Below are 214,558 nucleotides of genomic sequence, written 5' to 3'. Positions count from 1 at the left end.
GGATTTTGGGTATATTTTCACACGCATGGACATTAACCACTTAGCGGTCACCCCCATGTACATTTACTGCGGCAGGGTGGCTGCTCTGTGCCGATCATGTACCTCAGTGGTCATCAACCCTGTCTTCAGGGCCCACTAACAGGCCAGGTTTGCAAGATAACTGAAATACATTACAGGCGATATCATTTGCTGCTCAGTGATTGCAGTATTCTAGTCTGCATCTCCCCCAAGGTAATACATAAAACCTGGCCTTTTAGGTGGGTCAGAGGCGTGAGAAGTTTAAGGCAGGGTCACAGGCACTCAGTCACACAAAGTTGGGGGTGGTAAAACCCTGCGGTTGAGTTATGGTTTTACTGCCCTCAATCCGTACCCTCTTTAGTTGCCGAGGCAGCAGCCAAAAAAGGTGTACAGGAGCAGGAATTAAACCCTCTGTTGCTTTGGATGGGTGCTACCACCTGCCAATCATGCCTCATTCAAATAAATGGGGCCACTCTGCAAATGAACCACACCTGCATACTTCTGTGGGGTCCAAGGGGGTAAAACAGGTGGTGAGACAGCAACACAATGCTGCCTGCTTTAACTCCTTGCTTGCTGTAATGAGTGGCCTCATTCACTTGAATGGTTTATGCTTGGCAGGTGCTAAACCCACCAACCATGACAGGCTGTATAACTCTTGCTGCGGCGTGTGTGTACACCCCTGGCCACTGCAGCTAAAAAAGGAGGGTGCAATTGAGGCAGGGGTGATAAAACACATCTTAACTGTGCAAGCACAACCGGTCACATGTAAATACGGAAGTGCTGTGTATCGCCTCTCCTCACTTGACACTGACAGAGTGTGTGGAGAGAAGTGCCGATCAGTGGCATCTCCTTGCAGGGGAGACCTGGGCAGGTAATCAGGACACTGATCATCAGTGCCCCGATTACAGGAAAGCCCCATCAGTGCCACCAATCAGTGCAGCCTTTCAGTGCTGCCCATCAGTGCCCACCACTGCCACCTCACCAGCACACATCAGTGAAGGAGAAAAATTACTTATTTACAAAAATTTACTGACAGAAACGAAAACATTTAAATAAAAACAAAAACCCCAGCAGTGATTAAATGCCACCAAAAGCTCAACTTGTGTGAAGAAAAAAAACAAAAAAAAAAAAAAACAACTTTGAGTAGTGTAGCATGACCGCGCAATTGTCATTCAAAGTGTGACAGTGCTGAAAAATTGCCTGGGCAGGAAGGGGGTGAAAGTGCCCGGTATTGAGGTGATTAAGGACGGTAAATTACCGCAGACTTTCACTGCTAAAATACCACTTGATATCATAAAACAGTACATGTGGAATTTTAGTAGTGCTTTTTAGTAAATGCCAAAAAAAACATTTTTGAAAAACCTTGTGCGACATCTTACTGCTTATGCAGATAAAGTAAAAAAAATAAAAATATAATAAATATAATAATAACTATAAAAAATTATATATATATATATATATATATATATATATATATATATATATATATATATATATATATATATATATATATATATATATATATATAAAAATTTCTTTCAATTTGTTAATTTTCCAAAAAAATTATGACAAATAAATTATAACTTCAAAAAATTCACCATGCCTCTTACTAAATACCTTGGACTGTCTACTTTCAAGAAAAGGGATAATTTGAAGGAAGGGTATTGGTACTGTCCTTTCATTTTGGTGCCTCAAGAAATTTAGACTAAGTAAATCAGGATTGATCAATTTTCAGATCTATACCATAGTTTGTGGTATAACTTTCCTACACACTAAATAATATACACCGATTTGGGTTAATTTCATCAAAGAAATGTACCAGAATACAATGTGGCCTAAATTTATAAAAAAAACAAAAACAAAAAAAAAACAAAAAAGTTATTTGCAAAATGTTATAACAAAGAAAAACCTTTTTTTTTTGTATTTAAAAAAGAAAAAAGCCCAGTGGTGATTAAATACCATCAAAAGAAAGCTCTATTTGTGTGAAAAGTTTTTTTCTGAACCCTGAACGTCATATCCCTGTGAATGCATGAAGCTCAAACCCCCCCCCCCCCCCAAAAAAAACAAAAAAAATAAAAAAAAAAAAACAAAAAACCCTTCTGCCTTTAAAACCACTTTAATGGTTTATTTTTTTTGTGTGCATATCGTCACCAGTCAGTGTCCTTGATCACCACCACAGCATATGACGACGCAGAACTGCACTGGTGACAGTATATGAAAAAAAATATATATATTATTGCTTCCCCCTCCCCCGGAAAATTGTGACTAAATTTTAAAACCCCCGCCATGCCTACTTGCTAAATAACTTGGACTGTGCTTTCCAAAAAGGGGTCATTTGGGGGATATTTTTTACTGTCTTAGCATTTTCGGGCCTCAAGAAATTAGATTGACAGTCAGTACATCAGGTGTGATCAATTTTCAAATATATATCTCACAGTTTGTAGGCACCATACATTTCACACAAACCAATCAATTTACACTTTATTTTATTTTTACCCAAGACATGTAGCAGAATACATTTGGATGTGTTATATAAACAGAAAGTTGTTTTTTATTTTTTTTTTAGATTATATACAAACAAAGCAAAACAAAAAACACAAAAACAAAAATCCAGTGGTGATCAAATACCACCAAAGAAAGTTCTATTTATTTTGATAGTAATGTCATTTGGGTACAGCGTTGTATGACTGCGTAATTGCCAGTTAAATTAGTACAGTGCCGAATAGCAAAAAAATGACCTGGTCATGAAGGGGGCAAAAGAGCTCAAGAGTATGTTTTGCATGGGAGAATGATCTAGATTCAGTGGTCTCCAAACCATCAAGATTACACAGGCATCGATTAAAGTCACACATGTGTGAAGGGGCCTTGAAGTCCCTAATTTACCTCCCTCTCCTTTATGGGCTCCCAGGAAGGCTTTTGCATGATAAGAGGGCTTGTCTCTAAGAGCAGAAGTAAACCCCATACATTCGAAAAAGGATACAAAATAAATAAATAAAACAAATAAATCCTCGTTGAATAATTGACATCTAGGAGGTTAACTTCAAACCGTTCTGATTAAACCTCCCTCCCTGCGGTCAATGACGGCGCCCCATGCCCTGGTGCTGCCTCCTCGTTGCTATCATTAAGCATGCGCAGCCCTTTAAATGTCCCCTTTTTTAAATCTCATTAGAAGACTGAAAATGCAAACATTTTAGGACATCATAAAGCATGGCGGCGGTTTAATGGCACAGGATATTATGTGTCAGTTCCATAATATACAAATGTACTTTTTTTTTTTTGGAGGTGGGGGGTTATTAGAGGACAGTTTCATCATCACTCAATCCCTGCAGCCCTTGAAGCTGTTCCAGCGGCAGCAATATACCAAAATTACCTCCCCATGACTTGCTGCTTTCCATCGAAGTCTTCCATGTTTCTCCATTAAAAAATAAAATAAAATCCGGGACATATCCGAATTTCATCTCGACTCCATAACCTGGTTACAGGTCGACGTTTCCTTTGGCTTTAAATTTTTTGGCCGACCTCTCGCTGGCTCTCATCTGAAGCTTGCTCCCGTAGATGTAGGTGATAAATCCGTCAATTTCCACACTGAAGACGCAGTTCAACTTTGGAACAACTGTCGGAGGGGGAGAGAAAAGGGAAAAAGTCGGAATAGGTGTGTAAATTACAGGGAAGGGGACCCGAGTCAAACTGTCTTTGGAGAGATTGACTCGGTCGTTCTGTGAAACGTCTCGGTTATGGTTGTACTCCGAGTAACATTATGATGGCCTCCTGCTTTAGCGGTTTATAACGCTGAATTATGACATGCGGATGTCAGTGATGGGGGTTTGCTGAAAATCTATCAGGAATGAAGCTGGACTGATGGCGAATTAAAGAGCCAGTCCAACCAAAAACCAGATATATTAAAAAAAAATTATATATATATATATATATATATATATATATATATATATATATATATATATATATATATATTTATTTATTATATTCAGCAACATGGATTATGAGTTATGTGCATTTACTACTTTTATGCATTGAAGTCTGCAGAGCATTGCCCCATCGGTGCATCGCAGGTGCAATGCACAGGCTCTGTTAACTCCTTTGCACCCAGCCCCAGCTTCCCTTTAAAGAGGAAGTAAACCCTGATGAGTTTACTTCCTCTCATTCCCTGCAAAGGCAAAGCATAATGGACTACTATGCATCACATAGTAGTCCATTATGTGTCACTTACCCAACACAGGAGCCAGCGAAGTCACCGCTGTCCCCTGTAGTCCGGCGCATCCGTCTTCTCAGTGGGTCTCGCTGCTCCGCCGCTGTCATTCGGCGAAGCCGCGATGACGTCACTCCCGTGCTCGTTGACGGTGCCGCGCTCAGTGTGCCTGCGCGCCGCTGTCTACGGCGCATGCGCCGCAGACAGCGGTGCCTGTCTTTCTGCAAATATCTCCTAAACCGTGTAGGTTTGGGAGATATTTCTTGGACCTACAGGTAAGCCTTAATCTAGGCTTACCTGTAGGTCAAAGTGTGTTGTAAGGGTTTACAACCACTTTAATAGGGTCTGTACGCTCAGAGATGTTGGTGATCATGTGACCACTGTGTCCTGCTGGCTACCGATTGTTAGTAGGAACCGAACCCTGTCTTCAACAGCTCAATCTCTGTGCTGGGAGCATGCAGCGACCATGATCCCCGCACAGAAACATGAGCCACCCAGTGACGCATAAGTGCAGTTTGTAGATTTTAAACGTGATTGTAAAGGATCACAATTTATTTCAAAAAATAAAAAATAAAATGTATGTCTTACTTTCCTGCTCTGTGTAATTGTTTTGCACACAGCAGCCATGATCCTCCTCACCTTGGGTCCCCTGGCAGCACTCCTGGCTCCACCCCCCTCCTCCACTGAATGGCCCCTTAGCAAGCTGCTTGCTATGGGGGCACTCATGCGTGCTTGCTCCAGAGCCCACTCTATGTGTCCATTGACATACAGAGCATGGCTTGATCCCGCCCCCTGCTCACTGGCTGTGATTGACAGCAGCCGGAGCCATTGGCTCTGACCCAATGAAAGGGGAGAGATCCTCTGATCTTGTACATAGGGCTGGAATGTGATCAGGGTCAGGCAAGTGTAAGGAGGTGTGGGGGGGGGTCTCCAAACTTTCTAAACAAAGGACCAGTTTAAGGTTCCTCAGACTTTAGGGGGGCTGGAGTGTGGCCAGAAAGTGTAGAAAATGCCTCTGCGTCAGAAGACATAAGCAATGTCTTAGTGGTCAGTAGGAATAAACAAAATTACATAGCACCCCATCTTTGGTATTAGGAGAAATAGTGCCCCATCATTGGCGTCAGTGGCAGGAATTGTACCCCATCATTGGCAGGAATTGTACCCCATCATTGGCGTCAGTGGCAGGAATTGTACCCCATCATTGGGGTCAGTGGAAGGAATTGTACCCCATCATTGGGGTCAGTGGAAGGAATTGTACCCCATCATTGGGGTCAGTGGAAGGAATTGTACCCCATCATTGGTGTCAGTGGCAGGAATTGTACCCCATCATTGGTGTCAGTGGCAGGAATTGTACCCCATCATTGGTGTCAGTGGCAGGAATTGTACCCCATCATTGGTGTCAGTGGAAGGAATTGTACCCCATCATTGGTGTCAGTGGAAGGAATTGTACCCCATCATTGGTGTCAGTGGAAGCCAAAAGCCTGTGTACTCTGTTATCCCCCCCCTTCTACTCTTTAGCCCTGAATCCTGTTAAAATCCATGCTTTTACTACTCCATCCGTCTAGTCCCAGGAAGATGGAACTTATTTCATATTTGGACTAAAAGGTCTCCTGACCTGTATATTAATATTTGAAACATAGATAGTCTTTCTTGAAAGACCAATGAGACCTCGAGTCATTCAAAATGGGAGTATTTGCACCACTTATTATGGTATCTACCTTCCTAGAGGATCTTCTGCGACCTCCCTAATAACTACAGGTTGATGTGGGCTCCCACTTTATTACATATTATTTTTCCTTGTAATGTCTAATACCAGACTTTTCCTATTTTCTGCTTGTACCTGTGACAAAGTAAAATACTCATAGAAAAAAAAAAAATAAATAAATAAAAATGTGTAAACCCGACCATCACATCTATATGAGCTTCTTGTAAATCCTATTAAAAAACCACCGCCATTAATATGGAGTTGGCCCCACTTTTTCACTCTTCTGGGAAGGCTCTCAACATGATTTTGAAGTAAGTATTTTGTACCCATTCAGTCAAAAGAACATCTGTGAGGTCAGGTACAGATGTTGGATGAGAAGACTTGGCCCACAATTGGCATTCCATTTCCTCCCAAAGGTGTTCAGTAGGGCTGAGGTCAGGGATCTGTGCAGGACACTTACAGTTCCTCCACAACAAAGTCATCAAACCAGGTCTTTATGGAGCTGGCTTTGTACAAAAGGGCCTGTCGTGCTGGAACATAAAAAAAAAAAAAAAAAAAAAAAAAGGACCTTCACCAAACTGTTAATGCACAATTGCCCAAAATGTCTCTGCATGCTGTACCAATAGCAGTACCCTTCACTGGAAACATTGATTAGCAGGATGTCCACATAGGCAGGTGTGATGGTCAGGTGTCCACACTTACCTTCAGGCCTTATAATGCACACAGAACAATGAAGGCCAAAATTAATGTCAAGGCCCTGGCTGTCTACTCAGCTTCACTCCCATCTGGCCACAGCTAAGGGAATAAAAGACGTGGCAAATCCCTACTCTTGGCCTTCACACACACACACACACACACACACACACACACACACACACACACACACACACACACACACACACACACACACCTCACCTTTCAGTTTATCTTCTTTCGTGATTATTTTGAACACATGTTTCGTCTCCTGTAAAATGATGCCTGTGAGGCCGACATAGGTCGGGCACTTTGATTTGTATACTGGAAAAAGAAACAAAAAAAAGTCTAAGATGATGCTACAAAGAACTTCCACAAAATGTTAAATATTCTGTTAACTATTATACCATAATTATCAAGGAACAGTTCACGCGGACTGATATTTTAGTGTTTGGTGGATGCTCAAGAGTAAAAATGGAAATCTACCCATAACATATTCATGTAGAATGCATGTTCCCTGCTAAAGATATTATTTTTATCAATTATGCCACCAGAATTAGGGCTCTGGGCTTCAGCAAAATGGCAGCCTTCAGGAAGAAGAAACTGGAACAATGCTGGAGGCAATTTACAGCACAAATTGCCTCCGGCATTGTTCCGGTTTCTTCTTGCTGGAGGCTGCCCTTTTGCTGAAGCCCAGAGCCCCTGAGCAGCAGTAAATCCTTAGGCGGAACTCTCCAAATTCAGATGAAAAATAGAGAGCAACTGAGCATGTGCAGAACAGGGGGAGACAGTGTATTATTGGATTCAAACAGTATAGGAACTTATTTTTAATGTTTTACATAGCTATACCTGCAAAAGGGGCCAGCCTGAAGGGATTTAGCAGGACTGAAAATGGAGTTCCAGCCCCCCCAACCAAAAAAAAAATACTGTAGCTGCTGACTTTTAATGTTAGGACATTTACTTGTCCAGGGACCCCACAGACAAATTTTCAATCGCTCTTGGGTGCTGCCACCACCATTCCTTGTAAGGGAAACCAGCAGTGAATGGGCCAGCAGCTGGAAAAGGAGGAAGGGGGCGGAGGCATCTGCACCCCCTCTACCCCGAAAGGTGCCAAATGTGGCAGCAAACAAACGGAGCGTCCCTTTAAATTTTCTGACTAATCTTACACATTAAAGTCCAGGTTTCCTGTCACTCTGTTTGGGCCAAGCTGGCCAAAATGAACTATTTCCATAACAAAGTTTTTCGGCCACTGTAAGCACTGCATAATATTCTAGTAGCATTAGCTACATACAGTATACAGTGATGTGTTCTGGAAGATCAGGTGACTTCCTGTCTGCTGCTGGAACAAAAATGGAGTTTGGCTGGGTGCTTCTTAGACAATTAGAGGAGGCCTTTTTTAAATCAATCAATACAAGGCTTTCTGTAATTGGATGATGTGGAGAGACAGGCAGATGAAATCATAATCCACAATCCATCTGAGCCAATCAGAGGAGAGCTTGTGTTTACTGATTAAAAAAAAAAAAAAAAAATACAAGACTTCCTCTGAATGGCCGAGAAGTATTCAGCCAAACTCGATTTTGTGCCGGCAGCCCTCTGCTGCAGAACACAGCGCTCCATGCCGCACTGCTGCAGAACACAGCGCTCCATGCCGCACTGCTGCAGAACACAGCGCTCCATGCCGCACTGCTGCAGAACACAGCGCTCCATGCCGCACTGCTGCAGAACACAACGCTCCATGCCGCACTGCTGCAGAACACAACGCTCCATGCCGCACTGCTGCAGAACACAACGCTCCATGCCGCACTGCTGCAGAACACAACGCTCCATGCCGCACTGCTGCAGAACACAACGCTCCATGCCGCACTGCTGCAGAACACAACGCTCCATGCCGCACTGCTGCAGAACACAACGCTCCATGCCGCACTGCTGCAGAACACAACGCTCCATGCCGCACTGCTGCAGAACACAACGCTCCAAACCGCACTGCTGCAGAACACAACGCTCCATACCGCACTGCTGCAGAACACAACGCTCCATACCGCACTGCTGCAGAACACAACGCTCCATACCGCACTGCTGCAGAACACAGCGCTCCATACCGCACTGCTGCAGAACACAACGCTCCATACCGCACTGCTGCAGAACACAACGCTCCATACCGCTCTGCTGCAGAACACAACGCTCCATACCGCTCTGCTGCAGAACACAACGCTCCATACCGCTCTGCTGCAGAACACAACGCTCCATACCGCTCTGCTGCAGAACACAACGCTCCATACCGCTCTGCTGCAGAACACAACGCTCCATACCGCTCTGCTGCAGAACACAACGCTCCATACCGTACTGCTGCAGAACACAGCGCTCCATACCGTACTGCTGCAGAACACAGCGCTCCATACCGTACTGCACAGCGCCGCATACTGCATGTAGCTGATGCTACTATAAAACAGCAATCACAGCAGCCGAATCACTTAGTAATGGAAATAGTCGTTTGAGCCAACTTAGCCCAAACAAACTTAAAAAGGAGGCAGGAAAAATGGACTTTGGCTTTAAAGTGGTTACAAAGTCTCAATGTTATTTATCTTCATGCATTCTATGCATAAAGATAAAAACAAAACAAACAAAAAAAAAAAAAAAACCACCTTCTGTGTGCAGCGGGGCCCCCCCCACCCCACATACTTACCTGAGCCCCGTCTCTTTCCAACAATGGTCACAAGAGCAGTGGCTTTCTTGGGTCTCCTCCTCTCTATTGGCTGAGCGACGCATGTCAGCAGTGACATGTCCACTGACACCCGCCACTATCCGATCTGGTCCATCAAATCCAGATGGATGTTCTATTTTCCATCCGCCTGGCGGATTGGATGGAATCTGACAAAAACAGAGAGGCGGAGCAGTTTTCATCTGATCTCCCATAGAGGAGAGCGGGGCTCTGACAGATCCGGCTCAGCACAGCGAGTGGAGACTGACCCATCATCTGCCCTGCTCAGCGGAAATCAATGGATCGGTCCCCACTGAGCAAGCAGAGTCCGTCAAAATGGACATGCCCTGTGTGAAAGGGGCCTTAGGGAGGATTATAACCCCTGTCAGATTAATTTTTTTCTTATTCTCGGACCAATGCTGCATCCACCTAGGAAAGTATAATTATGGTAAACTCCCCCCCCCCAAAGCCATACTTCTCTTTTAAGGGAATCCCTTGGGGCCCACCAGAACTCTATTGCTTTTCTTTTTTTTACTTTCACTATCGATAATGGTAAACAGGACAACTAGAGAGGGTGAATCTCCCAAACAGGGGCACAGACAGCAATAAAAACAGACATGAGCGCTAATCCTTCTACACGCCATCCAAAACTTAAAAAAAAAAAAAAAGATTTGTCTTTAGTTATCCTTTAAGCTGTTATGTTGGATCTCTCATTATAAATCACACAGATTATGGTGAGAAGGAACTAAATAAATTAGAAAGTCTTCCAACTAGGGCGTAACACAATATGGTCCCACACTGGGCATTTAGCCCCGGGGCATGGGGCTGCAGCATTAAGCTTCAGGCAAAGGGCACATGTGTCCCGTCCAGTCCTACTCTATGAGAGGCTGACAGCTGCTGCGGCTGGAGTGGGTAACTAGAATTATTTTTGTTTAGGGCAGTGCACGCCAGGAATGTAAGGAAGCCTGAGATTTAGGGCATTCGCCCCTTAGCGCTTGCTGCCCTAAATGTTTGTAATGCTTGATGCACCCTATCATAGTTTAACAGGAAGCCAGCAAAAGGACTGAACAGATCACCTGTGCCCTCGGCCAGCACCTAAATTCTAGAGGCCCATGCAGAAGGGCAAAAGGCCCAGTGTGTATGGATCCTTAATATGTTATGCAGGGAGCTGGCATATATCTCAAAATTAAGATGATTTCTTCTTATCTCAGTACAGTCGATGGAGCTATGCAAATCATTGCTTAAATAACCCAACAGTCAAATCCACAAGCAGAGGTATTTGTGGGCTTTGTGATGGAATGAGACGTGAATAGCTTCTGTTCTATGAAAGACTTTTGCTGTATTATAACAAACAGCTCAGCCTTAACTCCTGTAACTAGGAAGGTGGCTAACATATAAATTAGATCATCTACTAAAGCCCCACACAGGGGCAGAATGTTGGGAGACAATTGCTGGTACACAAAGTACCAGCTGACATTCTGCCTGTGTGTATATGTCAGTCTGTCTGACTGAAGCCGGCTGTTCGACTGGCTTCTGTTGGACGTGCATGCTGGAAAACCAACAGCCGTCCGACTCCCGATCAGCGATGTCAGCCAATGGCAGAGAGAGCTGATCGAAGTATTCTGGGAGGGGGGCCGTCGTCCTGTCAGAACAGAACTGTAGTGTGTAACCGGCTTTAGTGAGAAGATTTGCGTTACCGTACTTTGTACACATCTGTAATCATTGATAATGCCAGAACACTATACATACCCATAACCAGCGCTCCATGCATATCCGCCTTCAGTAGCTTATTCTGGATCATCTGCGGTTGCCTACACAAGAATGATTTATAAATCGTAAGCTAGGATCACAATACTAACACAGTAAACACAAAGAATGGAAGCACAGAGAAGGGAAGGAATTAAATGCTAGCGGTCATATTTCCAGGACTGGCGAGTAGACTAAGGCCCCTTTCACACAGATTGACTGGTCGGGTCCACCTTTCAGGCAGACCCAAGTGAACCACCCATTGCCCTCTATGGACTGGCAGATGTCAATGGACATGAGTCCATTGACATCCGCCCAAAAAAAAAAAAAAAAAAAAACGATCCCATCTGCTAAAAAAAAATAAAAAACTTATCTGCAAGTGTGAAAGGGACCCAAGACCATAGAAGATGGTTTGCATGAGTGTGTACAAATGTACCTACATTCACCATCCCCACCCACTTCATATCATTGCTCTTCTCTACAATTAGACACTTAGTTTTTTCCTAATATTTTCTTTTCTTTTTTTAGTAATGATATCTGCCAGCTCTTGTGGGATTTTTGCGTGTGAAAGAATGACATCACAGTGGCTTACAGCCTTTTGGAATACAGACATCATGCATTCCAGGAGGCCTTAGGGTGCAGTGTAAATGCTGATGCGTGTCATCAGGGGGCCAGCTGTCTGTTCCTGGTTCTTACAGCTGCCCCCCCAATGATGTGCCATGGCGTCAACTGCACAAACCTGGGGACAGCCACCCTACTAATGACATAACTAAAAAATGCTGCAGTGTAGGACCAGGTGTAAGCTGGAGGTGGTAGAGGATTGCAACAAGACAGTTCTCAATTTACTGGATGTGAGAGTATGTATTTTGAGGATAACCCAGTAAACCAGGTAAGGGGGCAGATGTAGGAGCAGAGGAGTGAGGTTCCTTTGTAAGCTCAGGTTCACAATATGAATCGCCTATGAATTGCACTGCATTTCTGTGCAATTCACATGTGATTCAGCGCGGTGCACCACATTGCACCAAAGCAGTGCATTCATCAAATTTAGAAACATACTGCGTTTAAAATGACTATGCGATTCACTGCAGGCAAATGCCCTGCATTTGCAACCTGCACTTAGGGTGTTGTGAAAATTGCACTGACACCCACTGCAGATGGCAGGGGCAGTGCGGTTTGAACGCAGTGCAGGAAATGCGCATGGATCGAGGGTTTCCTGCACTGCGTTCTAATGTGAACAGGGGCTAAGGCCCCTTTCACACTTGTGCGACTTGTCCTGTAACTGCAAAGTCGCATGACAAGTCGTACCCCATGATTTCCAATGAGTAACATTCATATCTGTGTTTGACTTCAAGTCACAGCGACTTCAAAGTAGTCCCTGCACTACTTTGGTCTGACTTTGATGTGACATGAGGTCCATAGATCTCAAGATTACACAGGCATTGCTTCAAGTCGCATCAAATTCACAGCAAAAAATAAAAAAATTGTGGCAAAATTGTGCTACTTTCAAGTTGCACAAGTGTGAAAGGGGCCTAAGAGGGACCAAGACTGTAGAAGTTGTGCTGAAGAAAAAATAAATAAAAAAAAAAAAAAAAAAAGAGCTGACAGTCACCAGTATTAGCTGTGGTCTAATTGCAGCCGATCTTTTCACCTGTGCTTTATTCTGCCTTGTGTTCATGTAAGGGAGGCCGCCATCTTGGTAGAGACAGAGCTTTGCTTCCTCATGTTAGAGCCTCCAGCTAAGAGAACAGTGAGCAGCACAGTAGTGACATCACCAAATCTATTAAGACCAGAAATCAGAAGCAACAGTGTCTTAGATCTCATACTGCAGATATACAGCTATGAGGCTACTCGCGCTCGGTCCAATACCTTCTGTGCAAGTTAGAAAACCATAAAGATACTCACGCATCCGGCCTCAACCCATTACACAAGTCTCGGATATACTGTTTCCAAAGATCATGAAGAGGAAGAAACGTGTCGTATCTGAAAATGAGGACAACAGCAGAAATAGTGACAGACATTCAGACTAGAAACACAGACCATAAGCACAGTGAAATTGTGGTGAAGTTGCATGCATTTTCGGCGCAATTATTAAATGAAAAAAAAAAAAAAAAGCTGCATCGGTCACAGCCTGAGTAGAAAGGCCTGTCCTATGTCAGAATGCGGCATAGTAGGACCTTTGCTTTCTGTGTGGAAGCAGTGTTCTCTCTGCCAAGTATAAAACCATTAAAGTGCTGCGTTGGTCACTGTGTTACTTCACAAAACACAACTAGAAACAAAAAATGTATACAAAACCAAAAACATAAAAAAAAAATATATATATTTTTCTGCAATGGTCACTGCACTTCCTGCCGAGTCAGAGGTACAGCATTCAGCAAGGCTCATGTGCCCTGTTGATTGAAGAGCCGTAACTCTGACTCTGTAGGGTGCAGGCTAGACCTCTGCAGAGAGACCACTGCTTTCGCATAGAGCACAAAGATCCTTCTCTGTAGCATGCTGGCAGGGAACAGGCTCATCTTGCCCGACTGAGGCTGCTTTCTAAAAAAGGAGAAGAAAAAAAGAACTGCAAAACTTTGCACACTTTTTGATTTGATGCACCTGGAATGTATTTAGCTGATTTAACCTCTTGACAACCACAGAACGCAAAACAGGGTGGGCTTTAACGGCCATACGCATGCACCCATGTTTCTGTGCTGACTGTGTACTCCCAGCACAGTGAATAGGATATCAAAGACAGCTCTCAGACTCTAGATTAGAGCAAGAGCTGGTGGGGCTGGCTCCTGATCATGTGACCCCTGAGACAGTAAACCACAGTGGTCATGTGATCGGCTAGTTCTTCTTGCCTCCCGTGCTTAAAAAAACAAAAACAAAACCCTGCAAGACAAAAAGGCATAATGAGCTAGTATACTTCGCATGCTAGCTCATTATAAAATACTTACTGCAGCGGCGCCGCACACCTCTGAGGCGGCTGACATCTTCCCCCAGTGTCTCTTCCAGGTTCACGGGCTCTGCCGTTGTGAGTGGCTGGAGCCACGATGATGATGAGCGCCGGTCACGGAACACTGCTCTGAAGAAAGGGCATGCGCCAATGATGTAATCCGTGGGGTATAAAGCAACTATCTCCTAAACGGTGCAAATTTAGGAGATATTTACAGTACATACAGGTAAGCCTCATTATAGGCTTACCTATAGGTACAAACAAACCAGGGGAGTTTACTTCCTCTTTAAAGACCCTGTTAAAGGGACGCTGGGCCTGGGTGTGAAGTGCTTAAACAATGTTCAATTTATCTGTAAATTAAAAAAAATGGTTATGCCCCAGCGAAGAAGTATAGTGAACATGGCACAGTGGAAGAACATATGTAAGCAAATGATAGAGGGCGCCACCATTTAAGTGTAAGCCGTTACCATAAAATCAAGATAGAAAGTCATGCACTCACTGGATAATTATATCTTTCCTCTAGATTTGACAAAGGGGCGGGGCCTCAAATGAATAACCACGACCCTTTGTACACAGCGACATCACCCCCAAGATGAGCTGAAGATATCCAGAAGCCGCCAGCTCCAAGAATCATAGCGATTCCTCTTCTCCCTCCAGCCGCTTGCCTGCCAATCTCGGTTGTTCCATAGAGGCCTTCATTTACACGGATGACATGCTCATCTCATTCATTATCTAGCGAGGACATTACTTTATCTTAAAGCGGGAATGCACTGCGGGAAAAAAATATTAAAAGCCAGCAGCTACAAATACTGCAGCTGCTGACTTTTAATAAATGGACACTCACCTGTCCCGGGGTCCAGCGATGCCGGCAGCCGAGGCCGATCGATCGCTCGGCTCTCGGCTGCTGCCGCCACCATTCTAAGTGAGGGAATCAGGAAGTGAAGCGAAGCGGCTTCACTTACCGGTTCCCTACTGCGCATGCGCGAGTCGCGCAGCGCAATAGGAATTGTCCGCGCTGTCTCTGGGACCCGTGTGTGTCCCAGCAGACAGCGCGCAGGGACAGGAAGAGGCATAGACTCCCGTGGGAGTCTATGCCCGGAAGTGGGTGTAAATACCTGTCTTTGACAGGTATCTGCACCCCCTCCCCCCTGAAAGGTGCCAATTGTGACACCGGAGGGGGGGGAGGGTTCCGAACAGCGGAAGTTCCACTTTAGGGTGGAACCCCGCTTTAACTTCATGGTAATAAACAGCTTACACTTAGATGGTGGTGCCCTCTCTAGTTTGCTTACATATTTGCATCATGTTTACTCAGGACTTAGTCCAGGGGAGCAGCAACCATCACTTATAGTGGCCGTTTTACAATTCCCCATTTTTTCCTTTAGCCTTCTCTCCCTCTAGTCAAGAACATTTCCAGGGGAAGAACTTCATAAGCTCCCTCTAGTACCCGTCACGGTGCTCAGGAATAGAGAGGGCAGCAGTCTCACCTCTGCTGATCAGATTTGATGTCGAACAGCCTCATCTCCCGGCGCTTCTTGGCGGTCAGCGCTTTGGACTTGTTGCATTTCCGCTTCTTCTTCTTGTGGACGTGGTCCAGGACGACGGCCTTCCTGTGCAGATACTCCTCCACCAGCACCTTCCTCATCTTTGGCATACAACGCTTTAGAAAGGCATTGACGAATGCATCTGCTTTCTTTGAAGACTGAAGCTAGAAACAAAGCAAAAAAAAAAAAAAAAAAGTCTTCAAAAGTCTACAAACCAACCATGGTAAAAAACCTTAAAGCGGGAGTTACACCCCTTTTTTAGTTTTTATAAAGAGTCAGCAGCTACAAAAAGCATAGCTGCGGACTTCTAATAAACCGACACTTACCAGCCCCATGGTCCAGCGATGTGGCTGTCCAGAGGCTAGCTCCTCTTTCCCTCCCCCCCCCCCCCTCTGTGCCATCATGGTAACTGTGGGCACCAGGCCACGACAGCTTACAGCTTCACGGCCGAGCGTGCACTGCGCTCTCCTATTGGCCAGCCGATCTTCTTGGAGTTGTGTCCCAGAAGATTGCTGACAGGGAGAGGCTGCCTAGGGCAAGAGGAGGAGTCGCCTAGGTGGCCAAAGATAGGAAGTGGGACAGGAAGTCCCGCGAAAAAGGGTACACACTGCCCCCCCCCCCCCCCCAAAAAAAACAAAAAACGACATGCCAAATGTGGCATGTCAGGGGGCGAGGAGTGCTTAAAGTGGAAGTTCCACTTTTGGGTGAAACTTCGCTTTAAGTCTTTAGAACCACTTTAACCACTTAACGACAGAGCCTCTTTTTGAGATATTTGTTGTCGTCTACAAGTTAAAATCTTTTTTGTTGCTAGAAAATTGCTTAGAACCCTCCATATGTATGTATGTATGTATGTATGTATGTATGTACATACTAGAGAATAAAATGGCAGGCGTTGCAATTACTTTCTGTCATACCGTATTTGCGCAGTGGTCTGGCAAGCGCAACTTTTTGTAAAAAATAAAAAATAGTAAATCTAGCTTTTTTTTTTTATTTTTATTTTTTTTATATATTGTGAAAGATAATGTTACGTTGAGTAAATTGATACCAAACGTGTCACACTTCAAAACTGCGACCGCTCATGGAATGGCGACATACTTTGACCCTTAAAAATCCCCATAGGCGACATTTAAACATTTCTACAGGTTACCAGTTTTGAGTTACAAAGGAGGGCTAGTGCTAGAGTTAATGCTCTCACGCCAATGATCACAGCAAATACCTCACATGTGTGGTTTCAACACAGTTTTCATATGCGGGCGTAACTTACGTATGCGTTCGCTTCTGCATGCAAGCTCGGTGGGATGGGGCACTTTAAAATTTTAAATTGTTTTCTTATTTTACACAAAATATTTTTTTGTGGTGACTTTTATTCCTATTACAAGGAATGTAAACATCCCTTGTAATAGTAAAAAAAAAAAAAAAAAAAAAAAAAAAAAAAAAAAAAGAAGAAGTAGGGTCGCAGCAAATGGAAATTTTGGTGCCGAAACCGAAAATGAAGGATGTGCGCCTGGCACTCGCGATCGGTCCCGAGTAGGAACGTGGATCTGTGTGTGTAAACACACAAATGCATGTTACGTCAGGGGAGAGGAGACAGATCGTGTGTTCCTAGTATATAGGAACACCGGTCCGTCTCCTCCCCCAGTCAGTCCTATCCCTCCCCAGTTAGAACACACATTTAACCCCTTGAGCGCCCCCTATTGTCAACCCCTTCTCTGCCAGTGACATTTATACAGTAATCAGTCACTGTATAAATGTCAATGGTTTAAAAAAATAAAAATAAAAAATAAAAAATTGTCACACTGTACCCCCACAATACACAAAATATAGAAAGAAAATTTTACATTTTCAAAAGTATTTACAGAGGAATTACCTCCAAGCCAAGTTCTTTTGCCTCCTCTGGGGGTAATGTTTTGTAGACCTCTAGGAGAGAGAGAGGAAAAAGAATGAAAGCATTGTCAAATGTTTCAAAATAAATATTCCAGTTTTACACATAGAAATCTGCCAAGCTTGAGGGAGGAAAGCAGCTTCTAATGTACACTGTGAGCTCACAGTGTGCAGTGAATTTAGACTATGCCATTTCAGTCCAAGAGAGGAGTAGGTACAACTGTGCAAGACTGAAGGGAAAAACTGAGATCAGCGTTAAGGTTTTTATTTTATGCTTTCTAGTAAAGGACACAAAGCGCAACAAATCCTGACTAGGATTCAATTTCTAACCTTTCCCTACATTAGAAAAAAAAATAAAAATATGAACTTAAAGTCGCAGTGACTTTGAAAAGGGTGTCTGCACTACTTTGATGCGACTTAGCGCCAGAGTGTAAAAGTCACAAGTGTTGGAGTTGCACAAGTGTGAATGGGGCTTTCTATGCATTTTAAAAAGTCTGACCTAGCTTCACCTCCTCTGTGTTTTCCTAGGAATTAAAAAAAAAAAAAAAAAAAAATGGGACTTTATATGAAGTACGCGGTTGCAATTAGATAAATGGTTATTAAACAGTAATGTTTATTGATACATATAAATTGTAATATAGTTACTGTATTTGTCTGTATCAAAGTAATAACTATTCAATAAAATACATGCATATAACACAAAATAATTCTAGGTAACCTGTGATCTGTCATGCTGGTATATATAAAATTGTACAAATTGCATGATAATAAAAAAAATTTCATATAAAATTCCTGGAACACATGGTACACATGTAAAGATTCCATATAAATGACTAAAGCTGCATGATAAAAAATGAAACACGGCATCAATAAGCTCAACGTGTTTCGTGACTTAGAGCCACTCTTCAGGAGCAAGCCTGTGATATCATCTGCAAGAGAACATATGGAATCCTAATTTGTCCAACAATGTTAAAAAATAGTAATTGGTTGTCAAAAACAAAACTGATAAAAAGGGATTCCCCTATATATATAAAACTTATAACATTGATATAATGGTGGCATAACACTGGAAGCAATGAGCCCCCCTGGTGGCATCTTTTCCAGGAGCTGAGGCGATGTGTTCCGTGACAGAAACCAAGATAGACAGTATCCAGAGTAGATGTGTATCCATATAGTGATCCTCAGCCATAAGGGGATATTTTTATTACTATAACTGCATGGTAAACTGCATCAATAAGCTTGACGCGTTTCGTGGCATCCCCTCCTCCTTTCCGTGGTGCTGGGAGGGGCGGATGCACTTGCACTGTGCGTCGCCGCCACGCCCTACACGGTGGCCGCGTGACGTTACGTCACGTGGCTCCACTACGCCGGCGTTTTTACACCAGCTAGCACCATGGAAGTTGGTTTGGCCCCAGTTGCCGGGCGGCATACTTAGCCACTCGGGGGATGACCCCTCCCTCTCTCTTTGCACACTTTGCGTGACTGTGGGTGTTCTGCGGCGACGCCTATTTAGGTATCAGTCCCAGATGGTTCAGTCACTCGATTTAATCTCTCATTCACATTTGATATCATGCACCATCCCGGATTTCTAGTTTTCTACGTTTCAACATTAGGTATTCTTCGGAATCACGGTGGCCACTTATTCTTCTTTCCTCCCTTGTCTCCTCTGTTCATACTTTGATCTATAAAGGCTCGATTTGGTGGTTCCTTGTTTCACTCTCACCTAATTTTTTTCTATTTTTCACATTCTTTGGAGTTGGGTTTGTTGTTTTAACACAATCATGTACATTGGGTTATATTGCACATTACTAATGAAACGCATACTAACATTCCCCACAGAAGCCCTTTATGGCCGTTTTTGACCAATATCCCGGCCACGTATGAGGATCACTTTATGGATACACATCCACTCTGTGATACTGTCTGTCTTGGTTTCTTTCGTGGAACACACCGCTTCAGCTCCCGGAAAATATATTACCGGGGGGCTCATTGCTTCCAGCATTATATCAATACGCTTTAAGTTATATAGGGGCATCCCTTTATCAGTTTTGTTTTTGACAATTATTATTTTTTAACATTGTTAGACCAATTAGGATTCCATATGTTCTCGTGCAGATTTTATCATATGCTTACGCCTGAAGAGTAGCTCTAAGTCATAAAACGCGTCTAGCTTATTGATGCCGTGTTAAATTTTTACCACGCATTTATATGGAATCTTTTCATATGTACCATGTGTTCCAGAAATTTTATATGCATTTTTTATTATCATGCACTTTGTACAATTTTATATATACCAGCAAAGACAGCGTTCATAGATTACTTATTATAACTATTATATTGTTATATGCATGCATTTTAGTGAATAATTATTACTATGTATTATTACTTTGTACTTTGATATAGTCAAATACAGTAACTATATTACAATTAGATGCACCAATAAACATTACTTTTTAAAAAAAAACATTTATCTAATTGCAACCGCGTACTTCATATAAAGTCCCATTTTCTTTTCTTTTTGCTCATAATGCAAGGGATAGAGGCATATGACTAGGTCGCCGCTTCATATAAAGTACCAAAAAAAAAAACAAAAAAAACACTTTTCCTATTCCTAGGAATTAAATGCAACAAAACTTTTTTTTTTTTTAAAAAGGGACTTAGATGATGCTATTTCCGAGAGCCTTTCAGGACAATCTTGGAGAGAGAGAGAGAGTAGCTCTGCCCATTTCCCAGGAAACACATGCAGCCTATAAATCCCTCCTCTTCTACCATGGCTTCAGTTATTGTGTGGTCTCCGACATACTGGAAAACAAAGCACAGAAAACCATGATAGACACTAAACCGCTTCTAAGATAAAAGGGAGGGAAGTAGCGATTGTCCTGAAAGCCTCCTAGAAATACCATCACCGGTAAGTCTAAGTCTTTCTCAAATCGCCTTTCAGAACAACCCTGGAGAGGATAACAGAGAAACCTACCCTAGTGTGGGACTACTGCCTGCAGTACCTTCCTGCCAAAAGGCTTGATCTGCGGCAGACACTAAGTCCAACCTATAATGCCAGAGAAACGTCAAGTAGTTGGACTAAGTGGCAGCCTTGCAAATTTGTTCAGCCTCTCGGCCCAGGAAACTGCCATTGATCTCGTAGAACGAGCAGCAATACCTGAGGGGGGTATTTCTCTCTTCGCTTTGTAGGCCTCCGTGATTTCCCATCTAAACCATCTGTCCAGCGTGCTTTTGGAAGCTTTCTCCCCTTTTTACGTGAGCCTGAGAAAATCACAAAGAGAGCGTTTGATTTTCTGAATTCCTTGGCGACTGTTATGCCCCGTACACACGACCGGACTTTTCAACATCAAAAGTCTGACGGAATGATTCCGGCAGACTATTCGATCATGTGTGGGCTGCAGCGGACTTTTCATTCGCAAAAGTCCGACAGACTTTAGAAATGGAACATGTTTCAAATTTTTTCACCAGAACTCCGCCGGACCCAGTACCTACCGAGAAATCCGCTCTTTGTGTGTGCTAGTCCGACGGACAAAAACCGATGCTAGGGCAGCTATTGGCTACTGGCTATGAACTTCCTTATTCTAGTCCAGTCGTACGTCATCACGTTCGGATCTGTCGGACTTTGGTGTGATTGTGTGTGGCCAAGTCCCTTCATTCGGAAAGTCCATCAGAACTCCGTCGAAAGTCTGTTGGACCCAAGTCTGGTCGTGTGTACGCGGCCTTAGAAAGTGTAGTAGGCACCTCCTCAGATCCAATGTGTGGAAAGCTTCTTCTCCTGGGTTGGAAGGAGCGGAGGAGAAAGTGGGCAAGGCCATTTCCTGTGAAAGGTGAAAAGTCGAAGAAACCTTAGGCAGGAAGGCTGGATCTGTTTGAAGGATCATCCAGTCTGAACAAACCTTTAGAAAGAGTTCTGTGACTGCCAGGGCCTGAAGCTCGCTGGCTCTTCTTGCCGAAGTGAGGTCTACCAAAAAAATAAAAATTGTTTTAAGTTTTTTTAAGGATGCTTCCTGTAAGGGTTCAAACGGAACTCCTGTGAGACCCTGTAAAACAAACAAATCCCAACTTGGAAAAACTGAGATGTGCCTATTTTGTGCAAGTGCCCTAATAAATAAAAATCTTGAAATTAAGATGTCTATGGACAGTCTTCTTTTAAAAAAAAAAAAAAAAAAAAAAAAAAAAACCCCACAACACAACAGACGATAGAGCTGCCACCTGGGTTTTCAGGGTGCTGACTGCCAGTCCCTTCTCCATTCCATTATGCAGAAATTCTAATGCCGCGTACACACGATCTAATTGTCCGGCGTACTTAGTCCGGCAAACAATCTGGCGGATAGTCCGGCAGACTTTCTACCGAACGGACTTGGCCACACACGAGAAAGTCTGGCGATTGCTAGCGCGATGACGTACAGCACGTACGATGGAACTAGAAAAAGGAAGTTCAATAGCCAATAGCTTCCTTTTCGTACTTGCTTCTGAGCATGCGTCATTCTTAGTCCGCCGGACTAGCATACTCACGAACGTATTGTCCGCTGAAACCCAAGTCCGCAAAACTACTTTATAAGTCCGCTGGACTTTGCGCTGAAAAAGTCAGCTGAAGCCCACATGATCGGATTGTCCAGTGAAATGCGGTCCGGCGGACTAAGTCACCGGACAATTTGATCGCGTATACGCGGCATTAGGCTAACAATAAACTTCTGACCTGGAGGCCTTTAAACATACACCAGGAATTTAACTTTTTCCAAACCTTCACGGTATATGGCCCGAGTTACCTCCTTTCTACTAGAGAGTAGAGTCTTCACTAATTTATCCGACAGTCCCTTGGCTTTTAGGAGGTCTTCTTCAGAACCCAAGCAGTTAGATGTAACCGGCCTGCTTTCGGATGATTCACAGACCCCTGCATTAACAGGTCCTTCCTGGGCAGCAGCTTCCATGGAGGTTTTGTGGTAAGGTTTAGTAGTGTCGCGAACCAGGGTCTTTTTGGCCAAAAAAAAGGAGTGACCAGGATCAGATTGGTATTTTTCCCCCTGAATTTCCTTAGGACCAGTGGTATCAGGGGAAAGGGGGGAAGCGTAGCACAGCTGGCAATGCCACAGGTGTGCAAAAGCATCTATGTCTACAGCCCGGTCTTCTCAGAGTGAGAAGAACTCTGTACTTTCGTGTTCTGTTGGCTGGCAAACAGATCTACTTGAGGCTGTCCCCACACTTCGGAGATTATCAAGAAAACTTCTTGGTTCAGACTCTACTCTGCTTCCACCACTTACCTTCTGCTTAGTAGGTCTGCTAGCAGATTCTGGGACCCTTTTAGGTGGACCACTGACAGAGGCCATGTTCTGTTCTGCCTAGGCAAGTAGCTGACTGGCTAGTTCCAGGAGTCCTCTGCTCCTTGTTCCAGTACACAAGCTACTGCAGTCGTATTGTCCGAAAGGATGTGTTGTCCCTTTAATGCTTGTTGAAAGGCTAAGAGACCGAGAAAGATGGCCTTAAGTTCCCGTCAATTTGAGGACTTTTGGGCTTCCACTTTGGACCGAGCCCCCTGAGAGGTACTCACGTCTGTTAGACGCTTGTCTAGTGGAAAGACCCAGGAGAGACCTCTTGCCAGGTTGGTTGAATTCCTCCACCACCAGAGCGCCGTTTTACATTTGAGGAAAGTTTTATTTGTTTCTCTAACAACTCCTGGTGTGACCATCTTTGTAAGATATTCATCTGAAGAGGTCTGGAATGAAATCTGGCCCACTATAGATCAACGCCGTGAGAAGTCCTAAGACATGGCTGATCGAACTGAAATTGAGAGATTAGATTGAATCGGATTTACCGCAGATTGGATCTTCTCTTGAGGCAAAAAAATTCTTTGAAGCACCGAGTTTATCGTATAGCCTACTGACCTCATCTCCTGTGTTGGTTCTAGATTCAGGAGCTACCCTAGGTTCTTGAGGTGAGTCTAACGACACGTACACACGACCGTTTTTTCCAGTGGAATAAACTCTGACGGTTTTTCCGACGGAGTTCCACTGAAACGGTCTTGCCTACACACGAGCACACCAAAGCCCGATCATCTAGAACGTGGTGACGTACAACACGTACAATGGGACTAGAAAAAGGACGTTCAATAGATAGTAGCTAATAGCTGCTGTCTCGTACTTCAGAGCATGTTGCGTTTTTGGTCTGTCAGAACAGCATACAGACGGACTGTTTTCCCGATAGGAATTGATTCCATCGGAAAGATTTAAAACATGTTCTATTTCTAGGTCTGCCAGAATTTCTGAAAAAAAAAAGTCCAATGAGGTCCCCAGACATGAATGGAATATCCGATGAAAAGATTCTGTCTGACTTTTTCTGCCAGAAAATCCGACCGTGTGTACACAGCATAAGACACCTGAAGATTTGTTCTTTGGAGTCCATGATATGGGATGACCAAGATCCCTCTTAGCTTCATTGGGGTCACCTACTGGGGTAAGATCATCATTTGTTTTTAGGGAGCTGGTCTGTGGGAGATCTAAAGAGAACTCTTCCTCTTCCCTTACCCATTTGGGAGACCCAGCAGCTCTTGTGGTCTTGATCCCTGCTTGTGTGGGGCTGTTGAACAGCATGAAAATTCTTTTTGATGGGTTGTTTCTTTTTGGAAGGGAAAGCCTTTTTCTTGGCGGCTGTCCTACACAGGACTATTTCCAGGTCTGATCCAAAAAGATCACCCGAAAAAGGTAGGCCACAAAGCTTAATATTGGAGGCTGTGTCGCCAGACCAAGTTTTTAAGCAGAGAGCACGTCTGGCTGAATTAATCAGCGTTGATGACCTTGCTGCCATCTTAACCGATTTGTCTGATGCAACAGCCATATATTTCACTGCCTTCAGTAGCAATGGGAAGGACTCCAGAAGATCTTTCCACAATGTGCCCGCCACTACGCGACTCTTCAGCTTCTCTACCCTGCATCCCTTGCAACAACCGTGGAAGCCATACTGGCTTTTTTCTCTTATCCATCGCATCCTTCAGCACCCCCATATCCTCAAATGCTAGGTCTGTGCAATGGGAAACCTGCGAGAATGCGGCATTTACCCAGTGTTTCTTATTCCAAACCTCTGACTCCTTATCTTCGAAGTGAAACCTTCTCCTAAGGGTCTTGGAAAAGAAGGGGGCCCTTTCAGGGTTCTTCCATTCTTTCTTTACCGTGTCTGAGAGGATTCTATGGACTGGGAACACTGTTTAGTGTCGTCTAGTCCTTGGTACATCTAAAGCCCCATACACACTATCAGATTGTCTGCTGAGTTTTTCCTTCAGATTTACCAAAACCATATAATATGAGGACAAACCTTAGGAGTTTCAATGTGTATGCAATCAGTCAGGCCCTTCTACTACATGGTTTTGGTAAATCTGAAGGAAAAACTCAGCAGATAATCTGATAGTGTGTATGGGGCTTTATGAACCGATAGTTGCACCTTTTCCTCCTGGACCTCGAGGGTAGTGTAAATCGCTCTCAGAAGGTCGTCCACTTCCTCCAAAGATAGTTTGTACCTAGAGGCCCGGCTATCATCTTCCTCTTCCCCCTCTGAATACCTGAGGGAGGGAAGAGTACTTGCCTCCTCATCCCTTGAGTCCACGACCTCTACTGGTCTAGAGGACTTTTCAACATCCAAAGTCCGACGGACTGATTCCGTCAGACTATTCGATCGTGTGTGGGCTGCAACGGACTTTTGATTCACCAAAGTCTGACGGACTTTAGAATATGGAACATGCTTCAAATTTTTCCAAAGGAACTCCGCCGGACCCGGTCCCTTCGAAAAATTCGCTCGTGTGTATGCTATTCCGACGGACTAAAACCGACGCTAGGGCAGCTATTGGCTACTGGCTATGAACTTCCTTATTCGAGTCGAGTCGTACGTCATCACGTTCGAATCCGTCGGAGTTTAGTGTGATTGTGTGTGGCCAAGTCCGCTCAGTCGAAAAGTCCGGCAGAACTCCTTCGGAAGTCTGTAGGACATAAGTCCTCTCGTGTGTACGGGGCTTAAAGCGGAGGGCCGGTTATACAAAAAAAAAAAAGTCAGCAGCTGCAAACACTGCAGCTGCTGACTTAATCAACACACTCACCTGTCCAGGGTGCCCGCGATGTCGGCCGCCCGAGGCCGACCCGTCCCTCGGCTCTCGGGTCCCGGTGCTGCCATTCCTTGTAAGGGAAACAGGCAGTGGAGTCTTACGGCTTCACTGCCCGTTTCCTACTGCGCATGCGCGAGTCCCGCAGCTACTGTGCATGCGCGAGTCCCGCAGCGCTTTCTGAATGGGACGCGCTGTGTTCTGGAACACACAGTTCCCAGAACACAGCGCGACTCATTACCCAGAAGACGCCGCGACGAAGACAGAAGACAGAAGATCTCCGCGGAGGAGGAAGAGGAAGATTAGGAGAAAGTGCCTAGCAACAGGCATTTCTGGTAAGTAAAAAAAAAAAAATTATTTTTTTTGTTTTCAGGGTGGCCCTCCCCTTTAAGTTCCCGTACTGAAGAGAACAACTGCTTGTATTGCTGGGTTGTTTCCTCTTCTACCAATTCCTTAATACAGGACCTGCACATTGCCTATTGCCCAGAATCTCTGATGGGGTTTTTGCAGGAAGGACATTTCCTCCGACTCGGTGGGTTTGAATGCTTGAATTTTCCCTAAATCTTTTTCCTGTAATGAGAAAAAAAAAAAAAAAAAACTCGCCTAGGGGCCCCCTGACACAAACTTTCCAACCCTTAGAGCACAACTAGACCCCCAACAGATAGAAGGAAACAGTGCCCCGAGCAGTGAAATCTCCCCAGCAACCACCAAGCCCAGACTGCAGGGTCCGAGCGGAGTAACCTCTGACCCTGCAGCCACAAGTTCCCTGCAGGGAGGATCCAAAAACAAACACAACATAAGCCCATATGGACAGGAATAAAAGGTACCATTGTACCCCTCTTTCCATAACAGGAGTCAGGCCAAACCATGAATCATAGTTTGAGAGGGTGCCTGGTTCTGATTTGCATATCAGTCAGTCCACCCCTGTATATAAAGAATGAATAGTTGTAATTCCCACAGGTCCTCTTTTTTTTTATTAATTTCTTACTTTTTCTTTAAATCAGAGCTGTTCCATGTTTCTGCCTCCTAGACAGGATTCTGCAACCTTCCATGACACAGACTGAAGATTTAATGAAATTATGGGGTTTATGTATCAATCTACAGCACGCTACAAAACTGCATATGCCCAGATTCCAGGGGGAGGATTTACGGCCCCACAAAAGCCGTTTATTGCGGTTTATTTTTACTGGGACTCAGGAAATTTATCAGCGACATTACAATTTGCTTTTTATTGCTCGCTTCAATAAAACAAGCAGTTTTTTTTTTTTTTTTGTAACAAGTCTCTAAGCCGAGAGAGAGAGAACGTTCTCTGCTGATTGTGGAGGGCGCATTGCGTCACGTCTCGTCTCTCTCCTCTCGTTGGTTTTCCCTCGGCGTCTGACATAATTGTTTACTGCTCTGGCAGCTGGTACACGCCGTCTGCCTCCATTTTCTCTTCATAATCTGCTTTTCCTGTTTGAGGAATCAGTTAGTAAAAAAAAAAAAAAAAAAAAAAGTCATCTCTGGGGTGACAAAATAAAAACAAAAAACCTTAAGGCTGAACTCCAACCTTCCCTTCGGTCTTGCTTAGTTGTAGCGGCTCCTCTCCCGGACTGAAAACGGCTTACTCCGATTTCACTGCACACTGTGAGCTTCTCACAATGTGCAGTAGAAGCTGCAGGAGGTCAGACAGAGCCCCGCCTCATGTCCTGGCCAGAGGATGTCCAGCATCATCCAGTAGCTCTTTCCACCCAAGCCTAAAATGTCCCCGGCCCCGTCCCTTTCATATACTGGATTTAATTTCTTTCCATTATGACGGTTCAGCATCACATGTCGGCATTACCTTGGGTGGTCTGCATGCAAATAAAGCATGCCAAGAAATGACCACTCCTCCAGACTGATATCAGTCTATAAAGGCATCTTTCATATTAGCATAACTCCTCCCACTGCTTGCATCAGGAATGAGGGCTCTTAAGAGGAGCACTGAGGCACGGTGCTGTGATGTCGTCAAGAAGCCATGTACAGCCTCCTGCCAGCAGTGACTCCGCAACTCAGCACCCTCTACTCCCCCCCACCAGCAGCAGCTCTGATACCTCCTCCCAGAAGTAATTTAGCATCTCAGCTCCACCCTCCTCCCCCCTACCATCAGTGACTAGGCAGCTCAGCTCCTCCCTCCCAGTGATGTCCTAGCAGTTCAGATCCCCCTCTCAGCTGTGACACAGCCCATCCCCCAACCTCCTCCTCACTATCATAAGTGACTCAGCTTCCTTCTCCCAGTGATGTCTTAGCAGTTCAGCTCCCCCTCTCAGCTGTGACACAGCCCCCCCCCCCCCCCATTTCCTCTTCACTACCAGCAGTGACTCAGCAGCACAGCTAAGAGAGCTCCAGATATGTGTTTACATTAGAGATTAGAAGGCACCATGTCCTGCCCTGCCCCTTCATTATGACATCACAGGCGACCCTTTACAGGCAGATTCCCCAAGCGCCCCCGCCGGTAGTACCTGTAATAGGATTATTCCTCCCCCAGTTTGTAATGAGAAAGCTGGCCCCCGGGGTCTTCTTATTGCCAGGGCCAGTTTATGAAGACTGGCGGACTGCAGTTTGGATGTTAAAATGTTTCATTTATATCATTTTTAGAACCGGTCATCAAAATTCTCAGTTTTCCCCGATATCCAGGGCCACTCGTGTGTGAAATCTATAAAAATCCCCAAAATTCCCCTATTTATAAGACGCATTCCCAGAAAGGTGTCCCCAGACTCCCCCCCCCCCCCATATAAGATGTGCCCCTGGAGATATGTCCCAAGACATCCCCCCCCATATAAGATGTGTCCCTGGAAATGTGGCCCCAGACCCCCACCCCATATAAGATAAGATATGTCCCTGAAATTGTGATCCCTGGGGTCTCCCCTATATGTGTCCCTGGGGTTCCCAGTATATAAAATGTGTCCCCGGGGTTCTCCCCTATACAAGGTGTTCCTGGGGTTCCCGAATATAGAATGTGTCCCTGAAAATGTGTCCAAAAGGGTGTCCAAAAGGGTGTCCGTATATACGAATTGTCCCCTGGGTCTTCCCTATATGTATCCCTGGAAATGTGTCCCCTGTATATAAGGAGGTGCCCCTGGAAATGTGTCCCCTGTATATATATATATATATATATATATATATATATATATATATATATATATATATATATATATATATATAAGGTGCCCCTGGAAGTGTGTGTGAGTGTGTGTGTGTGTGTATGTGTGTATATATATTCCCTGGAAACGTGTCCCCCATAAATAAAAAGGAGGTGTCCCTGGAAACATGTCCCCGTATATAAGGAGGTGTCCCTGGAAACGTGTCCCCCGTATATAAGGAGGTGTCCCTGGAAACGTGTCCCCCGTATATAGGGAGGTGTCCCTGGAAAACGTATCCCCGTATATAGGCTGTGTCCCTGGAAACACGTCCCAGAGGTTCCCCGTGTATACGAGGTGTGTCCCCAGGGTGTCTCCTACATATGTCCCTGAGGTTTCCCCCATACAAGACGTGTCCCTGGAAATGATAGAACTCCTTTTAGTAAATAAGCCAAATATCTCTAAACTTGAATCTCAGCAAAAAAAAAAAAAAAAAAAAAAAACACAGTGTTCTGCATCTCCCATAACTCCCCATCATTCCCTCACCGCAGTGCATGCTGGGAGGTGGGACCCCATTCTATGTCTGGAATATCATTTATAGCATACTCTCGGGTACCCCCAAGTGCATGCTGGAAGGTGTCATTCAAGACCAGACTTTCTTTATATCTATGATAACAAACCCCCAGACACCCCCTCCATCCGGGGCTCTGCATCCATGACAACACTCACCCGCCATCTCTCCTCATGCGTGCCTACAATCACCACTTCCGGGTTCCTTCTGATGACGTGTTGGGGGGCGGTCCTTCCCGGTGGCTTTGGTGTCGCTAGCCTGAGTTACCATGGAGACAGAGTTCTCCGAGAAGCATTTATCACACGGAAGAGCACTGAGACCCGCAGATCATGTGACCTGACTGCTGTGCTTTAAAGAGAACCTGTCACCATTACAACAAATTACATTTTAATCAAAAAATCAATATGTTTTGAAAACGTACACTCTATTTTTTATTGTAGGAGTTTTAATAGAGAGCCTGTGTTGCCAGACCATTCATTTGAAGGTCTGTACAGAGAAGGTGTGTGTGTGTGTGTGTGTGTGGGGGGGGGGGGGTCAGGACTGTAAGTGGGAAATCTGTTCTGGGTGCAAGAATTGGGGCTCTGAGGGGAGATCTGTACTGGAGGGACATGGGGGGGGGGGGGGTAATTATCTTTACTCTGTGCATCACGCCTGACCCCTGCACTCTGTGCATCACGCACTCCTGATCCCTGTACTCTGTGCATTATGCACTTCTGATCTCTGCACTCTGTTCATTATGCACTCCTGATACCTGCACTCTGTGCATCACACACTCCTGATCCCTGCACTCTGTGCATCACGCCTGACCCCTGCACTCTGTTCATTATGCACTCCTGATACCTGCACTCTGTGCATCACACACTCCTGATCCCTGCACTCTGTGCATCACGCCTGACCCCTGCACTCTGTGCATTATGCACTCCTGATGCCTGCACTCTGTGCATCACACACTCCTGATCCCTGCACTCTGTTCATTATGCACTCCTGATACCTGCACTCTGTGCATCACACACTCCTGATCCCTGCACTCTGTGCATCACACACTCCTGATCCCTACACTCTGTGCATTATGCACTCATGATCCCTGCACTTATGATACCTGCACTCTGTTCATTATGCACTCCTGATACCTGCACTCTGTGCATCATGCACTCCTGATCCCTGCACTCTGTTCATTATGCACTCCTGCTCCCTGCACTCTTTGCATCACGCACTCCTGATGCCTGCACTCTGTACATTATGCACTCCTGATCCCTGCACTCTGTACATTATGCACTCCTGATCCCTGCTCTCTGTACATCACGCACTCCTGATCCCTGCACTCTATGCATTATGCACACCTGATCCCTGCACTCTATGCATTACACACTCCTGATCCCTGCACTCTATGCATTATGCACGCCTGATCCCTGTACTCAGTGCATTATGCACTCCTGGCCCCTGCACTCTGTGCACCACGCACTTCTGATCCCTGCACTCTGTGCATTATGCACTCCTGACCCCTGCACTCTGTGAATCACGCACTCCTGACCCCTGCACTCTGTTCATTACGCACTCCTGATCCCTGCACTCTGTGCATTACGCACTCCTTACCCCTGCCCTCTGTGCATTACGCACTCCTGACCCTTGCATTTTGTGTGTTGCAAAATACTGACATTTGCACTCTCTGTGATACTTACTCCTGACTCCTACACCATGTTGTACATTTCATACTCCTGACCACTGCACTCATACATGCAATGGAGAGGTTCCTATGCTAGGGAATAGACGTCCTGGAGTAGTCAGATTTTCTAGTAAAATTAATGGCACATTACTAGTAAATAAAAAATGATTCATGGATAGGAAGGCATGCTGGCTCTTGTAGTTCCACATCCCTCTGAAAGTCACTGTTCACCTGCCTCGTTCCTCGCCCCCTAACACAAGCTTATGTTGTAATAACAGGTGTGCTGTAGAGAACCTCGGCACCGTGCTTCTACATGATTTGTATTAGGGGCCTCGGTGACCCCTCTGGCCCCGACCATCAGCAGCCGCTGTCAGAGAAGCACTTTTCTTCCGTCAGATCTGTAGTAAATGGCATGTTCCCGGGGTGACCGAGATCTGCTGATTGGATAGAAATTGCAGAGGTCGTGTAATCGCGTTTTTTTCCATCCTGCTCCGTGCTGGAAAACATCAGATGGACCTCTTGTGACGTCAGACAGACAAATCCACAGATTATAGAAGAGAAGAAAATGGTGAACATAGACATTTTTTTTTTTTTTTTTAAAACATGGTTTCCTATGGTAGACATTCACATCTTTGCGTTTTGCAGCCGGCGCGTTTTTGGAAACGGTCAGGGACTTTTTTTTCCCCTGCGTTTTGCGTGCAATAAACTTCAATGGAATCGCATCAGCAACGCAAGTGTTTGTGATGCAATTTTTCACGTGTTTTGCGGTTTTTATTTTTCCTTTTTAAACACTGTATATAGCTGGTTGCTAAGGAGTGGGCCGGGAATTCGTCCGCCGCCTCTCTAACAACCGACGAGTCATCAGTTGTCACGTGACGTCACAATGGGCGGGATCTCTAGGTGACCTCACCGTATGGCCACGCCCCATTGCTATAAAAGAAATGGCAGACAGCGGGAGCCGACGCAACAGAGGCAGCCAGCATCGGAGGAAGACCGTGTTTTCTATTTTTAGCAGGCAACAGCGCCAGGCAAAGAAGACATCACCAGAAAGAGAAGAGGGAGAAGAAACACTGGAGGGAGAAGACGGAGGAAGAAGACATGATTTTTAATCAAATCCTGTCAAAAACCATCTCTTGTGTTTTGGTGAAAGGGTAGGGGTACATACTCATTAATATGAGGGGGGTGGCGGGATCTGGGAGCCCCTTTACTAAAGGGGGTTTCCAGATCCCGATAAGGTCCCCGCCCACAGACCCCCAAACCACCGGCCAGGGTTTTTGGAAAGGGGCCCTTGTCCCCATCAACTCCCCCCCATGTTGAGGGCAAGCATGCGGCCTAAAACATAGAGTCCCCCCTCCAAAACCATACAAGACCCTTCGATAAAAGGGGCGTCCAGATTCTGATAAGCCCGCATTCCCAGACAACCACCGGCCAGGGTTGTCGGAAAGAGGCCCTTGTCCCCATCAACATGGGGTGAAGGTGCTTTGAGTTGGGGGCGCAGGAACCAAAGAACCCACCCCCCCATGTTGAGGGCATGCGGCCTGGTATGGTTCAGGATGGGGAGAGGGGTGCTCACTCATCCTCTCCCTTTCCTGACCTGCCAGCCTGCATGCTTGTATAAGGGTCTGGTATGGATTTTGGGGGGGGGTGCTTTGGGTTGGGGCTGCAGGGCCCCCTGGTACCCAAAGAACCCACCCCCCCATGTTGAGGGCATGCAGCCTGGTATGGTTCAGGATGGGGAGAGGAGTGCTCACTCATCCCCTCCCTTTCCTGACCTGCCAGGCTGCATGCTCGTATGAGGGTCTGGTATGGATTTTGGGGGGGTGCTTTGGGTTTGGGACGCAGGGCCCCCTGGCCCCAAAGAAACCACCCCCCCATGTTGAGGGCAGCGTGCAGTGCATTGCAGGGCGTTCAGCGTGAACCAAGGAGAAGTATGTCAGCCGCTCAGGTAGTGTATAGGATCAAGATCCTGTGCCTGCTGCTGTGAGTGCCAGCCGGGAGGAGAGCTCACCTATTCTCAAAACCATACTGGAAATTACAAGTATCCCGAAAGCCGCACATCCAATCAAATTCCACTGTGATATGGTAAGTGGCAGTCTCGGCCTGGAACCCCTGCCAGGTCACCCCACCAACGCGTTTCGTCCTACCCATTGGAGCTTACTTGTGAGTATCACATGAGCAACGTGCCGCAGCGCATGAAAATGCGCTGTTTTTCGCATGTTGCCACGTCTTAATAAACAGTTCCCAAGCATCTGCATTGTGTCTATTACTCATCTTTGTTTAGACCTTTTGCAGTTTATTGTACAACACCCCACGGGAGATGTTGCCGCTGCAGACCCGACCCCAGCAGGCTCAGCAGCAGCCAGTCCCCAGACACCTGTCAAAGTTCCAGCCATGTGCATGTATAATTAATTTAGCAATTTCCTGATATCTTGGCACCGTGCCCTCTCCTACCAATCATTTGACAAAAATGAAAAAAAGAAAAGCAAAAAGGAAAGAGAAAAAGCAATTTGACTCTTTCAGATAAAAAATGGAGAAAAATCCTCTTTATTTATTTATTTTTTTTCTTGCTGGCGAGCGATTCCCCCCAATGATAATGCAGTCACCGGATATTTCGGTCTGGGCACAGCTTCTATAAAGAAAAAGAATAGAAACAATTTATTGCAGCTGAATCGCCTCCCACGCCTTGGACCCGTCAGTGCTTTCCCCGTCCAGCTCTGCAATTACTTCCATTACCTTCCTTCGATGCAGCGATATCCCGTTCTGACAAGGTGGGAGAGAGCGGGATGTGAATTTCCTCTGAACTGAGGACTGTGATAGTCCACGGGGGAAGCCGTGTGCAGTTGGTACACCTGAAAGGAACACTGAACATGGGAAGTAGAATGAGGGCTGGTGCAAGGATTTATGACACCCTAGGCCAGGGATCTGCAATTAGCGGACCTCCAGCTGTTGCAGAACTACAAGTCCCATGAGGCATAGCAAGACTGACAGCCACAAGCATGACACCCAGAGGCAGAGGCATGATGGGACTTGTAGTTTTGCAACAGCTGGAGGTCCACTAATTGCAGATCCCTGCCCTATGCGAAACCTAATTTTGCCACCCCCCCTTGGCTCCACCCCGACTTCACCCGGACTCCACCCCTTTGCCCTGCCCATGTATACCCCACCTTTTTAACGAAGCACCCATAAAATGCAGCCTCACCAGCCCCCATCAAATGCAGCCTCACCAGCCCCCATCAATGCAGCCTCACCAGCCCCCATCAATGCAGCCTCACTTGCACCCATCAATGCAGCCAACCAATGCCCATCAATGCAGCCTCAACAGCGCCCATCAAATGCAGCCTCACCAGTGCCCATCAAAGGCAGCCTCACCAGCGCCCATCAAAGGCAGCCTCACCAGCGCCCATCAAATTCAGCCTCACCAGCGCCCATCAAAGGCAACCTCACCAGCACCCATTAAAGGCAGCCTCACCAGCACCCATCAAAGGCAGCCTCAGCAGCACCCATCAATTCAGCCTCACCAGTGCCCATCAAATGCAGCCTCACCAGCACCCATCAAAGGCAGCCTCACCAGTGCCCATCAAAGGCAGCCTCACCAGCGCCCAAATGCAGCCTTACCAGCGCCCATCAAATACAGCCTCACCAGCACCCATCAAATGCAGCCTACCAGCGCCCATCAATGTTTGCTTGCTTCTATTCATTTGGGAGCCGGGACACAGACACTGTCCTCTGCCACCACTGGGCCTCTGACACTATGTGCGAACAGAGCGGCAGCTGCCTTCTGATGCTGAGACTTAGTTGCTTGCTGCAGAGAGAAGACAGTAGAAACACCAGTGGCTGGGCGCCCCCTAGGCAGCAGTGCACCCTAAGCGGCTGTCTGATTTGCCTAGTGGTAGCACCGGCCCTGGGTAGAATTTTGCCTTTGCTGGACACTAATAATAGAAATGGCTCTTTTATATTGAGATGATGGATAGTCAATTATTTTAACAAAAAATGCTATAGCACAACCCAGCCAATAATCTCAAGAGTGGTGATAGCTTAGCTGTACAGTTCACATAGGGAGGGGCTAATGCAAATAGACAGCTGACTTCAGTAGTCATTAGTGCAGCTCTTAAAGGAATATCTGTAATACTGTAAAGAGACACAAGAGGGCGCATCTAAGTGCAGCAAATTAAGGAATTTATTAAAAGAAAGTACTGTAAATTAATCACTAACAAGCAAGCTTGAGAAAGAGGCATTACCTCACCGAAACACATAGCCACACCCACTTCACACCCCCTGGCATCTGACGTCATCGCAGTCAGATTAGCTCTTGTGCCTGTGTATATTATCTGGTAACAGCGGTTTATGTTTTACTGCTTGGCATTACCCTTGTGCTGTCTGGGGTCCATGCATGACAGCTCTATGATTACATGTTGTGCACTGTTTTTATCCAGTTATATGTGAGTGGTCAATAAATCCATACATTTGCTGCACTTAGATGTGCCCTCTTGTGTCTCTACGTATTTGAACTGTAAGGGCTCATTTACACTTTCTTCAATCCCAACACACATTAAAGCGGAGTTCCACCCAGAAATGGAACTTCCGCTGATCTGGTTCCTTCCCCCCCTTCGGTGACACATTTGGCACCTTTCACGGGGAAGCAGATACCAGTCTAATACAGGTATTTGCTCCCACTTCGCCGCAATCTACGCCATGTCCGGCCCCTCCTCTGTCGACCCCTCGCTGTCTTCTGGGAGACACACAAGTCCCAGAAGGCAGCAGGGACCATTCAGAACACGGAGCGTGTGGTCCGCTTTCACAAAAAAGTGGTCTCAGCGGTGGATTTGCTGTAAGATCACTTTTATGGGCGGCAGATGAGGTGGCTCCCCCCCCCTCCCTCCGCTACGTCCCGGGGGTGTCTCCGCCGCTTACCGGAGCCAATGGAAGCAGCGCAGACGATCCGATCCTGTGGCGTGATGGGCAGGAAGCCCAGTGAGGGCACGATGACCCCCTACTCGACTCTATGCCCTTGGAGGACCGGAGCGACGTCAAACGTCACTTCCGCCCTCCTGCCTTAATGAGACAATATTTTTTTTTATTGCTTTTAAGTGTAATTAAAGAGGACCTGTCATGTTTTTTTTTCTATTACAAGAGATGTTTATATTCCTTGTAATAGAAATAAAAGTGATCCAAATTTTTTTTTTTGTAAAGTGACCCGTATTTCCGAGCTGGCGTGCAGAAGCGAACGCATACGTAAGTCGAGCCCACATATGAAAACGTTGTTCAAACCACACATGTGATGTGTCGCCGCGATCGTTAGAGCGAGAGCAATAATTCTAGCCCTAGACCTCCTCTGAAACTCAAAACTGGTAACTTGTAGACATTTTTAAACGTTGAGATTTAAAGAGATTATTAAGTGCCAAAGTTTGTCGCCATTCCACGAGCGGGCGCAATTTTTAAACATGGCATGTTACTCGGCGTAAAACATCATCTTTTACAATATAGAAAAAAATTTGGCTAACTTTACTGTTTTCAAAAAAAGTGTATTTTTCATTTTTCAAAAAAGTGTAATTTTTTTTTCCAAAAAATTGCATTTGTAAAACCGCTTTGCAAATACGGTGTGAAATAAAGTATTGCAACTCCATTTTATTCTTTAAGGTGTTTGATGAGGCTTGGTGGAGCTTCGATAAGGCATCAGTGAGTCTTTGTTGGGGTTTTGGTGGGGCTTCGATGAGACTTCAGTGGATCTTCAGTTGGTCTTCAAGCAAGCTTTGCCATAGACTTCTATGGAGGCTTTAAAGATGCTTTAAAGCACCACTAAAGCTACATAATTTTTTTAAGCGAAGCCATAGCAAAGCAAAAGCAAGGTGTAAACAGGACTGTAAGCTAACCATTTTATTTAGTGACAGGAGCTTTGGCTGGCATTCAGAGAGCTTTAAAGAGGAAGTAAACCCTGATGGGTTTACTTCCTCTTTTTTTCCCTGCAAAGGTAAAGCATAATGGACTACTATGCATCGCATCGCATCGCATAGTAGCTCATTATGTGTCACTTACCTGACACAGGAGCCAGCGAAGTCGCCGCTGTCCCCTGTAGTCCGCCGCATCCATCTTGCTGGTGGCGTCTCGCAGCTCCGATGAATGACAGCGGCGAAGCCGCGATGACGTCACTCCCGCGCATGCGCACGGGAGTCGCGTCTCGCAGCTCAGCCGCTGCCATTCGGCGAAGCCGCGATGACGTCACTCCCGCGCATGCGCACGGGAGTCGACAAATTAGGCAGATCCATTCTTGGACTTGCCGCATTTAGTGCGCCTGCGCGCCGCTGTCTACGGCGCATGCGCCGTAGACAGCGGTGCCCATTTTCGGGCAAATATCTCCTAAACCATATAGGTTTAGGAGATATTGCTTGGACCTACAGGTAAGCCTTAATCTAAGCTTACCTGTAGGTCAAAGTGGTTTGAAAGGGTTTACTTCCTCTTTAAGGGCTCATTTACACTTGCTTCAGCTTCAACACACATTAAGGGCTAGTTTACACTTCCTTCAAAACAAGGCTTCAGACAGGCTTTGGTAAAGCTATCTGAGTCCTGTTTAAAACTTGTTTTTGCTTTGCTTTGCTTAAAAAATTATACCCTATGTAGCTTCAGCGGTGCTTCAAAGCATCTTCAAAGCCTCCATAAAAGTATATGGCAAAGCTTGCTTGAAGCCCCATTGAAGCTAAACCAAAGCCTCATCGAAGCCTTACCAAAGCCCCATCGAAGCTCCACCAAAGCCTCATCAAAGGCTCACCAAAGCTCCATCAAAGCTCTACCAAAGCCTCACCGAAGCTCCATTGAAGCTCCACTAAAGCCTCACCGAAGCTCCATCGAAGCTCCACCAAAGCCTCACCAAAGCACCATTGAATCTCCACCAAAGCCTCACCAAAGCCCCATTGAATCTCCACCAAAGCCTCATCAAAGGCTCATCGAAACTCCATCAAAGCTCCACCGAAGCTCCATTGAAGCTCCACCAAAGCCTCACCATAGCCCCATTGAATCTCCACCAAAGCCTCATCAAAGGCTCACCGAAGCTCCATCAAAGCTCCACCAAAGCCTCACTGAAGCTCCATCAAAGCTCCACCAAAGCCTCACCGAAGCTCCACCAAAGCCTCACCAAAGCCCCATCAAAGCTCCACCAAAGCCTAATCGAAGCACCAAGCAAAAGCAAGGTGTAAACAGGACTGTAAGCTAACCATTTTATTTAGTAACAGGGGCTTTGACTGGCGTTCAGAGAGCTTTAAAAAAACGTGTCCGAAGCCATGTTTTGAAGCAAGTGTAAACTAGCCATTAATGTGTGTTGAGGCCGAAGCAAGTGTAAATGAGCCCTTAGGGGGGAAAAAAATCACATAGCCATCCATCCAGGAAATTTGAACAATGGTTGTATGCCAATGGGGTGAAAAATTTATGTTCTGTAGGCAACTTTCTTCTCTGATTGACTGTCCTTTTATTATGAGCTGTAGTTAAAAAAAAATTGCATTATGGCCACTAGATGGCGCAGAGGAACATACAAAATATCAATGTATTTAGAGCTAGAGATACAATGTAACAACTCAAGAGGGGATTAGCAAATAGATAGACATAAACATTGGTTACCTTTATTTGTCAATTCTCTCTAGCATCCTTTAGAATTAATACATTGTATCTCTGCTTCCACCTAAAATGGATATCCGTTTTTGGTGGACCAACCCTTTGCAATCAGGTGAAATAAGGCTAGGTTCACACCTAAGCGATTGGTGCAGCTCTTGTTTGCCCTATTCATTCGAATGGGCTGCTGTACCTGTGGGAAACACAGGAAAAAGGTCCCTGCACCTTTTTTTTTAAATTGCAGCCGCATGAAAATTGCATGGTGCTTTTGCACAGATAAATATACAGAATACAGTGCTTTGAAAAAGTATTCATACCCCTTGACATTTTCCGCATTTTGTCATGTTACACCCAAAAAACGTAAATGTCTTTTATTGGTATTTTATGTGATAGACCAACACAAAGTGACACATAATTGTGAAGTGGAAGGAAAATGATAAATTGTTTTCAATTGTTTTTTTTACAAATAAATATGTGAAAAGTGTGGTGTGCATTTGTATTCAGCCCCCTAACTAAAATCTTATAGAACCAATTGCCTTCAGAAGTCACTAAATTAGTCACTAAATTAGTTAATAGAGTCCTCCTGTGTGTAATTTAATCTCAGTATAAATACAGCTGTTCTGTGAAGCCCTCAGAGTCCCAATATCCTTTTCTGATCTCCCTATTTTAGCCCTGGAGTGAAATGCAAGCCAACCCCTGGCCTCTGGAGGTGCTATCCTGCCTTTGGGGTGTCAGAGGGGTGCTACACACACCTTTCCAGTGCAGTGCATGAGCCCCATTATGTTGCCATTCATTTTGAACTCAGTACATGCACTGGGAAGCCCCTACCATGCATTGTGGTGGGCTGCATTGCCCAAAAGGGTGCATGTCTGTCTGTTTGGATGATTGGTGGATTTCCAGCTCCAATAAATTTGAATGGGCTGTCTTAAAGTGGTTGTAAACCTCGGACATTAAATATGAACAAAACGTATCCCATATATAGTGTGTACCAATCCAGAGCACTAATGCCCCGTATACCTGCACACGATCGGACATTGATCGGACATTCCGACCACAAAATCCATGGATTTTTTCCGACGGATGTTGGCTCAAACTTGTCTTGCATGCACACGGTCGCACAACGTTGGAAATTCCGAACGTCAAGAATGCGGTGACGTACAACACGTACGACAAGCTGAGAAAAATTAAGTACAATAGCCAGTGCGGCTCTTCTGCCCTGTACACACGGTTGGACATTCCGACTACAAAATCCGTCAGATTTTTTCCAACTACAAAATCCATCGGATTTTTCCCTACGGATTTTGGCCCAAACTTGTCTTGCATACACGCGGTCGCACAAAGTTGTCGGAAAATCCGATCATTCAGAGAAGTGACGTAGAACATGTACGACGGGACTATAAAGGGGGCAGTAACCAATAGCTTTCGTCTCGTCATTTATTCTGAGCATGTGTGGCACTTTGTCCGTCGGAATTGTCTACACACGATCGGAATTTATACGATCGCATTTTGTTGTCGGAAAATTTTAGATCCTGCTCTCAAACTTTGTGTGTCGGGAAATTTCCGACGGAAAAAGTCAGATGGAGCCCACACACGATCGGATTTTCCGCCAACAAGGTCCGATCGCACATTTTCCGTCGGAAAGTTCCAATCGTGTGTCCAGGGCATTCTGCTTGATTCTGAGCCTGCGTGGACCTTTGTGCGTCGGAATTGTGTACACACGATCGGAATTTCCAACAACGGATTTTGTCTTCGTAAAATTTGAGAACCAGATCTCAAATTTTGTGGGACGCAAATTCAGATGGAAAATGTCCGATGGAGCCGACTACACCGAAGGCTCCCATCGAACATTTTCCGTCGGAAAATCCATGTGTATGGGGCATAAGTGTCATCTCTGTCTGCTGCTTCCTTCCTCTGTTATCAGCATGAGTCATTTCTGACACCAAGAGAAAAAAGGTGACAAGGGAGGGCACCAGGGCCGCTGATAGAAATCATGGGGCCCCGTACAGCCTACCTGACGGGGCCCCTTTCAGCTCCACCCTGGCCCCGCCCCTGGTCCCTCCTTCAGCCCCACTCCTGGCTCCACCCATTGCCCCTCCCCAGACCCCACCTTGAAACAAAGTGTAGGTTTGTCTACAAGTGATATTTGTTTTTCTCCAGCCAGTTATAGGTTTGATTATCCAAAAGAAATACTGTTTTCAGATGAGAACAGACTTCTTTAATACCTATATGTAATACATAACAAGTATTGGCAGGGTATTGCAGATTATTGCTGGGTATTTCAGAGTATTGGCAGGGTATGTATTGCAGAGTATTGGCAGGGTATGTATTGCAGAGTATTGGCAGGGTATGTGTTGCAGAGTATTGGCAGGGTATGTATTGCAGAGTATTGGCAGGGTACTGCAGAGTATTGGCAGGGTATGTATTGCAGAGTATTGGCAGGATAAGTATTGCAGAGTATTGGCAGGGTATGTATTGCAGAGTATTGGCAGGGTATGTGTTGCAGAGTATTGGCAGGGTATGTATTGCAGAGTATTGGCAGGGTACTGCAGAGTATTGGCAGGGTATGTATTGCAGAGTATTGGCAGGGTATGTATTGCAGAGTATTGGCAGGATAAGTATTGCAGAGTATTGGCAGGGTATGTATTGCAGAGTATTGGCAGGGTATGTATTGCAGAGTATTGGCAGGGTATGTATTGCAGAGTATTGGCAGGGTAAGAATGCGGGGGATGGGATGATTGGTGGCTGGAGAATATTTATTTTTTTACATGAAAATTTACTTTGCTGTTCAGGTTGCCCGGGCCCCCTGCTGGTCAGGCCCGGTACAGCAGGGCCTGTTGTACTGGCCTATCAGCGGCCCTGGAGGGCACAGTCTGTGACTGACAGCCTCAGCTCTGTTCCTGTTTGCTGTGCAAAGGGGGGGGGGGAGTGTCCCTTCCCTCCAATCAGAGCTCTCCTCACTGATGTAACTTCAGCTCCTCACCCCCTGCTTTCCAGAGCTGGGAGATCCTGTTTAAATTCTGCACTTTGAAAGGATGTAGGGGAAAGACTGCTGGAGATAACCAGGTACAACTTATAGAGGAGGATTTGTTTCATCTCTGTGTGTATCACCTGAGGGCAATCACTTCATTGGGTATATGGAGGTGGTTTACTAGACTTGCGCACAACGGAAAATTTAGTTTCGTTTGGTTCGTTCTGTTATATTCTGTTATATTCTGTTAAATTCGTTATGTTACATTAATACGTATTAGTTGAAATTTGTTATTTTTATTTTTTTATTCGGATGCAAAATTTGGCCGAATTTCGATTCCTTACGAAACAAATTGCACAAGCCTAGGGTTTACAACCACTTTAATCCAACGCACATTAAGGCGCGAAAAAACACGCAGTATTGTAATATACCAAAGTCAGAATGGGCCCAAAATAACGTGAAAAAAAAGTTGTTTCACCCCCCCCCACCCCCCTTCATCACCCAATGTTCCAAACTCTTCCGTCGGTGGAATTCTGTATCGCAGGACGCTGTGCGGCCATTAAGCAGAATTTTCCGAGTTGGAGATCTCACGGAGAGATCATTGAGTTAACCTGTTGTGAATTTCATTAAGCGGTGACGGCGAGTGACACGGGACAATAAGTATGATGAATGGGACGTATTTTTTCCCGCATTTTGCTGGAAATAACGCGCTGACTGAATTGCGAGTGAATTAATTTTGTTATCTTCGGGTTTCGCAGAACAATTATGAAGATACCTCATTTATCACGGCAGCCAGATAAAAGCGGAGCAGGGAAAAGCTAATTTGCGGACGGCAGGGAGAGGTCAAAACGTATTTAAGGCTTTTTATTTTCCAGTGTGTGAGTATGACCCCTGCGATCGGGGGAGGGGGGGGGGGGGCTGAGCTTTGTGGGCTGAGACTGTGAGAGAAAACTGGAAGGGCATTCACTTTCAGGCGGATTTGTGAATTAGTTTGTGGGAAAATACGCCGATTTAAAGATGAGAGCGCCGAAACTTTCCAAGTTTCCAAGAATACATTTCTCACTCTTTTCCTAATTCTAAAGCCATGCTTTTACCTTCAGTCCAGTGACTGTGCCTAGGCTGAGATGATGTCATCAGTCTGCTGCAGGCAGTAGGAACAGTGGCAAACACCCACCCACCCCCCACCCGAGCGCCACCCACCTCACTGTTTGTCAGCCAGCACTTACCCCATCGTCAGGCACCATGGTGCAGTGGCTCCGTGTCCTCTCCTCCGTGGCAAAAAATAGGAAGAGGACGGCCACACTCCAATATAATACCTTTATTTAATAAAGCTTAGTCCATACATCAGACACAGGTCCAGATGATAACTGACGCATTTCGCACCACCGTTAATGGCACTTAACCACTTCAATACTGGGCACTTCCCCCCCCCCCCTTCCTACCCAGGCCAATTTTCAGCGCTGTTGCACTTTGAATGACAATTGCGCTTATACAACACTGTACCCAAACAAATGTTTAATCATTTTGTTCCCACAAATAGAGTTTTCTTTTGGTGGTATTTGATCACCTCTGCGATTTTTATTTTTTGCACAACAAATAAAAAAAGACTGAAAATTTTGGAAAAAAAAACACGTTTTTCTTTATTTCTGTTAATTTTTTTATATAAATAAGTCAGTTTTCTTCTGATGGGCACTAATATGGCTGCACTGATGGGCACTGATAAGGCGACACTGATGAACACCAATGAGGTGGCACTGATGGACACTGATATAGGTGGCACTGATGGGCATTGATAGGTGGCACTGGTATGTGGCACTGATGGGCACTCATAAGTGGCACTGATGGGTATTCGTAGGCAGCACTGATGGGTACTGATCAGTGGCACTGATGGGTCCTTATGGGTGGCACTGATAGGTGGCACAGATGAGCACTGATAGGTGGCACTGATGGGTGGCATTGTTGGGCACAACTGATGTAATGTGTTACATAATGGTGCCAGTCAGTGCTCATTTGTGGGCACTGATTGGGCATTCATTTGCACATGTGGATAGCCATGGGGTACATACCTGGCCATCCACATGTTGCCCCCATTCCTTGTGGTCCTGGCGGCTTCCCTGGTGGTCCAGTGTGGGCATCCGAGGGGGGGTCTGTGCTGATAAACAATCAACACAGCCCCCCCCCCCATCAGGAGAGCCATCGACCAGCTCTCCTCTACTCGTGTCTGCCACACGTGAGTGAGGAAAAGCCATTCAATGGATTTTCCTGTTTACATTGTGATCAGCCGTGATTGGACACGGCTGATCACGTGGTAAAGAGTCTCCGTCGGAGGTTCTTTACTGAGGTCGGTGTAGCGGTGTGTCAGACTGGCACACCTAGCGGTGTGTCAGTCTGACACACCGCACCACCGATCGCCTCAATGCTCGCCCCCATGGGCGCGCGCTGGCTGTTATCCTGTACACCTGCTGTGCCCATTATGAGGGGTTCCCACCATCCCAGTGCTGAGTCCCTGGGTCTGTATGCCTGCTGTGCCCATTATGAGGGGTTCCCACCATCCCTATGCTGAGTTCCTGTGTCTGTATGCCTGCTGTGCCTATTATGAGGGGTTCTCACCATCCCCGTGCTAAGTTCCTGGGTCTGTACGCCTGCTGTGCCCATTATGAGGGGTTCCCACCATCCCTATGCTGAGTTCCTGTGTCTGTATGCCTGCTGTGCCTATTATGAGGGGTTCCCACCATCCCTGTGCTGAGTTCCTGGGTCTGTACACCCGCTGTGCCCATTATGAGGGGTTCCCACCATCCATATGCTGAGTTCCTGGGTCTGTATGCCTGCTGTGCCCATTATGAGGGGCTCTCACCATCCCTGTGCTGAGTCCCTGGGTCTGTATGCCTGCTGTGCCCATTATGAGGGGTTCCCACCATCCCTGTGCTGAGTTCCTGGGTCTGTGCGCCTGCTGTGCCCATTATGAGGGGCTCTCACCATTCCTGTTGAATTTATATTTATTTTATATTATGTAGAATGTAACTGGAGGCACCAAGGTGGGAGGGATAAGAATCGAGAATCATGGCACAAAGATCTCACGGTTGGAACATCCAAGATCTATAGAAGCCAGGCGCTGACTCAGCTCTCCGGGTGGATTGGCCCTTTAATCAGAGTCCATCTTATGTACAGCTGTTGCTCGCTGATTTCAGCATCAAAGATTTTTATAGCTGTAAATCTCAGAGCCAGATGTCAGTGTTAGTTCTAGCTGCCAGTCACCAATGCAGACATATTATGACAAACACCTGTCAGATCCACAGCCCAAATCTAGTGCAAACCGATTAACCTGCCACCAGACCGGGGGCGGGGGGGGGGGGCATCTGGATAACCGACACAAACACAGTGAGCGCCTACCAACCCCATGACCTTGGTGGGAACTGGAAGTGAAGCTGGGACCCCTGTGCTCCAAGGTCACAGTGCTAAACAGTAAACCAGTGTGTTCTTAAGCAATGTTTCTCAACTTCGGTCCCCAAGTGCCCCCCCCCCCCATTTTCAGTATTTCCCTCAGTGAAACGGTTGTGGTAATTACTAAGGCAGTGAAACTGATCAAATCACCTGTGCAAAATAATGGAAAGCCTGAAAACATGACCCATTGGGGGTACTTGAGGACTGGAGTTGAGAAACACTGTTCTAAAGTACCGCTGCTATACCATCCATAAAGGCAGATTAGTATTTATTAAGATTGTAGGGTCTGTTTATTAAAAAAAAAAAAAAAAAAAAAAGCACCACTAGCAAATTTACACGTACATTCATTCTATGTAAAATGGGGAATGTTCTTTAAGCTGTAGGAATGTTCTTTAATTATGGGTAGGAGTGCAATACCACATTGTGGCCACCAGATGGAGCATAGGCAATACATATGAATTTGGGTCCGGTTCAGGTGCAACTTCAGTTAAAAAAATCAAACCTGAATCGTACCTGAATCAGGGGAACTGAAACGCACCGGACTGTCGCATTGAAACCGCGTCTGCGTATATGTGACCCAAACCCAGCCTAAAGAAACACTGCTGGCTGTCAGCAGACATCCAACATGAAGCCCCATTTCCGCTGATGTGTCGAACCCCAAGCCTGGGCTAGAGGAGGGGATCCCAGGTGGTGCTTCATGTTTGTTCAGACCAGCAATATCCAAACTGGGGCCCTTAGCTTGTCTTAATCTGGCCCTTGGGGCACTAATCTTCTCACTGACACCAACAATGGGGTACTGTTCTCCTATTGACACCAATGATGGGACACTATTCCTCCTACTGACACCAATGATGGGGCACTATTCCTTCCACTGATACCAATGACGGGGCACTATTCCTCCCACTGACACCAATGATGGCGCACCATTCCTCTCACTGACACCAATGATGGGGCACTATTCCTCCCACTGATACCAATGATGAGGCACTATTCCTCCCACTGACACCAATGATGGGGCACTATTCCTCCCACTGATACCAATGATGGGGCACTATTCCTCCCACTGACACCAATGATGGGGCACCATTCCTCTCACTGACACCAATGATGGGGCACTATTCCTCCCACTGATACCAATGATGGGGCACTATTCCTCCCACTGATACCAATGATGGGGCACTATTCCTCCCACTGACACCAATGATGAGGCACTATTCCTCCCACTGACACCAATGATGGGGCACTATTCCTCCCACTGATACCAATGATGGGGCACTATTCCTACCACTGATACCAATGATGGGGCACCATTCCTCCCACTGACACCAATGATGGGGCACCATTCCTACCAATGATGGGGCACTATTCCTCCCACTGACACCAATGATGAGGCACTATTCCTCCCACTGACACCAATGATGAGGCACTATTCCTCCCACTGACCACCAAGCCCCAGGCATTTTTTTTACACCTACTGGCTTTGGGGTAGAAAGTCTGGAGACCCCTGGTCCAGATCAATAAAGTTGTCCATGTTGATGAGTGCTGCCGGACTTCCATTGCTTCTTTGGACATTACTTATCATGCTGCACTTGGCATGAATATAATATTTTCGGTGCTGAATCCTCCTCAAGCTGTACATTGTATATGTATGGTGTACCGTAATGTAACCGTAAAGGTTGTCTGTGAAGAAATAGGCAGGCAAGGTCCTAAATACAATTGTGCCGTTATCAGTACTTTACACGCGTATACAATCCCAATTAGGAGAGTTTCTGTACAGTGCATGTGTATTGGCCAGACCTCCAGCAGAGGGCAGTGTAATACCAGCAGAACCAGCAGACGTCTTTGCATCAGAGGTAGGCGGAACATATCCTAGGAGCTCCTCTACTCCCTGATTTTATTTTATTTAAGATTACAAAAGCAAACAACATTCCTTAACGATAATTCGAACATCTAATTAATACCAGCAGCTTGTCGTGCAAGGTTGACAGCATTCTCCTTACCGTTGCCCTCGTTCTCGTTAATTGGCTCTCAAGTTTTCTCTCTCTTACCAAAACTACCTTCGCCACATACTGTCATGGGTAGCCTGAGATGGGGGGGGGGGGGCAATAATTCTTACTTCTCCAGTCCAAACACACTTGGGTAGGAAGACAGGGAGCACAGGGATGGAGGAGTGGCACAAATGACGGTGTATAATGATGTCAATGGAGCTTGACAGGTGACATAAGAAGAGGGTCACTGATGAGAAGAGGTCAGGAGCTAGCTAGGGTCAGTAACAGCCGGGCAATATGGTACCAATATAGTAAAAATGGCATGTAACTATGAGCTTGTGTTTAGTCTGTCAAGAGGCTTTCGACAAGGGGCTGGATTTGACAAGAGATGACGGTCATCATCGAGAAAAGTCAGAAACAGGCCAGGGTCAGCAACAGCCAGGTAACATGGTACCAAAATGGCAAGTAGTGGAGTAGTGTTTGGGTTTGGTCTGTCAAGATGCTGAGGGTCATCAATAAAATTAGGCCAGGCATAGGCCAAAGTCAACAACAGCCAGACAAGATGGTACCAAAATGGCAAGTATTGATGGGCTTGGGTTTGATCGTTCAAGAGGTTTTTACCAAAGGGCTTGAGATGACAGGAGATGAGGGCCATCAATGAGAAGAGCTCAGGAACAGCCAGGTAAAATTGTACCAATATGGCAAGCAGTAAAGAACTTGGATTTGGTCTGTCAAGAGGCTTTCGTCAAGGGGCTGTAGATGACTGAAGATGAGGGTCATCAATGAGAAGAGGTCAGGAACAGGACAGGGTCAGCAACAGCCAGACAAGATGGTACCGAAATGGTAAAAAGTGATGAGCTTGAGTTTGGTCTGTCAAGAGGCTTTCACCAAGGGGCTGGAGATGGGGGTTATCGATGAGAAGAGGTCAGGAACAGGCCAGGGTCAGCAACAGCCAGGCGACATGGTAGCAATATGACCAGTAGTGATGAGCTTGGATTAGGTCTGTCAAGAGGCTTTTGTCAAGGGGCTGGAGATCACAGGAGGTGAGGGTCATTGATGAGAAGAGGTCAGGAATAGGCCAAAGTCAGCAACAGCCAGACAAGATGGTACCAAAATCGTAAGTAGTGGTGAGCTTGGGTTTGGTCTGTCAAAAGGCTTTCTTCAAGGGGCTGGAGATGAGTGGAGATGACTGGAAATGAGTGGAGATGAGTGGAGATGAGTGGAGATGACTGGAAATGAGTGGAAATGAGTGGAGATGAGTGGAGATGAGTGGAGATGAGTGGAGATGACTGGAAATGAGTGGAGATGAGTGGAGATGACTGGAAATGAGTGGAGATGAGTGGAGATGAGTGGAGATGACTGGAAATGAGTGGAAATGAGTGGAGATGAGTGGAGATGAGTGGAGATGAGTGGAGATGACTGGAAATGAGTGGAGATGAGTGGAGATGACTGGAAATGAGTGGAGATGACGAGGGTCATTAATAAGAAGAGGTCAGGAACAGCCCCATTTGCATATACCAGCAGTTTCTCATTCATTCTATATAGTTTGAATGATATTCATACATAAAAATTTGAGAAGTTCAGGAAAAGGCTTCATTATGGCCACTACTAGATGTAGCTGAGCTTCATATGAAATATGCTCATCTATGTTGCTCTAATGCAGTATTTTCCTGAACCACTCCAATTTTTTTTTTTTTTATGACTGAATAACATTCAAAGAATAAGTATTTCTTTTTCTACAATCCTCAGGTCCATTTAGTGGCTGTTACTATTTTATAAATATGTTATTAATTCATAAAAAAAAAGTACAGCATTCTGGACACTAGATGGCGCTGAGGATCAGAGGAAAGCCTTCTGATCCTCAGCGCCATCTAGTGACCTGTTTTATTTTATGAACCTTATTCGTTCATAAAAAAAAATAAAATAAAAAATAGGTGTGGGAAATGACTGCATTATGTCCACTAGATATAGCTGTGGATCATAGAAAATAGATACCTAGTTCTCTATGATCATCAGCTCCATCTAGTAGCTGTAATGCAGTACTTTCCTGGAGCACTCTATTTTTTATGAATGAATAACATTTGAAGAATAAGTATTTATTTATTACGATCCTCGGGTCCATCTAGTGGCTGTTACAATTTTATGAATATGATTAATTTATAAAGAATTTCTGCATTTTGGCTACTAGATGGAGCTGAGGATCATAGGAAAGCCCAATGATCCTCAACGCCATCTAGTGGCCTGTTTTATTTTACGAACCTTATTAATTCATAAAAAAAAGGGGGTGGTTTGCAAAATTCTACATTATACCGACTAGATGAAGCTGAGAATCCTAGAAAAGAAATACTGAGATCGCTAAGATCATCAGCTCCATCTAGTGGCTGTTACTATTTTCTGAATGTTATCAAATCATAAAAAAAGACTGCATTTTGGCCACTAGATGGAGCTGAGGATCATAGGAAAGTCCTATGATCCTCAGCTCCATGTAGTGCCTGTATCATTTTATGAACCTATTTCATTCATTAAAATAATAATAAAAAAAATAATAAAAATAAAAAAAAATAATGAGTGGTTCTGGAAATTCCTGCAGTATGCCCACTAGATGGAGCTGAGGATCATAGAAAATATATACTTAGAGCCCTAAGATCACCAACGCCATCTAGTGGCTGGTAATATTTTATGAATACTGTATTATTAAATCATAAAAAATTACTGCATTTTGGCCACTAGGTGAAGCTGAGGATCATAACAAAGTCCTATGATCCTCAGCTTCATCTAGTGGCCTGTATAATTTTACGAACCTATTTCATTCATAAAAAAAAAATAATAAAAAAAAAAATAATAATAATAATAATAATAATAATAATAATAATAAACAAATAAAAAAGAATAAAAAATGGGTGGTTCTGGAAATTTCTACATTATGCCCACTAGATGGAGCTGAGGATCATAGGAAAGTCCTATGATCCTCAGCTCCATGTAGTGCCTGTATCATTTTATGAACCCATTTCATTCATTAAACTAATGATACTAAAAAAAAAAATAATAAAAAAAAAATGGGTGGTTCTGGAAATTCCTGCAGTATGCCCACTAGATGGAGCTGAGGATCATAGAAAATAAATACTTAACTCGCTAAGATCGACGTCATCTAGTGGCTGTTACTATTTTATGAATATTATTAATTCATAAAAAAATTGCTGCATTTTGGCCGCTAAATAGAGCTGAGGATGATAGGAAATTTCCTATCATCCTCAGGTCCATCTAGTGGCCTGTATAATTTTATAAACCTATTTCATTCATTAAAAAAAAAAAAAAAAAAAAAAAGAAAATCATAAAAATAAATAAAAAATGTGTGGTTCTGGAAATTTCTACATTATGCCCACTAGATGGAGCTGAGGATCATAGAAAATAAATACTCACTAACTCACTAAGATCATTAGCTCCATCTAGTGGATGTTACTATTTTATGAATATTATTTATTTCTAAAAAAGCTGCTGCATACTGGCAACTAGGTGGAGCTGAAGATCATAGGAGAGCCCTATGATCCTCAACTCCATGTAGTGGCATGTACCGTTTTATGTACCTATTTCATTCATTAAAAAAATAAATAACAAATTTATGAATATTATTAAGACATAAACAATTACTGCATTTAGGCCACTAGATGGCGCTGGTGATCTTAGCAATCTAAGTATTCATTTTCTATGATCCTTAGCTCCATCTAGTGGCCTAAATGCAGTATTTTTTTATCATTTAATAATATTAATAAAATAGTAACAGCCACTAGATGGAGCTGATGATCTTAGAAAACTAAATATGTATTTTCTATGATCCTCATCTTCAATCTAGTGGGCATAATTTAGAAATTTCCAGAACCACACATTTTTTTATTTTATATATATATATATATATATATATATATATAAAATTAAAAAAATTATGATAAAAAAAAATATATATATATATAATAAAAAAATGTGTGGTTCTGAAAATTTCTAAATTATGCCCACTAGATTGAAGATGAGGATCATAGAAAATACATATTTAGTTTGCTAAGATCACCAGCTCCATCTAGTGGCTGTTACTATTTTATTAACATTATTAAATGATAAAAAAATACTGCATTTAGGCCACTAGATAGAGCTAAGGATCATAGACAATAAATACTTAGATTGCTAAGATCATCAGTGCCATCTAGTGGCCTAAATGCAGTAATTTTTTTATATCTTAATAATATTCATAAATTAGTAACAGCCACTAGATGGAGCCAATGATCTTAGCAATCTAAGTATTTATTTTCTATGATCCTCAGCTCCATCTAGTGGCCATATTGTGGCATTTTCCCAAACCACTCTATGAATAAAAAACATTCAACCCTTTGAGGCAATAGATGGAGAACATTCAGTTTTGGCCCATTTGCACAGAAGGAATGCTCCAGTGTTTCTCAGGGCGAATAAGCTACGCAAATTATTCATAAATAGACCCCTTAGTTGTTGACCATGAGGACTGAATGACTGTATAGGGCGCATCTATATATGTAATACAATAATAGAAATATGGTACAGCAAACTTGCAAGTGGCTTAAAAAGAATGAATTACCAGTGAATGTGCGCCGCTTAATAATAATATGTGGCTTTGCTTAAAGCGGTATCTGCAGGCTGGCGCGGATATTTCTGTGAGATTGCAGCGGGCTCTGTGACTACGAAGCCGCAGAAGGTTACTGGCGGCTGACGACACGGCGGAGATGAAAGTATCGCTGTTTCACAATGCGGCATCAGAAACCCTGCGACACGGGAGGTGACGGGGGGGAGACGAGGCAGCCGGCTCAGACATTGTCTTGATGTCTTTCCAGTGTCAGACTCTGGAGTTCTCGATTTCATTTTTACGCCGAGGCCTTTAGGTCTGCGCCGGCACTTTGATGTTTTTAGACGCGCTTTCTGGTATTTACAAAAAATACCGTATTATAATAATAATAAAAAAAAAAAAACAGAAGTGAAATACATTACAGCAGGGCTAAAAGCGAATTCAAAGCCGCATGAGCTGAGAAGCATAAATGAAGGATAACAAAAGGGTTTAAATGCTTACCAAAGCTGGAGAAAATGCTGCTGCAAGCTCCCTTTATTGATGATCACATGACCCACAACCATGGCATTGGGTCATCTGATCTTTGTAGAGGGTGGGGGGGGGGGCGGGGTTCCAGATAAACTTCCACTGGATTGGCTGAAGAATATATAAATATTCATAACTTAGTTTTGTTTGCAAAACCTCATACTATGACTAGTGATACCAGCGACACCTACTGGTGACAGTGAAAAATTACGTCATTGTCTTAAAGCGGAGTTCCACCCAAAAATGGAACTTTCGCTGGTGACCCCCTGACACGTCATATTTGGCATGTCATTGTTTTTTTTAGTTATCACAGGTACCCCGCTCCCACTTCCTCCCCTGGAAGGAAGTTCACCTCTCACCCCTCCTTCCCTGCAATCTTCTGGGACACGTCACAGGTCCCAGAAGATTGCCCTGCCAATCACAACATGCAGCGCGGCTCAACAGCCGGGCTCCACATCCGGGCGCCCACAGTTACAATACCGACGCCACGGAGAGGAGGGGAAGAAGCTTTGCTTTGATCCAAGTCCATTTCAAGAACAGGAGGAGGAGGATTTCTTGGACCAAAAATTGGTTGCTTTATCAATCGTGACCAATTATGTCATATGCTTTTGCTGCGGGAGCTCCAGAAGAATAATCCGGATGATTTTCGGAATTATCTCCGGATGACGGACCCCTGCTTTCACCAACTCTTAATAATATTATTCTCGATATCACTAAAAAATAAAAGCCTTTTAAAATACGTTTGGCAGAATACGTTCTATCAGTATCACCAGTAAAGCAGTTTCATTATTATTCCATTAAAGAAGAAGAGAATTGTGCGCTGCATTTCCAGATTTCATAATTTGCAGCGAAATGTAAATTCTCCATTACGAACGCCAATTTAGAAGACCGACCGCTTCCGGCTCGTCCTTGCGTGTTTGTACTTTGGACTTTTGCCTGACGGACTTGTGTACACACGCTCGGAAAACCTAACAACACACATTTGTCTGCGGAAAATTTTAAAACCTGCCATCCAACATTTGTCCGCGGAAAATCCGACAACAATTGTCCGATGGAGCGTACACACGGTCGGATTTTCCACCAACAGCCTGTCATCACACAATTCCCGTTGGAAAATCCGATCGTGTGTACGGGGCTTTAGACAGAGATCTGCTGTTCCTAGTGATTAGGAACAGCGATCTCTCTCCTCCTCCAGTCAGCCCAGCCCCCATACAGCTAGAAACACCTCCCTAGGAAACACACTTAACCCCTTAATCGCCCCGTAGTGTTAACCTCTTCCCTGTCAGTGACAGTAATCAGTGGCTATTTTTTAGCTCTGATCACTGTATAAATGTCAGCCGTCCCAAAAATGTGTCAAAAGTGTTAAGATCTGTCACACTCCCGCTAAAAATCGCAGATCACCACCATTACTAGTAAAAAAAAAAAAAAAAAAAAAAGATACAAATGCTATAAATCTATCCCCTATTTTGTAGACGCTATAACTTTTGCGCAAACCAATTATTATACGCTTATTGCGTTTTTTTTAACCAAAAATAAATATATAGAAGAATACATATAGGCCTAAACTGATGCAGAAATTTTTTTGACCGATATTTATTATAGAAAAAAGTAAAAAATATATAATTTTTTTTCAAAATTGTCGCTCTTTTTTTTTTTTTTGTTTATAGCGAAAAAAAAAAAAAAAAACGCAGAAGTGATCAAATACCACCAAAAGAAAGCTCTATTTGTAGGAGAAAAAAAAAAAAGGACGTCAATATTGTTTGGGTAACAATTTTGATCCTAGTATTATTGCTAATGAAATTCAAGTAATGCCCCGTACGGAAAAAGTCCGATCGGATTATGTTGGTCGGGAAATCCGATCGTGTGTGGGCTCTATTGGACATTTTCCGTGGGAGATCCAGACGGAAAAAGCTTGAGAGCTGGATCTAAAATTTTCCGACAACAAAATCCGATCGGACTTTTTCCAATTGTTTGTAAAGAATTCCGATGGACAAAGTCTCAGATTAAATTAATAGAGCAAAGCTATTGGCTACTAGCCTCTGCGTAGTCCCGTCCTATGCTACGAACGCCACCTCATTCCAAACTATTGCATTTTCCAACGACTTTGTCCGACCGTGTGTATGTAACACAAGTTTCACCCCCAAAATCCGACGGATTTTGTGGTCGGAATGTCTGACCGTGTGTACAGGGCATAAGAGTATACAATGATCTTGATCGATGGTTGCTTTATCAATCGTGACCAATTATGTCATATGGCTTTGCTGCGGGAGCTCCAGGGGAATAATCAGAATGATTTTTGAAATTACCTCCGGATGACGGTTCAAAGATATACATTTCTTATTGTAATATTTAATTCCTCCTTTTGTGGCCGTTTCCATCATGATTGTGGGCATGTGAAGCCCAATCGAGAATCGCTTCCTGGAATATCTTTGGAGAGGTGCATGCTGGGTAACCAGCATGCACCTCTCGACTTCGCGCATGCACGACCCAACGGCGGCCGTAGTACTGTACTGCCCAAAGACTCCTGGGAATTGATGTGTCATCATTTCCCAGGAGCATAGGCGAGAGAGGAAGTCTCGAGGAGCTCCGCGGACCAGGAAGTGGCAGATTACGAGGACTACATAGCAACAGGGCGTTTAGGGTAAGTATAAAAAAATGTTCTTCCTCCAAATGTTTGTTTATAGGTTAAAGGAGTCTTTTAACCACTTGCTTACCGGGCACTTAAACCGCCCCTCCTATCCAGACCAATTTTCAGCTTTCAGCGCTGATGCACTTTGAATGACAATTACGCGGTCATACAACACTGTACCCAAATTAAATTTTTATAATTTTTTTCCCTCAAATAGATCTTTCTTTTGGTGGTATTTGATCACCTCTGCGATTTTTATTTTTTGTTAAAAAAAAATGTAAAAAGACAGAATAAAAAAAAAAAAAATGTATTTTGTTATAAAATTTTAAAAAGGGTAATTTTTGTCCGTCATTGATGTACGCTGATGAGGTGGCACTGATGGGTGCCGATAGGTGGCAGTGATGGGCACTGATGGGTGGCAGTGATGGGCACTGATCGGTTACACTGATAGGCAGCACTTCTAGGTGGCACTGATTGGGCATTGATAGCCTGTTTCCCCGAAAATAAGACCTAGCATAATGGTCGGTGGTGGCTGCAATATAAGCCCTACCCTCCAAATAAGCCCTAGTTAAAGTCCTTGTAGGTCTTATTTTCAGGGTAGGGCTTATTTGGGGGGTAGGGCTTATATTGCAGCCATCACCGACAATCACGCTAGGTCTTATTTTCGGGGAAACAGGATAGGTGGCACTGGTGGACATTGATAGGTGGCACTTGTGGGCACCGATAGGTGGCATATATGAGGCATAATTGCCGCTTCCGTTTCGGGAACCGATGTCCCTTTAAGATGAACCGGTGATCAGCTTTTTTTTTTCTCCACCGCTGTCAGCGTGAGGAGAGAAAAAAAGAGATCAGTGAGCTTTTGTTGTGATCATGTGATCAGCTGTCATTGGCTGACAGCTGATCACATGGTAAGGGGCCAGGACCTGCCCCTTACTCGGATCGGTGATCACCCGAATCTCAGTGACTCAGTGATCACAGCGCGGTCGGCACGCGCAGGGAGCGTGCACAAAGGGAGTCCGTCATGTGACTTCCCGGGAGGCCGTCACGTGACTTCCCGGGAGGCCGTCACGTGACTTACCGGGAGGCCGTCACATGGCCTCCTGGGAATTCACATCCGCGTTGTGGCCGTCATTCGGCCATAGCGCGGATGTCAAGTAGTTACAGGAAAAAAAATAAAAAATGTAGGGTGGAACTCCGCTTTAAGGGGGGAAACCTTCCAGTCTGTAAGTGGTTAAATATTTTTGCATCAGTACAATTTGTCAAAATTTTTCTAATGCTCAGTTTCGCAATCATAGTTACATAGTTAGTCTGGCTGAAAAAAGACACAAGTCCATCTAGTTCAACCAATCCATTTTGCCGGTATCATATCCACTCATCCCTGATTATGACCGGTTCCCAATTAAATGCTGGTAAGGCTTCACCCTCGCCCCCTGCCAGCGCGGCCGCCATACACATCATTAATGAGGTTGGAGCCTAGCGCCTAGAATTCCTCAGCACTCGGCGGACGCTGTTGACATAGCAAATATGTTGTTAATAATAAAAATGTCGCGTCTCCTCTGAGAAGTTCCTGCGCATATACACGATTCGGGAAGGAGTTGGGATGTTGTGCCACTTCATTTGCATATCAAGAAGCCGGGGCTCCCTGATGAACCAATCAAGGTGAGGTCTAGCTGCTGAGCCCTCAATTCTCCGATCTCATTAAGGAACGCCACCCCGAGAGGGACGAGGACGGGCCGCAACGCGCTCTAAATGGCTTATTGTTTAAGGCTGTGCTAATGTCTGCGCGAGGCCTGGTGTGCACAGTGTGATACATTGGATAGAATGAACACTTCTAAGCAGATAATGACGCTGAGAGTGGAACCTCCTACTTTTATAGCACTCTGGGGAGAAATTGTAACTTTTTATTTCCTTTTTTTTATCTTCTTAGCAATCTCTTCCTCTCTCTTTCAATGTCTTGCTATGAAGAGAACGCCATAGATTTGTTTTAAGTGGTGCGACAACTAAAAGAAGCGCCAAAGGTGCAACGTGCATCTAAAAAGCACCAAACCAGATTAGAAAAAAAATTATGAAATGGTTTATTCTCTGAAATTTTAGGAACACATACATCATATTTAGGTCCTATGTGTGGTCCTAGCGGAGCACATGCACTCCAGGTAGATTTTGAAGGGTTAAATGTTTTTTTTTTTCCTCTCCTTTTAAGTTATTCAGGTCAGCTAGGTGCTTAATGTTACAGGTTGACCTGTTGATCTGGTGGTGACTAACCACACTTTTTAGCAAGGTCACTGCCCCCCTGCGGGTCATATTATATAAATAGGGTTTACTAAATGCCCTAGGGGTCTCTGGTTGGGGACTGCCAAAATGTAGTTGTTACTCTACCGGAGTGGGTCACCCCCTTGGGAGGTGATGGGAGCCCTGTCAGGGTTCCCACTGGGGTAGGAAGTAGGAATTCCTGGAGGCCGATTCTTGAAATAAACCCTGGAGGGCCATCACCAGTAGGAGGTCCTGGAGGGTCGTCACCAGTAGGAAGTCCTGGAGGGTCATCACCAGTAGGAAGTCCTGGAGGGTCATCACCAGTAGGATGTCCTGGAGGGTCATCACCAGTAGGAAGTCCTGGAGGGTCATCACCAGTAGGAAGTACTGGAGGGCCATCACCAGTAGGAAGTCCTGGAGGGTCATCACCAGTAGGAAGTCCTGGAGGGTCATCACCAGTAAGAAGTCCTGGAGGGTCGTCACCAGTAGGAAGTCCTGGAGGGCCATCACCAGTAGGAAGTCCTGGAGGGTCATCACCAGTAGGAAGTCCTGGAGGGTCATCACCAGTAGGAAGTCCTGGAGGGTCGTCACCAGTAGGAAGTCCTGGAGGGCCATCACCAGTAGGAAGTCCTGGAGGGCCATCACCAGTAGAAAGTCCTGGAGGGCCATCACCAGTAGAAAGTCCTGGAGGGCCATCATCAGTAGGAAGTCCTGGAGGGTCATCACCAGTAGGAAGTCCTGGAGGGCCATCACCAGTAGGAAGTCCTGGAGGGCCATCACCAGTAGGAAATCCTGGAGAGTCGTCACCAGTAGGAAGTCCTGGAGGGTCGTCACCAGTAGGAAGTCCTGGAGGGTCGTCACCAGTAGGAAGTCCTGGAGGGTCGTCACCAGTAGGAAGTCCTGGAGGGTCGTCACCAGTAGGAAGTCCTGGAAGGTCATCACCAGTAGGAAGTCCTGGAGGGTCATCACCAGTGGAAAGTCCTGGAGGGTCATCACCAGTAGGAAGTCCTGGAGGGCCATCACCAGTAGGAGGTCCAGGAGAGTCATCACCAGTAGGAAGTCCAGGAGGGCTCATAAAATCCAGCAGTTCCTTATGGGGTCATTACTACACCTGTAAATCCTGCTTCCTTTGAGGTTTCCCTTTGGTTACACATTAGGCACATTATTCACTGGTGCCCCCCCTAGATACCACATAGATTATTCCCACTTGTCCTTAAGAATATAGCCAGTCTGGTCCTCCAACCTTGGAGGAGAGGGGCTGTCACCAGACCTGGCCAGCATTACATGTGTTAACAACCATTACAATTTGTTTTTTATTGTTTTTTTTTTTTTTTTTAGCATTGATTTCTGAAGTGGAAAGTCGGCTCTTTCTGTAGTCTGGCCTCGCTTATTGGTTACAGTAAAATAGGACAGGAAGATTTATCGTCTCCAGAGGTAAATATTGAGCCACAAGGAGGACCTGCCAATATTTTCATTGCAACAATACAATTTGTGCTCTGCTGATCCATCATTAAATCTCTCTGGAGTGGATTTCCTGAATGGCAAGGCGACGGCGTTAACCAATTCACGGCGGGGTGGGGGGGGGGGGGGGGGGCAAAATGTCGGACTGGCTCAGGAACGTTGAGACATTTCAGTACCATGCAGGGAGACGGGACAGCCATGCCAGAAAGTCATGAGAAACTGTAGAAAGGTTATCCTAAGGTTCTTCGCGATGGATCGGGTTGTATAGAACAGACCAACCAAAAATAGCAAAATAAATTTTATATATATATATATATATACGGTATATATATATATATATATATATATTATTTATATATATTATATATATATATATATATATATATATATATATATATATATATATATATATGTATATATGTATATATATATATATATATATATATATATATATATATATATATATATATATATATATATATACATATACATATATATATATATATATATATATATATATATATATATATATATATATTTATATATATATGTACAGTGGTGTGAAAAAGTGTTTGCCCCCTTCCTCATTTCCTGTTCCTTTGCATGTTTGTCACACTTAAGTGTTTCGGAACATCAAACCAATTTAAACAATAGTCAAGGACAACACAAGTAAACACAAAATGCAATTTGTAAATGAAGGTGTTTATTATTAAAGGTGAAAAAAAATCCAAACCATCATGGCCCTGTGTGAAAAAGTGATTGCCCCCCTTGTTAAAACATACTATAACTGTGGTTGTCCACACCTGAGTTCAATTTCTCTAGCCACACCCAGGCCTGATTATTGCCACACCTGTTCACAATCAAGGCATCACTTAAATAGGAGCTGCTTGACACAGTAAGGGCCACCAGAAGATCCTTAAAAGCTACACATCATGCCGAGACCCAAAGAAATTCAGGAACAATTGAGAAAGAAAGTAATTGAGATCTATCAGTCTGGAAAGGGTTATAAAGCCATTTCCAAAGCTTTGGGGATCCAGCGAACCACAGTGAGAGCCATTATCCACAAATGGCGAAGACATGGAACAGTGGTGAACCTTCCCAGGAGTGGCCGGCCGCCCAAAATTACCCCAAGAGCGCAGCGACGACTCATCCAAGAGGTCACAAAAGACCCCACAACAACGTCCAAGGAACTGCAGGCCTCACTTGCCTCAGTTAAGGTCAGCGTTCATGCCTCCACCATCAGGAAAAGACTGGGCAAAAATGGCCTGCATGGCAGAGTTCCAAGGAGAAAACCACTGCTGAGCAAAAAGAACATCAAAGCTCGTCTCAATTTCTCCACAACACATCTTGATGATCCCCAAGACTTTTGGGACAACATTCTGTGGACCGATGAGACAAAAGTGGAACTCTTTGGAAGGTGTGTGTCCAAGTATATCTGGCGTAGAAGGAACACTGCATTTCATAAAAAGAACATTATACCAACAGTAAAATATGGTGGTGGTAGTGTGATGGTCTGGGGCTGTTTTGCTGCTTCAGGACCTGGAAGACTTGCCGTGATAAAAGGAACTATGAATTCTGCTGTCTACCAAGAGATCCTGAAGGAGAATGTCCGACCATCTGTTCGTGTACTCAAGCTGAAACCAACTTGGGTTCTGCAGCAGGACAATGATCCTAAACACACCAGCAAGTCCACCACCGAATGGCTGAAGAAAAACAAAATGAAGACTTTGGAGTGGCCTAGCCAAAGTCCTGACCTGAATCCTATTGAGATGTTGTGGTATGACCTTAAAAAGGCCGTTCATGCTCGAAAACCCTCTAATGTAACTGAATTAGGACAATTCTGCAAAGATGAGTGGGCCAAAATTCCTCCAGGACGCTGTAAAAGCCTCATTGCACGTTATCGCAAACGCTTGGTTGCAGTTGTTGCTGCTAAGGGTGGCCCAACCAGTTATTAGGTTTAGGGGGCAATCACTTTTACACACAGGGCCATGATGGTTTGGATTTTTTTTCACCTTTAATAATAAACACCTTCATTTACAAATTGCATTTTGTGTTTACTTGTGTTGTCCTTGACTATTGTTTAAATTGGTTTGATGTTCCGAAACACTTAAGTGTGACAAACATGCAAAGGAACAGGAAATGAGGAAGGGGGCAAACACTTTTTCACACCACTGTATATATGTATATATATATATATATATATATATATATATATATATACATATATATATATATATATATATATATATATATATATATATATATATATATATATGTATGTATGTATGTATATATATATATATATATATATATATATATATATATATATGTATGTATGTATGTATGTATGTATATATATATATATATATATGTATGTATATATATATATATATATATATGTATGTATATATATATATATATATATATGTATGTATATGTATATATATATATATATATATATATATATATATATATATATATATATATCTTTGGGGTAAATGCTTTACATGAATCAATAAAAGCTGATTAACTCCCCTGCTAGTGTTAAGTGGTTTGTCTCATCCCTGTAAACTGATACATTCTGCTAGAGAGCTTGAGCTAGTGGAACACGAAAGACTTGCTGGTTGGATTACCAGGTGAAAATAGAAAAGAGAGCCTAAGAAAAAAAGAAAAGAAATGCAGCCATCACATTGAAGAAGACTCGGTAAGCTGGAACATAATAAATGTTTGCTTTTGGGTTTAATACCCCTTGATTACATTATAAAATTATAAATTATAAATGATATATAAACATTATATTAAATTTGTTTATAGTTTATGGTGCTTTGGCTAAATTGAATTGAGTTAAGGTTTGAATTTGCATTAAGCCATGTAAAATCTGCGAGAAAAGGGGGCGGGGCCCCCAGCTAAGTCGCGAATTATAAAAAAAAAAAAAAAAAAAAGAGAGAGGTGATTAAATATAAATAAGAATTAAGAATTCATTATAGGAACGTTACCGGAGGTAAATGCGGGAAAGGTGAACTCCAGCTCCAAGTACAGGGGACTATCAGAGCGAGCCAAGAGGCGCCTTTTCATTTTTAAAGAGCTCTTCTCCCATAAACACGGCCCGGGATAACGCCGCGGCGATGTGTACTCAGCATTGGTAATTGATGAGAAGGTAGAAGACATAATGATCGCCGATTGCAGCTTTGTAGCCCCCGGTCAGGATTAACCTTTCAGGAGTCCTCCTTCACCGGAGCGTCAGCCGTTCCCCGCTCATTAACTATTGATCAAAGCAAACTTTTATACGATATTATTATTCATTTGCCGAGCTCATCAACCTGCGCAAAAAAAAAAAAAAGGACATACGCCGCTCTCTACTCGCTGCGTCTCACGGTTGGGTTTCCAGCAGCCTTTGTGAAGCTTCTTTATGTGAAACTATTTTTTTTTGCAGTTTTGCTTTGCAGGTGCCAAGTGAGTCCACCTTAAAGCTGAACACCACGTTTAACCACTTCAGCTCCGGAAGGATTTGCACACCCCCCCCCCCTTAATGACCAGGCCATTTTTTTTGCGATGCGGCACTGCGTCGATTTAACTGACAATTGCGCGGTCGTGCGACGCTTTACACAAACCATTATTTTTGCGCTATAAAGAAAAAAAGAGCAACAATGTTAAAAAACAATATTTTTTTTACTTTCGGCCATAAAACATATCCAATAAAAAAAAAAATGTAAATCAATTTAGGCCAATATGTATTCTGCTACATGCTTTTGGTAAAAAAAAGATTACCAATAAACATATAGTATATATTCTAGTATAAGCCGACCCGAATATAAGCCGAGGCACCTCATTCTACCACAAAAAACTGGGAAAACGTATTGACTCGAGTATAAGCCGGGGGTGGGAAATGCAGCAGCTACTGCAAGTGGAAAAGAGGGTCGACAATGGCCATCTCCATGCCTCACTGTGCCATCTCCATGCCTCACTGTGCCATCTCCATGCCTCACTGTGCCATCTACATGCCTCACTGTTCCATTTGCATGCCTCACTGTGCTATCTTCATGTCCCACTTTGCCATCTGCATGCCTCATTGTGCCATCTGCATGCCCCACTGTGCCACCTGCATTCCTCACTGTGTCATCTTTATGCCCCACTGTGCCATCTTCATGCCTCACTGTGCCATCTGCATGCCTCACTGTGCCATCTTCATGTCTCACTGTGCCATCTGCATGCCTCACTGTGCCATCTGCATGCCTCACTGTGCCATCTGCATGCCCCACTGTGCCACCTGCATGCCTCACTGTGTCATCTTTATGCCCCACTGTGCCATCTTCATGCCTCACTGTGCCATCTGCATGCCTCACTGTGCCATCTTCATGTCTCACTGTGCCATCTGCATGCCTCACTGTGCCATCTGCACGCCTCATTGTGCCATCTTCACGCCTCACTGTGCCATCTTCATGCCTCGCTGTGCTACCTGCATGCCTCATTGTGCCATCTTCACGCCTCGCTGTGCCATCTTCATGCCTCGCTGTGCTATCTGCATGCCCCATGTACCTGATCTCCAGAACCCCAGCGCTGTGATATGCAGTCAGTCTAGTCGGCGGCCCTGCAGTGTAACAAAGCCCCGCCTCCTCCTCGTCCTCGTCTGTGATGGAACACTGATTCAGTTTCCCAGCAGTGAGTCGGTGCTCCGCCTATCACGGATGAGGACGAGGAGAAGGCGGGGCTTTGTTACACTGCACGGCCGCCAAGTAGACTGCATGTTACAGCGCCGGGAGATCAGGCGCATGAGGCTGCAGATGGGCGCAGTGACTCGAGTATAAGCCGAGGGGGCTTTTTCAGCACAAAAAAATGTGCTGGAAAACTCAGCCTATACTCGAGTATATACGGTTTACTGATTGGTTCGAGCAAAAGTTAAAGCGTCTACAATTGATGGGATATTTTTATGGAATTTTTATTTATTTATTTATTTATTACTATTAATGGCGGTGATTTTTAGCGGGACTTTGTGGCAGACAGATCAGACAGTTTTTTGGGACCAGTGACATTTTTACAGGCTGCATTTGATGGGCGCTGGTGAGGCTGCATTGATGGGCGCTGGTGAGGCTGCTTTTGATGGGCGCTGGTGAGGCTGCATTTGATGGGCGCTGGCGAGGCTGCATTGATGGGAGCTGGCGAGGCTGCATTTGATGGGCGCTGGTGAGGCTGCATTAATGGCCACTGGTGAGGCTGCATTTGATGGGCGCTGGTGAGGCTGCATTAATGGGCACTGGTGAAGCTGCATTTGATGGGCGCTGGTAAGGCTGCATTTGATGGGCGCTGGTGAGGCTGCATTTGATGGGCACTGGTGAGGCTGCATTTGATGGGCGCTGGTGAGGCTGCATTAATGGGCACTGGTGAGGCTGCATTTGATGGGTGCTGGTGAGGCTGCATTTGATGGGCACTGGTGAGGCTGCATTTGATGGGCACTGGTGAGGCTGCATTTGATGGGCACTGGTGAGGCTGAATTTGACGGGCGCTGGTGAGGCTGAATTAATGGGCACTGGTGAGGCTGCATTTGATGGGCGCTAGTGATGCTGCATTAATGGGCACTGGGAGGCTGCATTTGATGGGCGCTGGTGAGGCTGCATTTGATGGGCACTGGTGAGGCTGCATTAATGGGCACTGGTGAGGCTGCACTTGATGGGCGCTGGTGAGGCTGCATTACTGGGCGCGGGTGAGGCTGCATTAATGGGTGCTGGTGAGGCTGCATTTGATGGGCGCTGGTGAGGCTGCATTTGATGGGCACTGGTGAGGCTGAATTTGATAGGCGCATTAAAAAGGTGGAGTTTACATGGGCAGGGAAAAAGGGGTGGAGCTGGGGGCAGCAAAATGAGGTTTCACCTAGGGTGTCAAAATTACTTGGACCAGCCCTGGGGAAAGGAACCTGCTTGTGGGGGATAGTGTTTAGCACAGAGTCAGATCCCAGATGAGGAAAGTGTCCATGTCACCAGACAGGAACGTGGGCACCCAAGGAAAGTGCACAATCATGTAAATCCTGGTGCCTGTGCAGTGCTTAGCTGTGTTTGCAAAAGTCTGATGCGGATCAGCCCCATGCTGTGAGGGTTACAGTGTTGCAGTCTGAGAAATCACTGGGGGAGGGGAGACTGAGGAAGTGCTTCCCCCTGCCTGCAGCAGACTAATGACATCAACTCAGCCTTAGGCAAAGTCACTGTACTGGAGCCCAAGGATGACTTTAAAAGGTGAATTTCTATTCACGCAAACTTGTAAGGCCGCTAAGCGGTCCACTTTTTCTTTAGACGGCGGATTCCGATCTGACGGATCTCCAGTGAAACGCGTTCAGGCACCTCCACTTGTCTCCGTGATGATCTGGGGCTTCAAAATCGTGACTTGGGTAAAAAAAACGATCATGTATATTTTCACTTTAATTTTCGCCAGATGACGAGAAGAAGACAAAGAGAGCCGCCGCGCCGCTCATAAAACGCCGCGCTCCTAATGAAAACAAATCATCGAGCGGCAGGCCGGGGAGTCGCTGCTGACTAATTTTATCCCTGCCATTCAGAGATATTACAGAGTGAGTGACATGGTGGGCGCTCGCCGCAGCCTGCTAGAAGTACGCGCCGAGGTGCCGATTCTGACACCTATTACAAATCTGCTCTGCTCTTAATTGGTCTATTTTTCCCCAGAGCCCATACAAGCTGCCATTGTTATAGATCGTATCATTCCACTCCTAATGATGACGGGGGGACGGGGGGGGACGGGGGATCTCCAAATGCAATTATTACATTCCTCGCTCGCTGGATTAGGTAGGCTGGGAGGGCGACTTCAAGAGCACCTGTCACCACAACAGGGGACGCGCAAAACGCTCGCAGAGGTTGGGGAGAAAACGAGGCGCCTTACGCTGATTTTTCCCGGGTATCATTTTCTCTTTTTATTGGGTGTTTGAATATTTTGTTACATTAGGATTCTGTGGTGTATTATTAGGCTATGTTTACAACCTTCAAAAGAAAACCAAAGAAAATTCCCAGCTCAACTCCCCAGCCAGACTGCAAACAACCCGATTATCCTAACAGTTTGCATTAACCACTTTAATACTGGGGGGCGCTTATACACCTTCCTCCTGAAATGGATATTTTGATGATAGGCAACTCCTATCCTCATATTGATTAGTGGTTCCAAATTAATAACTACTGCAGTAGGGAACAGACACAAAAGATACGCTCAGCATCTTTCCAAATAACCGTTCTCCTTTATTATGACGCATTTGAAGGCTTTTATACACATGATTACGTAGGTATCACATTAATATTACAATTGTACGTTTATGGTAACAAGGGGCGTTACATAGGCAGGCTAATTCTAATCAGAACTCGAAAGAATGCAAAACATGTACTGAAAACATTATTAGTGCCGTGTGCACAGTGAGGGCAGTGTGCAATACATATAAAATAGAATACAATTATATACAGAACCTACAAATTTCCATTACAGTCTCCTCTCTTTTGATCAATATTTTGATCACTAACCATACCTGCTATCACCTTTAACCTGGAACCTCCACACGCTTAGGTGGAGGTAGTCCTGGCCAAAGAGGCAAAAACTCAATTGTGGAGAAAATAATAGCTGAGCAGCTTTTTTCATTACAAAATGACTTTTCACTGTGAAAAACAAATGATTGATAAGACATATTTACAGAGTACTGGCTGTACACTCCTGTGGCCAGAATGGCCTTCTAGCTTAATTGTTGGTATGCTGACTTATCAGCATATGTAAACACAGACAATTCCACATAAAATGGAAGAGGTACAAAAGACAAATATGACTTCAACATGGCTAAACTACTTTTCAAATATATGTATCCCTTACAATTAAAGTAATTGAATCAAAAAATACCCTAGACTGTGATCGCAAGAGGGAAACAAATCAAACACAGAGATTTCTTTCATTTAGTCATTTTTGCAGTGTCTGGTGTGGATCCAGGTGACTTTTCCTTCAAGTTTTGCACAACTGTACATGAAATAGATGCTGTATTGAGTCTCCAAACATTTCCTTATAAATAAATGTCTCTTAACAATCCACAAGTCACCTGGCTTTAGTTTTAGATCCTTCCAAACTTTTAGGATCTGGAATTGGGGAGAAAACACATAAATAAGTTTGTCAAAAACCTTAAAAGATCAGCAACATTCTCTGTGAGATCCGAATGGAGGACTTCAGCTGCTGAGACAAAACATAAGCAAGTGAGCAACACACTCCCAAACCAAATTCCATAGGGAGAGAGTCCAACATCCCCTTACTGGCTTGATAAAATATAATAAAACATTCAGGCAAAAGTTTTCTAGTTTCTTACTCTACTTTGTCCGCTACATTGTAGACAGTAGGGGGTGTAAAAATAAAACCTCAAAACTTCTAGTAAGGACTCTCCTATAAAAATGATTTCCTCTGTTACTCTCTGTAGATTCTCCACTCTGTGCTTAAAAACTACTTCTGATAACACTTTTTTACTGTGGCCTTTGCAGTAGCATTTGCCACTGGACATCCATAAAACATGTCCATACAAACAAAATACATACTCGTAAGATCCTGACTTGGGCATCTGGATATATCTTTTTGTTATCTCTGGAAGGGATGTTCAGCTTTTGGTAACACCTTTGGTAACAGGTAAAACAAGAAGTGGTATGTTATAAAAACAACTGTGGAGAACCCTGGCTCTATCCCATGCTCATTTACTAAGGCAGCCATAACTACTTGTGACTGATGACACGGTCCACGTGTCAAGCTGGAGGGAAAAGAGTGTCTGGCAAACATAAATGATCACCCTTTCCAAAGTCCTGTTTCGTAAGAAGTTGCCCTCTGTGGACCACTTGTGCTTCTTGTTCTGGGGTCCTTAAAGTTGAATTATTAATCCCAGCTATACTGTGCCAGAACTAGGGTGGAATCTGTGAGTTGCACAGACCCAGCAAGTGTCCGGGGCTGTAAATGTAGCATCCTTAGAGTCGCCTGGTCTGCTGCCATATTTGAGTTTTACTGTTAGTATGGCTACCTCAGCAAGAACCTGGAAGGCTGAAAACAGCCAATCAAATTAACTTAGCATGCTTGATTGGTTTACCCGCCGAAGTAAAAACAAACTTCTAGCCCTTCAAATGGAACCAAAAGCTCTCTATATCTTGACTATCTATATAAATATATACTCTTTTTATAGCTCACAGGCTTTTCTAAAACATGGAGCTCTGCTTCTTGAGATGGGGAAAAAGGATCCAATGACTCTGAATACAGGGTATCCTTCTGGGTGATAAACTTCATCCTCGGTATAAAACCAGGAATAACACTACAAAAAAGTAAATACTCGGGTCTCCAGGGAGTGTGTCCTGCACTGGGCTCACAGCAGCTGATTCCCACGTCATCAATTTAACACATGTGTTTTTTCTTTGTCTCCAGCCTCCTCCAATAGAGGAAATAAGGTGGCTGGATTCAAATGTACACATTTTCCATTGTTAGATTTGTACATAAACACACAAAACAAATTCATATTTTGAACCTTTCATTAGACAAACACTTAGCTATATATTTGCTGTGCAGAATGTCGGACTATTAAAAATTAAATATTCAACCAAAATAATATCTGTAACTTTGTCTAATAGCAACTTTGCATAAAGCTACAGCTCTGATATATCAGAGTGAACCCTTCATTACTGGGTCCAGCTTTCATAAATATAACAATGGCTTGTTTTCTATCATGCTGTTTGTGTAAGAACTCCAGTTTAATGTTTCAAAAAGACAACTTTTTCCTGGCAATATTATAATACATGATAAGAATACCCTGCAGTGCTGCAGAGATGTCCATAAATCCAAAATATTCTTCTACTTATACCCACTGCACTTACAAGGAAAAGGGGCGCATCATTTCACAATCCACACATTCTGCTTTGGATTTCAAAAATAAAAATACATAAAAACAAAAGGACCAACAATATGTATGACGGACCAGAAAGCACTTGGCCATCAAAAACTATAAACCAACTGGCTGCAGGCAGCATCTATCCTAACAGAATGTATGGACTTGATGTGATGGGTCTGTTATATTTACATGTTATTATTACTCTCACATCATGGACCGCACATTAAGTTATTATCAGACTTTAAGATTTAATTTTTGTAGAAAAACTTCTTATGTATCCCATCCATCTTGGCTTTGTTAAACATTATTGCAGCTGTATTCAAATTAACAACTTCATCTTAATCTTTTTTTTCTTTCCACTCAATAAATGTAAAATTACAAAATTGTTATCTTAATCTAAACTAATTCCATTTTTACCAATTTCCCCATTAACCTTGATTTCATTTCCAACCAAAGGTTGTCTAAACCACTTTCAATATATCTATATTTATTAATAAAATTGTTAAACTCATATTAGAAATTAATACTCATATGATAATTTCAATATCACACACTAATATATATGCACAGATAAATGTCCTTAAAGGGGGACATATTACTTCATTTTACTCAATTTCTCTCTTTTTTTTTTTTTCTGTTTCCACTATCAAAAGATATTCAATTAGTGTAAGACATGGTTAAATGTAACCTTGATTTTACCATGTTTGGAAAACAGATTCAAAAATAATTGTGATCACATTGTTTATCATTAGATTCGTTAACCCGGCACATTTTGTTATAAATGTTTCGTCTAAAAAACTGAAATTGGCATGGTGTCCTCCAGCTTATCACCAATCTCTCATGTCAGCCACATTCTTTCAGGAGAGCACAAAGGAGGGGGTCACATTTGCGTACATGACACAAGCGATAGAACTAAAAGTTCCAGCATTCACAAACATACACAAGTATCGCTCTAAAATCGCTTACATTATTCCCATTTGTACACAACACATGCATTTCATTCTCTCTTTTCTTTTAACGCTTTTTAATACTTTCTTGCTTAAATTTCTGCTTTCTTTATTTTGTTCTGATATCCTTTGCATCCAATGTATTGTAATTCCATACTTCACATACTGTACCTTCTATGATCAGACGGGCAGCTATAGTGCTCATCCCATCTTCCCTCTCTGACAACATATAAAGCATTCTGTTTTAACTCTCATTACTGTTTCTTGACTTTACTAGTTGTAGTGCCTGACCCCAAATTCATCCCACAACTTAACATCAAAAAGTCCCTTTCTGTCTAGTGTTAATGTCACTCTTGATCCATCCTGCTCACATAAATAGCTGTTTCTCTAGCTGTATACTCTGCATGATTCTTTGTCCCTGTGGACTTTGGTGGTAACCCAGTTACCCTTTGTGGATCCCTGTCCACTTTAACCATTAATCTAGGGGCTCAGTATAGGCGGAACCGCACCTTCGGTTCATATATAGCGCTCCTCTTGCGCTGGGCATTTTTGAGGGTCTCTTACCCATCATTCCCTTACTTAATTTAATGCCCATAATGACTGGCCAGTCTTCTCTACGTGTGCCTATACCCCCTTGCCTCTAAACTACTTTAACTAGCAGATGTACTACATATACCTGTGAACAGCACTATTCTTCCCTTTCTCTATAACACTCGGACAGTGGACAGTAGACAGTGACAACATAACATATAACCACTAATCAATACAGTTCGATTAAGGGGAGTAAAATAGGTACCCTTTGTCCCGAAAATGCCTTACCGATCAAGGAAGTCTGATAACTCAAATGTAAGCAAAAGGCTTACCTCAGCCGGCTGATTATCAGAAATTCCCGGATCGTCTCAAGCTCCTCGTTTCGGATACTCAGGGTCACCTGATAACCCCACCTGGCTGGCTTCGCCACCTGAAATGGATATTTTGATGATAGGCAACTCCTATCCTCATATTGATTAGTGGTTCCAAATTAATAACTACTGCAGTAGGGAACAGACACAAAAGATACGCTCAGCATCTTTCCAAATAACCGTTCTCCTTTATTATGACGCATTTGAAGGCTTTTATACACATGATTACGTAGGTATCACATTAATATTACAATTGTACGTTTATGGTAACAAGGGGCGTTACATAGGCAGGCTAATTCTAATCAGAACTCGAAAGAATGCAAAACATGTACTGAAAACATTATTAGTGCCGTGTGCACAGTGAGGGCAGTGTGCAATACATATAAAATAGAATACAATTATATACAGAACCTACAAATTTCCATTACACTGCCCAGACCAATTGTCGGCTTTCAGCGTTGTCGCACTTTGAATGACAGTCATGCTAAGCTGCACCTACACTAAATTTTTATCATTTTGTTCCCACAAATAGAGCTTTCTTTTGGTGGTATTTGATCACCTCTGCGATTTTTATTTTCTGCCAAACAAATTAAAAAAAACTTTTATTTTTTTTGGTTCTATTACAAAACTTTATAAATAAGTATGTTTTCTCCTTCACTGATGGGCACTGATGGGGCTGCACTGACGGGCACTGATAAGATGGCACTGATGGGCACTGATGAGGGGCACTAATATGCCGCGCTGATGGGGCACTGATAGGCGGCACTGATGGGTACACATAGGTGACACTGATGGGCACTGATAGGCGGCACTGATAGGCGGCACTGATGAGGACACATAGGTGGCACCGTGGCACTGGTGTGCACTGATAGGCAGCACGGATGGGAACTGATTTGTGGCACAGATGGGCACTGATAGGCGGCAACTGATGTACACTAATGGATGGTACTGATGGGCATTACTGCCAGGCATTATTGTTTGGCACTGATTGGCATCCATTGTGGGCACTAATTGGCATCCAATGTGGGTACTGATTGGCATAACTGGTGGTGACTAGTGCTGGGCAACCCTGGTGGTCCTGGTGGCATCCCTGGTGGTCCAGGGTGGGCATCCTTGGGGGGCTGCACTGATAATCGATCAGCACAGACCCCCCCCCCCGTGAGAGGAGCAGCCGATCGCCTCTCCTCTACTCGCGACTGACAGGCCCCAGTGAGGAAAAGCCGATCAACGGCTCTTCCTGTTTACATCATGATCAGCCGTGATTGGACACAGCTGATCACATGGTAAAGAGTCTCCGTCAGAGGCTCTTTACCGAGATCGGAGTTGCGGTGTGTCAGACTGACATACCGCAACAACGATCGCCGTGATGTGCGCCCCCGGGGGCTTGTTTTCCTGGTGACGTCATATGCCGTCCGGTCAGGGTAACACAACCGCTTTACCAATGTCATTTTGCTATATGGTGGGTGGCAAATACATGTGTAAGCTGCAGAGGCCACTTCACGGCACCCCAGTATTATCTGCAGTCCTAACTCTATACATTTATGAGAGCCTCCACAGTGGGAGCATATGCATAATAATGGATAGATAGAGGGCAGGTAAGCCTTATGGTAGCATGTCATGCCTTCCCCTACTATCAGCATGAGTTTCTTCTGACATCTGAAGTTTTCCTGACACCAAGTGAAAAAAGGTGACAGGGGAGGGAGCTCCAGCACATTGACAGCCTCAGCTCTGTTCCTGTGTGAAAAAGGTGGGGGGGGGGGGTGTCCCTTCCCTCCAATCAGCTCTCAGACCTCTCCTCACTGAGCTCTGCAGAGTATAATTTCAGCCTGTTTTCTGACCGCTCAGACAAGCTTTATAAATTCTGCTCTCTGAAGGAATGTAGAGAAGAGAGGACTGCAGAAAAACAGGTACAACTTATGTAGGAGGATTTGGTTCATCCCTGTGTATTACCTGAGGTCACTGTTGCTTCACTGGGTATACTGAATGTGAGGGTTTATGACCACTGTTAACATCAGCTTTAACCTTGTGTATATATATATATACATATATATATATATATATATACTGCGGCAAGGCGGCCTTTGCTGTCATAATTTGTGATAAAAACATCTTTGCCATTCTGAAGCTTCCCTGCAACCCCTTTGCATATTCTTTTATATATACTGTGATTCTGTACTTGCCAAATATGCTGCAGAAATCTCCCACCACTGAGTCTGGCTGCAGCCATTTTAACTGTGGGCAGCTGAAGCTGCTGCCTGTTCACTTCCTGGATATACACAGACACACAGAGGAACGCCTCCAGCTCCACCCATTACAGGCTGCCTGCAGAAAACTACAGGAGGGGGGCGGAGACAAGACCAGTCCCCCTGCACAAGGAGAGGGAGCAGAGTTGTGGGAGGGGCCTTGCAGGCTCCACCCATTACAGGCTGCTAGCAGAAAACTACAGGAGGGGGCGGAGACAAGACCAGTCACTGCGCAATGAGAGTCAGCAGAGCTATGGAAGGGGCCTGAACAGGCTCCACCCATTACAGGCTGCCTGCAGAAAACTACAGGAGGGGGGCAGAGACAAGACCAGTCACCCTGCACAAGGAGAGAGGGCAGAGCTATGGGAGGGGCCTGAACAGGCTCCACCCATTACAGGCTGCCCATAGAAAATGACAGGAGGGGGCGGAGACAAGACCAGTCACCCTGCACAAGTAGAGAGAGCAGAGCTGTGGGAGGGGCCTGAACAGGCTCCACCCACTACAGGCTGCCTGCAGAAAACTACAGGAGGGGGCGGAGACAAGACCAATCACCCTGCACAAGGAGAGAGAGAGAGAGCAGAGCTGATGGGGGGGGGGGGGGAATTGACAGGCTCCACCCACTACAGGCTGCCCTGCAGAGAACTACAGGAGGGGGCGGAGACAAGACCAGTCCCTCTGCACAAGGAGAGAGATCAGCAGTGAGTGGTCTTTATTACAGGAAGTCTCACACTGGATTACTGCACAGATCTGGGAGAAATACACGAGATTCAGGGAAGAACACACGTGATGAATGGATTGAGACAATATTTGCTGATCCCGGAGTTCAGACTCTGCAAAGTGGATAAGCCTCCTACCTGGAAAAAGTAACATCCACCATAATATTAAATTGTTACAGCTACGGCGGGTGAGCCGCGCTTTGTTATGCTTCTTATTTAAATGGAAAATTGGATTTTCCTCGGCGCACCGTACACAAACATGACGGGGATTTTAATTATTGCCTAGAAACAAGGCCCGAGTTTTGAAAGCACAGTTGCCCGGAGAGAACTCTTATTATCCACTTCTTTGAAAGTAATATAATTACGTTGTCAGGACTGAGCAATTTTTCACAATAGATTGAGTCAGCGAGCGGCTCGGCGAAGGCTTATGAAATGCCTCGTCCTGCGCTCAGCCTGCCTTCCCCGTCTTCCCTTCTCCATTTAAATCATTACCATCCACCTGTATCTTCAGAAATTTCATTTGGCTTCATGGTTTCCTCCCAAACCCGAACTGATTTACGGCCGAACCCCGGGCAGATATGTAAAAAGAAGGCAGTTTAATGCCGTTAGGCGGTCATTAAAAAGCCGTACGTTTTATTTTATAAGCAACTAATGTAAGTAGCATAATTGGTCCTAATGTACGACTCTTGCATTCCGCGGCACAGCTGCACTCAGACGGGGAGCAGGGGGAGCTGTACTTTGAGCCAATTAGGCTCCGCCAGCTGCACGAGGAAGGAGCTGTCAAGAGAGGAGAGATGATCTCATCAGCCTACTGCTGCTCTTTATTGTCCAATCACATGGCTCCCAACTGTCCCTGATTTCGAGGGATTTTCCTTGATTTGGAGAAATGTCCCTCCGTCCCTCATTCCTCCTCATTTGTCCCTCATTTTGGTCTGATCTATATAGTTGCATACAGGGGCGAACTGACCATTGGGCCACTCGGGCACTGCCCAAGGGCCCCGGGCCACTAGGGGGCCCCATCATGGTTGCCAGCCTCAGTAAAACCAGGGAAAGTATGTAAAAAGCTGTGTTTTTTTTTTTTTTTACATCTGTCTCTGAAATGTCCCTCACCGATATCCTTTTGGTCTAGAAATCCCGAGATTATAGCTGCCCCGCCTCTTCAGTACCTTCTCAGCCAATAGAAACATGTCTGTGTTTACTGTGTGTACATGTCTGTGTATACTGTGTGATTGTATACTGTGCGGCTCCATAATCTCTGATTGCCTGGGGGCCCCATAATCTCTGATTGCTGGGGGCCCCAAAATCTCTGATTGCCTGGGGGCCCCATAATCTCCTATTGCCCGGGGGCCTCATGAGAGTTGTCAATCCGCCCCTGGTTGTATATAAAATGCACTTTTTATCTTTCAAAAATTGTTTCCCAGCACTAAACCTTTCATCCAAATTCTAAATTGCTGCATTTTTTAATTTTAAAAACCACCATAAAGAAATAGTAGTGGTAAAAAAAAAAAAAGCACTTGTGGATTTAATTAACCTTTTTTTTGTTATTTCCCCTTTAAGGGGGCATGGAAAGGGGGCGTGTCCTATGCCTTCATACGTTTGCTAGTAGGTGTCCCTCATTCCCATCTCAAAATGTTGGGAGGTATGCAATCACAGATTTGGGGTGACCATGCTGTAAGAAAAGAAAATGTAAATGAAATAATCCTTTTAACCACTTATGCCCTGTACACACGGTCGGACATTCCGACCACAAAATCCGTCGGATTTTTTCCGACGGATTTTGTCCAAAACTTGTGTTGCATACACACGGTCACACAAAGTTGTCGGAAAATCCGATCGTTCGGAATGAGGTGACGTCAAACACGTACGACGGGACTACGTAGAGGCCAGTAGCCAATAGCTTTCATTCCCAAATTTATTCTGAGCATGCGTGGCACTTTGTGCGTCGGAATTCTATACACACTATCGGAAAAAGCCAGATCAGATTTTGTTGTCGGAAAATTTTAGGTCCTGCTCTCAGATTTTTTCCGTCGGAAATTCCGACGGAAAAGGCCCGCTAGAGCCCGCACACGATCGGATTTTCCGACAACATAATCCGATCAGACTTTTCCCGTCTGAATTTCCGACCGTGTGTACATGGCAATAAAGTGGAGTTCCACCCAAAGATTGAACTTCCGCTTTATGTGTAGGTGACCCCCCTAACGTGCCACATTTGGCATGTGTTTTTTTTTGAGGGGGGGGGGGAGCAGATATCCTCTTTTTAGAGGCACCCAACACCCACTTCCTTTCTGGGCCTCCACAGCGCCGGAAGGAAGATCACCTCTCCCCGTCCCTCCCTGCAATCTTCTGGGAAATGTCACAAGTCCCAGAAGATTGCCCGGGCCAATCACAGCGTGCAGCAGTAGTGATGCCGGCACTGTGGAGAGGAGCGGGGCTTTGTATGCCCGCCCCTGCTGGACGGTAGGACAGGTGAGTGTCCGATTATTAAAAGTCAGCAGCTACACTTTTTGTAGCTGCTGACTTTCAATTTTTTTTTTTTCGCTTTAAGGACCCAGTCTTTTTTTTTTAATTTTTTGTTCAAGCCCTGTACACACGATCAGAAATTCTGCCAGCAAAAGTCGCAGGTGAGCTTTTGGTCAGAAATTCTGACCGTGCGTATGCTCCATCAGAATTCCAGCCAGCAAAAGATTAAGAGCGGGTTCTATATTTTTCGGTCTGAAAAAGTTCCGTTCGGAAATTCCAATCGTCGGTACCAATTCCAAAGTGCAAAATTCCTACGCATGCTCGGAAACAATTTGACGCAATTTGAACTTCATTCTCTCGGCCTGTCGTGTTGTACGGTCGAAAGTTCAGCGAACATTTGTGTGACCGTGTGTATGCAAGCCGAGCTTGAGCGGAATTCCGTCTGAAAAACCATCCAAGTTTTTTCCAACGGAAAATCCGCTCGTGTGTGCGGGGCATCACAAGTAGAGCTGGGCATGGGCGTGTTCGAAAAAAAACCCACATGCCCAATCCCGCCAGGAAGCCGGCTAATCACAGGCACTGAGACATTTCCCGGTCTGCAGCTTCACAGATCAGCAAATGTCTCACTGCCTGTGATTAGCCGGCTTCCTGGTGGGATAGGGCACGGGGGGTTCAAACACGCCCAGGCCCATCTCTATTTACAAGAAAAAGTCAGTATTTATTTTATTAAATTTTTTAAAGTGGTGTCACGTCACATTCGGCTACCCGTCACATTTTGCTACCCGCTGGAGTGCACATGCGCGATGCTGCCATATGCGTTCCAACACAGGGCCCCTTGCGGGCTCGCTTTGCTCGCCACGCTTCGGGCATGGCCTCGCTCCACTCGGCATAATTATAATCTAGCTCTATGTCCACTTGGGTGGTGGGGTTTGAACCTGGACTCTGGGGTGGAGCGTATATGGCGGCGTCGTGCATGCACAGTCCAGCAGGTAGCCAAAATGTGATGGGTCGCTATATGTGACGAAACGGCGGCGCTCCACTCAAAAGGGGAAGCTCCGCTTGTTCGCACCCTCCCCTCCTCCACCTCTACATTTGCCACTTTTTTTTTTGGGGGGGGGGGATTGGATACTTGTCAAAACCAGGTACTCCCTCCTACTTCCGGGTAAGATCTCCGCGCAATGATTGCAGCGATTTACAAAAATTTCCAGCCCCTCCCCCCCCATCTGCTGCTATCTGCGAGACACACAGGAAAGTCCAGTGCGACTCGCGCATTGCACAGTAGGAAATAGACCCGTGAAAGTCTTCTTTACCTGCTTCCCTTAGCAAGGATAGTGGTGCCGGCACCCGAAGCCTATTGGCTAGGAGTGCCAACATCGCGGGATACCTGGACAGGTAATAGAGCTGCACGATTCTCACGTGTGTAAAATCTTTCACATTAAACAAAAAAAATTGGGCTAACGTTACTGGTTTTTTATTTTTTTATTCATTAAAGTATAATTTTTTCCCAAAAATTGCATTTGAACGACTGCTGCGCAAATACAGTGCAACATAAAATATTGAAACAACCACCATTTTATTCTCTAGGGTCTCTACTAAAAAAAAAAAAAAATATATATATATATATATATATATATATATATATATATATATATATATATATATATATAATGTTTGGGGTTCTAAGTAATTTTCTAACTTGAAACCAACAAATATCAGCAAAAGGTTTAGTGTTTAACCACTTTCAGACCGGACCAATTTGCTGGTCAAAGACCAGACCACTTTTTGCGATTCGGCACTGCGTCGCTTTAACTGACAATTGCGCGGTCGTGCGACGTGGCTCCCAAACAAAATTAACGTCCTTTTTTTCCCACAAATAGAGTTTTCTTTTGGTGGTATTTGATCACCTCTGCGGTTTTTATTTTTTGCGCTATAAACAAAAATAGAGCGATAATTTTGAAAAAAACGCATTATTTTTTACTTTTTGTAATAATAAATATCCCCCAAAAATATATAAAAAAAACATTTTTTTCCCTCAGTTTAGGCCGATACGTATTCTTCTACATATTTTTGGTAAAAAAAATCGCAATAAGCGATTATTGATTGGTTTGCGCAAAAGTTATAGCGTTTACAAAATAGGGATAGTTTTATAGCATTTTTATTAATAATTTTTTATTATTTTTTTTTTACTAGTAATGGCGGCGATCTGCGATTTTTATTGTGACTGCGACATTGTGGGGGACCCATCGGACATTTTTGACACATTTTTGGGACCATTGTCATTTATACAGTAATCACTGCTATATAAATGCAGTGATTCCTGTGTAAATGACACTGGCAGTGAAAGGGTTAACCAGTGGGTGGCAGTGTAGGGGTTAAGTGTTCCTAGGGGTGTGTTACTAACTGTGGGGGGGTTGGGCTTTCATTTAGTGTACACTGATCTCTGCTCCAATCACATGGAGCAGAGATCAGCGTCACTAGTTGCTAGGCAGAATGGAGAAATGTTGTTTATACAGCATTTCCTCCATTCGGCCGCTCCGTGAGACGATCGCGGGGATGCCGATCGAGTCCGCGGGTCCCGCGACCGGACTCACGGGGGTCCCGACCAGCGCGCTCCCGATGGCCGGCGGCGCGCTCCCGATGGCACGGCGGCAACGAATATTGGACGTACATGTACGCCAATATGCCTGCCCGTGCCATTCTGTCGACGTACATCGTCGTGCGCTGGTCGGGAAGTGGTTAAGTGGTTAAACTTCCCTCATTTTCACATCAAAGTGTATTCATTTGATCTAAAGGACAAATTGTTACAATGTTTATACTTATGTTCCACTGCTAAAGAATTTTGTGATTCTTGGCAGACTGCCGGGGTTTCCCAATATTTACCGTAAAAGTAATGAGGTATTTTCTCAGTTAGGCAGTTGGCAAACCCTTTCCCTTTCCAAAGAAAGAGAAAAAATGCTGCTGCATTATATCCTTTAGGGCTTCTCTAAACTTCTTTCTGCCATTGCTGCACCTCTGAAAAGCGAGCCATGGTGGCTCACTTTTTAGAGGTAGTTGACAGGCCTCTATCACCTCCTGGACAGCTGTTTTAACCCTTAAAAGATCGCAGCACCATGCTGCAACCTCAACCACTTGATTGATTTTCTATGCCTCATTCAGTTGGGGAAATATATACAAGCCGATTGGCTGGATGTAGAATAATAATGGGGGGGGGGGGGGGTTAATATGTAAAAGCTAATATGAGATTTTAGTGATTGGGTTGACATCAGGTGCAGACTGACCATTCGGGCACTCGGGCACTGCCGAGTGCCCCATGCCACTAAGGGGCCCCATTAGGGTTGCCAGCCTCAATAAAACCAGGGACAGTATGTAAAAATCGGTGTTTTTTTTTTTTAAATCCCAAGATTATAGCTGCCCCGCCTCTCCAGTACCTTTTCAGTGTGTGTGTGTGTATTCTGTGTGTGTATATTGTATGTGTGTGTGTGTGTGTGTGTATACTGTATGTGTGTGTGTGTGTGTGTGTGTATGTATACTGTGTGGCCCCATAATCTATTGCCTGGGGGCCCCATAATCTCCTATTGCCTAGGGGCCCCCCATAATCTCTTATTACCCAGGGGCCCAATAATCTTCTCCTATTGCTCAGGGGCCCCATAATCTCCTATTGCCCGGGGGCCCTATTAGTTGTCAGTCCACCACTGGTTGACATTTGCTTTAATAATATTTGTCGTGGGTTTTAGTAAGCGGAGTTCTACTTTAACCTCCTTTGGATGATTCCCAGCCTGCACCCCGGCCCCCCTCACCCTCCTCTCCTATATTATTACAATGGCTGGTTACCACGTCAGGCAAGGATTCCGAATATGCATTAAATTCAAAAATAAAAGCCGCGGTTATATATATCACAGTGACATTCCATGTGACTCTCCTCCCTCCCCCGTCATGGCTGTTCTCCTAAGTCTGGATCACCTCCCTGGTCTCATGATTACTATATCGGGGCATCCTTTTGCCAAGCTTTCCTTTCTGTCTTCGCTGTCTGGGGATGGTGCAGGTGGAAAACATCAGCTCCAGTCTTTGTACATAAAGCAGTGAAGACAATGTGCTAAGTTACTTCCACACTTCCTTCCAATACCTGGCATGCTGTCACCCCCATGGCCCACACATATCACCCCCTCCTTCTAGCCTACAGTAGATCATGCCAACTTTCCAGGTGGGTCCTGCCCAAATCACAACCACTTTGTGAATGGCCCTGCCCAGGTCACGCCCACTTTACAGGTGGTCCAGCTCAGATCATGCCCACTTTCCAGGTGGTTCAGCCCAGATTTATGCCCACTATCCGGGCAGTCCTGCCCAGATCATGCTAACTTTCTGGATTGTGTCGGCCAGATCACATCCGGTTTCTGGGTAGACCCAGCCAGATCACACTACTTTTCCAGGCAGTCCTGACCAGATCACGCCTATTTATTGGATTGTCCCACCCAGATCACATCCACTTTCTGTATGGTCCTGCCCAGATCATGCCCACTTTCCAGGTGGTCCCTCCCAAATCATGCCTACTTTCTAGGCAGTACTGTCTAGATCATGCCCACCTTTTGGGTGGCCTGCCTAGGTCGCACCCACTTTCTGGGTGGTCCAGCCCAGATCATACCCACCTTCTAGACAGTCCTTCCCAGATAACTACCACGTTCAAGGTGGTCCCACCCACATCATGCCCACATTAGGTGGCCCCACTCAGATCACGTCCACTTTCTGGGTGGTCCAGCCCAGACATTGCCTACTTTCTGGGTGGTCCAGCCCAGATCACGCCTACTTTCTGGGTGGTCCAGCCCAGCTCACGCACATTTTTTTATGGTCCCATCCAGATCACGACCACTTTCTGGGTGGTCCAGCCCAGACCACGCCCGCTTTCTGGGTGGTCCAGCACAGATCATGCCTACTTTCCAGGTACCCCTGGCTCACGCACATTTTTGCATGGTCCCTCCCAGATCACATCCACTGCCTGGATAGCCCTGCCCAGGTCACACCCACTTTCTGTGTGATCCAACCCATATTGTGCCGACCCTCCAGGTAGTCCAGCCCAGATCATGCCCACTTTCCGGTGGTCTTACCAAGATAATGCTTACTTTCTAGATTGCCCTGCTTAGGTCGCACCCACTTTCTGGGTGGTCCAGCCAAGATTATGCCCACTGTCCAGGTGGTCCCCCCAAATCATGCCTACTTTCTAGGCAGTCCTGCCCAAATCATGCCCACTTTCCAGGTAGTTCTTCCCAGATCACACCCACTTCAGAGGTGGTGCCACTAAGCTCATGCCAACTTTAGGTGGCCCCACCCATATCACTCCTTCTTAATGGGTGGTCTCACCCAGATCACACCCACTTTCTGGGTAGCCTAGCCCATATCACACCCACTTCATGAGGGGTCCTGCCTACATCACACCCATTTTCTGGGTGGTCCTGCCTCTGATTATGCAGGAACTGCCCACTAGCTGCTGCAATCCCCTCGGTAATGCACAAGCTCAGTATAAGGCTGCTTTCACACTAGTGGTGTTGTAGTCTGCAGTGAATTGTTTTTCAGAGAACACTCTCTGGACAAGGATGTTTGTCGTTCAGGAGATGATACTGCGACCTCTTGGGGTCTGTTTTTTTTTGTTGTTGGGCTGACTATGCTGCAACTAAAAGACAGCATCTTACTTGCAGCTGCTATGAGGTCTCATTAACCTGCACAAAAGAGTTTGATAGGTGTTGCCACTTGCCATCTTTACTCACCTGAGTGGCACCATCTCGACTGTAGTTAGGCAGTAAGAATGCAGTAAAAATGCAGGTACGCTGCCTGTTTTTACTGCCCCATGGGCCGCCTGTGTGAAAGAAGCCTAAGGGTGATGTGATCTGGGGACAGAGCAAATAGATGTGAAGAAAACCTTCCCAGAAAACCTAGGACATTTGTCCACAGGCATCCCTTCCACTGTGCCCCCTCTCCACACCAAATACCCCCAGCACTGTGACCCTGCTATAACCCAGATACTCCCTGCACTTTTACCCCACTACATATCAGGTACCCCAGCACTATGACCCCTCTACATCTGTGATACCGACCAGCACCACGACCGCCCCACACCCCCATCACTGTGACACCCTCATCACTGCTACACCCCAGATACCCCCAGGACTATTATCCCACTACACCCCAGACACCCCTAACATTGTGACCCCTCTACATCCCTGATATCCACAGCACTGTAACCACCCTACATCCCAGATACCCCCATCACTGTGACTCTGATGTACCCTCAGAAATGTGACCCCTCTACACCCCAGATATCCCTAGCATTGTTATCCCTTTACATCTCAGACACCCTTTTCCCTGTAGCTACACTACACCCTACATACACCCACCATTTTGATCCCTTTACACCCCAAATACCTCCAGCACTGTGAGTCGACTCTGCTACACCCCAGATACCCCTCCAGTACTGTTACCCTAAAACACCACAGATATCCCCAGCACTGTGACCCTTCTATATCCCAGATACAGTACACCCAGTACTTTTACCCCACTACATATCAGATACCCCCCAGCACTATGACCACTCTACATCCCTGATACCCACATCACCAACACTGCCCGACATCCCCATCACTGCTACACTCCATATATGCCCAGCACTGTGACCCATCTACATTCCAGATACTCCCAGCACTCTAATCCCACTACACACCAGATACCCCTGGCACTGTGATCCTTCTACATCCCTGATACTCACAGCACTGTGGCCACCCTACACCCCTGATACCCCCATCACTGTGACCACCCTACACCTCAGATACCCCCACCATTGTGACCACCCTACACCTCGGATACCCCCACCACTGTGACCACCCTACACCTCAGATACTGTGCCCACCCTACACCTCAGATACCCCCACCACTGTGACCACCCTACACCTCAGATACCCCCAGCACTGTGACCACCCTACACCTCAGATACCTCCACCACTGTGACTCTGCTACAGCCCTGATACGCCCAGTACTGTTACCCCGTTACACCCAAGATATCCCCAGCACAGGGGCATATATCCCTCCCGGTACTGATAGAGGTATGTGTGCTACTATTCTTCTGAAAATGCCAGTTGCCTGGCTACCATGCTAATACACAGGCTTTGATATTTTAATCTATTCAGGACAAGAATGCAGAATTGCTGATCTGGTGACTGGATTTTCCCATAGAACTTGTGAGAATGTAGAATTGCTTAGGAGGAAAGAGCAAGGAGCCAGGAAAGGGAAAATGTATATAAAGAACAATTTCATGTTGCTGACCTCATATAGAACATCACTTTAGGAAAAAAAAAGTGTAGCAATGTTAAACTAAATGAAAGAAATAAAAGTTTGGTATTCTTTGTCATCTGTAGGTAACAGTGAATTGGTGACCTCGATAACCTTCTTGTTTTCGCATCAGAACTTTGCGCTCTTGTTTCAGATACTCTTAAATGTCTCCTCAATTACATCGCCGCACTTTCTTCTTCTCTCTTGCTGCTAATTTTTGCCGCCTGCTGTGTTCCTCCTGGTAGATTGTAATTCACTTACACTGAATGGAATGTCTGTGTTTTCTAAATTCTCAGGTATTGCTGTCTAAAAATACATGCTGTCGAACCTGCTGTGCTTTGCTGTGCCGGGTCTCTTAGACATGAGCCGTGCGCTGTGCGAGATGATTGGCTGCCATTTTGAAAGGCTTGCGTATGGGACTCATGCTGATTCTACTTTTATAAACTTAAAGTCAATCTAAAGCTGAAACTTTTATTTATTTATTTTTTCAGTTTTGGATAGAAACAGGGCTAGGCTGAAGGAAAGGTAGAAGGGAAGACCCTGCAACCTATACTGCTGCAGTAGTTTGCAGTTCAGGTGGGGATTGGGATGGGGAGGGGGGGGGGGAGTGCACTTTAGCCTTGGATGCTAAAAGCCCTTTTCCCCACTCAAGTAAGAGGGGTGGGTGCATTTCTGGTCTTGGGTGCAAAGGGACCATGCAAGTGGGGAGGGAGGCGCACTTTGGCATTGAGTGGTAAAAGACCTTTTCCCACTCATGTAGGAAGGGAGGGGTGGTGCATTTTGACCTTGGGTGCTGAAGAACCTTTTCCCCTCTCATGTAGGAGGGGAGGCAGGACACTTTGGTCTTGGGTGCTAAAGGACCTTGTCCACACTCATATAAGAAGGGGGGGGCACACTTTGTACTTGGGTGCTAAAAAATTCTGTCTCCGCTCATGGAGGATGAGGAGGTGACATACTTTGGTGCTGCATGCAGAAGGACCTTGTTCCCATTCATATAGGTGTGTGTGTGTGTGTGTGGGGGGATGGGGGCATACTTTGGTCTTGGGTGCTATAAGGACCTTGTACCCACTCATGGAGGTGGGGAGGGGGCACACTTTGGTTTTAGCTGCTAAAGGACCTTGTCCCCACTCTTGTAGGTGGGGAGGGGGACACACTCTGGCCTTAGGTGCTGAAGCATCTTGTCCCACTCATGTAGGAAGGGATGGGGGCACACTTAGTCCTTGGGTGCTAAAGAATCCTGTCCCCGCTCATGTAGGATGGGGCACACTTTGGTCTTGGGTGCTAAAGGACCTTGTCCCCACTCATATATGTGGCGAAGGGGGCAAACTTTGGCCTTGGGTGCTGAGAACCCTGCCCCCACTCATGTAGAAGGGTTGGGGGGGGGTACACTTTGGCCTTGGATGCTAAATTACCTAGTCCAAATCAAATAGGAGGGGGGCACACTTTGGCCTTGAGTACTAAAGAACTTTGCCCATGCTCATGTAAGAGGGGAGGGGGGCACACTTTGGTCTTGAGTGGTAAAAGACCTTGTCCCACTCATGTAGGAAGGGAGGGGTGGTGCCTTTTGACCTTGAGTGCTAAAGAACCTTTTTCCCCTCTCATGTAGGAGGGGAGGCAGGACACGTTGGTCTTGGGTGCTAAAGGACTTTGTCCCCACTCATATATGTGGCGAAGGGGGCAAACTTTGGCCTTGGGTGCTGAGAACCCTGCCCCCACTCATGTAGAAGGGTTGGGGGGGGGTACACTTTGGCCTTGGATGCTAAATTACCTAGTCCAAATCAAATAGGAGGGGGGCACACTTTGGCCTTGAGTACTAAAGAACTTTGCCCATGCTCATGTAAGAGGGGAGGGGGGCACACTTTGGTCTTGAGTGGTAAAAGACCTTGTCCCACTCATGTAGGAAGGGAGGGGTGGTGCCTTTTGACCTTGAGTGCTAAAGAACCTTTTTCCCCTCTCATGTAGGAGGGGAGGCAGGACACGTTGGTCTTGGGTGCTAAAGGACTTTGTCCCCATTCATTTAAGACGGGAGGGGACACACTTTGTACTTGGGTGCTAAAAACCCCGTCTCCGCTCATGGAGGATGAGGAGGTGACATACTTTGGTCTTGCATGCAAAAGGACCTTGTCCCCACTCATATAGGTGTTGGGGGGGGGGGGCATACTTTGGTCTTGGGTGCTATAAGGACCTTGTTCCCACTCATGAAGGTAGGGAGGGGGCACACTTTGGTTTTAGCTGCTAAAGGACCTTGTCCCCACTCATGTAGGTGGGGAGGGGGACACACTTTGGCCTTAGGTGCTGAAGCATCTTGTCCCACTCATGTAGGAAGGGAGGGGGGCACACTTAGTCCTTATGTGCTAAAGAATCCTGTCCCCGCTCATGTAGGATGGGGCACACTTTGGTCTTGGGTGCTAAAGGACCTTGTCTTCACTCATGTAGGTGGCGAAGGGTGCAAACTTTGGCCTTGGGTGCTGAGAACCCTGCCCCACTCATGTAGAAGGGTGGGGGGGGGTACACTTTGGCCTTGGATGCTAAATGACCTAGTCCAAATCATATAGGAGGGGGGCACACTTTGGCCTTGAGTACTAAAGAACTTTGCCCATGCTCATGTAAGAGGGGAGGGGGGCACACTTTGGTCTTGAGTGGTAAAAGACCTTGTCCCACTCATGTAGAAAGGGAGGGGTGGTGCATTTTGACCTTGAGTGCTGAAGAAACTTTTCCCCTCTCATGTAGGAGGGGGGGCAAGACACGTTGGTCTTGGGTGCTAAAGGACTTTGTCCCCATTCATGTAAGAATGGAGGGGGCACACTTTGTAACTGGGTGCTAAAAAAACTCTGTCTCTGCTCATGGAGGATGAGGAGGTGACATACTTTGGTCCTGCATGCAAAAGGACCTTGTCCCCACTCATATAGGTGTTTGGGGGGCATACTTTGGTCTTGGGTGCTATAAGGACATTGTTCCCACTCATGGAGGTGGGGAGGGGGCACACTTTGGCTTTAGCTGCTAAAGGACCTTGTCCCCACTCATGTAGGTGGGGAGGGGGACACACTTTGGCCTTAGGTGCTGAAGGATCTTGTCCCACTCATGTAGGAAGGGAGGGGGGCACACTTAGTCCTTGGGTGCTAAAGAATTCTGTCCCCGCTCATGTAGGATGGGGCACACTTTGGTCTTGGGTGCTAAAGGACCTTGTCTCCACTCATGTAGGTGGCGAAGGGTGCAAACTTTGGCCTTGGGTGCTGAGAACCCTGCCCCCACTCATGTAGAAAGGTAGGGGGGGGTACACTTTGGCCTTGGCTGCTAAATGACCTAGTCCAAATCATATAGGTGGAGGGTGCACTTTGACCTTGGATGCTAAAGAACCTTGCCCATGCTCATGTAGGAGGGGAGGGGGCAGACTTTGGCCTTGGGTACTTGAGAAGCTTCCGCATGCTCATGTAGGAGGGGAAGGGGGCCCAATTTTACCTTGGGTGCTGAAGGACCTTGTCCCACTCCTGTAGTAGGGGTTGTATGAAGTTGGTGACGTCAATCCACCAATCTGCTAAAATTCTTTTGCAAGGGCATTAGTGGCCACTCTGGTCTTTCTGAGTGGTCACGGGAGGACCAATGGAAGGATCTTCTTTATGAAGTCAAAATAAACCGGCTTCAGAGGACTTTTAGAAGATTGTTGAATCCGAGTCTAATTAGGACCACCAACCACACCATCTCCTGCCCCCATGTTTGGCACTTGTCCTTTCCGCTGCCCCTTGCCATCGAAATGCTGCTCCATTAAAGGGAAACCTTCCTCTGAAGTCTATGCAGCAAACGACATTTCTGGGAGTGCACTTAGAGGCTCCCATCCCCCAACCTTCAACTCACCACCACAGAAGTGATGTGGAGATCAAGAAAAACCCACCGAGCTCAGCACTGGACCAGGAGGACAACACGGGCACAACTGTCTGCCTCTAAACCAACTTCAGCCCAAGGTTTCTGTGCAGTGGAGCAGTGTTTGCTGATGTGGGCAGCAGCAGAATTGAGTCATTTTTGGGTACAACTTTTTGGCCAGTTTCATTTTCCCAAAATAAATGAAGACAAGAAGCTAAATAAAAATGTTTGGTGGCTCAAATTATAACAAAGCACAGTGAGGTTGCCCTCCATAAAGTGTTACTAAACCCACAACAGTAAAATCAGTCTGTACATGCAGTAAAGCGTGCTTGTTATACTCACTGTAGAACCTAAGGGGTTAACCCTCTGCATTGTGTAAAAAGGCTGTTTGATCCTGTCTCCTCTGATCCTCCCATTCTTTCACTGTCCCCAACCCATCTGCTGGTAGTACAGAGCCTTGGGGGCTCTCTGTACATGCTCAGTTTGGTGTTTTTTTGCGAGTGTTTTTTTTTTTTTTTTTACGTGGGAGGGTGCATGTGATCAGCACAGGGCCAATCAGCACTGTCCAGACAGAGGGTCAGGGGTCCCCCAGCCTCATGGGACAGTCAGAAGAGAATGAGAACTCCTCCTACAAACTTTAACCAGACACTGATAGAAGTCACAAGACTGCTATATACTGCTGATGAGAAAACGTATTTAGCAGTTTATATTTACTAAATCTATTGGATTTCCGTGTTCTGTGTACTGTGGGAGACCAGATATAGTGAATGCAGGGTCCTGGGTTTAGTAACACTTTAAGCAGGGGCCCAGAATTAGGAATTCACATATATAAAGTCTAATGAGAGCGCCAAAACGAAAATCTGAGAGTTCAAAACCTTTTAATATTGATTTTTAGTTGACAACATTATACAGGCTTAAAAATTCCAACTGCAACCTCCCGGTAACACTGGTTAGTGGTATGCATTTCAGGTATGGAGTCCCAGGAAAACAAGAATTACCAACACGTTTCAGGGGCCCCACATTCCCCTTTCTTCAGGACTCAGATGATGTAAGTGGTAGGACTCAAAAATGATACAATGACCAGGAATAATTTGTAATTGTATAAGCCTTTTGTTTATATGTTGATTCTAGGTGTAACTTTTAGGGCTTGTTCACACTGGCCGCCCCTCTGAAAACCGATTTAGGGTCCTTTCACACGGGGCGGATCAGTTCTGATCCGCCCCGTGGATGTCCGTTTGCTCAGCGGGGATCACTCCGCCGATCCCCGCTGAGCAGGGAGATGACAGGTCTGTCTCTGCACACTGTGCAGGGACGGACCTGTCACAGCGCCGCTCTCCCCTATGGGAGATCGGATGACGACGGACCGCAGTGCCCGTCGTCATCCGATCCGATCCGCAGACGGATGGAAAAATAGCTTTTTCCTCCGTCACACTTTTTCGGATCGGAGTGGGTCGGATGTCAGCGGACATGTCACCGCTGACATCCGACGCTCCATAGAGCTCTATGGAGCACCCGTTCAGGTCCGCCTGAAAAACTGACAGGCGGGCCTGAACGGCACGTTGGTGTGAAAGAGGCCTTATGGAGGAACACTTTTCAGGGAACGGTACAGGAGCAGATGAAAGGCATTCAGGAGGTGATACAACCATCTCCCGAATGCCCATTCTTTTTTTTTTTTTGGCAGCCAAATGGAGACTTTGCATGGAAATACTGCAAAGCCTCACGGTTGCAGCTTGGCACCATTCACTTGAATGGGTCGAGTTTGATAGGCAGTACCAGGGGGTACATGAGGTGTAATTTTTGCTGCGCCAACACCATTTGTACAACCCTGTCTGACTACCATTGCAACTACTTCTCTACCGGGCCAATTTTGACACTTCTCTCTTAAAATCAGCATTTTTTTTTTTTGCTAGAAAATCTCTTAGAACCTACAAATATTATATATTTTTTTAACCACTTAAGCCCCGGACCGATTTGCAGCCAAAGGACCAAGCCCCTTTTTGCGATTCGGCACTGCGTCGCTTTAACTGACAATTGCGTGGTCGTGCGACGTGGCTCCCAAACAAAATTGGCGTCCTTTTTTCCCCACACATAGAGCTTTCTTTTGGTGGTATTTGATCACCTCTGCGGTTTTTATTTTTTGCGCTATAAACAAAAATAGAGCGACAATTTTGAAAAAAATTTTTTTTTACTTTTTACTTTTTGCTATAATAAATATCCCCCAAAAATATCTAAAAAAACTATTTTTTTTCCTCAGTTTAGGCCGATACAGATTCTTTATTATATATCTATTTTTGGTAAAAAAAAAATCGCGATTATTGATTGGTTTGCACAAAAGTTATAGCGTTTACAAAATAGGGGATAGTTTTATAGCATTTTTATTAATTTTTTTTTTACTAGTAATGGCGGCAATCAGCGTTTTTTATTGTGACTGCGACATTATGGCGGACACATCGGACATTTTTGGGACCATTGTCATTTATACAGCTATTTAAATGCATTGATTCCTGTGTAAATGACACTGGCAGTGAAGGAGTTAACCACTAGGGGGCAGTATAGGTGTTATGTATGACGTTATGTGTTTTTTTTTATTGTAGGGGGGCGTGGCCTGGCATGTGACATCACTGATCGTCCTTCCCTATAAAAGGGAACAGCCGATCGGTGACAGCCACACAGGGAAGCACGGGGAGGGGTTTGTTTACACAGACCTCTCCTCGTTCTTCAGCTCTGCGACCCAATCGCAGGATACCAGCGGCGATCGGGTCCGCTGGTCCCGCGGCCGCGATCACGGAGCTCAGGACCGGGTCGGGAGCGTGCTGCCGGCGGAGCGCTCCCTACCCACAGCTGGGCACTTAAAAAGCAACGCACAGGTACGTGATTGTGCCCAGCCGTGCCAGTCTGCCGACGTACATTGGCGTGAGGCAGTCCTTAAGTGGTTAAGCAGAGGCCCTAGAGAAAAAAATGGTGGGTGATGCAGTTTTTTATTACACACAGTATTTGCAGTGACACTGCAAGGGTGCCATGTCAAGAGATCTCTGCTTATGAGATAACACTCCGCAATTTTAGGCACCCTTGTTTTTTCCACTAGACTTGTCTTGCCTAAATATATCGGTTTACCTGACCCTGTTCTGGGCCTTTTCTGGTCAGCTTGCCCTGCATGTCACCCAGTGTCTGTTCTCTCCATCTGACATAACATCGAGTCGCAGTATCACATCCAACCAAGAGAAAAAAATATCCCCCGAGGAAGCCTTAACAGGCGACACATGTCGGGACAAATCACTGTAATATTCTTTGAGTGACTATGTTTTCCATCAACCTTTTGGATGTGTAACCATATCTGCGTATCTTATGTACAGCCAATATTTTTAAATATTTTCTTGATGTAATAAATTCTGTCTTTATTTTTTATATACTTTGGAGTGTTGTAATCTGTCTTCCTCGCCTGGCACTTTTAAAAATCCCACCAAAAAATCTCCCCCTGTTTATTCTAAATTTTGGGAATGATTCTAATTCGAAGGGGGGAAAAACGGTTGACAGATTTTGAATTCTGTATGAAAAATAGCTGGTTGTTAAGGAGAGGGATGCCAGCCGCCGCGTCCTTAACAACTGATGAAGCCTGCCGACAGCTGAAATGTAAACTAAAGATTGCTGGCAGTGAAAAAACAAAAAAACAAAAAAAAAGAACAGCATGGGGATTCCCCCCCCCCCCCAAACCATACCAGGCCCCACGTCAAAATGAAAAAAAAATTAAAAATGCGTTGAGTCCCCCCTCAAAATCCCTTATCCGAGCATGCAGCCCAGCATGCCAGGAAAGGGAGGGGGCCGCTCCTTAAAGTGGGGTGCCCCCTAAAAAAAAAAAAGTAAAAGTCAGCAGCTACAAATACTGCAGCTGCTGACTTTTAATAATCTGTCAGGGCTGGCTTAGCCCTTCCTCCTCTGGGCTGGCCGCTCAGTTGTCGGCTAATTGCCAGTTCTCTTCTCTTTCCACAGTTACCAGCTGTTCCCGATGATGCTCGTCTGACCTGCCTATTTAAAGCCTTCCAGCTCACTTTTTCCTTTGCCTTCGCGTTGGTCACATCACAGGGAACCATCTCCTGCTGTTTGTTTCAAGACTGGCTTGCTGACATCCCTCCTGGCTTCTTATCCTGCTTGCAGTTGCTCTCCTTGGATCCCTGACTTCCAGGCCTGGCTGATTACCCGATCTGGTTAATGAACTTTGGACTGGCTGACTACCCGATCTGGCTACAGGACTCTGGCTATGCTTGACTACGCTTTTTTCTATTTACCTTTTTATTTTTTATTAATAAACAAGTGTGATTTGATTTTACTTTTGTCTCAGTCTGTTTCATGGTTTCTGACAATAATCGGACACTTAACTGTCCCAGGGTCCAGCGATGCGGGGGAACGAAGCCCCCCCTCATGGCGCCGGCACTCTAAGCCCTTGTACACACGGTCGGAGATTTCGACAACCAAATCCGTCGGATTTTGTCCGTCGGATCTTGTCTGAAACTGTTACATACACACGGTCGGACTAAGTTGTCGAAAAATCCGATCATTCAGAACGTGATGACGTAATTTCATTACGATGGGGCTACGTTCAGGCTAGTAGCCAATAGCTTTGATGTAGGAATTTGATCTGAGCATGCGTGGCACTTGGTCCGATCAAAATTCTCTACACATGATCGGAGTATGTCCGATCGAACCAGTTGGTCGGGAAATATTTCCAACATGTTGGAAAATTGGGTCCGACGGATATTCCGACGGAATCAGTCCGATGCATACCACACACAGTCGGATTATCCGACAACACGGTCCGATAGGACGCATTCCGACGGATTCTCCAACCGTGTGTACAAGGGCTTACTGTGGGCACCTTGCTGTGGCTTCACAGCCGGGCACCCACTGCGCATGCGCGCGTGCCGTGATACGCCACACAGTCATCAGGGACACGTGACAGGTCCCAGAAGACTGTGCGGCGCGAGGGGAAGTGATGTCACCAGCCCGGGCAATGAAGGAGGCAGACTACGAGGGACCCCCTAGCAACAGGCATTTAGAGGTGAGTAAAAACATTTTTTTTTTCCAAATTATTATTTATTTATTTTTTTTAATGAATTTTTAGCTATTTGTTTTTTTTTGGTGGCAACACCACTTTAACAACCAGCTATTCTTCACACAGAATTCATATCGGTCGATCATTTTTTTTTTTGACCGATCCGAATTCGAATCGTTCCGAAAATTTTGAAAATGTAATAAATGAAACGAAATTAAAGTAATTCAGAAACGAATCAACAAAACGATATTAGTAGCATAACAAATCTATCCCATACTAAACTCATTTTTTCATTCTGCACATGTCTACTACCTATTTTTACTGCCCCCCCCCCCCCCCCCCAGCTGCCCATGTGAATGAGCCCTTATCCAATCAAAAAAGTGTATTTCTGTTATGTTATCCTGTTGATATTATTAAGGTTTTGGACTTTTGGATCTTTTGTTTGGGGCTTTCATCAGTTTGTTTATACGTGAATTAAAATTTTCCCAAATTTTACCACAGCTCCCGAAATATTATCCTTATCAAATTATCAGATACACCCCGGCGATGTTTATCAGGCTCATGAAACTTGAATTTGGAAAATGAAATCTTGCTCATCTTATTTCAAAACTCTTTTTATTCAACTGTTATTCAGCATTATACAATACAGGTTTTTGTTTTGTTATAAACAAGTTGTCTTACCTTGATTCCAACCTTTATTTAAAAATAAATATTATCGACGGTGAGTAATGACGAGTCTGATCTGCCTTTCGAAGAAAGAAAACAAAAAAAATAAAAAAGAGAAAAAAAAAATGTACGGACATGAAATAATTTAATACAAAAAAAAAAAAGAAACAAAATGAACCCAAACACACACCCTACTGAAAAATATTTTTTTTTTTTCATGAGAAGGTTTCTAAACGCAATAAATTTACAGATTGTCATAAAAATAATTGCTCAAAAGTTCGTGCAAAAAGAACAACGATCGCCATCTTGGGAAGGAAATGCCTGATGATTACTGTTTTTTTTTTCCGTTAATAAATGCGCGCAGCAAGGCGTCAACCAGACTTTTTGTGTATGATTTTTAAATTCCTCTTTTTTTTTCATTTATTTCTTTTTTTTTAAACTAGATGCAATACTTGAGTGGTATCCATTTTTCACTTTCGTGTAGGTTCTCCAAAAATACATGTTTTTTATTTTTTGTAATTTTTTTATTTTTTTGTATTTAATATTCATTGTGAAGAGTTTGCCATGCTTCTTTCAGTCTTTTTCCTGTCCTTTTTTTTTTTTTTTCCCGTAAATTTGCAGCTTTCGTAAAGAAGAAGAGGGGGCGGGGCGGGGGGGGAAAAGGGAGAAAGGGGAGGTTTTTGGATAAGTTCCTGTGGGGCCGTTTGGTTGGTTGAGAGGAATGACTCACAAAATGGTCCATCAGTGGTTAAACAGCAAAAACACAAGCTGATGAAATATCAACAACAGCATGTAAAGCATGGGGTCGCTGGCAACGCTGGGTCCCGTGCCTGCAAGAAAACAGAAACATGGCGTTATAAAGGCCGCAAATTAACCCCTTCACGACCGGGGTCAAAACAAACCTGACATATGTTAGTAAAACTGTACATATGATTGCAACTACTTTGTGTATCCAGGTGAATTATATTTATTTATTTATTTTTTATTTTTTCAGGACAAATTGGGCTTTTCTTTGGCGGTAAATTGTAATAGATTTTTCTTTTTTTCTTTTTTTTCTTTTTTTTTTTTATTATCAAAGAAAACTGTCCCAAAATATAAAAAATTTAAATACTGTCACCAGCCAGTGCATTTTATATACAACTATATGGATCAGACCAAAATGAGGGACAGATGAGGGGGAAAGAGGGACAGAGGGACATTGCTCCAGACAAGGGACAGTCCCTCGAAATCCGGGACAGTTGGGATCTATGAATATATACAAAACTTTACGCATTCTCTTTACATAAAGAAATAAATAAAAACTCTTATGGTTATTATATGCATCGTTGACAGCGCATTCCTATATTCCAACAAACTATATAATAAATCAGCAAAAATACGTTTCGATTCCCGCAACGCCTGGATCCAATTTTTTCTGCAGCATAAAGGTAAATAACGGGGCTGTGAGCACATAACTGATACCTGTGACTAGTGATGGCCGAACGGTTCGCCCGGCGGTCGTTTCGCGGCGAATTTCCGACTTTCGCCGTCCGCGGGTTCGAACGCCTTTTTCCGTCGTTCGCCCCGGCGGACTTACGTGTTTAATGTATACAAGAACTTTAACCTTTCGTGACACGTTTATCATGTGTTACAGGACAACCAATTGAGACATGACAGCTCATGGACACTTGGACATTCCCCCTAACCTATAAATACACCCGATCCGGTGGCCATTTTACATTCTTTCTTCTGTCACTGTAGGGAAAGGATCCTGTGTGGAGTAGGGACAGAGAAAACGCTAGCTATTTGGTACACAAAAGTTCTTTTCAGGACTGGTATAGGTGTTAGGTCAGCAGCCTGAGTTTCTTTTGTCAGTTTAGATAAAGGGACAGAGCGCTGTATGCTGCTATTTTAGGGACAGCTCAGCCAGATTAGTCTTTCTTCATCATCATCATCATCATCATCATTAGCTGTTACTATCAGGTCCACAAAAGAGCTGTTCCAGCTAATCGTTCCAGCCTACTCTTTTTTGCCAATTTGTATAGGGACAGGCAGGAAGCAGTGTGTCAGGCAGTGAGGATAATTTTAAAGACTTGCTGTTACTATTAGTTCCACAAAGGTTCTTTTCAGGACTGGTATCAGTGGTACGGTAATAGGCTTGTACACGTATAATATTCTTTCTTCCAAATATAGAAAGAATATTATACTTGACTGCTGCCCTTCTGCTGCAGTCTGCTAATCATTCACAACTCACTTGTTCCACAAAAGTTCTTATAAGGACTGGTAACTTGGTCTGTCTAGGGTGCTACGGTACATAGGCTTGGGTGCGGTACAGTCTGCTGTTCTGTAAGGACCGCTATCGGTCCACAATAGATAGGGTTGCCGTGCACTACTGCTGACCGCTGCCCTATACTGCAGCAGTCCTTCAGCGGTATAGGGACTGACGTACAGTCTGCTAATCACTAACACACAACCTGCTTGGTCCACAAAAGTTCTTATAAGGACTGGTAACTTGGTATAGGGTGCTACGGTACATAGGCCTGAGTGCGTTACAGTCTGCTGTTCTGTAAGGACCGCTATCGGTCCACAATACATAGGGTTGCCGTGCACTACTGCTGACCGCTGCCCTATACTGCAGCAGTCCTTCATTGGTATAGGGACTGACGTACAGTCTGCTAATCACTAACACACAACCTGCTTGGTCCACAAAAGTTCTTATAAGGACTGGTAACTTGGTATAGGGTGCTACGGTACATAGGCCTGAGTGCGTTACAGTCTGCTGTTCTGTAAGGACCGCTATCGGTCCACAATACATAGGGTTGCCGTGCACTACTGCTGACCGCTGCCCTATACTGCAGCAGTCCTTCATTGGTATAGGGACTGACGTACAGTCTGCTAATCACTAACACACAACCTGCTTGGTCCACAAAAGTTCTTATAAGGACTGGTAACTTGGTATAGGGTGCTACGGTACATAGGCCTGAGTGCGTTACAGTCTGCTGTTCTGTAAGGACCGCTATCGGTCCACAATACATAGGGTTGCCGTGCACTACTGCTGACCGCTGCCCTATACTGCAGCAGTCCTTCAGCGGTATAGGGACTGACGCACAGTCTGCTAAACACTAACACACAACCTGCTTGGTCCACAAAAGTTCTTATAAGGACTGGTAACTTGGTATAGGGTGCTACGGTACATAGGCCTGAGTGCAGTACAGTCTGCTGTTCTGTAAGGACCGCTATCGGTCCACAATACATAGGGTTGCCGTGCACTACTGCTGACCGCTGCCCTATACTGCAGCAGTCCTTCATTGGTATAGGGACTGACGTACAGTCTGCTAATCACTAACACACAACCTGCTTGGTCCACAAAAGTTCTTATAAGGACTGGTAACTTGGTATAGGGTGCTACGGTACATAGGCCTGAGTGCGTTACAGTCTGCTGTTCTGTAAGGACCGCTATCGGTCCACAATACATAGGGTTGCCGTGCACTACTGCTGACCGCTGCCCTATACTGCAGCAGTCCTTCATTGGTATAGGGACTGACGTACAGTCTGCTAATCACTAACACACAACCTGCTTGGTCCACAAAAGTTTTTATAAGGACTGGTAACTTGGTATAGGGTGCTACGGTACATAGGCCTGAGTGCAGTACAGTCTGCTGTTCTGTAAGGACCGCTATCGGTCCACAATACATAGGGTTGACGTGCACTACTGCTGACCGCTGCCCTATACTGCAGCAGTCCTTCATTGGTATAGGGACTGACGTACAGTCTGCTAATCACTAACACACAACCTGCTTGGTCCACAAAAGTTCTTATAAGGACTGGTAACTTGGTATAGGGTGCTACGGTACATAGGCCTGAGTGCAGTACAGTCTGCTGTTCTGTAAGGACCGCTATCGGTCCACAATACATAGGGTTGACGTGCACTACTGCTGACCGCTGCCCTATACTGCAGCAGTCCTTCATTGGTATAGGGACTGACGTACAGTCTGCTAATCACTAACACACAACCTGCTTGGTCCACAAAAGTTCTTATAAGGACTGGTAACTTGGTATAGGGTGCTACGGTACATAGGCCTGAGTGCAGTACAGTCTGCTGTTCTGTAAGGACCGCTATCGGTCCACAATACATAGGGTTGCCGTGCACTACTGCTGACCGCTGCCCTATACTGCAGCAGTCCTTCATTGGTATAGGGACTGACGTACAGTCTGCTAATCACTAACACACAACCTGCTTGGTCCACAAAAGTTTTTATAAGGACTGGTAACTTGGTATAGGGTGCTACGGTACATAGGCCTGAGTGCAGTACAGTCTGCTGTTCTGTAAGGACCGCTATCGGTCCACAATACATAGGGTTGACGTGCACTACTGCTGACCGCTGCCCTATACTGCAGCAGTCCTTCATTGGTATAGGGACTGACGTACAGTCTGCTAATCACTAACACACAACCTGCTTGGTCCACAAAAGTTCTTATAAGGACTGGTAACTTGGTATAGGGTGCTACGGTACATAGGCCTGAGTGCAGTACAGTCTGCTGTTCTGTAAGGACCGCTATCGGTCCACAATACATAGGGTTGCCGTGCACTACTGCTGACCGCTGCCCTATACTGCAGCAGTCCTTCATTGGTATAGGGACTGACGTACAGTCTGCTAATCACTAACACACAACCTGCTTGGTCCACAAAAGTTTTTATAAGGACTGGTAACTTGGTATAGGGTGCTACGGTACATAGGCCTGAGTGCAGTACAGTCTGCTGTTCTGTAAGGACCGCTATCGGTCCACAATACATAGGGTTGACGTGCACTACTGCTGACCGCTGCCCTATACTGCAGCAGTCCTTCAGCGGTATAGGGACTAAGAGTTTTGTCACAGGGTGATTTAAAAAATGACAGGCAGAGGAAGAGGCAGGCCCTTCCGCAGGGGTGGTAGGGGTAGGGCAGGAGCAACAGCCTTGAGCCAAAGTGGGAAGTTGCAGAAGGTGCGTTCAATTACTTTAAAGGACGCACCAGACTTGGTTGAGTGGCTCACTCAGCCTTATTCTTCTGCACCCTCCTCATCCTCTCGATCTGCACCCTCTTCTTCACTCTCTGCTATGTGCACCCCCAAAGACACTACCACCAACAACACCACCACCACCACATACCTTCCGCTTGAGTGCAAATGGGGGCCTTCATGCTCCAGTGTTTTAATAGGGACCCCCGTATAAAAAGCATGAGGGTCAAGGACCAGTACTGGGTGGCAACGTACTTAGATCCCCGGTACAAACACAAAATGGCGGAAATGTTACCGCCGTCGCAGAGGGCTGTCAGAATGCAGCACTTCCAGGCCTTGCTTCGAGAAATGCTGCATTCTGCTTTTGCGTGCGCTGGCAGAGGAGCAATTCCCACTCCCAGAGAAGGATTTGCGGGTACCAATCCAACAGCGCCTGCAAGAAGAGGCCGGTTTGAAGATGTGTTGGTGACTTCGGATATGAGGTCATTCTTTCAGCCGACCCATCGACAGGTGTCATCCGGATCCAGCATCAGGGAACGCCTAGACCGTCAGGTGTCCGACTACATTGGGTTAACGGCCGATGTGGACGCTCTGAGGAGTGATGAACCCCTAGACTACTGGGTGGGCAGGCTTGACCTCTGGCCAGAGCTTGCCCAATTTGCAATCGAACTGTTGGCTTGCCCCTCATCCAGTGTCCTGTCCGAAAGGACGTTCAGCGCAGCAGGGGGGATTGTGACCGATAAGCGTACTCGCCTAGCTCACGACAGTGTTAACTACCTCACATTTCTAAAAATGAATGAGGCATGGATCTCGGAGGAATTCAACACATGTGATCAGTAGACCATGTATATGTCTATAAACAATTTTTGGAATCAAGCACACAGACCTTCTTAATTCATTTGGCTCACTTCCCTGACCCAAAAAAGCACACCGTACTATATGCCCCTACCCTCCTCTTTGAAGAGGTTGAGCGGTGTCATATTTCTACTGGGGCTGCTTATTATGAGGGGTTCCCACCATCCCTGTGCTGTGCTGACTTCCTCCTGGGTGTTCTTATTATGAGGGGCTCCCACCATCCCTGTGCTGTGCTGACTTCCTCCTGGGGGTTCTTATTATGAGGGGCTCCCACCATCCCTGTGCTGTGCTGACTTCCTCCTGGGGGTTCTTATTATGAGGGGATCACACCATCCCTGTGCTGTGCTGACTTCCTCCTGGGGCTGCTTACGGTGCTGCTGTCAGCGCTGTATGTCACGGAGCTGCTGTCAGCGCTGTATGTCACGGAGCTGCTGTCAGCGCTGTATGTCACGGAGCTGCTGTCAGCGCTGTATGTCACGGAGCTGCTGTCAGCGCTGTATGTCACGGAGCTGCTGTCAGCGCTGTATGTCACGGAGCTGCTGTCAGCGCTGTATGTCACGGAGCTGCTGTCAGCGCTGTATGTCACGGAGCTGCTGTCAGCGCTGTATGTCACGGAGCTGCTGTCAGTGCTGTATGTCACGGAGCTGCTGTCAGCGCTGTATGTCACGGAGCTGCTGTCAGCGCTGTATGTCACGGAGCTGCTGTCAGCGCTGTATGTCACGGTGCTGCTGTCAGCGCTGTATGTCACGGAGCTGCTGTCAGCGCTGTATGTCACGGAGCTGCTGTCAGCGCTGTATGTCACGGAGCTGCTGTCAGCGCTGTATGTCACGGAGCTGCTGTCAGCGCTGTATGTCACGGAGCTGCTGTCAGCGCTGTATGTCACGGTGCTGATGTCAGTGCTCTGTATTACGGTGCTGCTGTCAGTGCTCTGTATCTCCTGCACCCTCTTGTTTGCCTACCCTGGTCCCTGACCTTCCCTCTCCTCCATTGCCTTCATTAGCTCCATAGTCCTGAATTGTCAGAACAATTTCCCAAATAAAAAAAAAATGCTTGTAGTTATCGATCCCAAATTCACCTCATACATGTATTATGCTATTGTCCAGGTGGTGGGACTACGTGCTACCCCCTAATAATTACCCCGTGGCCGCAAATTCGACCTAAAGGTTTGCGAAATTCGCCTCCCATTGAAGTCAATGGAGCCCGCGGCGAACGGTCGTTTTCGCGAACGTTTGTGCCCGTTCGCGTTTCGCGTTCGCGAAACGTCCCGTCGGAAGTTCGTCCATCACTACCTGTGACAGCATTTGGCTTCCTATACATTAGTCATAGCAGTTGCAACATATTGTGTCTGCAGATGTAATTTCAATTTGTGCACTCAGGCAGGTCATGTGTACTGGCTTGCAACCGCACATTACATTCAATTACTCTTTTTGCACATGTTCCCTTATAGAAAGCTGCATACACTGCACGGCAAAATTACCGAGCTGAGCCTCATAATGAGAAGTAAACATGTCACCATTCCCAGCGCTATGTGCTTAGCTGTAGAATTGCAAATAAGGTCTGATCAGACGCCCGCGAGCACGGGGCCCTGGAGAGAGCGGCTGGGGAACAGGTAGGAGGCGAAGAGGCCCTGTCACCGGTAGCTGCGAGATGCTGATGGGAGCTAATTATTGCCCGCCTGCCAGCCTTGTGAAACAGAGATGCGTTAGCCTTCACCTATTACCTGGAGGGATGAGAATTGGAGGTAGTCCTGGGAAAATAATAATAACATAAAGTGTATCTAAAACCAAAATCTTTTTTTTTTTAGTATGTTCTCATATGGAATCCTACCTCCCTGTATAGAGTTCTTAAAGCTAATCTCTTTTTCTTAATCTTTTGCAAAATTTCTTATCTGGTGATCCTGCCAGCAACATCCCTTCCTGTAACATCACTTCCTGTAACATCACTTCCTGTAACAAAACTTCCTGTAACAAAACTTCCTGTAACATCACTTCCTGTATCAGGCTGACAACGCTAAGTTACTGTCTTTTTTCAAAACTTTTTCGCAGAAGGGAGCTTAACAAGATTTATTAAAATTAGAAGAAAAGAGGTTTAACCTTAAACTACGTAGAGGGTTCTTTACTGTAGGAGTGGCAACGATGTGGAATTTCCTTCCACAGGCGGTGGTCTCAGCAGGGAGCCTCGATAGTTTCAAAAACCTATTAGCCCTTGTACACACGGTCGGACATTCTGACGGAAAATGTCCGATCGGACCGCGTTTTCGGATAATCCGACCGTGTGTGCACTCCATCGGACTGTTTCCGTTGGAATATCCGACGGACAAAGTTTTAGAGCTGGGCTATAAAACTTTCCGACAACATGATCCGCAACATACAGGGATATACAATGTAATACTGACATATAATCACACACATAGGTTGGACTTGATGGACTTGTGTCTTTTTTCAACCTCACCTACTATGTAACTATGTCTTGTGATTGGCAGCAGTTTTGACACATACCTGGCAATGTATTTTTTTGTACATTCCGTCAATCCTATATGGGAACACTCAGTATTACTCACCTTAATTCATTGTCTCACAACATCTGGCGTCTGCTGGAATGAAATGTAGAAGGCTACCTCTAGCAGCACCCGCGGTCACAGATTGGTATGCAGAGCTACATCACACTTCGGGGGTGGAGTGTAGGCGGTACCTCTAGCAGCACCCATGGTCACAGATTGGTATGCAGAGCTACATCACACTTCGGGGGTGGAGTGTAGGCGGTACCTCTAGCAGCACCCACGGTCACAGATTGGTATGCATAGCTACATCACTCTTTGGTGGTGGAGTGTGGGCGGTACCTCTAGCAGAACCCACAGTCACAGATTGGTATGCAGCGCTACATGTAGTTCGGGGTTGGAGTGTGGGCGGTACCACTAGCAGCACCCACGGTCACAGATTGGTATGCATAGCTACATCACTCTTTGGGGGTGGAGTGTGGGCGGTACCTCTAGTAGCACCCACGGTCACAGATTGGTATGCATAGCTACATCACTCTTTGGGGGTGGAGTGTGGGCGGTACCTCTAGTAGCACCCATGGTCACAGATTGGTATGCATAGCTACATCACTCTTTGGGGGTGGAGTGTGGGCGGTACCTCTAGTAGCACCCACGGTCACAGATTGGTATGCATAGCTGCATCACTCTTCGGGGGTGGAGTGTGGTTGGTACCTCTAGCAGCACCCACAGTCACAGATTGGTATGCAGAGCTACATCACTCTTCAAGGGTGGAGTGTGGATGGCACATCTAGCTGTGCTTACAGTCAAAGATTGCCATTTGTGCAGGATTCGTTCTTCAGAAGAGGAATGTGGGCAGGTGATGCCTACCACCAAAGCCACTCTGAAAGACCAGCATTCAGAGTGGCTTTGCTCTTCAGGGGTGGAATGTGGGCAGGTACTTCTGACAACACCCACAGTCAAAGAGAACCATGCAGAAAAAGGGTAAAGAAAGAGGCGCCTTCTAAGTATGAACTGTAGAAACTTTATGGTACAATAAATCAAAACACTCACATTAAGGTTAAAAACGATCAGCATGAGGAAAATCCTGCAGTGGCGCGTCTCCTTGCTCGCTGGTTCAACAGGCTGTGTCACTCAGGAACCCATAGAAAGCCATCCACTGGCCCTGTACACTCTGGGGCTCAGATGGCAATACAGAGGAGAGGTCTGAGGCGCTCGTGGACCACAGCAGAGGGGCTTTGCTCCTCGGGGGTGGAACGTGGGCAAGTACTTCTGACAACACCCACAGTCAAAGACCATCATGCAGAGGGGTTTTGCTCTTCAGGGGTGGAATGTGGCCAGGTACTTCTGGCAGCACCCACAGTCAAAAGCAAAGCAGGCATACAGAGCAGCATCACTCTTTAGTGGTTTAAAATGGGCATCTACCCCTGGAAGCACTCACAGGACTGATGTTCAGAGGGACTTTTCTCTTCAGGAGTATAATGTTGGCTGGCCTGGTACCTCTAGCAGTACCCAAGGTCAAGAACCAGCATGCAGAACGGCTTCACTCTTCAGGGGTGGAATTTGGGTAAGTACTGCTAGCAGCACCAATGATTAAAGATCGGCCTCTAGATCAGTTTCACTCTTCATGGGTGGAATATAGGTGGATACCTCTAGCAGCATTTGTGGTCAAAGACCAGCATGCAGACTGGCTTTGCTTTTCAGGGGTGAAACATACCTCCAGGTAAAAGGCCCAGTATTCATAGAAGCTTTGCTCCCCAGAAGAGGAATGTGGATGGATAACTCTAGGATTACCCAAAGTCAAAGACCTGCATGCAGAGCGCTTTTGCTCTTCAGGGGTGGAATGTGGGTGGATACATCTAGCAGTGCCCACAGTCAACGACCGGCATGCAGAGGGGCTTTGCTCTTCAAGGGTGGAATAGGAGCAGGTACCTCTAACAGCACCCCCAGTCAAAGACTGTCATGCAGAGCATGTTTAATTGTTGGTTGGGGGGGAATGTAGGAGGGTACCTCTAGCAGCACCTATGGACAAAGACCAGCATGTACAGTGGCTTTGATCTTCAGGGGTGGAATATGGGCAGGTACCTCTAGGAGCACCCACAGTCAAAGACTGTCATGCAGAGCATATTTGTTGGCCGGGGGGTGTAGAAGGGTACCTCTAGCAGCACCTATGGACAAAGACCAGCATGTAGAGTGGCTTTGATCTTCAGGGGTGGAATATGGGCAGGTACCTCTAGGAGCACCCACAGTCAAAGACTGTCATGCAGAGCATATTTGTTGGCCGGGGGGTGTAGAAGGGTACCTCTAGCAGCACCTATGGACAAAGACCAGCATGTAGAGTGGCTTTGATCTTCAGGGGTGGAATATGGGCAGGTACCTCTAGTAGCACCCACAGTCAAACACCGACATGTAGAGCGGCTTTGCTCTTTGGGGGTGGAATATAGACGGGCACCTCTAGCAGCACCTACAGTGGAAGACTAGCATGCATAAAGGGCTTTAGCGGACCAGTAGGCACAACCAGAACCAGCAAGATGGAAGATCACGTGACGATGGATTAAGGTGGTAGTTTCTTGATAGCAAGTGGTATTTTAAGAGAAAGTTTTAGCCCCCCCCCCCCCACCATATACAATACAATAGAAGGGACAGAGCGCACTGGCGTTGTGAAGCATGTGCAACCATTTATTTTTAATAAAACATAAATAATATAAACATAAAGAAGTGAACCAGCATGTATACAAAAATGACCGAGGGCGCATTCACATTTGCGCATGGTGGCGTGACGCACACCAAAACAGGCTTTTCCAAAAAGGCATGGCAATGCATCTGCTCTGGGTGTGCTGCATCGTAGTGCCATTCACTAGTGTGGGATTTTTCAAGACTGGAGCAGCCGGAATCTTGAGCAGCGGATCATGGCAGCCAGTCAGCTTCTCTGTCTTCAGCTTATTCAGTTACGTTTTTAAAAATGAAAGAAAGAAGACTTGAGATTTGAGAATTCTCAAATGGAGCCTCAATGCACTGTACAATAGGAGTTCAGCACTTCTGGTGTCGGTCTGATGTAAAAAAAAAAAAAAAAAAAAGCCTTTACCCTCTTCTGAGGCTGGGTTCACATTGCAGCGATGCAGGAACGCTGCGAATCCGCTGCGGGGTCCTGCATCGCACGCCTCCCGGCGCCAGTTCACACTGCCCTATGCGAACTGCTGGGAGTGTCAGTGAAACGTTAATGACACCCCAAGTTCAGTTCGCATATCGCAGTGCGATCTGCAAACTCGGACAGGAATCGAATCACATGGTGTGAACACCCATGCGATCCGATTCTGCTGCGGACCAAAAAAGGGTCCCGTGCGAGTTTGGGCCGGATGCGATGCGAATTCAGCCATACTATCTGTATGGCTGAACTCGCATCGCACACAGAGCGCATGTGATTTGCACTGCAATCCGATCTCATAAACCGCTGCAGTGTGAACCCAGCCTGAAGCATCTAATCAAACTGGTCTTGGTTTGATCAGATGCGTTGGAGGGCAGAAAAGAGATCTGGGGTCTAATAGACCCCATATCTTTCCATAAAGAGGACCTGTCATGGCCCGTGCTATCACAAGGGATGTTGTTCATCCCTTGTGATAACAATAAAATAAAAATGAAAGTGCCCCCCCCACCCCCGTGCTTACACGCAAATGTAGACTCGCAAACGTACAGTAAATGTAAACTGCAATCGCACCACACATGTGAGGTATCGCCGCAAGCTTTAGAGAAAGGGAAATAATTCCAGCTCCAGACCTCCTGTGTAATGCTAAACTAGAAACCTGTAAAGTGTTACCTATGGAAATTTTTAGGTACCATAGTTTGGCGCCGTTTCAGGGGCGGACGCAATTTTAAAGTATGACATGTTTGATTAATTATTTACTGTAAAATCATCTTTTATATTTTACCAAACAATTGGTTATTATATATATATATATATATATATATATATATATATATATATATATATATATATATATATATATATTATTATTATTATTATAATACAGGATTTATATAGCGCTGACAGTTTACGCAACGCTTTACAACATTGGGGTAGACATTACAATACAATACAATTCAAGGCAAGGGGAATCAGAGGGCATATATATATATATTATTCATTCAAATATATGAAACTGTATATTTTCCCAAATAGTTTGCGTTTTTTTAAAAACGCTGCGCAAATATCGCGTGACATAAAAATACGCAACACCCACCATTTTATTCCCTAGGGCCTCTGCTTAACCCCCTTGGTGCCTCCTGGCCCTTGAATGGGTTTTAGATGCTGGGAAGGCAGGGGTGGGGTTTATAATCATGTGACCGCCGTGATTGGCTGCTGCCGCAGCGGTCACATGACCTGAAAGCTCCCAATCACAAGTAGCGACTGGGAGCTTTCTGCTAGCCGCCGGTAAATGTGCTGGGAGTGCGCATGCTCTCGGCGCAGCTGTATTTACAATCTGGTATGCAAATATGCAGCCGCTCGGCGTCAAGGGCCACCGGCTAAGAGGCTGCATATTTCTGTACTGTCCGCGCCAACAGGATAAAAAAAATAAAAAGTAATATTTGGGGGTTCCAAGTAGTTTTCTAGCAAAAAGAAAAAAAATGTTTTTTTACATGTAAGAGAGGAATGTCAGAAATGGAAGTGGTTAAATGCCAGGAGGGTTATGGAAGTTCCTTTAGCGATCGTGGACCTGTTCTCGTAATAAACACACCCTCTAAATAAATAAAAAAATGTAAAGCCTTGTAGGGTTTTTTTTTGTTTGTTTTGTTTTTTAACTTTGAGCATTGAGCGATTTAACAAGTTAAATCTGTAATTTGGCTGCAAAAAGATCCCCCCTCTCATTCTTCGCTATATGTAACAAACAACAAGCAGACCAATAAACAGCTAAAATCGAATAAATGTAATACGGTAAAAAAAATGAAAAAACAAATCCCCTCGGAGTCCTCCAGATGGCGCTCTTGCTCCCTCTATAAAGCTGCAATAAAGTGAATTACTGCGGCTGTCGCGCTTGATTGGACAGAACCTTATATATGTTGAAATGTATTAGACATCCGGTATGTAGAGGCTCCCATCCGGCTATTACAATGTATACATTTATTTTATATGAAGTGGATATATATGTATCATTTGTAGAATCCACAGGCTGTAAAGGCCTCATTACAATGTATGAGACGGAGAAATCACGTCCTCTGTCATTTTTCTTTTTAAATTTATTATAGGAAGTGAGAATTATTAGAGCGAAGCTTTGATTCCCCCCCATGATCACGACACTCCGATCGTAAAAGAAAAAGCCTTTCTTGTATTATTATTATTATCAATCACTTGTATGAAAAGCAAGTTCTCTATTTAAAGGGGTAAGTTCACCTTTTCATGAAAAATAGAAAGGTGACCAAACTCCAAATATCTCAGTCACCCCTTCGGACCCGTCATGCCCCCTGCTGCAAGTGTAGCGGTCTGTACACCGTACCCCGTGATACACAGCCCCGGGGGGAGCATCCCTCAAAAAGCCTGTAATGGCACACCCCCTGACTATACAAATGTGTGCACGCTCCCCCCCCCCATGTATACAAATGTGTGCACGTACCCCCCCATGTATACAAATGTGTGCACGCTCCCCCCCAATGTATACAAATGTGTGCACGCTCCCCCCATGTATACAAATGTGTGCACGCTCCCTCCATGTATACAAATGTGTGCACATACCCCCCATGTATACAAATGTGTGCACGCTCCCCCCCATGTATACAAATATGTGCACGCCCCCCCCCTTGTATACAAATGTGTGCACGTACCCCCCCCATGTATACAAATGTGTGCACGCTCCCCCCATGTATACAAATGTGTGCACGCTCCCCCCATGTATACAAATGTGTGCACGTCCCCCCCATGTATACAAATGTGTGCACGCTCCCTCCATGTATACAAATGTGTGCACGCTCCCTCCATGTATACAAATGTGTGCACGCTCCCTCCATGTATACAAGTGTGTGCACGCTCCCTCCATATATACAAATGTGTGCACTTACCCCCCCATGTATACAAATGTGTGCACGCTCCCCCCATGTATACAAATGTGTGCACGTCCCCCCCATGTATACAAATGTGTGCACGCTCCCTCCATGTATACAAATGTGTGCACGCTCCCTCCATGTATACAAATGTGTGCACGCTCCCTCCATGTATACAAATGTGTGCACGCTCCCTCCATGTATACAAGTGTGTGCACGCTCCCTCCATATATACAAATGTGTGCACGTACCCCCCCATGTATACAAATGTGTGCACGACCCCTCATGTATACAAATGTGTGCACGCTCCCCCCATGTATACAAATGTGTGCACGCTCCCTCCATGTATACAAATGTGTGCACGCTCCCTCCATGTATACAAATGTGTGCACGCTCCCTCCATGTATACAAGTGTGTGCACGCTCCCCCCATGTATACAAATGTGTGCACGTCCCCCCCATGTATACAAATGTGTGCACGCTCCCTCCATGTATACAAATGTGTGCACGCTCCCTCCATGTATACAAATGTGTGCACGCTCCCTCCATGTATACAAATGTGTGCACGCTCCCTCCATGTATACAAGTGTGTGCACGCTCCCTCCATATATACAAATGTGTGCACGTACCCCCCCATGTATACAAATGTGTGCACGACCCCTCATGTATACAAATGTGTGCACGCTCCCCCCATGTATACAAATGTGTGCACGCTCCCTCCATGTATACAAATGTGTGCACGCTCCCTCCATGTATACAAATGTGTGCACGCTCCCTCCATGTATACAAGTGTGTGCACGCTCCCTCCATATATACAAATGTGTGCACGTACCCCCCCATGTATACAAATGTGTGCACGCTCCCCCCATGTATACAAATGTGTGCACGTCCCCCCCATGTATACAAATGTGTGCACGCTCCCTCCATGTATACAAATGTGTGCACGCTCCCTCCATGTATACAAATGTGTGCACGCTCCCTCCATGTATACAAGTGTGTGCACGCTCCCTCCATATATACAAATGTGTGCACGTACCCCCCCATGTATACAAATGTGTGCACGACCCCTCATGTATACAAATGTGTGCACGCTCCCCCCATGTATACAAATGTGTGCACGCTCCCCCATGTATACAAATGTGTGCACGTACCCCCCCCATGTATACAAATGTGTGCACGCTCCCCCCATGTATACAAATGTGTGCACGCTCCCCCCATGTATACAAATGTGTGCACGCTCCCCCCATGTATACAAATGTGTGCACGCTCCCCCCATGTATACAAATGTCTGCACGCTCCCTCCATGTATACAAATGTGTGCACGCTCCCCCATGTATACAAATGTGTGTATGCCCCCCCCCATATATACAAATGTACAAATGTGTGCATGCTCCCCCATGTATACAAATGTGTGTACGCCCCCCCCCCATGTATACAAATGTATGCAAGCTTTCCTCTTTTGGAAAAAAAACATTTCTTCAGATTTTTGTAAATCTTTTCTTCTATCTTTTCATGTGACAACACTGAAGAAATGACACTTGTCTACAATGTAAAGTAGTGAGTGTACAGCTTGTATAACAGTGTAAATTTCCTGTCCCCTCAAAATAACTCAACACACAGCCATTAATGTCTAAACCGCTGACAACAAAAGTCAGTACACCCCTAAGTGAAAATATCCAAATTGGGCTCAATTAGCCATTCTCCCTCCCCGGTGTCATGTGACTCGTTAGTGTTACAAGGTCTCAGGTGTGAATGGGGAGCAGGTGTGTTAAATTTGGTGTTATCGCTCTCACTCTCTCATGCTGGTCACTGGAAGTTCAACATGGCACCTCATGGCAAAGAACTCTCTGAGGATCTGAAAAAAAAAAGACTCTACATCAGTGGTTCTCAACTCCTGTCTTCAGTACCCACTAACAGGCCAGATTTTAGGTATTACCTTGGGAAGATGCAGGCTAGAATACTGCAATCAGTGAGCAGCAAATTATATCACCTGTAATGTATTTTATTTATCTTGCAAACCTGGCCTGTTAGTGGGTTCTGAGTTGATGACCACTGTAAAGATGGCCTAGATAATAAGAAGATTGCCAAGACCCTGAAACTGAGCTGCAGCACGGTGGCCAAGACCATACAGTGGTATAACAGGACAGGTTCCCCTCAGAACAGGCCTCGCCATGGTCCACCAAAGAAGTTGAGGTCACGTGCTCAGCGTCATATCCAGAGGTTGTCTTTGGGAAATAGACATATGAGTGCTGCCAGCATTGCTGCAGAGGTTGTAGGGGTGGGGGGGCCGCCTGTCAGTGCTAAGACCATACGCCGCACACTGCATCAAATTGGTCCGCATGGCTGTCACCCCAGAAGGAAGCCTCTTCTAAAGATGATGCACAAGAAAAGTCCACAAACAGTTTGCTGAAGACAAGCAGACTAAGGACAAGGATTACTGGAACCATGTCCTGTGGTCTGATGAGACCAAGATAAACGTATTTGGTGTCAGATGGTGAAAAGCGTGTGTGGGGGCAACCAGGTGAGGAGGACAAAGACAAGTGTGTCTTGTCTACAGTCAGGCATGGTGGTGGGAGTGTCATGGTCTGGGGCTGCATGAGTGCTTCCGGCACTGGGGGGCTACAGATCATTGAGGGGACCATGAATGCCAACATGTACTGTGACATACTGAAGCAGAGCATGATCCCCTCCCTTCAGAGACTGGACCGCAGGGCAGTATTCCAACATGATAACCACCCCAAACACACCTCCAAGACCACCACTGCCTTGCTAAAGTAGCTGAGGGTAAAGGTGATGGACTGGCCAAGCATGTCTCCAGACCTAAACCCTATTGATCATCTGTGGGACATCCTCAAACAGAAGGTGGAGGAGCGCAAGGTCTCCAACATCCACCAGCTCTGTGATGTCATCATGGGGGAGGGGAAGAGGACTCCAGTGGAGACCTGTGAAGCTCTGGTGACCTCCATACCAAGAGGGTTAAGGCAGTGCTGGAAAATAATGGCGGCCACACAAAATAATTGACACTTTGGGCCCAATTTGGACATTTTCACTTAGGGGTGTACTCACTTTTGTCTAAATGGGCCTTCGAAAAATACCCAGCTATCCTGCCATGTTCAGGCACTTCCTGTTATGGGGTGACAACTGTCTTAAAATTTTTATCCTGCGTTGTCACCTTGTCACATGCTTCCCTAGAGCAGCCATGCTGACACACATTGAATATTTTTCCTCCACCTGTTTGAGTAAGACCACTTATAGCCGAAATGACCTGCATCTGAGCACCACATACCAAAAACACTATTTAATTCATTTTTAATATTCAAAGCAAACTCCCCCATCCATCCATTTTCCAGCTTTATTTTGCCGAGAAATCACATTGAAAAACACCCCCCTAGCATTTCTATCTGCAGCCATCTTGAGTTAGGGCGCGTGATTCATGTAGCATTTACTTCCTGGAATCCATCTGCCTATAGCTCAGGCATGCAAGCGGGAGGGTAATGCTTAGCTGAGTAAGCCCCTCCTTCCCTCCTGAAGACTTCCGGGATGCATGACATCCTTTTGGCCGAGGGAAGAAATACAGATGCCGTACGTCCAGCAAGATCAAGCAATCTCAGTAGTAAAAGCAGCCTTGGCCTGGGCTCCCCCCTAGGCCACGCCTCTCCAACGCGTTTCACCTCCCCAGGGTTTCGTTATTTTGGTCTAGGCAGGAAACCAGGAAGCAACTGAAGAAATGTAAAAATAAATTTAAAACAAGTAAATAAGATATTCCTTCCTATCTATTTAGTAAGGCAAGCAGCATGAGGATTAAAATTGTACTTCCACTTTAACAAACCTAACATCAGTTTTTCAATAAAAGTAGAGTTTTCCTTTAACCATTTCCGATCCGCCCTATAGACGAATGGCGGCCAGGCAGGAGCTCACTCATTCGCTGTGGACATTATATGACCTCCTCCCTAGAACAGCAGCAGCGTGGTCTGTCACCCGACACAACAGAAGACAGATCAGTGTACCGGCCCGCTGACAGTACCATGTGATCGCTGTGGCTAATCATAGCAGATCACATCACAATTGTACTCAATATATGGCTTTCATTAATGCCATTCATTGTGTACTATTGGAATGGGAGAAAGCATGCAACCAGTGCATAAAGGGTCGCCCCGCAGGACTTTTGAGGCAGAAGAGTATAGAGAGTAGCAATATATTAAAAAATGCACATAAGTGCCAACTAAGTACTTCCTCCCATTCCATTTAATTAAGGATGTTGGCAGTACCTTATACTTTGCCAATTCTCACATCATCTCCTTTATCTATTGTGTACTATTGTAATGATCTCTGTGATTGGTCACAGTGATCATTTGGTACAGACAGGGCCAATCACAGCCCCTCTGTACCATGTAATTAGCTGTGGCCAATCACAGCTAATCACAATCAGTAAAAATGGTTGTTTATAACAGAAACATTCACTGTAATAAGCAATCATAGTGTACAAAAAAAAATCCTTACTTAAAAATCCTTACTTTGGTAACACTCTTGTCAAAGTACGCAAAAAAAAAAACCCAGAAAAAAATATAAAAAATTATTATTTTTTTTTTAACACTGTCACCAGTCAGTATCCCTGATAACTGCCATACCAGTTATACGGTGATGCTGTACTGCACTGGTGACACAATGTAAAAAAATATTAATAGTACTTTTTAAAAAAAATATATATATATTTTTTTTGTTTTTAATTACATTTTCTTTTTTTTTTTGTACGATTTTTTTTTTTTTTTTTTTTTATCCTTCATGTTCATAAAAATTGAGAAAAAAAAATTAAAACTTCCAAAAAAACTCGCCATGCCTCTTACTAAATACCACGGACTGTCTACTTTCCCAAAAAGGGGTCATTTGGGGGATATTTGTTCCGTCCCGGTGTTTTAGGGCCTCAAGAAATGAGATGAGATCGGCCGTCAGTACGTCAAGATCGATCGATTTTCAAATATATATCCCATAGTTTGTGGACTCTGTAACTTTCACACAGACTAAATAATATACACTGATTTAGGTTATTATTATTATTATTATTATTATTTTTTTACCAAAGAAAATGTAGCAGAATACATTTTGGGATAAATTTTCTGATGAACGATTATTTATCTGCAAAATTTTATAACAGAAACAAAGAAAAACATAAAAAAAAAAAACATTTTCTGTCTTTTTTATTTATTTAGCAAAAAAAAACAAAAAACCCAGCGATGATTAAAGCGGAGGTCCACCCTAAAGTGGACCTTCCGCTCATCGGAACCCTCCCCCCCTCCGGCGCCACAATTGGCACCTTTCAGGGGGGAGGGGGGTGCAGATACCTGTACAGTACAGGTAACTGCACCCACTTCCGGAATAGCTCTCTGCAGAAAGGGGCGTAGATTACGCCCCTTTCCGCAAGTGCCCGCCCCTTTCCGCAAGTGCCCCGCTGCCTGCTGGGAAACACACAGATCCCAGAGGCAGCGGGGACCGTCCTTATTGCGCAGCGCGACTCGCGCATGCGCAGTAGGGAACCGGGAAATGAAGCCGAAAGGCTCCATTTCCTGATTCCCATACCCAAGATGGTGGCGGCAGCACCCGAGAGACGATCGAGAGATCGGCTTCGGGTGCCGACATCGCGGGCGCGCTGGGCGGGTAAGTGTCACTATTTTAAAAGTCAGCAGCTGCAGTATTTGTAGCTGCTGGCTTTTAAAAAAAAAAAAACGCGGAGTCCCGGCGGACTCCCGCTTTAAATAACAGCAAAAGAAAGATTTATTTTTATTTTTTTACAAAATTCAAACTGCGCAATTGTCGTTCAAAGTGCAATTGTCGTTCAAAGTGTGACAGCGCTGAAAGCTGAAAGTTCGCCCGGGCAGGAAGGGGGTGGGGGAAGGGGGGGGGGGGTAAACGTACCCGGTACTGAAGTGGTTAAGCTAAAATCTGGCCGATCGTCACACGCCGCCTCCGGTAACGGCGCGCTCGACGCCTTTGTTCTTTGTTTTGATCTCGAGAGACGACATTTTTAATTTTCCCCCGTCGTGAGCATTTAGAAAACTATTATCATCAGACGGAACGCTTGACTTTTTTTTTTTTTTTCTGGAAGAGGAGAGCCGATAAATTATTTTCAAAGGTTTGACAATATATTCGTTATCAGTCGGGGCCCCAAGAAGCCACCTGACTGTCAGCGGTTTGATGTATTGTTTCGGCAGAAATGTCATCACTCGTCCAAAACTTCGGCGTTCGGAGCAGAAGGGACACTTGAGCAGAAGGGCAGCCGTGACACTGACGAATACGGGAGACTTCTTATTTCGCGCCGGCCCTGATTAGCTCTGTATTTTAAGGGATGTTGTCACGGGGGAATACAATCGCAGCTTGGGTTTGAATTTGAAATATGTTTTTGACAGCTCGGTGTGATAATTCTCCAGACTAGCGGCAGTATATTAAAGAGAATGTTTACCCTTTCAATTTTATTTTTTTAGCTATATATGTGCAAGAGATCAGCTTAGAGCGGCCAATAATAATAATAATAATAATAAAAAAAATAGTCCACAAAAAGCTAAAAATAAAAAATCAGCTTTTGCGTTTAATTTTTAATTTTTTTTGCTGCTGTTCCAAGCAGTATTGCTTTTCCGCCACTAGATGGCCTCACTCTTGACAGCCTGCACTGCCTTAACCCACTTCTTCTAAGTCTTAGACCCCTAGCAGTACTTTTTTCCCACCACTAGATGTCCTAGATGACTGCCAGCATTATTCATCCCTCTTCCTTTGAGCCCAGAGGGTCTTGAACCTGCCCCCCTCAGTACTTCTTTTCTGCCACTAGAGGCCCTCAGTCTCTCGACAGCCACCTTTATTCAACCCACTTCCCTTTAGCCAAGGCAGATTTTTGACCTGCCCCCACAGTTCTGCTTTTCTGCCACTAGATGTCCTCAGTCCTGACAGCCCAGCATTATTCAACCCACTTCCCTTTAGCCAAGGCAGATTTTGACCTGCCCCCGCAGTTCTGCTTTTCTGCCACTAGATGTCCTCAGTCCTGACAGCCCAGCATTATTCAACCCACTTCCCCTTAGCCAAGGTGGATTTTGACCTGCCCCCGCAGTTCTTCTTTTCTGCCACTAGATGTTCTCAGACTTGTCAGCGAGCATTTTTCAAACCACTTCTCCTTAGCCAAGGCGGATTTTGACCTGCCCCCTGTAGTACTTCTTTGCTTCCACTAGATGTTCTCAGTCATGGCACTCTGCATTATTTAACCCACTTCTTCTGAGCCCAGAGGGTCTTGGACCTGCCCCCTGTAGTACTTCTTTCCCCCCTAGATGTTCTCAGTCTTGACAGTCTGCTTTATTTAACCCACTTCCTCTGAGCCCAGTGGGTCTTGGACCTGCCCCCAACAGTACTTCTTTCCCCCCTAGATGTTCTCAGTCTTGACAGTCTGCATTATTTAACCCACTTCCTCTGAGCCCAGGCTGTCTTGGACCCACAGCCAGTAGTACTTCTTTTCCACTAGGATGTCCTCACTTTTGACATCCAGCTTTATTCAACCCACGTCCCTTTAGCCAAGGTTGATTTTGACCTGCCCTCCCACAGTACTTCTTTTCTGCCACTAGATGTCCTCAGTCTTGGCAGACAGAATTTTTGAACCCACTTTTTCTAAGCCCAGGAATGTCTTGGACCTGCCCCCAACAGTACTTCTATTCTATTCCCTCCTTGATGTTCTCAGTCTTTACAGTCTGCATTATTTAACTCACTTCCTCTGAGCCCAGGCAGTCTTGAACCTGCCCCCAGCAGTACTTATTTTCCACCACTAGATGTCCTCAGTCTTGACAGCCAGCTTTATTCAAACCACGTCCCTTTAGTCTAGGCAGTTTTTGACCTGACCCCCACAGTACTTCTTTTCTGTCAATAAATGTCTTCAGTCTTATAACCCACTTTCTTTAAGCCCAGAAGAGCTTGGACCTGCCCCCCCCCCCCCAGTACTTCTATTCCCCCTTGATGTCCTCAGTCTTGACAGTCTGCATTATTTAACCCACTTCCTCTCAGCCCAAGCATCATGATCCTGCCCCCAGCAGTACTTCTTTTCCACCACTAGACTAGATGTCCGTAGACAGCGGCGCGCAGGCGCACTGAGCGTGGCATCGTCGATGACGAATATGGCGTGCGTCTCGGCTCCCGTGCGCATGCGCGGGAGTGACGTCATCGCGGCTTCGCCGAATGACAGTGGCGGAGCTGCGAGACCCCACCGAAAAGATGGATGTGCCGGACTACAGGGGACGCTGGCTCCTGTGTCGGGTAAGTGACACATAATGGGCTACTATACGATGCGATGCAATGCGATGCATAGTAGTACATTATGCTTTGCCTTTGCAGGGAATGAAAGAGGAAGTAAACTCATCAGGGTTTACTTCCTCTTTAATTGCACTGCAGGGGCCATTCAACCACTCAGGCACTGCGCGAGGGCCCCAGGCCACTAGGGGGCCCCATCAGGGTTTCCAGCCTCAGTAAAACCAGCGACTGTATGTAAAAATCTGTTTTTTTTACATCTGTCTCTGAAATATCCATTGCCGACATCCTTTTGGTCTAAAAATCCTAAGCTTATAGCTGCCCCACCTCTCCATTACCTTCTCAGCCACTAGAAACATGTCTGTGTATACTGTGTGATTGTATACTGTGTGGCCCCATAATCTCTGATTGCCTGGGGGCCCCATAATCTCCTATTGCCCGGGGGCCCCATGAGTTGTCAGTCCGCCCCTGTTGCAGTGTTCAGGCCTTAGTGGCCAAACTTCTAGGTTCAGCGCTCGGGACTTAATGGCCAAACTCCTGAGTACAGAACTACACCTTGGAGTTTGGCCTTAGTGGTCACACTGCTAGATGTAGTACTCAGACCTTAGTGGACAAACTCCCAGGATGAACTGCTTGAGTTTTAGTGGTCAAGCTTCTAGGTGCCGTGCTTGGGCCTTAGTAACCAAAGTCCTAGCTGCAATGCTTGGGCCTTAGTGGCCAAACTTCTGAGCTTATTTCTGAGGCCTTAGTGGGCAAGCTTAACAGCCGGACTCCAAGGTGCAGTGCTTGGACCTTAGTGGCCAAACTTCTGGGCGTAGTGCTGGGGCCTTAGTGGCCAATCTCCTAGAAAGAAAAGCCCGGCGCTGCAGGGGTTAACAAAACCCCGTAGGCAGAGGGCTGGCATGACTGTGTGAACAGTGCATGTCAGCCCTGCATGATAGGGGGCGGGGGATTGGCCGAGGGGAGTAGGGTGGGAGTTACTCAGTGCAGAGAAGTTGATCCCGCCCCCTCCACGAGGCAGCATTCAAGAAAAAAGTTTCCCACCCCCCCTCCCTAAGCTTGGGTTGTATATGTCGAGGTGTGTTTTTTTTCTGTGTTGTGTGTTTGTGTTTTTCTCTTTCAGGACTAGAACGTGGACTGTCGTGGCAGTGGCTGGTGTTTGGTCTTTGTGGGTGAGGAAGAGAGTTCTGAATGAAGAGTCAGGATCTGTCGGTGGTACGGGTCCTGTGGGTGGTACTCCAGTTAACGGAGGTTATCTGGTAATTGGTTATGGGGGCATTGCGGTAGGTGGGTGTCTCTGAGTCAGCCTGTTGGCTTGAGGCCCAATAACCCACGTCAGAGGGACCGCAGTGTCATAATTTTTGGATATAACCTGAGGGTTATTGGTGTACCTGCAAAGACCAACACTAGGGGGAGCTGATGTTTTCGTCATAACTGATGTTATTGTTTTGTTACTGTTTTTATTATGGTTTATGTTATTTAAAGCGGAGGTCCACCCTAAAGTGGACCTTCCGCTCATCGGAACCCTCCCCCCCTCCGGCGCCACAATTGGCACCTTTCAGGGGGGAGGGGGGTGCAGATACCTGTACAGTACAGGTATTCTGCACCCACTTCCGGGATAGCTCTCTGCGGAAAGGGGGGTAGATTACACCCCTTTCCGCAAGTGCCCGCCCCTTTCCGCAAGTGCCCCGCTGCCTGCTGGGAAACGCACAGATCCCAGAGGCAGCGGGGACCGTCCTTATTGAGCAGCGTGACTCACGCATGCGCAGTAGGGAACCCGGGAAATGAAGCCGAAAGGCTCCATTTCCTGATTCCCATACCCAAGATGGCGGCGGCAGCACCCGACAGACGATCTAGAGATCGGCATCGGGTGCCGACATCGCGGGCGCGCTGGACAGGTAAGTGTCACTATTTTAAAAGTCAGCAGCTGCAGTATTTGTAGCTGCTGGCTTAAAAAAAAAAAAAAACGCGGAGTCCCGGCGGACTCCCACTTTAAAGAGTTATATATTTTTGGATATTTTATACAGTTTAATAAATTAATGGCTGCTACGGCCTATTTTACTCCAAAAATGGTATGGTCTTATTTATTATATAATGGGGAGGTAAGTGGAGTATAGGTTGGTAGCAAAATGCATATATGTTATACACTAGTCATGCAGTGCTTAGGACCTTAGTGACCAATAGACATGTGCAGAGTAAAATATTTCGTTTCGGAATTTCGTTTTCGTCTGAAAACTTAATTTATTTAGTTACTCCCGAAATTCGTTTTTATTTATTTCGTTTTTCGTTCAAAAATTGCATTCGTCCGAAAATCCACATGAATTACGGTCGAATCTGTCTTTGAAGGCTTATGGTGTCTGTCGAATGTATAAAGAAGATTCGACGGAGCTAACTATATAGCATACTTTAGAACCCTATTAAAGTCTATGGGACTCCAACGTTCAAAATCTAAAGTGCTAATTTTAAAGGCTAATTTGCAAGTTACTGTCCTAAAAAGTGTTTGGGGACCCGGGTTCTGCCCCAGGGGACATGTATCAATGCAAAAAAAAGTTTTAAAAACGGCCGTTTTTTCGGGAGCAGTGATTTTAATAATGATTAAAGTGAAACAATAAAAGTGTAATATTCCTTTAAATTTCGTAGGGGGGGGTTGTCTATAGTATGCCTGTGAAGGGGCGCATGTTTCCCGTGCTTAGAATTGTCCCTGCACAAAGTGTCATTTATGCAGGAAAAAAAGTCCTTTAAAATCACTCGCAGCTATTATGAATTGTCGGCTCCGTAATACAGAGAACACTCATTGAAAGTCATTGATAAAAAAATAAATAAATAAATAAATTAAAAAAAAAGCGTGGGGGTCCCCCAAATTCAATTACCAGGCCCTTCAGGTCTGGTATGGATATTAAGGAGAACCCTGCCTCAAATTTAAGAAAAAATTTGACGTGGGGTTCCCCCTAAATATCCATAAACAGACCCTTCAGGTCTGGTATGGATATTAAGGGGAACCCCGCGTCAAATTAAAAAAAAAATTGACGTGGGGTTCCCCCTAAAAATCCATACCAGACCCTTTATCCGAGCACGCAACCTGGCAGGCCGCAGGAAAAGAGGGGGGGACGAGAAAGCGCCCCCCCTCCCTCCTGAACCGTACCAGGCCACATGCCCTCAACATTGGGAGGATGCTTTGGGGGTCCGTGACCCCTCAAAGCACCTTGTCCCCATGTTGATGAGGACAAGGGCCTCATCCCCACAACCCTGGCCGGTGGTTGTGGAGGTCTGCGGGCGGGGGGCTTATCAGAATCTGGAAGCCCCCTTTAACAAGGGGACCCCCAGATCCCGGCCCCCCCCCTGTTTGAAATGGTAAGGGGGTACAAAAGTACCCCTACCATTTCACAAAGAAAGTGTAAAAAATGTTTAAATAAAACAAACACACTTTTTAAAAATTCCTTTATTAAAAATAAAAAAAGATTCCAGCGGCGGTAATCCACTCTTGCTATCCAGCGACGGACGGTCAGCTCTCCATCGATGTCTAATGTCATCCAGCGCAGCGCAGCATCCTTCTTCTGTCTCCTCCACGGAGACACTGGAGGCATTCCGGCGCTGACGTTTCTTATATACGGAGGGCGGGGCCACCCGTCACCTGACCCCGCCCCCCTCTGACGCAAGGGGAAACCCGGGGTTCCCCGTGACGTATGGGTGACCCCGCCCCCCTCTGATGTAACGGAAACCTGCCTGTGTTACATCAGAGGGGTGCGGGTCACCCCTACGTCACAGGGAACCCCGAGTTTCCCCTTGCGTCAGAGGGGGGCGGGGTCAGGTGACGGGTGGCCCCGCCCTCCGTATATAAGAAACGTCAGCGCCGGAATGCCTGGAAGAAGGATGCTGCGCTGCGCTGGATGACATTAGACATCGATGGAGAGCTGACCGTCCGTCGCTGGATAGCAAGAGTGGATTACCGCCGCTGGAATCTTTTTTTTATTTTTAATAAAGGAATTTTTCAAAAGTGTGTTTGTTTTATTTAACCATTTTTTACACTTTCTTTGTGAAATGGTAGGGGTACTTTTGTACCCCCTTACCATTTCAAACAGGGGGGGGGCCGGGAACTGGGGGTCCCCTTGTTAAAGGGGGCTTCCAGATTCTGATAAGCCCCCCGCCCGCAGACCTCCACAACCACCGGCCAGGGTTGTGGGGATGAGGCCCTTGTCCTCATCAACATGGGGACAAGGTGCTTTGAGGGGTCACGGACCCCCAAAGCATCCTCCCAATGTTGAGGGCATGTGGCCTGGTACGGTTCAGGAGGGAGGGGGGGCCGCTCTCTCGTCCCCCCCTCTTTTCCTGCGGCCTGCCAGGTTGCGTGCTCGGATAAAGGGTCTGGTATGGATTTTTAGGGGGAACCCCATGTCAATTTTTTTTTAAATTTGATGCGGGGTTCCCCTTAATATCCATACCAGACCTGAAGGGTCTGGTTATGGATATTTAGGGGGAACCCCACGTCAAATTTTTTCTTAAATTTGAGGCAGGGTTCCCCTTAATATCCATACCAGACCTGAAGGGCCTGGAAATTGAATTTGGGGGACCCCCACGCTTTTTTTTTTATTTATTTATTTATTTTTTTATCAATGACTTTCAATGAGTGTTCTCTGTATTACGGGAGCCGACAATTCATTATAGCTGCGAGTGATTTTAAAGGACTTTTTTTCCTGCATAAATGACACTTTGTGCAGGGACAATTCTAAGCATGGGAAACATGCGCCCCTTCACAGGCATACTATAGACAACCCCCCCCCCCCCTACGAAATTTAAAGGAATATTACACTTTTATTGTTTCACTTTAATCATTATTAAAATCACTGCTCCCGAAAAAACGGCCGTTTTTAAAACTTTTTTTTGCATTGATACATGTCCCCTGGGGCAGGACCCGGGTCCCCAAACACTTTTTAGGACAGTAACTTGCAGAATCTTTTCTCTCTGTCGAATATTTTCTCTATATAATCTTGGACTAATAGAGGTAAGGTTAAGCACATTCGACCACAGGTTCTATAGACAGATTGTTATCGTCAGAGTCATGTCAAATCTCCTATTCTATATCGAACTGTTGTAACAATGAAAACGAAAATAAAGCATTTATTTATGTCGGATCTTTCGTTTTTCGGATTTTGTGCTTTCGTTATCGTTTGTCAAAACGAAAACGAAAATAGCTGAAATTCGGACGAAAATGCATACTAGCTCATTATGCCTTTGCCTTACAGGGTGTGTTTTTTTTTATATTGCCTTTACTTCCTCTTTAACTGTAAAAAAAGGTTAATTCATGCTGAATGCAACAAGAACGTTGGAAATGCCCTACCTGTAAGGTGGAACAACCTCCCTATCCATAGCTCGCTGGCTGGACAATGAAATAGCAGCAACTGACTGCTACATTAGGCTTGATTCACACTAACGCATTTTTTGATGCATTTTGCATAAATGCAGGGACATTTTTTAACATGGGTTCCTATGGAACATGTTCACATCAATGCATTTTTGTGCCTCTGCATTTTTGGAAAGGGTCGGGGACTTTCTTTTCATGCAAAATGCAGCGTTTTGCATGTAATAGAAGTCAATGGACCTGCATCAAAAACGCAAGTACCGCGTTTTACCGCAAGTTTGCCGTGATTTGCGTTTTTTTCCGCTTTTTTTTTCATTTTTTTCACTGTATATAGCTGGTTGCTAAGCAACCACAGTGTAAAAAAAAAACCCCCAAAAAATAAACGCAAAACGGGGCAGAATCGCGGTAAAAATAAGTGTCCAAAAACGCGACAAGCACCGCAAAAAGCATTGCAAAAACGCTCAAAAACAACATGCATAGATGTGAATCAAGCCTTATCAACTGTGCTCACTCTGCTCTCTCCTCCTCTCAGCACATGTGCATGCAGCCCACCAGATCGGCTCTGTGTACTGCCCAGCGGATGGTGAAAGGAAGCTAATATTAAGATAGGATCAGCTACTTGTGCTAGCTGTATGTACAAAATAAAAATATACAGTATTTGCCCAAATACAAAACTGCATTAACATGGTGTGAATTTTAGACCTGTCTGGAGTTCCCCTTTAACTGATCAGGGGTTAATAATGTTCTACAAAGGTCCGCGCTACTGTTACCCTGGCCGACGTTGGGTTAGCACAAGTGACGCCGTCTGTGTAACAATATAAATTTCCAAGCAGATGGATCCAGAATTGAACAACAGACTCTTCCCACCTACACTTGTTCCCGCTGCACAATACGCTTTTGTTTCTTAGGCTTTGGCTCCTGTACTTTCCATTCATTACCTGCTGACTGTAAATGGCAGGATTGTCATGATGCTAAATGCTATTACAGGTAGGGAAAATGTGTTCAGAAATATCACAGAACTGCATAGTTCCGAATAGGGTCTCAGGGGTGTAGAACACTGGTCTCCAAACTGTGGCCCCTTGCTTGCCTTTATCTGGCCCTCTCCCTGTACATTGCACACTCACATCAGTCCCTATCCTCAAGGAGCCCACAATCCAAGGTCCCCATTCATATACTAGGGACCAATTTTTTATTTTTTTGGACAGAAGCCAATTAACCTCCCTGCATGTCTTTGGAGTGTGGGAGGAAACCGGAGTACCCGGAGGAAACCCACGCAGGCACAGGGAGAACATGCAAACTCCAGGCAGGTAGTGTCGTGGTTGGGATGTGAACCAGCGACCAATCTTACTGCTAGGCGAGAGTGCTAACCACTACACCACTGTGCCACCCAATATCTCCTAAACCGTACAGGTTTAGGAAATATTGTTTTTACCTACAGGTAATCCTTATTATAGGCTTACCTGGAGGTAAAAGTAATAAAATTGACTATACAACCGCTTTAAATATCCATCTTGAATTTTTTTTTTTTTTTTTTTTATCGCTGTTACTCGAAAAAAAGCTATGTTTGCTCATTACATACACATGCTGCGCTATCATATCTGGGTAGACTGACCCTTTAAGCAGTGTCGTGGTTGGGTGCAGAAGTATGGTTTGTATTATGCTGAGCAGTTAATTCCCTTCAAGATGTGGCCAAACATGATCGTCATCCACGGGGAGAGCGGCGTGCTTCTCATATAATGTCTAATCAGAGATATTTTGATCCGCTGATTGGCCTGTATCTCAGGCATTTTGCGGCTCTCTTTGTGGACGCGTTTAATGCAATCAGGGCTGCAGTGGGAGTGTGTGTGTGTGTGTGTGTGTGTGTGTGTGCGGAGGGTGGGAATTATCTGGTGCATTGGTGGCCACGCTGCAATTAAATGACTTGGGGGCAGATGCACAAAGGATGCTAATCAGGCCTGACGGAAGCAGAATCTAATCAAAGATGAGATCAGTCCGAAGAAGAGAGCATGCTGGGAGTGGATATGTTTAAGTTGACCACCAAAAGTTCCCCCTCCTTTTTTTTTTTTTTTTTAATAGCCCCTCCTAGGCAATGCATGGCTATGGAAAGTTATCCTTTGATTCATCCATACAAAAAAAAAACTTTTCTACTGTTCCTAATAGCATAGCTCTTTAGATCTCTAAATATAGCCAATTAGCAAGACAAGTTTCTGTAGCCGGGGCGCTAATTAACTATCTGACCTCCTAAACCAGCAACTCAGAATAATTGGTTGCAGTGCCCCCCCCTTTCCAACAGTGTACTGTGTGCATCTCTGTAGTATATGAACGTAATATCCTCATGTTTTCATCCCAGTAAACCCCTTACCACCAGCCCCCACTGGCCCTTTAAGAAGGTTTTTTTTTACTTTGGAGATCGGTAGGCAGGTCCTTTATCAATCACTCTGATTGGCTGTCACAGTGGTCTTGTGATCAAGAGCCCATCCCCAGGACAGCACACTAATGGCGCGTACACACAAGCGCTTTTTTCCCGGCGGAATAAACTCTGAAGATTTCTCCGACGGAATTCCGCTCAAGTTGTCTTGCATACACACGGTCTGGCCGTCAAGAATGCGGTGACGTATGTACGAAACGTACGTCGGGACTAGAAAAAGGAAGTTCAATAGCCAGTATCCCATTAAATCCCTTACCACCAGCACCCACTGGCCCTTTAAGAAGGTTTTTTTTTACTTTAGAGGTCGGTAGGCAGGTCACTTATCAATCACTCTGATTGGCTGTCACAGTGGTCTTGTGATCAGGAGCCCATCTCCAGGACAGCACACTAATGGCGCGTACACACGAGCGTTTTTTCCCGGCAGAATAAACTCTGAAGGTTTCTCCGACGGAATTCCGCTCAAGTTGTCTTGCATACACACGGTCTGACCGTCAAGAATGCGGTGACGTATGTACGACACGTACGACGGGAATAGAAAAAGGAAGTTCAATAGCCAGTATCCCATTAAATCCCTTACCACCAGCACCCACTGGCCCTTTAAGAAGGTTTTTTTTTTTACTTTAGAGGTCGGTAGGCAGGTCACTTATCAATCACTCTGATTGGCTGTCACAGTGGTCTTGTGACCAGGAGCCCATCCCCAGGACAGCACATTAATGGCGCGTACACACAAGCGTTTTTTCCCGGCGGAATAAACTCTGAAGGTTTCTCCAACGGAATTCCGCTCAAGTTGTCTTGCATACACACGGTCTGACCGTCAAGAATGCGGTGACGTATGTACGAAACGTACGACGGGACTAGAAAAAGGAAGTTCAATAGCCAGTAGCCAATAGCTTCCGTTTCGTACTTGCTTCAGAGCATGCGCCGTTTTTGGTCCGTCGGAACAGCATACAGACGAGCGGTTCTCCCGATAGGAATTTGTTCCGTCGGAAAAATTTAGAACATTTCTAGGTCCGTCAGAATTTTCAACATAAAAATGGGGATCGGAATATACCATGAAAAACTCCCGCCTGACTTTTTCTGTCGGAAATTCCGCTCGTGTGTACGTTGCATAACTCACATTAAACTACATTATTTGATAAAAGTCACAGCTGTGTTTAGCACCTTATTGCAGGGGTCTCCAAATTGAGTCCCGTAGTCCAGATGTGGCCCTTTGCTTGCCTTTACCTGGCCCTTGGGTCACTGTTTCTTCCAATAATACAAGGCACTATTACTTCTACTGAAACAAATGATGGGGTACTTCTCCTCCCATTGACACGAGAAATGGGGAACTAATTCTCCCACTGACATCAATGATAGGGCACTGTCTATATCTCCCACTGACACCAATGATGGCGCACAATCCCACCCACTGAAACCAATGATGGGGCACTGTCTATTCCTCCCACTGACACCAATGATGGGGCACTATATCTCCCACTGACACCAATGATGCGGCACTATCCCTCCCACTGATACCAATGATGCGGCACTATCCCTCCCACTGAAACCAATGATTGAGCTCCATTTCTCCCACTGACACCAATGAAGGGGCACTATCCCTCCCACTGAAACCAATGATGGGGCGCTGTCTTTTCCTCCCACTGACACCAACGATGGGGCTCTATTTCTCCCACTGACACCAATGATGCAACACTATCCCTCCCACTGAAACCAATGATGGGGCACTCTTTCTCCCACTGACAGCAATGATGGAGCACCATTCCTGCCAATGACACCAATGATGGGCACTATTCCTCCCACTGACACCAATAATGGGGCATTATTCCTCCCACTGACAGCAATGATAGGACATTATTCCTCCTACTGACACCAATGATAGGACATTATTCCTCCTACTGACAACAATGGTGTAATTTTTTATTACTCCCACTGATGACCAAGCTTATGGCATTGTTTATTCCCACCGATGCTTGGGCATTTCAACTCCCACTGGCCACAGTCGCTCCCCCTACCCCCCCCCCCCTAAATTTTGAAGGGCAGTAAACTGAAAGTTTGAAGACCCCTGCCTTATTGTAAAGCAATTATAAACAAGTGAAAGTAAATCATGAAAAAGCAGAGCAATTCATGGTGCAGGACAGCTACTCTCAGTAAAGCAAGGTAACCTACAGTACATTGCAATACACCAATAATAGAGCAAAAGAGCCTATGATAGAATAATGTACCAATAAACAATTAAGTTAACCATTGATAAAATATAGTGCCCAACAATAGAAGCACAAGAACCTACAATAAAATAGAGTACACAGTAAAGTAGAGTACACCATAGTAAAGTACAATACTCTCTAATAATGTGTACCATAGTAAAGTGCAACACTCTATAATAAAGTACAGTACCTCATAGCAACGCACAATGCCCTGTAATAAAGTAAGCCATAATAAAGTACAATACTGTATAAAAAAAGTACAGAACCCCAGAGTAAACTACAATCCCCCCACAATAAAGAACAGCATATCATAGTAAAGTATAATACCCTATGCTAAAGTGTGGTGTATCATAGGAAAATACAATACCCTACAATAAATTACAGTACCCCACAGTACTTCAGTACTCTAAGATAAAGACCAATTCCCCATAGTAAAGAACAATACTCTTTTAAAAAAAAAAAAAAAAGTACAGTATCCCATAGTAAAGTGCAGAACCCTACAATAAAGAACAGTACCCTATAGTAAAGTACAATACTGTATAAAAAAAGTACAGAACCGAAACCCCATAGTAAAGTAAAATTCCCCTACAATAAAGAACAGCATGTCATAGTAACGTATAATGCCCTACAATAAAGTACAATACCCCAAAGAAAAGGAAAATACTCTGTATTAAAGTACAGTACCCCATAGTAAAATGCAATGCTGTACAATAAAGTACTATATCCAAGGATAAAGTACTATACTCTGTAATAAAGAACAGTATCTAATAGTAAAGTGCAATACACTACCACAAAGTACAGTATGCCATAGTAAAATACAATGCTCTACAATTAGGAGAAGTTCCCCATGGTAAAGTACACTACTCTATAAAAAAAAATGTACAGTACCCCAAAGTAAAGTGCAATACCCTACTAAAATACAATACCCTACAATAAAGTACCGTATTCCACTATAAAGTACACTGCCCTACAATAAAGTACAGTGCTCCATAGTAAAATTCAATGCTGTACAATAAAGAACAGTATTCAATAGCAATGTGCAATACCCTACAATAAAAGACAGTACCTTATAGTAAGATACATTACCCTACAATTAAGCGCAGTACCCCATAAGAAAAAGTACAACATTCTATAAAAAATAAATAAAAATAATGAACATTACCCTATAGTAAAGTACAATACTCTATAAAAAATTACAGTTTCCAAAATCAAAGCCTAACACCTCTTAATAAAGTACAGTACCCCATAGTAAAATACAATACCCTATAATAAAAACAGTACCCTGTAGTAAAGTACAATATTCTCAAATAAAGTACAGCATCCCATATTCAAGTACAATACTCTGTATCCAACAGCAAAGTACAATACTCTATAATAAAGTACAGTACCCCATAGTAAAATGTAAAAACCCTACAATATCGAACAGCACCCCAGAATAAAGTGCAATACTCTATAATGAAGTACAGTATCCAATCGTAAAGCACAGTGCCCTATGATAAAATACACATAGTAAAATGCATTACCCTACAATAAAGAATGGAATCCAGTAGTAAAGTGCAATACTTCATAATACAGTACCGTACCTTATAATAAAGCATAGTGCCCTATTGTAAAATACAACCCCCTATAATAAAATACAGTGTCTCAGAATAAAACACAGGAGCCCATAATAGTACAGTAGGTAATAGTAGGATTGTCCATAAATAGCTCTACAAAAACAAAAACTTCCCAATTCTGAGTGCTGTCTGTTACTATAAGGCATTTACTGGTGTGGTAGACAGAGATCCTGATCAAAAAGGATTCTCCAATGTTTTGAAAAATCTCCTCTCCTCCATCCCACTCCCTTCTATGGAGTAAAGTGCTTCACATGTACCTCTGCCAGCACCAAATGAGTATTGTGGCAGCTTCATAAGCAGTAATGAGTCATTGAAAGATAAACTGGTATCTTCTTTCTCAGGGATATAACCATCTGTCTATGACCAGCTTCAGCCAAGCAACCAATCAGAATGACCATTGTATTGGGTAATCCTGTATATCTGGATGAGTATCAGAAGAATACCAGTGATTGTACATAGAAGTCAGATATTTCCAATGGCTTAGCCATTAATATATCTATTTTATGTTATTTCTCAGCAGAATGACTCCATGGATTCCAAGCTTGCCAGGAGCGTCTGGGAGCCAAGCTGATGTAGTCATCGGCCAATTCAGCGTCTTCCTACTCCCAACTGAAAATTTGGCATTGCAGAACTCTTGCTAACACACTACTGCTTCGCTCCCGGACAAACAGAGGAGTCTGCTGACAAATAAACTTACTATGTTGGCAAAGCTTTTGTATGACGTCAACTTCTGGCCACCAATCTGCATTCCTGCCAAAGGCCTTTGTGAAAAACAAAGATAAACATATTACTGTATGCAAGTGAGGCAGAGAGAATGAGTGTGGCATCGAGTCTGGAAGACTAAATCCACCGAAAACAGAAATGTCCCTTTTCCGTGGGAATAATCACAACTTGACTTCGGTGGTCAGGAGTTTTTACCTTCCCCAAGGCCATAACGAAGGTGCCACTATCCAGAATAATTGGTTTATTCCACATTTAAGTCCACGATGGGAGTAATGACACCATCATTTCTCTTTATTTCCATTGATAGCTGGGCGGAACTGGGAACAGGTCCAATGAAATCCATGAGAGGAACAAAGGTTGTTTCAGTTCAACTACTTATTGACCCGAACAGCCATTTCAATTATAGCCTTACAATTTGTTGAATTTTCAACTTATTTTGTGGAGATTTTTATGGAGAATGCAATTTAGAAGTAGAAACACTCAACAGTGTTCTGAAAAGATACGTTTCCAGATGGGTGGGAACAGAGTGGAGAACTATGGTTGTTCAACAAGACATGCATTATATAACAAGGCAAGGGTTACATATCCCAAAAGGCTCCAATTCTTGCTAAAGTATCACTTTTGCGTCAAGGCCATCTGTCCCAGGTCTGGCAGGACAGTCCCGCATCTTGAACCTCTGTCTCGCTGAATATTACAATACCCTCTGGCAGGTGACATGGGCTTTCCCAGGGTGTTCAACCTAAACAGCAGTTGGCCTCCACCAGAGCTCTTGATGGTGGAGATGGTACAGAAACCCTATGCCGCGAACTGACTTTTTCGACGGACTAGGTCCGACAGTCTTCCCGACGGACTTTCGGCGGAGTTTCGGCAGACTTTCTGAATGAACGGACTTGGACACACACAATCACACCAAAGTCTGACGGATTTGAAACGTGATGACGTACGACCGAACTAGAATAAGGAAGTTCATAGCCAGTAGCCAATAGCTGCCCTAGCGTAGGTTTTTGTCCGTCGGACTAGCATACACACAAATGGATTTCTCGGTCCGGCGGGAAAATTTAAATCATATTCTATTTCTAAAGTCCGCCAGATTTTTGGCAATCAAAGGTCCGATGGAGCCCACACACAATCGAATTGTCCGACGTTGGACCTTTGCTGTGCTGTCAAAAAGCTCCGGTCCTGTGTAGGCGGCATTAGAGGTCCTCTGAGATCTTCACTGCAACTGTCACCAGGTTGAAGCCTCTGGGATTGCCCCACCCGGTAGAAGGTACAGTAAGGCTATAGATCAGAGACAGGAGACCAAGCAAGCAGCAAGCAAATGGTAGCCAGACAGTCTTGGTCGGCAGTGATGAAGGCGCCAGACACTTCAAAGGCGGAAGGTTAAATACCTTTTGGCCAGAGAACACATCCAGCATTATTTAAGGGAACTTTGGAAGTATTGGCAGGGATTCTGTGAGTACCATTGCAAGTTTTGCTGGGGATTCTGTGAGTAACATTGGAAATACTGACAGGGATTCTGTGCGTGCCATGGGAAGTACTAGAAGATATTCTGTAGGTACTATTGGAAGTACTGGAAGGGATTCTGGAAGTCCTGGCATGAATTCTGTGAGTGCCATGGGAAGCAGTGGCAGAATTCTGTGGGTTATATGGAAGTACTGGTGGAGATTCTGGAAGTCCTAGCAAGGGTTCTACGAATACCATTGGAAGTCCTGGCAGGAATTCTGTAAATGCTATGGGAAACACTATCAGGGATTTTGTAAGTCCTAGCAAGGAGTGGGATCAGCTCATAAATTTGGTGTTATTGCCCACCAGAGTCTGAGCAGGACCTACTTGTAAAGTGGGTATTATTTGAGTGTGCTTACCCAGAAAGTGGGCAGGTGAAATGCATTCCCTAGGTGGGTTTAACAATGTCTCGGTGTCCAAAAACATAATGTTGTAAGTATACTTTTATCTGGACTGACCCATTAAAGTAGACCTCACCACGCCTTCTTTTCTGTTCCAAGCACCGCTTCATGCAGTGACTTACCTGCTTTAGACCTCTCTCATCTGGCCATTATGGTCACCTGCTGAATAATCGCACTCTACAGACTGCTCAGACACCAGTTTAATCTAACTGAGCTTTACTTGTGAAAATATAACACATGGATGTTCATTGATCAAATTAAAGTAATACTAAAAGCTTGGGGTTTTTGTTGTTTAAAAAAAAAAAAAAAATATGTGATACTTACCTGCTCTGTGTAATGGTTTTGCACAGAGAAGCCCCGATCCTCCTCTTCTTGGGTCCCCCGCCAGCACTGCTGGCTCCTCCCCCCACTGACTGCCTCCATAGCAAGCCCCTCACTGTAGGGGCACTCGTGCGTGCTCGCTCCCAAGCCCTGCTATGTGTGTCCATAAGACATGGACTTGGCCCCACCCCTGCTCCCTCTTGATTGGCTCTGATTGCAGCGGGAGCCAATGGCTCCTGCTGCTGTGTCTGGGCCAATGAGGAGCGAGAGCCCCGAGGGAGCCTCGGCTCTTGTTTACATTGCAGGATCGAGATCGGGCTCAGGTATGTATTTGGGGGAGGGGGGCTGTAGGAGCAGCTGCACACAGAAGGTTTCTTACCTTACTGCATGTAAAAGATCTTCTGCCTTTAGAATCACTTTAAATTATCAATGGACAATGATTTTCTACAATTAGTGCCCACAATAAAGGCTGGAAACAAACTAAAGAAACATGAACGATAAGGGACTAAACCAAAAAATCCAAATAAGCAGGTAAACAAGTTTGTACCACTTCAGAATACAGTAACAGCAAATTGTAGTTACACTGGATTACCACTAGATGTCAACACAAAGATAATTATACATTACATTATGAATCCAATGCAATGCAAGGGGATGGACGCATGATAAGTCTTCCCGAACACCTTCATTTTATAACTATGATGAATCCAAGGAGTGAATGGTAAAGAAAGCGCAGCCATACATGTGACCTTTTTTTTTTTTTTTGAAAAATGCCTAAAGCTGAATGATTTTTATACATCTAGACCAGTGTTTCTCAACTCCAGTCCTCAAGGCGCCCCAACGGGTCATGTTTCCAGGCTCTCCATTATTTTGCACGGGTCATTTGATCACTTTCACCTCCTTAGTAATTACCACAGCCGTTTCATCTGAGGGAAATCCTGAAAACATGACCTGTTGGGGCGCCTTGAGGACTGAGAATGAGAATTGAGGAGTTGAGAATCACTGCTCTAGACTGAAATAAAAGAAAGATTCCCTTAAGCCCCATACACACGAGAGGACTTATGTCCGACAGACTTCCGAAGGAGTTCTGCCGGAGTTCTGCCGGAGGTCCGACAGAGTTCTGACGGACTTTCCGGCTGAGCGGACTTGGCCACACACAATCACACTAAACTCCGACGGATTCGAACGTGATGACGTACGACTGGACTCGAATAAGGAAGTTCATAGCCAGTAGCCAATAGCTGCCCTAGCGTCGGTTTTAGTCCGTCGGAGTAGCATACACACGAGCGAATTTTTCGAAGGGACCGGGTACGGCGGAGTACCGTCGGAAAAATTTGAAGCATGTTCCATATTCTAAAGTCCGTCAGACTTTGGTGAATCAAAAGTCCGTTGCAGCCCACACACGATCGGATAGTCTGACGGACTCAGTCCGTCGGACTTTGGATGTTGAAAAGTCCGCTCGTGTGTACGCGGCATTACAGTGTAAAATAAAACATCACTTTCTCTGCGCATTTTTCACCCGCTGCACCATAAACAGATTTGTATTTCATTACAAAAAACAAGTTCAAACTATTTGTTCACAAATCACCAGCATCGGCGGTAGCACGCTTTGTCCGCCGTTCTTTTAATGTAACATAAAAAAAATACATAAAAAAAAAAAAAAAATCAACAATTGCTGAAATCAGCCTCGGCTCGCGGCGGAGAGTCTCCGGGCGTTCAAAGTGAACGCTAAGTACATCTGACAAGTGGGAACAAATGCGTCCTTAAAATCAGCATAATATTTTTTTTCCTTTTGTTTACTTGATGGGTAAATTAATAAAATATTACAAAATTATCCGGGCCCTGGTGCCCTCGCCGAGACGGCAGCGAATGTGTAACACCAGCGCAGGCGACCGACTGATTTATGCTCCATTAGAGTTTAAAGACATCTGACGAGGAAGCAGGGAACCATTAAATCTACTGAATGTACAGCTTCTCTCCCCTTGTCTTGTTTGTGCTGACCCTACAAATACTGGAAAACAACCAGCTTAACGACTCTCAAAAGATCTGTTCTGCAGCCTCTGGGGGCTTTTGCCGCAGACATTTCAGGGTTTATTCAAAGCGGACCATCCACCGTGGCACAATATGGCTTTTAAGTACCTCTTCCTAAATAACTGCATAAAAGTACCTGTAGGGGGGGCAAAAACAGATAGAGGAGCATGCCTAAGCTAAACCTGGGGTGGCCTTTTTTTTTTACCACTCCTTCCCAGCAGGGCTGGACTGGGACAGAAATTTGGCCCTGGACTTCATCCAGACCGGCCCACTTACATTTTGAGTGTCCCATCACCAGCCCCCTTACAACAGAATGTCCCATCAGCACCCCCTTACATCAGAGTGTCCCATCAGCACCCCCTTACATCAGAGTGTGCCATCAGCACCCCCTTACATCAGAGTGTCCCATCAGCAGCCCTCTTACATCAGTGTCCCATCACCAGCCCCCTTACATCAGAGTGGCCCACTGAGCCATCGGCCCACCGGGAAACTCCCAGTGGTCCCAATGGCCAGTACATGCCTGCTTCCCAGTTAACAACACCTCGATATCCTATTTCTCCCAATTTTTGCTGTCTCCCCTTCTTTGCTGGCCCTGCAGCCCAGCTGATAGCATCCTAGCAACCAGTGACACTGTGCAACATTAATCGCTTGCACGCAACTGGCTGGGCCTTCCCAGTTGACAACACGCCAATATCCAATTTCCCCTCATTTTTGCTGTCTCCTGCCTTTGCTGGCACAGCCAATGACACTGTGGCCCAGCTGCCGGCATCCTAGAAATCGGTGACACTGTGCATCATTGGTCACTGGCATGCAGGCGGCTGGGCCTTATAGTACCTTAATTTGTTATAGTGCAGGCACCCGCCACCAAGTGAAGAAAAGATGATCCGCACTCTTGCTCTTAAAAAATGTTGTATTTATTAACAAGCCACAGTGACCAAATGCCAATATGAAAGGTTGACGTGTTTCAGCCTATAAGGCCTTAGTCATAACAACCCGCCACCAAGTGCCACCTCATATGCAACACCACTGAGGTGCAGTGCGGATGGAGTGTCTGCTATGCGCACTCCAGCTTCTGTGCCACCCCCTGCCAAGTTAAGCCTGAGGCCACCCCCCCTTCCCACCCTTCCCAGTTGATACAACACCAATCTCGCCCATTTCTGCTGCCTCCCCCTTTGGTTGCTAGGATGCTGGGACAGCAACAAATGGCACCGTGGCCTGGGCACCAGCATCCTAGCAACCAATGATACTGTGTAGTATTGGTTGCTGCCAAGTGTCTTAATTTCTTATAGTGCAGGCACCCGCCACCAAGTGCCACCTGATATGCAACACCATTGATCTGCAGTGAGGATGCAGTGTCTTCTATGGGCACTCCAGCTTCTGTGCCACCCTCTGCCAAGTTAAGCCTGAGGCCACCACCCCTTCCCACCCTTCCCAGTTGATACCACACCAATCTCGCCCATTTCTGCTGCCTCCCCCTTTGGTTGCTAGGATGCTGGCACAGCAACAAATGGCACTGTGGCCTGGCCACCAGCATCCTAGCAACCAATGATACTGTGTAGCATTGGTTTCTGCCAAGTGTCTTAATTTCTTATAGTGCAGGCACCAGCCACCAAGTGCCACCTGATATGCAAAACCAATGAGCTGCAGTGAGGATGGAGTGTCTGCTATGGGCACTCCAGCTTCTGTGGCACCCCCTGCCAAGTTAAGCCTGAGGCCACCACCCCTTCCCACCCTTCCCAGTTGATACCACACCAATCTCGCCCATTTCTGCTGCCTCCCCCTTTGGTTGCTAGGATGCTGGCACAGCAACAAATGGCACTGTGGCCTGGCCACCAGCATCCTAGCAACCAATGATACTGTGTAGCATTGGTTTCTGCCAAGTGTCTTAATTTATTATAGTGCAGGCACCAGTCACCAAGTGCCACCTGATATGCAAAACCAATGAGCTGCAGTGAGGATGGAGTGTCTGCTATGGGCACTCCAGCTTCTGTGGCACCCCCTGCCAAGTTAAGCCCGAGGCCACCACCTCCTTCCCACCTTTTCCAGTGGATACCACCCCAATTTCACCCATTTTTGCTGTCTCCCCCCTTTTGGTTGCTAGGATGCTGGCACAGCACCAAATGACACTGCGACCTGACCGCCTGCATCCTATCAACCAATGACATTGTGCAGAATTGGCTGCCAGCACACAGGCAGCTGGGCCGTATAGTGCCATTGGTTGTAATGGTATAGGCATCTGCCAAAAAGTTGAGATGCAACATTACTGAGCTGCAATGAGGATGGGGCATCTGGTATGGACACTCCAGCTTCAGTGGGGTCAGAGAGTGGGTGGAGCTGGAATGCAAGAACAGTGTCCTCACTTTGCCTCATTGGTGGCACACTCCTGATTAGGTAATATACTCTGCTTTTCTCCGGCTTATTTCCGCAGTGCCTAGGTGAGGATGACATCATCCTCCGACCCAAATCTCAAAGAATATTGAGTAGCCTGAATCTCTCAAGAATACGATTCTGCCCTGTGCTGCTTGTTTAAGTTGCCTCCCTACCCCTCCGGAAAGTTCTGCATAAAATTACCTGTGGGGGCAAAAACATTTAGATAGAAGTGTGTGCCTAAGCCCAAGGCAACCTGTTCTGCCACCTCTTTCCAGTGGGCACCACCCCAATCTCCCCCATTCCTCCCCATTTTTGCTGCCTCCCTCCCTTTTGCTGGCACGACAACCAATGACACTGTGGCCCAGCCGCCAGCATCCTAGCAACCAATAATGCTGTGCAGCTGTGCATTATTGGTCGCTGGGCACATATAGTACCATTGCTTGTAATGGTGGAGGCAACTGTCATTAAGTCCCAAAAAGGAAGAAACGGCTGCTTTTTAAGACAATGAACATGAGTTCTTTATCAATCCATCCAAGTGACACACCACAGGAAAAAACGACAATCAAGGCATCAAGGCAGACATGTTTCACACAGCATCATGTGTTTAATCATTGCCTTATTAAGTCCCACCTGGGGTGCAACTTTACTGAGATGCAGTGAGGGTGGGGCAGCTTGTATGGACACTCCAGCTTCAGTGCCACCCACTGCAAAGTTAGGCCTGAGGTCACCCCGCCTTCACAATTGACACCACCCCAATCTCCCCCATTTTTGCTGTCTCCCCCCCCACTTGGTTCCTAAGATGTTGGCACAGCAATGACACAGTGGCCCGACTGCCAGCATCCTAGCAACCAATGACCCTGTGCAGCATTAGCTGCTGGCACATAGATGGCTGGGCTGTATAGCGCCATTGACTGTAATAGTGCAGGCATCTGCCAAAAAGTGTCACCTGAGATCAGGGCCATGGATAAGGGGGTACCACAAGTCATCCTGTATGGGGCCCAGGCCAGCTAGGGGCCCAGGGTGAATAAGATGTGGGCAAGGGAGAGTGATTGGTGGGGCAATTGCTGGAAACAATCCCTGTATGGCGCTCTCTCTGCAGCAGCTGAAAGCTGGCTTCTTATCCTATCTCTCCCATTGGTTTTCAGCTGCTGCAGAGAGAGTCATACAAAGGATCAGTTCCAGTAAACGATCACGCTCCCAGTGCCCCGTACATTTCCTCCTGCTGTACAGGCCCCACTGTGTCCCCCACCTACCCTCGCAGTGATTCCCTCCTCTCCTTCCCACCGGTAGCTGCAAGCACACAATAGGATCCTTCAATATTGAGAGTGGGGGAAGGGTCCGGTAAATATGTCATTTGGCAGCTTATGTATTGCACCTGAATGTAAAGAAGGCCTATTTTGCTAAACAGCCAATGACATTCTCCCTTTACATTTCTCACCTGCTCTAGAAAACTGGCAGCTGCTATCTGATTGGTCAGTAGGAACGATGTGCACACTTGTGTTTTGGAACCGCTCTCGTATATAGTAGTCGCACACCAAAGCCAATCTCTCGGATCCAGTGTATCCTGATAAACTTATTTTGGGCTAAATAGCGCTCAAAGCAGATTTGCCGAAGGAGATATTTTGGAAAAGCTTCGTCCGCTTCATATAAATTACATGTTATATATCTGCATGCAATAGAGAATGTGCCATCTGTGTGCTCTTGAATAAGGAAAATTAAGGGTGTGCAAGCGGTAATTAAAATGGTTCCACAATTGTGTATTTTTGGTTAAGCTGACAATAAATTAACGGCCATTGACCACGGCTTACTGCGGAGCAACCCAGGCGATCTTTTTGACTGCCATGGGGGCTCTCTATGATTCGTTCCCATCAGTGGCGCCACCCTCTCTCTCCAGCTACCCCGTTCAGGCATCCGGTCCCTTTTCTGGCACCGGGCGCCAAAATCACAGCGGCGGGGGTGTTTTTGAAGCTCCTGATTAGAGCCATAGGATCTAATAGGCTTCAAAAAAGGTGACCTGCAAGCGCAAACCATTGCGCTCACAGTGCACCCAGGTGTGTTAGCAAAGCAAATGAATATTTGCTTTGCTAACACAGAACCGCCTCTCAGCCAATCAGAAGGCATGGATTTAGTACTGGGCACCTGATTGGCTGAAGGCAGAGGCCATCCCATTGGCCACATAGCAAAACAAGAAGAAGACAAGCACAGAGGACAGAGCATCCATCGCCATGCTACCCGTCCCCAAGCTCGCCACCTGACCCGCTGCCTGACCCACCACCAGGATGGGGTAAGTGCCGGGCAGATAGCAGGCAGGCAGGGGAGGGGGGCACAGTGGCTGCATATTTTGGATACAAAGGCTGCAATTGAAGAAGCACAGTTGGCTGCATTTGTGGGGCACAGTGGCTGCATATTATGGGCACAGAGGCTGCATATGATGGGCGCAGTTGGCTGCATTTGCTGGGCACAGAGTCTGCATATAATGGGCACATTTGGCTGCGTATAATAGGCACAGTTGGCTGCATATGATGGGCACAGTGGCTGCATGTGATGGGCAGAGTGGCTGAATATGATGGGCATAGTGGCTGCATTTGATGGCACAGTGGCTGCATATGATGGGCACAGTTGGCTGCATATGATGGGCACAGTGGCTGCATATGATGGGCATAGTGGCTGCATTTGATGGCACAGGGGCTGCATATGATGGGCACCGTGGCTGCATACGATGGGCAGAGTGAGGCTGCAATTGACGTTTTTGTTTCAGTATTTTTCAGACTTTTTCAGTTAATTTGCTCCCCCCCCCCCCCAACAAAAATTTGAGCACCAGCCACCACTGATTCCCATCTATGACTCACAGGGGTGCTATCTATGATTCCTATAGGTGATCTCTCACTGAGGTGTCAGAGGAGTACAGCGGGAGTGCAGTTGGGGAGAGGGGGTACACATTAGTGACAAAGAGATATTGGGGGTGCGGAGGTATTCAGGGGGCACAGGGAGTGCTTTTACATTTTAAAGTTGGGGAGGGGTGGGTGCCAGACATAGGATCCGCCCCGGGTACCAAATGCTCTAGGTACGCCCCTGGCTCCAGCTTCAGTGGGGTCAGAAAGTGGGTGGAGCTGAAACCCGGGAACACAGCTTTATTTTCAGCTTTAAGTTCAGAACCATTCAACATGAAGGTGAGGGGACTAATGGCAGCTTATGTATTGCACCTGAATGTAAAGACGGCCTATTTTGCTAAACAGCCAATCACATTCTCCCTTTACATTTCTCACCTGCTCTAGAAATCTGGCAGCTGCTATCTGATTGGTCAGTAGGAACAATGTGCACACTTGTGTTTCGGACCGCTCTCGTATATAGTAGTCGCCAATCTCTCGGATCCAGTGTATCCTGATAAACTTATTTTGGGCTAAATAGCGCTCTAAGCAGATTTGCCGAAGGAGATATTTTGGAAAAGCTTCGTCCGCTTCATATAAATTACATGTTATATATCTGCATGCAATAGAGAATGTGCCATCTGTGTGCTCTTGAATAAGGAAAATTAAGGGCATGCAAGCGGTAATTAAAATGGTTCCACAATTGTGTATTTTTGGTTAGGCTGACAATCAATCAACGGCCATTGACCACGGCTTACTGCGGAGCAAACCCCGGGAGAAGAGACAATCAATGGCATTGAGGAGGCAAAGCAACTGTGCTTAAAGTGGACCCAGCATCAGATATGTTCTCTATATTCAGTGCGGAATGCTAATGAATGTGTCATTGTAACACTTCCAGGTATTTATTACCTCCCACAGAGATCACTGAACTCCCCCTGACAATGCCGTCATCTGTTTTTTTTATACAGGACGGCACCCCGTTTGTTCGGGCATCATCCAGGGTAGGGTTGCCACCTTTTCTTCAAGCCAAACCCGAACACTTCAGCGGCACCAGGCCGATTTTTTCTTTTGTATAGACCAGGGGTCTCCAAACTGTGGCCCGGGGGTCAGATGCAGCCCTTTTCTTGCTTGTATGCGGCCCTTGGAGGAATGATTTATCCACTGATACTAACAATGGGACATAATCCCCCCTCCCCCACTCACACCAATGTAGGGACACAATTTCTCCCAATTACACCAAGATGGAGCACTACCCCCCCCCCCCCCAATAATACCAACAATGGGGCACATTTTCTCCCAATGACACCAACAATGGAGAACAATTCCCCCCCAATGACACCAACAATGGGGAACAATTCCCCCCAATGACACCAACAATGGGGAACAATTCCCCCCAAAGACTCCAACAATGGGGAACAATTTCTTCCAATGACACCACTAATGGGAGCCAATGACACCAATGGGGCACAATTCCTCCCACTGACACTAATGATGGGGCAAAATTACCCCCATTGACAACAATGATGGGGCACAATTCTTCACAGTGACACAAATAATGGGGAACAATTTCCCCCATTGACACCAATGATGGGGCACAATTCCCCCCAATGACACCAACAATGGGGAGCAATTTCTTCCAATGACACCACTAATGGGAGCCAATGACACCAATGATAGGGGACAATTCCTCCAAGTGATTCCAACAATAAGGCACTATTCCTCCCACTGACACTAATGATGGGGCACAATTTCCCCCCGCAAACACCAATGATGGGGCACAATTCCTTCCGATGACACCAACAATGGGAGCCAATGACACCAATGATAGGGGACAATTCCTCCAAGTGATTCCAACAATGGTGCACAATTCCTCCCACTGACACTAATGATGGGGCACAATTTCTCCCACTGACACTAATGATGGGACACAATTACTCCCACTGAGACAAACAACCTTTTCTACTCCCAATGACCCCCCTAAAATCTCAAGGCCAGTAAACCGGCCCTTTGTTTAGGAAGTTTGGAGACCTCTGGTAAAGACTATAGGATTATAAAAGACCTGGGGCACCTTTGGGTGCCCCGGGGAGAGCAGCTATGCTGGCTGCGGCAAACAGTGGGTGTGGCCAAACTGCTCTTGCTGACATCATCACCCCACTCCCCCCAGTGATGCCAAACCTGCCCCCAGACAGCTGACTGCAGCTCATGGATGGCGACAGACTTGCGTGTGACTATCTCGGTTATTTGGGGAGCCACAGCCTGGTCTGAATAAAGTGACAGACTGAAACCCGGACACATGATTCAAAACCCGGACTGTCTGGGTGAATCCTGGACAGGTGGCGGCTGGTGGTGTATTTTTCTGCCACCCCCCGGTCGGTTGGGACACAGTCAGTCACCAACCCCGCGCTTACCCCATCTAGGTCGCAGACAGCACTTCCCCGGGGCGGTGGCGTCACCCAGCGTCTCCTCCTCCTGGGCTTCACGGTGGAGTCCCTTGTGTCGCCTCCTCCTCGGTGGCTAATAGGATCGATTCTCCTCTTGGGCCAATCGGGTGTTGGGTCTCAGGACCCGCTTCCTGATTGGTCGGGAGGACAATCGGCAAGACAATAGCAAATAATAATTCACAATTATCACACAACTGGGTGGGCTCTGCGCCCCGAGAACACCCTTTTTTTAAGCCAATTAGAGCCTCAGACTCTAATCCTGTGCTTCTAAAGAAAAAAAACCCCATTGAAATCCATGCGTCTGGTGCCCTGCATGTAGATTAGGGGTCGGGCGCATGGATTAAGGGGTGGCGCCCAATATGGACGGTTTGCCACTGATGGCAACCCTAATCCAGGGTCACCATCTACTTACTGGACTGAGATGCCGGCTCAGAGAAGGCACGGTCATGTAAACCTCAGTGCCTGTGTACTTTCAATCCTTTAGCACCCAATGTGAAGAAGCGTACCCTCCCCCCCCCATGAGCTGTGGACTATCTTCGTAGCATAGGTTGCAGTGCTCACCCTTTTTGCACCCCGTTCTTGCTGCATGGGACAGTGAATGGATGGTCAGTGTTCCGTGCTGAGAGGCTTCCTGTTCATTCACAAACTGAAGCATAGGAAACATGGTTTCCTGTACAAACAACCAGTTTTTCCATCTGAATAAACTCTGAAGGTTTTTCGACGGAATTCCACTGAAACTGTCTTGCTTACACATGATCACAACAAAGTCTGACCTTCAGGAACGCAGGGACGTACAACACGTATGACGGGACTAGAAAAAGGAAGTTCAATAGCCAGTAGCCAATAGCTTTCGTCTTGTACTTGCTTCAGAGCATGCACCATTTTTGGTCCATCGGAACAGCATACAGACGAGCGATTTTCCCGATAGGAATTGGTTCCGTCGGAAATATTTAGAACATGTTCTTTTTCTAAGTCAGTCAGAATTTTCAAAAAAAAAAAAAAAAGTCTGATGGGGCATACACACGATCAGAATATACGATGAAAAGCTCCTGTCTGACTTTTTCTGTCGGACATTCCGCTCGTGTGTACGCGGCCTAACTCTGACTCATGCTGTAATTGTGTGAGTCTTAATTGGGTGAGGGCTCACTAGAGTTCAGGGCTGGTGTCTGGAAGGTTGGAGAACCTTCTAGAACTAGAGGGTGAGGGTTAGGAAGAGCTGCCTTGAATATTTATGGGGCGTCAACCAATCCCCAGCAGTGGGCTGGCAGGGGGTAGAGACAGTCCCATAAATAGAGATGGGTCATTCCAGCAGGGGAGACTCCAGTGGGAAGATGGAGTGCCGAGGAGAGGCTGTTAGTGGCCCTCTTACTGGAAGGGGGGGGGGGTTATCCTTGGGCTGAGAGCTCAGGAAATCTGGCCTGGAAGGATCCTGACACAGGAGTTGGTGGAAGGATTCATGCAGGGGAGGCAGTGGGAAGGAGCCATGCCGGAGAGACTGTGCTCTTATAGACACAGGGATAGACTGCACACTCTTCAGCAGGTCTCTCTTGAAGACAGCAGTGTGCCAAGTCTGCATCCAACCTTGGCTTGCCCTGGGAGGTCTACATGGTGTGTGTGCCAGTCGGGCAGGACTGGGCGATACAGTCAGTCAGAAGGACTGGGAGGAAGGTCAGCCAGGAGTGGTTGGTGGCAACCAGGTGAGCTTGCTTTCTGCAAGTAAGTGGAGCTGGGATCAGTGTTCACTTACATTAACTGCTTTGTCAAGGGTCTGCGAGTCTCTGCCTGTAATGGGCCTTTGCTGAATTAGCTAAAACTGTTAGTTCCTCCAGAGTGATCAGCAGGAGATGCATCAAAAAGGAACCAAATCCGTGCAGGTGGAAGGAAGGGGAGGACTTTTGTAAAGAGGGAGGAAGTTGTCTCTTTTTTGTCTATAGTTAAGGGCATTTTTCAAGTTGGGCAACCTATATTTCCTACAACTCCTACCGGGGGTGGTGGTGGGGATGGTGGTTGCGTGCTACATATGTACCGTCTCAGGCGAGCTGTGAGGTCAGAAATGGCGCCACTCCTCCTTCCTTCTTCCACATCTGCAGATGGCACTTTTCTTCATTTCCCAACCCTTGCCTGCTTGCCAAGAACATTTTAGCTGACAAACCCCATTCTTCTTGAGACACTTGTTTTGGGCAAGTGTCTCTTTGCTAGCTGCATTGTCGGACAGATGTGGAAGAAAGAACGGCACTGTGTCCGATCTCACAGCCAGCCTTATGCCGCATACCCACGACCAGACTTATCGACGGACTAGGTCCGACGGTCTTCCCGGCGGACTTTCGCCGGAGGTCCGACGGACTTTCTGAACGAAGCGGACTTGGCCACACACGACCGGACTAAGACAGTTCGAAAGTCGTTTTGAACGTGATAACGTAAACGGGACTAAACAAGGAAGTTCAATAGCCAGTAGCAGGGCAGGACTTACCATTGGGCTTGACTGGGCTCAAGCCCATGGGCCCCGTCCAATAGGGGGCCCCTCCGAGATACATAGCCGAGTGTACTCGGCTCAGCTCTGCTCACAGTCACGCCCAGTCCCGACCTATGATGGACATAACACAGGGACTGGGCATAACTGTGAGCCGAGCCGAGTACACTACTCTCGGCTCCGCTCGGGACTGCGAGAGGACCCGAGAGCTGCCAAGATACACAGGACTCTGTATCTCGGCAGCGCCATTTTTAAACTTCAAGACTGCAATGACAAGGATGCAAATGACACTGGGGCAAGGCTGCAGATGGATGGGCAAGGCTGCAGATGGACACTGATAAGGCTGCATTGATGGCCATTTAAATGTAAATTTTTCTCCTTAAACTTCCCTCCTAAAAGTCTTTTTCCTTAAAATTCCCTCCTAAACTTGGGGTGCGTGTTATACGCCGATAAATACGATAATCTATAGAAGGTAGGGCCCGAAAGTGACTCAAGCCCAGGGGCCCCCACCACCCTAAGTCCTGCCCTGGCCAGTAGCCAATAGCTGCCCTTGCGTCGTATTTGGTCCGTCGGACTAGCACACAGATGAACGGTTTTCCCGATTTTTAGTCCGTCGGATAGATTTGAAACATGTTTTATTTCTAGGTCCATCTGACTTTTGGGGGAAAAAAAAGTCCGCAGAAGCCCACACACAATCGAATTGTCTGACGGATTCCGGTCCGCCGGACCAAGTCTGCCGGAAAGTTCGATCGTGTGTACGCGGCATTAGACAGCACATAGGAAGATGGGACAAGGTACTACATATAGGTTATCCCCTGATGAAAGGAACAGATGGATACAAATTGAAATGAGCGTACATATTTGTCAGCACACTAAGGATCTTTGATCACCATCCAAAGGTTTTTATTGCAAAGAGATCACATCACAACGTCACCGCATCATCACATGCCTGACGAAGGGGTCCTGCGTGACTCCGAAACATTGCACTTGTCTTAGTGATGTGAACTCTCTGCAATAAATAACTACAGATGGTAATTAAAGATCCTTGGTGTGCTGACGAATATGTACGCTTTCTTGATGTTTCCAGGATCCTCAAGCACTCAAGCACCGTCCCTTGTTCCAACCCCATAACCTCCTCCCAGTACCACCTCTTTTAGAGAATATAGAGTATAATTTTGTGCTGTTCGGTAATTTGTATGGAATTTGGTGATGATAATAAGGAAAGCAGTAAAATGGACCCCCCTGCAACCAGCAAATATAGCCCCCCCCAGCAACAATAGATCCCCCCCGCAACAACAGACACCCCCAGCAACAATAGATCACCCCCTGCAACAAAAGACCACTTGCAATAAAATACCGTCTCACAGCAACAGACCCACCCCAGGAACAAAGACCCCACCAGGAACGATAGATCTCCCGGCAGCCAACATTAATACACCCTCCAGCAGCCGGCAACAATAGATCTCTTAGCAACCAGCATTAATAAACTCTCCAGCAGCCAGCAACAATAGACCCCCTCCCTCAAAAGTGGATCCCTCCCAGCAACAAATGACTACCAGCAACATAAACCCCCCCCCCCGGGGGATTGGCTCATACAACATAAATATTCAGCTGCTGATCCAGCCCACTACTTTCCACAATTATCCTTGATGGTCTTGAAGGCAGGGGGAAGCAGTCAAACCCAGAGCCAGTGAAATTTAGAGCAGACCAGAGAAATCACACGTGGTACATAACAACCTAGCACACAAAGTTATTCTAAATTTTGTAATTTGTTTTAAAATAACCAACGTGTTATATTTACCCGTACAGAGCAGCCCCAATCCTCTTCTTTTTGAGCCCCTCCATGGCGGTCCTGGCTTCTGACCCCCTGCTGAGGAGTGCCCCTAACAGCAAGCCTCTGCTATGGGGCCTCTCAAGCAGGCTCATTCCCGAGACTTGGCTTTGTTCCAACCCAACTCTTTCCTCATTGACTCACTGTCTGTGATTGGCAGCAGCAGGAGCCAATGACTCCCATGGGTGTGTGAGCTAATGAGGAGAGAGAGACCTGGGAGAGTCCCTGTTCTTATGTGCATTGCTGGATTGATATGGGGCTCAGGTAAATATAAGGGGGTGCTGAGGGGGATCTGCACTCAGCAGGTTTGTTACCCTAATGCAGGGATCTCCAAACTACGGCCCTTCAGTTGTTGCAGAACTACATGTCCCATGAGGCATTGTAAAACACTTACATTCACAGACATGACCAGGCATGATGGGAATTGTAGTTTCTGAACAATTGGAGGGCCATAGTTTGGAGACCCCTGCCCTAATGCATAGAAAGGTAAAAAAAAAAACTTCTGCCTTTAGAACCACTTTAAAGGGGTTGTAAGCCCTTGTGTTTTTTTTCCTCTTAATGCATCCTATGCATTAAGGGGAAAAACACCTGGTAGTGACCCCCAGCCCCCCATTTTACTTACCTGAGCCACTTCATCTCTTCGGCGGAAACATGCTCTCCCTCTCTCCACAGGGTCCGGCTCTTAATTGGATAGATTGACAGCAGCGGGAGCCAATGGCTGGGCTGCTATCAATCAAATCCAATGATGCGGGCGCCGGGGGGGGGGGGGGGGGCGGGGACGAGTCTGGCATTTGTATCAGTGGACGCAAATGCTGGACTTGGGAGCGCACCCGCAAGGTAACCCCCTCGGGAGAGCGCTTCCCCTAGGGGGGGGTTATCTGATGCAGGGAGGGGCCACGTGAGCCGCCGGGGGGACCCCAACAGAGGACAGTCGGGACTACTCTGTGCAAAACGAGCTTCACAGTGGAAGTAAGTATGAAATATGACACAATCACTTTAACTAGGAGGGTGCTACAAGATTTTTGATTTTGCCCAGAGTTCTACTTCACCAAGTGTGGGTAACTTTCTCCAGTCAAAGGAAAATCAAGGAAACCCGTACTTGATAGAACAAGAAGGCTGCCACTGCGGAGAAGGTGACATCTCCACCACGGGCCAAAATTTTGAACATTATAGGATCTTAAGAAATGTGCATATGAGAACAAAAAGCCGACACAGATAGAGAGCCTCTTTATAGCGAATCTAGATTTTTTATTTTATTAAATTATATATTTTTTTCTATAGAACTGCAGCCATCATCTGACATGCACAGTCTCTGTTCATTGCGGTGAGACGGCTGGTACCGGGCAGTCTGAGCCCGGCTAGAAACCGCTGGGTTAGCGAATTACAGATGACAGGAAAAAACGTGATCCGTTGCAGACTAAGCTGATTTCTCACACCTTGCTCCTATTATGCCAAACTTTTCAAAATCCATTTTTCCAGAACAGAACTCAAAGTCACGCAGCGGGGGAAGACGTCAGACAATGAAATAGATGGAATATTGAATAGAGATATTCGTGGTGTGATGTAGGAGGCTGCGAAGATGGAGGTCGAAAGAGTTAACGGCACTCAGATGCTGCCGCAAAGGAATGATGGAACGATACCTTGAGGGAAATGAGTTATCCTCCGGTTGTTCAGTTGGAATCTTCACATGGTTGTTGGCGCTAGAGATGAGAGAATGTCTGAAAAGTTTGATCAGATGTAGTTTGGCTAAACTTTCTTAAAGCGGGAGTCCGTCGTTTTTTTTTTTTTAAAAGCCAGCAGCTACAAATACTGCAGCTGCTGACTTTTAAAATAAGGACCCTTACCCGCCCAGCGCGCCCGCGATGTCGGCACCCGAAGCCGATCTCTCGATCGTCTCTCGGGTGCTGCCGCCGCCATCTTGGGTATGGGAATCAGGAAGTGGAGCCTTTCGGCTTCATTTCCCGGTTCCCTACTGCGCATGCGCGAGTCGCGCTGCGCAATAAGGATGGTCCCCGCTGTCTCTGGGATCCGTGTGTTTCCCAGCAGGCAGCGGGGGACCTTCGGAAAGGGGCGTAGATTCTGCGGAAAGGGGCGAACCTTCTGCAGAATCTACACCGGAAGTGGGTGCAGATACCTGTACTGTACAGGTACCTGCACCCCCCTCCCCCCTGAAAGGTGCCAATTGTGGCGCCGGAGGGGGGGAGGATTCCAATGAGCGGAAGGTCCACTTTAGGGTGAACCTCCGCTTTAAATGTCTAGAATATAGAACAGAGATGAGTAGTGTGTGATGTAGAAGGGTGTGAAGATGTAGGTTGGAAGAAGCAATGTCATTCAGATGCCACCACAAAGGATTGGCGGAATGTTATATTGGAGTAAATGAATTATCCTCCAATTGTTCAGGTGTGGGCTTCACACGGTTGGTGCTAAATTTAAACAAATGTCTGAAAAGTTTGACCAGCTGTAGTATGGTTGCACTTTTTTTTTTTAATTTTGTAACTTACAAAGTTTGGGATTCTCTAAAAAGAAGAATTGCTCAGTGGGAAGCAGCAGGTCAGAAGAGGCAATGTCACTCAGATGCTGCCACAATGGAATGATAAAATGATACCTTGAGGGAAAGGATTTATCCTCCAATCTCTCCGTTGTGGATGATGCTAGAGATGAGCGATTGTCTGAAAGGTCTGATCAGCTGTAGTTCAGCAGAACTTTTTGAAATGTCTAGAATATTCAGATAATTTTGTGTGACATAGGACGGTGTGATCAGAAACGTCACCCAGATGCCACCACAACTTTGCTGTTGGATACAGAGTATTGTACTTTAATATGGGATGCTGTACTTTATTTGAGAATATTGTACTTTACTACAGGGCACTGTTTTTATAGTAGGGCATTGTATTTTACTATGGGGTACTGTACTTTATTAAGAGGTGTTATGCTTTGATTTTGGATATTGTAGTTTTTTATAGAGTATTGTACTTTACTATAGGGTAATGTTCTTTATTTTTATCTTTTTATAGAATGTTGTACTTTTTCTTATTTAAGTACTGCGCTTAATTGTAGGGTAATGTATCTTACTATAAGGTACTGTTTTTTATTGTAGGGTATTGTACATTGCTCTTGAATACTGTTCTTTATTGTACAGCATTGAATTTTGCTATGGAGTACTGTACTTTATTGTAGGGCAGTGTACTTTATAGTGGGATACGGTACTTTATTGTAGGGTATTGTATTTTAGTAGGGTATTGCACTTTACTTTGGGGTACTGTACATTTTTTTTATAAAGTAGTGTACTTTACCATGGGGTACTTCTCCTAATTGTAGAGCATTGTATTTTACTATGGCATACTGTACTTTGTTGTAGTGTATTTCACTTTACTATTAGATACTGTTCTTTATTACAGGGTATAGTACTTTACCATTGGATACTGTACTTTATTGTGCAGCATTGTATTTTACTATGGGGTACTGTACTTTAAAGTGGTTGTAAACCCTTACAAACCACTTTGACCTTCAGGTAAGCCTAGATTAAGGCTTACCTGTAGGTCCAAGAAATATCTCCTAAACCAACACGGTTTAGGAGATATTTGCCAAAAGACAGGCATCGCTGTCTACGCTGATATGTCGCGAGTGGCGGCTCCCGTGCGCATGTGAAAGACAGCGCCGGAGCAGCGAGACCCACCAAGAAGATGGAGGCTCCGTACACAAGGGGACAGCGGTGACTTCGCTGGCTCCTGTGTCAGGTAAATGACACATAATGGACTACTATGCGATGAAAAGTAGTCCATTATGCTTTACCTTTGCAGGGAATCAAAGAGGAAGTAAACCCATCAGAGTTTACTTCCTCTTTAAATTAGTTATCTTCATATTTTTCAGTTGAAGGCTTCTTGTGGTTGGATTGATGGAATGATATATTGAGGTAAATGAGTTTTCCTCAAATCTGTTCAGCTGCAGATGAGTGAACGTCTGAAAAGTTTGAACAGCTGGGGCTTGGTTGAACTTTTTGAAATGTCTGTTATACTCATGAGAGATACAGTGCCTTGCGAAAGTATTCGGCCCCCTTGAACTTTTCAACCTTTTGCCACATTTCAGGCTTCAAACATAAAGAGATAACATTTTAATTTTTTTGTGAAGAATCACCAACAAGTGGGACACAATTGTGAAGTGGAACAAAATCTATTGGATATTTTAAACTTTTTTAGCAAATAAAAAACTGAAAAGTGGTGCGTGCAAAATTATTCGGCCCCTTTACTTTCAGTGCAGCAAACTCACTCCAGAAGTTCAGCGAGGATCTCTGAATGATCCAATGTTGTCCTAAATGACTGATGGTGATAAATAGAATCCACCTGTGTGTAATCAAGTCTCTGTATAAATGCACCTGCTCTGTGATAGTCTCAGGGTTCTGTTGAAAGCGCAGAGAGCATCATGAAGACCAAGGAACACACCAGGCAGGTCCGTAATACTGTTGTGGAGAAGTTTAAAGCCGGATTTGGATACAAAAAGATTTCCCAAGCTTTAAACATCCCAAGGAGCACTGTGCAAGCGATCATTTTGAAATGGAAGAAGTATCAGACCACTGCAAATCTACCAAGACCTGGCCGTCCCTCTAAACTTTCAGCTCAGACAAGGAGAAGACTGATCAGAGATGCAGCCAAGAGGCCCATGATCACTCTGGATGAACTGCAGAGAACTACAGCTGAGGTGGGAGAGTCTGTCCATAGGACAACAATCAGTTGTACACTGCACAAATCTGGCCTTTATGGAAGAGTGGCAAGAAGAAAGCCATTTCTCAAAGATATCCATAAAAAGTCTCGTCTAAAGTTTGCCACAAGCCACCTGGGAGACACACCAAACATGTGGAAGAAGGTGCTCTGGTCAGATGAAACCAAAATCAAACTTTTTGCCCACAATGCAAAACGATATGTTTGGCGTAAAAGCAACACAGCTCATCACCCTCAACACACCATCCCCACTGTCACACATGGTGGTGGCAGCATCATGGTTTGGGCCTGCTTTTCTTCAGCAGGGACAGGGAAGATGGTTAAAATTGAGGGGAAGATGGATGCAGCCAAATACAGGACCATTCTGGATGAAAACCTGTTGGAGTCTGCAAAAGACCTGAAACTGGGACGGAGATTTATCTTCCAACAAGACAATGATCCCAAACATACAGCAAAATCTACAAAGGAATGGTTCACAAATAAACGTATCCAGGTGTTAAAATGGCCAAGTCAAAGTCCAGACCTGAATCCAATCGAGAATCTGTGGAAAGAGCTGAAAACTGCTGTTCACAAACGCTCTCCATCCAACCTCACTGAGCTCCAGCTGTTTTGCAAGGAAGAATGGGCAAGAATTTCAGTCTCTCGATGTGCAAAACTGATAGAGACATACCCCAAGCGACTTGCAGCTGTAATTGCAGCAAAAGGCGGCTCTACAAAGTATTAACGCAAGGGGGCCGAATCATTTTGCACGCCCCACTTTTCATTTTTTTATTAGTTAAAAAAGTTTCAAAAATCCAATAGATTTCGTTCCACTTCACAATTGTGTCCCACTTGTTGGTGATTCTTCACAAAAAATAAAAATTTTATATCTTTATGTTTGAAGCCTGAAATGTGGCAAAAGGTTGAAAAGTTCAAGGGGGGCGAATACTTTCACAAGGCACTGTATTTGTGGTGTGATGTAGGATGTTGTGAAGACAGATGTCGGAAGAAGCAATGACACTCAGGTGCCACTACAAAGGAATGGCGGATTGATAGGTTGGAGGAAACTAGCTATCCTCAAAATGTTCAGTTGTGGGCTTCACGTGGTTGGATAAACAAATGTCTGAAAAGTTTGACCAGTCGTGGTTTGGTTGCACTTTTTACAAATGATTGTAACTTACAAAATTTGGAATAAAAAAAAAAAAGAAGAAGAGTTGCTTAGTGGGAATCAGGAGGTTGGAAGAGGTAGAAACAATCAAATGCTGCCACAATGGAATGGAAAAAAAAAAGATACCTTGAGGCAAAGGAGTTATCCTCCAATTTTTTCAGTTGGAAGCTTCATGTGTTTGGCACTAGAGATGAGAGATTTTCTGAAACGTCTGATAAGCTGTAATTTAGCAAAACTTTTTGAAATGTCTAGAATCTTGAACAGAGATAATTGTTGTGCGATGTAGGACAGTGTGAAGATGTAGGTCGGAAGAGGCAATGTCACTCAGATGTCACCACAAAGGATTGATGGAATGATATATTGATGTAAATGAGTTATCCTCAAATTTTTTCAATTGAAGGCTCCTTGTGGTTGGATTACCGGAATGATATATTGAGGTAAATGAGTTATCCTCAAATTATTTCATTTGGAGGCTTCTTGTGGTTGGCATTAGAGATGAGTGACTTTGGCTTAATGTTTTGAAATGTCTGTTATATTGAAGAGAGTTTTTTGTGGTGCGATGTCGAATGGTGTAAAGAAGGTCAGAAGAAGCAATGGCAGTCAGATGCCACCACATAGGAATGACGGAATGATATGTTGGGGGAAATGAGTTTACCTTAATTTGTTCAGTTGTAGACTTCACGCGGTTGGCACTAAAGAAAAATGAATGTCTGAAAAGTTTTAATAGCTGTAGTTTGGTTGAACTTTTTGAAATGTCTGTTATACTCATGAGAGATATTTGTGGTGTGATGTAGGATGTTGTGAAGACAGGTGTCGGAAGAAGCAATGACACTCAGGTTCCACTGCAAAGGAATGGCGGATTGATAGGTTGGAGGAAACTAGCTATCCTCAAAATGTTCAGTTGTGGGCTTCACGTGGTTGGATAAACAAATGTCTGAAAAGTTTGACCAGTCGTGGTTTGGTTGCACTTTTTACAAATGATTGTAACTTACAAAATTTGGAATAAAAAAAAAAAAAAGAAGAGTTGCTTAGTGGGAATCAGGAGGTTGGAAGAGGTAGAAACAATCAAATGCCGCCACAATGGAATGGAAAAAAAAGATACCTTGAGGCAAAGGAGTTATCCTCCAATTTTTCAGTTGGAAGCTTCATGTGTTTGGCACTAGAGATGAGAGATTTTCTGAAACGTCTGATCAGCTGTAATTTAGCGAAACTTTTTGAAATGTCTAGAATCTTGAACAGAGATAATTGTTGTGCGATGTAGGACAGTGTGAAGATGTAGGTCAGAAGAGGCAATGTCACTCAGATGTCACCACAAAGGATTGATGGAATGATATATTGATGTAAATGAGTTATCCTCAAATTTTTCAGTTGAAGGCTCCTTGTAGTTGGATTACAGGAAAGATATATCGAGGTAAATGAGTTATCCTCAAATTTTTCAGTTGAAGGCTTCTTGTGGTTGGATTACCGGAATCATATATTGAGGTAAATGAGTTATCATCAAATTATTTCATTTGGAGGCTTCTTGTGGTTGGCATTAGAGATGAGTGACTTTGGCTTAATGTTTTGAAATGTCTGTTATATTGAAGAGAGTTTTTTGTGGTGCGTTGTAGGAGAAGGTCAGAAGAAGCAATGGCACTCAGATGCCACCACATAGGAATGACGGAATGATATGTTGGGGGAAATGAGTTTACCTTAAATTGTTCAGTTGTAGATTTCACGCGGTTGGCATTAAAGAAAAATTTATGTCTGAAAAGTTTGACTGGTTGTTGTTTGGCTGGATTTTTTAAAACATTTTGTCATTTACAAAATATGGAATTTTCAAAAAAGAAAATTGATCATTAGGAATCATGACCCGGCTTTTAAATGGGTGTTTCACAGATCAGCAAATGATGCAGAATCGTTTGGGAAGCTTCTGATAGCCTTGCCCCATAAGATCACGGGCCAAAATTTAGGCTGAGCCACATCCCTACATTTTTTTACATTGGATAGAAGGGTCAGATATGATGGTACTGGCAGTCAAGCTAAGCTTGCTCAAGAAACAGTAATATCAAATATAATGCAGAACAGCCTCTGGTCCCTTCTCCCTGAAGCTTTTTGGAAATCTGAAATGCCAAAAATATCCCCAAAATCTAGCTTTTGCTTGGGACTAGAGATGAGTTTGAGTTTGGCTCTGGGTTCGGTCTGAACCCAAGTTTGGCCAAGCCCAGAAGGCAGTTGTCAGTGCTGGGCCAATGGGCTACAACCGGGACATTCTGCACCCACAGCTGCACATGCACAAAGGGGTGAGTAGTCTTATGACACTATTGGCCTAATATGGCCACTTGGCCGCATTAGGTAAATGTCATTGGCCACATTAGGTCAAGTGGGAAATGTCCCAGACCACAGACCACATTTCCTTGTACCTGGAATGACAACTTTCTTCTAGGTTTTACTGAATCCAAGTTTTGACCAAACTCCAGCTCATCATGTTTTTGAATCCTAATTGGTACTGGCAAGACCAGATTTCCATAACTGGAGTCTTCAGACCAAGATTTTGGCACCCCACATTAGGATTGACGAAAACTGAGTATTAACAAAATTAGGTGGATTTTGCAAAATGTCTCAAATTTTTATTTATCAGCACTAACAGATAGGTCTTTGTGGTGTTTAAGGGTGCAATGGGCTTTGACCCTTTTACTTCCACCAGCAGTGGGGGGGGGGGGGGGTACACACTCTCACAGCAACTGCCGGAAGTATGTTTAGGTTTGACCAGTTTACCTGTTGGCTATCAAAAGGAAACAATCCGGTGGCTTTGCAGCCACTAAATCACTTCCACAGACCTCCGTATGTGTCGGTACCCCTGCCATGTTTCCCAGGCTTTGTGTGCCCATCAGCAGACCCGAGACCAGCATGGCAGGCACTGCAGAGTAGCAGGGAGAGAGATCAGCGAATGTCAATTTATCGATCTCCCCTTCCTGTTAAAGATCCAGAAGCTAGATGTAATATATCACTTAACTTGACCGGAAGACAGGTGTGACAGCAGGGGTATGTTAGACCCCTGATGTCTCATAAAAAAATGATTCTCGTCCCCTACGTGATGAAAAAAAATTGTAAAAAAAAAGTAGAAAATAAGTAAAAATTACACCCAAGCGCTTAAAATCCCCCTCAAAAATGTTTGTTGCACCAGGCCCATAAAGACATGGATGAACCAGTTTGGGGTGGAGGAACTTGACTGGCCTGCACATATTCCTGACCTCAACCCAATAGAACATCTTTGGGATGAATTAGAGCGAAGACTGTGAGCCAGGCCTTCTCCAGCATCAGTGCCTGACCTCACAAATGTGCTTCTGGAAGAATGGTCAAACATTCCCATAGACACACTCCTAAACTTTGTGGACAGCCTTCAGAGAGTAATTGAAGCTGTAATAGCTGAAAAGGGCGGAGCCAACTCGATATTGAACCCTACGGACTAAGACTGGGATGGCATTAAAGTTCATGTGTGTGGAAAGGCAGGTGTCCCAATATTTTTGACAATATAGTGTACATGTAGATTTGCTGGATGAATGAGTATCCACATTTTTTTTTTTAATAAATAGACCACAAAGTGTTAAGCCGCGTACACACGGGCGGACTGTCTGGCCAACTTAGTCCGTCGAAACACATTTCAGCGGACAGTCCGCTCGTGTGTGGGCTTCAGCTGACTTTTTCAGCGTGCAGTCTGGCGGACTAAGTATTTCGGAATTTCCGTAATATTGTCCGTCGTACTTTGGTTTCAGCGGACAGTCCGCTCGTGAGTAGGCTAGTTGGACGGACTAAGTATGGCGCATGCTCAGAAAGGATTTACACGGCGGAAGGGTGCTTTGCTGTGTCTTGGACTTCCTATTTCTAGTCCCGTCGTACGTGCTGTACACGTCATCGTGCAAACTTTGGACGGACTGTTTGTGCATCCGTGTGTGGTCAAGTCCGTTCATTCGAAAGTAGGACGGACTGTCCGTCGGATTGTCTGACGGACTAAGTTGGCCATACAGTCCGTCCGTGTGTACGCGGCTTTAGTCTTTGCTTTAGGAATTAGGGTTGAGGTTAAAGCATATCTAAAGCCAATTCTTATTTTCATCTCAGATAGAGTAGGGAGGGGTTAAAAGTCATCAGTTCTAAATGTAATGGCTTGGCTTGGTATTTACAAAACAGATGCGGGTAAGAATCTGCAATGAAGTTACAATAGTGGATAAAATCCTTGCATTCTATAGAAATGACCAGGAGCTGATTGTATAGTTTACCTTAAAAAAAAAAAGATGGTTGCAGAGAGAAGAGGGATGGAGAGAATTGGCTCCAGATGAGACACAGTCGGGATGTAGGATAATACTATTAACATTCTGTGTTATTATAGGATCTCTATGACACAAGAACTGAGCTAGGAAGCAAATGAAGGCATTTTTCGTCTGTTTTGAAAGTTATGCCCCGTACACACGAGCGGACTTTTCGACATCCAAACTCCGACGGACTGAGTCCGGCGGACTATCCGATCGTGTGTGGGCTGCAACGGACTTTAGCGAAGCTAAAGTCTGACGGACTTTAGAAATGAAGCATGCTTTAAATTTTCCCGACGGAACTCCGCCGGACCCGGTCCCCTTTGAAAAATCCGCTCGTGTGTGTGCTACTCCGACGGACTAAAACCGACGCTAGGGCAGCTATTGGCTACTGTCTATGAACTTCCTACGTCGAATCCAGTCGTACGTCATCACGTTCGACTCCGTCGGAGTTTGGTGTGATGGTGTGTGGTCAAGTCCGTTCGGTCGAAAAGTCCGCCAGAACTCCGTCGGAACTCCAGCGGAACTCCGGCGGAACTCCTTTGGAGGTCTGTCAGACTTAATTCCTCTCGTGTGTACGGGGCATAAGGCAATCCTCGGTGAAATCACAGCATTGTTATCAAGGGAAATCACTGCTGACACTAATGCTGTTGATGGGCACTCTGTTATTACACCGCCCACTCTAACTCTATAGAACGCCGTGCCACAGTATCATTAACCAGACAGAATCGTCTGTACGGCGATGGAAGCAGCAGAGCGTGGTTTATGAAGGGCTGGACTATAATGCTTTTTCGTCACCAGCTTGTCTTGAAATGTGTTCCCTATCTGATGACTGCCAGGAAACCCAACTCATATGTTTAACGGAGATCTCAGATGAATACGGAGGCTGCCTTTGCTGACCACTTTCTGAGGTTCGCCCCTTCTATTTGTCCTGGTCTGGAGACCGTTGTCAATGGGAAAGATGGTTATAGGATAGCAAAAATGGAAAAGGGTCAAAGATAATACACCATATTAGTCCCGAAGACCATTGCCACCAGGACAAAAAAAAAAGTGATAGGAAATCCAAAGAACGGAAAAGGGATTGGATGAGATGCACCATATTAGTCCTGGAGACCTTTGCCACTGGGGCAGAATAATGCCACGTACACACGAGCGGATTGTATGGCGTACTTAGTTCATCGAAACACATTTCAGCGGACAATCCGCTCGTGTGTGGGCTTCAGCGGACTTTTTCAGCGTGCAGTCCGGAGTACTAAGTATTTCGTTTTTTTCGAAATTCTGTCCGTCGTACTTTGGTTTCAGCGGACAATACGGTCGTCAGTATGCTAGTTCGACGGACTAAGAATGGCGCATGCCCAGAAAGGATTTACACGGCAGAAGGGTGCTTTGCTGTGTCTTGGACTTCCTATTTCTAGTCCCGTCGTACGTGCTGTACACAGCTTTCGACGGACTGTTTGTGTATCCGTGTGTGGTCAAGTCCATTCAGTGGAAAGTACGACGGACTGTCCGTCGGATTGTATGACGAACTAAGTAGGCCATACAATCCGCTCGTGTGTACGCGGCATAAGAAATCCAAAGAATGGAGAAGGGTCAGATAAGATAAATCATATTATTTATGAAGACCGTTGCCATCAGGACAGATGGGAAATCCAAAGAACGGAGAAGGGTTTGGATGGGATGCGCCATATTAGTCCTGGAGACCTTTGCCACTGGGGCAGAATAAGAAATCCAAAGAATGGAGAAGGGTCAGATGACATGCACTATATAAGTCCTGAGGCCATTTCCATTGGGACAGAGAGTGATGGGAAATCCAAAGAACGGAGAAGGGGTAGATGAGATGCACCATATTAGTCCTGGAGACCATTTCCATTGGAACAGAAAGTGATGAGAAATCCAAAGAATGGAGAAGGGTTAGATGAGATGCACCATATTAGTCCTGGAGACCATTGTCATCGGGACAGAAAGTGATGGGAAATCCAAAGAACGGAGAAGGGGTAGATGAGATGCACCATATTAGTCTTGGAGACCATTGCCATTGGAACAGAAAGTGATGAGAAATCCAAAGAATGGAGAAGGGTTAGATGAGATGCACCATATTAGTCCTGGAGACCATTTCCATTGGAACAGAAAGTGATGGGAAATCCAAAGAACGGAGAAGGGTTAGATGAGATGCACCATATTAGTCCTGGAGACCTTTGCCATCGGGACAGAAAGTGATGGGAAATCCAAAGAACGGAGAAGGGTTAGATGAGATGCACCATATTAGTCCTGGAGACCATTGCCATCGGGACAGAAAGTGATGGGAAATCCAAAGAACGGAGAAGGGGTAGATGAGATGCACCATATTAGTCCTGGAGACCTTTGCCATCGGGACAGAAAGTGATGGGAAATCCAAAGAATGGAGAAGGGTTAGATGAGATGCACCTTATTAATCCTGGAGACCATTGCCATCAGGACAGAAAGTGATGGTAAATCCAAAGAACAGAGAAGGGTTAGATGAGATGCACCATGTTAGTCCTGGAGACCATTTCCATCGGGACAGAAAGTGATGGGAAATCCAAACAATGGAGAAGGGTTAGATGAGATGCACCTTATTAGTCCTGGAGACCATTGCCATCAGGACAGAAAGTGATGGGAAATCCAAAGAACGGAGAAGGGTTAGATGAGATGCACCATGTTAGTCCTGGAGACCATTTCCATCGGGACAGAAAGTGATGGGAAATCCAAAGAATGGAGAAGGATCAGATGAGATGCACTATATAAGTCCTGAGGCCATTTCCACCAGGTCAGAAAATGATCAGAAATCCAAAGAATGGAGAAGGGTCAGATGAGGTGAATCATATTAGTCTTGGAGACCATTGCCACTGGAACAGAAAGGACCCTTACACACCGCGCCACCTAGGGCGTCAGCGGTAAAGCGGCACTATTTTTAGCGCCACTATACCATCATTTTAGCAGTGCTATTCGGTTAAAACGTCCCCGCTAGTGGTCGACAAGGGGTTATATGCACCCCCAAAACGCCTTTGGAGCAGCGTTTTGCCGGCGGTATTGTAGTGCTGCCCCATTGATTTCAATGGGGAGCAGCGGTGGAGGAGTGGTGAGTTCACAGCTCCTTCGCCGCTCCAAAGAAGCTGCTGGCAGGACTTTATCTAACGCCCTGCCAGCGCACCATTCCAGTGTGAAAGCCCAAGCGAGTGAATGGAGACACTTTTTTCAGGCGCTATACAGGTGTGCTTTTTAGCGCTGTAGCACCTGAAAGATGCTGGCAGTGTGAAAGGGGTCAACGGGATGGGTAATCCAAAGAACAGAGAATGGCCAGATGAGTTGCACCATATTAGTGCTGTAGACCACTGCCACTGGGACAGAAAGTGATGGGAAATCCAAAGAATGGAGAAGAGTAAGATGAGATTCACCATATTAGTCCTAGAGACCATTATCACCAGGGTAGAAAGTGATAGGAAATCCAAAGAATGGAGAAGGGTCAGATGAGATGCACTATATAAGTCCTTAGACCATTTCCACCAGGACAGAAAGTGATGAGAAATCCAAAGAATGGAGAAGAGTCAGATAAGATTCCCCATATTATTCCTGGAGACCATTCCCATCAGGACAGAAAGTGATGAGAAATCCAAAGAATGGAGAAGGGTCAGATGAGGTGAATCATATTCGTCTTGGAGACCATTGCCACTGGAACAGAAAGGGATGGGTAATTCAAAGAACAGAGAATGGCCAGATGAGATGCACCATATTAGTGCTGTAGACAACTGCCACTGGAACAGAAAGGAATTGTCTCGGAATTCGTGAAGCCATCATGAATAATCCCCGTACGTTGTCTAATATGTTTATTACCTATGATTGTCAGTGCCATCTAGTGGCCATAATGTCATATTTTTTCCGATTGAGGTATTTCAGGTAAATACCACATTATGACCACTAGATGGAGCTGACCATCATTGGAAATACACATACTAGGTATATTATGGGGATTATTTGTGAATTTTTTTTTTTACAGCTAGACCCTTAAGTGAACCCTTTCCACAAGTACAAGTACAGAACCTGGTGCTCTCTCATACCTATGCCCCGCAATGGCAAATCGGCAATGACTCTTCTCCAATCATCATTCAAATTTTGAGATTGAGCCCCATTCCAGAGACTTACACCTAGGGCTTTTTTTTTCTCAGGGAATATGTGTAGGTACTCCTTCCTTCCTTCCTCCCCCTACCCATCTCCGAGCACCGTCCCTTGGTTCCACCCCATACCCCCTTTCCAGTACCACTCCTTTTTGAGAATACAGAACCAAATAGTTTGTATGGAATTTGATACTGATAACAAGAAAAGCAATAAAATAGATTCCCTGCAGCCAACAACAATAGACCCCCCACATCAACAATAGACCCCCCATCAATAATAGACCTCCCCAGCAACAATAGACCCCCCATCAATAATAGACCTCCCCAGCAACAATAGATGCCCCATCAATAATAGACCTCCCCAGCAACAATAGACCCCCCATCAATAATAGACCTCCCCAGCAATAATAGACCCCCCCATCAATAATAGACCTCCCCAGCAACAATAGACGCCCCATCAATAATAGACCTCCCCAGCAACAATAGACGCCCCATCAATAATAGACCTCCCCAGCAACAATAGACCCCCCCATCAATAATAGACCTCCCCAGCAACAATAGAACCCCCATAAATAATAGACCTCCCCAGCAACAATAGACCCCCCATCAATAATAGACCTCCCAGCAACAATAGACCCCCTTTCAATAATAGACCTCCCCAGCTACAATAGACGCCCCATCAATAATAGACCTCCCCAGCAACAATAGAACCCCCATCAATAATAGACCTCCCCAGCAACAATAGACGCCCCATCAATAATAGACCTCCCCAGCAACAATAGAACCCCCATCAATAATAGACCTCCCCAGCAACAATAGACCCCCCATCAATAATAGACCTCCCCAGCAACAATAGACGCCCCATCAATAATAGACCTCCCCAGCAACAATAGAACCCCCATCAATAATAGACCTCCCCAGCAACAATAGACGCTCCATCAATAATAGACCTCCCCAGCAATAATAGACCCCCCATCAATAATAGACCTCCCCAGCAACAATAGACCCCCCCATCAATAATAGACCTCCCCAGCAACAATAGACGCCCCATCAATAATAGACCTCCCCAACAACAATAGACGCCCCATCAATAATAGACCTCCCCAGCAACAATAGACCCCCCATCAATAATAGACCTCCCCAGCAACAATAGAACCCCCATAAATAATGGACCTCCCCAGCAACAATAGACCCCCCATCAATAATAGACCTCCCAGCAACAATAGACCCCCTATCAATAATAGACCTCCCCAGCAACAATAGACGCCCCATCAATAATAGACCTCCCCAGCAACAATAGAACCCCTATCAATAATAGACCTCCCCAGCAACAATAGACGCCCCATCAATAATAGACCTCCCCTGCAACAATAGAACCCCTATCAATAATAGACCTCCCCAGCAACAATAGACGCCCCTTCAATAATAGTCCTTCCCAGCAACAATAGAACCCCCATCAATAATAGACCTCCCCAGCAACAATAGAACCCCCATCAATAATAGACCTCCCCAGCAACAATAGACCCCCCATCAATAATAGACCTCCCCAGCAACAATAGACCCCCCATCAATAATAGACCTTCCCAGCAACGATAGATGCCCCCAACAACAATAGAGCCACCATAAAAAATACCCCCCACCCCAACAACAATAGAGCCGCCATTAGCACCAATAGATCTCCCAGCAGCCAGCAACAATAGACCCCTCAACAGTCGATCCCTTACAGCAACAATAACCCCCTTCCAGCAACAATAGATCCCCCACCAGCAACAATAAACCTCCCTGGCAACACTAGACCTCCCCTCACGCACAACAATAGATCCCCCAAGCGATCAATAGACCCTCCAGCACACTCTTGTACCCTTTGCCATTACATACATTCTATGCTGGAGGTGGCGGGAAGCTGTTACCCGCCGCTTTCCCGCTGAAAAGAAGCCCTGCTTACCCCATATAAATGATTGGCACATTTTATTTCTAAATATAGTAACACCTTTTTGATCATCAATCATCCAATTCTTAGTTGTCAAATGGAAATGTAAGGCACTCATTTATCCAGTTTGGGTTTGTAGGAGGAATAAGGTGTCTTTATGTTGGTTTAAGCTCCCGGGAAGGTTGAAATGGCACCAGATCTGTTATTTGTCTTCGGAAATCTGACATATCCCGGCCTATTTAGCCGTCCTATTGAGTTCGAGCTTTACTGCTGGGGGGCATCTTGCAATGTGACATGACCCCTGGTAACACGTATTCTTGTGGGAGATTGCTACATTGTACGAGGTGATACAATTTTTTATTAAAGAATGACTGTGGTCTGAATGAAAGGCACACGACTGCTTTAAAAATAAACCATAACATTTTTTATATTAATGTTCATTTTTACAGCTGAGGCTCCCATTTAGTACTAGAGGATAATTTTCAAATGTCTGCACAGAGCTTGAGAATGAATATCAGGCATCCCCTGCAACACTTCACTTTTCATCTGTTTTGGAAAGGAGTGCCACACACCTAAAGAGATGCAGGCTGGTGAAATGTTCCATTATCTGGCAGTAATTGGGTGACTGCAGTAGATTAATAGATTCATCTACTAGCAAAGTTTTCTAAAATTCTCGTGTTTTATAGTAGACGACACTGTATGGCGTGATTTTTATTGAAGTCAGTGGCGGCCCATTCATATGGGGCGCAGGAGCGCCGCCCCCCCAATCCATGCGCCCGACCCCTAATCTACATGCAGGGCGCTGGACGCATGTATTTCAATGGGATTTTTTTTCTTTTAGAAGCACGTGATTACAGCCTGAAGCTCTGATTGGTTTAAAAAAAGGGTGGACCCGGGGCGCAGAGCACTGTGCCCCAAGCCCACCTAGTTGTGTGACAATAGCGAATTAATATCCGATATTGTCTTTCTGATTCTCCTCCCCGCCAATCAGGAAGGGGGTCCTGAGACCTGTCACCCGATTGGCCAAGAGGTGAAGCGATCCTATTGGCCGCCGAGCAGGGGAAGCGGTCAAAGCCAAGGAGGAGGAGACTCAGGGTGAAGCCGCCGCATGGAGTAAGCGCTGCTATGACCTAGATGGGGTATGTGCGGGGCTGCTGGTGACTGACTGGGGGGGTGTGCCTGTGGCCCGACTTGGGTGGTATCAGGTGGATTGTTATTGTCTGCCGCCGCCCCCCACAAAATATACCACCAGCCACCACTGATTGAAGTGATACTAAAACACGCTATGGGGGTTATTTACGAAAGGCAAATCCAATTTGCGCTGCAAGTGCACTTGGAAGTGCAGTCGCTCTGCATCTAAGGGCTAGATCTGAAATGAGGGGAAGCTCTGCCGATTTTATCATCCAATCATGTGCAAGCTAAAATGCTGTTTTTTATTTTCTTTGCATGTCCCCCTCAGATCTACAGCGACTTTACTTCCAAGTGCACTTGCAGTGCAAAATGGATTTTCCTTTAGTAAATAACCACCATTGTTTAATTTCACCTTCTATTTCTGTATGTGGATTGTGACACTGTAATTATTTTAATAAAAAAAAAAATCTATACCTTTTTCCCAATTGATATACAGCTGTCACATGACCCAGCTCTCTCCCAGCCTGTCTGCAGGGAAACATAAGCAGGAGGAGCTTCTCTGCTGCTGGTCACATGTTATAAAAAACAAAACAAAAAAAAAATAGCCTTTGGAACGCAGAGCAAAAATAAATATTTATTATCAATAAACGGTCTAAATTGTCACACACATATATATTTTGAATCACATCTTTATTATTTTCGGCAACAACATCATGTGGGCGGATTTCTGCCAGTCAAGGGCTGTGTCCCGCCCTTCCAGCCTGTGTCTTAGAATAAGAGGGAGGTGAAGCCTCCATCAATTTACATGTAATGTCACACCCCCTTGCGTTTAGCTAGTTAGTGGGCATGGAGGAGGAGTGAGAGAGTGAGCTGTCATTTACCTCCGTGTATACATCCACATGTGTGATTCTATAGTCACACGGGCTGCTCAGATGTGATAGGGAGGAAATGCTCAGCAGAGAAACTCACTGAAAACTGAACATGTGCAGAATTGCTCTGCAAAATCCCAAGCTGAATTGGGGACATGGACAGAAGGGGGAGATAGAGAGCAGCAGGATCAACCAGGTTTTTTGCAGAATACAGAAAAATGAATCTCATAGTGCCTGAGTGTGAACAGCATGGAATACGCCATTTGTTTAATTTTTTTTTTTATGTTGTGGGTTTAGTGATATTTAAAGAATGACAGATCCAAATTAAAGTCACATGACTGCTTTAAACAGAAACCATTACAAATGTTTTTTTTTTTATTATTATTATTTTTTTTTTTTTTTTTCTGCAGCCAAGACACCCATCTAGTACTAGAGGCAAATTTTCAAAAGTCTGCACAGAGCTTGAGAATTAATATCAGGCATCTCCTGCAATACTCTGTACTCTTTCATTTGTGTTGGAATGGAGTGTAGCTTACCGAAAAAGAGACAGGCTAGACACATGCTGCATTTTTTGGCCATAACTGGGAGATTGTAGTAGGGCAATCTAGCAGTAGAGAAGTCTTAGGGCCGGTTCACACTGCGGCGCGAGGCGAGGCGACACGGCTCGCCTCGCCTCGCTCCCGCAAGTCGTCCCCATTGAGTACAATGGAACCGTTCTGAGAGGAGCGACTCGAGTCGCTCCGACTCAGAAAAAAGGTTCCTGTACTACTTCGGGGCGACTTCGGGGGCGACTTGCATTGACTTCTATGCAGAAGTCCTCTGCAAGTCGCCGCTGACCCCCCCTGCAAGTCGCGGCGAGGAAGTCGGAGACGCCTCGCTGCGGCTCGCAGTGTGAACCGGCCCTAAAGGGTTTATGAAATTCTTGTGTTGTATAGGAAATTGCTACATTGTACACGGTGATACATTTTTTTTTTTATTAAAGAATGACTCTAGTCTGAATGAAAGGCACGCGACTGCTTTTAAGGGGGAACCATTACCATGTTTTTGTTTTTTTTGTTTTTTTTTACAGCCGAGACACTTATCTTGTACCAGAGGCAAATTTTCAAAAGTCTGCACAGAGCTTGAAAATAAATATCAGGCATCCCATCCCCTGCAACACTCTTCACTTAACGTTTCATTTGTGTTGGAAAGGAGTGGCTGGGGAAATGTTCCTCTTTTTCCAGCCATAGTTGGGTGAACAGATAAGTATAAAATATTTGCAGGGCCTGGACCTCAGAGAGAGAGTTTATGTTCTGCATCAGATGGTTTCATGAGGCAGATAAGTTTCAAGGCTGGCATAGAATGTGGAAGTGACTGGGACTAGGGATTGGCTGGACCCTAAGCAGACCAGGCAGCAATTTGTATTGTACCTGTTATCCAGGCAAGGGTCATGATAGGCGGCAATCAGTAGAATGTCCATTATCCAAGCAAGGGTCAGGACAGGGAGCTGCCAGTAGTGCATCCATTATCCAGGCAAGAGTCGGGGTCGGTGGCGATCAGTAGCATATCTGTTATCCAGACAAGGCTCAGGGCAAGTAGAAATCAGTAGGGTATCAGTTATCCAGGCAAGGGTCAGGACAGTAAGTGGCCAGTAGTGCATTGATTATCCAGGCAAGGGTTAGGGCAGGTGGCGATCAGTAGCATATCTGTTATTCAGGCAAGGGTCAGGGAAAGTAGCAAGCAGTAGGGTATCAGTTATCCAGGCAAGGGCCAGGGAAAGTAGCAATTAATATGGCATCAGTTATACAGTCAAGGGTCAGGACAAGGAGCGACCTTTAGCATATTCATTACCCAGGCAAGGGTCAGGACAAGGGAGCTTCCAGTAGTGTATCCATTATCCAGGCAAGGGTCAGGGCAGGTGGCAATCAGTAGCATATCTGTTATCCAGACAAGGCTCAGGGCAAGTAGAAATCAGTAGGGTATCAGTTATCCAGGCAAGGGTCATGACAGGGAGCGGCCAGGAGTGCATCGATTAGATTATCCAGGCAAGGGTCAGGGCAAGTGGTGATCAATAGCATATCTGTTATCCAGGCAAGGGTCAAGGCAAGTAGCAAGCAGTAGGGTACCAGTAATCCAGGCAAGAGTCAGGGAAATTAGCAATTAGTATGGTATCAGTTATCCAGGCAAGGGTCACGGAAAGTAGCAATTAGTACGGTATCAGTTATCCAGGCAATGGTCAGGACAGGGAGCGACCATTAGCATATTCATTATCCAGGCAAGGGTCAGGACAGAGAGTGACCAGTAGTGTATCCATTATCCAGGCAAGGGTCAGGGCAGGTGGCGATCATTAGCATATCTGTTATCCTTGCAAGGGTCAGGGCAGGAGGCAATCAGTAGCATATCTATTATCCAGGCAAGGGTCAGGGCAAGTAGCAATCAGTGGAGTATCAGTTATCCAGGCAAGAGTAAGAACAGTTGGCAATCAGTAGCGTATATCCATCATCCAGGCAAGGGTAAGGGCAGGTGGCTATCAGTAGTGTATACATTATCCAGTCTAGGGTATAGGCAAGCAGCGATCAGTAACATATGCATTTTCCAGGCAAGGATCAGGGCAGGTGGCGATCAGTAGTGCATATTTTATACAGGCAAGGGTAGGACAGGTAGCAATCAGTAAGGTATTCCTTATCCAGGCAAGAGTATCAGTAGGCAGGGCAAGCAGCACTCAGTAGGTATCCCTCCATTATCCAAGCAAGGGTCAGGGCAGGTGGCGATCGGTATCGGCTGGATGGCCTTGAAAGGCGTGACATCACTTCTGGCCCAATCTGTGCTCCACTGAGTCCTCCACCATCTTCCTATTTCCTGCGACATGACTACCTCCCCTGGCTTTCACACCTGGACCACTAAGGCTGTAGAGTTTTTGATGTGGATACATACTGTACCTCCACTACACTGTACTACTACAAGGACCTGACCTTTACTGTAAGTGCCATTGTCTTCACCCATGTGAGTTGCCGATTTTATATACACTTAGTATTACTCGTATTGCTGCAAATAGTTTGACACCCTCTGTTGTCTCCTTGGCTCTACAGTTATATCCAGCTTGGATAGATTGAAAGAGCTGAAATCCAATTAATAAAGGAAGGGGCTAGGGACAGTTAGACTGGGCAGGAAAGGGCGGAGACTTTTTAGTCTTAGCAAGGCCTAACTAAATAGTAAGGATAACTTATAATTATAAAATGTCACTGTAAAAATATAAACTTAGCCTACCTTAAAAGTGGATGATGGCAGTGGATGTTGTCAGTAGGGCAATGGATGGTGTCAGTAGGGCAGTTGATGGTGTCAGTAGGGGAAAGGATGGTGTCTGTAGGGAAATAGATTTTGTCAGTAGGGCAGTGGACGGTGTCAGTAGGGAAGTGGATGGTGTCTGTAGAGCAGTGGATGGTGTAAGTAGGGCAGTGTACGGTGTCAGTAGGGCAGTGGAAGGTGTCAGTAGAGCAGCAGATGGTGTCAGTAGGGCACTGGACGATGTCAGTAGAGCAGTGGGCATGTCAGTAGGGCAGTGGATGGTGTCATTAGGGCAGTGGATGGTGTCAGTAGAGTAGTGGATGGTGTCAGTAGAGCAATGGATGGTGTCAGTAGGGCAGTGGATGGTGTCAGTAGGGCAGTGGATGGTGTCAGTAAAGCAGTGGAAGGTGTCAGTAGGGCACAGGATTTTAGCAGTAGGGCAGTGGATGTTGTCAGTAGAGCAGTGGACGGTGTCAGTAGGGCAGTGGATGGTGTCAATAGGGCAGTGGAAGGAGCCAGTAGGGCAGTGGGTGGTGTCAGTAGGGCAGTGGACGGTGTCAGTAGGGCAGTGGACGGTGTCAGTAGAGCAGAGGACGGTGTCAGTAGAGCAGAGGACGGTGTCAGTAGAGCAGTGGATGGTGTCAGTAGAGCAGTGGACTTTATCAGTAGGGCAATGGATGGTGTCAGTAGTTTTTTTATTATTTTATTTCTGAATATTTTTTTAGCATTTTTTTTTTTTTTATAAATTTTATGGTATTATTTTTTTATAATTTGTTACAATTCTTTTAGGAGTCCTGTTGGGGGGAGGGGGACTTTGCTGACATATCAGGAATCTCAGCTCATACCTCAGGTGCAAGTGGCCAGGGATTTGGATTTTACCACCCCAACCCCCCACCGTCCCGGCACCCTAATGCGGCTGCCTTAAGCAGCCCCATGCTGGCGCCCTGCCCACAATAGTGTCTTCTGCCCCACCGAGCAATGTCCTCAGCTCCCTTTACATGAACCCCCCCGCCCACAACACACACACGGCAGTGTCGATGTCAGTAGAGCAGTGGATTCATTCTCCTACCTATAGAGGTTCTACTTCAAATCCTAAATCTGTATTAGTGCATCTCTGGACCACAAGAGACCAGGTGACCGCTTAAAATATACTTTTTTTTTCTTCTTTGGCGTGAAAATAATTAGGAAGCAGTAATATTTCTCTGCCCACGTAATGGCAGAGCGCATTATTCCGTGCGTAATTCAGTCTCCTGGGCTCCTGCCAAAGGGCAGGCGGTGATAGAGCGACTCGCTCAAGGTCACAGGAAGCTGGCACCGGAACAAGAACAGTCTGTAGCCGCTCTCTAATGATCCCTGAAACACAGATTGTGGCAACGTGGCCGATTCATCAACGCTGAGCGGGCAGAGACGAATCGCCGGGATAATTCTCTCTGCATTTGCATGCAATTTACAAACATGAAATATCAGCGGCGTGACCTAGAAAGTGAAATATGAAGTCTTAGAAGGTTTAAGACAATGAGATACAAATGGCTTAATGGTTCACACGCAAACCGGGGTGATGGCGGCATTAGAGCTGTGCAATTGTAATTGAAATCCGTTTCTATGTAGTTATAAAAATCGCAGCGTAGCATTACTTTTTTGTCTCCAATATGGCCAGTCCTTGCCTTGTTGGCAGCATCCCGGCTGTTAGATGGCTGATTCATGCTGATGTGCGAGACTCCCATTTCATGAGTCTTCCATTATTGGTCTAGGAGCTGTTAGGAATGTCGGTGCCAGACACATTGCTCCTCCTGTCCCTCTCCCCGAAGTTCCTTCTTGGCCACTATCTTCCCCCAGCCGGTACTTCTGATAGTATGCCCCTCTCCCATTAGCTGGTAGAGGCACTCCTCTAAGGTGGCGCCCTGTCTGTTAGGCAACAGTTCGGCTCCATCTACCTACCTTCCTCTCTCTCCATTTGTTGGCGGCACTGCGGTATTGTGGCTCCTTGGGCTTGTGATAGAGCTCACCATCCTGGCTCCTGTGCCTTGCCTTGCCTTGTACTGCCACTGTTACTTGACTCCTTGCCCAATTCTTGCCTGGATACAGATTATTCTATTGATACCCACCTGACCTGACCCTTGGCAGCAAAGAGGTTCCTCATTTGAATGCCGTCTGCCCTGACCCCTGCCTGAATAACGAATACCCTACTGATAACGAATACCCTATTGGTGACCATCTGCCCTGACCACTTACTGGTATATAGATAAGTTTCTGAGCACTGCCTGCCCATAACTTTGCCTGGATAAGGCATCCAATCCTGACTGCTGCCTGCCCTGAGCCCTGCCTAAGTAATGGATACCCTACTGATAACGGATACCCTAATGATGACCATCTGCCCTGACCCCTTACTGGCAAACTGATATGCCACTGAGCACTGCCTGTTCATAACCTTGCCTGGATAAGGCATCTTATACTGCCTGCCCTGACCCCTGCCTGGATAAAGAATACCCTACTGATGGCCATCTGCCCTAACCCTTGGCTGGTATACAAATAAGCTACAGATTGCTGCCTGTGCTGAACCTTGCCTGGATAGCGATACGTTATTGATTGCTACCTGCCCATAACGATGCCTGGATAAAGCCATCTTTGTCAAGCCTTTCAAGGCTGTCCAGCCTCTTTGTCAAGCCTTTCAAAGCTGTCCAGCCTCTTTGTCAAGCCTTTCAAGGCTGTCCAGCCTCTTTGTCAAGTCTGTTACATATGAGTTGCCATTTGTCTTTCACCACAATAAATAAGTAATATTACTACACTTAGATTGCGCCCTCTCCTGACCCTTATCTTTCCATCAAGGCATTTTGCTATTTGCATAATTCTTCCCAAGAGCCAGCCCACTGCTTACATCAGGGCTGAGGGCTCTTGAGGAGTACAGAGGCAGGTGTCTTTTCACCATAATACAGTAAATATGTAATATTACTACACTTAGATTGTGCCCTCTCCTGTCTCTTCTCTTTTCATCAAGGCATTTTGCTATTCACATAATCCCTCCCAAGAGCCAGTACAATGTTTGCATCAGAACTGAGGGCTCTTGAGGAGTAAAGAGGCAGGGGGCTGTGATTTTTTTTTTCAGAAAGCTATGCACAGCTTCCCTCCTGCCCCCTCCCACCAGCCTTAATCTGCCTGCATTGCATAGAGAAGCACAGAGACGCAGAGATGACATTACTGGCTCTAAAATAAGTTATATAATAAAAAAACAAAAAGGTTCATGTAAAAAATGTTATTAACACGGTGATAGGGAGGGAAACCAGGGAAGGCAAAATTAAACGTCAGCTTTAACCACTTAAGAACCGCCCCACGTACATATACTGCGGCAGGGCGGCCCTTAAGTGCAAAATCACGTACCTGTATGTTATTCCTCTGATCAGTTCTGGGGCGCGCGCTGCCGGAGCCGCGCTCCTACTGTGATTGGACACAGTGGTAGCAAACTGTGATTGGACACAGCGGCCACCCACGATCGTCGACAGGGGAGCCAGAAAGACGATCTGCCTATGTAAACAAGGCAGACCGCCAATCTGTCAGAGAGGAAGAGAGAGATCTTGTGTCCCTGCTAATCAGGAACACAGATCTCTCTCTTCCTCCAGTCAGTCCATCCTCCTCACCGTTGGAAAGCACTCCCTAGGGCAGTGATGGCGAACCATGGCACCCCAGATGTTTTGGAACTACATTTCCCATGATGCTCAGCTACACTGCCGAGTGTATGAGCATCATGGGAAATGTAGTTCCAAAACATCTGGGGTTCCATGGTTTGCCATCACTGCCCTAGGGACACATTTAACCCTTTGATCGCCCCGGATGTTAAGCCCTTCCCTGCCACTGTCATTTATACAGTAATTTTTTTTTAGCACTGATCACTGTATTGGTGTCAATGGTCCCCAAAAAGTGTCACCGAGTGTCAGATTTGTCTGCCGCAATGTCGCAGTCCCACTAAAAATCGCTGATCGCCACCATTACTTTGTAAAGACAAGAATTTTTTTAAAAAAAAGTCCAAAAATCTATCCCATAGTTTGTAGACATTAAAACGTTTGCGCAAACCAATCAATATACGCTTATTGGGATTGTTTTTTTTTTTTACCAAAAATATGTAGCAGAATGATAATTGGCCTAAATTGATGAAGAAATTAGATGTTTCAAATTTTTTTTATCGGATGTGTTTTATAGCAGAACGTAAAAAAATTATTTTTTTCAAAATTGTCGCTTTTTTTTTGTTTATAGCGCATAAAATAAAAACCACAGCGGTAATCAAATACCACCAAAAGAAAGCTCTATTAGTGAGAAGCAGAGTCGCACGCCCGTGCAATTGTTAGTTGACCGCTTCCCGACCGCCTCGCACAGATATACTGTGGCAGAAGGGCACATACAGGCAGATTAACGTACCTGTACATTGCCCTGCCCGATGTCCGCGGGGATACCCGCGATTATTTCAAGGTGAGGAAGAACGGGGAGATGCTAATGTAAACAAGCATCTCCCGGTTCTGCCTAGTGACACTGTCACTGATCATAGCTCCCTGTAATCGGGAGCGGTGCTCAGTGACGTGTCACACACAGCCCCCCCCCACAGTTAGAATCACTCCCTAGGACACGCTTAACCCCTACAGCGCCCCCTAGTAGTTAACCCCTTCACTGCCAGTCACATTTTTACAGTAATCAGTGCAATTTTTTAGCATTGATCACTGTATTAATGCCAATGGTCCCAAAAATGTGTAAAAATTGTCCGATGTGTCCAACATAATGTCGCAGTCACGATAAAAATCGCTGATCGCCGCCATTACTAGTAAAAAAATAAATAAAAATGCCATAAAACTATCCCCTATTTTGTAGACGCTATAACTTTTGTGCAAATCAATCAATAAACGCTTATTGTGATTTTTTTTTAACCAAAAATATGTATAAGAATACGTATCGGCCTAAACTGAGGGGAAAAAAAATATTTTAAATATATAAATACTATATAAATATATAAATAAATATTTTTTGAGGATATTTATTATAGCAAAAAGTAAAAAATATTGTCGTTTTTTTTTCATAATTGTCGATATTTTTTGTTTATAGCGCAAAAAATAAAAGCCGCAGAGGTGATCAAATACCACCAAAAGAAAGCTCTATTTGTGTAGAAAAAAGGACGTAAATTTTGTTTGGGAGCCACGTCGCACGACCGCGCAGTCGCCAGTTAAAGCGACCCAGCGCCGAAACGCAAAAAGTGCTCTGATCAGGAAGGGGGCTGAAGTGGTTAAAGCCGTATCACAAAAAACGGCCTTAAAGCGGAGGTCCACCCTAAAGTGGACCTTCCGCTCATCGGAACTCTCCCCCCCTCCGGCGCCACAATTGGCACCTTTCAGGGGGGAGGGGGGTGCAGGTACCTGTACAGTACAGGTATTCTGCACCCACTTCCGGGATAGCTCTCTGCGGAAAGGGGCGTAGATTACGCCCCTTTCCGCAAGTGCCCGCCCCTTTCCGCAAGTGCCCCGCTGCCTGCTGGGAAACACACAGATCCCAGAGGCAGCGGGGACCGTCCTTATTGCGCAGCGCGATTCGTGCATGCGCAGTAGGGAACCGGGAAATGAAGCCGAAAGGCTCCATTTCCTGATTCCCATACCCAAGATGGCGGCGGCAGCACCTTACAGACGATCTAGAGATCGGCTTCGGGTGCCGACATCGCGGGCGCGCTGGACAGGTAAGTGTCACTATTTTAAAAGTCAGCAGCTGCAGTATTTGTGGCTGCTGGCTTTAAAAAAAAAAAAAAACGCGGAGTCCCGGTGAACTCCCGCTGAAATTTGTTCTAATGAAAGCCGGATCTCACCCAAAATCCCCCTTTCAGGTTTCACTTTATTGCTAGCAAGGCAAATCACACACACCGTCTCCGTTGTTTTATCTTTTCAGCTTTGGATAGATTAGTTAGAATTGCTGCCTGTGCCGCCAGTAGGAAGAATCACTTTTCAACCTATCCAGTTGGCTTCAGTTTGTTAGTGTATCTAAATCTGCTAGTACATCTAACAATCCCCCCCTCCCACGGACTGACAATGCTCCTGTCCAAAGGTGCCCCCTGTGCTCCTTCATCCAGAGTGGGGGCACTCAAATACAGGAGGTGTGTTACTGGCCAGATCACCAGGTGAAAACAGAGGGGGGGGGGGGAATGCCTAAAAGAAGAAAACGAATGCAGCCACCACATCTAATGATTGGTAAGCTGCAATATTATATTTTTGGTTTGGGGATTAATATTGCTTTAGGCCCCTTTCACACTGCTGCCACTTAAACGGTCAGCGATTTTTACCGCAATTTTGACGCGATATCAGGGAATGCCTGTGTAAACTTGAGGTCTACGGACCTCAACTCGCATCAAAGTCGGACCAAATTAGCGCAGGGACTACTTTGAAGTCGGTGCGACTTATCATTGGGAATCACGGGGCGCAGCTTTGCACTCCCAAGTCGCAGGACAGGTCGCACAAGTGTGAAAGGGGCCTTAAAGGGATCCAAAGGACCCTTTACTGCCCCCTATTCCTGGACAGGTTCGAAAAAAAAAAGGTAGTATTCCATATTAGGGCAATGACATCACAGATGGAGGTGTGGACAGTCTCGCCCCATACTCCTGTCCCATAATCCCTTGCAGCCTTTGCCAATAAATAAAAAGCTGTATTCATTCACTATCGTTTCCTAATATTTCATGGACTGCTGACATTTCCCCTTTAAACGCCCATTCCCGGTACGGCCGCCGTATCACTAAATATTAGTCGGCTCTTGTTTCCTGAGAGCGAACGCAAACCAGCGGGCCGGCGAGGAGCCGTTTGCTCCTCCGGCGTTTTCATCTCATCACCTCCGGCTGCTGGGAGGCTCCCGCGGCGAGGTGAGAGGACACAGACACTGTTTGTGATATCAATTATTAATTGCAGATGCCGTCTGGCCGCACTCTGTAACCCTGGCGGGAGGCCATGGCGGCCGGGGGATGCGGCGGGCGTCTCGCCGGAATAGTTAAGATTTAAACAGGCGGGAAAAGAGATTTTCTCCGTTCTGCTGAAAAACAAAACAAAAAAAAACTCAGAATGTCAGATGGTAAGCGGCGGGAGGGCGTGAGAGTGGCGAGGGAGAAGTCAGCGGATCACTATTGTTGCACGTTACTTCCCAAATATTGTTACATACATGGAGAAAACGGAATGGCGACTCGATTCGAGTGCAGAGCTAAGCTCCAGGCAAACCGCTAAATACACAGATGAACATGTCTATGGGAGCTATTATATCTGCCAATGGATTGCTATTTCTGTCCATCCAGTCCTGAGATTTACACAGCTCTGCCAAACATCATGGCCCTGGTCTGCTGCAGTTTTACTTTCACTTGCTGGTCTCCTCCCCCATCCCCAGCCCCCGATTTCACAGTGAAAGGAGAAGCAGCAGGCTGATAAGCTCCACTCTTCGTAGAGGAGGATCTCATCAAGGATAATATGTGTTTTTGGAGGGTACCCCATCATTATCTTCTGCAATTCCACTTTCAATTCCAGGTCTCCTCCCCCCATGCCTAGCCTCGGATTGAACAGTTCTCTGTGACTGAACAGTAAAAGGAGAAGCAGGAGAAGCTCCTCTCGCCCAGCCTTTGACTGAACAGTGAAAGGAGAAGCAGGAGAAGCTCCTCTCCCCCAGCCTTTGACTGAACAGTGAAAGGAGACGCAGGAGAAGCTCCTCTCGCCCAGCCTTTGACTGAACAGTGAAAGGAGAAGCAGGAGAAGCTCCTCTCCCCCAGCCTTTGACTGAACAGTGAAAGGAGAAGCAGGAGAAGCTCCTCTCCCCCAGCCTTTGACTGAACAGTGAAAGGAGACGCAGGAGAAGCTCCTCTCGCCCAGCCTTTGACTGAACAGTGAAAGGAGAAGCAGGAGAAGCTCCTCTCCCCCAGCCTTTGACTGAACAGTGAAAGGAGAAGCAGGAGAAGCTCCTCTCGCCCAGCCTTTGACTGAACAGTGAAAGGAGAAGCAGGAGAAGCTCCTCTCGCCCAGCCTTTGACTGAACAGTGAAAGGAGAAGCAGGAGAAGCTCCTCTCGCCCAGCCTTTGACTGAACGGTGAAAGGATAAGCAGGAGAAGCTCCTCTTGCCCAGCCTTTGACTGAGCAGTGAAAGGAGAAGCAGGAGAAGCTCCTCTTGCCCAGCCTTTGACTGAACAGTGAAAGGAGAAGCAGGAGAAGCTCCTCTCACCCAGCCTTTGACTGAACGGTGAAAGGAGAAGCAGGAGAAGCTCCTCTCGCCCAGCCTTTTACTGAACAGTGAAAGGAGAAGCTCCTCTCGCCAAGCCTTTGGCTGAACAGTGAAAGGAGAAGCAGGAGAAGCTCCTCTCGCCCAGCCTTTGACTGAACAGTGAAAGGAGAAGCAAACTGATGAGCTCCACTCTTCGTAAAGGAGGATCTTATCAAGAATAATATGTATTTCCAGTGGGGGGGGGGGGGCTGATCATTCTCTGTTGCAGTTCCACTTTCACTTACAGGTCTCCTCACTCCTAGCCTCTGATTGAACAGTGAAAAGAGAAGCAGAAGACTGATCAGCTCAACTTTTCGTAGTGGAGGATTTCATCAAGGATAATATGTGTTTTTGGTGGAGACCCCATCATTATCCGCTGCAGTTCCACTTTCACTTACAGGTCTCCTCCCCGCATGCCCAGCCTCTGAGTCACTGTTCAGTCACAGAGAACAGTTCTCTGTGACTGAACAGTGAAAGTGGTTGTAAACCCTTACAAACCACTTTGACCTACAGATAAGCCTAGATTAAGGCTTACCTGTAGGTCCAAGAAATATCTCCCAAACCTATACGGTTTAGGAGATATTTGCCCGAAGACGGGCACCGCTGTCTACGGCGCATGCGCCATAGACAGCGGCGCGCAGGCGCACTGAGCGCGGCATCATCGATAACGAAGATGCCGCGCAATGCTGCGCGTCTCGGCTCCTGTGCGCATGCGCGGGAGTGACGTCATCGCGGCTTCGCCAAATGACAGCGGCGGAGCTGCGAGACCCACCGAGAAGATGGATACGGCGGACTACAGGGGACGGCGGTGACTTCGCTGGCTCCTGTGTCAGGTAAGCGACACATAATGGGCTACTATGCGATGCGATGCATGGTAGTCCATTATGCTTTGCCTTTGCAGGGAATGAAAGAGGAAGTAAACTCATCAGGGTTTACTTCCTCTTGAAAGGAGAAGCAGGAGAAGCTCCTCTCCCCCAGCCTTTGACTGAACAGTGAAAGGAGAAGCAGGAGAAGCTCCTCTCCCCCAGCCTTTGACTGAACAGTGAAAGGAGAAGCAGCAAACTGATGAGCTTATCTCTTCATAGAGGAGGATCTCATCAAGTATAATATGTATTTTCAGTGAGGGGACCTGATCATCCTCTGTTGCAGTTTCACTTTCACTTATAGGTCTCCTTCCCCTCCCCCAGCCTCTGATTGAACAGTAAAAGGAGAAGCAGGAGAAGCTCCTCTCCCCCAGCCTTTGTTTAAACAGTGAGAGAAGCAGCAGACTGATGAGCTCAACTCTTCATGGAGGACCTCATCAAGGATATTTATATATTTGATGGGGGGGGGGGGGCTGATCATTCTCTGCTGCAGTTCCCCTTTCACTTACAGGTCTCCTCCCTCATGACCAGCCTTTGATTGAACAGTGAAAGGAGAAGCAGCAGACTGATGAGCTCAACTCTTCGTAGAGGAAGAGTTCATCAAGGATAATATGTGTTATTTTCGGTGGGGGCCCCATCACTCTCTGCTGCAGTTCCACTTTCACTTACAAGACTCCTCCCCCCACACCCAGCCTCTGATTGAACTGTTCTCTGTGACTGAACAGTGAAAGGAGAAGCAGGGGAAGCTCCTCACCCCCAGCCTTTGATTGAATAGTGAAAAGAGAAGCAGCAGACTGATGAGCTCAACTCTTCATGGAGGACCTCATCAAGGATATTTATATATTTGATGGGGGGGGGGGCTGATCATTCTCATTCAGTCTTTGACTGAATAGTGAAAGGAGAAGCAGCAAACCGATGAGCTTAACTCTTTGTAGAGGAGGATCTCATCAAAGATAATATGTATTTTCAGTGAGGGGACTTGATCAATCTCTGCTGCAGTTCCACTTTCACATACAGGTCTACTCCCCCAACACCCAGCCTTTGATTGAACAGTGAAAGGAGAAGCAGCAGACTGATGAGCTCAACTTTTCGTAGAGGAGGATCTCATCAAGAATACTGTAATATGTATTTTCAGTGGGGGGACCAATCACTCTCTGCTGCAGTTCCACTTTCACTTACAGGTCTCTTCCCTCACCCTTAGCCTGTGACTAGACAGTGAAAGGAGAAGCAGCAAACTGATGAGCTTAACTATTTGTAGAGGAGGATCTCATCAAGGATAGTACGTATTTTCAGTGAGGGGACTTGATCATTCTCTGCTGCAGTTCCACTTTTACTTACAGGTATCCTCCCCCCACACCCAGCCTCTGATTGAACAGTGAAAGGAGAAGCAGCAGACTGATGAGCTCAACTCTTCGTAGAGGAGGATCTCATCAAAGATACAGTGTATTTTCAGTGGGGGTGACCTGATCACTCTCTGTTGCAGTTCCACTTTCACTTACAGGTCTCTTCCCTCACCCCCCCCAGCCTGTGACTAGACATTGAAAGGAGAAGCAGTAGAATCTCCTCACCCCCAGCCTTTGATTGAACTGTGAAAGGAGAAACAGCAAACTGATGAGCTCAATGTGTCGTAGAGGAGGATCTCATCAAGGATAATATGTATTTCCAATGGGGGGGACTTGATCATTCTCTGTTGCAGTTCCACTTTTACTTACAGGTCTCTTTCCTCACACCTAGTCTGTGACTGGACAGTGAAATGAGAAGCAGCAGACTGATAAGCTCAACTCTTTATAGAGGAGGACCTCATCAAATGATATCATGTATTTTCAGAGAGGAGACCTGATTATTCTCTGCTGCAGTTCAACTTTCACTTACAGGTCTCCTCCCCCATTGAACAGGGAAAGCAATAGCAGCAGACTGGTAAGCTCGACTTTTTGTAGCATCGTGTGGTGAGGATGCTTTTCTTCAGCAGGGACAGGGAAGCTGGTCAGAGTTGATGGGAAGATGGATGGAGCCAAATACAGGACAATCTTAGAAGAAAACCTGTTAGAGTCAAAAGACTTGAGACCGGGGCGGAGGTTCACCTTCCAGCAGGACAACGACCCGAAACATACAGCCAGAGCTACAATGGAATGGTTTAGATCAGTGGTCTCCAAAATTCGGCCCTTTCGGCCCTTTGCTTGCCTTTACCCGGCCCTTGGGGCACTATTCCTCTCACTGATACGAGACACTATTCTGCCACCTGGCACCAAAAATGGAGCACCATTTCTCCCACCGACACAAACAATGAGGGTACTATCCCCCCCCCCCCCCCAAATACCAAATGTAGTGATGTTCCTCCTAAAGGCTGGAGGACAATAAACCAGCCCTTTGTTTAAAAAGTTTGGAGAACCCTAGTTCAGATCAAAGCATATTCATGTGTTAGAATGGCCCAGTCAAAGTCCAGACCTAAATCCAATCGAGAATCTGTGGCAAGACTTGAAAGTTTCTGTTCACAGACGCTCTCCATCCAATCTGACAGAACTTGAGATATTCTGCAAAGAAGAAGAATGGGCAGAAATGTCCTCTCTAGATGTGCAAAGCTGGTAGAGACACCCCCAAAAAAGACTTGCAGCTGTAATTGCAGCCAAAGGCGGGTCTACAAAGTATTGACTCCGGGGGGCGCCATACAAATGTACGTCACGCGTTTCACATATTTATTTGTAAAAACAAATTGAAAACCATTTATCATTTTCCTTCCACTTCACAATTATGTGCCACTTTGTGTTGGTCTATCACATAAAATCCCAATAAAATACATTTACGTATTTGGTTGTAACATGACAAAATGTGGAAACTTTCAAGGGGTATGAATACTTTTTCAAGGCACTGTAGAATTGAGAACAATGTAGCTGATAACAGTTGTTCCGCCCCATTTACATGTATTTTTCGGTGCTGTATTGAACTGCATTAGGTAATCATTTTTCTGAAATATTCTGCCATATAGTGGTTTTTTTTTTGGCTACTACAACTTGTTTACTGATGTGATTTGGTTTCTCCCTTTGTCTTTCCCTCCCGTTTATGGCTAGTTAGTTTTGTCCTAAGCCCGTATGTGTGACTCCCTGCAAGCTCCCTATTGGGTTGGTTCCTACTCGGATCAGTTGGGGGATGTCAATGAGGATTTTGGGACCATGTTGTATATTTCATCCACAATCTCTGGTTAACATGTCACACTCTGCATCCTATTTTTTGAGCGGTAAATATAATCTTATTTATGTATAATAGATGCCAACATTTTGCTAGAGTGTCATAATCCTAATATTTTTCTGATATATCTCACCAGAATACAAATCCCCCTGAAGAAGACCGTGATAGTCTTGGTCGAAACACGTCGGAGTACTCACATGAATGTCAATTGTATACAATGTATTGTATTGCTGATTTTTACTAATGTCAATGGCACATGTCTTAGACTGGTCTGTAACCAAAGTTCATCATTTTAAGAAATTAATCTATGTGTATTTTGTATTTTGATCCACTGTATAAATAAATAAATGAATAAATGTATTATTTCTCCATCTCCTTTGACTAAAACATCATGTCGCTAGAAAACCCCATGGGAGAACTTTTCCTTTTTCCATATATTCATAGAGGTGTGCGACCCCCGGACTCCTCACATGCGTTTTCCCATTTTCTTTAGTTAGTTTAGTCCTATCTAGACCCCTACCTACTACTTCCATGTTCAGTTAGAGTTCTATATCAATAGACACAGGGCTCAGGGAAGTCATTGTCTTCTTACACTTCAACCGACTGGAAAACCATCCTCTGTACTGCAATTGTCTGAAGTAAAATTGTTTTGGATTTAACTTTTGAGTCTTATTGAAGAGTTAAGCTGCCTGTGGATGGTGTCAAGTCAGCAGGTGACCATACTGTCCAGGCAGACTGGGTCTAAGGAGGTATGTCAATACATAAAGGGGCATTTGAAACAGAACAGCAGTCAGCAGAGGCAGAGAAAGCAGGAAGTTAACATCACAAGATATCTGGCAGGATCCACAGGTTTTATGCCCATTTTAAACAAATATAACACATTGCTTTTATTTGTATTTGTTTAACAGACCAAATAAGAGAAGCCAATTGTTGGAGTTCACATATGCTTTACGAAGGCCATTCCCTCCCTTACATTGATGCTGATAAAAACAATGCTCACCACATGCAAAACAAAAGATCATTGCTCAAGCATAGATTCTATCACCTTCAATAAATAAAAAAAGAAATAAAGTTTAAAATAAAATGCAAATAAGGTATAAAATAAAATGCAAAATACACACACACACACACACATATATATAAAAATTATATATATATATATATATATATATATATATATCTATATATATATAGATATATATCTATAGATATATAGATATATAGATATATATCTATATATATATATATATATATATATATATATATATATATATATATATATATATATATAGAGATATATAAAAAAAAACACATGTATTTAAAATGTAATCCAGTAAACAATATTATATATGACAATTATCCAGAACCCCCCCCCCCTCAAAAAAATAAAAATAAAAAAAAAACGTTCCAAGGGTTCAAACCCCCTTCCTCAGGGCTTAGATGATGGCAGTAAATGTGGAAATTACTGGACAAGAAAATATATAATAAAAGAATATAAAAAATAAAATATGAGTAAGAAAAAAATTAAAGGCTATAAAGTGTAAATTCAAATGTGAAATAAAAGTAAAAAACTAGAAATATAAAGTGTAAAATGAAATGTAAAATAGTAAAATCAAAGGATATAAAGTGTAAAATAAAATGTAAAATAGAAGAATTTAAATTGTAAAATAAAATGTAAAATAAATGTTAAAAAAAGTATATAAAGTATACATTTAAATGTATGATAAATGGAAAATAAAAGGATATAAAAGTTTAAAATAAATTGAAAAATAAATACGTAATGTAAAATGTAATCCAGTAAAACAATATTGTATATGACAAGTATTGAGCAGAAGAAAAAAAAATGGGTTCCAGGAGTTCAAATCCCCCTTCCTCTGGGGCTTAGATCATGGCAGCAAATGTGGAGAATACTGGACAACAAAATAAAACAAACAAAAAAAAAAGGAATATAAAGAGTAATATAAGAGTAAAGTAAAATGTAAAGTTAAAGAAACTAAAGTGTAAGTTCAAATGTAAAATAAAACAAAAAAATAAATAATATAAAGTGTAAAATGAAATGTATGTAAAATAAAAGGATATAAAGTGTAAAATAAAATGTAAAATAGAAGACTTTAAATTGTAAAGTAAAATGTAAAATAAAAAGGGATATACAAAGTGTATAATAAAATGTATGATAAATGTAAGACAAAGGATATAAAGTGTAAAATAAATGCAAAATAAAGAGTAAAATGTAAGCCAGTAAATCTTTATTGCATATAACAAGATTTCAGAAGAAAAAAAAAAAAAAAACAACACCACATTCCAGGGGTTCAAAACCACCTTCATCAGGGCTTAGATGATGGCAGTAAACTAAGAAAATACTAGATAACAAAATATAAAATAAAAGGATATGAAGTGTAAATTTTTTTTTAAATAATAGTAAAATAAAAGGATATAAAGTGTAAAAAAATAATATAAAGCTTAAATTAAAATGTAAAATAAATGTTAAAAAAAATATATAAATTGCAAAATAAAATGCAAAATAAGGTGTAAAATAAAATATTATGTAAAATGTAGTCCAGTAAATCTTTACTGCATATGACAAGAATTCAGATGAAAAAAAACAACAACACATTCCAAGGGTTCAAAATACCCTTCATCAGGGTTGATGGCAGTAAATGAACAGATTACTGGACAACAAAATATAAATGGATATCAAGTGTACGAAATGTAAACTAAATATAAAAGAATATTAAGATAAAAATCAAATGTAAAATAAAAGTAAAAAAATGATATAAAGTTTTTAGATAAAATGCAAGATAAATGTAAAATAAAAGGATATAAAGTGTAAAATCAAATTTAAAATATGGTGTAAAATAAAATGTAAGATACCTCATCAGTACATTTTGTATCCTTTTATTTTACATTTTGTTGCGCAGCGTTCGTCTTATTTGCTGCCAGCATCTAAGCTCCGATAAAGGGGAGATTCTGAGCCCCAAAAATGAGTACTCCCCAAAGTTTACCCTGGTTGACAGAAAAGCTGCCTCTAAAATTTCAATTCCAAACCGCCTTTTTACATTAAAAAAGCTATCATTGAGCTCCTGTCCAGTGACTATCCCTACATTAGTGATGGTGAACCTTGGCACCCCAGATGTTTTGGAACTACATTTCCCATGATGGTCATGCACTCTGCAGTGAAGTTGAGCATCATGGGAAATGTAGTTCCAAAACATCTGGGGGTGCCAAGGTTCACCATCACTGGCCTAGGGTCATCAGTCTGCTACAGAGAGGAGGAAACATTTCCCCCAGTCTTCTCTCCCTCAGGTTGTACATTGTAACTTTGGAGCAAGTCCCAAGGTGAGAGGCTTCATCAGGGGGCTGATCTGTGTTGGATGTATTAAATGAAGGTATCCTCCTATTTTAGGAGGTTTTATTGGCAGTAGCTCAGTTTTTTTCCTTAATTTGAATATTTTTACATGCATTATAGCTATTAGTTATTTATTAATTTGTATCCAGGAGCGCTTAATATCTGTAGTCATGGTTTGAGGGAATCTACAGTTTTTTTATATTTTGTGTCGAATGTGAACACAGCCAAGAACCACAAATGCATCAGGATTTACATGATTATGTCAGCACTGAGCCTGCATCACAGTTCAGGTAAGTAGATGGCGACCCTGGACGACTCCTGAACAAAGTTGGCGCCGTACACCAGGGAGAAAAGTAAATGAAAGCATTGTCGTAGATGGTGACCCTGGAGGATTCCTAAATAAAGATGGTACCGTCCATCAGGAGAGAAAATCAGATGAAGGCATCATCAGGGGGAGCACTGAGATCTCTGTGAGAGGTAATAAATACCTGGCAGCGTTACACTGACACAATACGGAGCATGCATGGAGATGGAAAAATATATCTGCTACTGGTTAACAATTGCACAATCAAGCCTTATGAATGTAACATTGTGGCCTTTAAACCTGGAAAACATTGTTTCAAAAAAAATAAATAAATTGAAACAAATATTGTTCTTTTTTTTTTTGCAATGACGTTTTATTGACCGACAATAACTCTCGGCGGCCACTAGGTGGCAGCGCAGATCAGCGGATCGTCTTACCTGATCCGTGTTGCTGCCGCAGGATGGCTGCCTTTCCAGGAGCAGGGGAAGCTGAGGAAGATGCTGCGGTGGCTTGCGATGGCACCAGGCTCTCCCCTGGAGGGTTGGGGCGTTTGTTCCCAGGTTCCGGGGTGGCCCTGTTGCCGGGGTTATTCCTGCGGGGCCCGCTGCTCTGGATGTGGGATACGGCCTCGGCGGCCTGCATGTCGGGCGGGGAGTAGCGGGCTATGATCCTCAGCATGGCCTGGGCTTTGTGTTCCTGAGTCTCATCGTCTCCATAATCCGACACCCGGCACTCGTACACCCCCTCGTCCTGTTTCCGGACGTTGGAGAGCCGCAGGCGGTGCGAAATGTCGTTGCCTTGCACCCGGACCGTCTGGAATGACAAAAAACAAAAAAATCATAGAAAACGATTGAAGGACAACGAGTGGATAGGATAGGAAAGTTGACTGTTCCCCATTTCCCTTCACTTCCTGTTCTGGTGGCAACTGTAACATTTTGGATCAAAGAGAAGAAATCTCCCCAACAATAAAAACTTCACCATATGCACATAGGGGGGCGCTAGATCTCCTATTGGTCATTTTCTGTATTGTGAATGGTCATCTCATTGACTTTAATCCCTCTCCCCAAAACCCCCAAATCACTGATGGTTGGTGGCATTTTAACCCTCTAACATTGGGGGTCAGTGGCATTTTATAACCCCCCCCCCCCAAAAAAGCAAAACATCGTTGATCAGTGGCATTTTAGACTCCAACCACTATCATTGTGGTCAATAGCATTTTACCCCCCCACCACCACCACCATCATTGTAGTCAGTGGAGATTTATAAACCCCCAAAAATATCACAGCATTGGTGGCAGTGACATTTCTACCCCCCCCAACATCATTGTGGTCAATGGCATTTTACCCCTACCATCACTGTAGTCTGTGTCATTTCAGGACCCCCCCCCAAAAAAAAATCACAGCATTGGGGGTCAGTGGCATTTCTACCCCTTGACATCATTGTGGTCAATGGCATTTCACCAACCCCCCCACCAACATCATTGTAGTCAGTGGAGTTTTATAAACTCCCAAATATATCACAGCTTTGGTGGCCAGTGGCATTTCTACATCCCCCCCCAAAATTATTGTGGTCAATGCCATTTTACCCCCACACATCATTGTGGTCAATGGCATTTTAACCCCCCCCATCATTGTGGTCAATGGCATTTCACCCCCCCCCCCCCACCACCATCATTGTAGTCAGTGGAGTTTTATAAACCCCCAAATATATGACAGCATTGGTGGCCAGTGGCATTTCTACCCCCCCCCAACATTACTGTGGTCAATTGCATTTTAACCCCCCCCCATCATTGTGGTCAATGGCATCTTGCCCCCCCCCATCATTGTGGTCAATGGCATCTTGCCCCCCCATCATTGTGGTCAATGGCATTTTACCCCCACCGTCATTGTGATCAATGGAATTTTACCCCCCCCCCCCACACACACACACATCATTGTGGTCAATGACATTTTATCCCCACAATCACTGTGGAATTTTAGAACCCCCCAAAAATATCACAGCATTGGTGGCCAGTGGCATGTCTACTCCCCCCCAACATCATTGTGGTCAACGGCATTTTACCCCCCCCCCCCCACATCATTGTGATCAATGGCATTTTACCCCCCCACACACACACACATCATTGTGGTCAATGGCATTTTACCCCCCCCCACACACACACACACACATCATTGTGGTCAATGGCATTTCACCCCCTCCCCCCCCACCACCATCATTGTAGTCAGTGGAGTTTTGTAAACCCCCAAAAATATGGTGGCATTTCTACCCCCTGACATCGTGGTTAATGGCATTTCACCCCGCCCTCCCACCACCATCATTGTAGTCAGTGGAGTTTCACAACCCTCCAAAAATATCACAGCATTGGTGGTCAGTGACATTTCTACCCCTCCCCCCACTGTCCCCCACCATCATTGTAGTCTGTGGAATTTCAGAACCCCCCCCAAAAAATATCACAGCATTGGTGGCCAGTGGCATGTCTACTCCCCCCCAACATCATTGTGGTCAACGGCATTTTACCCCCCCCCCCACATCATTGTGATCAATGGCATTCTACCCCCCCCCCACACACACACACACACATCATTGTGGTCAATGGCATTTTACCCCCCCCCCCCACACACACACACACACATCATTGTGGTCAATGGCATTTTACCCCCCCCCCCCCCCCCACACACACACACACACACATCATTGTGGTCAATGGCATTTTACCCCCACAATCATTGTAGCCTGCGGAATTTCAGAACCCCCCAAAAAATATCACAGCATTGGGGGTCAGTGCCATTTCTACCCCCCGACATCATTGTGGTCAATGGCATTTCACCCCCTCCCCCCCCACCACCATCATTGTAGTCAGTGGAGTTTTGTAAACCCCCAAAAATATCACAGCATTGGTGGCCAGTGGCATTTCTACCCCCTGACATCGTGGTTAATGGCATTTCACCCCGCCCTCCCCACCACCATCATTGTAGTCAGTGGAGTTTCACAACCCTCCAAAAATATCACAGCATTGGTGGTCAGTGACATTTCTACCCCTCCCCCCACTGTCCCCCACCATCATTGTAGTCTGTGGAATTTCAGAACCCCCCCCCCCCCAAAAAATATCACAGCATTGGTGGCCAGTTGCATTTCAACCTCCCCATCATTGTGGTCAACGGTATTTCAGCCCCCAACCCACCCCTCCCGCCATCACTGTAGTCAATAGCATTTCATAACCCCCCCACAAATGTAACAGCATCAGTAGCCAGTGGCATTGTAAAACTTCCCAAACCCTCCCCATCATTGATTATAACTTGCACCTGAAATCCCCCCCCCCAAAACAATACCATGACATTAGTTGTTAATGGCCCTGTAAAACTTCTCCCACCTTCAATCTGAGCCTTCCTCCCCAGCAGCCAGAAGATTTAACAAAAACAGATTCACAACAGAGAAAGGGAATCACTAAAGTAAACAAAGTACTACAATAATGACCAATCACAGTGATCACATGGCACAGAGCTGCGCTCTCAGGGGCAGGGCCCTCTTAATCCTCTCGTCTTAAATTTTATTGTAACTGTACTGTCTCCCTTTATATTGAAAAGCCCCGTGCAAACTGTTGCACAATGAATACATTGAAAAAAATAAAAAAAATAAATAAAAGATCAATCAATGAGCCTTCAGAGAGGAAAGTAGTTTCAAAGCAAGCAGCATCTGCTGTACTGTCTCTTTGGCTAATGCATAGTGCTCTCGGAATTCTTTATCAATGAAATGACTTGTTTACAGTGACATATAGTGATTTTCATGCTCTCTTCTGTCTCTCTACCATGTGTTGGGCTGTACTGTCTCTGTCCCTTACACCCACCATACTGCTACAGACTATCCTTCCTCCCCACACAGTCACCACAGAACCCTTACCCATGAAATCAACACCATACTGCAAAGATCTCACCAATACAAGAAACACAAGAGCTGCAGTCTACTTGACCAATTAGTGGGTCATCAGAGAGATTGTTAGTCTCAATCAGACAAAAGCTGTCTCAAATCAAACAACAACTGCTGTATTGTCTCTTTGGCTAATGCTTAGTGCTCTAGGAATCCTTTGTGATCAATTAAATCTTTTTTTTTTTTTTTATAAGGCCTCATGTACACTGGGTTGCCCAGCTCCTCTGAATGCCTTATCTCCTAGCAAGAGAAAAAGTATCTTAACAAAAGCGCCCAAAGATGCATTTTGCAAACATGTTTAGGCATGTCAAGCATTTGGGCATTCCTTCATTCCATTGGCCAGAATACTAATTTATTCTGGCCATTGAAATGAATGAATGCTTAAGTGCTCTTCTCTGGAACTAGTGATGGTTTATTTATTTTATTCAGCTTCTAAATGCTCCTCTTCTAATACTCCTGTTTGCATGGACACAAAATATAACATAGAGGGGTATATTTGTACAAATATTGAAAATGGACTTTATAGGCACACCAATACGCTTCAAGGTTCTTAAAACATAATGTAGTTTATTTAAACTTTGTTAAAAAAACATTATGTATACATATATAATCAATTGAACATTTTCAATTGATTATATATGTATTCATAAAGTTTTTTTTAATAATATTTAAATAAACTACATTATATTTTAGGAAACTTGATGTGTATGGGTGCGCCTATAAAGTCCATTTTCAATATATGTGAAAAATATTTGCCAGTAGTCAGGACATTGGCACACGTCTATTTCTATATCCACAATGCCACCCTGTGATGATACAATCTAGTCTAGAGTGGTGTTTAGAGGCTGGGAAAAACATCATTAAAAGTGGTGATTTTTACGTCCAGTGTGCATATACACACACACATATATACATATATATATATATATATACATATATACACATATATATATATATATATACATATATATATATATATATATACACACATATATATATATATATACACACACACACATATATATATATATATATTATATTATATTATATTATATTATATTATATATATATATATATATATATATATATATATATATATACACACACACACACACATATATATCTTTTCATGTGACCACACTGAAGAAATGAAACATCAAAAGATATAATAAAATATTTACAAAAATGTGAAGGGAGTACTCACTTTTGTGAGATACTGTATATTGTATATTTATATTTATACTTATATATATATATATATATATATATATATATATATATATATATATATATATATATACATACAATTCTATTCACATATAATGTATGTAGGAAAACAGATAAAAATTCATATTAAACTACCCGCAACTGTGCTGTATTTTTGGCTAATGCATGGTGCTCTTGGTATCCTTTGTCAACAATATTTATTTCTAAAAGAAAGACTCTAACAATAATTGTACTATTTTTATATAATACCGTATATTATAATATTATATTTTTCATACTATATATATTTATACACACACACACACTGTATGTACATATACACTGTATATATATTTTTTTCTATACAGTATATATTATTCTATTTCATATATAATATGAAGACAGGTAAAATCTACCTGCTGCTGTACTGTATTTTTGGCTAATGCATGGTGTTTGTGGAATTCTTTGTCAACAATATTTACTTTTAAAAGAAAGAATATTAACAACAGTTTTACTGTTTTTATATAATACAGTATATATATATATATATAAAAAAAAAAAACGGCTGTGCTGTTTCTTTGGCTAAGTGCAAAATGCATTGTGGTCTTGGAATCCTTTGTCATCAATAAAATGCTTATTTGTAAAACGAAAAACATAGAAGTATAAATATATATAATACAGGTACATCTCAAAAAATTTAAATATCATCAAAAAGTAAATAAAATAAAAAAAGTCAATTTATTTCAGTAGTCTAATTCAAAAAGTGAAATTCACATATTATATAAGTTCATTACACACAGTGATATATTTTAAGCATTTTTTCTTTCTTTGTTTTTATGATTATGGCTTACAGCTAGTAAAAACCCTAAATTCAGGATCTCAGAAAAGTCGAATATTACATAATAAGACCAATAAAAAAAAGGATTTTTAATACAGAAATGTCGGCTTACTGAAAAGTATGTCCATGTACAGTATAGTATGCACTCAATACTTGGTCGGGGCTCCTTTTGCATGAATTACTGCATCAATGCAGCGTGGCATGGAGGTGATCGGCCTGTGGCACTGCTGAGGTGTTATGGAAGCCCAGGTTGCTTTGATAGTGTCCTTCAGCTCATCTGCATTGTTGGGTCTGGTGACTCTCTTCTTCCTCTTGACAATACCCCACAGATTCTCTATGGGATTTAGGTCAGACGAGTTTGCTGGCCAATCAAGCTCAATGATACCATGATCATTACACCAGGTATTGGTACTTTTGGCAGTGTGGGCAGGTGCCAAGTCCTGCTGGAAGATGAAATCAGCATCTCCATAAAGCTGGTCAGCAGAGAGAAGCAGAGAGAAGCTCTAGAATTTCCTGGCAGAGGACTTTCCAAATGAAATGCAAAATTTACTTTCATCCGCAAAGAGGATTTTGGACCAACAGTCCAGTCTTTTTTCTCCTTAGCCCAGGTAAGACACTTCTGACATTGTCTCTGGCTCAGGAGTGGCTTGACACACGAAATGCGACAGTTGTAGCCCATGTCCTGGATACGTCTATGTGTGGTGGCTCTTGAAGCACCGACACCAGCCGTAGTCCACTCCTTGTGAATCTCCCCCAAATTCTTGAATGGTCTTTGCTTCACAATACTTTCAAGGCTGCAGTTTTATTCCTGTTCCTTGTGCACCTTTTTTCCACCACACTTTTTCCTTCCACTCAACTTTCCATTGATATGCTTGGATACAGCACCCTGTGAACAGCCATCTTCTTTAGCGATGACCTTTTGTGACTTACCCTCCTTGTGTAGGGTGTCAATGACTGTCTTAGAGTGTGGCACCATGAGTCTACAATATTCAACTTTTTCACAATATTCTAATTTTCTGAGATACAGAATGTTGGGTGTCACTAGCTTTAAGCCATAATCATCAAAATTAAAAGAAAGAAATGCTTGAAATATATCGCTCCGTGTGTAACTAATATATATACTCTATGAGTTTCGCTTTTTAAATTACTGAAATAAATTAACTTTTTGATGATATTCTAATTTTTTGAGATGCACCTGTATATATATATATATATATATATATATATATATATATATATTTATATATTAATTACATATTTGTAAAACAAAGTATATACTGTATATAATAAAAAAAACTACATGAGACAAATAGCATCTGCTGTGCTGTCACTTTGGCTAATGCATAGTACTCTTGGAATCCTTTGTCATCAAATGGTTCTTTGTAAAACAAAGTATATTTATAATTAATACTAATTTGTAAAACAAAGTGTATATTGTATATAACAAAAAAAAACTCCAACATCAGAGAAACTGCATCTGCTGTGGTAATACATAGTGCTCTAGGAATCCTTTGTCTTCAATCAAATGCTTATTTGTAAAACAAAGTATATTTATAATAAATACTCATTTGTAAAACAAAGTATATATAGTATAAAGTATATACTATATATAACAAAAAACTCCAACATCAGAGAAACTGCATCTGCTGTGCTGTCTCTTTGGCTAATGCACAGTGCTCTAGGAATCCTTTGTCATCAAATGCTTATTTGTAAAACAAAGTATATTTATAATTAATATTAATTTGTAAAACAAAGTGTATACTGTATATAACAAAATAAACTCCAACATCAGAGAAACTGCATCTGCTGTGCTGTAACTTTGGCTAATGCACAGTGCTCTAGGAATCCTTTGTCATCAATCAAATGCTTATTTATAATAAATACTCATTTGTAAAACAAAGTATATACTGTATATAACAAAAAAAATATATATGAAAGAAACTGCATCTGCTGTTCTGTCTCTTTGGCTAATGCATAAGACTAGTTTTGGCCAAAATCCATCGGAAAAAAATCAGATGGATTTTGCGGTCGGAATGTCCGAGCGTGTGTATGAGGCATTAGAATCCTTTGTCAACAATATATATATATATTACATATTTGTAAAACAAAGTATATACTGTATATAATTAAAAATAAACCTACATGAGACAAACAGCATCTTTTGTGCTGTCACTTTGGCTAATGCATAGTGCTCTTGGAATCCTTTGTCTTCAATCAAATGCTTATTTGTAAAACAAAGTATATTTATAATAAATACTCATTTGTAAAACAAAGTATATACTGTAATAAAAAATAAAAAAACTACATGAGACAAAGAGCATCTTCCTTGCTGTCGCTTTGGCTAATGCATAGCGCTCTTGGAATCCTTTGTCTTCAATCAAATGCTTATTTTTTAAAACAAAGTATATACTATATATAATAATAAAAAAAACTACATTAAAACAAACTGCATCTGCTGTGCTGTCTGTTTGGCTTATGCATGGTGCTCTTAGAATCCTTTGTCAACAATATTTATTTGTAAAAGAAATAATAATAATATGACTGTTATATAATATGATATTATATTCTATAGATATAATATATCTATATAAATTGTATATATGAAAACAATTAAAAGCGAACAGGCAGTGGTCAGGGCAGAAGGGGTCAGATGTCAGGGGACCTCTCAGCTCCAGAGTTGTCCTTGCACAAAATAATCAAAGCTAAATAAATGTGAAAATGAAGTCTTTAGTACGTAATCCTGAATGTCTGAAGAATATTCCTATCTCTACATAAGCCCAATCTTGGTTCTCTTTAGCCCGCCGTCTCGCGTTCACCTTGAAGGGGACTGAAGGGCAGCGACTGATGAAGGCAGGCAGGAAGGACTGCCTATTTTTAGTCTTCCACCCTCATTCGGAGTCACGCGTCTGAAGCGAGCGCCATGAATAGTCCTGATTTTATTACATTTAAATGTCATTACTGAGCTACCTGCAACACAGATAATCAAATGTGCCCCCGCCACCGCTCTGCGCTGTCACCGGGTCACAGTCATTACCTGCGCCTGCGACTCCGGTGCGCAACCTCTGCACGGCATCTTCCTGCCGCTGATTACAAGAGGGGCCCGCCGTACAATCACCCCACCTCTGTACATCTTTCTAAAGACATTAGACTTGCAGGAATGAAAACACATGGACGCCACCTGAGCAATGGCTGCATTAAAGGGACACTAAATAAAAAAAAGATAATGTTTCATTTAATGTTGGATACGTAAAAATAAAGTCTTCCCTTCAGTCTCCGGCTCCTCTCCTGTACTGAAGTAGCTTCCTCTGATTTCACTGCACACTGTGAGCTTCTCAGAGTGTGCATTAGAAACTGCAGCAAGTCAGAGAGAGCCCCGTCTCACGTCCTGAATGGAGGATGTCTGGCATCATCTAGCTCTTTCTTCCCCAGCCTGACTGTCCCTTTCATTCATTGGATTTCAGTTCTTCTTCTTCTCAGCATCACATGTGGGCATTACAAAGGACAGTTTTCATGCAAATACAGTTTCTAGGAACGCCCACTTCTCCTGACTGACACCCACCTATCAGAAGGCTGCAGGGGGGGGGATTCTCCTACTGCTTATAAAAGCAATCCGGCGGCTAGTTAGCCACTAGAATTGCTTTTACAAGAGAGATGACCGCTGGCCCTAAAAAATGGTAGGAGCTGCAGGCATCATCCTGGTAAAGCACCCGCGGTCCGGCGACGCACCAGTACACCGCTGGTCTGGAAATATTCTGGTGACAACTCAAAAATTTTACAGCATAAAAAAAAACCCACAACCTCCGACAGTGATAAATCCATCGCTGTGTATTAGGAAAGTGGCACCTAGCAGAACCGGTAATAAGTCATGCTTTAGGCCAAATCACCAATTTACTAAACAAATCAGTATGTGTAAAGCGTCCCAATCCAGGTTCTGCTGTGTATCATCCGGTTTTATATATGACATTCGGGATGAAGGGAACACCAGTCCTCTCCCCTTCCAAGGTAATAAATAAATGCAAATCGTCATTAATAATGTATAACCCCCCCAGGAGACAGCTGTGGTGATGATATAACTGGATAGGTTAGCCTGGGGGGGGCGCGGTAATGAAATAATTGCTGAAAGAAACATTGTATCTTAATGTTCCCAGCTGGAAGACATAACAAAGGTCAGTTCTGATCCGAGCGACCTCCAATTCTCTTCAATATTTTATTAAAGAGTCATCAGAGGAAAGCCGGATCCCGAAGGGGGGGCTGTCATTGGTGGAATGGACTTCTTAGATGTGAATGAGATTAGTCTGAAGGATCTCATCAATGTGTGATAATGTGTGTGTATGGATAGCTTATAGTGATCTATGTACACGGGGGAAACCATACTGCCCATAGTGCCCACAGTGCCCATACTGCCCTTTGTGCCCATACGGTTCATACTGCCTATAATGTCCCATACTGCTGATACTGCTATAGTGCCCAATACTGCCCATACTGCTCATATTGCCCATACTTCCCATGCTGCTCATACTGCTCATAGTGCCCAATACTGCCCATACTGCTCATATTGCCTATTACTTCCCATTCTGCTCATAGTGCCTCATATTGCCCATACTTCCCATGCTGTTCATACTGCCAAATACTGCCCATAGTGCCCACACTGCCACTAGTGCCCACGCTGCCTATACTGACCAATTATTTAGACAGGGTTTGTTTAGTCATGATGCTCAATGGCGGAGCCTTGCTGAACCAAATCCATCTATCTCCTATCTCTCTATCTTTCTAATTATCTATCTAATTAATTATCTATCAATCCATCTCTCTCTTCAATTATCTATAAATCTCTTCAATTATCCATCTATCTGACTATTTTTCTAATTATCTATCTATCTATCTATCTATCTATCTATCTATCTATCTATCTATCTATCTATCTATCTATCTATCTATCTATCTATCTATCTATCTCTCTACCTCTCTACCTCTCTACCTCTCTACCTCTCCCACTATCTTTCTAATTAATTATCTTTCTAATTATCTAACCAATTCATAAATTATCTATCTCTCCAATTATCTATCTATCTAATTAAACTTTCTAATTATCAAGCTAATCCATTAATTATCTATCTATCCATCAATCTCTCCAATTATCTATCTATCACCTATCTCTCTGACTATCTTTCTAATTATCTAATTAATTAATTTTCTCTCTATCCATCAATCTCTCCAATTATCTATCTATCCGGCTACCTTTATAATTAATTATCTATCTATCTATCAAAATATCAACTATCTCTCCGGCCATCTTTCTAATTATCTATCTATCTATCTATCTTTCTAATTATCTATCTATCTATCTATCTATCTATCTATCTATCTATCTATCTATCTATCTATCTATCTATCTATCTATCTATCTATCTTTCTAATTATCCATCTATCTATCTATCTATCTTTCTAATTATCCATCTATCTATCTATCTATCTTTCTAATTATCCATCTATCTATCTATCTATCTTTCTAATTATCCATCTATCTATCTATCTATCTTTCTAATTATCCATCTATCTATCTATCTATCTTTCTAATTATCCATCTATCTATCTTTCTAATTATCCATCTATCTATCTTTCTAATTATCCATCTATCTATATCTCTAATTATCTATCTATCTATCTATCTATCTATCTATCTATCTATCTATCTATCTATCTATCTATCTATCTTTCTAATTATCCATCTATCTATCTATCTTTCTAATTATCCATCTATCTATCTATCTTTCTAATTATCCATCTATCTATCTTTCTAATTATCCATCTATCTATCTATCTTTCTAATTATCCATCTATCTATCTATCTTTCTAATTATCCATCTATCTATCTATCTATCTATCTATCTATCTATCTATCTATCTATCTATCTATCTATCTATCTATCTATCTATCTATCTATCTATCTCTCCAATTATCTATCTATCTAATTAAATTTTCTAATTATCTAGCTAATCCATTAATTATCTATCTATCCACCAATCTCTTCAATTATCTATCTATCACCTATGTCTCTGACTATCTTTCTAATTATCTAATTAATTAATTTTCTCTCTATCCATCAATCGCTCCAATTATCCATCTATCTATCTGACTACTTTTATAATTAATTATCTATCTTTCTAAATATTAGCTATTTCTCAGACTATCTTTATAACTATCTATCCATCAATCTCTCCAATTATCCATCTATCTATCTAAATATCAACTATCTCTCTGGCTATCTTTCTATCTATCTATCTATATATCTATCTATCTATCTATCCATCCATCTCCAAATTCCTCCATGAAGTAACATTTTTATAATGGGTGTATCCCCAATGCTGTGATATTGATGATATGGCACAGAGCTCAGCATGTGTTTGGGATTGATTGTTGCAGGGTCTATTATCCTCCTAAAACACCCCAATTTATACTATCCAAAAATATCTATATCTACAGTACATAGCAGGTGCTCTTAAAAAAAGAAATAAATAAATAAGTACTGCCCTGAAAGAGTCCTTGCTCCGTACCATAGATCAGGAGGGACTCAGAAAGTGTTGAAGTCAGAGACATTAAGGCCGGGTTCACACCTCCGGCGGATGCGGCTCGCAGCAGGGGGTCCGGTGCGCCCCTGTTCTCCATTTCAGTCACCAATCAGGACCAATTTTTGAATTCAGCCCTGAAACGGAGCCAAAGACGCACAGCGTTCCTGTACAAGCCGCTCCTCAGCCGCAATGGAAATATGTGAAGCGGCTCCATAGAGAGTCGGTCACAATCTCCTGACATGCGAATTGAATGCGGGGAAAACCATCATAGGTGTGATCCCAGCCTTAGGCAATCAGCATTTTCAGAAGCAAAACAACAATAACAATCTAACGCAAGACAGGACCTCACAATGACATTATAAGCCTACATAAGTCAATTGCTGTCACAATATACTGCAACTGTATCATTTTTTTTAGAAAAGTTCCCGCCTTTCATCATTAAAAGCCGTCCTTGCGCTCCCATCATGCATGAGATGGTGTCATCAGTCTGCTGCAGGCAGCATTTCCTCAGTCTCCTCTCCTCCCGGTGATCAAACTATACATTGTACTTTGTAGCAAACCACAAAGTGAGAGGCTGCAGCAGGGGCTTATCCGCATCAGACATTTGTGAACACCAAGAGCTACACAGGCACCAGAATTTATTAGGACTGTGTAGTTTCTGCAACAAAGAAAAAAACAGCCTCTTTAGCATGGAGATGAAAGCCAGAGAAGGAAGTATAAGTTGTAATGCAGCTGAACGGCCTGCCAGACACGCTTCTTGCATTCACCTGCACTGTCTGTTCCGCCTTCAGGATGAAAACGGCCTTTTTCTCCTTTTCTTGTTTTATTGCTCAACAATCTCCAGCCAAAAAAAAAAGGAAAAATTCATCGGAGCGCAGAGATCCTTCATTTCACACATGAGGAAGATGGACTGAAGGATTTATGGTGAGTCCCGGTGTTTTATTACCGCTCTGTCCATTGCAGCAAGAACGTTCACTGCAATATTGCAACACACACAGGAGCTGCCTCCAACCTGCGCACAGCCCGGCTATAAATCGACACTAACCGCATTTCCCCACCAGACAATGCCAGCTCGATTAAAGGGTCAGTCCACCCAAAATTGTTATTGCACTGCTGAGGGGTAAAGGCCATTTCCTTTTATCTCTCAGTTCCCAGGTCTGTACACCTGCTGTGTCCATTATGAGGGGTTCCCACCATCCCTGTGCTGAGTTCCCGGGTCTGTACACCTGCTGTTCCCATTATGAGGGGTTCCCACCATCCCTGTGCTGAGTTCCTGGGTCTGTACACCCGCTGTGCCCATTATGAGGGGTTCCCACCATCCCTGTGCTGAGTTCCCGGGTCTGTACACCTGCTGTTCCCATTATGAGGGGTTCCCGCCATCCCTGTGCTGAGTTCCTAGGTCTGTACACCTGCTGTGTCCATTATGAGGGGTTCCCACCATCCCTGTGCTGAGTTCCCGGGTCTGTACACCTGCTGTTCCCATTATGAGGGGTTCCCGCCATCCTTGTGCTGAGTTCCTGGGTCTGTACACTCGCTGTGCCCATTATGAGGAGTTCCCACCATCCATATGCCAAGTTTCGATCTCTGCACATATGCTGTGCCCATTATGAGGGGTTCCCACCATCCTTGTGCTGAGTTCCCAGGTCTGTACGCCTGCTGTTCCCATTATGAGGGGTTCCCGCCAGCCTTGTGCTGAGTTCCTGGGTCTGCACACCTGCTATGTCCATTATGAGGGGTTCCCACCATCCCTGTGCTGAGTTCCCTGGTCTGTACACCTGCTGTGTCCATTATGAGGGGTTCCCACCATCCCTGTGCTGAGTTCCTGGGTCTGTACACCTGCTATATCCATTATGAGTGGTTCCCACCATCCTTGTGCTGAGCTCCCAGGTCTATACACCTGCTGTGCCCATTATGAGGGGTCCCAACCATCCTTGTGCTGAGCTTCCAGGTCTATACACCTGCTGTGCCCATTATGAGGGGTTCCCACCATCCCTGTGCTGAGTTCCTGGGTCTGTACACCTGCTATGTCCATTATGAGTGGTTCCCACCATCCTTGTTCTGAGTTCCCAGGTCTGTACACCTGCTGTGCCCATTATGAGGGGTTCCCACCATCGCTGTGCTGAGTTCCTGGGTCTGTACACCTGCTATGTCCATTATGAGTGGTTCCCACCATCCTTGTTCTGAGTTCCCAGGTCTGTACACCTGCTGTGCCCATTATGAGTGGTTCCCACCATCCCTGTGCTAAGTTCCCGGGTCTGTACACCTGCTGTGCCCATTATGAGGGGTTCCCACCATCGCTGTGCTGAGTTCCTGGTTCTGTACATCTGCTATGTCCATTATGAGTGGTTCCCACCATCCTTGTGCTGAGTTCCCAGGTCTGTACACCTGCTGTGCCCATTATGAGGGGTTCCCGCCATCCTTGTGCCAATTTACGATCTCTGCACACCTGTTGTGCCCATTATAAGGTGTTCCCACCATCCCTACATTTGATTCCTGGGTTTTTACACATTCGAAGTCCACTATGAGGGACTTCCACCATCCCTGAGCTGAGTTTCCAGATCTGCAAACCTGTTGTGGCCATTGTGATGGGCTCCCACAGTCCCTGCTGCCAGATATGTACACCTACTAAGTCTAATATGAGGGGCCCTCATCATCCTCATGCTGAGCTGAATGCCCAGGTCTTCACACTTAATGTGCCTATTATGAAGGGCTCCCATTATCCCTGCAGTGGTCCCACCATCCTTCAGGTCAATACACCTGCTGCGCCCATTATGAGGGATTCCCACCATCCCGGCATCCCAGTACATATAGCAACACTGTGATCACTTTAAAGATGAATTTCAGGTATGGTTGTTGTTGCCTATCTACACTTGCCCACCTTGGACCGATGTAAGGATACATATTACATACCCGCCGGATCACTGTGGAAGCGAAGCATCACTGTAGTTGCTGTTACTACAGTGACTTGGCAGGCCCCAAACTTGACCAATGTAACTACACAAGAAAAGTCATACCTGAAATTCAGCTTTAACCATCCAATCACAGGCAAGTAAATATCCTGCCGAAATCAAAACAAGTATAAAGAATAACTTGGCTATTTTTAAAGCCCTACTGATTATCTTCAAATGCTCAGGGCTGCCATTGATGTCCAACCTACACGAGACACCCCCCACCCCTTCCCCATAGCATTAAATATAGGCTCTTTCTTTTATTGTCAACCATTGTGCTGAGATTGCCTTTGGCAGGCCTAGAAGGTCAAAGGGCCTTTTAACCACTTGAGCAGCCGAACCACTTCCCAAGCCGCCATTGGCTGTCCCCACTCGAGTCGTGGCATAAAAGCCTTTTATAGCAGCAGAGCTGTCAACTGCACCATAGGAGATGATCACACACACCTTTATCATGGCGAGCTGCACCGCATAGCATTAGACACGTTCTGAAATGGGTTTTTGGTAAACAAAAAAGATTTGGAGAAGGACTTACGCTAATTTTTGTCCCATCCCTATTCGTGATGATCTGTAAAGAAGAGAGGAAAGGAAGATTATTATGGTTTTAGTGCTGAGGTCTTTAACCATTTTGCTGCCAGAGCCGTTTTTTTCCATTTTTTATTTTTTGCACATATTTAAAAAAACATTTTTTAGGCCTGAAGATTGCATAAACCACCAAACATGATATATTTCCTAAAAGCAGACACCCTAGAGAATAACATAATGGTCATTCCGATTTTTTTTTTTTTCGTTTGACATTGTCATGCAATATTACCGCAAAGGTCTAGGAAATGCAAAATGTTAGTTAAAAAATGCACTGAAGTTAATTTTAGGGCACACAAATGCAATAAGTGACAAAAATTTTGGGAAAATATATAAGACGAAGTTGCACCAAGGAATAATTTAAAAAAAAACCCACGTGTCAAACCTTAAATTTGTGTGAAATGGAGACAAACTAATCAGTACCCTATATTTTCTATAGGCGACACTTTAAAAGCCCCCTATAGGTCATCAATTTAGCATTACTGAGTGAAGGGGTTTTAAAGGTACTCCAGGTACATGACAGACCAGCCAATGGTTAATACTGCAGACTAACTCTAAAAGACCCTGAACGTCTCCTCTATGCTCCACTGAATGTAATGCAAGGCAGACTGTGTTGCAATACATTCTTACCTGGCCGTACTGGCCAGTGAAACTGACAGGGGAACACGGAAGTGACGTTTTACATGCCACTTCCAGGTCAGCAACAAGAAGGGGAGGAGAGCTCAGCTCCACTCCCCTCTACCTGGTGGCACTCGCTATATCGGTCCCACACACAGGCAAGCGGAGCCCGGTGTTCTGGCAGATAGTGTCCTGCCATCATATAGTGTCCGCCCCGTACTGCGCATGCGCAGTACGGGGCAGAAGAAGCTTCGGAAAATCTCCGAAGATGAACGGCGCCTGCGCCATGAGTGGAGGTGGTAGCCCCACCATCCAAGCGGACATAGGGTTGGGAAGATTAGAGGGCCCCTCACGGGCGAGCTTTGCTCGCTGCGATTCGGGCTCGGCCTCGCTGTGCTCGGTTCTTTTATACTCCTACTCTGTGTCCACTTGGATGGTGGGGATAGAACCTGGACTGACGGCGCAGGCGCCGTTCATCCTTGGCTATTTTCGGAATCTGTCTGTGCTGTGTACTGCGCATGCGCAGTACACAGCGGACACTATCCGATGGGGGACCTTATATGATAGGACACCGGGATACATAGCGGGGGGGGGGGGTGTTACCAGGCGGTATGAAAGCAATCCGATACATAGCGCGGGGGGGCGTTACCAGGGGGTATGAAAGCAATCCGTGGCCACTGGAGGTGCCGGACTGCATTCATCTGACAGGCAGCAGTGTGGCAGCGTAAAGGTTAATGTAGGTAATTTGTAATTTGTGGGCCTGCCACTAATAAAGATCTACAAGCTCCAACAAGGGGATTAGGCAACTAGTTTCCTAGGTGTCTGTAGAGGTTCTCATTTATCCATGTCATGGTACATCTGGTGGTAGGTGGTCACATTCAGCTGGACCTGTTCTGTAATGTTGAAGAGGTTTCATAGCTTCTCCAAGCCACTTCTTCTTAGAACTAAAAAATGGTTTGGAGAAGATATGAAATGTCTTCAACGTTACTGAACAAGTCCAAAAGTGCCCTGGACAAGATAGGAAACGTCTTCAACAATACTGAACAAGTCCAGAAGTGGCTTGAACAAGATAAGAAACATCTTTAACATCATTGAACAAGTTCAGAAGTGGCTTGGACAAGATACAAAACGTTTTCAATATTACTGAACAAGTCCAGAAGGGGTTTGGACAAGATACGAAACGTCTTCAACATTACAGAACAATTCCAGAATTGACTTGGACAAGATAGGAAACATCTTCAGCATTACTGAACAAGTCCAATAGTGGCTTGGACAAGACAGGAAACATCTTTAACATTACTGAACAAGTCCAGAAGTGACTTGGACAAGACAGGAAACGTCTTCAGCATTACTGAACAAGTCTAGAAGTGGCTTGGACAAGATATGAAGCATCTTCACCATTACTGAACAAGTCCACCTGAATGTGACTAACTACCACTAGATAGCTTCTCAGGTGCATATTAGCAGTTGGTCTATGCCTATCATGATGACATTAACTAATCATAGTTCTTGCAGTGCTAGAACAGAAAGTTCCATCATGCCCATACCAACCAAATGCAGTTTGGCAGGATATGATGAGATCTGTGCACTTCAACTGGCCATGATGGGTTTATTAAACCTTGACGGGATGTTTCAAGACCATGGTAGGACATGTAGATCTCAGGTTGCCCAGTGTGTGTCCTGAAAGCTTCTGAAAAGCCACAAGCTTCATAAAGTCCAAGTCAACCATATGCTTGTGTTTTTTATTAGCCGAGTCTACAGTTTGTCTATTTTTTCAGGTCTGTGCCGCAAGGAGGAGCTACAAATCGTAGTAGGCTCATCCCAAGCAGCTATTCAGAACACTGGAGCGTATGGTTCCTCAAGACTTGTAATAGTTTATTAGAACATGTAATCCCGAAAACGTCAAGTCCATTCTAAAATGGTTACTTTTCATCTGGTATCCTATGTATAGTGTTTGCCCGTTCTGCATCCTTGTTATATCTAGAGCAGCCTTTCTCAACCGTTTGAACGCAGAGAATCCTTGAAAAAATGTTCCGGTCTCAGGGAACCCCTGCTCAAAATGACTATATCTACAATTCATAATACATTAGTGTGATGTTCAGTGGAAAGAATGCTCCTTACATTGGTAGACAATGGGAAGAAGTACCCCCTTACAGATAGCTAAAACAATCAATGGGCTCAGTGTGATCTTATCTGAGATGCAGAAATTGCGTATTGCTTAAGGAACCCCTAGAACCCTCTGGAGGAACCCTAGGGTTCAACGAAACCCTGGTTGAGAAACACTGATCTAGAGAATTACTAGTTTTCAGTTTCTGGTGAATAAGGCAAGCCAAGGTTATTGTTCTTCAACAGTTGTAGGACCACACTAGGACATGCATCTTGCAGTTGCCAGGTAATAAAAATTCTCAGGAAGCCCAACTTAAATCTGAGACTAAACCGCGAGACAAACAGCTAAATACACAGATGAAATGCTGGAGCTCTTTTATCTGACAAAGGATTTGTATTTCTGCCCTTCCATTGTTGAGCTTTACACAGCTCTGCCACACAGTACAGTCTTGACTGGCAGGGAAGAAGATCTGATGTTTCTCTGCTACAGTTCACTAACACTTACAGGCAGTGGCGGCCGGTGCTCCATTTTTTTGTGGGGGGGGGGGTTGGGGAGCGGCGGCAAACAAACCGCCCCCCCCCCCCCGTCGCTCGCCCGTGATAAGGCCTATGGTGTGGTATGATCTCAGTCCCTACCAGTACATACCGGTATAGAAGGTAGAAGGTACAGCTCGGGAGAGACAGCGGGGTCGTTTTTCTCCTGCTCCTAGGCAGTCGGAGCAGCCTCAGTTCAGTGTCTGTCCGGTTGTTGGGGGATGGGGGCGTTGCTGGGCTCGGTTCCCTGGAAGAAGGGATGGGTAGGGAAGTATTTGCACCGCGGTGCTGTATCAAGCGGGTCCCCGGGCTCCCAACTCCGGAGGATCCCCCCGCAGGAGAAGCACACGGGTCCCCAGTGCCCAGAAAGAAGAAGCCGGTTCGGGCCAGTTGATGGGGGGGAGGGGGGTGGACGGACGGACCGAGGACCAGACCAGTCATCAGAGCAGAGGAACGGAGGAAATTTTGAAGACCAGACAGTCGCTTCTCCTTCTGTCCAATCGGATCTTAAGACCCGGTTCCTGATTGGCCGGAAGCAGGAAGACAATAGCGAATCTTTATTTGCTATTGTGACACAAGTGGGAGGACTCGGGCCGCAGTGCTCTGCTCCCCGAGCCCACCCTTTTTGAAGCCAATTAGAGCCTCAGGCTTTAATCATGTGCTTCTAAAAAAAATAAAAAAATGTAAATCCACGCGTCCGGCTCCCTGCATGTAGATTAGGGGCTGGCACATGGAGATTAGGGGGCGGCGCCCCTGCGCCCCTAATAGATTGTCCGCCACTGCTTACAGGTCTTGTCCCTCTTTCAGATTGTGACTGGACAGTAAAAGGAGAAACAGCAGATTTATGAGTTCATCTTTTTCACTCTGCTCTCTCCTCCCATCAGCATGTTTCTTGCTAACACATGAGCACCGCAGCATGACTCACTGCTCCTAGTGCTGCTTATGCTTCTTCCAGTCTAAACTCCTTTGTGGAGGGACTGCAATGGGCTGATACAAAGTCAAATTGAAGCAAATAGGCTTGTTTCACATAGTTGGCAGGTCTGAAAATCAATTTTTTCAATCTGGAGGGGGATCTTATGTTGAAATACCATGCTGCAACCACCATAGCCATGGGTGGCACGTGGTTGTGGCATGGTCCCATTAGATTGCTTTTCAAATCAAGGTTTAGAACAGGTGTGACCACCATTGCAACCACAATAGCTGTGGTTGGCACTTGGTTGTGGCCTGGTTCCATTGGATTGTTTTTCAGTTTGCGGTTTAGAACTGGTGTAAGGGCATTCGGGGGGCAATACTGCTGCCACCTTGAATGCCTGTTTTTCGATCCAGAGGGTGATTTTACATTGAAATACTATGCTGTAACCACCATAGCTGTGGTTGACATGTGGTTGTGTCATGGTCCCAATAAATCCCTTTTCAGATCGTGGTTTAGAATTGGTGTGAGGGCATTTAGAGGGCAACACCTCCTTGAATGCCTGTGTTTTGATCCAGAGGGGGATTTTACATTTAACTACCATACTGCAACCACCATAGCCATGGTTAGCATGTAGTTGTGGCATGGTCCCTTTTGGATTGCTTTTCAGATTGCGATTTAGAACTGGTGAGAGGGCATTCAAGGGGGGGGGGGAATACTGCCACCTCCTTGAATGCCCGTCTTTCGATCCAGAGGGGGAATTTTATTTTGATATACTGTGCCGCTACCACCAAAGCTATGGTTGGCACGTGGTTGTGGCATGGTCCCATTGGATCACTTTTTATTTTGCCATTTAGAACTTGTGAGAGGGCATTTAGGAGGGCAATACTGCCACCTCCATGAATTCCCATCTTTCGATCCAAAAGGGGGGATTCTACAATGAAAGACCATGCCGCAACCACCATATCCATGGTTGACATGGTCCCATTGACTTTAATGGACACATTTGGCAGATATATTACCTGCCCAAAGCAACAAGGTGAATTCAAACAAGCATGACGGGAAGATGCCAGTCTGAACTGCCCCATTCTGCATTTAAGGTATACAAAAGATGTGAGTGACGCCACCGTGGGGCAAACACCAGTTTTTTTTCTACCAAAGTCCTCTGCCTATGTGAACTTAGCCTTACACTGCATGCTCTGGATAATGTAATAATGACTATAGAGCTGTGTTAAATTGTATCGCCTGCATCCACCTGGAGTTCAGCTTTAACCAGCGGATTGCTTTTCAGATCAAGGTTTAGAAACTGATGTGACCACCATTGCAACCACCATAGCCGTGGTTGGCACGTGGTTGTGGCATGTTCCCACTGGATTGCTTTTCAGATTGCGGTTTAGAACTGGTGTAAGGGCATTCAGGGGGGAATACTGCTGCCTCCTTGAATGCCTGTTTTTCAATCCGGAAGGGGGATTTACATTGAAATACTATGCCGTAACCACCATAGCTGTGGTTTGCACGTCGTTGTTCCATGATCCCATTGGATCGCTTTTTAGATCGCAGTTTGGAACTGGTGTGAGGGCATTTAGAGGGCAATACTGATACCTCCTTGAATGCCTGTGTTTTGATCCAGAGGGGGATTTTACATTTACCTACCATGCTGCAACCACCATAGCCATGGTTGGCATGTATTTGTGGCATGGTCCCTTTCGATTGATTTTCAGATCGCAGTTTATTATTATTATTATTATACATGTTTTATATAGCGCCAACAGTTTACGTAGCGCTTGGTTTAGAACTGATGAGAAGGTATTCGGGGGGGGGGGGGGGGGAATACTGGCTCCTCCATAAATGCCCATCTTTTGATCCAGAGGGGGGATTTTACATTGAAATACTGTGTCGCTACCACCATAGCTGTTGTTGGCACGTGATTGTTCCATGATCCCATTGGATCGCTTTTTAGATCGCAGTTTGGAACTGGTGTTATGGCATTTAGAGGGCAATACTGATACCTCCTTGAATGCCTGTGTTTTGATCCAGAGGGGGATTTTACATTTACCTACCAAGCTGCAACCACCATAGCCATGGTTGGCATGTATTTGTGGCATGGTCCCTTTCGATTGCTTTTCAGATCGCGGTTTATTATTATTATTATACATGTTTTATATAGCGCCAACAGTTTACGTAGCGCTTGGTTTAGAACTGATGAGAAGGTATTCAGGGGGGGGGATACTGCCATTTAGAACTGGTGATAGGGCATTTAAGAGGGCAATACTGCCACCTCCATGAATGCCCATCTTTCCATCCAAAAGGGGGGGATTCTACAAAGAAAGACCATGCCATTTAGAAATGTTCAACTGGTGATAGGGCATTTAAGGGGGCAATACTGCCAACTCCATGAATGACCATCTTTCAATCCAAAAGGGGGGGATTTTACAATGAAATACCAGGCCGCAACCACCATAGCCATGGTTGTCATGGTCCCATTGTCTTTAATGGACAAATTTGGCGGATATATTACCTGCCCAAAGCAACAAGGTGAATTCAAATGAGCATGGCGTGAAGATGCCAGTCTGAACTGGCCTATTCGGCAGTTAAGGTATACAACAGTTGTGAGTGACGCCACCGTGATGGTAAACACCAGTTTTTTTTTTTACCACGGCTCTCTGCCTATGCGAACTTGCTCTGAATGATGCAATAATGACTATAGAGCTGTGTTTAATTGTATCGCCTGGAGTTCAGCTTTAACCAGCGGCTTGGACTTATAGTGCTTTGTAGTCACCGGCCACAGAGCGCTATAACAAGGCTGCCCAGTGTCAGAGCGGGACAGGAAACGAGACATGTATGTCAAGCCTATGGCGTGCCTCAAGAAAGCCTCAAACACATAAATTGGCCAACTTGTCATAACAGTAATCACCATATTGAAAGAGCGAATGGAGCTCCGCATTCCACGGGGTGCGCGCCTGCCAGAGAGGTGTTTACACATACAAGTAGCGGGAATAAATATCAGCGCACAGCCGCACCGTCTTCAAGCCGTCCGCCCACACAGCTCAAAAAATTGTATATGAGTTTGTTCTCCAAGAGGGAAAAGTGCTTCGCCTTTTCCCTGATATAGTCCTCGGATTCCACCCATCCTGAGCACAGCGCCTGGTAGAGGAGAGGGGCAGACGTTGGCTCGGACTCACGCTAGGCTCTCCTAATAAAGATTGCGATTGTGTGGGTGACAAAGACGCAGAGAAATAAGAGCGTCAATAGAGCACCGGAGAGCTGGAAGATTCTACCGCGCTGGAGAAAACGTGGAATGTGCTGACAGGATGTGGAGATGCGTGAATGAGAATAATAAAAAAAAAATAAAAAATAACGGCAAGAGCTTACAATCTACAAGGGAGGAAAGAAATGTGAATGAATGCCTGAGAAAACCATTGAAGGACATAGAGAGAGAGAGAGAGAGAGAAGCGGAGGGAGTGAGCTGGAGAGCAAATGGGAGAGGGGAGAGAGAGATGTGGAGGAGATGAGAGGGATGGAGGGGATGGAGGGGAGAGGACCAAAGAGAAATAAGTGAAGGAGAGAAGAGATATAGAGGAGATGGTGGAGATGAGAGGGATGGAGGGGATGGAGGGGAGAGGACCAAAGAGAAATAAGTGAAGGAGAGAAGAGACATAGAGGAGATGGTGGAGATGAGAGGGATGGAGGGGATGGAGGGGGAGAGAGCGAAAGAGAAATAAGGGTAGGAGAGAAGAGACATAGAGGAAAGGAGAAGGATGGAGGGGGAGAATGAAAGAGAAAAGAGGGGAAAAGGAGAAGGGAGGAAGAGAGATACAGAGGGGATAGAGGAGATGAGAGGGATGGAGAAGGTGGAGGAGATGAGAGGGATGGAGAAGGTGGAGGAGAGAGAATTAAATAGAAATAATGGAAAGAGAGGAGGAGAGACATAGAAGAAAAGAGAGGGATTGGGGGGGGAGAAATAGAAAAGGGAGAAGTAGGGAGAGAAATATGGTGGAGATGGAGGAGATAAGAGGGATGGAGGAGATGAGAGGAGATGGAGGGGAGAGAGAGAGAAAGAGAAATGAGAGACACAGAGGAGAGACACAGAGGAGATGAGAGGGATGGAGGGGAGAGAACGAAAGAAATGAAAGGGAAAAGAGGGGAAAAGGAGAAAGAGGGCGAGAGACAGAGAGGGGATGGAGGAGAGGGCAGAATGATAAAGAAATAATGGAAGGAGAGGAGGAGAGACATAGAGAAAAAGGAGAAGGAGGGAGAGATGCATGGAGATGAGAGGGGTGAAGGAGATGGGGGAGATAGGAGGGATGGAAAAGTTGAATGGGGGAGAACGAAATAGAAAAGGGAGAAGAGAGAGGAGTAGGGATATAGAAGAGATGAGGGGAGATGGAAAAGAAGAAAAGAGAGAAGAGGATAGGTGAGAAAGCAGGGAGAAAGACAGAGGAGAAATAATGAATGAGGAGTGGGATGAGGAGGGGGATGGGGGGGGGGTGTAATAAAAGAGGGAAGAAGGAGTGGGAGGGATAGAGACATAGGGGAAATGAGAAGGATGAAGGAAAAGGGGAAAAAATTTTATTAGAGGGAGGGGGACATAGAGGAGAAATGGAGGGGAGAGAATGAAAGAAAAAAGAGGGAAGAAATAGAGAGAGGGAGAGACATGGAGGAGAAGAGAGGGATGGAGGGGTGAGAATGAAAGAATAGAGAAGGAAGAACAAGAAAGAAGGAAGAAGAGGGAGGGAGAGACATGGAGGAGATGGAGGGGGGGGGGGGGGGAGCGAAAGATTGAAGAAGGAGAGGTAAGGAGGGAGAAACATAGAGAAGAACAGAGGGATGGAGGGAGGAGAATGAAAGAGTAAAGAGGGGAGAAGGAAAGGGAAGGAGAGAGACATAAGAGAGGGACAGAGGGGATAGAGAGAAAGAGGGGAGAAGGGGGGAGAGAGACATGGAGGAGAAGAGAGGGATGGAGGGAGGAGAATGAAAGAGGGGAGAATGAAAGGGAGGGAGAGGGACAGAGTAGATAAGAGGGAGACTAAGCATAGACACAGGAAGGGGGATAGATGGAAATGAAAGGGAGAGAGTGGAAGGGTGTGAGAGAAAAAGAGAAGCCTAGTGGAGAAGAGAGGGATGGAGGAGGAGGGGAGGGGGGAAGAAACAGAAAATAGGGAGTAGGAAAGGAAGATAAGGAGAGGGGTTTACAGAGATAGGGTGGAAAAGAGATAAGTAGAGGGGGGGGGGGCATAAAAAAAAAGAAGGGGGTCAAGGAGGACAGATGAGAGACAAATTGTGTGTGTTGAGGGGTAAGAAGATGGGGGTGATGGGGTGAGGGGGGTGATGGGGGGGGGGGATTATAATGAGGGGCAGAAACAGAAGAAGAGGGAGACGGGGAGGGCAGACAGGAAACGTAGAAGCAGCAGGGAAGGAAGAATGAAGAGGCAGTGAGAAGATTTGTGGCTGTGCCCGTGGTATGACAGAGATGGATCAGAATGTTCATTAGGAGTGAGGAAGCCTGGGGAACATATTTCAAACTTCATATTAACATGTATATTAATTAGTCCATTCACTCTCTCCTGGCAAGATAATGTTCAGAGGATTATTATGGAACTGACAGGCCACCACTATATTCCAAGAATAACACCGAACAATCATGTAATGTGTAATATAGCAATAGGTGTAGTAGGCATGATTTTATATATATATATATATATATATATATATATATATATATATATATATATATTTATATATATTCAGCAGCAGCTGCTGAAATCACTTGGCCAGCTGATCCTTCTGGGAAGAGGAGCCAAATTACATAAACTTGAATTATTGCTGTGGCGGAGTACTGTCCCGTATTAAAAAGGGGTCAATTGACTTCCATCTCCAAAATAGCAAATTGTCCATTTACAGCGAAGGGAAGCTCAGCGGAGCGACTCATCCTGTGCGATGGATTTTGTTAGCCGGGGGGGGGGCAGAGGAAAGCCGTCGTGCTCATGCGGCTGCCCTGCCTGGCATCCATTGAGCTCAGTAATCCTACTTGTCAATATCTATTTACTTCTATTTAAATAGCTAATTGTAAAACTGGGAGGCTGGCCTGGGGAAGTGTGGGGGGGAAGAATTTCTGGAATTGAGTTAGATTTTAGGAATGGAGGGGGGGGGGGGGTATAGAGGACATACAATGAGTATTCTTATTTAACTTAAGATCAACATGTAACATGCTGAAACCCCCACCAGCCACCCAACCAACCAACCAACCAGTCACAATTAGCTTCTCAGCGATCCAACATTCTAATTGGTTGCCCTAGCTCACTCTGCGCATCACATTACCATTCCTGTTTGCCTGATCCAGCTAATGTGAACTATTATTTATATTTATTTCAGGTACTTATACAGCACCGTCAATTTATGCATCGCTTTAGATATACATTGTACATTCACATGAATGAAAACTCAAATCTGATTGGTTGCTGAGGGATACTGCATTCTATTGGTTTTTGGACACAAATCTTCTATCAAGGTAAAGCAATATCCAAAATTGCCTATAGCAGCCAATCAACAATTAGCTTCTCGGCTCTAACTGACAAAGGCTGAAATCCCATTGGCTGCTCTGGGATTACAGCCTTTGGTACATCATTATAGCTCTTTGCATGGTCTGAACTGCCATTTCTAGGGGGGGCTTTAAGGCAACCCTGGCCCCTCCTTTCCAGGAGGACTAAAATATTTTGATTGTGATTACTGTTGCCCACCACTATTTGTGTTATAGCCCATGGCAGCCAAACAACAATTTGTATTGTGGCCCTATTTGGTGAAAGCTGTAATCCCATTGGCTGATCTGGGATTGCTTTCTTTGGTACATCACCACTAATCCTTGCATGGTCCATAGGGAGGATTTAATGAAACCTCCTCCCTCCACTCCAGGAAGGACCAAAATTGTTTGATGGCTGTTACAAGGCAGTATTCAAAATTTGCGATTTGCCCATAGCCACCAATCAACAATCAGCTTTGTGGTCCTAACTGGCGAAAGCTGAAACCCTACTGGCTTGTGGTTTACAGTCTTTGGCACATCACCACTGCTCTTTACACGGCCTTATTAGAGCCTCAATTTATGGGCAGATTTCATGCAACCCCCTCCATTCTGGGAGGACTAAAACCTTTTGATTGTGCCCTGATGTCTGCTGGTGACTCATTGCTAAGTTTGAACTCAATTCCTATTGGCTGTGTGCAACAGTGGCCACGAGCGGGCCCGGTAGAATGCAGGGGCGCCTGTCAATCAAGCATCTCACTGTACATGGCATAACGTTGCATGGTACACACAGTAATCATTACCTTGCTTCTGCTCCCGGGGGCGGTCATAGCTAGTTCCAAGGTTGTCTCCCTGGTCACCTCTCTGATGTACCACCATTGGATCTCCAAAGAAAAGGACGTGGATCCGCTGGCCCGAAAAGCACAAGGCATCTCTATATCCTCTCCCTCCCTCACTGTCACATCTTTGGGGACTTCAGTAAACGTCGCTGAGAGTGGGAGATAGAATTACATGGTGGTGGTTAACAGCACAGATTAATAGACAAGATTAGACCGCTCTGCCTTAATCTGATCAGGTTTTACCCCTGGGTCTGCAGCGTTTTGGTAAAATTAGACTCTAGTGGATTAAAAAAAAAAAAAAAAAAAAGTCAAGAAATAATATGTGTGTAGCATCCCACTCCACTGGTCTACAGAAGACAATATTCCTGCCTAAGATAGGAGCAACAACCCCTTCTTAATTCTAAGACCCCAAGAAAGTCCTGAAATCGGGTTCCCCCCATTCCAACTGCTGCCAGCCTGCCATAGGGGATCTCATTTCAAAACCACTTTTTAGAGCAAAAAAAGTCTCCATTGGAAGCCACATACCACTATGAAGGTGCCTCCACCAACATGGTCCTTACTCTCTCGTTCATATAGGCACATTGCACCAATTTCTTTTTTAAACACACCACTCTAAGTATACAATCCCCCGTCTGTATGTGCAGGCAAGCACTAAACGCCGATATATCCCAAAAAACTGTGCTTGTCTGCCTAAGGAACCTCCCTTCGAATCCCAAATATTCTACCAGTACCCACCTCTCTCCTTCTCCATCTATCATCTTTGGAATATAACTCAATGCTCAATTGCTCATGTATACATTTCAAGCAGATTTTTTACCGCACGCTTCCTGTGCAGATGCTATATTGTTCTCTACGTTGCTCAAAACTCTCATTTGAAATTCTAATTTTTTTTTTATTTTTTTTTTCCTTCCTAATGCAAAGTCAGAGAGATTTAAATCTGCACCTGTAATGCAGAATGCCCCTAAAAATGCTGCAGGACCCGACAAAGGAACAGGGGAAATCTGGTAAATGGGGGGGGGAAAGGTTTACATCAGAACAGACTGGCTGGAACGTCTTGTAAGGTCTATATTAGACAACGTAGTGTTGGTACTTACCGTGTGCACTAAATAGAAGAGGGGAATTCAGCATCAAGTAACAAAGCGCACTAAATAAACCTTGTTTTTCCATCTCATACATGTCAGTTTATGGCAAAAAAAAAAAAAAAAAGAAGAGCAAAAAAGACGAATTTTACAGGTGAATTCCAACGAGCCAGCTAGGAGAATTTCAATCCCATGGTCAAGGTAGAGAAAACGCAGAAGGTGCAGATAGAGGTAAAGGTAGTATTTCCCCCCCCCCTTCCTTTATGAAATTCAGATCACCCCCAATGTGATCCCTTTTTTTTTTTTTTAAGCAAAAACCAGTTATAACATCCACATTGAAGCTGTAGGGGTCTCCTTCTAGATCAGCTTGGGATCCCAGACCCAATCCTAAAATCGCCAAAATTTCTACAATATATATATATATATATTTTTGTTTTGCTATCCAAAAGCCATAAGGACAAGACGCACCATCGAAAACCCCATTTCAAGATTGAGCCTTGCAGTACAGAAGACCTACTGAGTCAACAAGCGGGCTTCATGTCACTCCACATCAGTGAATCAGTCGATCTCTTGCTGTTTTTTTTTTTTTTTTTGACCAGGATCTTTCCTTGTAGAAGAAGAGGTGATTTTTTTTGGTTTATCCGATATACCCTTCTACACCTTCTCCTGCTTGGGTCCCGAGCGAGAAAATGGGCAGATCTGAAATCAAACCAAGATATTTTTTTTTTTTTTATGTTTTTTTTTTTTTTCAATCCACAAAAAAATAAATATATATATATAAATCCACAAAAAAGACGATCAACCTAAAGAAACGACATCAGGATTTCATCCGGCTTGGAAAAGATAGATCTCCCCCCCCCCCCCTCTCCCCCTACCAACCGATGATCTACAAGTCATTGGGGCTTCTTTTTTTTTTTTTTTAAATAATCAAAGTGAGCTTAAAAAACGAGCCTCCACTTTACGAGCCAACAAAAAAAAAGAAACGGCAATAAAAAAAAAAAATGCTCATCTGTGCCCAGTTCATGTGTCTTCTCGGTTCCCCCCCCACTTCACTGGGAGAAGGAGGAGGGGGGAGGGATTGAGAGGGCACGTATGTTTAACCCTTGCAGGGCCAGACTTTAACAAGATCCCCACCATCCACCTCTTGGTTTGAAGATGGTATAACGCAGGTCAATCTACAACCCCTCTCTCTTTTTTAAAAGGGGGGGGGGCAATATAGAGACTATTGTGCAAGCCTTTAGTAGCTGCCATGGGGGCTCCTCTCCTAAATCAATACACAGGGGTTGAATACATTTGAGGCAACCATAGGGGAGGGGGGGGGGGAATTATTATTTGTTATTGAGTCTACGAAACCCAACTATTGGCTTTGTCGGGAGGCAACAAAAGCACATCGCCCTGCGAGCAAGTGCGTGCCATTTAAAAAAAGTGATTGCACCTAAACAAAAATCATTGGCTCGTTGAGCTTAACCCTTTGATAAGGGGAGGGAGAGGAGTGTGGGTGGGGGGGGGGGTTTCTTACCAAAGCAAAAGCCCCTCTTAAAAAAAAAATTTAATAATGAGATGTAACATAAATAAGCTCCTCTCTTTACATTCTAGCTGAATTATGCAAGTGCAAAGCTGCGACAGTAAATCCTACATGATTTTTTAATTTTTTTTTGGGGGGGGGGGGGGTGCTTTTATTGCACAAGCAACCTGTATGCTGCCCATATCCTAAGTTGCAAAATAAGGCAGCGAGCAAAAAAAAAAAAAAATGAAATAATAGTAATAGGCGAAAGTTCTACATGGTAACCTACCTGTACGAATAATACAGGTGATAATTAGGTCCCAGCCTGGTGGCAGTGGAATAATGAAGTTGGGAAGGGGGGTCTACTCGTCATATTGCAAAGGCTATGACTTCATTTCTGCAACCCCCCCCCCCCCCCCATTAGCCTGCTGCACTGAATTGGGGGGCTTGAAGGAGAGATTTTCTGCAGCCTGCTCAAGCCATAAGGAAAGGATAAGGAAAGATTGTGGATGGAGGATTTTTTTTGGGGGGGGGGGCAGGTACCCCTAGAAGTGTGTCAGCAGCAGACAGAAGAGATTGCTCACCTTTCAGCTCTGCCATGCAGTCTGAAGATAGACCAGGATTGCATTGGTGTCTGCGAGAGAGGAGAGGCTCCAAGATTTGCAGGGGACGACAGGAGCCGGGGCTAGCATCCTTCCAGGTCCAGTCTGCTGGCAGGGCTGCTTTTATTTGTTCTATTTCAGGAAGATGGTGGCTTGCAGTCGCAGCTTCCCTCCTTTCTGCAAAGTTAGCAGTCAGCGCTGTAGCCAGCTTTCCCCTCTACACCCCTCCCCTGCCCTATGCAGTGAGATGGAACAGGCTTGCTGGATGGCGCTGGAGCCAGCAGTAATGGGGGGGTAAGGGGGGGGGGGAGATAGCAGATCAACCTGTTCCTCTGAAGAGTTTACATGTCCTGATCATTAAACTCAATACAAAAAGGCCTTCCTACATGGGGTGTCCCCCCCACCCTCGCTTCTTATCCCTGGATTTGGATTTTGGGTTCCTCGGTGGATGCAGAGTCACAGAGAGGATGCTACAGACAGCACAGCAGATGCTGATGCTGGAGGAGGATGCAGGCAGAGTCTTTCTGTGGCAGATAGGGGGCGCACTGCTACCAAGAATTCACAGGCTGGCTTCGCTGCTGGAATCAAGAGGCAAGGTTGCCAACATGTTAAAATAATCAGGGCCGTTGCTGCAAAGCTGAGATCGTCTGCTTGGGCTAGTCACTTCTTGCATCATCACACGGGGCTCTGTAAGCTGCAATCCCAAAACGGCATTCATCACAAAGCTGGAATCGGAAAAAATGCGACCATTAATAAAAAGGACCAGGGCTGCTTTTGCATGCCTATCGGTGCGGAGACAGGGTCATAGGTGTGCACAGTTTATTGCATTAGGGTTAAGGTTGCCACCTCCTCCCTTTAAAACTGAACACATATGAATTACACAGGTTCGGTGGCTGATTAAGGTGGGAATTAAACTCACTTGGTGCCTTATCTGCATTAAATTAGCCTCAGAACCTGTGTTCATGTGTTCAGGTTTAAAGGGATGAGGTGGCAACTCAAATTAGGGTGTGCACCCCAAAGCTCAAACAAATATGCTTGTGTGTATATACTGACAGTGTAACTAGGGCAGAGATTGATGTCAGTAGGGGAGTGGATGGCGTCAGTAGTTTTTATTTGTATTATTTTATTTTGTATTATTATTTTATAATTTTATTTCATTATTTTTTTAATTTTAGGAACCCCATAGGAACCCCATTAGGGGGTTTTCTGTAATATCAGGGGTCCAAACAGGGGGAATCTGTGCCACGTGGGGCGATTAGGGGTGCCTGGCACACCCTGTGCACCCAGGCACACCCTGTGCACATGCCTATGGAAAGAGTCATTTAGCATTCAAGGTGAAAAAAGTGCCCCCCCCCCCCCAAATGAGCTGCAAACTACAGAGGACTCTGTAAACTGCACTCCCATCACTTCATTATCCACTCAATTGGATCAGTAATGTGACCCTAAAGCACTCTGAATTGTACCAGGGCTGCTTTTGCATGCCTACGAGTGCAGGGACAAGGTCCTTTAGCATCCAAGGTAAAAAAAAGGCCAAGGTTCCCCCATACATGAACTGTAAACTACAGTGGATTCTGTACCAGGGCTGCTTTGGCATGCCTACAAGTGCAGGGACAAGGTCCTTTAGCACCAAAGACGATAAAGGCCAAAGTGACCCCCCAAATGCCCCCCCCCCTCCCCACAATGAGCTGCAAACTACAGAGGACTCTGTATACTGACTCCCATCACTTCATTATCCACTCAATTGGATCAGTAACATGTGACTCTAAAGTACACCAAATTATACCAAGGCTGCTTTTGCATGCCTACCAGTGCAGGGACAAGGTCCTTTGGCACCCAAGGTAAAAAGGCTAAAGTGCCCCCCTACACGAACTGCAAACTACAGAGCATTCTGTATCAGGGCTGCTTTGGCATGCTTACCAGTACAAGGACAAGGTTCTTTAGCAACCAAGGCGAAAAAGACCAAACCCCCCCCAATGAGCTGCAAACCAGAGGGGAGTAAGGACCAGGTACTTTGGAACCCCCCCCCCCCCCCAGTAGCGGGCTGTTAAGGAGTGGGATGGGAAGCCGGCCGCTGCGTTCTTAACAACTTATGAGTCATCAACTTTCAAAGGGCTACCCTACTGACAGCTGAATGAGAAAAAAAACATTGCTGGCAATAGAAAAAAGTGAAAAAAAAACAGCATGGCCTCCCCCCAATCCATACTAGGTCCTTTGGGTCTGGTATGAATTTTAAGGGGAACTCCACATCAAAATAAAAAAAATGGCGCACGGTCCCCCCTTAAAATCCATACCAAACCCTTATTCGAACATGCAGCCTGACAGGAATAGAGGGGGAGGGGCGAGCGAGCCTCCAATCCTCTCCTGAACCATACCAGGACACATTCCTTGAACATGGGGGGGGATGCTTTGGGGTAGGGGGTATGCCACCCCCCCACCCCAAAGCACCTTGTCCCCATGTTGATGGGGACAAGGGGCTCTTCCCAACAACCTTGGGCGGTGGTTGTGGGGGGGCTGCGGGCAGGGGGCTTATCGGAGTCTGGAAGCCCCCTTTTACTTTGTACCCCTACCCCATTCACAAAAAAAAAGTTTCAAAAATAAATAAAAACAGGAGGCAGTTTTTGACTATTCCTTTATTAAATAAATAAAAACAATGTCCCCTGATGTAGATCCATCGTCAATCAAGACGCCCGCCGCACCGCAGAACCCAAAAAATAAACCTTCCCCCTGTGTTGGAAGGCAATATGATTTAACATCATATTTCTGGAGTTTCTTTCTGGTTGATGCAACCAAGCCTTTGCTTTCTTGGGGGCAGTCTGGAATGTCCGTGTAGCATATCTGAAAGAAGAGATTGGGCCTCCATCAATGCTGAACGATGCTT

General features: G+C 45.0%; 2 protein-coding genes across 4 annotated transcripts; both read right to left on the bottom strand.

The window, feature by feature from the left end:
- Positions 1-2,486: 2,486 nt before the first annotated feature.
- Positions 2,487-29,416, bottom strand: POP4 (POP4 ribonuclease P/MRP subunit). Its single transcript, XM_077451450.1, has 7 exons — positions 29,335-29,416; positions 17,411-17,460; positions 15,487-15,707; positions 12,970-13,047; positions 11,071-11,132; positions 6,846-6,947; positions 2,487-3,631 (listed from the first exon to the last, which is right to left on the bottom strand). The coding sequence occupies exons 1-7, from the start codon at positions 29,339-29,341 to the stop codon at positions 3,495-3,497; spliced, it is 657 nt and encodes a 218-aa protein (XP_077307576.1). The 5' UTR covers positions 29,342-29,416; the 3' UTR covers positions 2,487-3,494.
- Positions 29,417-92,241: 62,825 nt separating this feature from the next.
- Positions 92,242-212,176, bottom strand: VSTM2B (V-set and transmembrane domain containing 2B). 3 transcript variants are annotated; one of them, XM_077451421.1, is made up of 6 exons: positions 211,663-212,176; positions 209,590-210,273; positions 208,460-208,644; positions 196,928-196,960; positions 181,347-181,722; positions 92,242-93,139 (listed from the first exon to the last, which is right to left on the bottom strand). In XM_077451421.1, the coding sequence occupies exons 2-6, from the start codon at positions 209,669-209,671 to the stop codon at positions 93,051-93,053; spliced, it is 765 nt and encodes a 254-aa protein (XP_077307547.1). In that variant the 5' UTR covers positions 209,672-210,273; positions 211,663-212,176; the 3' UTR covers positions 92,242-93,050. The 3 variants fall into 3 exon arrangements, with proteins under 3 accessions (XP_077307547.1, XP_077307563.1, XP_077307555.1); XM_077451437.1 differs by lacking the exon at positions 211,663-212,176 and adding an exon at positions 211,368-211,474; XM_077451429.1 differs by lacking the exon at positions 211,663-212,176 and adding an exon at positions 210,378-210,467.
- Positions 212,177-214,558: the final 2,382 nt, after the last annotated feature.

The sequence above is a fragment of the Lithobates pipiens genome, unplaced genomic scaffold, assembly GCF_037356315.1.
Source record: "Lithobates pipiens isolate NorthernLeopardFrog02 unplaced genomic scaffold, aLitPip1_a1.2 Scaffold_10, whole genome shotgun sequence".
In the NCBI taxonomy this organism is placed as follows: Eukaryota; Metazoa; Chordata; class Amphibia; order Anura; family Ranidae; genus Lithobates; species Lithobates pipiens.
Note: the sequence above shows the minus strand (reverse complement) of the source record. Positions and strands in the feature narration are given on the sequence as shown.

Bases quoted from the DNA above. Each gene is read 5' to 3' on its own strand.
- POP4 (XM_077451450.1), bottom strand. The intron at 6,948-11,070 runs GTATGTATAGTG...TTCTTTTTCCAG, and splicing joins GCATGGAGCGCTGGTTATGG to TATACAAATCAAAGTGCCCG. The intron at 3,632-6,845 runs GTGAGGTGTGTG...CCCCTCCGACAG, and splicing joins GAAAGAAGATAAACTGAAAG to TTGTTCCAAAGTTGAACTGC.
- VSTM2B (XM_077451421.1), bottom strand. From the start codon at position 209,671: ATGTATGAGATGGAAAAACAAGGTTTATTTAGTGCGCTTTGTTACTTG. The intron at 196,961-208,459 runs GTAATGATTACT...TCTTCTTTACAG, and splicing joins CCCCCGGGAGCAGAAGCAAG to ATCATCACGAATAGGGATGG. The intron at 93,140-181,346 runs GTAAGACGATCC...GTTTTCTTGCAG, and splicing joins GCGGCAGCAACACGGATCAG to GCACGGGACCCAGCGTTGCC.